The 288,358-nt window shown below is 39.6% G+C and overlaps 4 protein-coding genes across 8 annotated transcripts; 1 reads left to right on the top strand and 3 right to left on the bottom strand.

Annotated features, from left to right (window-relative positions):
* Positions 1–52,602: 52,602 nt before the first annotated feature.
* On the bottom strand, positions 52,603–153,499 carry fgf13a (fibroblast growth factor 13a). 3 transcript variants are annotated; one of them, XM_085363252.1, is made up of 7 exons: positions 153,295–153,499; positions 151,343–151,505; positions 100,748–100,915; positions 73,017–73,127; positions 67,984–68,087; positions 57,886–58,084; positions 52,603–53,472 (listed from the first exon to the last, which is right to left on the bottom strand). In XM_085363252.1, exons 2-7 carry the CDS (start codon positions 151,389–151,391, stop codon positions 53,336–53,338), a joined length of 768 nt encoding a protein of 255 aa, XP_085219378.1. In that variant the 5' UTR covers positions 151,392–151,505; positions 153,295–153,499; the 3' UTR covers positions 52,603–53,335. The 3 variants fall into 3 exon arrangements, with proteins under 3 accessions (XP_085219378.1, XP_085219375.1, XP_085219384.1); XM_085363249.1 differs by lacking the exon at positions 153,295–153,499 and adding an exon at positions 151,784–152,412; XM_085363258.1 differs by lacking the exons at positions 100,748–100,915; positions 151,343–151,505; positions 153,295–153,499 and adding an exon at positions 75,442–75,637.
* Positions 153,500–168,501: 15,002 nt separating this feature from the next.
* Positions 168,502–174,234, top strand: f9a (coagulation factor IXa). The gene is made up of 8 exons (XM_085363240.1): positions 168,502–168,637; positions 168,797–168,984; positions 169,059–169,083; positions 170,412–170,525; positions 171,420–171,554; positions 171,629–171,921; positions 172,045–172,168; positions 172,639–174,234. The coding sequence occupies exons 1-8, from the start codon at positions 168,502–168,504 to the stop codon at positions 173,226–173,228; spliced, it is 1,605 nt and encodes a 534-aa protein (XP_085219366.1). The 3' UTR covers positions 173,229–174,234.
* A 1,454-nt stretch (positions 174,235–175,688) lies between these two features.
* Positions 175,689–195,094, bottom strand: mcf2a (MCF.2 cell line derived transforming sequence a). Of its 2 annotated transcripts, none has more exons than XM_085372811.1 (30): positions 194,980–195,094; positions 189,673–189,741; positions 189,479–189,593; positions 189,008–189,098; positions 187,126–187,245; positions 186,625–186,741; positions 186,121–186,270; positions 185,901–186,016; positions 185,606–185,720; positions 185,380–185,499; positions 184,921–185,112; positions 184,646–184,837; positions 184,301–184,472; positions 183,149–183,225; positions 182,891–182,976; positions 182,680–182,746; positions 182,373–182,488; positions 182,002–182,071; positions 181,806–181,898; positions 181,470–181,562; positions 180,862–180,987; positions 180,523–180,744; positions 179,151–179,243; positions 178,785–178,863; positions 178,458–178,521; positions 177,127–177,227; positions 176,585–176,697; positions 176,065–176,177; positions 175,823–175,926; positions 175,689–175,729 (listed from the first exon to the last, which is right to left on the bottom strand). In XM_085372811.1, the coding sequence occupies exons 1-30, from the start codon at positions 195,092–195,094 to the stop codon at positions 175,689–175,691; spliced, it is 3,342 nt and encodes a 1,113-aa protein (XP_085228937.1). The 2 variants fall into 2 exon arrangements, with proteins under 2 accessions (XP_085228937.1, XP_085228931.1); XM_085372805.1 differs by having other exon boundaries at positions 185,606–185,749; positions 185,909–186,016.
* A 3,711-nt stretch (positions 195,095–198,805) lies between these two features.
* Positions 198,806–238,806, bottom strand: atp11c (ATPase phospholipid transporting 11C (ATP11C blood group)). 2 transcript variants are annotated; one of them, XM_085363238.1, is made up of 31 exons: positions 238,315–238,806; positions 220,489–220,608; positions 219,048–219,137; positions 214,653–214,733; positions 212,979–213,086; positions 212,114–212,242; positions 211,592–211,680; positions 211,005–211,055; positions 210,530–210,594; positions 210,358–210,439; positions 210,121–210,271; positions 209,353–209,550; positions 208,652–208,822; positions 208,018–208,226; positions 207,786–207,857; positions 207,611–207,684; positions 207,400–207,503; positions 207,112–207,293; positions 206,084–206,350; positions 205,750–205,921; positions 205,533–205,635; positions 205,276–205,421; positions 204,415–204,474; positions 203,642–203,769; positions 202,993–203,128; positions 202,841–202,906; positions 202,577–202,680; positions 202,287–202,443; positions 200,114–200,222; positions 199,100–199,131; positions 198,806–198,823 (listed from the first exon to the last, which is right to left on the bottom strand). In XM_085363238.1, the coding sequence occupies exons 1-29, from the start codon at positions 238,339–238,341 to the stop codon at positions 200,118–200,120; spliced, it is 3,447 nt and encodes a 1,148-aa protein (XP_085219364.1). In that variant the 5' UTR covers positions 238,342–238,806; the 3' UTR covers positions 198,806–198,823; positions 199,100–199,131; positions 200,114–200,117. The 2 variants fall into 2 exon arrangements, with proteins under 2 accessions (XP_085219364.1, XP_085219361.1); XM_085363235.1 differs by lacking the exons at positions 198,806–198,823; positions 199,100–199,131 and having other exon boundaries at positions 199,936–200,222.
* Between the last annotated feature and the right edge of the window lie 49,552 nt (positions 238,807–288,358).

Below are 288,358 nucleotides of genomic sequence, written 5' to 3'. Positions count from 1 at the left end.
GCAAAAGAATGGGACTTTGTGATTCCCATTGACCAACTGGCTTGTGAAAGTTGTTCATTGCACACTAACTAACAAGACAGCAGTCTTTTCAGCCCCTGCCTCCACTAAGTGGAGATCATCCAACAATACTCTGAGTGCCTCCCCTGCTTTTGGACTCCGTTCAAATTGTATTCTATTCGTTATTTATCTCCCTCAACAAAAAAGGAGGGGAAGGCAAGTGATTAGAATTTCTGTCTTTGACTTCTTCTCATTTAAGGGGGCATTTGTGAATGTGGGGAGGTGATGGCTACGCCTTTATTTCAGCCGGCTTGTTTTAAGTGGTGCACCACTAGTCCTCTCTCAGTTTGGACTAAGGGTGAGTGCGAGGGCACAGTTAACTTGTCTGAAGGTGAATGAGGTCATATTCTAAGAGTGAAGTGAAGCACAAGCTTTCGAGATTGGCTCTGGAAATCTTATGGCAATTGTGTAGACATAAGTAAAGCTTTAACTCACAGCTAAACACGTCGGAGTGGCTGTTGTGTGGCATTCAGCGAAAGGTACAGATCCCAAAAGAGCGGGTTAAAGTGTAGTTGCTCCTTTGTGAGACTAGCTTTAGTTCTGCAGCTTTTAAGGCACTGCTGCAAGTGTAAAAGCAATAACTATATTTGGACTTCTTTTTCTCGTTCCTGTTTTCTTTTTCTCTTTTCTTCTGACACAACATAAAAAAATTATGTGGCAAACAATGCTCACATATTTGGCAAATATGTCAAAATAAAGAAACCACTATGCATCTTTTATTGCAAATTGTTCCTGTTTGGTAAAAAATAAACACATTATACATTTCAGCTTTTTAACTAATTTGCTGAGGAAAAGTATTAAGGTGATATACAATCATTCAGCATGTTTTCAAGCTGCCGCAGAAGCCTCAAGCTCTCCAAGACCCAAAACAACACATTACATTTTCTATACCACACTGAATTAAGACAGTGTGGCTGCATTTTAGTTCAGTCGTGAGCTGTGAAATGTTGTCTTCAGTAAGCAGTACACAATTCAAATTACCACACTTCTGCAAATTTGTTGCAAAAAGTTTCATCATATTGTTTTGGGAAAATGGCAAAAACTAAAAGAATAGGGCCTAAGCTGAAAATAACGAGAATTGAATATTGTAAGTTAGCAGAATTGTGAGCATTGATGGATGTGAAATAAACCTACAACAATAAGAGAACTAAAAATTGGTTTGATAGATATTGTGTGCAGCACCACACCAGTGCGTCTCTGGGGTGCACTAAAATCCCCAAAATACAGCTCAGCATAAATGAAAGAGATGAGTCTTTAAGTGGCTGCTGAGGGAAAAGACTCTGTTGCATTGACCAGCTGTGCATGTAAAAGCAAAAAATAAATACAGCAGTGTGAAAGCTGTATACTTTGTAACGAAAAATAACAACTGTCTACAAAAAAGAAATCTAATCTAAGGCTTATAGTTTGCTCCCTAATAGACTTTTTCATTCTCTTTGAGTCAACACATTTTATAATAAATATTTTATTCCATTCATCTGAATGTTCACAATTCTGTGTTCTAAGCTGTAAAAAGAAACATTTAATCAGTGCAATTACTTAAATAATTTTTGATGATATAGGTTAAGATTTTTTTTTTATTTCATTGGTTTTAACCAATTGAAGAAGTATGTTTTGACAAGAAAGTCAATGTTTTACTTCGGTTTTCCTGCAGCACTTAAAAAATGAACAATATTTCTAATACTGGAGGACAAACATGTTAAAAGACAGTATTTAGCATACACAAATGTGTAATAATTAAACACCACAGAGGCCTCAATTTCATATGTATGCCTGAACATAACCTTGAGATCATTTCTGCCAGTCGTCTTATGTTCAATTTACAAAAGATGTTGAGCTTTACAAAAGCTTCCCATTTGTAACTCCCACACGTGCAAGGTATAAATCTTGATTTAAATTCATGCTATCAGGTTTGCGAGTTGCCTTTATATTATGCAAGCTCAAACAGTGCTTATTCAGGAGAACCTGTGGACCAATTGAGAAAAGCAAACTTTTTGGGAGATGAGACGTCAGCAGTGACAGAAAAGTCTAAAGCCAAGCAACTTTGAATATTTTGACAGACTAAATAGAGTAAGGTGCACCATCCCCACAAAAACAGTGAGAAAATCAGGTTGGGCCCAGCCATTGTTGAGAGGTAAGACCACTTCTATGTCACATAAGGTATTGTAAATAATTACTAACTTATATGTCAGTTGCTGCTTAAATTAGGATCAAAATCAATCATGAGTCCATTTTATAAATGAGGCCTCACACCTTTAGGTAGCAGCACAGACACTGTTGCCTTTATTCACATGTTTACTTAAGTGCTCCTTTGTCTTTTGAGGAAGTTCTTTCTATTATAGTGAAATATAAAACACACGTGTTGTCAAAGAGGCGTTTTGGAAAACAATAGTGTCTGTCCTTGAATGCATGGAGTCTATGGGGGATTTTTTTTGTGCCACCCCCAATTCTCTCGCATCTCGTAGATGGCTCCTCTAATCGCCATGACTGACTGACCTTTAGGCCGGTCCCCTTCTGGGATTTACAGCTTTCACTGGCTTGACCTTTGCCACTCAACACTCCTACAGACACTCCCTTCACATGAATTCAGCCTCGAAGCTGGACAAGAGCTACTGCTGGCTGACGTGTAGGCTGCCACTGCTACCTCAGCATGTCAAAACCTCTCTAGGTGGTATGATTCAGTCAGTGGTTCATTAACCCCCACCTCCGACCACCCCATCTGCCCCCCACCTGCATAAAGAAAGTTTCCCTTTGGCCTGGAGCTAGGTAGATCTGCTTAAAGCTAGTCCTAATGACGTGTGCCATGGTAGGAGAGGCTAAATGCCACCGCCACATGTGGGGATGATTACAGGAAGTGGTTCAGAGTTCCAGGGGACCTCAGGACTTTGAGGGTGGGAGCGGGGGAACTCAGTTGGGGCACAGAGGCAGTGAATTCCCAGAGGCCATTGTATGGAGCAACTCAGCAAAAGCCTCATCTTGGCCAGGTCACGCAAATTTAGGAACCAATAAATTGCAGGTCTGATGGGGGTTGTGCTTTCTTTATTCTTTAATTAAACAACAGCCGTGCTTTGTCTCAGCAGAATTCAAGCAAAAGCTAACAAACAAACAAAAAAGGAGCCTGTGCTCTTCTTGGAATGGTCAGTACTTTTATAAGCTGCACAAAACTGCAGTTTCCAGGGTTTTGAATAAAATTCACCAGACTTAGGGTGACCCTTATTTGATAACCCTAGTCAGCATAACCCTCCTATTTCTAGAAACACAGTAGCTAAAGCAATACAGCATATCCTCTTCTGGGGAGCAGTTAATCACCCCTGGGCAAACATGTGTACTGAAGCGTGAAGGCCCCATTTCTTGCACACTTCATAATGAATCTTGCTTTACTCCGCTGCTATTCTTCACCACACTGACCAGTACAGCCAAATCAGAGATGGTATTTCTGTGATCGTCTGTAGTCACTAGAAGAAAAAAAAACAGAGGGACAATATGATAAAACAATAAGAGTAACAGATTTGCCCTTTGCCCAGCAAACTGTTTCAACAGGCTGGAGGAGCATCTATGTCAGTTTTTATTTAGACTTGCCAGAATGAAGCTCATTCTTCCCACTTCTCAGTCTGTATACTTCAAAGGTCACAAGTTATTATTTATTGCTTTGTTTGACTGCGGCTAATGAAATCCCTAGTGCCTTAATAAAACAAGTTGGTAACCTCCTTCCCAATGAAGAGGTCGTTTCTCTCTTTTCTCACAGACAAACAAAAACAAAACAACAAAGAGAGGCGGTACATAAAGGAGCTTTGGTCAGATGGGTCACATGCTGTCCATTGAGTCTCCGGTCCATCAAGACCATTCAGCAGGCACTATAAAACTGGCAAGCTGCTTAAATACCTGACAGTAAGAAAAGAAACAAAAACAAAGAGAGAGAGGGGGGGGCAACAGATAAAATAAATAAGACAGCCCCTGTTACTGATGTGTATAGATGGTGCCGGAGAGTCACTGACAATTCAAGAAATGTGGCAGTGGCTACAAAAGACGGCTGGAAAATACTGAAGGAGCTTGCTGGGCACATTTTTTAGTCCTTTCCCACTTGGACCCCCTTTTGAGTCTTTGTCTATGCTCTGAGTCCATGAGAAAAGTCAATCACAGACACTTGGGTGAAGATTCTTGCTTTTCCTTTCCTTCTGGCAGTTAGTTCCTCAGTATTAAGCCTAAGCCAAGATACTCAATGTTTACATAACTAATTAAAGATGTGGATCTCTATTCCAGCAAAACAACAATTAAAGGAAATACTAGAAATACAGTGATTTTCCTGTCATAGCCTGATTAAGATGTTACTCATATTTTAGCCTGAAAATATGGCAACATCAAAAGATGAGTGGAGAAGAAAGATAAATACTGGGCAGTCATTAAAATCCATATTTATGCAGCCCAATTTTCCTTGTGAGGGAATTCGATGTGTTGGTTAGTTGGCTCCATTTGATCTGTGCTGAGAAAAGAGATGTCTGAACCTCCAGGGCTTGTGATCCCAGGCTAATGCATGGGCAAAAACAGTCAATTATATTGTAAATTACGGGGAGAGGGGCATCAAAACGTTTGAACGACAAAGTTTATTTTAATTTCTTTTTTATAGGCTATAAAATCTCTGGATTGCAAAGAATCGTGGAAATAAACAGGTTGGACCAGTGAGCATTTGGAGAATGAGACTTATCAACAACGACGTTTAATCGCAGCCAGGTAATGAACAATTTGTGCAGTAATGCAGCACTGTTCAAGAAGACAAACACACAAAATATCATCAAGTTAAAGTACCTTTTAAACCCACACACCACACGACAGGGACACAAGAAGTTTTTCGGAAACTATAAAGAACAAAGTTTACATCAGTGTCTCTTCAATCTGTTTCTACATCTGTGACTCTTTTTCTTGCTCTCTAAAAAAAAAAAAGCTAAACAGTTGGATGTTGCTTAGTCCTTTTATTTCCCAATTCCAGTCGAGTAAATGCACAATAGTATACACTCCCCCCTTTTCAACAGAGCCCCACAAGAATTCAGGATTCTGCAAAACTCTCAACAAAGACTTTCTTGCCTGCAAACGAACACTAGTATTAAAGTTTACTCTTTATTTGAATGGGAAATGGCTTCATCTTCAAGCCAAGGAATATATCTGTGTTCCATTTTTTGCCATTTTTAGCTACAACTCGGGATGCATGTGCATTTGAGTTGTGAGGAGTGCATTTGTGCGTCAACCTGCTCAGTCTATGTCTCCAACCCCATTCTGCAGGTCACAAATAATAACCTTAAAACAGTCTGCTGACCTTTACACACTTCTGACCGGCATGGTGTGACCCTCTAAAAACAAACAATTCACCACTATATTGTGAGGCATAAACCAAATTTTTCACGCTATTTTTCAAAAGTATCTCATATTACATGGAGGAAAATATAAACTGTTTTGCAAATTAATACTGAATGCAATTGAAAAATTTGGATCTTATAAATACACGCCATGCACCCCATGCTAAGACAAACGATAATGTGTGCACATTTTCATTGATCTGGGTACCCTTCGCATGTGCATTTCAAAATTGAAATTCCACTTTGTCACTGAGACCAGTGGGCGAAATCTAAATACCAGTTTATTCTCTGCTTGAGATAGCATATAGATGAGTAATCATCTGTCATAATCTTAGCAATGTTTCTTTCTGTAATGGAATAGATATTATGCCATTTCTTGCATGATGAGATGTGGTCGGCTCTCCCTTTGATCTTGTGCACTCACTAGGAAGAGGCAGATTAAAAGGTTCATGAAATCAAAATAAATCTTGGATTGTTTTTTAGAAAAGTGCTAAAATAAAAAAAAAAATGTGAAAAAGCTTCATGCAAAACGGTGTACATGTGGTGGCAACACCAACATCTGTCTCACGCTCATATAACCTGGTATATTTCTAATGTCCTCATTTGAAATGCACTGCCAGTCAGCATGCTGCAGATGCATTAAGGGATCACATGCAACCTGAAAATCTACACTTTTAGATTATGCTTTAACATGTGCCCAGAGATCACAGTCTATAAAATAATAAGCATGTCTTTGGTGATATTGCTGTGTGGTCAGAGGAAAGATGAGGGCTCCTTTTAGTGCTGGGCTAAATTCAGGGGGGTGGCTATTTGAAGTGTACACAGAGAGCTTGGTTTGATTGGAGAAATCTAGGGCTTCACAGAAGAGCTGCCCCTGGTACAGGAGGCGGAGAGTAGATATTTTTTTTTTTCCTGTGGCATTTTTCCCCCATATAAGAAAAAAAGATGGGCACTGGAGCTAGGCTGGAACGTGATCATAGGCCAGCACCAGACCAGAGAGCTCCCCATTAAGGTTTTGGGTTATAAACAGCATCTGTTTCAAATGGGGCTAAGACTAGAGGAGCTCTCATTCCCTCTTTCCCTCTGCCTGTACCACAGATCTGGCACAAACCATGAAGTCTCTCTTTTCTCCCTTTGCTTTTCCCATCTCATCTCATTGCGTCTCTTTTCTCTTTCCTCTTTCGAGTTTTTATATGCCTCCTGCTCATTATGGTCCTTTTCTTTTAAAGAAAGGGATTTATTTAGTGGGTGGAGGTGCGGGGAAGCTGAACACAGTATTGGCATGCATACTAGTTCGAGTATAGTGCAATAACTTAACTGCTGCAAAAGTGACAGTAAAAACCACAAAATCACCAGTTTTCTGAACTGGCTTCTGTAACCTTTTCCTTATTATTCCTGGAAGGAGCATTAAGAAGGAGAAGGTCATTTCAGAAGGAAAAGAGAATTCCATGTGGTCTTGAGATGAAAACAGTCCACACAATTTTTTCAAATCTTAGGTAAATGGCTTGATATTATAATTAATAATATTTTACCTCTATCTTAAACTGAAAAGAGTCTGCCAGCTGAGACCACTTTTCTCACAAGGACAGTCAAAAAGGCGGTGTGTTGCCCTCTGCTGGACAAGATATATAACAGCTTGCTGAGACGTTTCACTTCACAGTGAAACAATTTTCGTTATTCATCAGATTCTGATGTAGACATCACTGTTTTTTATTCTTTATTCTGTTGGTCTATTGATCTATTGGTGTATAATTAAAGTGGTCAATGGCACATCGGCCTGGTTGAAGAGGTTGAAGCTGCAGCAACATTTGTAGTATGAAAAACAACTGCTGCTTGAACCTGAAGAAGGCTACAGGCCAAAACACATCAGTCAAGCAATAAAGTTGTTTTTCATACTACAAATGTTGCTGCAGCTTCAACATCTTGAGACTTGGAAGCAGGTGAACTTGTGCCAGAAACCTCTACAGTATTTCCAAAGAATTTGGTCTGGTTGTAAATGTTTTAGAAAGTCAATTTCAAATGCACAGATAATTACCTTTCTGTCAGATGTTGTGCATCTATCTTAAGACATTACAAAACCTGAGACAGGTTCAAGTATCTTATGCTCAGAGCAAACAGGATGTGTGTTATATTTACACCAAGACCTCAGTAATCCTTTATGTGTGGACTGGTGTCATTAGAGACTAGCAAGAAAGGATTCTTGGGACATGCATTTCTTTAACAGACATGGACATTTAACTTTTATTTATTAGAAATATATTGACTATTGCTGTTCTTTGGACTGATACACTGAGAAAAAAAGAAATGTCACTTCATTAAAATCCAGCGTGCCTTTGTTGGTAAGTGATAAGGTGGCTGATTTCAAGTTGAAAGACTGGAGAGAGGGTGGAGGTAGGTCTTTGTTCCCGGCTTGATGAGTGTGTATGCAGAGCTCTAAGCTGCACGCTGAACACTATGTATTAAAGGTTACAGCAGATTGAGGTGCCTGGAGTAAGAGGGGGAGAAGAGAGGGAACGGGGTGAAAGAAAGGCAGAGAAATAAAGACTTTTTCTCAAAGAAAATCACTACTTTCTTCTATTCAGTAATGACATGACACAAAGTTTCTGCTTTGTTTCTCGCTTTTTACGGTGTGACAGCTGAGCTGAAATAAGAATTTCAGTTGGGGGAGTACGTATGTACACTCAGCCACTCTCTTTCTGACATCTGTGTCAAAATAAGCCCTTGGAAAACATATTTTTACCCATTCCGTTTCCTTCAAATCATCCAAGAGAGAGAAATTAAAGCATGTCAAATGGCTCACTGTGTGATTTAAAGGACTTTCTGACACAACAGTACTACACTGTAATCGACTGTCCATGATGCTTGGAATGAAAGGTGGGTGAGCACTGGCTTACACTATCATAGGACACTGTCTGGACTGAGACTGGCCAACAGATGGTCACCTGGATTAATGGAGTCAATTAATTCATCCCATTATGTAATTAAGGCTGGGGTAAAATGAGCAGAGAGGGTCAGCCTTAGCTTCCTCAGAGGTATCTGTTTATCTGCTTTAAGTCTTGAAAAAACTAAACAAAGCAAAAACAACAAAGCAAACTAGGAAATCCAACATTTATATTTTGCTGCATTCCCTGTATCTCACAGCTAGCCAGATATAATCATGTGCCAAAAATGTGTTCAAAAATCATAACAAAAATCACTTAATAAGTGTAATTTCATCCTACATTTAGGACTGCTACCTACTCCGAATCTTTGATCTTGATTTTTTTTTCTTTTTGCTATGGCACACCCTCAAAAATGGCAACATGTCTAGAGATGTTGATGCAAAGGTCTAATTTTTATTGTTTTAATAATGAACATTTTAAAACTGAATAAATTCAACTGCATTCAAACAATAACTTCATGTCCCATACAGTAAATACTGTATCTATAACGTAGTAAATCTGTTGTCATGACACCTCTTTGCAGTAACCCGTTTGTGTCCACTAGAGGGAGATCTAGTGTAAAAGTAGCAAGTCCCATTTAACTCTGATCTGCTCCCGTGCACACACTGACTTGCTGAGAGGGGATCTGAGGTGAAAACACTGTTTTGAGGGCACAGCTGATGAAATGTTGAATCACAGTGAGAAAGGGATGACATGAAAGTGTTGACATCATACTGTTCACTCCCTGCCTTCCTCCCCTAAGATCCGTGAGCACATCCATTACATCTGGATTCAGACAGAATTAAGTAGTCTTCATTATGTGGCTTCCTGCATTACTGCAATAGCTTTTTCCAACCATCTGCAAGTCTGCTTGCATATTTAAATTTGCTTTATTGTATAATAAATCCTCTAATTGCTCATGTGGTGAGAATGCATGAGTATCGGGGCTGAAAAAAGTCAATGAATGATGCAAAGCATTTCCTGTCAGGATCAATACATCTAGACTTAGGCTGCCACCAGTTACCTCATGTTTCAATTATAAACCTCACTTCTATTATGTTGAAAGCTCCCTTACAACATGTGCACCGAAATGCAAGATGAAAGAGTACAACACTTCATGAAGAGCATAACAGATTATCTACTTGAGCTTTAAGCCACTCAGTTCATTCCAATCAGAACAAACTGTTCTGAAAGCTAAACACTTGTCGTTGGATGGTATTTAATTCCACCATTTATATTAGGGTATCTTACAAAAGTGACATTGTGTTAATTTGGCTGAAAGGGCAAAGATAATAGCAGAAAACCTCTCAAATAGGGACTTCGGAAAGGCATTTCCCAGTGGGAGGCATGCTCATTGGGGGGTATGTCCGGCTGGAGACCTCCTGTGCACATGGGGGTGAAACACACATACACACAAGCACACACACACACAGATACAACCATTTTGTAAGCTCACCTACTCCTATTAATTGCCACTGTGTAATCTCCCAGGGTCTCCACACATATTAAGAACAGTCCCTGTGCTCATTTAATTTAATGTAGGTTAGGAAGAAAAGATAAGAGGCCGGACAGTTAAGCTGATCTTTCTTGCTGCCCCCTTGCTTGGTATCTTATTGAAAACCCAGCCCAGCCAGAAAAGAGGATGTCGTCTAAGACATGACTAATCTTGGCAGAAAAAAATCCTTGTCTGTTCAGTGTCTGAAAACAACATCATCTGTGAATCCATTGACCTTTCTGTCTGTTTGCCCTAAAATACTGTCATTTGGGAGCTGGTGGATTAGACTACCTGTTTATGGGTTTGAGGAGCCTTAAGGTCTGAGTGATGCAAGAAAATAGCATGGACATCAGTGCGGCCAGTGGGGTGTCTCTTACTGCCCTTTGCTGGATTGCATTTGCTACATCAAAGAACCTTGCATTCTCAGTGCTTACACCAGAGCAAAGCTATCTGGTTTGGAGATTAGTTCTCACTGGGAAGCTTGAGAAAATATTGTTGGTGCAGCTCACTTATGGTTAGAGTAGGTTAGAAGGTAGAGTAGAATAGAGTAAAATAGAGTAGAGAGGCGGAGGCGAGAGCAGAGGAGAGAAGAAGACATGAGGTGCGATGAGGTGACACCGTATTTACTCATTATATTTTTAGCTTAGAATTTTCAAAGTCAGCCTGTGAGGTGCTGTAATTAAACATTTCAAACTTCACTTGGAACATAACATTCCTCAAATAGAAACTTCACTGCACTGTGAAAGCTTTTACCCAACGTAAGTGGAAGAGCGGAAGGACAAACCTGTCTCCTTATCTCCTTTGATCCAAGCGAGATATGACAGTCGGGTGGCATGAGCAAGGAACGTGCCTCTCAGGTATTAATACTGTGCTGATCTCATGTCGTAATATGCAAATATACATAATATTAACACCCCCCCCCCCCCCGAACCCCGAACGAATTGCAGGGTGGGGCCTTCATGGATTAAGCTTGTTCCAGTGTGTCCCATGGATGCCTGATGGGAATATAATCTTGGGAGTTTGGAGACTGGATTTGGTCATGCTCATCAAAGCCATTCCTAAACAGTTTTTCTGGCTTGGAGGAAGAAGGTGGCTGGCGTTGGGATGTAGCTTTGTCCTATGTATGTAGTGTATGTCAAAGACAGGGCCTGGTGTTTCCACGCAACAGATTTCATTGTAGCAATGTTCATTTAACTCATCAGTGGTTTTAATGCTTTGGTTAATTGGTGTGATCTGTTATATATCAGCTTAAACATAAAAAAAATAATAAAAATAAAAATAAAGGTCTGTAATTTAAGAGTAAAAATAAGCAAGTCTGCATTTTTTTTTGATTCACAAACATTCCCTTTGTTTTGTTTGAACCAATTTGTTCGTTTGTCAGCAGATGGCAGCATTGCACAGAAAATGTAGCCCAGAATTCAGAAAAATGTCACAGGGGCCTTAATTAATTCCATCTCTTTCCTTGATGTATTTATATCTACTGAATTTTTGCTCTTATTGGGAACAGTTGCTTTTCTTGCTGCCACATTTGTTTTTACTGGCATAACAATGACAGAATGCACAAGAGCATGTTTTGACAAGAGTCTCCTGGGGCTGTTATGATGTGCACCTAGGTCACTCTTATGATTTCTCTGCAATACTATCTGTTTGATCAGTGAAAATGAATGGACAAGTTGAGCTCCATAATAAAAAATATTATTTAAAAAAGCTTTCTGCTGTCTTCCCCCCCCCAAAAGAAGTACAGATATGTTTCAGATTCCTTCCTGCAAAGAGCACAGCAAATAGTTTGTAGTGCATGTAAGTAAGCTGTTCTGTCCCTTATCATATTTCCACTTGAAGCAAACTTACTCGAAGCTTGTATCTTCCACATGGAGCCCTAAGCCCACTTAGTTGTAAAGAGCCTTTACTTGCTCCCGTATCTTATCACGGGGCTGGTTAATGACTATGCAGAGTAAAATGGATCAGCTTGACAGGCCGTGGCTCTATTGGGAACATTTCCACTTATGAGTGCTAACCTCTAGAGCCACTTTGTGTAAGCACTAATACAGTTTGTGGCTGGCTGGCTGTGGACCCGTAATGCACCAAAAAGGAAATAGAGGCTGAGTGAAATCAGGACGTTGGTGCAAAAATGAGATGATGAAGAAGAAGAAGAAGAAAGTGTGTACTTTATTGTACTTTATTGAGCCCCGTGGGGAAATTGCTCTCTGCATTTAACCCATTCACTCAGTGAAGCAGTGGGCAGCCATTGGGCGCCCGGGGAGATATGACTGATATGATGTGATATGACTGAGGAGGAAGGAGAGGAGGATGGCTGGTGCACTGAGGAGATGTGAAGCTGCTAAGAGAAACATGACCCCGGGGCATTTTCCCCATTGCAAAGAACTGTGTAAAGTGAGATTAGCTGGACTGCAGGGGATATTAACACTGGAGTCTCTAGCGCAAATAGCTCGTTTATCAGAGTCTCGAAAACATCCCTAGACAAGATAAGGTGTGTGGTACTTTACCACGCACACTGTAGCTGGCAGTATTCTCTGGACTAACTGGGCATTGAGAAAAATAGTATACTTGTTCATATGGTCTTTCTTCTTAAAGTGTAAAACAATAATCCGCAACCTGCCAATCCATTTCTGTTTTGCAGAAATCCAACGAAATCTTTTGGAAGCCTATAGCATGGCTAAAATTACTCTCAAGAAAAAAACAAAACAAAACAAAAAAACTGTTACTGTCTCTGAGGGCTTTCTCCCCAAAACAAATGGCAGTAGTAGAATAAGCCTTTTGTAGCCAAAAAATAATAATAATGATGAAAAATTTTTTTTATGTGAGTTTGTATGTGTGTGAGGAAGGAGGATTTTAAGTTCAACATTGTTTGTTGCTGGCTATAAGAATAGTCATATTAACAATCAACTGCAAACAGAGAAAAACATTTGTCATTTTCATTTTGTATATGCCAGTATTCATTTTACCCTTGAAGAAGATGAAAAGTAGCTGCTGCAGCCTTGTAACACAGCTACCCACCACAGGCAGACATTTGTATGACACTGTGTTTAAAAATGCATTTTTCCACAAAATCTTTACACGACTCTGATCTTCTTCCTTCTCTTTCACAATTTTTCACACTGTTAAATTAAGGAAAGGCATACTTTTTCTCTCCTGCTCAAACTTTTCTTGACACAGAGGTCTTGCCTTGGCCCAGTTCTGTTTCTTTCACGTCTATTAGGCATCCAGGGTCTTCAGCTAAAATTAGCGTTTTCTTATTGAGCTGCCTTTGATCAAGACATGGCATATACCCTACCCTCTTCACACCTGCAACCTCCGAAAGAGTCTAAATTTATCTGAATGACCAACCTTGTTTATAAGATGTAAACCGCTCTCGATAGCTCAGGCTTTAAGGTTTATAAAAAAGATCTCTATCTGCAGCCTGACATCCAACGCTGTCAGCCTCCACAGACCAGGCATGCTGCTATTACATAACCACAATCTGAATATGGGAGAGAAGACAGTAAGAAACAGACATACTGTACTGATGATAATTATCTAGCACTCCATCCCAGTGCTGTAACATCCTGATAATACTGAATGTACAGTAGATCAAAGACACAAACTTCAAATTCAGATTTCTCTAGATGCTTTGAAAAGTGACTAGATGTTATCTCATTTGTGGATGGCATTTATACTAAAATAGTCTTTGTCACTGCAGAGAAGAATTTCTGTAGTATTTAATATCTTTTCAAATAATGGCTAATTAAATGTTGATTATTCTGTAATCTGACTGCACATCAGTTAATAAGTGATATGTCCTTAATAAAACAGTGGGCAGATAATTTAAATTACATTACAAAGATAAGGACAGTCTTCATTTCTGTGTCAATTAAAATTGACACAGCTGCAGTTTACTAAAGCAAAGACTAAGTTGAGATGTGACCTAGACATCAAAGAGGAATAACTATCTTGATGAAGATATCGTATCAAACTCAGCTATGTGGACTTAAAAAAATAAAAAAGATGGATGTGCTCTATTGATTTTCTGGCCTGAGTTTTCTCATTTCTTTGAGGTACAATGGTGCATTTTTGTTTACTCTCTATTGATTGATGACAATAGCTTTCCCATCTAGCTTAGCCACCTGCCATCTGGCTGAAGTAAAAATGAGTTTGTGACGTTGTTGTGGGAGAGAATTTCTCTTTGTTATTTGTGGAAATGCCAAGTGTTTATACAGTGTGAACAAATGTGAATACAACCCTTTACGTTATCTCTATTATTTAGCAGAAAAAGGATAATCTTCCTGTCTCCTAATGTTTACATAGGATTTATGAGACATTTGCTCCATCACAGTTTGTATTTTGGGGTCTTACTGTGTCTGATTATGATGTTGCGTCCTTCTGGGAGCAGTGAAGTTAGGGTTAAGTGCTGTCAGGGGTTAGGTTAGGGTTAAGGGCATGAATGGCATGATTGGACTTGTAAATCAAATGAAGGAGGAAATGAGGCAGAGAGAAAGTGAATGTCCGTCTGTTTGGAAGGAAGTTCAGCATTTTATTTTCCCTGTGATACATCTAAAACTTTGTGACCAAAGGCTTCTTGGTACTGAAACAGCTCAGTGGGCCTGATGGAAGCCTAGAAAAGAGGCGTTGCCCTCCCATGTGTCAACAAAGAGTGGACAAGACAACCGCAGACACGGAGTGCTTCCCCTATGTCTCTACAATACAACAACATAAATGCATATAAGACCGCATAGAGCCTTATTATCCTCACAGAGCACTTTACTCTCACACTGCATGCTTTCTTGTGGTTCCTTTGAAAGTACAATCGGAGCCAGAGCCTTTAGACCCTCCATTATGGAACCAGCTCCCAGTTTGGATTTGGGAGACAGACACTCTTTTTATTTTTAACATAAGAATTAAAACCTTCCTTTTGATAAAGCTTAAAGTTAGGGTTGGGTCAGGTGACCCTGAACCCTCCCTTAGTTATGCTGCAATAGCCTTAGGCTGCTTACTGTTATTGCACTGAGCACTTCTTCTTCATTTAATTATTTTTATTCCCTGTATGTTCCTCAGTAATTATTAACTCTGGCTTTTTTCTCCCATGCAGCTTACCCCGAGCCTAGTCGGTTGGATCTTTCTTTCCGTTAAAAGTTTTTCTTTCCCACTGTTCATATGAATATCATGTGATTCTTGGTTTCTTTATTATAGTGTCTTTAATTTATGATAAAAAGCACATTGAGGTGACTTTTGTTGTGAACTGGCGCTATATAAATAAAATTAATTGACTTGAATTAAAATTTTAATAGAAGGGTTCTGAAGTTAGAGATTGCTATCTAATTAAAGTTAACAAATTAGTTACCTTTTTCATCATTCATGAAAATATAAATATTGCAAAGTAGTAATTTGCACATACAGTGTGCATGTTTGTAAAAATGTTGTAGTAATAGGTAATCCATTGTGTTCATGACTATAAATGCACCTTTGGTTGCACAGCTATATACAAAATGTGTATGTTACATGTTTGTGTTTGCAGAAGCAGTCAAATATAATAGTCTAAGGAGCTTGGAAAGAAAAGCATCTGGAGTTGAAGACGTTTCACCTCTCATCCGAGAAGCTTCTTCAGTTCTAAGAGCATCTGGTGGAGAGTCCCAGATTTTAAGCCCTATGGGAGTTTCCCAAGAGGGTCATGGACCCCTTATTGGTCCTCTACTTAATCACACAAGTCAAGGTGTGAAAACGGGTGGGTCATAATCAGCCAAGGTTTCAGGTAAACCCACTGTGAAACCTAGCCCCACCCTATGAGGATGTGAGTGGGCATCCACCTCAGGATGTCCACTCACATCCTGAGGTTAAAAGGCCCAGGATGTGAGTGGGCATCAAGGTGTCAGGGAAGGGATCTCAAAACTGGATTATAGATGACAGACGGTTGTTGTCGTAAACCACCGCCTCTGTTCAAAGATGGTCGCTCACAGTGGACATAGATGGCTTTTTTTCACTCCTCTTTCAAACCATCTGTCTTCTCTGTCCAAAATGTTAACATTGGCATCCTCAAAAGAGTGACCTTTGTCCTTTAGATTCAGATGGAGAGCTGAGTCTTGTCCCATGGAGGTGGTTCTTCTATGTTGTGCCATGCCTTTATGAAGTAGTTGTTTGGTCTCTTCAGTGTAGAGGTCTGAGCATTCCTCGCTCACTTCTCAGATGAGAGGTGAAACGTCTTCAAAGAGACTTAAAGAAATCCAGACGCCTTAGACTACAATGATCTGGATGGTAAATGGTAAATGGCCTGCATTTGTATAGCGCTTTTCTAGTCCCTAAGGACCCCAAAGCGCTTCACACTACATTCAGTCATTCACCCATTCACACACACATTCACACACTGGCGATGGCAAGCTACATTGTAGCCACAGCTGCCCTGGGGTGCACTGACAGAGGCGAGGCTGCCGGACACTGGTGCCACCGGGCCCTCTGACCACCACCAGTAGGCAAACACGGGGTTAGTATCTTGCCCAAGGATATTTGGCATGCAGGCAGGAGGAAGCCTGGGATCAAACCACCGACCTTCTGATTAGTGGCTGACCTGCTCTGCCACCTGAGCTACAGCCACCCCGGATGACTGAGAACCTTCACAAACTGTCAAATATAATGTTTATGTACTTTATTCTACACTAAAATGGCTGATTTCAACCATCAGGAAGCTAAATGAAAATTAATAAATTGTACAAGCAGTGGAAAGCAAGGCAAACTTGCTACACTGTCATTTGTTTGTAATAAATAAACATACATACATATATATATATGTATATATGTATGTATGTATATATATATATATATATATATATATATATATATATATATATGTATGTATGTATGTTTTTGCTTGCATGAACAGTAAAATGTTTTGTAGAAAATGTCTCCTGAAAAAGCACCAATTTCTAGCTCTTATCAAGTCTCTATTAACAACACAAACAACTGCAATGAAGTCTAAAACATCTCCCCTTGTAGCATAACTGATTAACTCTGGAGCAAAAAGCAGAGTACTTCTACAGTTTGTCATAGAACATTAGACGTGTTGTTTGAGATTTAGCACCCTGCAGTAGAAAAGAACAAAAGGTTTCAGCTCATCCACATGATGTCATATTATTCTGTCAGATGGGCTGGCTTTAACAGTGTGACTAATCCAGAAAGGGTAGACTCTCAGTTTAATATTTGCAAGAACACTAATCAACTGAAATGTCACAGTCATATTTAACTATTATAACTTTCAGCATGACACTTTCTTCCTTAGTTCCTTACAAATATTTTTTGTGTCCATCTGACTATTTGACCATTGGCGCACTTTTCTTTCCTATTGCCTCAAGGCCTCGATCTCCCGGTCAATTTTTCCAACTTTCCATTCCCCCTGTACCTCCTGATCTACCCACAGGATCAGTCTCTTTCTCAGTGTCTCCCAGTGTGGCTCCTCAGCTGCTGTGCACACTGTCCTGGGTGACATGAATTAATGATAACAGCAGCAGCTTCACAGATTCACAGATTACATACATCTCTTCGATTACATAAACCAGGCAATTCTGCAGCAAATCCAGTTTTTCTTCCATTTAATCCAGAGTACCTTCTACGAATGACCCTTTTCACCTTCTTTTCCCATTGCCAGTGCCTTTATCACTCCATACAACAACTGTTGCAGCAGGTATGCAAGCATATAATCTATCTATTGAGGCAACATAAAAAGGCATAGTCTGATTTCATTGTTGTTGAAATTCTTTTTTACTTTTTTACAGTTTTTTTTAAACTAAAATCAAGTCAAATGATGTATTAATGTGCTTTCATAGAGGTAGGCACCTTTTAATGAATAATTTCAGGGTAGAAATCTTAAGTGTTATCAGGAGGCTGTTGTATATGATCTCAAATTGAAAATGACCTGCCTCAACCTCGCCAGAATGCCTGAATAGCATGAATATCCTCTACATCACGATCTCATTATGCATTTTCTGCAACGCTACACAGAAGATTGTAACTAGACACTCTCCTCTATTAGGCTTTTGTTAGAAAGCCCTTTCAAAGAGCAGGTGAGCCATGATAACACACCCTCAAATCTATTCGCAGAGGTATTCAACAGTAGAGGTTTCAACATAAAATGGGTGCAGAACCTTCAGAACTGTGGTACCATCAATCTAAAAATTGTCCCTTCAACTTTTCACATTGTAGGCGCAAAGATGGCTATTACTCTTTACAAAGTGATGGTATCCCAGTGAATTACCTAACAGTTACGTAAGGTAAGCACAATAAGTAAACAAAATTACTGTTCCAAGATGGGATTATCAATTTATTATATTAAAAAATAAAATAAATTGATGCAGTCATGTTAATGTATAATGTAACCACATATCATATATGTTAAAGAAATGAGCTGTTATTCTTTGCACTACTGGTAGTCCCCCAATAATATAACAGATAAAAAAAACTGTTGTTTCCCTATAGAAAAACAAAGAAACAATTTATTCTTTAAAACTCATGTTTGACATTTAAACTTTTCATGTCACAGTATGGTTTCTACAATTAAAGCAGGCATTAAACACAGCTATCTCAGGTTTTGCAGAACAGAATGTCATGAATTTCACAAATAAACAACCTACCTGACATGAATACCACAGTACTGAGTCATTTACATAAAAAAGACAGTTGCACTTGCTATAGTTTACACTCTTTTTTGTTGTCGTTGTTTCTTTGTTTATTTGTCTGCAAAAATCCCAGTTTCTTCTTACTGAGTCCCCTCTTAAAATCTTTCACGTGTGTGTCTTCTCTGTGCCCCTTTTACTTGTCCTCATGCCTGTCAAACCTCCACTATTAAAGTTTGCCATTTAAACTGTCGGGAACCAATTAGCAATGGTTTAGCTGTAATGGTTACGTTTCCTCTCTCTCCTGATGCAGTTATCGCCCAATCAGATGTTATAAAGTTCTAAAAATAGGCTGTTTCTGTCATTGTATTGATACATTGTGCTGCACTGAATGAACTGAATTTAATTTACACAATTCTACTATTTTACAGAATTACACAAATGACAATTGTGCCAATTTCTTTGGTTAATATATTCTGTGTAGTAATTACGATATCCAACATGGGTTAAATGCTACAATTGTACTGCAAATGGTGTTGATGTTACTCTTTTCTGCCTGAGCAGTTATGCTTTGTGGCCAGGGTGAAATATCTCCAGAAACTCCAGCCTTAACGTAGTGGCAAAAAGTAATTCTAATCCCCTCTGACCTCTGCAATGATGGCAAGTTTGCACAGCTGTTAAAAAGTAGTGAGAAGCAAGAACAAACACAGTTGCTGTAATGGAAGTGCCATGAATAGTTCATAGCAGTTTTCCTGTAGGCAGCAGCAGCATACCTTGAGGCCTCTGAATTACTGCTTAGCTTTACAGTGGGAACTCCTCCAAAATTACATAATGCAGCAGTAGTGCACTTTGTTTGCCAATAAGCTGGAACATGATGGTGCTCACATTAGATTAAATTGGGATTCTTTCAGTGTTGAACACACAAACACTTTCACCACATACACAATAGATACTGTTTGCTTATGCCTACATCTACATATACATACATTACTGTATAAACTAGACTTTCCTTTCCTTTAATTTCACATCTGAGAGTAATTACTTACTTGCCTCTTGCTGTTTAAAGTACAAAAACACGTGGCTATTTGTGCATGTTTGTGAAAGTCGATTGAATTGATTTATCTAACCAATAATCCTGATTTGTGAAAATGATATTTGCATATGATCACAGCTTAAATGCTCACTTTAGAATACATTTCATCTCTGTGCCTGCTGGAAAGACATCATGGAATCTAAGCTGATTAGCAGAAGACAGAGACCCTATATTGTAAAGGAGAACAAACCTTGAATGAAGCAGGGACCTAAAATGGAGGCTTAGCAGGAACACAGCTACTGAGCATGTAACCCTAAATCCCCTGTCTAAATATTTCCATTAAACAAGCCTTTATTTAGACATCATTAGGGAGGTGCCTTTCAGCGTTTGGCTCAATGCTTATTGTAGAATTGAATCAAAGCTGAGTTTGAAAAGAGGAGGGCTTTTGGGAAGAAGAGGGTTGCAGTGAAACATTGCCTCCGTCATGTCTCACTGCTTTTGTCTTTTATTATTGCTGCCACCACTGAATGACCATAAACAGCTAATGAGACTGCTCAGGAAAGGAGCGGAGTAATATGAAACCCGTACAAGGCAAGCAAATGTGATTTAAAGTGACTAATCATCAAGATGTACATCTGGAGCCTTAACCAAACTGTGACCTTTAGTGCCTGCGTGGAGTGGCTGTAATTAGAGTCAGGAACTTTAAATCAATACAATGATGCACTGCAGATTGTATCCAATGTGTCACAAGACTAGATTGATGAGGAAAGGCCTTTAAACCTCTGGGACGTGTTGTACGTTACTGTTGTGATGAAAATCTAGCTAAGTGTGAGGTGCTCTATTTACCAACTAATCTATGTACTAGCTCTTTTTTTGACTGCAAGTTATTACCCAGAGAATGCAATTTACAAAATTAAGTATAATTTTCAGGTAGCTGGCAAACCCCTAAAGCTCAGAAGCCTAGATCTTGATTAGGGTGCCCTTTGGAAGATACACTGTGGAAGTATTCTTAAGTGGGAGAAGCCCAAATCCAAAACATATTGGAGGGAATTTAAGTTCCATTTGGCCTACAAACTTCATGGAATCCTCCATGAATACAGAAAAAAGATATTCTAATAACCCACTACAAAACACAAATAAGATATATCACATGTGCAGCTGCAAAATGATGAGCAAGAGGTTAAAAATACAATTTGTGAACATTTTCCTTTAAATAGTCCAGTCATTGGCTGATCCATATTAAGTAGACCTTTACACTAACATTGCTCCCAGACATTGCTCAGAGAGCTTATTGATTGTGGTGGACAGCCAGACACCACAAATGCATCCTCACTCACAAATAGAAGAATTAAACATGTCCTTACAAGACCTGGGTATCTGGTACAAGTTTGAAGAGGGATAAACAATTTTTTGTAGAGAAAAATGAGAGAAAATAAGATAAGAGTTTGGCCTTCACCCTTACAGTGCTACTTATGGTGAATTGTTCTTGCCTGTGGAAAGTGGACTGCAGTATTTCAGCATGAAAGAAAGGCCACTGAAAAATATCACAGATTCACTGCTTATGTCAGGCTGGAAGATACTGAATAAGCATGGCCTGTCCGAACTCACAATAGTCTGAAAAATCCCCACAACCATAACGCTGTCATGTTATATCGATCTGTCCGTGTAATATTTTGCAATTAATCTCATCATGCTGACATTTTCTTCATGAGACATTTTTTTATTATTATTTACTTCATCTGTTCTCCTTGCAGTGCTGCTCTTCTGTGATTTTTGATAATGAGAACATTCTCATTTATCTCTGTGGTATGATAACTACAGTGCAGAACAACTTTGAGGGCTGCTTTCTAAATTCCAAGCTACATGCCACATATGACTGCACCCGCTTCATGAGGCTTGTTTTTCTTTTTAATCCAAAAATGTGTCAACCAAGAACCTGGTTATTCTCCCCCAGACCCTCTAGACACTGATTAAATATGATCAACCATATTCATCACTATTCAAACAATATCTATCAGCCTTTGTGAATTACCTTGACTTTTCTCCATTTAGGACCACAGAATTGGGTTCAGAGTTGGCCATGTTTACATTAAAATATGTACTTATGAAGAAAGAGTTAGCTGACCCTGTATTTTGTATAACCTGAATGTAAGTCTATTTATTACAATGAGCTACTTTAAATAAAGTTCAATCTATCAGGCCAACATGCTGGGCACACTGTGCAAATTACATCATCCATGTAACTTTAACATATAAAACATCAACAGCATGCTCAAGATACTACATATCAAGACTGAAAAAAATCTGAGGAGTCAACTGCAGTCTCCATGACAGCAAAATCCAAAGGTGGGCGGCAAACTGTTCTCCAGGGACTGGCCCCCGCAGTGTGACCCTGATCACAGACATTTAAGGAACGGAGCTACTCGCCTTTGTTGTCCTGACCTGACACCAGGCTGTCGGAGGTACGCACTTCTGCTCTTGGCTATAGCATTCTTAAAGGCATATTAAGTCTTAAGATGCTTTATTAAGGAACACAGTCGATACACAATTATAGCAACTTGCATAGTGTTTGGTGTGGACTGCCAGTAGGAAGAATGTGTGGGACTGGATCTGCATACTGTATTTGGCTTTCTGTGTATGAGCATGTTGTGGTTAAAGACGCTTAACATATAAAACATGTATTTGTCATAAGTAGGTCATGAAATGAGGAAGATTTGATGGGCTTGCAGATGCATTTGCTGCATGCATGTACTATGTGGGTGTGTGCATGAATGTATGAAGGAATATAACTTTTCTCTGTTCAGAGACTGACGTCAAAGCTTGCCAGGACAAAATTGATGTAAATATGGATATAATTGTATATATATATTAACACACTTAAAAAATATAAAAATAATCTAACAAAAACTCCAGGGACAACGATGGTTGTGAAACACTGTAATAAAATGACTCTAACTGTAAAATTCAGGAAAGATTGCTAGCCAAACAAGCTATTCTGTTGAAGTTGTATGATCGACAGGGGTACATTTCAGCCCCCTGTTGAGGCGCAGCGGGTGAATGTGTAAAGGTGGAGTACTCGGTCTCATAGTCCACAATGCAGACCCCCTGGGAAGGGTAATCACCATGAGGCCAGCAACAGTCAGCACAGCAGTAGCCCCTCGCCACAAAGGCACTCCTCTACAGAAACATGGCTGTGCTTTTGTGCTCCCCTTCTCCCTGAGTGTGTCCCACTCCAGGGGGCTTGAGAGGCACCACAGGGTGCCCATTAAACCATTAGTAGTGGAGGACAGCCCTGACAGCCTGATATACAAATACGCACACACTCACAAATACACAAGCATTCAAGATCTACACATGTACTGCAAGTATGCAAATGTCCCAAGCTGGCAAAGCCAAAGTATTGTTTATTTAACATCACTGTCAGCTGTTAAGAGCCTTAATTGCAGAATAATCTTTAATTTTTATTTGTTCCCTCTCTCATTTGTCAGCATAATAGCTCATTGACTTTTTCATTTACTGGGAGACTTGCTTATTGAATGTACCATTCAAGTTCAGTTGTTAACTGCCATGCTCCACATGTTAACTGAAATTTATACAAGCATACATCAGAATAAATTACAGGAAAAAAAGAGAAAAGTTCAAAGCAGCACAATAATCATCTCTATAATAATGGCAACAGTGATAAAAACAAACCATAGAATGTTAATGATACTTTACAATTCATCACTGATTGTTAAGACTGGTTTAAGGGGATGGATGGTTCATTAAATCTGGAGATTCAGATTCAGAACTGAATATCTCATCTACAGGCTTGTTGTCCTAATTATAATAGTTTCCTCAGGTTTTTAATTAAGAGGCCATACCAAGAGGAAAGAGAACATTTTGAGGGTTAAGAGACAAACCTTAAGAGGTATATGCCATCAAAGTTCGTCAGCATATTGTCTTTTTAGACCAGCTATGTAGTCATGGTATATATTTGATAGAGCAGAATTCTGTCTTCAACTTCTGACATAGTAAAACTTTGTGGCCATTAAGAAGATGTGATGGAAGTGGGGTTGATTTAAATACATTCAAACTGTCAAGCATTGCATTCCAGCCTGGGCTTGGTAGATTACTAATGTCTGCAAGCTTTCATACCTTTCATATCTTTCTACGGAGCTTAATTGTTGCAGAAAGTTTCAGTTTTTGCAGTCTTTTGAAATTTATAGTTCAGACATTACCACTAAAAACTAATGTTGTTCTACACTGCTGTCTCTCAGCCATGACCATTAAGGTAGTTATGACAGTGTCATTGTTTACAATAATGTCCTCTCACTCAGTCTAAGAAGGAAAAAAATCTGCCCATGACACCTGGCATGCTGAAGGCTGCAGCCAGTGTTTCTATTCCTCAACACTTGCCACAGAGACCACTTGCTTACTAATTTTAACACACAACCCACATTTTTTTATCTATCATTAACAGTAACAAAAGGATCTCAAGTCTACAAAATAACGAGTATCAGCAACATCATATTCATTCAAGTTAGATTCACTTTATATACTTCCCCCTGTCTATTACGTTGTTGACATCATGTCAAAATAATGGGTAGGTACAGGAAAAGAAGACAGCTTCCAAGATGCGATGACATATTCTAGACAGCGTCAAACTGCTGAGGGTGTCTATTAGAGTAAAATAGCTGTGATATTATTAGAAACAATTCATTATACGCTATCTAATTAACTGAGCAGTTGGAACTTAAATTATTTTTCAGTTCCAAATTATCTGTAATTAATGAGTGTTTCTAGAGAACAATGATAGCTTTTCTTTTTGACCATAAAAGACAAAACCCGGAAATGAACATAAGTGTTGTGTAGTGGTGGGATTGAAAGGTTTATAGAAACTTCACTATGCTTCTTTATTTATTTATTTAGAGTCTTTGCATTCTGAACATTTTGAACTTTGAAATTTTTCAAACTGTCAAAAATATTTCACTGAGAACTCAGTGGAGAAAGAGGACTACCAGCACATATCTCAGAGATAGTTGGGAAGGACCGATAAGATATTTTTAAACACAAAAGGAATAGCATATTGGACTGATGACTATCATTTGAGTCATGTTGTCATCAGAATGATCTATAAAAGTGGCACAAAGGCTTGAAACTGTCGCCAGAAGAAGTAGCCTATAGGCGAGCAGCTATTATTGGTCATGGCTTCTGTCACACTCCCGAATGTTGTTAGAACTCAGGACTTGTTTATGAAAAATCCAGTGAATCTTTATAGTGGGGAGTTTTTTGCTAGAATTATATTCTGGTGTTACTGCAGATTTATTTAGCACCTGCTTGTGTCCGTCTGTCAAGTTTTATGATGTGACATGAGGCGACATGTCCATATGGTGTTGGTGTTTGTACGTGAAGGAAGAAAAAAGAAAAGAAAACAGGATTGTGACAGTCAGAATCGCTTTCACAAATACGCCTCACGGTAATGTTAATGCAACTTCTCCACACGTTTTAAACTGTCCAAGTTACTTGCTTGTGGTGGCAGATTTGTCTCCCAGCATCTAGATTGTCAGCTAAAAGGATTTAATATTGTATATGTATATGAAAAATATATGTGGTAAATATTCTATACAGGACGAAAGTAAAATATTCTCTTCAGTTATGTTTTTGAGGTCCATCAAGACTTACAGTGCACAAATCATGAGAACAAAGGGAAAGGCTCTGTTTCTAATTAAAATTTCATGACTTTAAGTTTTAAAAAACCTTTCACTGCATTTTTCAGCATCACATGGTACAACATACCAAGTTCAGCATAAATAGAACACAAACTATATTATATTCAATATATAATATTAAACAAACTTTCATAGAACACATCTCAGCTATTTAATGCTCTTTTTCAACACATAACATTTATTTCTTCCTGTTTGAACTAAAAATAGCTGTACCTGACATAAGGGTTCCTCTGTGTTTAAGGTGAGTGTTGGCAGGTGGACCGCAATGTTATTTTACACATGCATACATGCAATGCGGTAGCCTTTACTGCAGTCACTGTGTAGAATAGTCCATATATTTTAGCGGCAGCTGGTAAATGCATATCTCATTGTGTTTCTCCTGTTTCCTTGAATCTGCTGAGCAAAGAAGTGGGATGCCTCGCATGCTCAAGATTATTATACAGTTAAAATTTAACAGGTGTAACCTTTTTTGTGGACACAAAACCTTTGAATGTGCCTGTAGTTTCCTGGTATTGTGTTTTCAGATAGTTCTTTAGTTTGGGTCTCTCCAGGCTTTGATTGCTTTGAACACAACTCATGTACTCTGTTTTTTACTAAGAAAAGCAAGAAAAAAAAAAACAGCTGGCAAATTCATGAATGATTAAAAGCTACAGCTATTCAAATGATGCGGTACAGTGGATTGCTTACATTAGCATTCTATTAGTTTTTAAAGACCGCAGAAAGACACTTTCAAATAAACTTGTCATGGCTGTGTGCAGGCAGGCAGAGAGGAAGGACCCAAAATGCAGGACTCATGGAGGCAAAAATGAACTCGGAATAAACTGCTTTATTGCAGGCTGCTGATAGAACAGAAGACTAACTAAACTGGAAAATACAAACTAACAAACAAGCAAAACAGGTAGCAGAACACACAGCGTAAACTGAAGGTGATTAGACATTAACGATGTCATGGTCCTGGGCCATGTGGGCCCAGTATTCTTAGTTCTTTGTATTTTTGTATTTCGTTCCTTATTTAGGCCATGTCTTCTGAGTTGCCCTGTTGTGTTGTTCCCTAAGTGTTTTCCCTTCATGGCTCTCTCCCCCCTGTGTGCCCTCTATGTATTGATGAGCCCTCGTCTCCCTTTGTGGTTGTTTCATGTTTCCCCAGCCCGTTATGTCTGTGTTTTCCCCGTGCTCTCTCTCCTCCTGTCGGAACCTCTGTGCCTCTACATGTCATGTTCAGTTCACCCCGCCCTGTCTCGTTATGATTATCAGTGTCACCTGTGTTCCCCGTGTGTGCCCACTTTCCTCGTTTACCCTCTGTGTATTTCTGTCTGAGTCTCCCTCTGTTCGGCGTCGTGTTCTCCCTCATGTTGTGTGTTATTCTCCCCGTGGTTCGGTTCCTTGTACATCTCATGCTTTAGTTTTCCCAGTTTTAGTTTATTTCGTATTGCTTCTCGTGGCCAGCAATAAAGCTGTGTTTTTGAGTTTATCCCCGTGTCTGTGAATCTGCATCTTGGGTCCTTCTCCTGCCTGCCACACAACGTATCATGACAAACGACGCGACAGAGAACAAAGGAAACACAGGGCCTATATACACAGGGGAGTAATCAGGGAATGGAAAACATGAGGGAGACACAGCAAGAAACAATTTACAAGGACGCAGACAGACACTGAACTTAACCTAGAATAATAATCAATAATATAGAAACATACCAAAATATAAGAAACTGAAAAAGCTGGGTCAAAATGACCCAGAACCGTGACAAAACTCATACTTCAGTCTCTATTACTCCCTGATGTATCCATTCCTATTTTTCTTTAGTGATACTCACTCCTGAAATCATTAACAGGCAAATGGATCAGTGAATGTGCTTGTACACCAGGGTTTTTAATAGTTTTGCAATTTTCATTAGTTTTTTTAATTTTATTTATTTTAATAGGTAATAAAATAATATCACTACAGTAATCAAATATGACAATTTTTTCACCTCAGCATAATGTAACTGGTAGTAAAAATTGCTCCTTGTCTCGGCAAACCTCTGACAAATTTTGCCTATGGATACAAAGTTTATAGTGGTTCTGATGCTGCAGCTCACACTCCAGTATTTTGTTGGCAATGTATCAACTTTGAATTTATGTAATGAAGCACCTCCTAAATCTGAAATATATTTCTGCTGAATTAGCCATAAACAAGCTTTGAGCTTGTTTAGCAATTCACTTGAACCAAAATTACGAACACCCGGTGCTGCAAGAGTTAATGGTCTCATTGGGGCCAAGATATATGTTTTATAGTTGCCTGGTATCAATGGTTGTTCATCTGCCCTAATTTTTAAAATTTCAGGTTATATGTGTAATGGTGAAATGAGGTATTTTAGTATTGGCTTGACTGCAGATATCTAAAATAATGAAATGGGTTTGAAAGCTAATAAACATGGGTTTGGATATTTTAAGTGCAGTGCCTTAAAGGATGCATATACTGAACAACCACACAGTGCACTTCATAAAAATACACACATAAATACACAATAAAACAGAAATTATAACCCTGATTTTGAATATAAAAACCCCAATACTGCTAGATCGTTGTCTACCACGCGTCAGTGAGAGTCAAGCTACAGCTCGAGCTAAGTCAAGCGTCTATTTGTGAATATTGTTACTCATTCTTGTTTCCTTGTCTACAGACCTCCTGGATTACCTCCCCTGTGTGAATCTGTGTATCAAGTGTGAGGAAAGGAACCGCGGTCGAGTATGTGGAAAGTTGGAGAGCAAGTGATTCCCCGTCCCTTACATTATTGTATATAGCACTGCCCTGCACTTCATGTATATACACCTGGTGAACTCTGTGAATAAATCTTTGTGTTCAGCTGATTCAGGAGTCCTGCATTTGAGTCCCCCGCATTGAACCTTAACAGTTCTTTGCTTTGGCTGTATGTTTAGTTATATGTTTTTCCATGTTGTCTGACCAAGGTGTCTCATGTCCCCTTCCTGTTTACATGCCTCCTCCTTGTGCTCTGTTTCATGTCTCCCCTGTTTGTTATGTTTGTCCGTGTATGTTTCTTCATCCCGTCATGTCTCGTCCCCTCTTCCCACATCCCCTGTGTTTAAATCTCCCTCTTTCTCTCCTGTTTTCTCCCTCTGGTTCTCCCTCGCTCTCTAGCTATCTTGTGTCAAGCTTGCGTGTCCCAGGTTACGTCTCCCCTTGTTTCCTGTTTCATTTTAAAAGTCTTGTGTTTCCATGTTCAGTGTGTTTAGTTTTGCTTTCCCTGTGGCGTCATGTTCAGTTGGGTCAGCTGTGTTCCCCATGCATTTCCACTTCCCTCATTACCCTTCTGTGTATTTAAGTCCTGTCTCACTTTGTTTAGCATTAGGTTGTCTGTTATTCTCACCTCATGTTCCATGGATGTCATGTTTCTCTAGTCTCTGTATTCTTGTGTTCTTGCCATGTTCATGTTTAGTTTTACGGTTATTGTTAGAGCTTTTCCATGTCCCGTCTTAGTTTTTTCCCAGTTTTGGTTATCCTTTAGTTTTTCACCTTTGTTCGCCTGTGCTTTTGTTTTTGTGGTAGTTATCAGCCAAAAATAAATGCCTCGCTTTTTGTTAAACTTTAGTCCTGTCCCTCCTGTATCTGCTTTTGGGTCTGTTCCTCAGACACATCGGCCATTCCAGCCATGACATCCTCCAGGATTTTCTGCTAGAGGGTAAAATTTATATGAGTGTTCAAAGACCTGAAGCAGCAAAGCAGCCGCAGGTCGTCACAGTACCGCCACCATGTTTGATTGTTGTTATACTCTTTTTTATGAAATGCTGTGTTAGTTTTATGCCAGATGTAATATGACACAAAACTTCATAAAGTTGAGATTTTGTCTCATCAGGCCACAGAATATTTTCCCAAAAGTCTTGGGGATGATCAAGACATTTTTTGACTTTGTTCCCCTTTCCAGACTGATGGATCTCACTGACTTTGTTTTCCTGTTGTTTCTTTTGAGTTTTTCATAATGTGTCGCTTTTTTAGATTTTAGAACTTCTTATCTTTGTGCAATTTCTTGATTTGACAAGTATAGCAGTAATCAGACCAAGTGTGGCTAGTTAAATTAAACTCAGATTTCCAAAAGAATGTGGTTCACAGTTAATTAATGATTTAACAGTTTTAACAACACTATACCTACATATGCCCTCCTGGCACTTGGAACTGTGCTAGGTAACGAGCTCTCACAAAGTGTCTCCATACACAAGTCAATCAACCTGATATCACATCAAACCATGTAATAGATGCACCAGTCCATGTCCGTTTGAAGACAGACGGCAATTATCAGTGCCGGAGAAGCGCCCGAGAAGACATCGCGAACACTTCCTGGCCATCCAGTGTAGATGTCAGTGAAACTGTTGGGAAGACAACATTGGAGAAACGTGAACATTTTATTTGTACTGTATAATCTGCAGATTCTGACAGAAATCTGCAGCTATCCTTTGAAGCACCGCTCCTCTAAAACAGCAATAAGGATCATTATTAGGTTATTTACATTATTATGTAAATAACAAAATAACTTAAAGCAAAAATTGGGAAACGTAAAGTCCGAAGTCTTTATATTAAGGGCCATCAGTCAAACAATACTGTTTGCTCTGGGTCTAACCAGAGCGCGCTGTGTGTGACGTCTTCTTTTGCGCATGCTTTGAGCGTTCACACTAGGGCAGCGGTCCCCAACCTTTTTTGCGCCACGGACCGGTTTATGCCCGACAATGTTTTCACGGACCGGCCTTTAAGGTGTCGCGGATAAATACAACAAAATAAAACTAGTACCGGTACCGAAAAAAGAAGATTTATTCATAACACACGGGAAAAGACCCAGGAAAACCGAGTTAACGATAAAAACCATAACAAAAAAACCGCTGAAAACCGATAAAAACCCTGAAAACCACACATTTCACACCTGAGCCTCAACTCTCGCGGCCCAGTACCAAACGATTCACGGACCGGTACCGGTCCGAGGCCCAGGGATTGGGGACCGTTGCACTAGAGCATGTTTGCTGTCGCGTTTTATTTGTAGTGTGAACAAGCAGACAAAAAAATCGGATTTGATCAAAAAATCGGAATTGAGCATTAAGACCTGCAGTGTGAACGTAGACACTCCAAAACGTGAAATGTACACGCGTGCAGAAGTTGCAGTAAGTTGCAATAACTTGCAGTAACAGCAGAAGGAGATTTTTTTTCAAGCCAGCATGAAAATAATCAAGGGGAGAGCATTTAAACAGACATTATTAACACATTTACATTTACACAGTTGCCGAGCTTAATTGTTTCTGACAATTACGTTGGAATGTATTTAATAAATTTTTTGTTCACTACCGACTTTGTGGCTTTAAACATATCATCTCCCTCTGCTGGTAATGCAATTTGTGCATGCGTGTCCATAGACTGGTGTATCTATTACATGTATACCATATACATTTATACGAGTGTTTATTACATCGATACCACAGACATTCAATGTTTTCATTTGGCTCTTTGAATAACACTTAAAACAGAGTTGTAAATACTGGAGCACTCAAAGCAAAAAAAAAAAAAAAGTGCTAAAGTATCATCAGAAATGACAAGAGAACAAATAGAATTTCTTCTGTATGAAATAATGCATCAGATGCTAAGAACAGTGACATCCTATATTTGCCATCCTTGTGTGTATCATCACTATTGTCCATTAAATTATTATTATTTAATTCAGATATGTGACGTGTTTAGCCGCTCCCATTCTGGCCTCTGAGGTTATTTTGGTATTTTCAGAAATCCACAGTACTATTTGCTCAACCATTGTGAATTATCTTGTGACACAGATTTTGGATATATGGGAATCTTTACAGATCACTTGAAGCGTGACCATTTATTAAGTTGAAAAATTGAACAAAAAACTCATAATCATTTGTTTAAAAATAAATGTGTAAAGAAAACAGAGCTTTCAGAAGGAGGACCAGTAATTAAACCTGTGGACAGAAATTCATGGGAGTTTCAGCTTTATCATGCAGGGAGAACATGAATCAATATGTACAAACATAATCTGTCAGCTGGTATTCTAGGTGACGCAAAAAGTCCTGCCATTGACCATTAGAGACCATGATTTATAGCCGTTTGGGAAATGCTAGCATTCTCCAGAAATGATGAATTACCTGCTGCATCCTTCGGAGTGGATCAATACATTGAGTTCATGGACTGGTGTTGTAGTGTGTAGTAGTTCTGCATTTACCAACTCTTCTCCATATGCTCTCATTCTTGCTCTCTGGTAAAGTGCAGTTCAGCTTAGCCGAGCAGCAGCCTTACGCCTGCGGTGAGTTTCTTAGCTTAATTTCACTGGCCTTCTCCATCTCTGTCATCAGAGGGCTGTTTTTGGACCTGGCTAGCACATTATTAATAAAGCTGATACATTCTCATTTGGCCCGCCATGGGAAATGAATTATTCTAATGGGTGTAATTCCACTGTCACTTCAGTTCCCCCTGCTTTGCATGTGGGCAAGATAGATGAGATGTGTGATTGAGTGGAACAGTGACTTTGATACAGCTATTAAATGTTCTTAAGCTGAGTGAACAAGACTCAACTGTCTGTGTGGGGTCTGTAAGAAAACACTTTCTCAGAAGCATGTATTTTATCAGGGTTTTATTTAAGCAAGCATTGTAAGACATGCAATGTTCAGTGTAGGGAATCATTTAAAGCAGACCTTTTCTCATGTGTAGCTCTATATGTGTATTTATAGGACTCAAAGACCAGGATTCTAGTTTGTGTATAGTAACACTATGTTGCTCTATATTTATTCCACCATGCCTTAGCATCAGTGAATTCTTTCTTTGCTATGAGCAAAAGTTAACCACAACCACATTGACAACTATGAAAATCTTCTGCTATCACTTGGTTCTCTCTCACTCACTCACTCTGTCAGTCATATGTTCAGTTTAACGATGGTTGTGAAGCTTAATTGCTCTTATAGTAACATCAACTTTATTATTATTATAATTTATGTGAGTGTAAGATATATTCACAACGAGAGGTCCACCAGATCTTAATTTGGCCACTCCAGAACCGTCTTTTTTCCAGCCATTCAGAGTTGGAGTTGCTGGTGTGTTTCAGATCATTGCCCTGCTGCATATTCCAAGTGTGCTTGAGCTTCAGGGTTTATTTAAGGATTTTCTGCTCTCTACCATAAAATCCTGAAATCAGATATTCTCATTTCAGGATTTTATGGTATAGAGAGCAGAATTCGTGTTTCCACCAATTACGCAATTTGTCCGGATCCTGAAGTGGCAAAGCAGTCCCAGACCATCACACTACCACCAGCATACTTGAATGTCACTATAATGTTCTTTTTATGAAATGCTGTGTTAGATTTATGCCAGATGTTACAGGATGCTAACCATTCCAAGTAGTTCAACTTTTATCTCATTCGTCCACAGAATAATTTCAGTTATGTTTTCCGACAATGGTAAGACAAGCCTTTGTGTTCTTTTTGGTCCAAAGTGGGTTTCGCCGTGCAACTCTCCAATGCACTGGTAGTTAAAATCAGAAGATAGCCAAAGACCTGGTATCTATATTGTACTGGGATGGGAAACTTTTTTGATGATTGGTACATCATTCTGTGTATTGGCCTACATCATTATTGGAAACTATGGCTGTGTTAAACTGAGAATTCATTTTAACAGAGCATCTGAGAGAGGAAAAAAAAAGTAAAAAAGGACATACATAGGTCCACTTTAATTAATAAATTTATATATGTATAAAGTAGAGACTGTGTATACAAACTCACCTCTCTCCTCAAAATCTTTTGGCTGTTCATTCAATTCAGTCAAGCCAGTACCGCCCAAATATGAAGAATGCTGTTTGTTTATTGTGATGACTGCTCCATTTCCACTATCACCCTCTCCAAGCCAATCTGTGCGCTGTCCATCTCTTTCTCTGTGTCTGTCTTTCTCTCCGCTCATTTTCCTGCCAGTGTTTTGGTTTAGAATAATTCAGCTCTTCTACACCCAACTTTGACGAATGTGCTGTCCGTGAGATATATTAAAAACCCAGCAACCAGTTGGCATTGCTTAGTTTGGTAGAGAGCCATATTCTAATTGGAAACAGTGTCGCCATGCTGGACTCTAATTATGGTTTCCATAGAAACTGCAGAAAAAAGGATTTCTACAGTAGAGGTGAAGAAAAAAATAAAGGCTGCACAATATGGTATGCTATCATCTGTGGTTCTCTTGCTCACATACTGTCATATTTTGTGTGGTTACAAAGAATTAATGCCCCATAGTAAGGAGATGGTAAGTTCTTTTCTGCATTTCATACTGTATGCTGTCTCAGTTTAGACATGTCTTACGAAGGAAGATAGCACAGGACTGCGAAGTTATTAAAGTTCAGAGTCGTGGGCTCAGTGATCCTCTGGTTATTGTTTTCAGCTTCCACCTCTGCTTATCTGCCTTTCTAAACTTTCTCAACTAAAATAACATGATGCACACATATGGAGTTTTAAAGCACAATGGAAGCATCTTCCAATAATGTGCATTCAGTTCATGTGTTTGCTAAATTATGAATTTAGCAATGTAAACTGATGCAAAACATTTATGATCCTAAAATGATCAAATAAGATAGAATTATATCATCAACATCCAAAAGAAGTAATGCAGATGGCCATTGGTATCTAAAACCAAAATGCATTTCAAAGGTGCATTTGCTTCCTTGCAAAAAAAGTACTTTTTGCTCTGTATTTCTTGCAAAGGTTCTAAGTCTACTAATCAAAATCTCTACTTGTATGTAGTTGACGTCATTATGCTTTGGTGACGAAGATGCTGTCACATAAAAGGCTAAGAGTCTGCTAAAATCAGTCACAACTCCCCATGGAGTAGTGTGATATGTGTAAATGTGTGCATGTGAGTCTGTGTGTCTGTGCGAATAGGATAATGATGACGGGGATGATATGACACATGTAGGCGAAGGACAGCGCCTGTGTGTTCCTGAAAACGTGCTTTGCTCCATCTGCTGCTGTTAGGCAACCAGCTGCCTGCCTCCCATCGGTCCAGCAGCACCAGGCACAGCTACTCTGAAACCATGGCAACCAACTCTCGTCTGTGTGCTGCCCAGGATGACCCTTCTCCTCTTTCCCCCTCTTCTCATCCTCTTTTTGCAAATAATGTCAAGGGTCTTTAATTTCTAAAATGATTTGTGAACTCTTCCTGCTCCTCTTGTTTAAAATGTGCTCTTCAGATGTTGAGAAATGCAAAGCAATGTTGTTACATGTGTTGCACTGTAGTCCAATAAAATCCATGTGCTGTTTATATACAGTGGCACTGGGACTGAACATAACCTAGTGCAACCAAGTGCACCCACTTGACACACCCACATACACACAGGCACATTAACTTTGAAACAAGCTATCGTTCTCTTTCCCTTGGCCTGGAGGAGACACAACAAAACAAAAGATTTCTTCCAATTACTAGGGGCCTTTCTCAATCTCCTGTTGAGAGACTGATTATCAGCGCTCACAGTTTCAGGCACCTCCCATGCTCACCATCTCTGTTCTTACCATCATCATCAGACATTTTACATTACCTATTGTGCTTAATAGTTATGAAAAGAAAAGAAAGCAAAGAACAGGAAAATACACACAACTATATGGATAAAATTCAGAATAATTCATAATCAGTGAGTAGAAGAGTTATCCCTATTTTTATACATGATGATGCATTAAAGGCTAAAAAAATTATAATAATAAAAAAATTTATTAACTACGTTGTGGTTCCCAACCTTACTTGATAACTCCCTGTTACTCCAGGAAGATTTGGATGAGTATTTTCCATGAGCATGAAGTTCCGATGCCAAGAATGCCTGATGTTACGTCTCAGCTTCCATTTACCAAAAATAATTCATCAGCTATGTTTTTCCCTCTCATTCATGGTGAACTACTGGTATAAAGTGCTTGGCTTTGGGTTTTGCTAAAATGGAAAGAGTCTTAAATATTACATTTTACACATCATAACTGTTGATAATTCCCATGTTTACATCAAAATAATAAAAATATCCAAAGAATTTGGTTATCATTTGTTTATAGTGATACACAATGTATTGCTTAGCAATAGTTCAGCAGCAATATCTTAATACTGATTAAGACAGCTGTTTGCTTAAGCTGCAGTTATTGATGTGCTGATCTCGTAACAAATTAAATTTTGAACAGGGAAATGCAGAAGTTCTCTTAATCATAAAATCAGCATGCATTTTTTTGAAATGAACATGATTAACCTCCTAAGACCCGAACTCTTCCACGGCATGCATTTTTAATTTCTCTTTCATATTTGGTCATATTGGGGCCCAATGAATATAAAAACAAAGAATTACCAGATTTTTTTTTTTTACCTTATTTTTGTTTTTAAGAAAAATAAGAGCCACATATGAGGATATTTGTTATAAATGTTGATAGAACAGTAGCAGTATAATGTCCTCGTAAGTGGATATCAGACCATTGTAGAGCAGAATTGAGTATTTTGGTCTAAATAACCCAAAATGTGATGTCCACGTACGTGGACGGCAGGTCCTAGGAGGTTAAAGTACATTTGTTGACATAAGGAGCATAAAGGTATCCTTGCAGGCCTTTTGACAAGCTAATCATTAATGATTTTAAGTTAATGCAGTGCCTTGTTAACAGAAGTTACATATATATTATTTGGATAATATAAATATGTACAAATACAATTTCCAGCCATGAATCCTATTTTTAAACATGCAAATTTTCCACATTTTCATTTTGTTACTTAACCACAAAAAGACGAAATCAATAATGACTAATGTATTTTTAGTATTTATTTAGTATTTATTTATTTATTGTCATTGTCAAGAACAATGAAATTGCGTTTGGGGCTTCCATACAACCCAAAAAAAAGAAGAAAATAATAAATACCCCTTAAAACCCAAGTGTACATATTTAACCCAGTGTGACTCCAATGCAATAAGACAATCCTTAGCAATAATGTTCGTAGAAATTCAGACAAAGACCTGAGAAACATGACAAAATACAACAATGCAACCCATTCAATATTATTGTACTGTGAGATATGATATCAGATATGATAGTTATCTATTTAAGAAAGAGGGGGGGGGGGGGGGGGCAGGAGGGGGAAGAGAATAAAGATATGATGCACCAATGCAGACCAGTTCATTGCTATTAAGAAGTTGGATATGGTTATTGTCCGTGAGAGGGGGGCAGAGAGTTCAGGAGCCTCACAGCCTGTGGATACAGGCTGTTGGCCAGTCTGGATGTTCTGGCCTGTATAGACCTGTACCTTCTCCCTGAGGGCAGCAGATGGAAAAGGTGGCGCGCAGGGTGATGTTGGTCCCGCAGGATACTGTGCACCCTCCTCAGACAGCGAGTGGGGAAGATATTACTGATCTCTGGCAGACTTGTTCCAATAATTCTGCCAGCTTCTTTCACCACCCGCTGGAGTGCTTGCTGATCGGCCTTGGTGCAGCTGGGGAACCACACTAGAAATCCATACGTCAGAACGCTGCTGATGGCACTAAACCTATCTTGCTTTGATTGGAGGAGACAGGGGTGTCTATTTTCCAAGTCATCATCCATCTGGTTGATGTGTTTATGCTTGCCATGTATAGGTGCACAGGTATAGGTTGTTTCTGACAAATAACGAAAAATTCAGAAAGTGCACCATGGATGTTGTACAGCTATAGTGACACATGTCACTAAAAAAACTACCAAAAAGAAGGCAGAATCATTTCATCACACTTGAACAAATGAACAGCTGTCACTGCTTAAACATCTGCTGTTATTTCACTGATTAGGATGTAAGTATACTTGAAGCATGCCTCATTTTTAACACCGTAGCGCACACTCTTGCTTTTCTGCCATATGTGCCATGTAGTGTTTAATTGCTTTCTTTAACACACCAAGAGAACAAAAGAAACATTAACAGCAGAGAACAGGTTCTAAATCCATGGTGACAAAAGTTTTCACTCAAAAATAAGTAGGCTCTACTATTTATTTATTTATTTAGTTCTTACTTTAAACATTATGTATCTCTACAGTATATGCTCTGTAACTTTGTGTGTGTGTATTTGTGCTTTTCTGTATTTATTCTGTAGACTCATATTACGAAAGGGTTTTACTAAATGGCAATGTTGGAAAGTCTTGTGTTTTTGTGTGGGCCTGTATTTGCAAATCTTTGTGCACAAACATACATATGTGATGCTGATTAACAGCGGGCGACGGAGATACCTTCTTCTTGCCAGCTCACCCAGTGATACTGGCAGACAGAACTGCCTCTTGGTGAAACAAGCTAAACTCTCTGCTTCCCAACGTAAACACTGAATGGCATTATGCAAATACGAGATCAGATAGTTCACTAAAAACATATTCTATGTACATATCCTGTGTAAAAAAAAAAGAAAAAAATGGTTCAGCGGGATTAAGCTGCCATCGTAGTACTGAGGTCATTGATGTTTAGGATTTTCAAAGGGCCAACTTAAACAATAAGAGTGTGATGTCCATGTAAATTAATATTAAAATATTAGACTAACTGACATTGTTAGTGGGATATCATGTACTTAAATCAGCTTGGTTTATCTTAATTAAGTAATTTAGACAATTAATTAATTATTTAATTAATTATTACATTCCTTCAACATGGTTTACATTTTTACAAGTTCTCAGTAATAGGTGTCATTTTGAAACAAAGCATTCACTTTTTTTGTTTTTTAAATACTGACCATAACAATTTTATGTGAGCTATTTATACTGATTGTTAGGCATTTTTGTGTGTTATTTGTAAAGGTTGAGCTACCTAAAAATCATAAGCCTAAACAGCTTGATTACTGCTATGTTACCACAAACTTTGATTTCAAGCAATGTTTAAAACTACACATTTACTTATTTTAACATTTTGGCACAGGTGAGACATTTTAACCCTCACATCAATAATAAAGACATGATAAATAACTGAAAAGGCAAAGGAATGCTTGACTTCAAAGGAACGAATTGGCCACACCTGTCATTTGAAGCGACTACTTTCAGCATTTTGTATATTTGGAAAGACTTTCCCTCTCACTTGATGAAAGTTGATGAAACAGTCATTTTACTTGATTACCATCGTCCAGGCACACGTTAGCAAACAGTGTATGGCCTCAGATACACCATTTAGGAGTAGCATTTAAACCTTGTGCCTAAAATTCTGTAGTTCCCCCTTGTGATATCAAAACAAGTTCTCAAGCCAATCCTGAATCATTTTTGCCATGCAGCAATGAGCATTATGGGGTTTAAAGAGGCTCCTGCCTTTGGGGAACGCCAGTGAAACTCAAGGGATTTGTATGGGATCTGCAGTTTTCTATGAATATGTCACACTAACATTTCCATGAAAGCAGAAAACGGACTTTTCTAGCAGAACATCATCCACAGTCATGCTGCCTTGGGTCACTTGTTTCCTTCCCATAGTGCATTTTGCTGCATCTCTTCCACAGATAAATGCACATGGCTGTCAGGATGATGTCAAAGAAAATGTGATACAGCCATGGTCCGTAGTCTAGTGATGACGTTTGTGTACCATTTAAAAGCATTTTCAGAGCAAGACAGGGGTCAGCCTGAGTACTCTGGCTAGACTGTTGCTTCATAGATATGCTTGTACCGCCATTTGCTCCCCATATGCATTAATGAGCCCATGACCCTTCCGCTGTCCGTATTTAACCACTTTTTGTAGGTACTGACCAAACTCTGAACCCCCTCTTTTGTGTGTTAAGATATATCAACCTCATGCACCAGCTTTATCAATTTATTTATTTATTTATTTATTTAGGACAGTGCATGTTAATGAACATAAATGTAAAAAAAAATTTACATGAATGTAAACATACCAGATTATAGCCAAGGGCTAATTTCCATCTGTTTCCATCAATCATGTTTGGCTTTGCTTTTCAGTGACATCTGGTAAAATGGAAAAACACTAGAATCATTAAGATGGTCATTTTGATTCTTTTGGCATTTTAAAATTATGTAATTCTGTTAGAAAAAAACGCTATCATGTATTTTGTGACTTTTCCTAAATGGGTTTATTCGTCATCTGGTGAATTTTTGGTCTGTGTGGGTTACAAAGAAAAAATGACAACGATTTGATGACAGTCATTTTGACCTTCATAGAAATTGATGTAAAAAGCTCTGCTCAGCCGTCACAGCAAGCCTGGTTGCTGAGCAACACGTATAGTTTAAACAAATTTAGAAATGAAGGCCACTATATCATGACCCATAGCTAGCTTGATGTCATTGATAGATAAATATATAAAGGGCTAGAGTTAGATAATGGACAAAAAATTATTACAGGGCTGAATGGGTCTGGGATGGTCGGGGAAAAGTCGAGCAGAATGGAAAATCGGAAAGCGGACAGGTTGCTGTCTGTACAAAGCAGTGGGGAACCTTAGTTCAACCAAGCACAGTACAGACTGTGGGAAACTAATCGAAAGCAAGTAAAGGGTGAAATCCAGAGCAGACCGACTGAATCAGGCCTCAGAAGCAGAGCTAAGAAGGTGAATGGCTGAAGACTGGGATGGAGCAGAGTGGATGAGGGATGACAGAGGCCATCAGTCTGGTGATGCTGAGGCACTGATGTACAGTGGGAAAAACCTTCGCTCTTCTAATTTTATAATAATTTTTAAAAATGTGTCCCTTATTTTGTTGTTGCAAACTATAATGTAAGTTTTAAAATGTGGTCAATGACCTATTCAGTCTGTTTCACAGTGAAATTCAAATGTATGTTTTTTGTTGTAAGTCCTGTGATCTCATTTGTATGTGATACAAACACACCGCAACAACGTGATGGTATACATGCTACTAAACTGATGGAACTCATCATTATACCATGGTGTTAGTGTGTGTAGCCATTTACCTGACCATTTGCCAGGTTTCAAAACTGGCGTGTTTGATTCTTGCAAAGGTGTTGCTCTCATGACTTATTCAGTAACATCGCTCCCCGGCCAATCAGTGGCATGCAGGCTGTAGATGTCACATTCTCGGCTCAACTCAGGTCACTTGGAACACCAGCCAAGTAGATACTAAAAAGTACCTGGTACCAGGTACTACCGCCTAATTTAAAACCATAAAAACTGAGCGTGGTCAAGCTGAGCCAAACAGGTACTAGTAGAAAGAGGCCTCAAGTGGCAACACCTCAACAGGTACCAAAGTATTTATATTTAAATAAATAAATACAGTAAAACAGTAATGAAAGGGAAAAGACTAGTAGTTTATTTCATGTGAGCAATTTTGCAAGACCAAGTTACTGTGTTTGCATTGCAGGATCAGTTGTCAGATATAAGATGCTAACCCTAAACCTACAACCCTTAAAAATCTAACCCAACCCTTAATTCCCTGATGTAACCCTATCCCTAAAGCCAGAACTTCTATAGGCAAACAGTAAATATCTCTATTTATATTTTACAATTAAATTGATTTTTTTCCCTCTCAGTTTTAGCTAGAATACCATATGGAAACTTTACAAATTTATTACAATTTATTGTTTGATAGCGCTGAAGTTTGGTTATGCGTTTTGGCAAAGCTGTGTGTGTCTTAATTCATTCTGCAAACAAATACATCCACTTTATTATAATACTGTTACAAGGAACAAAAGTGACTCATGCACAAAACTCAGTACTTTACAAATCACTTGCAAAAACAAACACTGCATTCAAAACAATGTTATCTCTTTCAAGAAGAAAACACATAAGAGTAGACATGTCTAAGAACACCAGTGTTGTTAATAGAAAATACTATGATGAGCAAAAAACAAGACTGCTAACCTTATCAGCAGGCCTTTAATATCTTGCTGTAGCCTGTGGTAAACTTGTTTCATATTTAAGTGATAGAACATATTATTTATTCCAGAAATGTCAGCAAAGAAGTTGGTTATGTAAAACATCATTTATATAGCGATGAGTGAAATTTATAAAAACTCCATCTACATCATCTCATTACAATGTAGCCACAGAATCCCACAGAATCACAGGTAATTCTTTTCCTGGCCAAGCAGTGATGAAAGTATTGCCTGATGTAACAAATCCAGCCTTAGTATGCTTCAGTAGTTAAATCCCCTCATGAGTCTTCATTGTTTGTAGGAGTGGTATGCACTCATGGGGATTGTTCCTTCCAGCAGAATGCTGAAAACTTACACTCAAAAGATTTGATAAATTGCACACATGCTATTGAATGAAATACAGGACAATGTGCATATCCGATGGACCAGTTATATAGTAGAACAAGCTGGGAAAGAGTTTATATCATGTAACGTAGTTAAAGAACATGGGCTATCACAGTAGCTAGGCTAAGAAGAGAGAGCAAAAAGAGAGCAAAATTATGGCTTCATGTTGAGAATGACCACCACAGATGTGATGTTTCCTTTGAGAGTGTTGATGGAGAACTATAGAGATTAGTGCCAGGGATGACGTGTGACAGAAGGATAGCAGCAAGGCGGGAGGAAATGGGGAAGACTACGTAGAAGGTTCATGGATGTAGTGAAGTAGGATATGCAGAGGGTTCACGTGACAGAAGAGAATGATAGAGATAGGGTGAAAGGGAGGCAGATGTCCTACTGTGGTGACCAAAGGGAGCAGCTAAAAGAAGAAGAGGTCTGAGTATGTGCATAACTATTCACTATCTAAGTTCGTCATTTATAATAAGTCACACTGTTGACAAGACAAATCAAAATAAAATAATCAGTCAGAGTGATAGTGTGAAAGCTATTTCCACAGTAGTACACCACTTGTATAAACAGAGACAGTCACTTAGCGAGAAAAGAATAATATGACACAGAAAGCACAACAAAGCTGCAATTGGAGGGAGAGAGAAAGTGATCGTGCATAAGAGATAAGAGCAGGAGATAGCAGAGAAGAGAGCCATGAGAGAAACTGAGAAGGCATTGTGACTATGTGAAAAGGGGGGAGGGAAACAGTGTAGAATATTGAGGGATGAAAGAGCTCAAAATAAATGGGTTGGAAAGACTCTCATTGTAATTTTTTGGATCAACAGTACTAATAATCCAGGCATCATGACTGGACCAAGCTTAAGTATGGGCTAGCTATTACTCACAGTTACTAAAAAGTGTAACTGTTACATCCTGTTTTAGTAATTTCCCATCATTAAAGTGAGCAGTTTACCTTTAAGTTTGGGTTTTGATGTGATAACTTTAACCAAAATATTAAAAACATCAGGGATATATCCAAAATCAAGTAAGTATTGCCAATGTAAGAAGGGAAAGAGAATTCAGTGGAAAAATCTGTTGATGAAAATCATCAGCAGTAAGAAGGCACTACTTGAAAACTGAGAACTACTTTTTCTTTCTTGAAAGGTCATAGCTGTAATGAGAGTCATACTGAGTTAGTATTCTCTTTCATATCTATAGATGTGTTTGTTTTCCTTTCTTAATGTTCTTAATCTTTTTGGTGGACACATCTAATACCAGTACAGGGATTAAGATGGTACAGATACAGCAGATTTTTTTCTGAGTTGGGAAACCAGCAACATCCTTGCTGCCTTTACAGAATTGTTTTGATTCTTATGGCCAGCCTGTGATTAAAAAAAGAGGATAACCTTGGATGTAGCTTTATATTTGCCCGTTTTTCACTGTAAACTTCCTTTCACTCTTTTATGTTCCCCCTCAGCTTTCATGTCTTTAAATCCTCACACCATTCTCCTGCCATATATTTGATGTCAAAACCACGAATTTGCAAGGATATAATATGCAGAAGAAGAAATAGATTTCTGTCTTTTCTCTGCCTATTCCACCAACATGATAAGGGCAGCAGTATTGATTAAATCCCTGACCTCGTCTTGTGCATGTCAGTCCTACAGGATATTAAAGCTGCACTTTTATTTTTGACTAGGACACGCATCATAGATGGCATCTTCAGCATCTTCTGTTTTAGTCTTGTTGTTTACCACTGATAAATGTTCAGTGTGATATCAAAACATTATGACACATTTCATGTGTCCTCACTCTGTAATTTTTCTCAGATATTCTGAAAATATCCGCTCACATCTGTCTGATCAGGCATCTTACAGTTAGATTAGATTAGTTGTCATTACTTTTTGCTTTTTTTTATTTATTATTCCTTATGTCTCATATATCATTTGATAAACGTGTTCCATGGTAATAGAAGTAATGGAGGACCAACAAAAACATCCTCACACAGCTGTTTACCAAATGCTGTGCTATTAAGTAGCAGAATAGAGGAAGAATACATTTATGCTGCAGGTTTAATGCATATTGGATGCAGCTGCTCCCTGCATGCCAATTCTTAGTCTCTTATTATTGCTGGGCTGCATTATAAAAGAGGTGAGTGCTGCTTGCCTGACTCGCTCACTCCTAGTTACATAACACCTGACCTCATCCACTGCAGTGAGGCAAGAGCTGGGATTCCCTCCTGCACGTGGAAATAAGCAGTGGCGCGGCTGCCCCTCTGTTGGTCTTCCATGGTCTCTTGTGTTCTGGGGGCCTCTGGATGTCTGGAGTTTTGATCTCCTCCATACCCGCTTCACACCCTGGAGGACGGGGCTGTGGCCCCCCCACACTCCCTAGCAGATCATTACATGGAGAAACCTTTGGAATGCAAGCATGCTGATCCACACAGGTATGCACACATGGGTATTCACAGACGCGGACTAAAGCTTTCTTGGCTGCTACCTCAAAGCACACTGTGCGCTGTCTATCTTGCGTGCTGCACAATATCGTTTATTATTTAGTAAATATTGATATCTATGACTAGCTAGTTTATTGTGATGGTGCTTTGTTTTCTCTATTATTATGTTGCTCTTTGTTGTTTGCTGTCTCCTCTGTTTGTTTTTTTTGTTTGTTTTTTTTTTTTTCTCCATACAGGTGACCCAGGAGTTCTTTTTTTTTTTTTTCTCTCTCTTCCCCCCCCTTCTCACCGTCTCTTCTCCCCTTTGGTTTTCTTTCTTTCTCTCCCCCTCTTTCTCTCATTCATTCCCCCTGTCCTATTTATTAAAAAAAAAAAAAAAAAGACAAAGGATGAACTGAAGCTCTGCCATCACGTAATGTCGCATACTGCTGTTTCTGATGTCATTTAGAAAAAAAAAAGAAAAAAAAAAAAAAGGAAATAAGCAGTGGGGAGAAAGGAGTGAGACAGAGAGGAGGAAGGGGGAAAACCATGTTGCATAAAGAAAATAAGGGTGGTCACTGATGCAAGGAGAATGTAACAGAAAGGTTTACTCACATCCCTTCAAAATGCAGATTAAATGTCATCATCCTAAATGGATTCTGTTAACTAAAACAACACCAAGAAATGAGTAATAGTTGATTCTTGACTCTAATGGACATCTTTAATATACTTTGTTCAGTATGAGTGACTGACCGTGGAAATTCAATAATAAGAAGGGGTGATTCACAGTGATGGAGATGACAAAGTGAGTAGTTAACCATGGGAATAGTGAGCCAAGTGTTTCCTATGGTCCTGAGGGCTCAGCTTGGCTTTCTATGACCGGTTTGATTGATGTGTGTTTCATTGTACTGAAGCAACTCCAGCTGGAACAGGTAAAGAAGTAGTGACAGAAAAAATTGGAAGATTGTTTTTGTTTTTCAAATGTACCACAGTTGCATAACACCTCATGCCAGTTATTTGGACAGCTATTGAATGAATCCAATTAAACAAAACAACAAACAAACAAAATTGACTTTAAGACAGAAAAATAATTGATGATGTAAGAATGGATAAAATTTATTTATATAGCAATCTGGTTGCAAAGTGTTCCAGAGACTTACACAGAGCCCCAAAGACAGCAATATCTGTTGGATATAACACAGGAAGAGTTTTAATTGCATACTATGTTCACATGGACCTCACAAAAATGTTTCAGCATGTCCCATATTCATGAAATGTTCACACATTTTTTTTTTTTAAGAAAATGATGTAACATCTTTTTTCTTTGGCATGGTGTGGAGGAGAGTGCCTGAAAAGACAAAAGACAGTGAGGACATGACCTCGGATAGTGGTTGCTATTTGAACCTGCAATATCAAAGTGGATGAAATGTTTCTGATCCACTTCTCATACATAAGTTCTCAAACAACTAACATGTGTTGTTTTTCCCATGCAACGGTAAACTCTCACAACAATCAGACAATAAAAGAAAAGCAGGAATAAAAATATAGCTGGTCTTTTATCCATTACGTCCCCTGTTGTGATATAGTCAATGCTGGGTTTCTTATTCAAAAAGATACTGTATCACATGTCACTTGTTACATTTCTTAAAAGTGATGCAGTGCATTACTTATTTATGTTACTTGTTGAAGAAAGTAATTTGTTACATTACTCATTACTTTCTCGTTCCTCCGTAAAATCATCTCAAATGCATTGTTACAGAATTACTAGTTAACAATGAAAACCTTAGGCTACTGTTGCACACCGACACAAATCCCTATCTGGATAAGGACATGCATACAATCTTTCTTTTAGTGTTTATTTAGGAACACAAAGCCGACAACACAAAGCAAAGTTGAAAACCAGCCCAAAGAGACTTTAAAGTGATCAGCGCAGTGTTTCTACTTTAGAAACGTGAAACAAAAGTAAACAATGTGAAGCGTAATGTGTAATGTGATGACAATAATGTGTTGCTTTGTAACATGTTACATCCAGCATCCATCTTTTTTAATTGTTTAATACTGTGCACAATTTAAAAGATGTATATTATCACACCTTTTGAGAATCATTTTGTCTAATGTACATAAAAATAGGCCTTCTAAAGATTGTCTAATGTATATAAAATCAGACCTTCAAAAGATGGTATTATACATTTTATGTTAATTAGCTGCACAAAAAGATGATCTAACATCTTTGACAAGAAACATCAGGCTTTGGTGTCAGTTCCTCAGTTTAAAGAGGAAGAGCTTCATGCCAGATAACATTTTCCACTGACATTTAATTATCCTTCAGGGAGAAATGCATTTTTAATGAGCTGGAGATAGAAGCTGTCTCTAGACTTTAACCTTAATAGACAAAGAGACAAAACAGCCACAAGGAAATACTGTAATTTATTTTAATTTTTGCTGGTTTTGTGCAAAAATGACACCAGGCATTTAGTGATCACATCCTAATCACATGCAACAACAAGAAGATCATGTGGATTAATTGCTAAACTAGTGTTTCCTTATGTGTATTGACCTTATGTGGGTTTCCTGTCCCTTTTTTATTTGTTCCATTTCCACTTTTTTTTTTTTTACTTTAACTTAACTTTAACTAATTCTCAAATCACTTCAAAGAGCGCTCTTATAATATCTTAAAGCTGAGAATATAAAATCACATTAATGAGGACTTTGTCAAACCTTAAGAAGTGAAATGTACCACCTTTATTCACAGCTTATATAAAGTTATCTTTTGTGCATGTGTTGCTGTATTTTTATCCCCTTCAGACTTAATCCAGTTTTCCTTGTGCCTTGAGAATAGGTATGCCAGAAACCTGTACTCTGTTGTTGCAGCTGCATGTAGAGCACGCTTTAAACTAAATTCAAATTTCCGTGTTTCAAATGTTCTAAAATGCCATTCACTGCCAGTTTTAAATAAGCTATAGAAGTAACGGTATCAACTCCTATTTATATAAGCATTTCACATTTTACTGATGACTCAAAGCACTTTTCATGTGGTGTTTTATTCTATATGCTTTAAGCCTTCATCTACTTCAACTCAATGGACAATTGAGAATCATTAGTGAATTTAACATGCATGTCTTTGGACTGGAGGAGGAAGCTGAAGTACCCAGAGAGAGCCCATGCAAGCACAGGGAAGGATCCATGGAGTATATCACTGTGAGGTGGCGGTCCAATACTGCTGTGAAACTAACCTGGCCAGCATTAAAAAAAAGACAAAAATTATGTTAATGCTGACTATAATTAAAATAAAACTACGCTATTACACATTTTCAAATTGAAATTGAAATTCCCATGCTGCTATAAACACTTTAAAAACACAAATACTTACATTTTGTGACCAGCTGGCATGACCAAAACAAGGACATAACCCCAGCAGTACATGGGAGGTTGGCAAACATCGGTGCCTCCAGTTTTCTTCCTATTATAGAACTAAACAGGTATTTTGCTAGCTGGTGCATTTACCTCTTGGAACAAACATTCACACCCACACATGTATGCACATATAATATGGTGTGACTGTGTGGCAGGCCAAACATTGTTTCTCCTTACATTGTCCCTAATTCACATCCAAAGCTGCTCAGTGTTACTAACTGGAAATTATTCATGAAATAATGGATTGTTCTCTTTGTCTGGATTATGGTTATGTTAATCTGACTTTCCTGACTGAGACTGAAATATGTGACTCTTGTTGGTGGGTTAAATCGCTTTGGAGCTTTTCTGATGCTACATTGACCATCTTTTTTTCTCTCTTTAGTCTAATTGCTCATAATGTATTATGCAGTCTTTGACATACAGGTGGACTGCGTGCAAAACATAAACCCAGTGCAAATGATGCCAGGTAAAACATCCAGAAGGTCATGATGTACAGCAGACAGATGTGCAAATTAATACACCATTACTGGATTTTACAAACATTGCTTAGATGGGACAAAGGGTTTTAAAAAATGGATTTTCCATCAGCTTTTGTGTAATTTGGCATACTGTGTGGTCTAATTCTGTTATCTAATTCTGAAAAAATGCATTATGCTGTAACTAAAAGCTTAGATGATGACGCAATTTCCCTGTTTGCTAGCCTTGAAAGTAGCAACACAGTTTTTCGGTAATACTCGGTAGGTGTGGTTGTTTCCAAGGTTATTTAAGAACTTGCCAGAATTGCTCTGGTAACTAAGATCATCCTATTAGCTTTCTGTTCATGTAATTCCAGATTAACTCAGGTCAGTTACCTACTGTAAGATATTAAGGGTTTGAATACAAATCGAAAAAGCTGCCTGCCTTTCTTTCTTTCTTTCTTTCTTTCTTTCTTTCTTTCTTTCTTTCTTTCTTTCTTTCTTTCTTTCTTTTGCACTTGATCTCTGCATTTGATTTAATTGAACAATGACCATGATGTGGATTTATTGACTTTATTAAAACCAAAAAAATGGTTCAACATATTTAAGAAGTGTGACGGGAAAAGAGAAAGCCCCACCAAGGCGTTACAACTGTCTGCTGATGTCAGTGTACTAGACACCAAAACTGGGGAATATTACTTTTAAGGAGTTATGTTTTCTATCTAATTTGGCATTCAGCATAACTACTGTAAATCGTCAGCACTCTGTAGGAACTATGACCCATAATATTAGACCAGAAAAGAAGAAACAAATCAGATGATCCTCTATGTACAACCACTCGGTGATGGTGGGAAGGAAAAACTCCCCTTTTACAGGAAGAAACGCTGACTGAATCTGCTACCATTGACTGGAGGTGCATTCATCCAACCAACTTACTTTTACCATTTTCCAGCTCCTATCTCCATAAACAATCCATATTAAATAAAATTAAGAAGAAGACGCTACACAATACCAACACTGTACCTTTAATGGTGATGTCTGGTGCTATTTGTAGTGGGTGTTCTCAGCGTACATTCTGTGGGCAGTGTGTCTTTTTTGTCTTTTCTATCCCTGGTGCTCTGATACGGTGGTAGCACTGATAAGCCGAGGTGTAAGACACTTTCTGCTGAGGGTAAAATGTTGAGAATGAAGTTGTTGCTTTTCCTGTGCCTACCAGGGCACATGGGGAGGATGATGGAAGAGAGGTTTTTAGAGGGACAAAATAACAGCTAACTCTATTTGGATTCTCTGCTCTCAAAGGGCACTGAGGTGCTGAGGGCCTGGCAGGTTTGGCACATTGAGGGTTAGCAGCAATGCGTTCCATTCGATTTAATTCCTCGACCTGACGCTTTTTCCTTGTATGAGCTGAAGGCCTGCAGAATGTTAGTCAGCTTATGTTTCTAACTGTTGCCACCTGATAAACACTTTTTGGGTTTTGTTTTGTTTTTCATGTGAAAGCTCAGGCATATACATGCCAGGACTATACAGTGTTTTTACAATGACTAAACCCAAGTGTCAATCATTTCTGCTGTTTTTCCTCAGAAGGTCTTATGCACAACTTTCTTTCTTCATGCTAGCAGATGTATTTTTTTATCTGTTACTTTTTTTTCCCCACTCCAGCCTCTTTCGTCCTTAATATCGCCAGGGTTTGGAGCTATATAGCTTAGCATTATTCAAGTGTGTTATCTGCAGTTTGCTTCTTAATTTGTTTTGGTTTAGTCTGCTCTCAGGAATTTCAACTTGTTAAAAAATAAATAAATAAATAAAGGTTAGCGTGAAAATAGACCACTTCGTAACAAAGCACAACTTCCATTTACCCATTTCATCTGCAAATAATTGTACTGAGTAAACAATTCGTAAATTGTCCACAGCAAAATGACAAACAGAGAACGAGGAGCTGCAGCTGTCCCTCGTGGGAGGTTTCTCCACCAGCGAGTCAATTAAATTCAGTTGTCTGTGCTGCACTTAACTCATTTTGCTGTAAGTAACACCATGTGCAGAATGTAAGGAGAAAAAAAAGAACTTTGATAATACGAGTAATTTCATGTGTTGGCTTCCTGACTGGGTAGAATTTTTTTCCCCCACCCAATAAACGAGCCGCCACACACGTATTCTTTAGTAACCTTGGTTACAAAGGAAAGTCTAATCGCAATGGATAAAACTGGTAAATCTAAAGATCGATGCATATCTTCTATATGTTTTGTAGGGTTTTCATGGCTATTTTGAAGTACTAATGAGTAGTAACCAGTAATATGCACTTTAATAACAAATAGCATTAAAAGAACAAGTGTGGCCCTGCCATTAGTTTTTTATGAAGCACATTATAGTGACATTCATTTAATTTCTGTTTGGGTAACTAATGTTTGCCTGAGAATTAAAACTGAGCGACACCACAATAGTGATGGAAATGACAAAGACCAACAGAAACGAGAGACTGGGTGAGAAAAAGGAAGCCAGTCAGCCTGCGGTGGAAGTGATAAAGGGTAATGAGTTATAGCATTCACAGGTACATGGTGATCACATATATCACAGCTCCGTCAGCTCTGGCTGATTCGTGACAGAATATTTCTGCCTGATCTCACTCACAATCTCAAATGATTATACACTGAAGTGGCAATGGCTTTGCTTGAAGTCTATATGTGTGTGGCTGTGTTTGAATTAGACACTCTGTTTTGGGGGGGCTCCATGCAGACTTATCAGTCTATCCAAGTGAAAATAAGAGTAACTGGTCTGCGAAGGAGAGAAAGAGAGAAAGTGGCTTCTTTTCAGATCAACATCTCTGAACAAAGCCGGAAGCCTCCGTTAATGAATTGGACTGTCCCATACTAATGAATGGAGTCTAGAGATGGGCAAAGGAAATGAAGGGAGTAGGGGGATGTCAAACTACATGAACGATGAAGTCGCTCATATCAGGGCCCATATTACAGAAGCCTATTAGTCCTCCTGTCTCTGATGGCAATGGGCGTAATGAGGTAGTCTCCAAAGACCAGATTGATGCCTGTTTTAACACTCACACTCCAAGGATGATGAGAGAGCTTATTCTGAAGATGAACAATGGGCTGTGATAACCAGAAAAAGTCTTGTTTGCTCCTGGAGTGTTGTATAATTACAGAACTTAAACTTTATCCCAGAGTATGAATTTCTTTAAGTTCATTTTTAAAATCTTGACATGCGACATTGCAATCAGAGGAATGTGACCCTATGTTAAGCAAGATGCCATTTCTCATATTGAGAGGTTTTATCATATTACAAATAAACTTGGTAGGTTAACACACTGTAATGCCGTCATTTGGAGTATTCTTCCCTAACTTAGTTTTCTCAACTGCCTTAGGTGATTATCCCAGCAACCCTGCGACCCTGTTAAGGATAAGTGGAAGAGAATGGATAGATGGATATTTTATTGTTATTAATATTAAGTAAAGACTTTTTGAATCATTTTTACTATGACCAACTCATATTTAGCTCCTTGGAAAAAGGCAAACGCATTATTGCTTACATAATAATTTTACTCAGCTAAACCAGCACTTATTCAGGCAACAGGAAAGGTTACAGCTGTGAAGCGATTTCCAAATACCCAGTCTTCTACCACATTGAAAAGATATTGATTTTTTTTGATAGAATAAGCCCTTTAGGCCTGTGTAACACTCAGAGGCAATTAAAGGCTTTTTCCACCTAGGTATGACACATTGATGTTCACAGACAAGAAAGATGCCAGGAATTAGTTTATGTTCAAGAGTTTCTCAAGGGTGAATGTATTTCTGGGTACAATAAAACACAGATTTATTGTTTAATTGTAACAATCTAGTGTTCTGTATGACTGCAATAGCTAATGAGTGTAATAAATGAAGTAAACGACTGAACAAAGAAGAGGACTGACACATTTTAAAAGTATATCTTAATATAAATATTTTATTCAGTGCATTTTTGTGTATACAACAAATAATAAACAACTGGAAGTTGTCAGCCAGCCACAATGTCTGCCTGTATATGTTGTTTCATCAGAGTATCTGTCTGGTAGTTTGGAACACATGATCCAACATGGGTTAATACACATAGCCTACATCATGCAGCTCTAGACCAGAATTTCCCTGCCTTCTCCCATGCAACAGATAGGTTCACCTAATAAAGACCACCTCCAGAGGAAACCAAGAAAAGAAAGTCTCCCAGAAGCATGTACCAGAAGGAAGTTATGTAGCTGAAGGGAAGCGTACATAGCCCACAAAAGGGTCCTTTTTGTACATATGTGTTTGTACATGCCCAGTGCAAGAAAGGGAAGATGTTCATTTTTGTATGACTTTATCTTTTTTTTTCTTCACTTTTACAAATATGACGTGTCCTATAAAATGTTAAGCCACCTAAAAGTCCACAGTATTTTTTTTAAATATAGAAAATATTGTCACCACAATAAGTTACTCAAACACATAACAAGCATCCTGGGAAGGGTCATTCACCATCCTATGGTGAAGTGTATCAGTCAATAGAAGTCGACAAAAAAGGATGGTTGGGGTTTCGAAGTATGACACAAGCACAAAGGGAGGAACCGATTACGAGGACAAGAGCTAGAGACATTGTGACACTGTGGTAACAGAAGGGAATGGGGACACAGGATAGTCGTTTCATACCTCAGTCATCGAGTGTATCCTTTGTCTTTCTTTTTTCTTTTTTCACAAACCTTTGCTTTCTCTCATCAAAAATGTACAATAAAAAAACAAAAAGATCCAGCTTTGCTTTTATACTGACTTGGCTTTCAGCGGCTTAAAGGGACACTCTTTTTCTGTCTTTGGTTTGCTGGAACCATTTTTCATTAATGAACAAAGATGCAAATGCTTAACGATGGCAAGGGAAGAGAACAAGAAGGAACATAATCAGTTATTAAACAAAATCTCACAGCTAATTCAGAAAATTAGCAAAAACTAAGGTGCAGCTGTGGCATCTCCAAATTTTTAAAAAAATAAAATAAAGGAAAAGGTAAAACTGCAAGAGAGCCACACTGCCCCTTATATCTCAGGTCAGTTGTACATAGGCTTCATTTTCCCATGCTAGAGAGCTCAGTCTCTGAGCGTGTGCACTAGGACGCAGGAGAGCTACCATCTGGCTGGCCACAGTCTCAGTAGCACTAGGCTGTACCATACCAGGGAGTTTATAGGCTTTGTATTCACAGAAGCATGGATGAGACAGAGATCAGGGCTTGTACGGTACCACTGCAACCTTGTAGACCAGCACCATTACTGACTGCCCTGAACACCTGCATGTCTAACTTCCCGTCCCTGTCTAACAGATACACGCGGGCTTGGTGTCTGCATGAAGAAAACTTACTGTGCACAGTAAAGTAATTACCAAAATAAGATAAAAATGAGCTAACTGGTATGCAATCATCACAAAAATAGAGTGTCTAAGGTCGTCAATAAACCTCAAGCCCAAAAATAACGTTTTAATCAGTTCCTTAATTCCAGAATGATCTATGTGCTGTTAAGTTTCTTACTGTTGATACTGTTTTGATGATGACCGACCAGGATGATAGGTGCTTTTGATTGACGGTGTCTGGTTGTTTATGTGTGATTTGTTGTCCTAGCTAGTCCTGAACCGCTGATCGGAGAAACAAGTCTGCTTGGATTCATGCTCTGCTAGAGGTAAGGTTTCACGGTTCGGCCCCAGGCCTGGGTTGGGCTACCAGGCTACGTTGATTCGTTCTGGCTCACAGCTTTCCCTCCATTGAGTACTGCTGAGGCACTCCGACTCTTGGTGGGTGTGCCACTGCCAGAGCGGGAGAACTCTGTCAAGTCGTGGAGAGATGGCTCTCTGTACATTGCAACTGTGAAAACACAAGAAAAATGCAAATCAGGCAAACTGACATGTTTTAACAATATTAGTGAAAGAGGCAGTGTTTTGTCCACTGGTTAAATGTCTGTTTAACCAGTTGTAACCATTATATTTCCAGATCAAAATACTGCCGAATATAGTAATTTCATGAGATGTTATCTGTCTCACTTGTCACCATCCTGGATTACATCATCCATTACGGCAATTAGCCTAAAAAAGGAGAGCTACCACAGCTGAATTACTGTCTCAGGCAGTAATAGGTGGCAGCTAGGGAGGATAGCAAAGTTTAATTGTTTAGTCAGCTTATTAATCAGATCATAAGCTATAATTACTCCTATCACCAGAAATACAAAACTTGTCTTTTTTCATTACTTTCAAACATAAATATCATCATGTACCCAGGAAAAAAACAGATAATATCTATGTATAACATGTTATTGTTGCTGTGCTGTTTGTTTTCTGTGATCTCACCATAGTTGTTCTTGCTTGACAATTGTTTTTGCACTATTTTAGCACATAAACATTAAAATTTGATAAATAAAGAGATTTACATTTTAAAAACCTGTGTCAGTTGATTAATGGTTCAAAATTAGCTCAGTATCGCTAAGAGACCATCCTTCTGCACACACATAAAACTACCTGCTATATTATTGTTTAAATGACAAAATAATTATTTGTCTTAGTCTTTTCTATGCATTAAAAACCTGTTCATCTAATATTTTGTGACGTTATGGAAGATTGCTCTCAGCTTATCTGTCCAAGTACTTTTTGGCACCACGTTATAGTTCCCTCCAAACTGCTGAATCAAGTAGACCCTCTTGGTGCTGAAGTAAAAAGAAAAATCTTATATTCACAGCATGACATTATAAATTCAAGAGTTGCTAGTGCTTCAGCTTTGCTGTGTGTGCAGCACTGGTCCAGTCTGCATTTAACAGCACCTTTTTCAGGAGAAATATCAGTAATCTGAGGTTCATAGTCTTTGGTTTCAGGATGTTGTCAACATCCTTCTGCCTAGCATGCTATTTGATGTTCATTCCTCAGGGAGTTTGTGGCTGAAACAGCAAACCCAGTCCTTCAGACACTTTACTTAGTCCAGCATTTTTTGTGTCAGCGGCAATCCAGTGCCCATCCTTGTATAAAAACATAAATCATTGGGAGGATTCGGTTGGGAAACTGCTGATTGGTTCCAGTCTTGTTTGTAAAAGCAGGCTATTCTGTTATTACAGTGATAAGTGACTGACCTCAACATTACGGTACTAGATCATTGCTATCCTCAACACCTCTGCTATTTTATGTATTTAAACCCAGAACTAACCATATTGTCATTTTTCACATTTCTCCAAACAAATCACCTAGTAGATGCTACTCCACATAAAAGCAGGTGTTTGCTTCATGTATCAGGAGTTTTTGGGAGAGTTTTAAGAGGCTTTTCCACTTGGACTTGAAATGACACGAGCTAAACTCGCTACATCCAGAGGAACACAGTATGAGAGGCTGTAGGCTGAGGCTCACAGAGTGCAACCAGAAGAGCAGTGAGTAATGTCTGAAAGAGATGTCATCGCCAGTGTTGAGACAGATTCTTAATTGGTGCCCTGTAACACTTCTCCCTCTGAATGATTTCAGAGGGAATGATTCTCCAGTGCAAAGTTATTTCCAATCAACTCGCTACATCTGAAATTCAAATGAAGATTTAATAAATATTGTGCACTACAGGATACTTTAAAGTTTGTACACAAGAAGGAGTATTACAATAGTGTCTCATATTATATTTGCTATTGAAAAAAAGAAAAAAAAAACTATATTTCCTCTCCAAGTTAAAATGCAGCCACAGTCGATAGTTTTCGGTATCAGTTACAATTACTGTGTCACATAGCCTCGATCTATCCTCGTTATTCAATTCTTCTCTTTCTCTGTATTTGTCTGTCAGCATAAAGCAAGCCAGTCATTCACCAGCTGTTTCTCTTCAGTGTGTTTGAGACCCTCTGGATGGCCTGTTAAATGAAGGTGAAAAGCTATTATCGTGATCTCAGAGGGCAAATATGGGTTCTTAATAAGATGCTGGCTGGGGAAGCTTCCCTAAAGACACAAGAAGGGGGACCATCGATTCAGCAAATAGAAGAAATGAAAAAATTAACTCTAAACTGGAATATAAAGCACTCTACCGCAGCTGAAATACTGAAGAAAATTCCTCATATACTACTAAGGTATTCTTTTGTGTTAAGATGATGTTTTATGATTTGGTTCTTTATTGCCATTAAAAACGTAATATTTTAGGGGGGGATTTAACGTGGGTGAGTGGCAGATTTGACCCCAGGCATCTGCAATAGCCCTAGAGCTTATAGGTCACCTGCTTAACCCAGTAAGGTACACCAGCACCCGAGCGATGGCCAACTTGATGCTGTCTATGATTGCATAATAACAATAACAACTTCCTCAAAGCAAGCAAATGCACACTTATATTGCCAATATCTTCGACTTTAAGAGGTGTGCATAACAGCTGAGTCCTTATAAAAAATCTTCCTCATTCAGTCACTTTTGTCAGTTATTTGCAAAGTTTACATTGTGTGACAATCAAATTGTTCGAAGTGAAGAATACGGCCAGCGAAAGTACGTTCCAAGGACATGCACTTGGATAATTAAGCAGAGTTTAAGAGCCAAACAAACTTTCACACGACTGTATTCTGACAGAGACAATGTTTAGCAGGTGAAAAAGGACAATTTGAAACATTTTGTCTTGTTGCTGTTGCTAGCTATTATTACTGGACAAAAACATTTTTGTAAAGTGTCAGGTTGTCTACAAAAATAAAAATGAAAAATGAAAAATGTCAAAGCAGAATCCCAATTTGGCTGAAAACACAGAAAAATGAAATTTTCAGTCAAAGTCAAGCTTCAACATTCCAACCAGCTTCTTGGTCGTTTGCTTTCAACTGTGTACTCAGCTGAAGTGAAAATAAACTGAACTGTGAAAATTTCTACTTTACAGGAACAAAGACCTGCTATTACATCAGAATATGCCAATAACTGTGTTTCATGTGCAACCATCTGATGTGCCACAATCTCAAACGTGAAATTTGAGCTGCAAAGCAAAGATGGGTTCAAGACTAAGCACAACAATCTATCTCTTCTCCAGTTCTACAAACTATGTATGAATATGAACAATTTCCCCATTTTGAGGAGGTGGTTCTGAACCAATCTGAACCAAGTTCAAGATGCAATTATCATTTTTTTCCAAAACAGCCAGTGTAAAGCCAACCACGTACCGCATTTAATGCAATATAATGCTAACGTATTAATGTAAGTTTGACATGCTGCCATGTTTATGACATTTTTATGAGTTATGTTGGTAAAATTAATGTTAAGCTGTCACAGCAATTTCTCAAATGACTGCAATTTTGTTTTAAAAATTCACAACTGCATCAGTGACACTTAATAACAAGAGCTGTAAACATTCAGCGAGACTCCCTCATACTCAAGACTCGTGTCATAGTTTTGGCACATCCTTAAAAGTAAATTTTTATATTTAAACTTGATTATCTAAATTCAGATCATTATTTTAAAGCTCAAAAATACAGAACCAGATGACAGGATCTAAACTGCACTTAACAGTCAACAATATAAAGAAACTGCCCTCTGCATTGTTTTGAGTATTTTGCACTGCAAGCCTTTGATTTCTTACTGAGACAAAAAATGAAGACCAGGGTGTTTTTCTTTTGTCTCACTAAAAAGAAAACAGTCTCTCTCTCTTTGTCTATCCCTCTCTCTTCTTTCTGAAAGGTAAATCTGTGTCTTGTCAAAGATGAAAGGACTGTGGCCTGTTTCCTCTGTTGCTCATGGCCACATTACCACATACATATTCTTTATGGGTGGGGTTCTCAGTGAATTTACAGTCCTGCATGGGGACTGCTAGTGAAAAGTGTCAGCCTCGCTCCGCATTGTGCCTGCAATGGAGTGTGACCAGCTTGAGAAAGCTATTGAATAGGTTAATGTAAAATTCTCTGAAGAAAATGCTTAGTGTAAAGGAGCCATATAGAAAACAATGCACTTAGTTTTTAGCCAATAATATCTACAAAAAGGTCTAAAATATAAATAAAATGAAAATGGGCTAATTGAATGGGAAAACTGATACCTTTGTGAAAAGCAACCATTTTGCAAAGTAGTGTTGTGTGTACATACTTGATTATATGCCAGTATTCTCTCTCTATTATTTCTGTTACTTGTCAGTATTTTTCATTTTCAGGGAAGACTACAGTAATAATAGCTACTGTTACCGTTTACACTTTTGAATATAAGCAATTAGAACATTAATGCAACCAGGTATGGATAATACATTCCACAAACTAGTTCCTATCATATAACAGATATATTCTGAACCTTAGTAAAAAGTAAAAGCTCTGGAAAGGCCTACCTTTTAGAGGTTTGGGAAGAAAGTGGGCTGCTGGCTTGTTCTTCTTGACATGATTCCCCTTCATGATTTCTCCTTCCTTGTTCAGACCGAGGTACCAGCCCCTGCCCGACTGCTGCTGCCGGTATATCATGGAGGAGTATGTCACATAATAGTTCTCGAACACTGACTCCTTGAATTTGCACTCCGGTGTAAAGTGTTCCTGTCAGGGGATGAAGACAATCAGATATACAGGTAGTTGGACAGTAGTTTACGAGATCTAACATTAATTTAAACTATATATATAAATGGAAGCAGATGAAATAAATAGTTAATTACTTGATAGTGAAACCTAATAATGCTACATGTGCTGCAAGTTCGACAAGAACTGTATCTTAAGTTTCAAGCGTCTGCTTTAATGGGCCATGATAATCTTCTAAAATCTATCCGTTCCATTTACTGTAGTGAAGAATGTAGCATAGATAACAGTGATATGACAGATATAGAAGAGTATTAATAAAACATACAGGCAGATTGAATACTATATTCTTATTTGGTCCTAGCTGTTAAATATGTATGAAAAGATCATTATCTTTCTGAGTTAGGGAACTTTATGTGTACTTGAAGTTGCACATGCATCTTTTAAGGTTTTTTGAATACTTCTTTTCTCTGTCACTGATCTACTGGGTGTGGCAGTTTTGAAGTTCATCTTCTGGACTCCATACTGTGCAAGAGTTCATATGCCCTTTGAGTTAGGTTTAGTATCTAGCACTTGTATGGGTTTTTCTCATTATTGCTACAACAGCATCACTGAGGCTTATTTCCCCTGAGACAAGTGCCTAAGTGTGCGTGCATGTGTGTGTGTGTGTGTATGTGTGTGTGTGTTGGTGGTGGTGGTGGGGGTATGTGCTTAGCTGAATGTTTGCAGTGTTTGTGGAGCTGCTTGGATGGTAAGCACAGAAAACAGTGTCTAATCTGTTAGGAGACAATTTCCCTTGAGAGAGATCAAGGGACAGTGCGTAAGACTGTGCATAAGGCAAGTAGGGCAAGTCACTGGTGATTGTTCCTGCTTTAGAGTTTTCTTCTTTGGACACTTTGAAAATGGAAGTACATAAAGTGCATGCAAACACCAGCATGTGCACAGTTAGTCATATGTAGAATAACCGGTAAAAAATAAGGATGCCTCTCACAGATTAGAGTTAGACTCAGTCTTAATCCAAGTTAAAAAAAACAAAACATGACAGGTGAAAGTGATGACGTGTCTCCAAGGCCAGCAACCAGTGTGAGAGCATGACAAACAACATGTCACTACCAGACAGTCATCTGCAACAGCGTATCTTTTTTTTTTTTAACAGTTCAACAGTGTCACTTTTGTGAGCAGTAACAGGACTTCAAAAGGCGGAATGTCATGTGTGATGGTTTGGTTTGAAGCGTGTATACAAGACAGTTAAAGCACACAAAAGACTGGAATTTGTTGAACTTGTTAAAACAGCTCTACCACATCACACTGAGCCTTTTGTCACACAAAGCCTCAGAAGTTACTCAAGACATAAAATCTACACCTAGCTACAGTAACTGAGAACCAAGCTCATTTATCACCCCCTCTCACTGATTTAGCCTTCACAGACCATGCATCAAAAATCTCTAAAAGAAGCAGAGTGAAAGTGAAAGAAAGATGATGACACATCACCTTAATAAGATGTATCCAGTAAGCTCAGACCTAGTTCTCAGTTTTGCTTCAGCATCATGAGTACCAAAATTCTACTGATAGATCAATGTTTCCACTACCATTGCAATAAGAGACAGACTCTTTTTTGCATATCTTATGTAATTTACAGTCACACTAGTCTCTCTCCTTGCCTCCATTCTGGGCTTTTCCGACTTTGTGTCTATGTGTGTGTCTTTCTACCATGGGTCGAACTACCCAATTACCAGAGTTACTAATAATCTTGTATTCAAATGCATGAAAACATATTAAAGGCTTCTTTTTTTTTTGCTTTGTATATTATCACCATCATCTAGCTTTCAAAAATAAAAATTAGAGTGTAAGATCTTCAGTCATGTCCGTGCAGCTGTAGGCGGGCCTATAAGTTTAAGCAGTTATGTAAGTGGCTTCAGTGTGTTCTTACTGGATACCCAAAGATCGTGCTTTATTTTTAAAAGAGCTAGAAACTCCACATCAGGAGGTTTGAGGTTTGAGGGGTGGTTACAGAGCAAGTCACAGGTTTTTCAGTCTAAAGACTGGAGTTTGCTTCCTGATTTTTGCAGTTTATCCATTTTTTCTTTCCAATTTGTTTTTTTTTTTTTTACCACTTGTTATAATTATTCCTTCTTAGCATTGCATTGGAACCTACTATAAGAAAATATGTTTGCATGTTTTTAAGTTAAAATATGCCCCCTTGTGATGCAAAGGGTCCTTTTCCATGCATCTTTTAGGTTGGAAACCTCTCTCTCACTACTTAAGACCAGTGTGTCAGGACACAGATGAAAATGTCACCCTGTGCATAATTTTGAGATACCAGAAGTTTTGACAAATCAGCATTTAAGGCCTCAAGGAGGAGAAAAAAAACAGCATATCTCAATTGCAGCAGCCTCCTTCAGCAGGACAGTCACTCAATGAACTACAAAAACTACTTTGAACACAGAGCACAATGATCCATGGGTTGAAGTAGAACAAGCCTGAGCTGGCAATCCATTAGCAGGGGCACAAGGGGCAACATACATAATATGCTGGTGGTTTTAATGTTGTGGCTGACCAGTGTAGAAAGACTAAGCAGCAGCCATCTCAGTTATGCACGAGCAGCAATTGGAACCAGAACAATAAGCTACTCTGAAGCCAAGAGTTCTGTTCTACCTTTAATAACGAGCCCATGTGGGTTTGGCTCATTACTCTCCTCCTGGAGAAGAATAAGTCCGAGTCTATTGATAAACAGACAGATACAGACACACGCACAGTTAGAGCCAGGATGGAGGAGAGGCTATTGGCCATTACAACTGTATCTGAACCGATCTCTGGACAGAAGCCTCGCTCAAACTGACGCAAAGAGGGGCCAAAATGGCAGGGGATCCCCATTTCTATTCTAACAGGACTGTGATAGACAGAAACATTCAGACTCTTTGGAGTTTGCTCCAGTAGCATTTTCTTCAGTCAATAGCATGCTGATTGTTCACTAAAACCAATCTCCCAGTGAAAAAATAAGAAAATCTTGCATCACTTTAATCACGACTCGACTGCTAGACGAAGCAGGGGGAAATCACTTTAAAAATAGAAAGCAGCCTTGTCATCTCTCTCAAAGCATTTCTCTATGGTGGATTGGCTAAATAGACCTTTAATGATTCCATAGCGCTGCATGGCCTTTTCAATGTGCAGCTATGAAAAGTCATTTTCCTAATGCTTCACAGCTGGCAACCTTACTTGGAAAAAGTTCAGAAAAGCTGTTTCACAGATACCAGAAATGGCTGAAGTAAATCAGATGAAGTAAGTCTCCCGTGTGTTTGATATAACCTGGACAACTACCCCTGCTGTGCTAGTACATCACCTTGTTCCTAATAATGAAGCCTGGAACTGTTAATAAATTTTTTACATTTAATACAAATGGAAAAAAAAAATCTGTCCTTGTCTATTCATATATTCCTTCTAAAGAAGCTTTGTAAAGGATGCTTTTATTTAACTTTATAGACCCTCTTTGTATTAGCATGCTCTTTGACATGCCTGGTAGGCAGAATAGAGATGGAGAATTAAAGGTTATCTTTTCACGATTTATTATCATGAAAAGAGTCCCTTTTTATTCACACATTTTTAAAAAATATTTCCCTGTTCATTAATTACACATTGAATTGTATGATTTGTGGTTCACAGGTTGGCTACCCATATATTCTATGTTATAAAAAAGATGTCATACCAGTAATTCTTAGTTAGTAATTGAATTTTTTTGTGTAGTTTTTTTTATCATTATTAAAACTTCACAGCGTTCATACTTAGGTTTATTAAATTTTGCATTTTGAAAACGACAAATGAGCTCTCATTTCAGCAGTCACAAGCTTATCCAAATGTAGTCTTATAAACAAAAGGCTTTTATTGTCAAATAATATTGCATACAGAGAACCGTCTGCTGTTTTACAACAGCTGAAGGCATGGTAGTATTGCCTGAGCACGGTCTAATAACTGCCTGTAGGAGGGAGACATTTAAAAGCTGATGAAGTGTTAAACATACTGTGCTAAAGGATGTTTCCTTGTCATTTTAAAAAATACATTGACATGCATGGAAAGACCCACAATCTCCATCTGGGGAACCTGCACACACACACACACACACACACACACACACACACACACACACACACACACACACACACACACACACACACACACAATTAAACAAATCAAAAGTGGTATGGGTAACCGTTAAATGAGTATTCCATTAGCAAAGCAATCATGTCAAGAAACACTGTCAGTTACGATGCACTCTTAAATTGTTTGCTTCAGGGGAGCAATTGCAGCCCAGTAATGTTTTTCTGATCCAATCAGCTGGAGGAGAAATACTAGCATAATGGAACTGATCTCCTCTGTAAATATACTGGCTGGATTTCGACGAGACAAGACAAGCCAAATCAATGCTATGTGCGTATTCAGCTGCCATATCAAAACAAAAATGACACCAATTATACCAGTGCATTCAGAACTGAGTGTTGTTCTTTGCAGACACATTAATTCACAGTGACTGACTGGGCAGTGGAGGCAAATCTTACTAAAACTGTTTTTTCACTGCCAGTGAAACTGGACTAAAAGGGTTTTTTCTGGGTTTTTTTTTTAACTTTAGCTAAAGAAGAAGAACATACTGCCAGTGGTGTTCAGTTGTTTGGGGATAAATTGAGATTTTTAATCTAGTGGAAAAGACCCTTGCAAATACCAAACACAAACAGGCACACCCACACAGGGTACACATTTAATTTACAAGCACAAGCACATACACACAGCACAAAGTAGTTAATGACACAGCTCAATGGAGTGAAACCATACAGCAGTGGCTATTTACCAAAGGTATTGTGCTTGCTAAATAGCTGAAAAGGCGAGCGCCAACCACATATCAAACAGGAGTGCACTAAAACACAAATACATAATGTACAAGGACATAATACACTTCTTTGATACCCTTCTATCTGTAATTTTATTTGCTGTGCAGTGCTAGTTCTGAAGAGCGTTCATGGGATATTTTCTGTAATTACAATTTACAGATGACTCTTGAATGCCCCACATGCTGACAGCTTGTATTTGTGATTGCTGACACAAACCTCACAGGCAGTAGATTGTCATGAAAAGTGAGAAAAGATTTTTTTTTTACTACAAACACATGTTTTGGTTACATTTTATAGAATAAAACATGCCCTTTAATGGCCTCTGAAGAAAAATATTCTGAGTTAAAATGCATTTCTAAACATAAACTAAAATAGTAAGTGAGACTTCAAAAAGAACCTTTTTCTTTTCCAACCCACTCTTCTGATGATCTGTCCTTTAACTTTTGTATTTTTTGGCACTTTTTAAATGAGCATGCAGGACTTCACAGAATGTATGACCATTGTATAGATTTAAATGTCAGGTATTTTAGCCTATAAACTTCAGTAGTTGCCTGATAAATATCTTCACCCCAAGAGCCCTGAACTCTCCATTTTACACGTATGCTCACACACAGCAGTCTAGACGAGACTCAACTGGAGCCATAGTGACTCACACTAATTCAAATTTGACCCACCAGGAAATTAATAACACCACTTCTAAGGCACCTCGTGAGATATGTGCACACACCTTAGCTCAGCATCTAAAAACATGCTTGCAGATCTGAAACTATATCAGCAAGGATTGTTTTATCCATATTAAAAAGCAGTGAGTTGGTAACTGCATGTTTTTGTTGATTCTTTTAGATTATACCAACAACAGTTATTCCTTGTTAATAATATTAGTCGAATTCTAATGCTAAACATGCTTCATTAATTCTGACAAAGGAGAGAAGCAAACAGAAAAATAGAGGATAGTAAAGTAAACTACATATTAATTGGATCTTCCTCTCCCACACGTTAACACTGATAGATGAATATATTTTCACTGGTGCATTCTGTCTCACCCACACATGTGCATTCTTTTTTCTCACTTTTCATTTCTCTCACACTACCTTTTTCTTGGTGTATGTCTCCTGCTCCTAAATGTACGGAACACGTCGTAATGTATGATCAAATACACAGGGAGGCAAAGCAGTCTATGCTCCAAAAGGTATTCACTTATTGGGATCAAAGGAAATGCAGAGCACTGGTTGAATCTAAAAATGCATATACATTTATAATAAATGACAAAATAATATTAGTGTCTAAAATGTAATCTGTAATCTGCCTATATATGAATTTCGGGAATCCCCTTTGTTTTATTACAAACGTGTTTTCACACTTATTTATGCACAAACCAATGAATGCAGAATAACTATATAACTATATCTATAATATAGCAGCACCACTCAATTCCCAACCCAGAGCACATTATCTGCTGTTCCACTGTTGATTAGGATTCTCCCTACAATAACTGACTCCTGGCTTAATGTGTGGCTAGAAGCCAACACTTTACCAGAGCAGCTATCCCAACAACACAAATACTAATTGTTGGCTTTCCATTCACTTCGGTTTCATTTCTAATTTAGCTGAAATAGAAAACTCAACAACCCAATACTTATCTGCATTCATACAATTTAAAAAAGAACAAAAAACAAAACAAAAAACTACTCTATTTGATCTGAGCTCTTTTATATCTCTTTATATCTATTACATATAAAACAGCATATGTAAAATACTGTTTTAGCATTTTGCCCTGGGATTCCCTCATTGGATAGAAACTGAGCTTTCAATATGGTGATCCAGATACTTGTTTCCCTAAAAGATGTAAATATATATAACTCACATCATCCCACAACATCTTTTTCACTTATAACACTGATCATGCCGCCAGACTCAGCCAGAATCTCACCAGGATGAGAAACAAATGGGGTAAAATTACATTACACACCATCTAGTGTTGTAATGACTCATTATCTATGCAGATGTCTTACCAGTGGAAAGTTCTTAGTGTGATTATATAGACTTTGAATTGGATTTTGAGTTCAACAAGAAGGCATCAGTCAAACATTTCAGGAAACCTGGTCAGAAAGTTTGGAATAAATGAATATCATCTGCATAGAAGTGACAGAACCAGAAGTACCACCGTCAAATAGTCTATTTTGTAAACGGGTTTTAAAATGTTATTTCAAATTCACAACAGAGTTGTTGCAATCAAATACAACACATGTAACCAAGACTGAAATGTAAAAAAAAATGCATACTATGCCAATCTAAGGCAATAGATTGAGAGTGTTTGCTAGCGCTGTCCTTAGAAAACGTCGTTTTTACCGTTTCTTGCCGCTGTAAACGCCACTGTTTTGTTCAGAAAAAGTTGAAATGGAGATTCTGGGTCGCTGCATCTTGTTGCTGTGTCATCTTAAATCAGTCGTGTGATTTTGACACGCCGGCGCGTCCATCGACCCCAGAGGGTTCATTTTCATATAACAACTATTGTTATGTTTTTAATTTTCAGTCTGTTTTTTGAGGTCATTATTTTTATGCTAACATTATTTTTTAATGCAGACACTTTCTCCTCAGTGATGTTTTTTTTCCTTCAACTTCTGTTAATGTTTTGGCATGTAGGAAAGGTGTTTATAGAAGGGGATAGCCAGAGCACAATTTCCATATAATCTGCATAAAATTTGCATAAATCAGAGTGATTGTCACTCTTCCTGTCTGACGTCTGCCTAAAGCACGGATATATTCAAGCCTACAAACTGATGGAATGGTAAGAAAATATTTTAATAGATAAAGTGAGTATCTCAGAGACTTTCAGTAAAGACTGAAGGCTGTTGAAACTTTCTCACTTGACTGTAGATTTTTTTAAAAGGTCATATTCATATCATCTCAAATGAGTTTAAGTCTTTGCTAGAGCTGCTGGTTTGAATCTAACTGTTTTTTTGCAATGCCACCTCTGCAACAGGCCAATCATTTTGTTTTAATACATATAAATTGACTGGGTTATAGTTTACTTTTAATTTGCCAGCTAGCATTATTGCTTGCTTGGTCGTGGCTCAGGCAGTAGAGCAGGTCATTTACTAATTATAAAGTTGGTGCTTTAATCCATGGCTGCTCCAGTCTGTATGCCAAAGTATTCCTGGGCAACATACTGAACCTTGATTCGTCAAAGCATGAATGTGTGTGAATGTTACATAGAAAGCACTTAGGCATAGAAACAAATGACTGAACTGTTGAATGAAACATGTATTATAAAGTACCTTAAGTGCTCAAGTAGAATAGCAAAGCACTATATAAGAACCAGTTTATTTACTGTATGTACACATACTAAATTCTGCCTTACTGGATGTTGAACCTGCCAGATATTTTACATGTTTGTAAGACATTGTATAGCAGCAGTAATACTGGCCTCTAAGAGGGATATCAAAGGCTTATCTGCCTTTTACTATGGGTTAATTAGCAAACATAATTGAGTTAATGTTAGTTAATGCTCAAGTGGATCTCTGTAAAATGTGCATATGTTTATTAGTCAAGCAAACTTTACGCCTGATCCATTTTATTTTAGGGGGAAAAACTGCAAAGACAAACAGACACACTTGCAGCTTGGAAGTTCCACATGAATTCATAGTAGCAATTGCTTTGTCAGGGAGCCAAAGGCTTAAGGCTGATATCGGCTTAAGAAGAATGTCCCAGTATGTCGTAAACAGCATGCAAACTATCCCTGGATTGCCAAACTTTCTTCAGTCCCTCCCACCACCACTTAACCTTCACACCAAAGCACCAGCAAATCTTTGTTCAGTACCAAAAAGAAACTTCCAGAGCTGCAAAATAAAGCCAACACAAAAGTGGAAAAACCTGGAGTTTAGTTTCTCCAAATGGTAATCAGACTCCACAGACTTTCATGTTGAAATGTCCAGCTTAGCAGCGCTGAAGAATTATATTTACGTCAGGTACAGAAGACATTTTTGGCTCTGTGGATAGTTTCCTTTTTCATGGGATGATCATTAAAGTGGACTTATCTGTGTGCTGTTAGTGCCTTTAGGATCATTTTAATGGATTATGTGACTTATGTCATGGCTTTTGTTTTGGTACAGTCAACTAAAAAGTTTATGTCTTAGTTTTGGTGAGTGAAATTTCAGTATTTTGTTACTTTAGTTTGTTACTTGGCAACAATTAGCTGATATGTCTGACTATGCATTGTAGCCATACAGTAATGATTGCAACTTGCTAACCAAGATAGCAAACAATAAATGATAAATTTGCATTCCACTTTTCATCCGTCCAAGTTCACTTGTGGCTCCAAAAAATCAACAGAGGCCAAAATATTAATCACGATGGTGTGTGTGAAGTACAAAACCAGCGAGTGACTGTGGCTACATATTTTATGCTGCTCAGTACTTTTCAATATTTTCTTTTCACATTTAAGGTTTTAGCTCTATTGCCAATTTCAAATTTAAAGTAATGGTGTCAGCTCCATATAAACCTATTTATTAAGTGGTGCTTGTGTGTGTGAAAGAGTACATTCAGGCCAGAGACAGAGTGGCCAGGAGGTTTGATCGTCTTCTTTGTTCATCTCATTATTTTCAAAATGTGTAACAGATAATTTGTCAGCAGCAACTGCAGAGTAAAAAGTCACAAGATCATTAGGTTTGTTGTTTCCAAGCTTGATGCCATTAATTATTTGGGAGACCTTTTACCATAAAGAACAATTCTTAGTAATTTGATTATGAAGACATTCTGTCTACAAGGAATGTGTACATGGAAGCCCTCTGGGTGCACATCTAACCAGCCTGTCAGTCTTCTTAGTGGCACCTGCCACTGAGAGGTAGTACGGTGGTGGCATTTACAAAAAAAAAAAAAAAAAAAACCCCACTAACAGGGGTAGGCAAACAACTGAATGATGCACTTTTTCACTGCTAAACCTGCTTACACACTCCTTGAACTCCTTATTCATGTTAAATTACATCATTTTTTGTTTTGTTTTGTTGTGTTTTTCTTTTTAGTCAGGCTTAGTATGATGTGTCTTACCGATGTGTACAGGAAGCCCTCACTGTTCATAGCCAGATAGAGTTTGGTCTGCACCCCCTGGATGGCCACAACTCGTAGCCCCACTGGAATAAGGTTGAACATGGCTAGAAAGAGATTGGACAAGAGAAACAAATGATAACAAATTTATTCTGCAAACAGTGCACTTATGTTAAACAATATATATGGTAAATAACAAAAAATGTCAATGTAAACCAATTACAATATTGTTTTATGATTTTATTGTTTCACTGATATTACAGCAGCAATGTCATCTAACAGTAAATGGGGTTACTATGGCCACAAGTGCAGGAGGACATGTCATGCTGTTTTTAGTAACTGTAGTCAAAGCACAGTCAGTACAGCAAAATGCAATCATTGAGAATCATTGAAGAATCCACTGGTAACGGTAACAAAGAAAGCAACCATATGTTTATTGTTTTAGCTCTTGTGTTGCTAATTCTGCATTCACATCTAAGAAAGAAAAAGAAAACCTTGCATAACTTTGGATGCATAGACCACATACAAACACACACACACACACACACACATATATAAAAACCTGTCTATGACCGGAGGGCTGAAAGCAAATTGTGAGGTTGACAGAGCCAGCGGCAGCCCGGCTGCTGTGTAGTATATCTCTACCTAATTAGTGTTAGCCTGTATAGTGTGTGTGTGTGTGTGTGTGTGTGTGTGTGTGTGTGTGTGTGTGTGTGTGTGTGTGTGTGTGTGTGTGTGTGTGTGCGCACACGTGTAGATTTCATAAGTTGCTGGCACTGAACACCGCAGGCTGACTAGAGGAAAGCACATGAATGTCCACCTGAGAGTCTCCATGCTTGCTTCTGTTCCCAAAAAAGGAAACTTCTCGCCTATTGTACTGACTATTGTTGGACACACTCCCAAATTCCACTGCCACTGCTGTGGGTTGTTGTTGTAACATTTGATGGTACTAAATAAAGCAAGTAAAGTCCATAGAAAAATAATGTTTCTCTTAAATTTCCCCTTTTGAGTGTCAAGCGTTTATGTTATCACATTATAAGAACTTTTCGATTTAGACACACGAGAAGACAAAGTAAACTTCTGTCAGTTGAGCTGTGAGTCAATGTGCTTCCTTACTATAGATCCTCTTGTCAGCCACTTAGTAGATCTGTAAAGTCCTTAGAGCAAAGCACACTATATGGGTTTTATGATAGGCTATTTCTTTTGCTCTTAATAAAAAAAAACCCTACTGACTCCCTTCTCTCTGGGTTTTTTATTATATACAATGCTCAAAGGCATGTGTGATATATTTACTTTGTACTGCATTTTCAGGTCATTTCTGGTCCTGTGAAAAGCCCCAGAACCAGTCACTCTCTAGTTCTGTCTCTTTCTTATCTCTCTACTCCTTCTCTTCTTTTAATCCATATTTTTGTTTCCATCTTCAGTCGCCACATGAAGTATTCTTCCGAAAATACACTCTTGTCTGTTCTAATATCCTTATTGACATGTTTCAAATCATCTATCCCAGCTATCCTTCTGCTTAATGCTAATGAATTTTGTTTATGCATGGTGGATGCTCTCCCATGCATCCACAATTTTCAGAGACATTCTTAGGTGCTTGTGTAGTTGAGTCAGTGCAGAGTAAAAAGTCACAAGCCCATTAGGCTTGTTGTTTCTGAGCTTGGAGCCATTAATCAGGAGACATTTACCATAATCTTCAGTAATTTGATTATGAAGACATTCCGTCAACAATGATTGTGTACATGCAAGACCTTTGGGTGCACATCCAACCATCCTGTCAGTCTTCTTAGTGACGCCTGCCACTGAGAAGCACTGCAATGGTGACATTTGGAAAGAAAAACACTAGCAGGGCCATTGTTAGGCAAACAGCTGAATTATGCATGACTCGTTCACTCTTGGACCTGCTCACATACTTGTCTATTATAATATCTGTTATGACATGTTTCAAATAATCCATCCCATGAGTGTATTTTCCAGCCATTTAAAATGACACATGAATTAGATGGTGACTTGGCTAATCAAAAGTAATATATGAGAGCTGCTTATATTCTTAAAGTACTTTGGTAAAGTCTAGTTTATAATGTCCATATTATACAACAGTTATCATACTTTTTCTCTAATCTATTCATTATATAATCAGACCTTCTGTTTATTTCTCCTAACAACTCTAACTCTTGCTCACTGCTGCTGAATGCTGCATTTGTATGGTAGATTTTCTTTCATGCAATTCTCAGTGAGATTTGTAGTATATTTAAGTCAAATTGTTAATTAACTTGTCTGGCTAAAGATGCATCCCCTCTCAAACAGAAATGAAGACCGTCATCATTAATGCAGCTTTCAAAAAGATGGCACTAAAAATCATAACGCTCTATATTGAAGACGTAAAAATTACAGTCTGGTGCATGTTGATGTTTTATACAGCTCAAACGTAGGACCTACCACAGAGTTTCTGCAGTATTTTTAGGTGTACTCTAACTTATGCATTTAAGCTGATAAATATGATTGCCAAATATATATTTGGTGATTTTGGACCTCTGTAATTGTATTTGGACCTGTGTAATTCAATTTTGCATCAACTATTCCTTGTCTGTAATTTTGACCTGATTTGATGGCTCCTTTTCTCTAAAACCTCTTGCTGTTCTTGTCTTTGTAATTGCACCCTTCTCACTGCATCATTCCACTGAGTTTTCTGCCACGATACTCCCACCAAGATGCGCACGTATGCATCTGCACTCTACTTCATTTCAGAAGGATTACCAGCTGGTTTACTGATGGGGATTTTCGAGAGGTGAAACTCAATTACTTCTTGGATCCTAGAAACACCTGAGCACACTGGAGAGGATGATAGGTCTACCACCCACTCACAGACCTTTCCTGCTGCACAGAGGAATATGGAGTAAGAAGGGCGAGGAGGCCTGAGGGATAGTTTTCACAATTGCTTGCAAGCTGTCTAAGTTCCACGTACTAACAGCCATGAAGTCACAGAACAGTCAAATTTTAAATACTTTCTTTTACTCATTCTGGGAGCAACATGACAGCAATTAGAGTAGCCTGAATATGACAATATGACAAAGTATTGAAGCTTAAAAGGAAGCTGCGGTGACAACAGTGTAAGGCACTTCTGTGGTGAGATTAGTGTTGAACTAGTGACTCGTTGGTTGAGGAAAGTGGGTTACTTAAAAAAAACCAAAAGACTGAATTAGATAAATAATAAATAAGATTCTTGTGATGTGATTTGACTATGTACGACATAACTGATGTGTTACCCATTAGGAGCCGTGCCAATTAGTTTGCCCTTTGGGATTTAGAGTATCTAAAATTATGGATTCAAACATCTAAATCTATTTATAAAAATGAGGTATGAATGCCTCAAGATTGACAATAGTGTGTATGCTGAACCGTAAAATGCCCTCCTTCTTTCCTCCCCAAAAATGAGTTGTCTCATTGTAGTGCTTGATTTTCCTACTAGGTTTTCTTAGTTGTGATACAACACAAGAAAATATCTGATACTGTATAATATTGGAGGAAAAATCCATATTATTCTGTGAGACGTGTATGTCTTATTTGTGCCACTGGTTTAACAGCCACACTTGGTCTTCTAAACAAGTGGAAGTAGCAAACATCAAATCTTTGTTTGTTTTTTGGTTTGATTTTTGTTTTGTATTGTTTTGTTTTTTCTGTGTATCTGTGTGTGTGTGTACACATTTAAGAAGGTCCTCTCCCACCATCACAAGACACCAGTAGCTCCAAGAGGACTGTGCTCTCCGTCACCATGGAGACAAGCGCACCCAGCGCCTAACAACGCTATTTTTGGAGCAGTGCAAAGAGCTTCACTCTTTTTCCTTTTCCTATTCAGCAGCAATCTTTATTTTTTTTTTCCTCAAAACTATTTTAGTCCCATAATGCAGGTCAGTTGTTGCATAAGTTAATAAAAATGAGACCATCCAGATATTATGGGTGGGGTGGTCTGTGTAAGAAGTGAAGTGCAACATTTTGTGGGTGCATGTTTGTTTAAAACGTTTCATAAGCTTTGCTTATACTACTGTATGGTGTGCTCTGTGTATTATGGAACTTGATATTCTTATATTTAAGAAACAAACTTCACAGGACATTATAAGGTATTGCTCTGCTTAGAAAACATCCTACATCCACAGAGTTGCTATTTATATGTAGGAGACACCAAGGGACTCAATGAATACTAATTCAAAGGCCTCAGCAGTGTTTACATCCACTTAATGGTGAGATTACACAGCACTGAACAAATCCTGTTTCACAGAATACTGTGCACACTTTTCCCACATTGTTAGATGTTATTTTCACTCAGCAGCTATTTTATAATTTTAATCTTTCAGGGATATGTAGTAGTGCTCATTGCACCATCTAATTAAAAGTTGGTCAGTGTCTGTTGTATTGTTACGAGACAACTGCCTGTGCTATTCCACTTCCATTGATCTCTTTAATCAATTGGAAAACAAAGAGCTAGTGGGTGTGTGGCAACGAAAGGAATGCATCCACACATAGTGTAAGGCAAAACTAGATCTCATGACAGAGGCAGTGTGTAGGTGTGAAAAGCCAGTTATGACCTGTGTTCAGTTTGGAAAAGGATGATTTTGATTAGATCAAATTAAACAGGGTCACTACTTCACCGCTTAGTTTGTATACTTGCAAACATGTATACAAACTTAATATTTTCTATGTAATAAGAAATATTTAATGGCAAAAAAAATCAAGATCCATTTTGAACAGTTTAAAATGCTGCTCTCTATTAGAGTTAAAAGAAATTCAGCATTTAAAGTCAAGCCTAAGAAACCCACAAATAAGGAGAAAAAATATATATATCAGCTCTCCTATAGCAGTTTAAGGAACATGGGCTTTATGACAAACCTGAAACAGTCTTGACACACTGCAAGATGAATATAAGTGGTGTAACCTCAATTATAGTACATAGTATAGCACAGTGCTGATAAAAGGTAAAGTGGGTGCATGATTGAAAAATAAGTGGAATCCATACACCAGTACAATGGAGTGAAACTTACTGTAACCATTGTCCTCCTCCTTTGTTCCATCAATGGTTCCATCTGCCTGCAACTGCAGGTGGAAACCTTGTCGACTGTAGAGTTTCGTCACAATCCCCTTCAGCTGGGGCTCTGTGGAAGAAGAGAGCAGAGAGGAGGACACAAGGATGAAACCACAGAGTACAAGGTGGAAGATAAAGTCGTTCGTAGGTTTGTAATGGGACATACTGCCGCTTGCATTGTACTCTTTCCAACAGCTTTTCAGCTATTAAAACCACAAATAAAAGAAAACAAAATAAATCATTTGAGTCGACAGGTAATTAATGAGGCTGAGTGGCACACGTGATGGGAGATTTAAAAAAAGGAGAAATAGTCACAAATGAATGTGATGTTGTGAGACACCTGTCAGTCAAACAAATGCAACCAAAATGAGCAAAAACATGCTGGAAGGAGTATATTAACTTACTTTGCTCTCACCTTCTCGTGAAAAGGAATTAGAGACTACTGTAATTATGTCTTTCTAGACAGCATTAGAGACAGATTCTGGCCTCAGTTAGAGAAGCTGCAGTCAGACACGTTCAACTGACCATTTAAATGGTAAACTATTTAAAAGGTATTTAAATGGCAAACTATTAAGAGCTACAGTTATATCAAATTGTGTTGTGTCAACATTTTAAAAAGCATTATTTCTGTCTTTCGTCTGCAAAATCTAAGGGCCAGTAGCTTGACAACAGAGATGAGATCAAAGATGGACAAGAGTATCCAAATAAGAAATTGGTTCTGAGGGCATGAAGTGATTTAAAATGGCTGAAATTATGCAAGTAACCCCTCTTTCTCAATCCATGTTTCTTGTCAGTCTCTACTCCATCAGACCTGCCCAACAGATGGACAGCTACAAAAGTAAAAAGGAATGCTAATAAAAATCTAAACTTCAATGAAAAATGGTATATTAAATGCTCTCAAAATGTTTGAGGCACACTTTAAGAGACAAATAGCACCACAAATTACAGCGCATAATATTTCTGTCTAATTTTGCATGGTAAGGAAAGCGTTAGAGTTCTGAAATATCTGTTGAAAGCCTTGTGTTCTTTTGACCGTGTTCATCAAAAGTATGGTCTTAAAAAAATGATAGTTTTAAATATTAAATCTGTTTTGCCTGTCTGAGTTACATTAGTGTCTGATAAGTGCTAAGTGCTCTTCAGTCTTTGGTTACTGTCCCAAGTGGAGTGTCCTTTACTGTTGTTAACCACACCATTCAGCTGTCCTATCATCTCATCCATCTTTCAGTGCTGTGATCACCAGCCTTACTAAGGTTGCTTTCGCTGCGCCAGGGTTTATTCAGTCTATAGAGTGGGGATAGCGTAATAATTGTGGTATAAAACTTTGCACAAAGACATAAAGGAGCCTAAATGCATTAGCTCTACAGCCGCATGTACATATAATGTATTTCCTTAAAGATGAGGCACCATATACCCGCCAAAAAGACAACACCCATTGCTTTCCCTACAGGATAACTGGAAATTGGATGTTAGAAAGATGCACAAACTGCAGGATAGTCAAAGTGTTATATAACCGCATGTCTTAACTTTCAGGTGAATTATACACAGAATTACAACAACAACAACTTGAAAATGAGTGAATTGGATAGAATAAAGTGGGAAGAAAATACAGAGATGAACGTTGTAAGGCTATAGGGTCATACCCACAAACATAAGGAGACTGACACTATAGCAAGATGTGATGCCACTGCAATAATGCAAGAAATTGCAGCCACTTTGGACTTGGATTTACATCTCACAGTAGAACTACATACCTAAAATACAGGAAATTCTTAAAAATACTGTATCTGCCAATGCTTTTATTCCTGCTGGATAAGTTTCAACAACAAAGCATTTGGCAACAGCATGCAGGAAATATTATTTGGAGCTAATTGTGAGGTTTGCTTAAAATTCTAAATGAAAGTTGGGACCTGCTTATTTAAATGTGTGCATCTGAAGTTTAATATTAATCTGTTTTTAAGTTCTGCCATCCTGGAAACCAAATATTATATCCATTTTGGAAACTAAAAAGAGTGAAATTTATATTAGTTTTGATGGAGTGATTATCCAGATTAATTGGAACAGTAAATCTTATTAATTTGTGACAGTGAAGTCTTATGTGATTAATCACCTAAGCCTTTTTTACATCTAGTTCAGTAGATAGGCAACGAGCGATTGGTTTGATTTATCTCGCACTATTATTTGAGATGCAAGGCGACTTCTGTGTTGATACACTTGATAAGCATGCCTTTCAATCTTGCACCAACTTTTTCATCCATCTTTTCCGAGAAAGTGAGCGTTACATAGTAAATATCTTTTTTAACTGCAAAAAATGGCACGCGTAATAAGAAAGGTGATGATCAGAGTGATCAAAAATGTGAGAGCCTGATGAAATTGGAACAACAGACCTGGTCGTCTCCTTCGCCTTTTCTTGGAACCAAAGAGTTTGACTCGTGAAAAAACGTTCAGTCGACTTGGTTTTTCACAGCTTCCTTTGGTTTTACTGGGGCTGCTAACGCAGCGGCAGGCATTAGACTTCTCCCGCTCCCTCGCCTGCCTTTTCTGCCTTATGAGGGAGCTGGCAATCGCTGCCGCCATAGCCAGTTTGGCAGCTCTCTGGGGGAAAAACTTCCTGAGAAACGGGGAAGATATCACCCCCTTTGAATCCAAGAGATTGAGGGGAAATGTCCAGAATCCGATGCAACAACAACAACGATGTGTTAAATATGGGCTACTATAGAGCTTTCAAAGTGCACTCTAGTGAAAATGGAATAGTCCCAGGGGTGCAGCGAAGATGGCTAGATGATGTCCACATGGATCATTTTGATCATTAATTTAGTCGCTTTTCAGAAACTGTCCGTTGTAGCCTCGAGAAAAAAGTGAAACGTAACGAAAAGGATAAAAAACAAACGTTCCATCCGAAGCTGTACAAAGACTTTGGTCTCACAGCACATTGCATCTTCTTCCGAATGTATCATTTTCTCGGTATCACAACAAATGCGCACAAATACAGTTTGGTGAGCAGTTTTCCGCTAAACTACATGGTCGCACACATGGTAGTCGTGAATGAAGCTCGCTGCGTAGTCATAGGATGGAAACACCTGTTTGCAGACGCCTGGGGAGTGTGCAGTGCTCGTTATCTGATTTCCCTAATCTCTTGCTGTAGCTGCTACTGTTAAGAAAAAACAACAACAACAACGAGAAAAACAAGGAAAGGAAAAAGGATTCAGACCGCTTTCGCAGATGATGTAAACGAATAACAACAGAGATCCCATTGTTTTTCTCTTTTTTGTTGAATCGAAGCAAGACAAGGTAACAGCAGGAGCTCCCTCATTCTGGGTCAGTATCCGAGACCGGCTCAACCACAAACTCAGCTGATCTACCGAGAGCATCCCACCTACAACCAAGAGAATGAGAAGTGGGGAGGAGGGAGAGGACGGGGAGTCTAACTGGTGAGACACAAACCAAGTCAGTGTGCACACTCACACACGTTTGACTTAAAGTAGTGATAATTCATATTAGGAGAAAGGTACGTAGACGTGTGGAGGCGGAAAGTCCAGAGAGAAAGCGAAAGAGAGCGAGAGAGAGAGAGAGAGCGAGAGAGCGAGAGAGAGAGAGAGAGAGAGAGAGAGAGAGAGAGAGAGAGAGAACGAGTAGATGAAGAGAGAGAGAGAACGAGTAGATGAAGAGAGAGAGAGAGCATATTAGAGACCTTTCTGGTTTCACTTGACAGAAGTGAACAGAAAGTTACTCAAAAACTACCAATATAACTCATTTTCCCCTATGGAAATATGAGAAAACAGCATGTGAAAAATAAATCCCGTATTTTAAACTGAGGTGAGAACGAACTCCCAGCCACATACTACTTGAATTATATGCATTTTAAACATTTAAAGTTGTAGTATTATTAAATATTTGTTATTTCCAATGCCCACCTAAAGGTGCAGATGACTGTAAAGAATAAAACCGTCAACTGTTCAGTTAATGTAAAATGAAAATAATGTATTAAGACCCAACCAACAAAATGACAGTAGATTAACCATCAGCATGTATCCTTAAAATGTCATAAATCCTCACTTAACACTAAACATCAAATTGAACAAATTGAAATCACCCCAATCTAAAACCCTTTCCACCAACATCGTGGTGAAATTTTCATTTCTTAATGTTACAGGAGCTACAGGTGAATTATGAATTGACTTTATGAAAATCGAAACTTAGTGTCAAACGTAGTGTCAGAAAAAAAAACCGTAGTCTGGAATCTAAAGCTGAAAACAACTTGCCACGGTTTTGTTGTTTTCAAGCCTGACTTACAGCGTCCGTTGCTTTACTGAGAATATTTAACAGACTAACCAATGCTGCCATCTAGAGTTCTCAAGAAAATATTTTTTTAAGTAATTAATATTTTATTTATATCCACTGCTTTATAAATGAGACCAGTAACACACGTCAAGTTTATAACTAGCGTTGAATAAATATGAGTTTGCGCATAACTAAGTGTAAAATCTGGGGAAGTAGAAGTGCAATAAAATCAACTGAAAGGCATTTAGAATTAAGCTCGACAGAGTATAACCCCTTTTTTTCATAATTCTGAAAATAACTCGCTTAAAAATACCACATTTGAAAAAAGTTTGTTCAAACAAGATAAAATCAGTGAAGCACATAAGCGAAGATGAGATCCCCAGACCTTTTTATGTGTGTGTTGTTGTTGTTTTTGGAGCGATCTCCACTTCAGCACCATGGACAGCAACTTAAATGCAGTAGGATACAAATAAATGGACCAAATAGACCAGACGACAAAACACAATAATCGACTTTACTAGAAACTCTTTTACAAAAAAAGAGAGAAATAAATACGAGTTTAGTCCCAATAATTAAAGATAATTGCTTTTTCTTTTCCTTTTTTCAAAGCAGCATAAATTCTAAAACAAAATAAACAGCCTACCTGAAACTGATTTTCTCAAGGGAAAAGTCATATTTTCTCAACAGCGTAGCCAAAGCAGTGACTTGGATACTTGCAGTCCTTGGGTGGTGAAATGAAGGCGAGTAGACGATATATTCAGCAAAGTTCAAACCATTGTCAGACAACTGTCAGAGGCGTAGTGAAAGAAAAAGCATCGAGGCGTGGCCACCAACAGGAAGATCGTTATAGGACATTAGAGACAGGCCATTATGACTTCTAAAAAGCTCATTAAAGATTAATTTAGAGGTCTTTTTTGTGCGCCAAAAACGTACGTGTATTCAATGTATTGCTCCGCTCGGAGGGGAAGTCGGACGAGCGGGGAGCAGATTGAAGACAAATGAACAAAAAAACGCAGGCGAAGCTTGTACTTCCTTCTTGGGGCAGTGCAGACTGTTCTCATATTACAAAGAAATGGGTAAAATGATCCGATAATGCATTGACTAAACCTGTTATACAGGCCTGTCTACTTTCGACGGAAAAATATCGATAAGCATTCAGCAGAGACAACAGTACACATTAGACAAAGTGTATTTTGTCCGTATTTGCACTCAGTTCCTTGAAACTGTTCCTTTCTCAAAATGCCCAGTAACACTGAGGCTGACCAAATATAAGATGGGATTGTTATTCATTATTGCAGTATACATTTCTCTCAGTGCAAACCACGAAGCATGCTCTATTGGTTTAATTATACCATTTAATTTGAGTCAAAGTACAGCAAAATACAGTGAAAAGGGACTTGATCGCGAACGGGCCTAAAACCGAGAGCAGAGTGACGAGAACTACAACCTGAGTGATGAGGGCAGTGTACCCTGACTGACCATGTGCGCTTTCTTAACACTAGATGGAGCAAGTGGCCAGGCTATGGGGCAATCAATGCACCCGAAAGGGAAAAACCTACATTTGTCTTTGTAAGTGATTTTAAATTTAGTATACAGTAATAGAGAAACACTTAAGCTCTAATCTAAACTTAAATCCATAATGTAATAAGATGGAGTATGTCTATACTATTATACCAGACATGCCCCCATATTTTAAGGGCCAGTAATTGTCTCCTTTTTCTCCTTAAGGCATAGTTACATTTAAAATCAACACACTACAACTGACTTGTACTGTTGTTGTTGTTACAAACAATATGGAATATTGTAAGATTACACCTTTAGCTACTACAGATTATTTAGTTAAATGAAATACCTAACACCAACATGGCGAAACAAACAAATCATCAAGGTCAAGAGTGCAAAAAAATGAAAAAAATCATAGTAAGTCTTCCCTAATGAAATTCATATATAAATAGATTTCAGGGGTTTTGTGGGCCCTGAATCAGAAAATATATATTTACTGGGAGGTGGAGTGAAACAATTATAACCGTGTTACATTACAGTGGTCTGCTAGAAAAGCTTGGATACCATAATTCACATGGATATTAGTGAGTTTGACACGTACCACCCACTAGAACATTCGTGCACACTAAGCACACCCACCATGATAAAAGCACTCCCAGACAGGAACAGCCTCTCCCAACTGGAAAATGTGCCATCACACTACAAAAATAGCTCTGAAGCGACTTGAGGAATTGATCCAGCCTCCAAACCCCCCAGATCCCAACTTAGTCTGGACGTTTCTGAACAAGATGGATTCACAGGGGCACCACCTTGCAACCTAGAGAGCCCAAAGAATCTGATGTGTCCTAGGCCCAAAAACCACTGTAAACCCACAACCCTGTGTCCACGTCCGATTGATTGAGAATTGTTTGAGAAAAAGAAGGAAAACTTGCACAATACATATTAGGTAATCACTTTGATTGCTTTGATAGATAACTGTAAATTGTTCGCACTCAGTTACAATATACTGATTTACAAGAGAGGGGCTCAAATGGGGTGAGAGTTGAAAATATTTAATTTTTCCATTCACCATCTTCAATGTGCTTCATAGATAGCTCAATATAATGGTCTAGAAACAAAACTAACCTTTAACCTCGCATGTTCTAACAGTATAGGACTGCTAACAAAATATAATTATAATATTAACATATTATATCAGTAACAAATACCCTTTAGAGGGTCATTATCTGTATAGCAGTTTGCACCATAATGTATGCTAGCTGTAGGGGACATTTTCACTGTGATTAATATCGCAATGCAAAACCAAATATTGGCTGTTGTAATCAATTCTGCATACTTTTCATATTTCCTTTCATTTCCTTCCTCCTCACTTGAAAGGCTAAGCTTTTTAAACAACAGAATTACAGATACAGACAAGAAATATTTTACGTTGAAAATGTGAATTAACATACTGTAGCTATGCTGTGGTTGTCAAGAAGCATTTTGTGATTTTTATCTTTACTTTACTTACTTTACTTTGTAATACTGTACGCGACAAAGGACTAACTAAATAATGAAGCAACTAGTTAAGCTGATCGGACTTGGCATGGTCTGTGACTCTTGCAAGTTAAATAGGAGTAGTTTATAAGTGAAACGTTACAATATACTGTATGTTTAGGAGATTTGCTGAATATTAATATGCACAGTATTGTACGTGCCATAAAAACAACTCAATCACAGTGGGAAAGGGGAATATTAAAACTCTGTCCAATCTTATTTATACAATGCAGCATACATTACCCACATCTGGTACTATCCAAAGCCTCTAATTCTGCCCATGGGTAAACACAGAACAGCCGCTTTCACCAATAATCTCACGTTTTGCGTCAGTTGTCCTACTATTGATAAAGCCAGACCATCACTCAAGCAAACAGTGTTGCAAATCTGGAGATGACTGGATTTATCACTGACAGTTAGCAAGACAGAGTGAGGTGATGAGAGTCGAGCTGCTGTGTACAAGCACACGAGATACAAAGAAGGTCCCTCTTGCTGTAGTGCTTATCTTTGTAGCAGCCCTTCTATGAAGGAAAGGTGGGATTGGGTGTGGGGATGTGCAGTGGCACAATAAACAATGCTAACAATAAAATAAAGTTATATTTTATAATGCTTCTTTAAATCTTGAATCCATCATTTTTGTTTGAGAAGATATTTCAGAATAAAACATACCTCTACTCCACTTTTGTCTTTGTATACTGTATATATATAAATATTTTTTTTGTAGGACAAAAGTGCAATATAGCTGTACTGTGCTCATTTGAAGTCTTGCTCTCATGAATTATGCTGTCATAAAATCAACAGATTGGCGATAACACAGCAATCTCTGGCTTTTGTCCAAATGCAAAATCTGTTCCTTTCTCAACAACAGAAAGAAACAGAGTGACCTCTGTAAACAACACCTATAGACACAGTAAATAAGACAAGTCAGTAAAACACAAGGGCACACACAAACACAGAAGCTGTCTGTCTGTGTATGTGTTTGGATGCTTGTGTAGCAGTATGCCCTGGGTACATTAATTATTGTAGTGCCCCAGAATGCCAATCTACTGTAACCTCCCTGGGGCACCTTGCCTCTGCTTTGCCCACACACATGCATTCATACACAAAGGAAGACTGAGAAAATAGCTTAAAATAGCTAAAAACATACAACTTTGATAGTATCTGTCACAACTGTAGTAATGCAGAGTCTATAGGGTAGTCTGCCTGCACCAGAATCTTAGAACAGAAAACATACAGCATACTTTTTCCCCATTTCCTTTAATTTTCTGTAATATACGTAAATGTTTACATTAATATCTAGATTATCTTTACTTATAATGCAGACACATTTAAACTATAAAAGATGTTTAAAAGCCAGGACTTGGGGGGGGGGGGGGGGGGGGGCAAGAATGTTTGTCCTGTGTATACATGTAACTGTCCAGCAACCACAAAAGAAACCCAAAGGGTCACCCTAGTGCTCCATCATCTCTGGCAAAAAAGGGTTAAACATCAGAGGAAAACTAGAAGATAGCGTGTGTATTCCCAAGGTTGAGTGCTGTGTTAACCTTTATATTATTAAATATCACCCAACAATTAAAGCTATCTCAGCTTTTTAATAACCCAAGGCTGTCATGATAACACCTAGCTCTTAATCATTTTTTCAAATTGTGAAAGAAAATTGGCCTCCAAGGGCAAACACTGAAAAAACTACAGCGGTTAACCTTGCCAGTGGTGTTTAATAGTGGGCAAAGTTGCATGGTACGATGTGCTACTGACTGTATAAAGATATTTAATGTCAAAGTAAATTGTTATCTTCACGCACCATTTCAAATGGCAATAAGAGGATATTTAACCTTTTTGTACAGCGCGAGGGGATTAAGTGAAACATTATAAGGGAGACAGGAACAGTCTCATAAGCTCAGAGGGTTGCTGCTCTAATCATTTAGCTCTTTGGCAACATTCTCCTGGCTTTCTGCTCTTTGCGTGCGTGTGGGTAACAGTCACTCCACTCCAACAGCAGCTTGCAGCATGCTAGGCCACCAGTGCCATAGTGATACCACGCATTGCCATGGAGACCGCACATACGTAATAGGGTGTGTGTGTGTGTGTGTGTGTGTGTGTGTGTGTGTGTGTGTGTGTGTGTGTGTGTGTGTGTGCCTGTGTGTGAAAGAGAGACAGTGAGAGAGAGAATGGGGGTTGGGTTTTACAGAAAACTATCATTCACTCAATGTTTCAGTAGAGCATGGTTCTACAAGTCAGTCATGGGTGACTGGCAGACCCATAGCAATAATCGCGTGATCTCTCCAACTCTTTCTGAACCAGAGGGCTGTGCTCACTGTATGAAACCAAGGAGTCGGTAGACTGAAACTAGAGGACAATCTATTATTCCTTCCCGTGGATGATTCAGGATCATGTCTAGAGCCCCACCATGGGAACCAATATCTATTTTTTCACAAGCTTATATGCTAAAACATTTCCACAGTGGCTGTAATGCCTAAACAGCTGATGCAATTTGAAAAAGTTTGCACCTCCGTTAGAATTATTAAAATGGTGTCGTAGTCCAAATATTTATAGACCCAAGCGCCTTTTTCACTGTCTTTAAGTAATTTACATTAATTGACAAGGTATGTTTGCTTTTAGTTGGAGTGAAAATACGATAAAATATATTTTTTTAAACATCTAAAAGGCATTAAGAAGATCATCTCTGAGCTTTTTCCAAGTCTGCTTCTCATTAAATCACCAGTTCCATCTCCACCTCTCTTTTAAATGCTAAAGCTAATTAGGAACAGACGGAATGCCTGGCATTTGTCAGCTAACCTCTCCCCTTTTGTACAACAACCATCTTCAAAGTCTTTATCTGCTGATTAGCGCTGCCATATTTCCTCTCACACAGATGACTACTAAGCTTTTTTGTACCCAAGTGACAGGAAAATAATTCTAATTCATATATCAATGGAAGCTAAATATGGCAGTGAGACATAGGACCTGAGCACTCTGCCAGACACTTTGTGCCTGTTTGTTTGATAGCAATACAGATAGATGTGGAGATTCACTCCTGGGTAATTGCCATCATTTAGATGTTTATTTGCATTCTGAAAATTTGCAGCTAAACGTGAGGAATAAAATTAGACAAAGATTGTAATTGTGATTTTCAAATAATATGACATTGATATTTGTGATGTTATTTAATTAAGTATTTAACTTATATTAACTATTGAATATAACAAATGCTGCCATTGTGATGGTACAAACAGCACAGAGATTAGGCCATCTTTCTGCTTTTTACTGAGTGTTTAACTCATTTAGTTGTCTGATTTGTAGAGAAGAAATATTATATTTTTAGAGTCAATTACAGCCTTTCATTCAAATTAGGAAGGATGCAATGCTTAAGTTTTTAAAAATAAAATGACTGACCTTGAGGTGTATAATACGTCCCGATTAAAAATCCTCTTCAGTGTGTGACAGTTTATATGTTTGTTTAGACATAACATGTCCTTTACAGATGTTTGATATACTTCACAAAAAAAAAAACACAGAATAATACAAAGAATACACTGTTGGATCTGTTTCTCTGACTGTAGCTGTCACTTGTTAATTTACATTTAGACAAATTAACAAGTGACAGCTTTCGCTGGGAGCATACTCAGGGCTTTCATGTTCTCTGACCTTTGCTCCTATTGTGCCTCAAAATGTGAGCACATGCCTCTGTTCCAGTCTGAGCGTATGTGTGTACAATATGTGTGTAAAGGTTCCTAGGCTGTAATGATGTGGCAAAATCTCTGTCATGGTGTAAGAAATAGCAGCATCCTGCTCTGGATGACTAATGGGGCAAATGTTCCCTCATTATTTCAGCACATATGTAAATATGAAACGATTAGCTAAAGAGACTACCAGTTTTCTTGTCCTCTTACCCTTACTTCTTTTCGGACTTCAAAGATGAGGATGATTGCTGATGATTTGCTAAAAAATCTCCAAGTCACAGACCCTGAAGACCTTAGAGTTAAATCATGCCAATAAAAAAACTCCTTAACCAGCTCTGGCATGCCTTATTTGACCCTCAAGGTGCTCTAAGCAGGTTTGCAGAAAAGTAGGATGTATGAAAAATGTAAATTGAAATGTAGCATCTATGTTTTACGCTGGCACATATTTGTGCAGTGTATGTAGATGAGTCATGCATTGCATGACCCTGCAGTTTTCAGGTCCCACGTGAATTATGGCTGAATCATAACTAACTCTGCCGGAGGCAAAGGAGAGGTTCTTAAAAGCTTCAGTGACAGATTGCTGTGCACGGAGTCCTAAGCAATGTGACTGTGAATGTTAAAACTGCAGAAACTGTTCTTACAAAAATAAAGCTATAATACAATAATCATTTAATAAACTGCACTCAGGTCAGGTTATATGAAATAAAGTTTAGCTCCAGAGGAATGTGGAGGACCAAGTTCATAGCAAATCACAGGCTTAGATTAATATAAAATACCATATATTATTTTTAAGTCTTTTTTTTCTTTCATTAATACTTAACTCCACATTGCTTTTCAGTTGGCCATTTAAGGCAGGGTACTAGGAAGAAAAGATTATACACCATGATTTAGATGTGCATCAACTTGAATATACTTCTAGCTGGCCAAAACTAATAGGAGTCTCTAAATGCCTGTTATCAGAACAAAGTCCAGCATCTGTCCTTGCCAGCATCACAACAGGAGTTAGCTGGAGGAGGGAATCAAGTGCAGGAGATGCTCCCTTGCCAAAACGGATGGTTGAACAGTCACATGGGTGAATCATAGCTAGATAAGTCAGTCGAAGCCCTTGGGCAATATCCATCATGATGAGACAGCTACGAGAAGATGGAAAGAAAATAAATGACTAAAACACTTTGATTTTCTTTCAGCTAATCTCCCCTTCAGTACCCTGAAAATGGGCTCCTGTCAAAGTGAAGAGGGACATCTGGTATCAAACATGGGATATGCAATATTAGTGGCTTCACTCGTCTTCTAAAGTGATGGGTAAGCCACCGTACTGTACATACATGATATTTCCCAAATAAGCAAAATTGCACATTACATAAAGTGACTTATAGAGCATGAGATTTACAGCTTTCATACTACATGTTGGATGAACATAAATATATCATTAACTGCTATTTCTATGGAACAGTGACCATGGTGCTCATTGAGATATGAAACCAACCAAGACGTTTTTTAGCCGATCAATAGAGAGTAGCGCGTGTCTGAAAGAGGATATAGAGAACTCGAGGATGTATGTTGCAGAGTTTCTGAAAGTTTGTATAAAAAGCTTCATGCTAATTATACCCCATCAAGTAGGAGCAGTCTTAGTCCCAGAATACTGTAAGTGAAGTGATGTTGTCCTACATAGTTTTTTCTCCAGTACGACACATCAAGGATGAGTATGGAGTATGATTAAAAGCATCATCTCAGACACCGGCTGGCTTAAACTGTCTGCTTACTGATGGAGACACAAAGAAAAGCTCAGAGTCTGGCAGAGCTCAAGGTCATGCTTCCTTCTTTTAAGAGTTGCTAACTTTAGACACATTTATTTTCTTGAAGGATGGGCTCTGTCTAAAAACAGATGATGAAAGCAAAAACATTTCTATTGATTAAGCTAAAACTACACTTACACCTAATATCGTGTCGCGATTTGTAAATTAAAAGATTAACTCTTACTTGAGATAAAAATGTTTTCTTGTCTTGTGTTTTTTAATAAGGAAGAACACTGATAATTGTCTGTATCTTTGTCATTTTGTGGCAACTTGTCTCTGTTTTTATAAGTTTGAGTTTTATTTTGTAACTGTGTTTTGTGTTTATACGTCCCTCTTTTCTTTTGCTTCCTTCACAGCTCTGTGTATACCATTTTCAATGTACACTCCCACCTTCTTTGCACTTTTTTTCCAGAAGTTATTAAGGAACTCTTTTATTTCACTATCTGTCAATTTGCCTGCAAGGAGATTTTTTAGCATTAATCAGGTCTCTGTCCTTAGAAAACCCCACTAACTGGCATCAAGAATAACTGAACATTATGCAATGAGGTCAAATGTGCAGTGCAGCGAACTGGATGTGAACAATATGAAGCTCAATTTAGTCTGGCCACGCACTCTGGGTTTCTAATGCACCTGATACATGTCCTCATGAAAGGTCTTGGTTTTTCATTTCCCTGGGGGGAAGCTGCGGTGCAGTGGCGTGTCATGAAACCTCATTAAGGTTCATAGACAGGAAAGATCAAAAGAATGGCTCTTGTCGTGCATACAGTAAGTGATGAGTGGTTGTACTGTATATGGCATCCCAATTATTATTAAAATTATGATAGTGTTTACAAAAGATCCGAATGTATGTGAACATGCCAGTGTGATTGCACGGTGTCAGATTAGGATGGATTTTTTCAGTTTACTTAAAAGCGTTAGAAGGAACAGATTGACTAAGCTGAAAATGACATGACAGGGGACATGAGTCAACTGATGGAAGTGGGTGGGTAAATAGGTCATGTTCCCTATCCAACACAGAGTCTCTCAGCTTTCAGTTCCATACCCCCATTCCTGTTAGTGAAGTTAGCACATAGAAAAATCAATGTAAGCATAATGAAAATGAATGGCAGTGGGCTAGTGTTTGACATATACTGGTGGGAGGAACCCTACACAGAAAAGATGGAACAAAACAAAACACTAAAGCAGCAGTGGTGCTCTGTGGTCTGAAGCAGGCATATATCAAAGAACAGAATTAGATTTGGAGAATCATACCAAAGTCTTCAGACAAGATTTTTTACATTACATGCTGAGTGGTCAAGTAAGGAGTTTTTAGCAACCTTTAAACCTGAACAAAAGTGTCAAAATAAAGCAGATTTAAGGGTGATAGCATGTTTTTTTAAGTGTGAATTGTTCTAAAGAATCAGAAAAAATGTGTTAAATAATAAAGGACAAACTTATGTGTGCTAAAGCTACACTAATAATTAGCTGTTCACAATTTTTCCCAAAGTATTGTTTTCTAAGAACTATAAATTAGACTATTTGGTAGCAATGACATGCTGGCCTGACTTCACTCAACATGCTCTTATATTAATAAGAAGTCTCTTAGTACTGCTGAATCATATTTGTAGCACAGACCATGGGGAAAAGGCCACTGGAGAATCTTAGCATGACCTGCGACATGCACCATCATCCTGGGTCAATGTGTGTGTTTGCAACTGAGGAGATAACATCAGGAGATTATAACATATTAACCAACGCTTTGGCAGTCGTAGCAGATTAGGGAAGGGATGTTTTGTTGGACTGGCCTGATGTGGTGATGGTTTATGTGTGATGTTCAGTGCTGCTGATGGACTGCCTCACTGTCTATGTGATTGCTACCCATTACATCATTCTGTGGCCTGTGACATCCTACTCACACACATCAATAGGGACAAGCAAAGCGTACACTCATCATACCTACTATTCATCATACACAGAAGAAGCACTCATGTTATTACAATACACGAGCGGTGCCTCTCAGTTGATTTGGCTGCAAACAGTGCCCACTTGTACACAAAAAAACTAGCCGATTGGATATTTATCAATGTACTACCAACCTGCGTTAATGCAAACAGTTACAGCTTTTGCTACTCCTGTTCAGATACAGAAAAAACAGGCGGTGAGAGAGTGGTGAGGTCATGTCCCACTTCCTGCATTAACAAAAAGTAATGTAAGCTATTATTAGTGGAGGAGCACTGAATCTTTATTAACCTCATTCACATACGATGAATGACTAAGCCCCCTGCAAATAGTAAACAAAAGTGGATGGATTCTAGTTGAATAATGGAAGGTAAAACGGTACTAAGTTTTAACATTTCCTTCTTTCCTTTTTTGTAATTCTAAAAACTGGTACTGTTTGTACTGTAGATGCTGGATGGGAGGGCTCAACTTGTGTGCAACACAGCTTGCAAAACAATTGTAGAAATCCTGGGAGGCAGATGCTGTGCTGTATGTGGTTCTGGGAGCGGGGGGAGGTAAGGCAAAATGCAGCTGGCGGGTCAATGAAGCAACAGCAGAATGCACTAAGGCTCGGAGAAGGCTTTGGGGGGATATGGCAGAAGTCTGCACTGGGTTGCCTCAGCAAGACAAAGCTTGGTTGACCAGTCTGTCTTTGATGTCTGCACATATGTATTTGCATGCACATCTGAATCCTGCATTATTTGGTCAGCATTTGACAGCTGAGGTTAAGCACATCCAAAGAGATTCAACATCTCTGTGCTGCTGTTTATTCAGTCCAATGCACTGACCTGTCCCTCTTGGTGACTTACATGCCTACTGGAAAATTAGATTTCAGGCTTCAATAATGACTTCACAGCATACTGATGTAAGATACCTGACAGAGGTTATGTGCTTGTATGTAGGAGCAATGGGGGGGTGTGACAAGCTTGAATGACATAGGAGCACTACACTCTGCTGAAACATGTTGAAGGCTACTGGTTTGTATAGCAAGGCCTTCAAGTTACCTACATTTCTGAGTTTATTTTATAAAGACACACCACATAATTAAGAAGCACTGAACATCTTAAACCTGAAGTAGCATGCAACCACTAAATCTATAGATATCTACAAGTCTAGGATACCAATGTGAACACCCAGTTTGATGCAGTATCATGATTAAATCGATGATTTGACAATTTAAGCCTTTTTTTTTTAAACTACAGCTGGTTCCTCAAAACTCTGGAGGAGATAGTCATATCTACACTGTGCTGACTTGGAATTAAAATGTCAACTGTGGAATGCTCTAAACACTTTCCAGACATAAACTCCACTGAAAAGAAGGTAAACAAACAACCTGTCTCAGATTTGTGCAGCACCCCAAAATACAACAAAAGAAATTGTGAAATGGGGGTTGCATTAAATGCTTAAGTCTCAGTTCCCTATAATCCCTTTTGATTAAATGTTCTTAAACGTCAGCTTACAGCACCAACTTTTCTGCAACATTTGGCAATATCACTACACATAGTACACCCTCTGTATGTGAAGGACAGCAAAACTTTTCTAGTCCTTAATCTGGTTTTGTCTGCCTCAACGGAATTGCCAAGTCATCTTAGGGGGATGGCAGGCGACATGATGGGAACAATTGGGTGTCTGTATGAATCTTACCCAATATTAGCCTTGGATGGCAAGCTGGCACATTACTTGGTACCCCTGAGAGTAAACACTCAAGGGTTTTACATAACCCCGCCAGCTCCCAAGATGACCCTCCAACCGTCTCTACTTGTCTATTGTTCTTTCAGTCTCAGCTGTTGCAATGTTTCAGCACTTGTAGTGTAGTGCTTCTGCAGATTAGATTAGATCAGAAGGTCTTAGGAGCTTTTAGTGTCTTTAATGGTAATCACACTTTTTTTGACAGTCATCAGTTTGCCACAACTGATGATTTCTGATAAATATATTTTAAAATGATTTCACTCTGTAAATACCGATCAGATCCTTCAGAAAGAAAAAGCATCCAACCTCAGTTTATTTAGTTATTATTCAGTATTCAGCTGAGTGTCTGAACTCAGCAGTAAAACCTGTCTAATACTAGACCTTTAAAACATATATGTTTATATGCATATTTTTAAGCATATAAACATAATATTAAATAACATGCTGAAAAAAAGCACATTTGGTTATCAGACACTTGAAATCAAAGGTTAAAAGGGGTTGGAACAATCTGGACAATCTGGCACATTCAGTTAATGAGCAATTAAATCTGGAGGCAGGTTAATGCATGTTACTGTCACATGAATACTGCAGCCTGGCATTCTTTCCCGTGATGGCATGGGGATATGCTCTATTACCAAGAAAATAATGACATCCCACAGCATGGGGTCACCCTCAACACATCCGCTTTCTCTCCTTATCCCTCTCAAGCGATCATGGTGCAGATGTGATTTAAGTTGCGATTGTAGTACTAATGTACTCATGTTATGAGTGTAATTTGTTTTTGTTTTGCAGTTACAACAGTAACTAACTATATATAAAACTACAGCTAACGTTTATAATTTACTGTATATAATTTCTACATACCAATAATAGAATGTAGAAAAACTTGCTGAAGCCAGAGTCAATGAGGGCTAAATAACACCACAGAAAATTAGTGAACTTGTTACTGTGGGTGCAAAAGGAAAAAAGAAAAAAGCTACAACTGTAGGTAAAAGGAGAAGGTTTAAACACTAATTTTTTGTTTTTTGTCTCACATCTAGGAGGATACGGGTAATTTAACTTTTGTTTTAGCTCTAAGAGTAAACACAAAGAAAAAATGGACACAATAAGGACGGTTGGGCAGTCTCTACCAGTGAATCCCTGTGCTATGACTTGGCAAGGGGAACAAGCTATTGAATAACTAGCAGTGCCATGCTGCAGTGCTGGCAGAGGACCAAATACAGTATAGTGTGCAGTGTATTGATTTTGACTGGTATTGTTTGAGGTTATTATGTAGTGGCAGAAAAATTGTAAAATAAAAGCAAAAAAAAGGAACAAAAAAACACGATTTCCATCCAGGCTCCATTTAGAATATATGTATTGTCCATTTGAGTATTTTGCTTCAGATTCCAATGTGGGATTTAAATTTAGTCTCAGCTGCTATCAATAACAACAACGCTTTCAAAGATGCAAGGCTCTCAAACTGTTATAGCTTATTTTCTCATAATTATCTAAAAAAAAAAAAAAAAAAAGGAAAAGGAAAACAATTTAAGGCGCATTAAGAAAATCGACCCCTGCACTGTTTGTTTTGGCAAGAGCAACTTATTTTTTAATTCACAAATCACCAACTGCCAGTTTTTAAATATATATTATTAGCATAGCAAGGCACTGTAAACTGAAGAAGTGATGATCTGTATAAAGTGCAATGTTTACCAATACAAGAAGGAAGAGAATGAACTTGTGTCGTATAGAGGCACAGTTTTTCAGTTGTAGTTGTAGATAAGGTCACAACAGCATCACAGAAGCAGCCTGTTATACTACTTAAAAACAGAATGTTTTTGAACTGTTAATATATTACATCCACTGAACATCTTCACCTTCTCTCCAATAAGTGACACTAATTTGTGTATATCTGTAATCTCCATCCTGGCAGCTGTCAGAAGCTAATTTGCTCGCTTCTCATTAATGTGGTGCTGACTCAGCAGCGTGCCTCATTGCCCCCATTAAATAGCTTAATGCTTGTTTACTCTGAGAAAGATGTACACACTGCTTGTGTCACAGTTACTTTAACGTGACTCCTCTAGTGTGTGGTTTAGACTCAGATTGTAGTCAAACATGAACTTTAGTGAATAAAACAAAGTCCATTAATGACATAAGCTGGGATATTAGTGTCAAGCTGGGTGAAGAAGTCAGGCAGTGATGGGAACTACTGACTTCATTAGACCGACTAATGTGTGCCGGGCAATAAACAGACGTGAGAAATTAAAACAGACCGTTTCTGCTGTCCTTGGACTGCATGAAATAAACAACTAGTATTTGTCAATTAATTACGATTTAGCATCTTTTATTTGCCAAACCTCACTTTAATTTACACAATATGAAAAAAAAAATCATATACTGACTAAAATAAAGCCTTTTCTCACAAAAGTATGTTGCTCTTATCCACTTTTTCTTCTAGTCTCTGTTAGAATTCTCTGCAATCAACAGGGAGCAGCTTTGCTGAAATGCTACTGTACATATAATGTACAGTGTTCCATTTGATGTGTGCCCTATAGTTATCACATACTCTGATTTAAATCTAGCCTTAGACGTTTCTAATTTATTTAATAGAGTTTCTGTTTGTAAGGGAGGTTGTGGGTGACATGCATCTCCTCCTGTTGCATGCACAGCACAAATTTTGATTAACTATATGACATGATGTATATTTAAACTGTGTACTGAACTGTATATCCACTCATGTCAAAGCAATTTACTGTATCTCTAAACAGAATGGCCCCGGTTATTTGCTGTCTTATTTCACTCTGTGTGGATATTGCCATGAGGAGAGAAACTGAGGCGTGCAGGGGAGAGAGAAATGTTAATTAAATAGACAATGATGGAATGTAATAAGCCTGGCAACTTGACTTTTCTGCATTGGTCTCCTGAGTAATTTCTTGTTAATGTTGCAATGAACTCCCGCTCCTGCTGATTGTTTATGCTTTCAGCTTAAGCTTCAAAGGTGCCAGAAATTAATGCTACATTAATATTTCTGCCAAAATCAGAGAAACATTTCCATGAACATACGTACTATTTTTACGTATATGACTTTGAAACCCATTTGGAGAGTAAAAACATAAATGTGACCATTTTATTTCTAGGTTTGTATGTCTGTAAGATTTAAGTCTAAGGCCATGGTTCTCAGCCCAAAAAAAGTGTGGAGCACCAGCTATGGGTTAGGAGTGAGTTGCTGCCCCAAATGGTGGAATTTAAGTATCTCTGGGTCTTGTTCATGTTTGAGGGTCGCATGTAGATTGGTGTGGCGTCACTGTACCAGTCTGCTGTGGTGAAGATAGAGCTGAGTGTGAAACATAGGCTGTTAATTTACTAGTCAATCTATACCAGCATATGTGGTTGAAACCCCAATGACACCTCTCTGGACTCATAGAAAGACGAATGTAACTATTTTATCCACGTAGAATAAAAGTTTTATCAGACTTACAAAGTGAGAAATAGTCATCAGATAATTGCAAAGAGAAAGGTAATTGCATTTGTCCTGGAAAAAGTAGAAATTTATTCTAAGGCACAAATTTTCTCTTACTAGAAAGTTTAATTATAATATTTAGGTGATGCTGAAGTCCTCAAACTGACCTTGAAAGCACACTTTGGTTTTGACTTCTCCTCGTATACCACAGGTGATGTGGAGGTTTTGTCTAAGTGGCCAGAATGGGAAGTACTACTGTACTTAGTAGAATTTTTAAGTATCGGTACTTTACTTGAGTATATATTTTTCTGGCAACTTTTTACTTTTACTTCCTACATTTTAAAACAAATATCTGTACTTTCTACTCCTTACATTTTCAGAACAGGCCCGTTACTTTTGGTTGAACAGTATCATTTATAGCGTTAAAGTGGGCAGGAAGGAGTAGAGGTGCCCGTAAGTTGTGTTTGCGGTACTTCAGCATCTAGCTAGCTCTACAGAAGGAGAGGAAATATCAAGTGAGCAACATTTTTTTAAAGTGTCAGGTAATTTTATATTCAACAGTTCTATCAGCTCAACAAACATCAGCAAACACATAAGCTGTTTGTGCAGTTTGTCACACAGTGTGTTGCTAGCTAAAAGTCCAGCTACTGTATTTTCTAGGGAGAGAAAAGAAAGAGAACTTCACTCAGAGATGGAGAAAGACGCTGGGAGACAGACGGGACAGGAGAGGAAGAAGAGAGGTTTTATTTAAAGATAAGGATCACTCAGGGACACTTGATAAACTGCAAATTCAAAGCTTGCATGTAATGTCATCATTTTGCTCAGATGTATCTATGTATGATGTGGTCTAATATTGTCATGATACGTTGTGTGGCAGGCAGGAGAAGGACCCAGGATGCAGATTCACAGACACGGGGATAAACTCAAAAACACAGCTTTATTGCTGGCCACGAGAAACAATACAAAATAAACTAAACTGGGAAAACTAAAGCATGAGATGTACAAGGAACCGAACCACGGGGAGGATAACACACAACATGAGGGAGAACGCGACGCCGAACAGAGGGAGACTCAGACAGAAATACACAGAGGGTAAACGAGGAAAGTGGGCACACACACGGGGAACACAGGTGACACTGATAATCATAACGAGACAGGGCGGGGTGAACTGAACATGACATGTACAGGCACAGAGGTTCCGACAGGAGGAGAGAGAGCACGGGGAAAACACAGACATAACGGGCAGGGGAAACATGGAACAACCACAAAGGGAGACGAGGGCTCATAAATACATAGAGGGCACACAGGGGGGAGAGAGAGCACGGGGAGAACTTAGACATAATGGGCAGGGGAAACATGGAATAAAACATAAGGAGAGACGAGGGCTCACAGATACACAGAGGGGCACACAGGGGGTAAAAGCCATGAAGGGAAAACACTTAGGGAACAACACAACAGGGCAACTCAGAAGACATGGCCTAAATAAGGAACGAAATACAAAAATACAAGGAACTAAGAATACTGGGCCCACATGGCCCAGGACCATGACAAATATATTATATATTTTCATTTTGTGAGACATCCTGCAAATTAAACTAAGTATACTAAATGTTTTTTAAATGTTGCATGAAAATTCTGGTTAGATTTGTGCAGAATAAACAGGTTTGCTTGCTTTAAAGCACTGTGTGTGACTGGTGCACAGTGGCTGTGGTTCTCAGAGTCACATTTAGGTTATATCAAGTGTAGTGGAGATGAATTTGCATTTAAGATGAGAGTGCTTAGATTAATTCGCTGAATTTCAACTTTATACCAGCTGTTTATGGTCTAGTATAAAGATAGTATAAAGACCATACTGTCAGTGTAGAGGATGGAAATCAGCCATGATGGCACTGAAACATCTGCGTACATCTTGTTAAATTCAGTTGTGTAAATCCACAAAGAGCAGCCGTTCAGCTGATCCTGTGCACTAAGAAAACCTAGTGAGGCTCACATTAGAAATGACTGTGAATTGTAATTCTTTTCCCTATGCTGAGCCACTACACAGATCCTAGCATTCCCCCAATCTGCTGAAACCCTGGCTGTTCTCATTTTACCGTTTAGGTGTGGAGGCAAAAGAAAAAAGTTTTTTTTTTTTTAATTACCTTTTACTGCATGTGACCTACATAACAGATTAGAATCCAAATTTAGATTAGAATAATATTTGTATTCTCATACACTAATAATATTTTATTATTACATTAATATAGCACATGGTCTCACTGTCGTTACCCACGTGAGCATTCAAGTCTCCCAGCCGGAAAAGAGTGGAGTGCCCACTCCGGGTCGGGGATGAGTTCCTGCCCCAAGTGGAGGAGTTCAAGTATCTCGGGGTCTTGTTCGCGAGTGATGGGAGAAGGGAGCCGGAGATCGACAGACGGATTGGTGCTGCGGCTGCAGTGATGCGGACGCTGCACCGGTCCGTCGTGGTGAAGAGGGAGCTGGGTGTAAAAGCGAAGCTCTCAATTTACCGGTCGATCTACGTCCCTACCCTCACCTATGGCCACAAGCTGTGGGTAGTGACCGAAAGAACGAGATCGCGGATACAAGCGGCAGAAATGAGCTTCCTCCGAAGGGTGGCTGGCCTCTCCCTTAGAGATAGGGTGAGAAGTTCGGCCATCCAGGAGGGGCTCAGAGTAGAGCTGCTGCTGCTCCACATCGAAAGGAGCCAGCTGAGGTGGTTCGGGCATTTGACAAGGATGTGTCCTGGGCGAAGTGTTCGGGGCATGTCCCACCGGGAGGAGGCCCCGGGGCAGACCCAAGACACGCTGGAGAGATTATATCTTTCGGCTGGCCTGGGAACGCCTTGGTGTTCCCCCGGATAAGCTGGAGGAGGTGGCTGGGGAGAGGGAGGTCTGGGCTTCTATGCTTAGGCTGCTGCCCCCGCGACCCGGCCTCAGTTAAGTGGAAGAAGATGGATGGATGGATGGATGGATGGATGGATGGATGGATATAGCACAAGGTTCAAAAACGGTTACTAGGGGCTACTTTTTTCTTTCTTACTTTGAGTACATTTCAGAGCTGGTACTTTTTTACTTTAACTTGAGTAAAGAAGTTTCCTCTATTACTGGAGTATATTTTAACAATAATATCTGTACTTGTAGTTAAGAAAAGAAAGTCTGTACTTTTGCCACCTCTGTAAGTGGCAATACCTATCATTCTGAATCAGAATCAGAGAAACATTATTAATCCCTCTGGTACACAACTGTGATGATATCACTGTTTGTATGCAACACAAGGCATGAAGTGGGTGGCTTGACTGCGGGCCCATTATACCCACCGTTATGGTGGCATATGCCAAAAGTAACATCACATATGCTGGTGCAAGCTCTGCTTAGGCGTATTTCGGCTGGTCATGAACTTCTCGATTTTTGTAACGTTGTACACATGACACAGCTAGCTTGGTGACCACAATCATGTAAGTTTTTAAAAATAAAATTCTAATAATGTCAATGCAGAATCTCATAAATGTTCAGATTATACAGAGGGAAATCCTACTGCAAGTAGAAAAGATAAGATGAAGAAGAGATGTGTTCATGATGTGTTCGTTTCCTTCGTTTCACGTCTTTTATTGGTATACCACTGCTGATGTAGAGGTTTGGTTTTATTGCCTATCATTTAGGAGAAAACTGTAACAACTCTGGTGTACCCTCGATACCATTATAATTTATGACGGGGCTGTGATGATGTCATATTTAGTTCATGACACAAGCAGACCCTATTTGGGCCCATTACAGAGAGGGCAAGGAGCTTGGTCATTCGGGTGAGGTTTAGAGTAGAGCCACTGCTCCTCCACATCAAAACGAGCAAATTAAGGTGATTGGAGCATCTTACTAAATGCGTTTCAGGCATGTCCTACCAGTAGGAGGCCTCTGCATAACAACTCTTGAGTGGCTTTAATTTGCACTCTTTTTATTGTCTGATCAAAATGACTAAAAAATTGAAGTTTGTATAGCAGTTGTACTTACATCTGGATAAGGCTAAAAGCACATAAGAGAAACATAAGACTAAAAGTACACAGTAGGACTTTCATAAAATTCAAAATACAAATTTCTCCCCTTACATATGATCAGAGAGGTTAGGTAAATGCAGAAGAGCATGCAGTGCTGATATGACACTGACGCTTTTCTGCTACCCTGCGCTCTCCAGGTACCAAATCGCATTATCATACACATGATTTATTCATGCATAGTCTATTTATGCATCAACTTGGAATTATTGCCTTTATGCGGAAAGACAGACTGCAAAGGACAGAGAGAAAATTAGACAAGCTGCTACTGTGGAATGAGTGCATCTAATGGTTGCATGTTTGGTCTTGTTGATATTGCAGTAATGTGCAGGCCGCAGTGGGATCCCCCAACAGACTGTGCTATTATCAGCAGCAAAAGTAACCCCCTGAAATGTAATTGCAACTTTGTGGTGATTCACCATCATGCATAAGTGGGAAATAAATGGTGCTACTACTTACTCCTCTGGCATTTCTGTTTTCATTTCCTTGGCAGCAGATTAAATATTTGTCAGTACAGTAGAAACACATTAGGTAGTAGCATAAATGTTGCACAGGTCCTGGTCCCCAATGTGTCAGCATTACAAGTTCAGCGACAGCTGTGATTGGTTCAAGATATCAAGCTGTTGTGAAAAGAATGAAAATAAAAGGCCTAACGGGATGGAAATCTGCGACTACAAACAGGCAGTTACTCTTTGTATCCAGCATGGCTACAGCTTTTACAGAATGGCACCAGTGGCAGCCTTGCTTTCTGTGTAAGGTTCTTTGTGGGTGACTCTGTGCCCATTATAATTAAAAAAGAAACAATTTGCACAAACACAAAGAGAAAATCCTAGAAAAATTAGGTTTTCTTACGTAATTCTTTGGCTAAAAGTTGTGTATAGGTATAAGTCTATAAGTTGACAATGACTAAGCTTTTTGAGAGAACAAGGACTGTGGATATTGTCCCTCATCACTTCGTCTAAAAATTGATTTAGAAGGACTCTCCCAATAACCACAATTTAAAAACATTATTCATCTATACCATAACTTATTCAAGTTCCTCGTGTGCATTTGAATGCGAATATGTGTGACACCTAAAATGTCTATGTGTGTGAGAGACAGAAAAAGAGAACAAGAGACAGGGATACATATGATAAAGACAAGTTTGTGAAATGGGTATCTCAAAAGTGACAGCATGTGACATTTCTTTCTGCAACACAGTCACATTTCTACGTCAGTTAGCATTTTAAAACTCCTGCAATTTAAAGTCAGCCAATGTGAAAGAACATCTTGTGTCTGAAATGGACAGGAAAGCATAATTCAGCTGGAAATACTTCTACAGCTTATTAAGTATGTCACACGCAAATACTATATATATATGATTTAAGCACTTTACTTCCCAGATTGCCTTAGAAAGTTGTCTGTCTGTGTATATATCATATAGCCTCAAACTATAAAGACAAAGTCTTGCAGTACTTTGAATTATGGATGGATATTTACACAGATCTGCTCCTCAGGCACCATCTTTTGTTTCTACTGTGGAGACACAGAACAGAGCTAAAGAGAAAAACAGAAGCAGAAAACAATGATTTGAGTATAAAGAGAAAAAGATGGTTACACAGACTGAGTCAAGGAGAGTTTGGATAATACAGAGAACAAACTCTTTGACAGCAGGCGACCCACACAGGCCTGAGAATGTCACACATGTCTCTGGACGTGTAAAGCTAATATACTGGTCCCACTTCAGCCACTTCAGTGTAGTTCTGGGATATGCATCAGAGGAATTGGATTGACTTTCTTAAAGCCTAGGTAATTAATGGATCTTGCTGTTCATACTTCTTCAAAGCAAGTGTCACTGTTCACAGTTCAACAATCTACTCCTGCTGGCACAAAAGAAGTCTTGTTTTTACTACTTATTGTGATAGTTTTCATTTACTGTCACTGATGTAGTTTAACCATAGAGGGAAAAATGTAACAAACTGCAACAGCCTGGGCTGCAGTCCACTGTGACTTACAAAGTCTGTTAGACACAGAGCTAAGTATTCTAGAAGCTAGAGTCCATGAAAATCATTAATAAGCAACACAAAGCAGTTGAAATGCTGTTGCCATGGTAACAGTGTGACGGGACTGACTTTCTTGCCCAGATTTCTCAGAACGCATAAACTTACATTAAATGCCGTCTTTTCAACGAATGTAAAAGCTAATTTGTTGCCATTCTACCAAAAAATATAAAACATTTTTGTTTTGTTTCTTAATGTGGGAGTTTGTGCTTTTGCAAAGATTTTCAGGAGACAATTACATATTCTTTATAATCTGTGTATCTGTCTACACGGCCTGTTCCATAGATCAGTTTAATAACACAGTTTCCATTCACATCATGCATCAGCATAAATGACATCCTCATGAACAGCTTACGTAAGAGCTGTAGTCTCCCCTCCTTCCTTTGTAAATTCAGTCACGTCCAACTGGAGCTGCAGACAAACTGAATAATACATCTGTAATTCTCCAGCCAGACCTCTGTTAGTATACCACTACTTTATCTCTCTCACCCTCACTTTCTTTCCTCACAAGGATAAGAACGTGTGTGCAAGTCCTTCAGTGAGTAAAGAGAACGTTATCAACAGGTCAACTAATATGACAGGTCCAGAAACTCTGTGCCAAACATGACATTTAAATACAGCAGAATATAGACCAGCACACTGTAGACAACATGTGTGAGAGAGTTCATCTCTTACCAATCACGATGTCTGTAAAGGAAAGCAATTTCTACAATCGTAATACCATACAGAAGGTTGAATGATAAATGAGGTAGCCAAAGAACCTGAATGCCAGAAAGAGCAAGGTGCAGTGACATGCTAGGAGCAGAAAGTTTTTATTTTGTTTTTTATTTTTCTTATACATGGACTTCTCTTAACAAATTCTGCGTACTTGTACTATATGCAGGTATATTTTCTCCCCATAGCTGCATACAGCAAGTATTGAAGCAGGAAAATGAAACATGGAGGAAATGTAAAACAAAATAATGTTAGGCAGGGAGAGAAGGAAGGAAGCAATGGTAGGCTGCAAAAACCAAGACCACTGAACCACAGGCAGAAGCATAGGAAACACGGGAAGGAAGGAGAGGGAGGAGGGGTTTGCTGACTTGACAGTCTGTGGATGAGTAGATCACTCTTTAGTCATGGATATGAAACATAATCTTCACAGCCTTGTGTTGTTTTGTTTTGCTTTATTGGGCCAGTTTAAGTGGAAGCACATACTGAAATCGCCTAGTCATTGAACTCATTAGGGCAGCAGCTGCCTCCATCTATAACCCCTTTTCTTTTTGCACTTTGTTTTGGTCTGTGCATGCGCCTCAGGGTGGCAATGACCGAGTTAATGGTTTGGGGTAGGGAGGGGTGGACAGGAGCTACAGATGCTATGCTCCTCAGTCCAACATAACGGGTATGCAGGCAGACACACATACGCTCACACAAACACGCACTAAACTGGACGAGGCCCAGGGAGAGACGCCGTCCTACAAGTTCTCTGCTAGCGAATATCCCCTCAGCACTGGGTCGTCTAATATGCCCAACACGCACACTTGCACGCACGCCTTCGTGCACAAACACACACATGCAGAAGCGCACCAGATGCTCTCTAAAAATGGAACAGAAATTTTGAAAAAAAACTTCGTTTGGAGGGACAGAATATGAAGAGGGGGTGAGATGAGAGTGGCCGAAAGAAGCGAGGAGCATCAGCAAATCAAAACAAGGAGGGGTGCAAACAAACCTTCGGGTTCTGCGTTCTCTTTGTGGGCGACTTGCTTCAGTGGGCAGCAGAAGATTTCGTGACACTTAGCACGAAAGGGGGACCCTTTACTCCTTATATCCGCAGAGTGGATGGAATCCTGCCGTAACATAATGTACTCCTGGGTACCTGGGGCAGCGTCATCCTGGACTGCGGTGTGCCATAACAGAATGAACTGGGGTTAGAAACCACATAAAAACAAAAGAAAACAACAACAACAGCAAAAACACAAGCAAATAAAAAGGCATTAGCAACAGCAACAGCATTAAATAACGGTACTAAAATGCATACTGACAGGCAGAGCAGGGAGAGAGAGTACAGGAGGATAAAAGAGAATAAGAAAGAAATAGACAGGCTCAGATAAAGAACACTAAGATCACAAAAATAACTCAAATAACAGACAGACAAATAAACAACAGTGGGGGTTGTGTTATATATATCCTTAGTCTCTGAAAAGGAAAAGTGTTAAAATAACACAAAGAAAAGATAAGGGGACCAAGAACAGTTCAATGTTCAAACTCAGTGTTATGGCAGGTTTTTAGCAGGCACTGGACCAGCACTTAAATGAGGTGATTGGGGTTGGGAGAATAATATTAAGTTGTGGACAAGCCAAAGCAGGCAAACGTGCAGTCTGCTACAGTATATATGAAGCAAGCATCCCAGAATCTTAAGGCCCCTTTCTGACAACATATCCACCCCATTTATTTTGAGTAGGCAAGCAAATGCAAGGCCATGCACAACCCCCCAGATCACACTGGGTGGCCACATTTGCTTTCATGAAATCATGCTTGGGACAAGTGACATTAAGGAGAGTTTTTATAACTTGACTCTGCATGTCTCTATAGGATTTCTGGGGTCTTGTGAAGATCCTTGTGTTTCTGATTCGGTCTGGACTGGGCCTAATGCATCCGTCCTCTTTCAGGCACAATGCATGTGCTTTAATCATTGACCTATTTTCTCTCTGTTGATGGATTAGCTACAAGCAAACCAGTCCAAATAAATTGTATCTTTTTATCCTAATGGATTTCAGTGTCATGCCTCTCTCTGACACACTTATTATTAAATGAAAATGACAAAAGAGAAGGCCATTAATCCTCTGCCTCCACTGAACCACAAATAGGAGTAATACCCTGTTCATCTATGACATGTGTGACCAACATAATTATCTTCCATTTGCAGAAAAATGACATTATGAATAATTCCAAGGTTTTACATATAACTCATGACTCATTTTCCCTCACATTCAACTGATGATCTGATATTAAATCTTTTTGTATTGCATGTAAACTTCAGTCAGCCTCATCCAGAGGGCTAATCCATGAATTGATAAATACAAACTCAGATGTACAAACACGTACACAGACCCTCAGCACACATTGATGTGGATGCACTGTACTTTAACACCTAGTATGTCAAGGTACATACACACCTCACACATATCTTGAAAAAACATCTTGTACTCTTGTTTTGACTGTTTAATATTATACCTGTCATTTATTGACCTTGATATGTTGTAACCATATGGAGGAAATCCTGACAGAGCAGTGTGCAATCCACTATGACTTCCAAACTCTAAGATTAAAAAACAAACAGCATGAAAAAGTATATAAGCAGCACATGGCCTTACTTAATGTTTTTAACTAGTCTTCAAGATAACCTATAAGTTACTGAACACTGTGTTGTAGAGATGAAATGTTCTTCATCTAGTCTATGTGCTGCACACCAGCAACAAATCAACAATCCCAAACATATAGCTAGACTAAAAAAGGAAAAGGAGTCAGAGCCCTGAACGTCATAGACATCTGTGGTTACAAGAATCAACACGAGGCACCCAATGCCCTTACAGCCAAAGAAAGCTGTTGCAAGTTCTTTATGATGCTGAAGAACAACCAACCTTCCAAGTAAAAACTATGCAGGTGTACATGGACTTTACTACTTTAAAGATCATGGGTGGGTCCATAAAATATTAATTTGAGTTTATTCTCACTCACTCATTCTTTTAACTCATATTTTTATACTTTGTTTGAAGTCACTTGGAAAAGAAAAGTTAAATATAAGCTAGATTTTTTTTTAAATGTCCTAAAGCATCTTCACTTTTAGTCACTAAAATGTTTTCAGAGTGTGCTGTATTGTTATTAATGTACTCATAAATTGTTTGACTTTCCTGAACTGTTGATTATGGTGGGGTTTAATGGAAACAGTGGACTCTGTATAGGAGCAATATGTCTATCAGCAAATGGCAATCAGTGTGTGATTATAGTTCAAAAATCCAACTTAGGCAACATTATGACTATGATTAAGATTGTTGTTGTTAATGTTAATAATTATAATTGTTATTATTAAAATTATATATATATAAAAAAACACCCAGCACGCCCCTGCGGGCGGTTTATCCTTCAAGCTCGGGTCCTCTACCAGAGGCCTGGGAGCTTGAGGGTCCTGCGCAGTATCTTAGCTGTTCCCAGGACTGCGCTCTTCTGGACAGAGATCTCCGATGTTATTCCCGGGATCTGCTGGAGCCACTCGCCTAGCTTGGGAGTCACCGCACCTAGTGCTCCGATTACCACGGGGACCACCGTTACCTTCACCCTCCACATCCTCTCGAGCTCTTCTCTGAGCCCTTGGTATTTCTCCAGCTTCTCGTGTTCCTTCTTCCTGATATTGCTGTCATTCGGAACCGCTACATCGATCACTACAGCCGTCTTCTTCTGTTTGTCTACCACCACTATGTCCGGTTGGTTAGCCACCACCATTTTGTCCGTCTGTATCTGGAAGTCCCACAGGATCTTAGCTCGGTCATTCTCCACCACCCTTGGGGGCATCTCCCATTTTGACCTCGGGACTTCCAGGTTATACTCGGCACAGATGTTCCTGTACACTATGCCGGCCACTTGGTTATGGCGTTCCATGTATGCCTTGCCTGCTAGCATCTTGCACCCTGCTGTTATGTGCTGGATTGTCTCTGGGGCATCTTTACACAGCCTGCACCTGGGGTCTTGCCTGGTGTGATAGACCCCAGCCTCTATGGATCTTGTACTCAGAGCTTGTTCTTGTGCTGCCATGATTAGTGCCTCTGTGCTGTCTTTCAGTCCAGCTTTGTCCAGCCACTGGTAGGATTTCTGGATATCAGCCACCTCCTCTATCTGCCGGTGGTACATACCGTGCAGGGGCCTGTCCTTCCATGATGGTTCCTCGTTTCCCTCCTCTTTCTTGGGTTTCTGCTGCCTGAGGTATTCACTGAGCACTCGGTCAGTTGGGGCCATCTTCCCAATGTATTCTTGGATGTTCCTTGTCTCATCCTGGACTGTGGTGCTGGCACTCACCAGTCCCCGGCCCCCTTCCTTCCGCTTAGCGTACAGCCTCAGGGTGCTGGACTTGGGGTGAAACCCTCCATGCATGGTAAGGAGCTTTCTTGTCTTTATGTCAGTGGCTTCTATCTCCTCCTTTGGCCAGCCTATTACCCCAGCAGGGTACCTGATCACGGGCAGGGCGTACGTGTTGATGGCCCGGATCTTGTTCTTACCATTCAGCTGACTCCTCAGGACTTGCCTGACCCTCTGCAGGTACTTGGTGGTTGCAGCCTTTCTAGCGGCCTCTTCATGGTTCCCATTTGCCTGCGGGATCCCCAGGTACTTGTAACTGTCCTCTATGTCTGCAATGTTGCCTTCTGGTAGTTCAATCCCCTCAGTTCTGACTACCTTCCCTCTCTTTGTTACCATCCGACTACACTTCTCCAGTCCGAACGACATTCCAATGTCATTGCTGTATAGCCTGGTAGTGTGGATCAGTGAATCGATGTCTCGTTCACTCTTGGCATACAGCTTGATGTCATCCATGTACAGGAGGTGGCTGACAACTGCTCCGTTCCGTAGTCGGTATCCGTAGCCAGTTTTGTTAATGATCTCACTGAGGGGGTTCAGGCCTATGCAGAACAGCAGTGGGGACAGAGCATCTCCTTGGTAGATCCCGCACTTGATGGTGACTTGTGCTATGGGCTTGGAGTTGGCCTCTAGTGTTGTACGCCACATCCCCATTGAGTTCCTGATGAAGGCTCTTAGGGTCCCATTGATCTTGTACAATTCTAGGCATTCCAGTATCCAGCTGTGGGGCATTGAGTCATAGGCCTTCTTGTAATCAATCCAGGCAGTGCACAGGTTGGTCAGTCTGGTCTTGCAGTCTCAGCTGATTGTTCTGTCTACCAGTAGCTGGTGTTTTGCGCCTCTGGTATTCTTGCCAATTCCTTTCTGTGTCCCGCTCATGTATTGACCCATGTGCCTGTTCATCTTAGCCGATATGATGCCTGACAGGAGCTTCCATGTAGTACTGAGGCAGGTTATTGGTCGGTAGTTGGAGGGGACCGGTCCCTTCTTGGGGTCCTTGGGGATCAGGACCGTCCGGCCTTCAGTTAGCCATTCCGGGTGTCTCTCGTTAACTAGCAGCTGGTTCATTTGTGCTGCCAGACGCTCGTGGAGTGCAGTCAGCTTCTTCAGCCAGTAGGCGTGAACCATGTCGGGCCCTGGTGCTGTCCAACTCTTCATACTGGAGACCCTTTCTTGGATATCTACCACTGTGATGGTTACTGGACCCTGTTCAGGGAGGTAGCTGTGGTCTGCCCTCAGATCCTCTAGCCACTGAGCATTGCCGTTATGGGTTGCATCCTTCTCCCATATGCTCTTCCAGTATTGCTCCGTCTCCAGCCTTGGTGGTGCTGTTCTCTTATTGTTCCCTTGCCACTGAGAGTACACCTTTGCTGGTTCTGTGGAGAACAGCTGGTTTATTCTCCTGCCTTCTATCTCTCTGGTGTACCTCCTCAAGCGGCTGGCCAAGGCTGTGAGTCTTTGCTTGGCAGTTTCCAAGGCCTCAGGTATGGACAGCTTGCTGTATTTCTTAGGCACCTTATTTGTCGCACCTTGCTGCAACTCCGTTAGTTGGCTAACCTCCCTCCGTGCTACTTTGATCTTGCCCTCTAGCCTCCTTCTCCATGGAGGGTACTGCCCCTTGTCGCTGTTCAACTTGTAGCCAAGCATCTCACTGATCACTGCTGCCGTATTGTAGATCAGCTTGTTAGTGTCAGTAATCGTGGTTGTAGGTATTGCCCGTAGTGCTGCATTAACATGCAGCACTAGCAGATGATGTTAATGCATATATATATGCACTAACATCATATATATATATATATATATATATATATATATATATATATATATATATATATATATATATATATATATATATATATATAGTGCGGTGACTCTCAAGCTAGGCGAGTGGCTCCAGCAGATCCCGGGAACAACATCGGGGATCTCTGTCCAGAAGAGCGCAGTCCTGGGAACAGCTAAGATACTGCGCAGGACCCTCAAGCTCCCAGGCCTCTGGTAGAGGACCCGAGCTTGAAGGATAAACAGCCCGCAGGGGCGTGCTGGGTGTTTATATATATATATATATATATATATATATATATATATATATATATATATATATATATATATAATTGTAACAGAGGAATTATGACTTGATAATAGTTACACCAAGACTCCAATCACAGTGGAAAAAGCCAGCTTATTAGACTAAATAAACAACCTTTTAGCAAGACCAGAGTCCTAAAAAATGACCATAAACTCTAAAGTTAGTACAGAACATCCCTTGCTTGGCACAGTATGTGTCTCCTCACATATTTAATAGATAGATACGCAGAGCATATATTCAATTTTCCACACCTGGAACAATCAGTTATCACATAAATTGTGTCCTGCACAACTCAGCGGCATGTTTGCTCCTCTTTGATGCTCTCAGATAACCTTTCTCCAGTAGTTCAACTCAGCAAAAAATATATTTATATATACCGGTAACTTTTCATATAAATAAGTAGCTCAGACTGATTCAAATAGCAACACAAAACAATGCCAGAAAGGAGTCAGTCAAGAGAATATTCAAATATTCGCTCCATCTTTTAGCAGTTTTCTCCCTGTCCCATGTTTGCTTTGTATTCTTCACAAGAAAACTAAACATAGACTCTTTCGCCATTATTATAATTATTCCAAAGCTCGATAGAGTTAAGCTGTAAACCATTTACTACATATTTAATCCTTTATATAATTTTTACTAAATATACCTTTCTGAGGTCACTGCTGATGTAGAAAATGGGAACGGGTGTAAAAGACAGGGAGAAAAGACTCTTGAGAACTACAACAAATGTCTAATTACAGCCAGCAATTATTAATGAGCCAGCTAACTGTTGGCTCATTAGAGGTAATAAAAAAGAGTGACGATGGGGCTAAGAGGACGACTGCAAAGGAGGGGGTAGGCACTATGTTTTACAGCTTTCATCCTCTCCCCGGCCTTGATGAAGAACGCATATTTGGGAATGAAGGAAGCATGATGGATGATACAGCGAGGCTTGGTACCTCACTCTCCATCAGGACAGCCACTCACAGACAGAGTGAAATGTCAGCCAGGTTCGTGATAGTCCGTGATCTATAGACACCAGTGCTGCCGCACTGGACCTCCAGCAAACTGCAATAGATATTCCTGCCCCTCTGACAGGAATAAATCTAACAGTAAGGAGAAATACTTACAAATAAAGTGCAGGGCAGTGCAGGATATATCTTGCTTTGGTTAGTTGAACATCTATTTAACACCCCCTACCATTAGGTCATGTGTGCAACAGTACAGTAGATGTGCTGCGTATTTATAGTATGTAGAATAAAGTAAGTAAGGCACAATAACAATGTTGTGCTCATTTTCATATTTGGGTTTATCTATGTTACTGTGGGACAAAGGAGCAGGCTTAATATGAACAGGTATTATTGTTCACATGCTCAAACTTCCATCTGCCATGTTCAAATGAGGTTCAAGGACAACCAACTGATGTAGTGTCAGATCTAGAGAAATGGCTTTGACTTCCATAGGTGCACTGGTAATTTGCACCAGTTACTCAAGTCATGGCTTGTATCCATCACGAAGGCGACGCACATGCATCACGTGCTTGACAAATAGCATACTCACTAAATTAGAATCAAAATTAAGCACAGAAAACGGGTCTGTAGCCTGAGGTTTGTGTTTCAAAAATAGCCTGGCCTCAATGTAGTTTTACAAGAAGCAGAATCTAGCACATTGTCTTCTGGGATGCTTTTGGTTCAGCGTGGCTCAATCTCAAGAAAGAATAGTTTTATTTTGGTTGTAAGTCACCTTGCAGGCAGCAGAGAAAGTAAGTCGAGTTGAACTGGAGGTTTTCTTTGAAACGCAGAATGAGCTTGCATTTTTATTCCTGCTCTATCATGCCTCTGAACTGTCACACTCACTTTTTCTTTGTCTCTTTTTCTTTTGCTTCTTTTTTTTTTTTTACATAACCAGCAACTTTATGGAGTGGTAGTTTTAAATACCATAAGCTCATCTAATAGATAACCTTTCTAATTACTATGAATCTGATCCAGCCAGAAAAACACTAGCAGCCTTATTTTGTTTTATCTTTCTATATCTATAATAAACCCTAACCAAGGTTTCTGCATTGCTTAGCCTTCATTATGTCTAATAGCTGTTATATTTTATAGATGAATTAAACTTTTAAATTGTGGCTTTAGCGTATGGAGAAATGTAAAATATTGTGTATGTTTTCAGATAATTTGTCATGCTCCAGTAGTATTATAGTATATTAAAACTTATGTCAGAATCCAATTCCATTAGTAGAAAGAAAGCACAACTTGTAAAGGACCACAGAGCAATTACTCAAATGCAACATGATATGGCCATAGCTCCAGTCATGCTCCCCCAGCAAAAGCAATCCATTTACACCAATATGTACCATGTATAGAAGCTATGAGTCTGCCTCAAAGGGGCGGCAGACATCGTGTCCTATTTATTCATCTAGAAATGAGTAGGTGTTGAAATATTGTGTCTTTTCTCAAACAATAAGCTTCAAAACAATGTGGAAAAAACAGGAAGTCTTGGTCCACTGAACTAAGGCGCAACAGAACAAGGAATTTAAGACGTTGCCATGAGGAGAAAAAGGTATGGCCAAAGGAGGACAATGAGTAGAAGCTTCTGACCAACTCTTCTAGTATGAGCCCAATCGACTGAGTTACTTTTGGTGGCTTTAATAGGTTACTAAAAAGAAAAGCCTTTTTAAAACTGCTGTAGTAACATGCAGAACACTTGTTTCTCTTCTTCTAAAATTGCATCAGTGGTCTTAGAACATAATTTGTGACCCCTGTTGAGGTGTCTTAGCAAGTTACTGTAGGAGTTACTGTGGTAGAGCGCTATCAGAAGTTCTCATAGGATTTTCTGCTTGCAAATTAGTGAAATAAAGGTGTATTTCTGAACAGCGTGGCATTGAAAATAATAGGGTTCAGTATAACAGACTTCCAATGTAGGGATCCCTTAATAATAAGAAGTATAAAAGCTATCATTTATATTTAAAAATGTAAATATTGGTATATGTAATGATAGACAGTATAATATACATAATAGCACCATAACCAATAGCACCAATAGTTATCCCGCTGGCACTCAAACAGTGCAGTATTGCACCTACCATAATACTACCTACTACGCAAGTGAATAAGGAAGAATAAGAATAACTAGCAGGGGTTGGCAAAGTTTTTGTCAAAGAAAAAAATAATGGATATTTATGAGAAGTCTAGAAAGATCATTGTAAACCTAAGTGCTTGGTTATTCTTAACCTTACTATAAAACATGCCCTGAGAGTAATTTTTTACATGTAATTTCACCTTTTTTGACACTTTTTTTCTCACCTTTTGCTCTAATGTGCTACTTTGTATGTATGCACACAAGCATTTATAGACGCACAGATGAACATGTAAAATGTTTCATCTCCCTCCCCGTCATGCATTCAAATATTTCTGGGTTCAAACACGCACTCATGCTGAGAGAGATTAATGTTAAAGATCCATTTCACCGCAATTAACAGCTGACGAGAGCAAACTGGATCATAAAGTCTATACTACTGCCTGCTGATTAATAGGCCTTTGACTGCGGGATGACTGAAACATTGTGGGAGGTGGTTCAAGGGTAATAGGATCAACAAAGCCTGAGAGGTAAGTGACTCCAAGTAGCTTATGATATATCTCATGTCAAATCCACTTCAAAGTCACATACGATTTATACTTTCTTTTCACATCAACCCCACGCTCGCTGTAGAACATTACGAATAACGTTACACCGATCGAAAGAACATGTAGCTTGTCCATCACACTATATGGCTTGCCGGTGTTTAAAAGCATATACTTTGATGTGCAGTCATCTTCCCATGGGGATTTTAATAGGAAACATCTGTCTTTTAAGCATAAGACGATTAGCACAGTGTCAACTATCTCCTCCAAAAGCCCTTGGATTTGAAGAAATTAACCAGGCATTGACATGGTAAGAGTGGATATTAAAACATAAAATACATAAAATCTTCATAATCAATTCTGGAAAAACAGACAGTCAATCTTGTTGCAAGATTTAAAAAAATTAAAAAATAAATGTTTTGGTTACATTTTTGATGACATTAAGCTGCCTGTGAAGCTTGTAATTGATTAATTTTCTGGAAGTGGCCGATTGCAGCCTTTTTGTTTTATTAACCAGTTCAGAATGTGATATAATAAAATTACTCCTTAGCCTAAAAAAGAAATTCAAACAGTTGCTGCTTTCAAATGACATGGCAAGTTCATTAATGCACTGCAGAAGTCTGTAGCAGCTGTTTGACTGCTCTTGGCTCCAAGCGGAGCATTTGTTGCTTTTTGATGAAAAAACATGTGATATAGCTATGAATGGGTGAACAGAAAGATGCCACTCGTGTTAATGGATCGATGCACTTAATTAAAGTGGGCAATTGCTCTTCAAAAGCACACCATGTGGTGCACAGAGAGCAAAGGGAGAGAAAAATAAGTAGCATGTAAAACACTTTGGAAAAGCCATAAATGTGTCCTTGAGAGGTCCAGTGGTATTTGTGGCCTTAGATGCTCAATACAAAAAAATGAGAAATTGCTTGCTGCCAACAGAGCACTGTCATCTAGTGAGTTGGATAGAAGGAGGTAATCTCAGTGTGAGACCTGCAGCTGAGTGCAAGAGAAAGAGCGAATCCATGCTGTTGGCCCATGAAGCCAAGTATCATTGTCTGGAGCATAGTAGTTATAGATCTCCTGTAGTCAGTCGGTTTAATCTGACGAGAAAACAATAATTAAAACATTCAAAAGCTGTAAACTAGCATCAGTATTTGACATAATCAATTATTTAAACCCACTAAGTTTGTCATTTCTTGTTGTCCAATAGTATTATATAATGGCATGCAGTGCACCTGCCTTCTAGGTAGCAGTGGCAGCAGTCATCCAATAACTAACTGCACTAACTAATGTCTGAGTTCATGGTTGACTAAGTGCAAATGGCAATCTCACATTCTATATTACACATTACTATAAGTTAGTATGAGGTCATCGGGTCTTGGGTCAGTGTTAAGTAAACTCTACCTCAAACTACATAGAGGTAAAGAGCAAAGTAGACAAAGTACTGAGCGGTTCAAACACTATATCACTAAATTCAAAGTTAAAATTTGAGAAGTTGTGTAACTGGATGTGAGTACCATATAATCATATCACCACTAAGCCTTCACAGGTTGTGACAAGACTCTTTATTAATTACTGCACTGAAATAGTCCTTGAACCAAGCCTTTCCGCCAAGAACACAGTCTCTGGCAGAGCAAATATGGAGGGCAGCATCTTCCTGTGCCTTCTGCCAACCAGATCAGATCCCAGATGGGCATCAAAACCTATCGTACTTTAGTTTATTAATGCACATTTACAGCCTTCACTGTTGTTAGAGGAGGAAAGGTAGCAGAGGGAGAGGGGGCGGAGAAGGAAAGTGGAGGAGTAAAGCCATTTGCACAGTTTTAAAGAACAAGAGTACGAGGTGGAGAAGAGAAAATCAGGGTGACCTTATTAGTGTGAGTCTATTTACTGAATTTCTGCAGCAAACATGCTGAAGAGTCTTCAAGTCTTTTATGACAGATCAGTATTTTTTTAAAATAACAGCTCCAGGGATGGAAATGAGAAATGTTAGATTTAAAGTTGAAGTGGTCAAGAAAAATGCCTCTCTCCATATCGCTTTGCAGAGATTTGGAAGAGAAAGAAGTCACTGAATACTTTATAGGACCTATATTTTTTAAAGACTAAAAATATGTAAACTATGTAAATATAAAACTCAACAAACTTAGATAAATATTTTAATTTGTGTTTATTAATTTAAAAATAAAGTACTGTTAAATTATCACAGCTGTGGCAACCAAACACTTTAATTAACAAACACCTCAGACACTACAGAATTAAATGTTAAAAGAGTAGTGAAACACACTTGTTTTACAGGGTTTTTTGTTTGGTTTTTGTTGGGGGGGTTTTCCAGCCAAGTGTTGTTCACTCTGCAAAAGTGAACATTACAAAAAAATTACAGAAAATGTGTTTTTGTTAACCTCATTGTGTTGTGACGGTGTTGTTAAGAGCTGCAATAAACACTGTTCCATATGTCTTCTTTGATTAATATGCTCTATAAAAGTCCTGCAGTGTGTGTTAATAATGTGTGGGTATTGAGGGGGAGTTTATGAGGAAATGAAATTCAAATAAAAAGTTATGAGCCTCTGGTGAGACCTGGAGATTTATACTGCAATCCATGGTTTTTAAAGCCACGTCTGGTATTATTCCTTGTAGGAGCTTTAATTATATATTCACGATAGTTTTTTAAGTAAACATGCTGTAGATATGAATATGAAGGATAAATAAAACTGGGTAAAATTTGGAGAACATGTGAAGCGGGACAACTTCTACCAAATTAATTTTTTTAAAAGCACGGGGATCAGTTAATAGCTTCTTTTAGGACAATATCAGGTAATATAGCTAACCCTTTCTGCTATATTAACATGTAATTAACATACTGTCAAATTCTAAATTGACCCAAGAGTCCCAGCTTGCTTGCCCTTGATGTAGGATTACATAAAGGATCCAAAATCCAGACATTCAGAGAGAAGAGATTTAGGAACAGCTAATCCCAAAATCTGAATCATGAAATATATGTGATTGATTTTTGGTGCCTCTGATTCCTCATGGTGTATTTTGGAAGGTTCAGAGGTAGTTTTTTTAACTGTATCATTTAAAAAAAAAGATATTTGTTATGTTTTATGAAAAAAACTAAAGCAGTAGACTGCCAAAAAAAAGGGCAAAACAAAGTTCTGTCTCAACTGTCTGATGATCTGAACTGGAACAAATCAGGTTATTCCAGAACAGTATGGTGCAAGAGTAACAGGAGGCCTTAAAATAAGGGAAACTTGATCTTCTATTGGCTTGTATGCTTTGCATTAGTATTTACTCAGTGTCAGTAATTTTCAGATATTTGATATTGTTTTACCCCTAACACTGATCAGCAAAACCAATTTCTATTTTTTTTTTTGATGAAGATGGTAATTTTTTCAAAATTTATTATAATATAGAAAATAGATAAAGACTATATGTAATAGATACAGTTATGCTTACCAAGATGGTAAATGTAAAAGGTAAATGTAGAGAATATAATGTACCACTTTGGAAAGTTTGTCCTAGAAATTAGATTATGTATTTGCAGATCCATTAATTTCTCATTGTATTATTAGAATATGAATTGAACTACATATTCCAGTTCTTGTCATGTGACAATTGACAAATCCTGTTCATTCGCAGCTGTTACACACCCTCAACCTTTCCTACTACATAAGCCAACATCACAGCTGCTGAACCATCATGTGCTCAACATACTCTCCCAAACACACCCAGCTACATTCTCAAATGTTCAACCAGTAGAAAATGGCACATGGGGACATTTAAAGTGGTGTTGGTAGCAGTCATCAGTCATAGTATTGCCAAAATAGTTCATATGATGTTCAGCACATCCCTAGATGCCATATTCACACAGAAAAAGAATGTTTCTTTTCTGGTGCTTTGCTCCTGTATAACAGTGTCTGCATTTGTGAAATCACAATTATTTGAATTTTTGTCTGTTGTTTTGACACTTTAATAACCGTTTAAAGTAAAACACAGATCCACCTTTTTTTTCCTCTTTTCATCTGTTTTATACCAAGTCTTAGTCCCCAGCATAATACGTCAGTGGGAAATGGTGACTGCCTCACTTTGTCTCCCTGTCTAAATCCTACACAAGCTCTGACGATGGTCTGCCAGCACAGTGAAAAAAAACCTACCTCTTCTGAGGCCTCTGTCACTTTGAAGAAATCAAACTGGAGCTGTAGCACGTAACACCCACGTCACAGCATGACAGCGCCGACAACAATTTCATTCCGGCTGTTTATGGTGAGCTCATTGTCTCTGGTCATCTTGGCTCTCGTGTTTCTCACAGCTGACTGACTCAAATGTGATTGTGTACGTTGAACAAGCCTGCATACCGCAGTTTGCATGGGAGGGAGTATCTGGGAAGTCCATCTGCCCAAAGGGCCTAGGGGCATGTGAAGACTATGCTTGTGTGTGTATTTTTATATTCATGTTTTACCTTTATGAGCCAGGACAGTTACGGAAAGTGAGGACATTCCTGCTATTCCTCTGTTTGAACTATCAAAAGCCCATTTCACAGATAAGTCAGAGTTAGGGCTTTACACATAATACGTTTATGTGTGATAATAAAATGTGCTATATAAGCAAAACTGCCACTGCTAATTGGAGGGCATTTTAACCCATTGTTAGATCGTTGCTAAATAAGAACCTACAGGGGTCTAATATTTACTTGGATGCCAAATCCTTGTGGTGTAGGACTTTACAAGAGAACACATACATCATACTAAGATGTATATATAGTTCCAAGACATAATCGAGACTCGACAATAGCTAAAATTATTAGCCACCATTTCTTACTGACATCTACTGATATCTTATGCTGGGTACTAAGGCTTGGTACACAGATGGAAAGTATCTAAGTATTTTTTTGAAAGTGACTTTCTATTGGCTGCTAGGGCTTTTTATGTGTTTGTTTGGCGACCGCCTTTCAAAGACCCTCAAAATTCAAGTTGTTCTTTATCTGTGGTGCTCTCTTCATGTTTTTTGATCTTATCATTTGAAGTTATCATATGGTAGTTGATATTGAATATATTTTTCATACAGTCCCCCGCCAAGAATTTTTTAAAGTGCCCATCTTTTTACAGTTTCAAGGACAACTTCCAAGATGTTTCCGTGAAACGGGCTACCTGGTGCATTAAGTTACTGTAGTTTTATGTCACAGCTTGAAAACCTTGTTTTGCATAAAGCTAAATAAAGTTGACTATTTATGGTTCAAATATTTTGCCAGTTTAACTACAGAGAGAACTTTTTGGGTGGGTTTCCAAGCAGGTGTGGCAATGTCTCTCTAATTTATCAGCATATCTTGTGTTACAAGGAGGGTGGTTGAATCTAAAACTTTAAAAGAAAGCAAATGTTTGAAATGAAAGACAGTGTGATAAATAAACTATGTCTACAAAGTGCTGCAGCTGAGTGCAGTTCTGGTTCTGACTTCTTACCAGGTTGACATTCTGAGTCTGTGCGTGTGTTTTTGTGTGCGTGTTTGGAAAGGATAGGATGGGCATCAGATGACGCAACAGTACCAGCATTTTATGACTACACAGAAGCCATTACAAAGTTGAAGAGTACAGCGGAGAGAGAGGGAGAGAAAGAGGGATGAGTGTAGGATTTAGCTTCACACCAAGACATAAATTATGCATTCGGGCCATCCAGACATGTAGTTGTGTATCTTTTATGAATGCCTTACAGAGGCAAAGCAAGTTTAGCTAACATTTCAGTGCTACACATTAAGTGAGAGAGAGAGTGAGCGAGAGTGGTAGATGTAAAAGGGGCATTGGGGGGGGGGGGGTATTTTAGCAGTAACGTCTGACACAACCTATGATAAAAGCTGTCATCCGAGAGCAGTGCAGCAAAAAAGGTTCATTCCATCCGTCTTATGTGGGCACTGCACTTGAAGGATTTAAAAAAGTGATACATGGAGTAGAGTTCTCCCACTCTCGCAGTTTGATCCCAAGTGAGCGTTTTATAGGAATTGCATCCAGTCATAAACAAACAGGGCAAATGGCACCATCTGTGCAAACTGGATGAGGGGGTTATCATTTTAAGTCCTGCAGATAGTGACCATTAAAAAACAGGACCACTATAAAAGACCACACTTTTTCATCAAGTGTCATCTCCTTTGATCTTAAAGAAAAGATACATGTGTGTCAGCATGTAACCAACTATAAGTCCAGGTGTAGTTGTACTGCCAGTAGTAGTAAATATAAGTGGAAAAACTGTGCACATGTGCGCGTCCAATGCTGAGTGAAGCTCCAGGCTAGGTTTACTATCTAGTGTTTACAGAGAGCCTGATCAGAGGGATTACAATTACACAGGAACTGCTTAAGACAGCTGCTTTACTCAGTGTTATCAAGCCACCCACACTCACCATACGCTGACACCTAACAACACGCACAAGTGGTAAATGGAAATCTACACCCTTCCTGGTATTTACGAGCACTTAAAACAGTAACAGGTGACGATCTGGGGTGCTGGTAGATTTATTGACAACATTTCTCCAGGGATTACTGGCATCCGGACATATCAAACAACAGGCAAGTAACATAGCATCAGAAAATACCTTTGTTTTTCAGTCTGTATGTCATACTGCAATTTCTTGTAACTATTCAATTTTAAGGCACTAATAGTGAGCATCATTCACAAGTATGTATGAATAGTGTAGACTTAAACAGAGACAAAAGACATGGGTTTTGCCAGTTTGACAGTGTTTACTGGGATTGGAAATGAAGACAGAAATAGCTTAAGCCAAATCAGATCCGTTCTCATACTTATTTATTTATTTATTTATTTTACAGAAACATTTTTTACAGTCACTCCAACTTGTTATATATTTGAACAATGAGAGACATCTGTCTTAATCTTGCTCATCATTTGCCCTAGGCTAGGTAGCCTACCTAAACACTCTCAAAACACTCGCTTACTGAAATACATCAATTCAGCCCAAAAATCAAATAACTTTTTTTTTGTTGCTCTATTTAAAATGTGACAATTTGGTTTCTAACAAATGTGGTTCAGCTCAACACCTCCCAAGAAAATCAAATACACTAGATTTAGTCTGATCTGCCTCAAAATAAGCTTTTCTCCAGTGTGACAGAATGAAATAAAACTACATCATAGCAGTTATCCAGCAACTATTTTTAACACAACACAAAAAGCTGCCAGATTATTTAGTGATATCATGTGAGACTAAATGTCAGCTCCAGGGAGGGGAAAGAAAGCACCAGTTGTTGGTCATCTCCATGATGTTAAAGTGCTTCTGTAACTGAAAACCACTGGTTAGCCTGCCACACTTTTCCAGAACATTCTACACTGCAGGGTTTGAGGAATAACTGGTGAGCCTCACTAAAATGCTCCAGCTTCATTTTTTATATGCTTTCATTCATTTCATTCAGACATTCACCCACTGATAGATTCCTGTTGCCTGAATGGATTGCTGAAAATAAAGTACCTGGCCCATGCCTGCATCCTCTTCCTCCTGTAAAGAGAGATTACTGTGTTCTTCCCTCATTAATGGTGCCACAGCTGTTTGATTTTTGTGTATTTAAACAGCCAGCACTGATGAGCAGGCACCAAGGCCACAAAACAGTAAACCTGCTTACAGCATTGCAGATAATTGCTATGACAACATCCACAGTGGATAAGACATAGAGCGGCTGGAATAGAAACAAAGCAAATGTTTGCAATGTTCGATCAAATGAGGCAGTTTTTCCCATGAGATATGGGCTACAGTATGGTCGATACTTGTTTAATGAGGAACTATTGTATCAATTAGGCACTAATTACTCCATTATAGCTCTTGTGACTTTATAGTTGGGTAGTTTGTTAGTGGGATTCATCCAACAATTAATGCCATGGTGCCATGATTCAAATGCTGCTGACACTGTTCACAAGAGCAAAGTGTATATGTTCTTGTCTGTGCTGTTAACTTCACTTTTGTACACTGAACTTAAGTACAAGGCATGTTTGTCAGCTACATCAGCTATACTGTTATAATAATTATGCGATTGCCATATTTATACAGCAGAGGCTGTTTGCAGCAGTGATGGTATACTTTGATTTAATTTCTTATTTTAGTTACAATATGCTGTATTTTTATATTTTAATTATTTAAATGTCATTTGTATTAAACCTATCCCTAAAATGTTGCCCAGAAGTGCAGCTTTCCTATTTAAAAAAAAAAGAAATGCATTTTTCTTTAAAATGATGCCTCTGATCATATATCATAATTGTCATGTGATGACAATTATGAGCATTCTTGACAGTTTCATAGGTCAGTTTGTACTAACAGTGCTGCCCTTTAGTCCTAACAGAAAGCCAAGTAAAACACTAGAAACAAATGCCACACCACTGCACTAGACCAATGAAAATGGCACTGAGAAAGATTCTTGATGCAGCATCCCTTCCCTCATGTTATTATAGTTGTATTGCCACAGCTACAGGCAAGATGTCATATTCAGCTGAGATGAAGAGATACTAAGAATAAACCCAGTATGCTCGGTGCTTGATAATAATATTAAAATCAAAAACACACGCACACGCATCAGGAGTGCAGGATTTGAAATTACGCACCACGGCAAACTATCACAGTGATCAGTAAAGCTACAGATTTTGTTTTGAATCACACCCAAAATTTGACTGCATCCATGACAATTTACGCAGATCATTGAAAGTCATTATCAGCTCCAGCTCCTGCGCTATCAGTGTCTGTCTTTCTAAAGACATCGAGCTCAGTCTTCATGGTAGCATACAAAGGTATTGTGAAATAAATGGTTTAGATTTTCTTTATTATGCTGTGTAACTGCTAATAAGGATGGTTTTCAAAGCAGTAACCAAATAATGTAAATTATGTATTTTGAGGAAATGATTTTGATTCTTTGAGTAAAAAAATGAAAAAAGTGCCAGTCACACCTAATTTATCTGAAATATACTTAATGAGGCTCTACATGTGCTTATACTGCATTTCTATTATAGCTGCAATGATAGAGCTATACATTTTTTTTGTTATTGGGTATACTTGTGTTGTTTTTGTACAATAGTAAATTAAATATTTGTAAGTTTTAGGCTGTTATTAGGACACAAGAAGACATTTGATGGCATTTTATACTCTACAATATTATGATTGTTCTATTTTCAGCCTTATGTTCATTTCTCTGTGCTTCAAAGCCTCTCTAAGACAACCATAATCCTACATATTTATGCAGCCTGTATTCCTGATAACAAGTCAACCAAAAATGCAAGATCAGTGGCGCACTTCTTCTATATATTAATAATACAGCCAACAATTAAGAGCATAATTTCTCTGTAATTTAATTAAATTTCAATGCATTATAATTTATATTAGAATGTAATTGTATTTGCCTAAAAGCTACATGTAGTGTGCCTACCTACTTCATGGTAGGGACTTCATGTTCTGCTTTACCAACTTACAAAAAAATAAATACTATCAAAATTTGCAGGCCTTATAATAGTACAGGTAACATTATAATGATAGAGCTAAAGTTAAGCAACTGGCACACACCCCAAACACCCCAGTGCACTCACAGTGTGACATAGGGAAATATTGTTTGTTTTTCCACAAAATTACCAAGAAAGTACACAGTAATTAAAATTACTTCCTGTAAAATACCATGAATTTAGGCACTACTTTAAATGAGTTTTGGACTTCCTAAATATAATCATAAAGTATTTTTTCTTCTTTCCTATAAAATACATGAAGTTATGCCCTACTTATACATGTAAAATTACTTACGCACTAACTAAAATTCTCCATGCAATTCTTAAAGTTATTTACATAATAATTTGTGTTTCTTTTCCTGTAAAATAATGGAAGTTATGAACTACCTAAAATTACTTATTAATGATTTCTTTGTTTCCTGTCTAAACCTGGCGTGTTGACCCTGATGAAGGCCACAGGCTGAAACGCGTTGGTCAATTATTAAAGTTGTTCATCTTCCCTCAAGTGTTGCTGGAGTTCCTGCATTGTAAACCTGGCGTGTTACCCAATTGTTATAGTGTACCTGTTTTTCAGTATTTGCAGGAAAATGTGATATAATATAAATATAATAGCATTTAATTACAGGAGGATTACACCCTTAGTCATTAGTTGTATTATAAAGTATCACTATTTTTTTTTCATTATGATACATAAGATATTTGGAAACTTTAGACTTCAGCAATGCCGCAGAAAATAAGTTTAAATCCCTTTAGACACATTACATACAGTTAGACCCAAACAGAACAGCATTTTAGATGCTTTCTGATTCCACAACTTATCAACAGGATTTTTAAACAAGGGTAAAAAGACCAGGTGCTCTTTTTAAATACAATAGCTCTCTGCCAGCAATCTGGAGTCATGGATCTGTCAGATTGTTTTGAGTACAGGTTTTCATTAAACTGTTGTATGCTGCTGTTTCCTATCTGATGTTGATAAGGGCTCTGACATAAAGTCACAGCCCTTTTTAATGTCAGAGCAGCAGACCTAATCCAGCAAACATGAACATGCTACCACTGGCATCAGTACTGAGGCGCTTACAACAGTACACATCATTCTCACAGACTTACAACTGATGCTTTCCCCACAGTCTATCAGGTCTAAATCTAATGCAGACTGGATATGCCTTTGTCCTTCATGTGACCTAACCACAAACACTCCATTATGGCTTGACACTATAAATCCCAGAGGGACTCTGGTTCAGTACATAAAGCACCTTTGCTCCAGCACAATTCCCTTAATTGAACTTTTTCATGTTACTCTGATTACCATGGTATGTCAAAAAGCTATTAGGGTAAAGTAGCCATTGCACACACTCAGCTTTTACTGTACTTCTAATTCTATCTAGTATGAACTGTCAGTCGCTGTGTCTTTAAACTGTAAAAAAAAATGCATGTATGACATGTAGCATATAGCACAGTAAAATTTGGCAGCAAAGTTGAGTGATAATGGTTAGGAACTCCAATCACTAAAGTGAGCAGCAGTGCTTTTCCGTGACCTTTCTTGCTGCTAGCTTGATTTTCACCAGCCACAGAGGATTGTGTATAAAAGGGAAGAAATGATGAAAGATCTCTTTCAGGGTAGAGGCGATCTAATTTGAAAGAGGCCGACAGATGCAGAGTAGTATAGCCACAGACTATACGCATACTACAGTTTAAGACACAACAACCGGCTAATATGTATATGGACTATAAAAAGACACACAGATTGCTCTTATGGGAAAAACGTTTGACGGTTATACAATAATCTGGAAGGTGATCATTGTATAATAATGTTCAATAGTCACCTTACTTTTCAATTTAAATACCAACAGTAGATTCAGATTTTAAGAGCATGCTTAAATTTTTCGTAAGCAGATGATTGTTGGTAATAAAAAAACGAAAGAAATATAGAATAGCAGCGTCTGTGAACCCGATGACCTGACTACCTTCTTGAAAATTTATAGAACGCACTTCTGCACCTCTCCACCTGTCACACGTCGGTACCTTCAGAGCTCATCCACAAATACTAACACTTCAAATACTTTAGCAGTAATCAGCACCACATCCACAATCATTCTCTTCATTCTTGGCCTGCCTTCAGCCTACTCAGTGACCTGCCCCCTGACCTCTGCCATAAACAGGTGTGATGACAGGCTGTAGGAGCAAAGCTGTGAACGTGGCACAAAGTTAAACGCATGACGACAGCTTAGCAACCAGTGAGTGTTTTAAAATAACTCGTGTTTTTGGCCCAGCAAAATAACTTGATAATACTTTAACCAAAAATACTGTGGACTGTTGCACTTAGACTTTTAAGAGAAACATTTAGGAAAATGCTGATTACTGCAGTTTGAAACCTGACTTTATTTTAATCACCGTCACTGATGAGTATTTCGAAATACCTCAATGATGTCATACTTTGAGACCAGCATATGTGTCACATGTGATCAAACATTTGTAGATCCTTTAATGGATTCCGATCTGCAACATTAATAATTGCAAATGCCTCGCCAAACTTAAACTTCTCTGCGAGAAGTGTAACTTCTGCAGGACACGAGTGAGTAATAGGTTTTACTGCTGTGCCAACTGGGGTCCTAAAAGTCATAATCATTTTATTATTATTAATGGAAACACTTTATTTGAATACAACATTTGGCTCTTACAGTGTAGTAAAAAGCAACTTTACATTTTTAAACGTATTCCAGTGTAACTGTAGATATAACTTTTAGGGCAAATAAAATATTAATTTTCTCTATCTTTGGCAACAACTGTAAACAGTGAACACACACAGCTCCAAGTGTCCAAAGGATCAGGGGAATACAGTCCAGAGCAGCCCAGTTTCACAGTATTTTTTTTTAACTGGTCCCATTGTATTTACTGGTATGAATGAGAATACACACACTGCAGCATATACTGCATGTGTTTGACACAGAGACAGTGGATGCCAATCACCTATTTACAGACAAGCGTGCTGTGTTACCATACTTAGAAAACACATAGAGGAGCCTATAGCCTATATTATGACCTAGATGGGAGAAAGAGGGGCAGTGAGAAGACTTAAACACTCTTCTCTGTCTGCTGTCTCAGTGGAAGTGTAGAATTTTCCTTCTCCGACACACTTAGCAACTTAATGAGGGCTTGTAGATATTGTGCTGTGGAAAAAGTATTTACCCCCTTCCCAATTTTGTACTTTTTTTGCATATTTGTTACATGTACATGTTTCATACTCAAACAAATTTTATTACTAGACACAGATAATCCAAGTAAATACAATGTGCAGGTTTTAAATTATGATTTCATTTATTAAGAGGAAAAAAAACTGGCTAAACCTACCTGGCCCTGTGTGACCCTGCCCCTCATTGTTAAGTCAATAATCACCTCATCGAGAAATTGCTTAAATAGAACCTGAATGACAAAGTGAAAGCTCTCAAAAAGCAACAAATCATGCCACGAGAAATAAAGTCGGTGACATCTATCAGTCAGGAAAGGGTTACAAATCTATTTCTACAGCTTTGGGACTACAGCAAACCATCAAGAGAGCTATTTTACACAAATGGATAAAACTTGGAACAGTGGTTAACCTTCCCAGGAGTGGCCAGCCTACTAAATGTTCTCCAAGAGCACTTACAAGTCATCCGGGAGATCGCAAAGATCCCACAACATCTAAAGAAATGCAATCCTCACGTGTTTCAATTAAGCTTCGTGCTCATGACTCAACATAACAAACAGACAAAAATGGCATCCACAGGAAAGTTTCAAGGTAAAGACCATTGATGATCAACAAAATAAACATTGAAGTTTTTGAAAGGTTTACATCCTATTACATCTGGAGTAAAGCTAATACAGCATTTTAAAAAAGAGAGCATCATACCAACAGTCAAACATAGTAGTGCTGCTTTGATGGTCCAGGGCTGCTTTACACTTGAGTTTCAGTTTGTGTTTTTGTATGTGTTTCCTTATACACGTGTGAGAAACAGAGTGGCACGTTCATCCCCCTTCAGCTGTCATCGCCACCATGACTACCTTACCAGTCACACAAGCCACAGGCCAAAAGCCTACTCATTAAAGTTAACTGGCTAACACGTGAGCCAGTGATTTAACAAAATGAAGGGCTTCACAGGAAACTGGTTGCTGCACTCAGCTCTTTTATGAAATGGGCTGAGCTGTACAAATTTCTGAGTAGCGGGGGTGATAACTGTCATAAAACGTAAAGGCAAAGTCCTCTGGAAGAACTTTTGCTTTGTAAAGTTAAAATGACCAGTGTGAGCTTAAATGGCCTGAGTAACTGGGATGGTCTGATCTGGTGTAATCTGGGCCGGGTTGTTCTGGGTCTGTCTGTTGACTGTCCCCTGCTCAGCTCTGCCAGTCTGTACCCAGAGGGCCTGTTATTTTGGGAGCTCAGCTGAGAAGAGATGACAACATCATGGACTGCTTAAGCTGCTTACATTTCCTCAAGCACTCCCAATGCACCCTGGGATCTACACTCTTGTGTTGCTACACTTACTGTTGCTCCACAAGCATTGAGTGTATGTGAGCAGGCACTGTGTTGCATTCTCAACCAAAAACCGTTCAAATCTTAACAGTTACACAGGAAGAAAAGTCCTGTTAAAAGTGATAAAGAATGATGTGCAGAGAAACATGTTGGAAGACCAAGCAATATGCAAGACATAAGAATAAGTAAAGTTTAGGATGGAAGAGACTGAAGACAGGTGGGGTTGAAGTGACGCAGAAGTGGTATGATGTAAGGTGTGCATTTGTGTTTGTAAAGGAGTTCCAGATATCAGACATAGATTAGCAATGAACGAGAGCTTAAGTTATCCATGATTTAGGAGCTTTTTTCCATAAGATGTGCAGGATTTACTATAAATGATTTCAATTAATTTACATTTTTGTATTATTAATGAAAAACTCTTATTAGATGCTTATTGCAGACTGCTTATTGGATGAACCCTAGCTGATAAGGTCTTTACTATGTAATCAAGAATCCTGTAGCTTTAAGCAATTTTATGTGATTTGTGTGTAATGACTCTTATACAGCACGGCTGCTCTCGTTTGGGTAAAATCTGTTTAAGTACTGTTTTTGATATCCTATGGGCTAGACAGAGGGGAGGTAATAGGTAAACGGGGTTCAGGCCATGAACTGTCAGAGAGCTGATATTTTAACAGCAAACATAATTCCTGTGTGCCTGGCTCAGGACTTCTCAGCTATCATTGCTCACCCTGCACTCAAACATCCAGCTCTCATCCAACGGCACAGACAAACCACCATAAAACTTCTGGCCCAGGATATTACAAGCTCATTGGCCTGGAGAGTGACATAAAATTTAATGACATGCAGTGTAAGTGTCGCTGAGGAAAGAAGAGGAGGAGTTAAACAGTATGTTACACAGAGTTCAGTGTTAACAGAGTAAGTTGGAGTGGCAGGGATAGAAGGGGAAAGAGACAGGCAAAAGGATTTAAACCTACATGTGACAAAAGCAGTCTACAAGTGCATCACTTTAATTTTAGACTGGGCTTAAGAGTTTTAAATATTTATTGAAACCTACTTGTTTTACAGTGGGGGGTTTTAAAGGTCCATATTACTTAGCTAAAATGAGATCTACTGTGTTTTTTGTTTGTTTGGGGTTTTTTTTTTTCTTTAAATCGTTTTTATTTCAGTTCTGGAAAGTAACCGCCATTTCTAAGTTGCAGCATTACTGTACAATAGATGCAGACCTTTATTTACAATTATCTCTGTTTTAGGGTGGCATGATGGTTCAGTGGCTGACACTGTCAGCTCACAAAAATAAGGTCCTAAATTTGAAGCCAGTTTGGATGTTTTCCCTGTGTCTGTGTCGACTCTCTTGCGGTTCTCTGGCTTTCTCCCACAATCCAAAGACATATACGGGGCTAGGTTAGGGAGCCTACATTTCTTATAGGTGTGAGTGTAGATGGTTGTCTGTCTCTATGTGTTAGCCCTGCAGACTGGCGACATGTCCACTTCTGAAGACTATCATCAGAATACAAGTAAATGAGGCAGTCAACCCTACTCAAACTCAAGGCTTGATTTTACCTGTGTGTTTTACATGTGTTTAATCCTGATCAGTTTGTGAATACTGTAGGTAGGAATGTTTGTTAACTTCCCTAGGTGCAAAGGGTTAAATTGGAGGGCAGATAGATGGCAAGATCAGTCACAGATTATCTGTCCAGACATTCATCACCAATCAGACTGCTGCTGGTGCAGACAGCTTCCTACTCCACGGCATGCTTCAAAGTAGGAGAGACAGAAAGCGAGAAAGCCTCCAGCTAGAAGAGTCACACGAAGTAACCTCACAAGACCGCATACATGGGCCTCTAGCATGCAAACTTTGAGCATACTTATATTAGCAGTCACGCAGCTTGTACAGAAAGGGTAAACCACCATATGGTGCTACTCACATGCAAACATAATTTAATCTTGTGCCTTATGTTGGTTTTCTTCTGCATTCCTTCATAACTACGTTTATAATTTACTGCTTTTAAACTGGAACTCATTTCAAAAAGTCTGTTTCTCACCCTGTGCTGCTTGGCTTCATTTCTGGGAAACTGAGAAATGATGCTGTGCCTAGATTATTTTGCATGTTTACAAACTGTCACTTAATTGATGCTAAAATATTCACACTACACAACATGCATTGATATAATATGCATACAGACATTGACAGAATCTCCTCATATGATTATAGAGTCTGACATGCACGCTGCCCCACGGTATTCTCTGTAATGTCTGCAAACCAAGCTTAAATTACTTGTCTTGCTCCAAGTTGTGTATTAGATGACATGAAGGAACATGAGACCTCTCAACAGTCTCAACATTGCTCAGATACAGCAGATGGTGAAGTAATTATTTCTATACTGGCTTACACAACCTCTGCCTCCAAGGGTTTGCTTTTACATACTCTGAAGTAAGGGTTCAATCTCTAAGCTTTCAAAATAAAAGCTGGAACCTCAGTTTTCACCATCCCCATCTGTAGGAAATAAACTTGGTGTGCACACAGGCCAATAAACTATAACAAAAGCTGACAAAAATTTATTGTATCTGGCCATGATCAGTGTTCTTAACAGCTCCCTGCAGACTTGTAAGTTGGCAGGATGCAGTTTCACCTTTATGAAAAACTGCAAATAAAGCAACATTCAGTGTATTAAATTCAAAGTTCAAAGTGTGAACAAAATTATAAAAACATACACTGCTTTAATGAATGTCTGCCATTGTCGGGTCATTTTTCTTCCACCTTTCTGTTTTCCGTGACTCTTCAATCAGTAGACAGGGTGCCATGACACAACTACTTATTAGTAAGAAGCAGTGGGCAGGCAGAGATCGCTTTGCAAAGACAAACAACTTAATTAGTGGCGGCACAGCTTTAATAAGTTCAGCTCAAAATAGTTTGGAAAAGCTGGTGAAAAAACAGCACTGTAATTATGACTGTGCTTTGATTCCCAATTTATAGGGGAGGCCACAATTACTGTGTTTGTGGAGCTTTCCGTGTATTGTTGGTATTCTCCTGAATGTGTGGTCAACAAGTGTGTGTGATGTAAGAACTCACTGTTAAGAAGTTTTCAGTTATGTGAAGCTCATCTGTCTGGGAAAAGCCAGAACAAGCCTGCAAATGTAAAATCCTTTCCGCAAAGAACACTTGGATTTTATCTTCTTGTGGCACACCCAAAATGCATGGCCACTTTTGTGTTAATCATTTAATTTAATTTATTTAATTTGTTTATCAGTTATTTTCTGTGGCTATTAATATCCAAAATGACTTTGACAACATGACCAACCTAACCAGTGCATTATTTTGTCACATAAACTGTATAGAAGGTACAAAGAAATGGAGCAACACCCCAGGTGGAACTATTATTCCAAGACAGGTGCAACCCGGTTGCTTTAGGGGGATGGACTTCCGCCCACGAGTCAGATGCAAGCTGAGAGGCAAACCGAGTGCACTGTCTTCATTGCTCCTGAACTTTACCTGTGTTTGCAGGTTGGTACCTGGTAAAGAAATACTACCACTGTTTGTACATAACAATGTTTTATCTCCATGTTAACTTGTGAAGAAGTAGAACAGTACCTGTAACACTTATGGGCACTGCCGCGCGGTCGACTCGCATCAGTGTGAGACAGCAGCGTCAGGCTGCGCAGGCCGCTAGCAGAAACGGCGCGGTAATGTTTTGTATTGTGGGTCGTTAGCGCCCAGAGCATTGTCTTGTAGGAAGGTCATTCATATCGATTTATTTTCTTTTCATTATGAAGGTTGGTACTCCCGCACACTTTACTATTTTATATAAAGCTTATGATACAAAGATGTTTTATTGTTAAGTGTCATTGAGGTTTGAAAAGTATATAGCTGTTTAATATGTGAGTGTTAATGACATGTGAAGTAGAAAGAAGTTGTCCATGTTATGCAAAAGTGAATTTCATCCTCAGTGTGCTGTAAATGTGTGTCTAATTCTGCTCAATTTCAGTATTCAGAATCTGTACAGTCGTATATTGCTGTAAATTCATTGTAGATTACAGTGGCTTCCAACTGCTTAAGTAAGAGCAGGTGTGTACTTTTGTTTTGCTTAGACTGAGCGATCGCATGAAGTACATGTAAAATAGTGGAACGTGTAGAGTGTGAATTCATTTATTTTTCTACTTGTGACTTTGGGGAAATGGACAGATATGGACACTGGGACTGAAAAAGTCATGCACACGTGGATATTGTTAATGCTGTTCATGTTTGTTGAAACTTGAATAAGAGATGCAAGCTGAGAGGCAAACCGAGTGCACTGTCTTCATTGCTCCTGTGTTTGCAGGGATTTCTTCTTTGTTATTGTGGCACCATTCCTGGGGCCCGTAACAAATTGTGGGGGCTCGTCCGGGATCCACTTCCTGTTGAGTCTTCTAAGGAAGAGGGTCCAGAGATACTAGAACCAGAAAGTCAACGTGAGATGGCATCGCTGTAGCCGAGACGACAGCTGGTGGGTGTCCACAAAGAGAAGTCAAGATCTGTACGAGGGTCTTCACTCCACCAACGGAACTGCACCTCTGTGTCTCATTAGTCGAAGCTCATCATGGCAGCAGGAGCTGGTTTGGAGCATCAAAAAGAACATGTATAAGCTTTCAGGTGCAGAAGCCTATCAGCTCGCAAGGGACCTGGTCACAGACAGCCAGAGTAGTGAATTAGAGTCCACTGATGAAGAAGGTTGTGTGGATTGCATTATCAACTATATGCAGTCAGATGCTTTGTTAAATTCTGAGGATGAGGGAATGAGTCAGTTGCTGGTGCTAAATGATCTTGTATGCAGTATGGTTGAAAATCGTGGCCTATTGAACACTGCTAATGGGGTGGCGCAGCCACTGGAGTCACCAGTTGTTAGTGCTAAGACAGTCGAGCGCACTACAGTGACACATGCTACCTTAGGCCAGTTACCACCAGTTACTAACACTCAACAGCATACCACCCCCTTACTTTCCATCCCCAGAGAGCCTACAACATCACAGCAGACTGACTTTGGTGCACAGGCTCGCACCACCAATCTGAGTCCAACCCAGCCTAGAATCATAAATGATGAGCGGGGTGGAGAGCCACAGCATTTTAGAAATGCAAGTAACACACATCCTAGTGGGGCACACAGTATAGGTGACCCAGTAACACATGCAGCAATACCTCACCCCTCATCACATGTAACCACTGAGAGAATGGTTTCCTTAAAGGACCTCTCTTACCTCCAACGGAGGGAATTTAAGGTACATGGTGGCCAGATTGGGGACCACAATGCTGACATAACTTATAGCAGCATGTGTAAACAGATAGATGAAGGCATTAGAGAGGGTTTCACAGAGACTGAGGTTATCCGGGGTGTACTGAGAATTGTAAAGCCAGGTGTCTTCAAGGATATGCTCATCAACAAAGATGAAATCACTGTGAATGAACTCAAGGGCTTTCTCAGATCACACCTGGGTGAAAAGGCCAGCACTGAATTGTTCCAAGAGCTTATGTGTGCAAGACAGAGTGAACAAGAAACCCCACAACAGTTCTTGTACCGCATGATTGGACTCAAACAGAAGATCCTGTTCCAATCAAAACAGGTCAGTACAGACATTCGTTATGAACCCAAAACTATTCAGGAAGTCTTTCTTCACAGTATCCACCAAGGCCTGGGCACAAAACATACTGACATCAGACAGCAACTAAGGCCACTCCTTTCAAACAGCAACGTCACTGATGAGGAGATTCTCAGACAGGTTATGAAGATGATTAGCGATGAAAATGAACACCAGCGTAGGTTAGGTCATGACCCCCGTCAAAAAACAACACATACACATAGTGTCCAGGTGGAAGGAGGGGATGTGAGTGCAAACAGTGGGGATAATGATGCGATCCAACAGCTTAGTGCACAAGTAGAGGCTTTGACTAACATGGTTGCGACTTTAATGGGCCAACAAGCGGCAGCTATTCATACAACCCAATCAAAGACTGCACCTTTCCAAACGCCAGGCCAGGACCAATTCCATGGCACCCAACCTCTTGTTAACCAGGCACTCACTCCTCCACCAAGTCAACCTTCAGCTGCAAGGAGAGGTAAAATACCCAGCTGCACCAAATGTATGCAGCAAGGCTCAGAAAACTGTAATCACTGCTTTGTGTGTGGGGATGCCGGGCATAGGGCAATTGGCTGTTTAAAACGAACCAACCAGCCGGGAAACGGGAGCCGGTCTCTGTTGAGGGACAGACAGAGACCATCCCAAATCCCCAGTCCCACTCAGTAATGCCCACTAGCAAACTGAGACGTCTGAAGGGAAAGGGAAAAAAACGCTGCAAAGAAGAAAGCCAGCCCTCCCCACTGAAAAGCCAAGCAGTTACTGACAGTACAGCCCGAACAGTGCCATTGATTGGTAAAAAGAGCCTACTAAATTGTTTTGTCAACGGCTATGCTGTGACAGTACTATTTGATACTGGCTCACAAGTGAGCATCATTGATAGATCCTGGAAGGAGACGTTCATTCCCCAATATGCAGTGAGGCCCTTACAAGAACTTCTTGATCCTGGGGAAAGCCTTGACCTGTGTGCAGCAAATGGACAGCCAATCCCATATGATGGGTGGGTGGAGCTAACAGTTAATCTCCCGGGGAACACCGATCCCAACCTTACAATGGAAGTACCCTTCCTAATCAGCCAGCTCCCCCTCCCCCAGCCACTACTGGGAGCCAATGTCCTCCAAGGGATGATTAATAGTCATAAGTGTGATGCAGATGCACACACTATGATCCTCAGCCTTCTCCGCAAAGCCCTAGGAGTGGAGGAAGAACAGGCAAGAGCCATGGTCAACTTTATCAATCTGCAGAAAGAGTCAAACCACAGTATAACCACCATTAGGGTAGGGAAGGAAAATGTTTATGTTCCACCTGGTAAAACGGTAAATGTGCGATGTAAAGTACCATCTACCTTTGACATTTCCAACCCTGTTGTCCTGTATGAGCCACTAGAGGATAGCGCCACGCTAGAGCAGCTGAGTGTGGGGGAAGGATTGTTGGAAATCAGTAACACCAAACAACCATTTGTTAGAGTGCCAATTTCCAACCACACAAACCAAGTAATCACTCTGCCAAAGAGGTCCCAACTTGGCTCCATCCAACATGTTGCCAAAGTTCTGGAGCCAGGCGAACAGGACGTTGGAGATGGGGGTCCAACACAAGCTTGTGTATTGAAGGCTGAAGTTAATGTGGCCTCTCCTGGCACTCCCCCTGCTGACCTGTGGCGACCACCGGTTGACCTCAGTCACCTTAGTTCAGAACAGCAGAGAATAGTCGAGAAAATGTTGAATGAGGAATCAGCTGCTTTTGCACGGGACGGCAGTGACATTGGATGTATACCCTCTCTCCAAATGTCAGTTAGACTCAAAGATGACACCCCAGTCCAAAAGGCTTATGCGTCAGTCCCAAAGCCATTGTACAGGGAGGTTAAAGAATATATACAGGAGCTGCTTGTGAAGGGGTGGATTGTAAAATCACACTCGCCATATGCTGCCCCTATTGTTTGTGTGAGAAAGACGGATCATTGCGCCTGTGCATTGATTACCGGCTTCTCAACAAAAAGACTGTGCCAGATCGGCACCCCCTCCCCCGCATACAGGACCTGATTGACTCACTCGGAGGCTACAGGTGGTTTTCCATCCTAGATCAGGGCAAGGCTTACCACCAAGGCTTTATCGCGGAGGGGTCCAGGCACCTGACTGCATTCACCACCCCATGGGGCTTATATGAGTGGGTCAGGATCCCGTTTGGCCTTTCTAATGCACCAGCAGCCTTCCAAAGAAGCATGGAGGAAATGTTGGACACACTCAGGGATGAGTGTTGCATCCCTTATCTGGATGATGTGCTATGTTTCTCCAGGTCCTTTGAGGAACATGTTGAGGTCTTGCGGCGTGTACTTCAAGCTCTGCAACGCCATGGAGTTAAGCTCCGCCCTGAGAAATGTGAGCTACTTCGCAAAGAGGTCAGGTATGTAGGCCGCCTGGTGTCGGCAGATGGAGTGAGGATAGACCCAAAGGACCTAGAGGCAGTACAGGCGCTAAAGCAAAAAGCCCCTCAAACAGTCGGTGATGTCAGGCGGCTACTGGGTTTTCTGAGCTACTACCGGGCTTATGTGCAGGACTTCTCCCGCATAGCCAGGCCGCTTTATGAATTGCTCAAGACAAACCCCAGCCCACCTCTAACTAACCTTGTAAGAGAAAAGGGGAAGGGGCCGCAGTTATCTTCACGGACTCCAGTAGAGTGGGGCAGCCAACACCAACAGATTCTTGAGCGTCTCATAGACATTCTAACAAGCCCACCAGTGCTAGCCTACCCAGACTTTGATCACCCTTTCATACTGCACACAGACGCGTCCCAACAGGGCCTGGGGGCGGTCCTGTACCAGAAACAAGATGATAAGATGAGGGTGATAGGTTATGGGTCACGCACACTGACCCCAGCAGAACAGAATTACCACCTCCATAGTGGGAAACTGGAGTTTCTGGCCTTGAAATGGGCAGTATGTGAAAAATTTGTCGACTACCTGTACTATGCGCCCCATTTCACGGTCTTCACGGACAACAACCCCCTGACCTACATTATGAGCACAGCCAAGCTCAATGCTGTGGGTCATCGCTGGGTGGGGCAGCTTGCCGATTTCCATTTTGAAATCAGGTATCGGCCAGGCAAACAGAACATTGATGCAGACACGCTTTCGCGCTGTCCACTTGATATCAGTGTTTTTATGGATCAGTGCTCAGAAAGACTACCAGAAGAGGCAGTGTGTGCCACCTGGGAGGGAACTAGGACTGCAGAAAAAGGGGATGTAGCATGGGTGGCAGCCCTCAACATAACATCACAACACCAGACACATGCAGACACTGGAACATTTCCAGTCATCAGCTGCAAAGAGCTCTCAGATGAGCAGCGGAAAGATCCTGTTATCAGCAAAATGTTAGAGTTAAAGGAGAATAACAGAGATCTAACTGATGAGGTTCGTAGAACATTGGACAAGTCCACAAGGAAATTGTCACGAGAATGGAGTAGGCTGCAGGTGGAAAATGGCTTACTCTATAGGAAGACTCCCAGCCGAAAGCAGTTAGTCCTGCCTGCCATCTACAAACAAACTGTCCTCTCACACCTCCATGACAACATGGGACATGTTGGTGTGGAAGGAGTCCTTAGCCTAGTAAGAGATCGCTTTTATTGGCCCTTTATGAAGAGAGAGGTTGAGGAATATATCACCAGACGATGTCGTTGCATTAAGCAAAAAAAGCCAGCCTTACCTGACAGGGCACCTATGGGGAGCCTTACATCGAGCTCGCCCCTAGAGCTCGTATGCATTGACTTTCTGCACCTTGAGACCAGCCGGGGTGGGTACGAATACATACTGGTTGTAGTCGACCACTTCACCAGATTCGCACAAGCATACCCCACTAAAAACAAGGCTGGAAAGACAGCTGCGGAGCGAATCTTCGGTGACTTCATCCTACGGTTTGGCTATCCAGCTAAGCTTCACCATGATCAGGGCCGGGAGTTTGAGAATGAGTTGTTTAGGGCTCTCAGACAACTGGCCGGTGTAAACCATTCTAGGACTTCCCCATACCATCCACAGGGCAACCCTGCAGAGAGGTTCAATCGGACTCTGCTACAAATGCTCAGGACGTTGGGCGAGAAAGAGAGAGAGAACTGGAAAGATCACCTGTCTCACGTTGTGCACGCATACAACTGCACCAAACATGAGTCCACTGGGTTTTCTCCATATTACCTCCTTTATGGTCGCCATCCACGTCTCCCCGTCGATCTCCTCTTTGGGTTGGTAGCTGAGGACGAGGCCGACACTCCAAGTGGATATGCAAAACGATGGAAAGAGAAAATGATCGAAGCGTACAAGATAGCCAGCACGAACAGCCAACATTCGAGTGCCAAAGGCAAGCACTATTATGACAAACGGAACAGGGGTGTAACCCTACAACCAGGTGACAGGGTTTTTGTTCGCAACGTTGCAGAAAGGGGAGGTCCATGCAAACTGAAACCCTATTGGGAGAAAACTATCTACATTGTCAGAGAGCAGGTTGGTGACAACCCAGTTTATAAGGTCAGCCCTGAAAACAGAGGTCACCATACTCGCACCCTCCACAGAAATTTGTTGCTTCAAGTTAATGATCTACCAGCAGACATTACAGATGATCGCATGCCTGATAGACTGCCAAGGGCAAAAGGAAAGTCAAATCAGCCACGGGAAACGGTCGACCAAATAGAGGCTGGTGATGTAAGTGGATCTGAAACGGATGAGGAGGCACCTTGTTACTGGCTGCGGGTACCCAGAGAATCATTAAGGACCAATCGGGACATTCCTAATCAGGTCCCAGTGAGCGGGTCATTGGTTAGTCCTGAGACACCTGGTGACATGCAGGGTGGCGATGCTCCTATGGGATCAGAGTTTGACCGAGTGAGTGTAGGAGAGATGGAGCAGGAGAGAGAGAATGACATTTCGCCCCCTGTGGAGGAACCAGAGTTTGGCGAAGAGCAGCTGGCGCCCCAGACCAATGACTCCAGTGAAAACACTCAAGGGTCTCAACCTGAACCTCAGCCCGTACTAAGGAGATCTACAAGGCAGAGGAGACCTGGCCAGATACTGACCTATTCTTCCCTTGGCCAGCCAACGTATCAGCCACGTCTTGCTGTTAGTTCTGTGGGTGTACAGCCAGTGTTCTATATGCACCAGTGTCCACAATCGTACTGGCATTCAGTCCAACCCATCCATATTATGCCTGGTGTACACTCCGCTGTCACTTACCCGATCTGCTGCTGAGTTTAAGACGGGCATAGGACCTTGGGTACATATAGTTGGGTACATATAGGTATTCAGAAAATGTAGAAAATCATTGCACACCCATATGTATTTGTAATTTGTGAGTATATTGAGTGAAGAGTTAAAGTTTGATTCAGAGTTAATGGAAGTTTACACTGTTAATTGCAAGTGTCGGGAGCCACTTTTGGTTTGTAGGGGAGTGTGTGGCACACCCAAAATGCATGGCCACTTTTGTGTTAATCATTTAATTTAATTTATTTAATTTGTTTATCAGTTATTTTCTGTGGCTATTAATATCCAAAATGACTTTGACAACATGACCAACCTAACCAGTGCATTATTTTGTCACATAAACTGTATAGAAGGTACAAAGAAATGGAGCAACACCCCAGGTGGAACTATTATTCCAAGACAGGTGCAACCCGGTTGCTTTAGGGGGATGGACTTCCGCCCACGAGTCAGATGCAAGCTGAGAGGCAAACCGAGTGCACTGTCTTCATTGCTCCTGAACTTTACCTGTGTTTGCAGGTTGGTACCTGGTAAAGAAATACTACCACTGTTTGTACATAACAATGTTTTATCTCCATGTTAACTTGTGAAGAAGTAGAACAGTACCTGTAACACTTATGGGCACTGCCGCGCGGTCGACTCGCATCAGTGTGAGACAGCAGCGTCAGGCTGCGCAGGCCGCTAGCAGAAACGGCGCGGTAATGTTTTGTATTGTGGGTCGTTAGCGCCCAGAGCATTGTCTTGTAGGAAGGTCATTCATATCGATTTATTTTCTTTTCATTATGAAGGTTGGTACTCCCGCACACTTTACTATTTTATATAAAGCTTATGATACAAAGATGTTTTATTGTTAAGTGTCATTGAGGTTTGAAAAGTATATAGCTGTTTAATATGTGAGTGTTAATGACATGTGAAGTAGAAAGAAGTTGTCCATGTTATGCAAAAGTGAATTTCATCCTCAGTGTGCTGTAAATGTGTGTCTAATTCTGCTCAATTTCAGTATTCAGAATCTGTACAGTCGTATATTGCTGTAAATTCATTGTAGATTACAGTGGCTTCCAACTGCTTAAGTAAGAGCAGGTGTGTACTTTTGTTTTGCTTAGACTGAGCGATCGCATGAAGTACATGTAAAATAGTGGAACGTGTAGAGTGTGAATTCATTTATTTTTCTACTTGTGACTTTGGGGAAATGGACAGATATGGACACTGGGACTGAAAAAGTCATGCACACGTGGATATTGTTAATGCTGTTCATGTTTGTTGAAACTTGAATAAGAGATGCAAGCTGAGAGGCAAACCGAGTGCACTGTCTTCATTGCTCCTGAACTTTTCCTGTGTTTGCAGGGATTTCTTCTTTGTTATTGTGGCACCATTCCTGGGGCCCGTAAGAAATCCCTGCAAACACAGGTAAAGTTCAGGAGCAATGAAGACAGTGCACTCGGTTTGCCTCTCAGCTTGCATCTGACTCGTGGGCGGAAGTCCATCCCCCTAAAGCAACCGGGTTGCACCTGTCTTGGAATAATAGTTCCACCTGGGGTGTTGCTCCATTTCTTTGTACCTTCTATACAGTTTATGTGACAAAATAATGCACTGGTTAGGTTGGTCATGTTGTCAAAGTCATTTTGGATATTAATAGCCACAGAAAATAACTGATAAACAAATTAAATAAATTAAATTAAATGATTAACACAAAAGTGGCCATGCATTTTGGGTGTGCCACATTCTTCAGTGTGCAAGACTAAAGTTAGAATTGTGGTCCTCAATTTCATCCCGGTAAAGTCTACAACGTAGTCGTCTACGTCATTTTTTGCACTGTATTACGCTCGTGTGCTCGTGTATCTGCCCTGCTCTGCCAGCACGACAGAAACTGAGCTGATCATGTTGAAATTGGAGCTAATAAATAATGAACAACTGAAATGCAGGAAAAAAAAGGACTTCAGAACAGACTGAATCTATACATAGATTGTATGAAGCATGAAAATGAGAAAACATACTCTACATTGGGAGAACATTTCATATTGCATTAGCATTATCAGCAAGCTAAATACAATAGCAGCCTATTGGATTTTAATAGAGGTACCCCAGCCATGTGATAATTAATCCACTGCACTGTGTTTACGCTGCATAATACTACCATGTCTCATGTTGCACGTCATGCTACAGTGTAGTATAAGCATGTGTGTGTATTTCTGTGTGTGTTCACATTCCATCTGTAAGGTGTATTGAAAGAATTTTGCTTTGCCTTCAGTACACACTCAGCTTTTTATCTGTCTAAAAATGTGCTACAAAGAAGAGCAAATAGAGAGATGATTAAATAAAACACTTCTGCACTGCTACACAGCTGCTCACACATGCAAATATATACGCATCCCACTAGGGTTTTTAGTCTTATTCAGAGCAGGATGAGAAGTGCCGGAGCAGCAGTCATCAACTGCACAACGATAAATTCCACTTTTTTCATCATTCAACTCTCTCTTCGGTATAAACTGTGGATCGCTAGGGCCAGGTTTAGGCAGGGCAAATTTGCACCGCTTCCTTTATTCAATTTGTGCTACCAATCTGTGGGTAATTTGTGCTTTATTATTAAGGTAATGGCTAATTACTCAATAAGGGACTGGGACTCCCTTCCAACATTGCAGTTCAGTGGCAAGAGAAAGATTATAAAGGTTCAAAAGTCTTTATAAACATTACAGTTTATAAGCAAATAAATATGTGGAAAAAAATCATATAATTTCAGGAGATAAAGTTGCATTGGATTATGAAGGTAAGTTGTGTCATAGAGATTTTTAAGCTAAGTTTCTCTTACTGTGTATTTTGGGTACAGTATACACAACTCTGCAAAACAACATGGTTCTATTAAATTTAATGAAAAAACTGCTGAGCTAAGTTACCTGTCACAGCGATTAGCATGCTGGGGTCAGGTCACTTGATGCAGCAGGGTTGGTGGTTATTACAGAGTAGGCAGCTTGATTAGCCTGCAGGGTAAAGACCAGATACTTCCAAGTATGTGTTTGTGCTTGTGTTTGTGTGTGTGTGTATGTGTGTGCGTGCATGCACGTGTGTAAATGTGGATTGTATGAGTAGGTGGGTACTATTGTTTTGCCAAGGCCAAGACAGGATGGCAACCCAGAGCCAAAGACAAGAAACCGGTAGAGCAACTCAACAACAAAACTGAGCAGCCATCTGTGCCTCTGAGCTTTGAAGCATAAATTGTTGAGAATCAACCCACCCACTCACACAAGCACAACCTATACACGTCTATACTATGTAAAATTACATAACATATTCATCAGAGAGAAACTGTGGATTTGTAGAGCATGTTGTGTGCATCATGCCTGAACATTTCACAATTTGTGAGGGAACGAAATCATAATGTAAGACCCATGAATGAACAAAAGAGTTAATGGATTCAGCTGAAAACCATTTTTACAGTTGCTACTATAATTAAACATTTGCTTTGTCAATGCATTACAGCCCTGTACATCTGTAACAAAAACATACATGTTCATTAACAGAAAGTCCTTATATTTCATTCAACAATAACTGCCAACAGTTGTGTTTTTGTTTTGTTTTGTTTTTAAGATTAAAAAAAGCAAGAAACAATAATAATGGCAATCATTTTTAGTGACCTGACAGACAAAAATATTACTTTTATATTATTTTTTGGTTTTCTAGTGTCTCACAGCTGAGAAGCCATGCAAGTGCTTTTTTTAATGGGTGTGATGATTTTAGCGAAAGTGTGAGGACTGCCTCCACACAGTGTTAACAACACATTCTGTTCCTCCTACCAAATAAGCCCACAGGGTTCAAGTACAGTCTCTGAACAGACACACCAACATACACAATGCATCAAATCAGAAGCATGGGAGACAATCAGATTTATTTATATCGTTCACAAGGCTCATCTCAGCACTTGATACCAAAAGACAGAATGAAATGTATAAATCACTTTTTTTAAGTGATTTGTTTGTTTTTATTGGTAGCATGATGTAATCCTGTGGAACTAGGATCATGTGTGAATCTACAAATGTTCTTGTTTCTCAATATTTCCATCCACGGTGGACCTCAAAAGTTTTACCAATTTTGCTTTCAGCGCTGACTTAATTTTTCGTGGCATAGATTCATCCACAGATTCATCCATAGGTGCTGATGGAAACATTCCTCAGAAATTTTTGTCCATATTGACATGAAAACATGACACATTTGCTCTAAATTTGCACATTTGCACTCATGATGCAAATCTCCCATTCCATGACATCCCAGAGGTGTACCACTGGATTGAGATTTTGTAACTGTGGGGAGCCATTGGAGTACACTGATTTTAATGTCATGAAATTGTTACACTGTGGTCATAAAGGGACGGACATGGTCAGCAACAATACTCAGGTAGGCTGTCAAATTTAAACAGTGCTCAAACTGGTAATAAGGAATCCAAAGTGTACCAAGAAAATATTCTCCAAACCATTTTATCATCGCCGTGAGCATAACCCACTGATACAAGGCAGAACTACTTCAGATTCAATATGGTGCACGAAAAGGGATGCTCTTCTGCACACCTTGGTTGTAACAGATGGTTATTTGAGTTGCTGTTGACTTCCTACAGTCTTAAAGCAGTCTGTTCATTCTCCTCTGTCATCAACAAGCCATTTTTGCCTAGAGAACTTCCGTCACTGGATATTTTTGTCTTTTTTGCACCATCTTCTGTAATCCTTAGAAATGTTCGTGTGGAAAATTCCCAGTAGATGAACAGTTTCTGAAATTCTCAGAGTAGCCCATCTGGCACCAACAACCACGCCCATTAAGTCATTTAAAGTCACTTAAATCACCTTTATTCCCCATGTTGATGCTTTTTTTTTCCAGCAGGTTGTCTTTACCAGAAAAGCTCAGAGTTACTGCCATGCGATTTGCAGATTAGATATTTGTGTTAACAAATGGTTGAACAGTTGTGCCTAATAAAGTAACCGTGAGAGAGTATGTGAATGTTTTCATGTCCTCTGAATGCATTTTTTTTATCATCAGCAATTTTTATTTCATTTTAAACTTCAATAACAGAACTGAAAAAATAAATACATAAATAAATAATTAAAAAAAAATAAAAAAACAAAGGGAGATTATCCTATTCTTTCTTCGCACACCAATCCCCACACCACCACTCTCTCATTACTCCTCTGTCCATCAAGTTACAGAAAGCCAGCTTGTAAAGGGAGACCAAATACAATCATATTGATGCAATTTATCTAATAAACCATAATTCACTTTTTCGTAAGATGCCAACTCTCTGAATTCATTTTTGTCTTCTTTTTTTTTAGCGATGCTAGCACTAGAGCTGATATTTGAGTATTGATCATTTTAATCATTATTAGTATTAGAGTTCAAGGGGATTTCTTCCAATTTTTTATTTTGTCCAAATCTAGATTTCAACGTATAAAGAAATCTGTAAAATTGGAACCTGTGAAAGTCTCCAATTTTATACCTTATTTATCAGCTAATTTTGTGTAACACATAGATGGAAGATAATGTTTTCTTTTAAAATGCACATATAGTGAACAAAGCAAAGATTTATTTAGCAAAAGTATCAATAGATGTAAAATTCCTCTTCAGAAAAAGTAAGCACATCCTCAGCTTTTGAAGCCAGTTCAGCCTCATCCACCAGGAAATGGTCCTTTTGAAAGGGTTTGCTACTCTTCCTTCCAAAATGTTTTCAGTTCAGTTTAAGATGTTTGAGCTTTTGCTTGCATGTGCTGCTCTCTTTCAAATATCCTACAGTTCAGCAGAATTCAGATCTTTGACTACCCATTCCATAACTCTTCATTTCTTCTTCTTGAGCCATCCCTGGGTGGATTTGCTAGTGGTGCTTAGGATCAAAGGTATACTTACAGTTTAAGCACTTTTTTGATATGATGTGAAATTCACAGTTAAATCACGTAATGTTCCCCAGTCGCCAAGTCAGCAAAGCAACTCCAAATACTACCATTTCAAAGCAACTATGTCACTGATTCATCTGTCCAGAGCACATTCTTATTGTAAATAATCTTTCCTGTTTGTAAAACCTCTTTACAATTAAAGATGTATCCAATTTGACACCATCAGTTGTGACAACTGCCTACAGATGAGAAGACATTTTTGAGTTATGGCAGACTTTTTTCATCAAAATGTATGTTCTTGTATTTATACAAGTTGGCAGTCGTGTGAAACACTAATAATCTCGCGAGCATCCACAACCAGTTTTTTCCCTGAAGTTCTCGTGGAGCAGCTTAGGTCTTGGTAGATGACATCACACACTTTAACAGCACAAAAAACACCTGATGACATGGAGTTAAATAAGTCTCCCTAATCATTAGCACCTACTCTGAATCCTGTGACACTAACATTTCTATATTTGAATAATATAGACTAAAGAATGATGTAGACTACTCTTACTTTTCCATGAAATACATCAGCTTTTTCTCTCATTGAAATTCTAATTGATTCTGTGTCACATTTTCAGGTAATTTTTTTTAAATGTTTACTTGCTCAAATGTGTCCGAAAAGCCAACAGTCTTCTACACAGGCTGTATATCGATCTGTATGTGCATAGTATAATACACAGAATACTATCACAATACAAACATGAAAGAAAATCACATTAAATCTACATCATAAACTGACGCCAGATGCTGTCAATTCTGATTTACAGAGTATAGCCGAACAGAGAAAGCCCTGCAAAATCCTAAGATAACTCTGGCAGACCAGACATAAAAAGCATTAACACACACACACACACTTGTACCATGTGAAAACAAGAGCTATTTCTGACTCTGCTGTTTGGGGATTTCAGTTTATTTCCTGCTCTGTCAAACATGTTCTAAATGTTGGTGCGAGAGTCACGTCTTTGTTCTATAAGACCAGGGGAAACAAGTGACCACTTGATTACACAGCACAGCAAACACATGACATAAAGGTCAGGAACACAAAGGAGTGGGTACACAACTGCAGAGCATTGTGCAGGACGCATTGGTGTTCTCATCGGCTCTTCTGAAACTATACACATCTATTACTGATTAGAAATATAAAATTAAATAAAACTGGAATCAGCTTTATTTTAGGTGACATTGCTACTATAAGATATTGCGCAAGGTCCCCCAGTAACCAAAGGAACTGAAGCAATTTAACATTGTCTTTGTCCTAATTTTCCACTGTAACCTTTAAGCAAAGCTGAAATATTTTGGCATTATTGCACGTAACCTTTTCATCTCGCCTACAGCACTGTTCATCTTCTTTATGCTGGCCAGTTCTCCTGTTATGTATTACTGTTAGATCACTGACTGCCATCTCTCTCTCTCTCTCTCTCTCTCTCTCTCCCGCTGTCTCTCTCTCTTAACTCTCCATCTCTTTTGTCTTTCTCTATCTCAGTGCTGCAGTGTAGGCAGAGACTTGTCTCCTCTAATTACATTGAAAACGATGTGATCATTCAGTACAGAGAATCTCTAATGACATCTGGCAAAACAAAGAAAAAAGTTTTAAGGCAGGAAACTGAATCACACTGCCGCCTGGCTAAATGTCCATTGACTATGAGGTTAACGGTGGGGAAACTGTAGCACCACGGTGTTTGCTTTTAAGCAGTTTTAACCGTTTCCACATTATCAAGTATCCAATCCTAACGCAGCTTGTACAAAAGTTTCTGGTAGGGTAGTACTTAAAGTGCTATGGTTTGTGTCAGGAATGCCTGGAAAAGACTGTGTTAAGACTGGCCCTCGTGTTTCCAGTGAGACTTCGTGTTACTCTTACAGAATGGATCTCGTTCCCCTTGCTTTCAAACCTCCATCCACCCTTTTCTGTGCTGAAGGTCAATCACAACAATTATAAGGGTTGATATGATGACTAGCATCTCTGACATTCCTCTGTTGATCAGTGCTATTTCACATCATCTCTGTTTTGTTTTGTTTCTTTCTCTGATTAGTAGCTGAGCTGTCCAGTAACATCCCAGGGACATGCGGCCTATGCCTTTAATAAACCCTGAAGAAGATTTCAACTGAACTGAGAAGATGAAAACTATTTTGCATTTGTCTGTCAATGCCAGACTAACTTCAGGGCAGTTTATCAGAAGATGTTCTGGCTGTGGCTTTTTTTTCTGGTAAGTACTGGAAAAAATGTGATTCACAATTAAGAGTAAAAGTTGCCCATTAAACTGTAAAGTTTTCCTTCTTATGTTATATGATTTTATCGGGCTATTAGCGTGATGATGATTTCATGCGGAGAGGGCATTCTACCACTCTGGTTGGTCAGTGTTGTGCTAGTTTTAACTGGTTTTCACTATATAATCCTGGGCAACATAATCTATGAAGAGCTCGGGAGCTAAACCTTACATATACTTTTGAATTGTTAGAAGCACTAATAAAATGTTATTCAAATTACAAATTTATTAAAAAAAAAACAATAGGGGGCACTAATTTACTGTTGCCTTTCCCTTTTCATTTTATAATGAGCTGTGTATCAGCATGCATTTTTCTTTGTCTGGGTCACAGCATGCACATTTGCAGCGCTGCGTTCAGTGCATGTAAGCAAGCCACCTCGATATCCTCCACCCATGACTGACTTATTGGGGCTTTGTTGCCGTGGCAGCGTCTCATTATGTAAATGATGTCTCCCTGATGAAAAGGAGGCAGGCGCAGCCGTGATGTTCACTGCTCCAGACTGTGTAAAATTGGCTTCAGGGACCAGTGAAGGAGCATTGCTATATTTAGCAGTCATCTTAACAATGTCTTTCTTCTTTCTTCTTTCTCACATCTTTGAAACAGAAGGCCCACTCACATTTAACACTTGTGTCATCTTTTTCACACAGTGAGTACTAAAATATTACTCCAAATGCACATAAAGGCACATTACCAACATTTCAGTGGCTGTGGCATTTATGTCTTCAAGGCTTAATATGTTGTATTTCTAAATTCTTGAAAGTTCTTTCTGTTGAATAGTTTCCTAAAAATGTATTATCCTTCCTTTCTCTGCCATATATCATCACTGTCATGACCCAAGCTCAAAGGGTTTTATTCCAGCCCAATAAAAATGATCCTTTTAATGTTATAGCCAGTTTTTAAAATAGACAAAATATGTGCTGCTATTGAATTAGATGCCAGAAACATATTTTAATAAAGTAGGGTTAGGGATACCAAAAGCTTGGACAAGCTTTCAGCATCAAAGTCTGACTCTTTGAGAAAAAAATTTTTAAGGAAACTGTGTAAATGAATAAATAATTCTTGTTGTAGAATGAAATTGCAAAGGATTTGGAAATTTCATCATCTAGGCGCCATAATATGATTTAAAGATTTCAGAGAAATCTCTGTGCGCAAGGGATCAGGCAGAAAATCAAATACTGAACGCTTGTGATCTTCGGGCCCTTACATGGCACCACATTAAAAACAGATGCTATCTTATAGTAGAAAATACTGTATAAGCTCATGAACACTTTAGATCATACTTCATAAAAAATGCTTTTGTCTTTCCCAATCTAACAATATATTGGATCAGTTAAGTATTACCCTTGTGCTTCCAACACTGATATGTTTTTCTCATAGACATCCAGTGAACTGCTAAGGTAGATCACTGATGCAAGCTGAAGTGTGGCCCTGCCTGTAACTTTCGTGTGAAACAGCTGCAGGACTGGAGGAGAGCAAGAAGCTGGTAATCCTTTAAACTATTCTCTGCACGTTTTGCAGAGGAGATGGTGGTCTGCTGCTTTGGAGTCTTCCGGTTGAATTCACTCTACAGAGACTACAGCCTTGTCCGGCATTAAGAGACTGTCAATCACTAATCTGCATTCTGTTCAAACCTGAGGCAATCATTTGCCCTTACCATAAGCACTGCTGGCCAGTTAGATGCTGTTTCCCAGACCTGCTCAGCCTGTAGATCCTGTTTATTACCACTGGTTCATCCTTATCTTGTCCCTTTCCTACCTTGGCTTAATCCCCTTTATAATTATCATCAACTTTAATTAGTTAATGTGCAGAGCAACTATTAATCCTGAGCATCATTTCAAATACAGAAACCAAGGCCATGAAACCTTTGAACGTGACATGATGTTAAAGCATTAACAGAAACATTTCAGTGCTGTCACTCTGAGCCGAAAATGTCCCCTTTTGAATCTTTATTTCACAATAACTTTATGTGACACTGTTCCCGTCCCACTAGGCTCCATGGATGACAGGACACATGGTTTCTATGGTAACCTTGGGATGCTGTAATTGCTTCTGTGACCTCTTTCTGCCCTCAAAACATCCAATAGCTCCTCATTCATTGTCTGTTGTAGTAAGTACAGTATTTACAGTTAAAAATATGTTGCTAAAATGTGCTTAATGTAATTAACAATGTCTATACTTAGAAGCACAAATTGCTCAGCAATAAAAGATCCACTTGGTTCCATATGTTTGGGGATAATTGGAAAGAACATCTGTGGTAAAGCTTCTGCAGAACTGCACGTGTTGCATACCCTCCACAAACTGTATGTGAGCCCAAGGTGGCGTGAAGGCTTTCCACACAAATGAGTCACTCCTGCCACATGCTCAGTTGAACAGATGAACGCTTTCCTTCATCTCAGTGGGGCTAACAGCACTAGATCTGCGCTGAGTCAATTAACAATCAGAGCTGGATTTTCTCACACCTGGCAACAGTATTATATGAGAAGGACATAATTCTGTTTACCATTTGTCATCTCTAGATGATGAGCATAAAAAAGAAACTAAGCAATGCCATTTAAACATGCTTTCATTATAACAGCAGCGGAAAGGAGACCAGAAAATGATTCAATTTTCTGCTGATTTTATCTTTGTTAAATTTAGCAGATAATAGACCACTGGGAAAAATGTTCTTCTTCCCTCATTAAATCCCTGAGCTAACATGAAGGTGGCTAACCTCAACTTGGCTTACTGACATGAGCAGCTATAGGAAAGTGTAAGTAGGTCCAATAATCTGAAGCTCACACTTGCATAAAAGTGGTTTATCTCGTACTTTTTAAGTAAGCAAAACACAGCAATCCCAATCTGAAATATTTCTGTTCTTTCCTTATTGAGAGAGATTTTTATTTTGTTATCAGCCAGTTTGACACACACAACCACAATTATGGGGGATTATCTTTAGATGGGATTAACTGCTGTAGCACGGAGTGCATTTCTGAAAGTTAAACTGCAGTAATCTAAAATCCACAGGTAGTGAATAATCCCAAACCTACTGTCAGACTTTTAGTACACACAGTCATTTTTGATGAAATGATTCAAGTGAAGTAATAAGATTACTATCATGAACCATGTTAGCATTAGCAGGCCATAGTCAGATCTGAAGAGGACTTTGGAAAAGAACATGTTGTTGTTGTGTTAAAACGCACTCGTTTTGTGCAGAAGTCAAAAATACGAAATGGCAAAAAACATTAATTTTGATATTTTATCTGTTCGCGTTCTGTGACAAGGAAGTCAGTAACTTCTTTTTGTGTATTCCATTTAATTTCCATCTACTGTGCTGGTATAATGGCACTACCTTAATAACTGGAATAAAAACTACCTTGAACATCATAAGAACCCTTTAGATCCCGGATCCTCATACAAATTCTTACTCATCCCAGTTCCTGTGCCAATTCATGCACACCCCATGTACTGTATATTGAGCCTTATTTTTCATCCCATATATTTACATGAGTTGGTTGTTAGCAAACTGTCAGAATTTTCAGCTCTGGACACATACTTACTCCTGAACCTAATTTGGGGGGATAATGTTAATTACAAGACCATGTTGAGTAACTTTTATTGGAAGAATTGGAAGTTAATACAATGAACATAATATTCAAAAAAATGTTATTATCATTGTTAAAAAAAAAAAACATGGCCTATTATTTTTGAGATTAGATTAACAGATAATCGCATGCTTGCTAAACAGCTGTGATATTCAGCAAAGAGCATTCATGGCCTTTTTTAAGTAATAAGGATTAAATGTCTTTAGCCCCTCTTAGTCACAATATTTATGGAGGAAGCCAAATGACATGTGTAAATTAACAACCAGGTATTTCAAAGTATAAAACTGCAAAGATTAGTTGAAAAATGAAAAGTGCAGTATAAACTATAGGGGCACTTTAAAACCTTTCTATCGGCCATATGCTTCTACAGTCTGAAAATACTCATGTGATCTTTTCTGAAATGGCAAGAGGTTCACAGGAAGAGCCAGGCAGAGCAGGAAGCAGCGTAATTGTCATTTGGGACCTTTTTTCACTCATCGTTTAAGCACAAAAAACTATTTCAGGTACTATGTTCCAACCCCGTGAGCTTATTACATGAGCTTATTTACATGAGTTTATTCACATGGCTGGTAGTGGTCACTTAACTTTAAAATTTAGTACTAGGTCAGCTTACACAGCTTACACAAACAACCTGCGGGTTTGTTTTCTGAGGGAGGCCAGCCTCTCACAAAAGCCTCACCTCAGAAGACACGCAGCTCTGTGGATTACCAGCAGCAGGCAGACTAATGCACCCGCAGTGAAGCATTTAGAGATTTTAGGGGCAGAACATTTCTGGCAGCAATGACGTAAAACATAGCATAGTTTCCATTTCAAAGTTGAGAAATTAATAAGATTAAAATGTCTTCATCCTAAACACATACGTTCAGATGTATTTCACTGCTAAATGATCAATACATAACCATTTCCAACAATGCAGCTGTCATGCTGAACCAAAACACACCTTTCATGTGAAAGAAAAAAACATCCTAGGAACTCTAATGAATCACGCACCAGAAACCAGTCACAGGGGACCCTGAGTCAGAAACCCAAGCTTAGGAACTGAAGAGACAGGCCTTCAACATTCTCAAACACCGATCAGCACACAATTCAGCAATGGAAAGTGGCAGATCACTGATGCCACTCGGAGATCTGAGTGGCATTAGACTCCGCTCAGGAGGTGAGCCAGTTTCCTTGAGGTCATGTAGCCGGATCTGCGTCAGTACAAGTAAAGCATCTGACAGTGCAGAACCACGCACTTTCACACATTAACACTTGTCACTAACTTCAAAGTTGGGACAAAGTTGGGACAGAGTATGGTACAGACTTGTAGTGTAATGAAGAACATAACCTGTTTGGATTGACATAGAAAAGAAAAGACAATCTATAATCTGTTCATTCATGTTACCAGATCCTGACATACTCTGACAAGATTAGAATATCCAAACACTTCAATATCAAGGGAATGTTAAGCTACTTAAACTTCACAATTTTGGTAGGACAGTCACTAAAAAGGACATAAACTGGGGGAAAAGATTCATTTTGTGTTGATACAGTATGCTGAATAAATATTATGAATCTGAGCCAGACAAATGTGAGAAAATCCTGTGAGTTTACAATGTTGAAACTTTGGAGTCATTTTTCACCCTGGCGTGACTTTTGTTCGACCCCTGCATGTCAAACTATTAACTACAAGTTGATCTCACAAATGCCAATCCTGTCACTGCATGCTGTGTCTTATTTTTGTTAAAACATCCCGAGAGAGTTCACAACAGTACGGGTGCTGAAGGCATTTAATAGAGTCTTAATGATTAAAGTAGTGGATCCTCCCTTCACCACATATTGTTCAAAGGAGATTCTTGAAGAGCCAATGACACTGTAGACAGTATTTGGTTTTGCTGATGAGACCAGAGCAGGTGTTAGTGTTGTGGAGGATAGAGTTGCCTGCACTGTGATTAATGAAGCAGCTCCAAACTGTTCTCTGCATATCTATTGATTCATTTCTGTGGCTGGCGCTGAGCTGAATTAATCTCCCTGCAAATATGCAAGACTTATGTCTTCTTCTGCACTTTGTCCTGCAGTCTGAGGCAGACATGAATCGACTGGATGACACTCATAGCCAAAGAGGGGGTTTATCAATGCACTGCGCTAGGATCAAGTCTGAGGAAAGTAACAGAAGCACAAAGTTGTTGTTTTTTTCAGAAATATGGAATCTTTAACTGATTATAATGATAAATTAGCAAAATGATGATAAAAAGCAATCAGAGAAATGTACGTTAAATTGGACCATAAAGTAAAACACATACGGTGCAAATGTTTGTATAACCAATGGAGAGTTAATCATCTCAACAGTTAATGCATATGCACGAGAGTTATCTGAGAGAGGCTTCAAGCCCTGGAAAGTTATAAAGCCGAGCGAGTGTATACGTCATGCTTTGACACATCACTTTGTCCGCACAACTAAGCTTCAGAAGGACAAGGGGAAACTAACACAACGTGATTCACTGGTGTTGATACTGGTACTCTACACAGAGCCATGTTTCTCTCTTTCAGTCTATGCATGTTTTCTGTTTTCACATGCTTTGCTAACAAAATAAATCCCTGAGGGAGTCGGAGAGAGAAAACAGTGCCCTGTCACAAAACTGAGTCACCAAGAAAACACCCTGTAACAAAAAGTGACTTTCTTACTGAGTGACAGCTTGAATAGCATGTCTTTGTGGTATGACTACTACTAGGACCCCCACAGAGAACATTACTTGTACTTTTCAGGATTTAAATCTGTCTGTAGATGCAAAAACGAGATGCTCATGCTCGACCCCTCTTTTTTTTTTAAATTTTCTAACCAAATAATGTTTTTGTAAAGATGTAAGCATTCAGAAAACTACAACTGCAAAAGACATACTACTAAAATAAAATTAAAATATGCCATCATAGCTAATTTAAGCAGCTTGGCAAGAGAGATTCTTTTTTCAAATTAAGAAAAAAGGGGGTATCACTCTGTTAAAAAAAAGCAGGGCAGTGAGAAGCTTCTGCAGTCCAACAGCTTGCAGGGTGAAAAAGGAGCTGTGGAGATGGCAGGTGGTTCCGGCTTTAATGGACTGTTTCCCTGAAATAATTTGTGGGACAGGTGGTTGCCAACATTGGCAGGGTCGGTGGTGATTTTCCCCATGCGGTTCTCGGCTCTTGTGCAATTCAAGTCTCTGATGGAGGGCAGCTGGTACCAAATGACCCTCTCAGCAATTCACAGTCTACTGTCCTCCCCCGAGCCCCTTCTATTTTTTTCCTCTCACATGAAAGCACGTCAGCTACACCACATTTGTGTGTTTTTCTGTAAATTTATAAAAGGAGACAAGCCTTAGTGAACACTCATAGTTAAGTTGAAGATGTTTTGCTGTCATCTGATAGTTTTGGCAATAGCGCTTCCAGAGAGCGTGCCATTGATTTCCAGTGGGAGACAAGAACAAAAGCTCCCGTGGAGGTTAATCTTGAAATCAATTAAAGCATGTTTTACTCACTGCACATTCAGCAAAAAAAACTGATAAGCTTCCCTTACTGGTGTTTTATTTTAGATGCAGAAGTTAGTTGTCAAGCATCTTATACTATAAACATTAAAAAGACATACTATAGCCATACTAGACATAATATGGATCTAAAGGTTATATAATATCAAAAGAATATCTATTTTTCCATTATATGTTTTGTTAAATGCATCAACAAATTAACCACGGAGGTTGAGAAGTAGAGTGGTTTAACAACAAATGCACCATGACACCAAATCTTTCCTTCTGTGCCCTCATCCAGGAAAGCAGCTTTGGATGAGGTATGCTCAATAGCTCACTAGGCAGTAATACTTTATTAATGCCTATTAATAAAGATTAAATGTTAATAAAAACTGTAATATTCTGTAGTACCCTGATTAGGATGCATCTGTACCATATATAGTAACACCAAAAGTCAGGTAGCAGTGTTGCCAAAATAAGCCAATAAGTTCATTGATTTGTTGTAAGCACTTCAAGCGGAGTCAGAACACGATAGTAGGAAGATTCAATTGCATTTCTATACTGTAAGTAAACAGGAAGACTGTTATGGGCACGCTGCCACGGTGTGAGTGTTGGGTATTTTATTCTGTCACTAAACCTGGGAAACAGCCGTTTTTACTGGTTGCAATTAAGAGTTATTTTTTAAGTTATTTTATTTTAATACCCAGATATTTACTGACGCGAAAAGTCCTGTCCTCTCTGGTGTGTGGTTTTTTTTAAATCTTTTAATAGAAAACTGAGCACGAGGACAAAGACGCAGTAACGTGTGTGACGGTGCGTAAGCTGTCCCGCACATCAGGACGGAACGGTTGCGATTAGTCCCTCTAGGTTTCTTTGGCAACCTGTCTCCATTCTGTCTCCATGGCAATGCCAAGGCAGTTTACTTCCTTTTTTCTCAGGGATACGGAGCCTCTTTGTTACGCCACAGGTCATAAACTCGAGCTACGAGACCGAGAGGGCTCCGCGCGTCGTGGCAGTGCAGATGTGACGAGAGTGTGCGGCTCAGTGTACGAGCGAGAAACACAAAGGGACCTTTCAACAGGATGCCAGTGACACAATAGGATGCCACCACCATCGCTACACTGGTTATACTGGTTAGCTTATTAACATCCTGTAACACACACCCTGTAACATATTGCCTTTGCTAAATCATCTGCGTTTCTGACGATCACCAAGTCAAGGCAAGAAACGCATGTGATCTCAAACTCAAAACATCGTGCAGCGTATAGGCCTGCAATAGCATATCTCAAAGAGCAATATCCACATGCATCGTGCTGGGAATGGTGAACCATCCAGTGGTTGGTATTGTTTTCAGTCAAACCTCAAAGGGTGATTTGAGCACCATGCAGGGAATGAATGAGCGCATGGTCGCGTTTAAACCTGTGATTTGGGGATAAAGCAAGCTGTGCAAGCCAAGGCTCTTCTCTTACCCTTGGAAGCATCCTTGTCTTCTTTAGGCTTCGCCACTTTTCCGCTCATAGATCCCAGTTTGGATGTGTAATTCCCGAATTAGATAAGAATCGAAATCCCCTTAATTGCTGACAGTCCTCAATGAAATCCTGACCGGAGATTCCAAGTGATGAGATAAGGCTTCTGTAAAGAGAAATATTCATCAAAATTGCATTTTCTCTCATAACACAACAGCTGCGTTTGGTGTTACAGCAGGGCCAAAGAACGTAACAATGGAGCTACTCGTGCTGCAAGGTGTTTCTCAATTGGGTATCAATGAAAACATTCAACTATTGATAGACACACTCACACGCCACACGACAAAGACCTCATGTAGTTTCAATAAACACAAAGAAGCAGCCTATACGCATGCCTATCTTCGTATAGCCTTTCCAGTGATTTAACACCGCGCTTTAACCTACCTTATCTCCTCCACGTTTTCTGCTACATCAATGCACATTGATGAAAGGAAACGTCCCCACTATGAATCCCGTTATGTTGCATACGAAAAATCACGACCTACTCTATTGTGACAAGGGAGACGAGCAAAAAGCTGCGAAATGGAGCGCACTTTTGCTCCCCACAGGTCTTCAGTCAAGAAAAATTCAAGTGAATAATACACTGAGCTGTAGTGTCTAACAAACCCCGAGAGTAATCCCATCCAGTGTGGCTTTTGGCGACCAGGTTTTCTTGTCTGAGGCTTTCACGGTCGAGCTCTGCTCCTCTAAACACTCGGCAGATAGAATCAACAGGATACACAACGTGAGAGCGCTCTACCAGTTACAGCGCCCGTTCACACAGTGGACAATTGTTTTTTGACCCGCGTATGACGGCTGTGGTGAAAACGAGCTGCTCGATCCATGAATGCAGTCAGCATGTGAGCTGTGATGTCGATGCGGAGAAGAATTAAAGCAGGAGGTTGTGCTGCATGGCGCGCACCATCTTGCTGTTGCTCTCATTCAGTTGCCTTTGCAGAGCTATGCGTTATCCCATTCACATCCGAGATGCGCATTTTCTAAATATATATTCGGAGGTCTTTCCTTTGACTTGATTAAATATGCATTTGGAAGTCAGTAAGTGGCTGGAGGATAACACATAAAAATAAAAACCGCAGTAAATTCTTGTTATGCTTTCTTACATACCTGCAGCTTTATCATTTTACAGTTTACATAACCTCATTAGTTAATAAAATATTTGTTGCATATGACTAATACGATGGTGTTATGTAAAACAAGCTCCGATGGATCGGACTCTTAACTGAGAACATAACCCACCTAGTTAAGACTGGATAGTGGAACGTATCAGTTTGTTTTAGTTTCATGAACACTTCTCAGGTCCTTGAAAGTTTTTCAGGTCCTTGAAAGGACACATCCAGTTCTACAGCAGTGTTTTGAGAGTGCCAACCACATTAAGTCCTTTCCCCCTTCTGGCACCAGATGAGCATTTTTTTTCCAGATGCCACCTCACATTCCTGTTACATAATCACAAGGTGAAGTTTATCACATAGGTGTCTTTTACACCGGAGAAGCTAATGTCGCAGTCCCACCACTGTTTTGAAATGCGTTTTGTCCCCATACCGCACAGATTTTTACAGGTGTAATTGGTTCAGATAAATAAAGATGAATTGTTTGAGGAATGCTTGCAAGTTTACACATTTAAAAAACATGCAATACAGTTTCAATGTAGATAAACAAATAGTATACTGAGTAACTCGTTTGAGTGTGACGTGATTCACTGTGGGTCATGACAAATCGATTGTGGGAGTGAGGAATACCTCAATTTCAGTGCACTCACTGTAAAATGCATGCAATAAAGAGTTAACTATAATTATCTTTTTGTAAGTGTTCAGAGACTATCAGACTAATGAATAAAGCCATTTATTAATATTACTGCAACATATTACTGCAGTAATATGTTATATAAGTGTCCTTACCTTGTGAAACTTGTAAAGATGAAGCCTAAAAGCTTCACTTGAAGTCACGTTAAACTGTTCAGTTTCAACTGAGCCATATCAACAGCAAAACATATTGATTTCCATTTTTAAGGACACTATAATCTTTTTAATTAGGGGTGCTATTTTTTAGATTCTGTTCAAAAGTCTTTCAATCCATGTCCAGTTTTTAGCAGGCTCTATGTCACAACCCCTGGTCATGCAGAGCTGTAGCATGCAGTGGCAGCAAAGGGAAAAAGACCCCTAGGTTAAGGGTTACACGCCATATGGTTGCTATTTTTAGAAGAAACTGGAACCACTTCGAACTTTCTTCACATCCGCAGATCTTGCTGAGACATTTGAGACATACTGGGACCTGTCTCGGTGAGTTACTTTCCCTTAAAACAGTCCAGTCATTGCATTGTTTTTTAAATTGCACTCTACTGAGTTGAGTTTAGTTATATTTCTGACACAGGATTTAAAGAAAGTGAACCCCAGTTAAGCTAAATCATAATCTTTTAAATACTTTTTTAGACAGAGGATGGTTATTAAAACATGATATGCATCAAGCAGCCATAACATATTTTGTAGGTTCCCCCAGTGCTGCAAAAACACCTATCACCTGGAAACAGAACCTCTGTGGGTTTCCAGGGGAATCCTTTTGAGTCTTGTGGATTACAGGATGGGGTCTCGATGCATAAAACACAGATGTATGCCTATATTTTTATATCTTTAGATTGTATTGACAGTGGTGATGCTACAGAATCCTTGCTATGAAGTTATGAAAAAATATAGACAGATTAATTATAGAGCTTCAGTTTAGTGATTTTTTTGTAGATTTTTTTCATAAAAACCATGTTTTTCACAGCATAGTCACTGATGAATGTGGCTGTACTTTGATGAGCTACATGAAAAGTCTGCTAATTAAGATTGCTTTAAAATATCTACTCTACCACAAGTCATTCATTTATATATAAACTATACCGAACAAGGGTCCGGAAGGTGTGTTCAGGTGGTGTGCATATGTTTTAAATTCCACATACATGCAGAAAAAAAGCAACTGAATGTTGGTTTGCTTTCCTTTGTATCATTTTGAGTACTTGAGTATATATATACTCAAGTACTCAAAATGATACAAAGGAATGATTATAAGGTAGAACACTGACTCCCCACCTGGATACTAGAGTGGGGTGTAGAGAGTGATGGTAAATGTCAGTGGCTTGTGTTCCCGCTGTGTGCGTGGCCTGTGGCCCCTTTTGACCTTTCCAGCAGGGCGTCACACTGTAGTGGTACATCCATTCCCAATCTGTTTAAAGCAAAGCCAGGGACCCTGTTCAATATGGTGCACACAAACTCCTGATTCACACTCTATAACCTCTGACGTCAGTTAGAGGTCATAGAGTACCAAGCTGTATCCACCCATTCTACAGAATAACCCTGAATTTCTTTTTTTCCCCCACTGATTGTAATATTTGTGGTAGAAAATCCCCTCAGATTTCATGCTGTGCCACACTCATGCAGACACGCTCAGTAAGCTGATTGATTTCATTCACTGGTGATGTGTTGAGAGCTTTGAATGCAAAAGTAGTAATAGTACAGTTTTAAAGTACTAAATTTGCACCAATATATGAAAAAGCATCCTGATTAGAGGGATTTCAATCCTGATTGGTTGATCCTGATCCTAGAGAGCTCCAACACATGAATAGAAAGGTTTGGTCAAGGGATAAAGGTTATCACACATTACAACTTGGTATTGATTATCACTGACCTGGAGGTAAACAAAAGCAAACTGAAGCCCCACCCCCTCTACGCCACAGTATAAGATGGATCCCTTCATTGTACATATGCAGAAACAGCACTGAGGCCTGTACTGTTCTCTTGCTTTACATCAGATATATACTAGCAAGAATATGCTAAATGGTGATTCTGAATATTCTGAACACATCCCTGCAGGTCTTTGTCTGTTTTCTTGCATCACTGAGCACTTAAATGTACTTTCTTACTAATGAGAAGCTTTGCAACCTTACTGTTGCTACTCTTGTGATATTAGGTGGTTAATTGTTATTTCTATAAGTGTTATGTAAGATGATAAGATGACTCGGTATTCCAGAGAAAGATAAATCATTCAAAGCAGCACAATGGCATTTGGTGAAGAGATTGCATGTTCTGTCTTTGTTTGAGTGGGCATCTTTTGGATGGTTTCTTCCAATATTTGTGGAATGCAACATTTGCGTTGTCAGATTTGTGAAAAGCTTGTCTTTTTTTTACACCAACTACTTTGATTTCCTATGCCGGTAATGAAATAATACAGTACTATGTGAAAAGTCTTGAACCAGTCCTCATTTCTTTATGTTTTGCTAGGAAAAGGGGAAATCTTTGGGAAATCTGTTTCTTAAGGACATCACTGTCACATACTGTTCATCTGCTGTAGATGTAGAAAATTCTGAGGACACCCTGCACACCACACTGAGAGATGCCATTATAGTTTTTAGCAGATACGTCTGTGGGAATCACCTTGTTGGTACAAAAGTACGACTTGATCGCGTTATTTTTGGCATTGTTTTGTTTTGGGGTTTTTTGTCAATTTGACTAAAGAAATGGAATCAAATGATGTGTTGTTGTGGCAGGCATCTGGTAACAAAGTGCCTAAAGATACAACTTGAAACTGTATTTTTTTTCTAAGTTGCCTGTATTGACACAACACTAGCCCATCCCTTGAGTTAGGTGCCCAATTAAAGCTTGAATGAGTCAAAGGTCAGTGTTACGTGGCTTAACAGGGGGAAAAAAACATTCTTCTAAAAATTTTCAGTTATAAGGACTGAACATGAGTTGATACTAGTGCTTCTACTACTACTGTCAGCAATTCTTGTTTTGTGCTGTATTTTGCGTCTTAGTTTTAAGTGACTGGTCATTATTAAGTATTTTTTTTCATGGTTTTGGGGGACACAGTCTGTTTCTTTGCTCAGTGTGTGTTATTCATGGCAGGTAAAATCAATTTCCATTTACATGGACCAGCCAAACAACCCATCTGGACTCTGAGCTGGTTTATAAACCAGTTCCATCAAAAACCAGCAGTGAACAAGCTGCTTGATTTGCTGCTTGCCTGTACTTAACATCACCCAAGGTTATACTTGTGGAGGAGTCAGTACGGGTGTTATAAGGATCAGTCCCAAAAGATCATTCTTTAGGACAGGCAGTGAGGTGGAGGGTGATTAATGCTCCAGTATTGTGCAGCTGGGTTAGTCATCTTCCCCCGATTGTAGGTGTTAGCCTGATTCAAGATGAGTGTGGCTGATAAGGTAATAAGCCTGGTGCTGTAACAGGGGTGCTGGTGACAATGTATGTTGTGTAATATGAATGGGATTTAACAAACACTAACTTCTAACAGTTCAAATGCGCCCAAACTTTTAGAGATCACTACATCTTGTAGTATTTCATGTTATCAGTGAATTGCAGGTGGACTGCTTATAGAATAATGGAGTAGTTTGGGATTTCTTTCAGTGAATTTAAGACCGGAGGATTCTAAAAAGAGATTTCATTTTAGTAGAGCAAATGATGTCATGCAGCAGAGGTCAGTGTCATCAAGGAAAGCAACTTCCATAATCATATTTTGATTGTCAAGTGAATATAATGAATAATAATGCAGCAGAGAAGCAAATGCAGGATAATAAAATCCAAGGACTGAAAATGAAACTAAAGGTGGTACTAGTCTTTGTCCATTTGTGTGTATGTGCCCATACAGTTTGCACATAAAAGTGATGGATTTCATTATAGGACTGCTGCACACGCTCGTTTATCTCTGACTCCCAAAGAGCTCCAGCACACTTACCTCAGTTCCAAAGGTCAAGATGGGGACAGCGAGTTATTTCAAAACCAAAGAGGTCAGGGTTAAAAGATGAGAAATGATGTCATATTTCTTCTACATCACACACTACATAATTGACTCGGCCACTCGCCGGATTGCATTTTTACAGTATATCTCCCATGTCACAGAGTCACAGTATATTTCAGCTGTTGGCCATGTGACCTGCGTGGAATTGGTGCAGCTGACACACATAGAGCCTTCATGTCTGTATTTGCAGGTGAATAATTATCAGCTGTTCTTTGCTTAAAGAAAAAAAAAGATTACAGATGCAAAAACTGATGCAATCAACTATCAGTTCGACCCACTTCTGCCTCATTGGCTCTGTGCAGTTTAGCTTTCTGCAAATTCTCTTCTTGACATTCATCAGGAAAACCATCATCTTCATGGACACTTTCTGACCAGGAGGGATAGGAGCTCCACTTTTAGTAACAGTGGCTGAACATCCCTGAGCCAAGAGCGTCTGTCAGCTTGGCTGAATCACAGCAGTAGATTTGAGCTCTGATTTCCAGGGAACTCTGAATTTTACAGTGTTTCTGGGCCACTGTTGGGAAACAAGTGAGCCGTGGTTAAATGTCAACCTTTGGTAGAGCTTATTTTTTCCTCAGATTATTTCATAGGATGATGAAGGGATGGTTTCATAATGAAGTCATCAGTTATATATTATTATCAACAACTATAATTCATTTGTAGACTGCGTGCAACTACTTTTTCTTACATTTACTTCTTTATTACTATTTTTTTAATGGATGTATTTTGTATTTTACTCAGGAGGATTTTATCAAAAGGGCTTTCAACAGTTTAGGACTATTACACTATGAGTGGTGTTATAATCCTATAAATCCTATGAATAAAAAGACAGTTGTTAAAATGTCACTGTGTTTGCCTTAGTGGGTAGTAGTCCTGTGTGTGCAGGCATGTGGGATAATGGCCATGAAACATTAGGCTCTTAAATTACAGAAATGATTAACAGAGCAAGGCTCTCTGAAATATCACATTAATGTCAATGCGTTTATCAGAAGGAGGGGCTGACAGGGTGGGGCGGCTAGTGTGTGCTTCTTTGTACAGTTCCCTGTTGATATAACTGTAAACACTAACAAGACTGGAGTGCTGTGTGAAATGCCCTTTAACACAATTCTCCTTGCAGTCCTTGAGCATCTAGTGATGTTAATGTAAAATATGTCTCTAATAGTACAATACAGCTGCAAAGATTCAACACCTAAACCATTATCATAATATTAGACACAGTTTCAGATATGTAAACAACCAAGAGTTAAATTTGTCTTCTTTCTAGAGACTGTTTAAGCATTTCGGTCTGGAAGTATTTGGTAAGTAATACAGTTTTGCAGCTTTGCCTCTGTACGCCAAAACTGTGGATTTCAAATCAACCAGCCAAGATGTAGCTGAAGTGCAAACTTGCAGATTCAGTTCAAGGGGTTTTATAAACATTTTGAATGAACTATTTAGGAATTACTGCCATTTTTATATATAGGTCCAATTTTAAGACCTTCAAAAGTAGATGGACATAGAAGCAGCAGGTTAACAGCCCTTGTTATTCCATGGCAAAACGATAAAATGACACTCCCGACTTGACCTCTGTAAGCACTTTCCTGATAAGTTTATGCTATCACACACTCATTTTTGCCCATGTTGAGTTAAAAAATTAAGTCTGTTTTGTAAATCTTCACACATGTTTCAGAATGGAGGATTATCTTTGAAGCCACTGGCTAATGAGTTGTCAGTCATATGCAAACAAGAGATGCCTTTATGAACAAACGAAGGACAACATCTGAAAGAGCTTGCACAGTTCTGGAAAATAGTTTTTGTGTTTTGTTTTTTTTTTTCATTTGTTTCCAGGAGGCAGTGAGCCTAGCTATAAACAGAGAAAATATTAACCTGAGTAGCACAAAGTAGCTGTTTCCCTACTTTCAGTCTTTATACTAAGCTAAGCTATTATACACGGCCTCTTGGACTAAAATAAACCACCTTTGTCTCCACTTGGTATGCAGGGATCACTTTAGAAACACACACTGTTTGTTTAGGCTCCAATTTTTGTTCAGTACTTCAACAGCAGCTCTTTTTCTTCTCATTGGTCTAATTATACAAAATTGTCTCAGAGGAGAAAACGTGATCATAAACTAACCGAGACAGAGTGTTTTAGCTTCACTGTAGGTCACATTACACAAGAGTTGATCCTCTGTTTCTTATACAGTCATATAGGTACAAGTGTTATATATGACATAAAATTTTAATTTGCTATTGGAATGAATTTGAAGTGCGTGTGCGTGTGGGGGGGGGGATATTTCTTTTAAATATGCGCTCACATTAGTATAACTTTAACATGAATAAGGTGTGTCCTGAAGAAGCCCTGAGCTCATGTTGTCTCACTGTAACAACTGGAAGAAATGAGTGATCTAAATAAAACATAACTCCTTCTGCTGTACCCCAGGGCATTTTCATATCATTAACATTGCATCACTGAAATGTCACGCTGTACCAACAATTTATTTTTGCACATAATGTTTCACAAACACTAATCAGTAGAAAACATGGAGTCTAATGAGTAGAAGCAAGGTCACCGTGAGGGTGAGTTTCTGCAAAGGTTAGACGGGACAAGCACAGTAGGTCCTGATTAAGACAGTCAGTGATGTCTTGACGACGAAATCCACCTTTTTGTGGGTTTTTCAGACGATCATCAACCAGATTGCAGCTCACGATCACGCAGCATCAACTGTTTGTTTACTTTTTTTCACATTTAAAAAGTAAACAACTAAAAAGTTCTGTTCAAAAAGTTTATGTTGGATCTTTTAAAAAATATTTTGGTGGTTTGGTTATCCTTTTTTACTTTCATCCAGATAATTGATTCAGTCACCACTGCATATTTAACGTACGGATCTTCCAAAATCCTGCTGCTTTTGTTTGAGCTGCACAAACATTCAGGTTGAAAACAACAGAAAAAGGTTTTACCGAAACAAAAGATAAGCCCTCAGCAAACGACAGCTTCTCCCTGGTGAAAGACTGCGGTCTAGGCTGCCTGATCTCCTGTGCTGCCCAGGAGATACTGTACAGAAACAATCAATAGCACTGAGCAAGCATCAGAGTTTTTATTATCTGCAAGGCCCTGACTCGATCCCCCACTGTAGTGACTAATCTAATTGGAGCCGACACAGACTCCCATGCTGTGTGGTGCTGCCAAAGAATGAGAGAAGACAGAGATGTCAGGAAGATCTTCATAAATCAATAGTTAGTCACAGGCAATTTTATTTCCTTCCATCCATTCATACATCCACTCCGTCCATTTAAAACAGTGTTGTTATGCTGCTTTACACACAAGTCATCACCTAAGTTGTAACATTTAAAACCATTGTTTCTATTTTCTCCTGCTCATTCTATAGTAAGCCTTGTCAATTGCCTGCAGCCATTCTGCTATTACACTAGAGTGAGACACTATGTGGAAAGAATGCCATTGGGGATATCATGCCCAAAGACTGTTCACAAAGCTCAGCAACAGACTCGCATTTAGATGCATGACTCAGTGGGGGAAGTTCAGGTGTTAATGTTTTGGACTGAAGTTGGAATACCTATCAGTAACATTCACTCAGGAAAAGTCTGGTGACTGTTGGTTCAAGCGGTCAAACTCTGGTGTGATCGAACCACTTTACTCACACACTCCTGCAGAAAAAAAAATCGAGAAGCTCTTGTATTGAGTAGACAGTGTTAATTACTCAGGTGTGAATTATTCATCCTCTCAACGATTCTGTGAAATATAAATGCCCTCAGTCGATAGTTGCCAACACTTGAGAAGATTGCAGACTCCCTGTGGGGGGATTCCAGAGCCAGTGATGGTTTTGCATCTTTTATGCCAGACCACAAAATGACACTAGAGTTAAAACTTCAGCTGGCACGGTGAATCAGCACCCTTGACTGCACGCCATGACTGCATCATCTTGATTATTCTTTGAAAATATTGAATGATTATGAAAGGCGTGAGCACAAGTGGTAAAGATCCAATACTGCACAATATTTAGAGGTTTTGACTAACACTGAAATAGAAAACTTTGAGAGATTTTGAAGAGCTTTGAGTATCTTCTCTCTGAGTTAAGTGCATGTTTGGGGATCTGAAAGAGCCGTCACTAATTCAAGTTCAAACGCTAAAATTCACCATTGGTAACAACAGGTATTTAAAGGCCAAAACTCCCATTTCATCCACTAGAGCAGGGGGGTCTCGAACCTAAACTCTGGAGCTGTATGCATCTTATTTGCTTTGTGGAGCTTTGACAAAAAACTAGATGAATATGGATGATGGTAATAAACAGTCATTTATTTATAATCTCTATAAGTTATATTCTCATACATAGTCATTTCATCTCAAATATTCAGATTTTCTTTGGCTTCTCTGTCCTGGTGTTGTTGGCTCGTGCCATTTGAAACAAAAACAAAAAAACCTTTTAAAAACACACTTCATACATTCAGTAAACTAAACGTAATAAACAGGGCTAGCAACAGCCAGAGAAGATGAACATTTAGATGAGATATGAATTTATAGACCTGTGACTGACTGAATGATTTAGATTTTTATGGTGTATTTGTATTATCTGTGAGATGTTTTGGGTTGTATGGCTGCTATCTTGACCATGTCTCTGCTGTAAAAGAGATTGAGAGCCCAGTGGGACTTCCTGGTAAAATTAAGTAATAATTTAAAGAATCCTCATAGTCTGACATTAAAAGCATATTAGGTGAGAAAGTAAAAACAAGTTGTGATGGAAAAAAGTTTTTGATCATTAGAAATATGATGAAATGCTAAGAAACGTGATAAAGACGGACGAGTATTAATAGATCTGTGAAAGTGCGTCTTCAAAGCTTAACGCGGTATTTGTTGTCTGGCTCACATAGTAACAGCTTTTATTGTCCATAGAGTCACAGCATTTCCATTAAAACCGTTTTCTTGACTACTCTTCAACTAGGAGTTGGAAAAATCTTACTAGGAAAATTAGAAACATGTTCAAACATACACGGAAATACAGTATATAAGGCAAAAAACATAGTTTGTAAACATTTGATTCGCTTGAATATATAGTAAATATTTATTTTGACCACCTTTTTTCTTAAATGTAGCCTGAAGTCTTCAACAAGCTTTCTTATCATTTCTTTAAGTAGACTTTGGGAAGAGTTTTCCAGGCTTCTTGAAGAACACTCAAGGCTTTTCTTCAGATATTGGCTTTTTTCAGTTCTGTATTACAATGATCCCACAATACTTCAATATATAATTATATTGAGGTCTTGGCTCTGTGGAGGCCAATCCATGACTGATAATGTTCCACTGTGTGTGTTTTTACTGCAGTTGGAGTGTGTTTCAGATAATGAAGCAAAGGTTTTTGCAAATAAGATGCTTTCCACACTATGCTGCATTATTAGCCTGCCATAATCACATCAGTATAAATTTCTATGAGATAAAAAAAAAAGTGTCATATTGTGATATCATTTTTGCAGCCTTTACATTTCCGAGTATCCACAACAACAAGAGAAGCCCAGGCATGTCTGAGAGCAAGAGCCATACATCAGCCTCCAATAACAATTTAATATTTAAATCAGCTTCAACAACTTCTGACAAAGCACAGTACTTTGCAAAAGTGTTGTTCCCCTAAAAGTGGAAAGAATAAGCTTTCACCACTTGAAGCAAAAATACTCCTTCAAGTACAACCTAGCAACAAAAGACTAGATACTATCAGCTGGTGACGTGTGGTGGACAATTGATAACATAATTTTTCCATAACAGTCCAAGGTTCTCATGTGACCCCTTGGGAAAATGAATTGTCTGCCTCTTCTATGTGAGTTATTAGTTCACATTTGGGTTGCACATCAATAGCTGCTAGTATCTAAGATTTATCCTGGTGCAGTTACATGGTGGAAAAGCAGCACTTATATCTGATTTATACTTTGTCACTATTATTGTACAGGGTGCGCCATTTATGTGGATACACTGTAATAACATGGGAATGGTTGGTGATATTAAAGTCCTGTTTGTGGCACATTAGTATATGTGAGGGGGCAAACTCCTCAAGATGGGTGGTGACCATGGTGGCCATCTTGGATACAACTTTTGTTTTTTCAATAGGAAAAGGGCCATGTGACACATCAAACCTATTGGTAATGTCACAAGAAAAACAATGGTGCGCTTGGTTTCAACTAGAGATGGACCGATCTGATATTAAGTATCAGTATCGGTCTGATACTGACCTAAATTACTGGATCGGATATCGGAGAGAAATAAAAACTGTAATCCGATCCATTAAATATCAAAAAAGCACCTCACAAAACTTGCGACATGGCATAACTCGGCTCATAACCGTAGCACGTCGGAGCACTATGCATCACGTGATAGAGCGCTGTAGCATGGATCGGCGGTCTGGTTGAGTATTTGGAGCCTTGCTACCAAACCAGCATTTCATCTCGGAGAAAGCTATTGCAGAGAGAAGTAAAGCAAATGTGTAAGTTCATCTCTGAATGTTTGTAAAGCATTCCAGTGTTAAGCTTAACAACCGATATATGGAGCGACTGCCTCTATCTACCTCCCCTCCCTCTGCTACTTCAATCGTGAAACTGATTAATGATCAGCTGATCGGCTTTTCTGTCGCGAGTCCGTCTCTCTTGTTTGTTTTTGGCCCACTTTGCACCAGAAAGAGGAAACCAGCGGCTGAACAACAGCAGCACGTTTAAGCTTGATAATCTGTTGTTAGAATTTATTTAATATTACTTTCTACACCAGGATCCTTTTCTATGTAGCTGACGGCTGGTAACTGTGCAGGGGCGGATCTAGCAAAGTTTAGCCAGGGGGGCCGATAGGGCATGAACAGGGAAAAGGGGGCAAAGACATACTTTTCTTTCTTATTCTCATTTAAAATGAGTTATTGGTTAGGTTATACAATATATTGGTTATACATTAGTTAGGTTGCTTACTCTTTAAAATACCAGAATAGGGAGGATGGAGTAGGTTTAAGTTTATTAGATTGATCAGTATTGCTGAACTATGAAATATTTTGGGTGCAGTGTAGTTTTTTGCATACAGGTATAACAGAATAGCTTTAGTGTTTTTTTTTTTAACTTGAGTTTGAACTTATACAAAATGCAGTAAGATATAAAAAAAAAACAGTTTTATTGATTAAAAAACACACTATATCGGATTCATATCGGTATCGGCCGATATCCAAATTTATGATATTGGTATCGGACATAAAAAAGTGGTATAGTGCCATCTCTAGTTTCAACGTAACTTTATTCTTTCATGAGTTATTTACAAGTTTCTGACCACTTATAAAATGTGTTCAATGTGCTGCCCATTGTGTTGCATTGTCAATGCAACCCTCTTCTCCCACTCTTCACACACTGATAGCAACACCGCAGGAGAAATGCCAGCACAGGCATCCAGTATCCGTAGTGTCAGGTGCTGCACATCTCGTATCTTCACACCATAGACAATTGCCTTCAGATGACCCCAAAGATAAAAGTCTAAGGGGGTCAGATCGGGAGACCAATCCACTTTCCAGGAAACTGTTCATCTAGGAAAGCTCGGACCTGGCACCCATAATGTGGTGGTGCACCATCTTGCTGGAAAAACTCAGGGAACGTGCCAGCTTCAGTGCATAAAGCGGGAAACACATCATCATGTAGCAATTTCAAACATCCAGTGGCCTTGAGGTTTCCATTGATGAAGAATGGACCCACTGTCGTTGTACCCCATATACCACACCATCACTTTTGTTGTTCCAACAGTCTTAGAGGGATCCATCCAATGTGAGTTAGTGTCAGACCAATAGCGGTGGTTTTGTTTGTTAACTTCACCATTCACATAAAAGTTTGCCTGATCACTGAACGAAATCTTCTGCGTCCTGTTCCAATTTGTTTTGTCCATTCTGCAAATTCTGTGCGCCGATCTGGGTCATCCTCGTTGAGATGCTGCAGTAGCTGGAGTTTGTAAGGGTGCTATTTGTGAGTAGCTAATATCCGCCGAAGGGATGTTCGACTAATGCCACTCTCCAGTGACATGCGGCGAGTGCTACGCTGTGGGCTCTTGCTGAATGAAGCTAGGACAGCCAATGATGTTTCTTCATTAGCGAAAGTTTTCTTGCGTCCACATTTTGGCAAATCCAACACTGAACCAGTTTCACGAAACTTAGCACGCAGTTTGCTAACTGTAGCATGGGAGATTAGAGCTGGGCGATAGAACGATAACGATATGTATCGCGATATAACTTTTACTCGATAGAGAAATTAAGCTATCGCGATAGACCTCGCAGCGTCACGTTGCGTGACTTGTTACGTACAGCACAAGTGCCAAGCCGCACGTGTGTTTGTTTGGGAAGCAGCCAGTGCGTAATGGAGGAAATGAGTGTGCCGATTAGAAAAATCAACCGAGCGTGACCGAAGAGAAAACAGATGATGGTTCCAATGCCGGAGAGATTGTCGAACGGAAGAGCCATAGAAGTTCCGTAGTGTGAAGGTATTTCGGCTATTTCAAGTCTGACAAAAAACAGAGCAGCATGCACTGTAAATTGTGCCGAAAACAAGTCTGGAAATACAATAAACTGGTGCATGCGTCACACTGTGCGCCACGTTATTGTTTCGGTGAAATGAATTTCTACAATACTGTTACTGTTAATTCTACTCTCTGCAGTGTTTAAATGCTTACATATACACACAGTTATTGTCCCTCCACACATACGACTCGGTTCTGCTTCTATGCCCCAGCTTTGTTTACTTTTTCCCACCGAGGCTTCTAGACTTCTGATTGGCCAACATTTCTGCACGGTTAGGAATCTAGCGCCACCTGCTGCTTTGGCATGTTCATAACAGCGTTTTCCTTCATTTCTGCCTTTATGTGTGGACGGGATTATTTTTTAAAACGAAAACGGAAAATCTCCGTTTTCAAAAATACCCGTGTACGTGTGGACGTAGCCTCAGTCTCTGACTGGAAGCGCTAATTCGTCATTCGGCTTTTGTCAGACTAAAGTAACTGTTAAAACTGTTTGAAAAGCTCAGCTATACAACAAGGAGAGATTGAGAATTTCCTTTTAGTTCTCAGTTTATTTGATATTGACAAAAGTTAGTCAGTTTTGTCTGTTCTTCTGTAAAACAAACTAAGATTTATTTTTAGAATTAATATTTTGTTTCTAAGTGGAATTGACAATTTAGTCTGTTTTCGTTTGTTCTATTTTGAAACTTAAACGCTTTAGCGGCTGCCTTTTGTGTAGTTTGCAATATTTGCCTTTATTTATCTGAAAAAGTCTCATGTTCCTTAAGTACATCTACCCTGTTGAACTTATTATGGGAAATAAATATTTAAATAAAAACAAGCTGCTGATTATTTCACATTTTACTTGTGAGCAACGGCACATTTAAATCTTACAATTATAGTTATTTGGCTTATATCGTGATAGATATCGTTATCGCCTGAAATGAAAAAAACATATCGTGATATGAATAAATCTCATATCGCCCAGCTCTATGGGAGATGGGTGGTCTTGTAGGGTGTCTTGCATTGAAATGACCCGGTTACTGCGTTCACCAGATATCAACACAATTTCGATCCGCTCCTCACGTGTTAACCTCTTCGACATGTCAATGGCTGTGAACAAAGAGAAACTTGTAAATAACTCATGAAAGAATAAAGTTACGTTGAAACTAAACACACCATTGTTTTTCTTGTGACATTACCAATAAGTTTGATGTGTCACATGGCCCTCTTCCTATTGAAAAAACAAAAGTTGTATCCAAGATGGCCAACTTCTAAATGGCCCACCCTTTATTATAATACTGATGCTGCTGCTGGCACTTTGTCTCAGTAAAGTCACACTTTGAATGAGGAAGTGTGTCATCAATGACAGCAGCTTATTGGAAAATGATGGAAAATACCCCTAATTTATTTACACTTATAAATGCTGTTCTTCAATTTTTGTTCTCCTTCCTCATCAGTAATATAATTTTATTAAAGTTTCTGGGAATGTAATGATATAATTAGGACCTATACAGCTTTCTCCTATCCAAGCAACATATGGTGGCATATTTCTAATTGCATCAAACCACTAGCACTGCAGACTAAAACCATGAAAGATAATGATTTGAACCAAAAATTATCAACTTGGATTCATAGCTCCCTAAGACCTGTGCCCACTGATTTTTTCACTCCACTTCTTAAGTAATCTGGCAACCCTCAACCTTTTCTGCCTTTCCGTACACTCCCTTTTCACCAGCCACCCTTCCACTGAGACCATTTCTGATGTGGTTTCAGCGAACAGTAGATGGATCAATGGAGCCCAGATGCATCTCTCAGGTCCTGTGTCAGGCCTTTATTGGATTCTTTCCTATTTGTCAAGGACATGACTTTGTGATACTGTTTGTCTGCTGTAGATAGCTTTGTTTTGTTTGTTTGGTTTTTGTCACTTAAAAAAATTACAAGCAAGCCTCGCTTATTGGAAGCACAAGAGACTTTTGTACAGTACTGTAGATTCTTCTTTTCCGTTATTTTCACTGCATTATTTATGTATTTATTTTGAAGAACTGAGTTAAAAAAAAATACATTTAAAACTGTTTTTCAAAAAAAAAATCCAGTGATTTAGTTCCATGTTTTACATTATACGGCCTTCACACGTGTATAGTATTATGATGTTTCTTAGACTCCTTCTGCAGTGAAGTATCGTCGTAAACCCTGTCGCCTACCTCCCTTACTGAGGTGTGTGGACGCCATCTTGTGGCGCAAAGTTTGAAGTACACTTAATAAATTAATTTCTGTGGTCTGGCCACCATCAAGTCGAGTTTCTGAAAACGGCACACAATATTGGACGGATTTTATTTCTACCTCTGTTAGGCAAATTAAATAACTGCTTATGCGTAACTGTATATAGACGAACTGGGAGAGATTTTAATGCCATGTACATGTTAATAACACGTTTTTAAATGGACTGACTAACAAATAATTAATGGACAAATCAACCTTATGGCATGATTTTAGCACAACAATGGGTAAAATGCCATAATTTTGCACAAAGGTAATATTAGCTCAGGCTTATGACTGAGAGCTGGAGCCTGAAAATTGTCCTTGGAGCAAAGGTTAAAAACCAGGACATAAGTCATTGCAGCTGACTGGTTTCAGTACACCATTTTCAGAACCCCTGTTTCCTTAATGTAAGTAATCATTTAAATTTCTCACAGTTCTTTCATTAATAAATGACTATCCTTGTATTCAGGAGGAAATACCCAGTGTCTTTTGTGCCAGTGGATGTCGACACTCTAGTTTTTCCCTGACAGACTGTTTTTTTTTCTCTGAACAAACATTCGATTAATTGTTGGTGCACATGTGCAAACACAGATTGTACTTTGGAGTAGCAGTCGAGAGTGTTTCTGTCAGGATGGCAGAAAAATTTGGAATGGGACTCATTTCTGTGTCTTTGCTGCAATTTCTGCTTTTAAATGTTCGACTGGGTTCTGGAGGTATTGTGACATTTTAGTGATGCTCTTTAACTTTAGGTACATTTTCGTTTTGCGGACTTTTTAGCAGCATTTACTTTAAGAAGTTGTTGCTTTTGACTTACGAAATGAACCAGTGGATAAACACAAACTAGCTTTTTCTTATTCCTTTGTTTACTCTAGCTCCGGCTCCATCTGCGGATGAAGTGTTTCTGTCCGGTCAATCAGCTGACAGCATTTTGCGCAGACACAAACGTTACAACACTGGACTGTTTGAGGAGTTTCTGCAGGGAAACCTGGAGAGAGAGTGTATAGAGGAATTATGCGACCTAGAAGAGGCGAGGGAGACATTCGAGAATGATGAAAAGACAGTGAGTATTCACTTACTTTGATTTTATTTGGCTTTGCTGGCTGCACCGATCACTGACTTTACTCTGTATTGTAGATGGAATTTTGGACAGGATATACAGGTAAGAGTGTGCTTAATAAATGATTGAATGTGAGCATCTTTTTAGGTAAACTTCTTTATTCTAACTAATTACTACTTATCGTTCCTAGTTTTAAAACTTCAACACTAAAGGTTTGTCTTTTATCTTGTAACATTACCATGTTTTTCTTAGATATTCTTTATGTATATTTATGCATGTTTATCTGTAAATGCAAAATGAAATGAAATATTTTCACCTCCCTGATTTTTTAGATTTTTGTATATTTGTCACACTTACGTGTTTCAGTACATCAAACAAATTTTAATGTTAGACAAAGATAACCCAAGAAATACAAAATGCATTTTGTATTAAAAGAAAATATTTATTTTTTTTTTTTTATTTATTAAGAGGAAAAAATACTATCTAAACCTGGCCCTATGTGAAGAAGAAGTCTTCCTACCCCCTCTTTAAACACATTTTGTAAAGCTGGCTTCAATTTCACTAAGCATACCCAGGCCTGATGACTGCCAGAGGTCAATAATTCTCTATCTGCCAAGCTGAAGTAGGCTAAAAGAACACATCACAATCTAACCATTTCAAAAGCATTACAAAGTCATTTTAAGGCTTTAGGGCTCTGGTAAAGCACCGTGAGAACCATTATCCAGAATTAGAAAAACTTGGATCAGAGATGAACCTTTACAGGAGTGGCCAGCCTACCAAAATTACTCCAAGAGCACATCGGCAACTCATCCAGGAGGTCACAAAAGAACCCAGAACAACATCTGAAGATCTGCAGACATCACTTGCTTCAGTTAAGGTCAGAGTTCAACAATAAGAAAGAGGCCTCTGTGTGCAAACTGCCTCTGTGGGAGAGTTCCAAGGTTAATATGACAAAACACAACACAAAAGCTCATCTCCCATTTATTTTCTTCTGTGGACAGATGAGACAAAAGCTGGAAGGTTTGCGTCTCCATCTGGCATAAAGCTAAAACATAATTTCTTAAAAAGAAGAGTCAAACAGTTAAACATGCTGGTGGTTGCGTGATGGTCTGGGGTTGCTTTGCTTCAGGACCTGGACGATTCATGCTGGGAAAAACCTCCATTATAGCTGAATTAAGACTATTCTGTGAAGAAAAGTGAGCCAAAATACCTCCGAGTGACGTCAAAGAACCTTATCAAAGGTTTGACAGTAGTTCTAAGGGTGCCCTGAGCAGCTATTAGGTTAAGGGGCCAATTACTTTTTTACTGCTTTAATATTTATGTATAATATATAATGATAATATAATATAAAATTTTAAAAATAATATAAATCAATATATGTAATATATAATATCAAATTAATTTCAAGTTCTGCGTTTGGATTTCCTCAGATGATAATCAGTGTATGTCAGGGCCATGCCTGAACCAGGGGTCATGTAAAAACATCCTGGGCTCCTACACCTGCACATGTGCATCTGGCTTCACTGGGAGGAACTGTGAGATTGGTGAGTGAATGCCATGTGACTGGATATATAAACTGTAATCAAACAAAATTGGTTTTGTAGTGACATTTCCTACATTTCGTGACAATCTGATATCAGCAGTGATCAGATCAAAGGATCAAAGGATAAACAAGCAGATGCATTTCAGTCTTCTTCTTCTTTCTAAATTAAATCAGTGTCTCGCATTCAGCATCACTCTGGTTCCAAAATTAGGTTGTTGGCTATTTTAGATATTCTAAAAGCAGCATCCCACAGACCTGGATTTACCTGAATTTTTATTTCACTTTTCAAAACAGATGGTCTGTCTTAAAATAGCTATGTGAAATGGATTCACATAGCCATTTCACATAGCTATACCTATTTAAAGATAAAAACAAAAATTTAATTTGTTCATACTGGCTATTATAAATTAGCCACTAGACATCCATTATTGATGTAAATTATAGAGAGGAATTCACAGCTATTGTTCTGATTTAAGATGCATTTTAAGAAAGAAGTTAGGAAGAAAATATGAGGCTACAGAGTTGGTGGATGTCTAAAGTTTTATTCCCTCCACAACAGGTCAAAACTCAGGGGAATAGTTACTAATAGTTACTAGTTACTAAACTAAAAAGATTCATCAGAAACATGAATTCTCATTTCTGCTTTGAACACATTTGTGCTCAGAATGTGGCCTACAGCGCTGAAAGCACATTTAGAAAGGTTTTATTTAAAATTTAGTATTAGCAAGTGAATAACAACATACGAAACCTATTTCAGTGATTATATAAAATATTAAATATTATTGTGTTACAAAACACACTTCTATATGATATGGTAACAACATGTATATATATTCATTAAGAGGGTTGTTTTGAATTAATTATGTTTTGCTTTTGTTTTGTTTTTTCTCCTCAGCTATAGCAAAAAGATGCGATGTGAACAATGGAGACTGTATGCACTTCTGTGACTCATTAGGAGTCTTTAGAGCAAAATGTTCCTGTGCTAGAGGATACAGGCTGATGCAGGATGGTGTCAGCTGTGAAGCAGAAGGTATCAGCTTATTCCTGCTATATTCAATATCATATTAATGACTTTGTATCAATCCTCTTTTCTCACATCACCAGTTGAATTCCCATGTGGCAGAACTGCCCTGACAGCACAGAGTGGAGTATATACAAGATCTGTGCTCCACTATGAGAATGCAAACACCACTTCACTGACCAACACGAACACTACTCCATACCCTCCCTCAACTCCAGCCACTACCACAGTATCGTTTATGGACACAAGAAATAGACGAAAGAAACTGCCCCTGTGGGTATACAGTGACACTGAGGCCCCCACTGAGGAGCCAGTTACGCCTTATAAACGTATCGTTGGAGGTGAAGTGGTCCTACCGGGAGAGATCCCATGGCAGGTACTGTAATGTCACGAAGCAGACATACCCAATGCAATTTAAGCAGTTTGCTACAGGAAGTACATACAGGAAGGAAACTCTGGTAGTGGCTTATTCTCAGCTCAGGTCTTCTCTCTTTTTCAGGTAGCCTTGGTAGCACATCCCAGTGGTCATATATTCTGTGGGGGATCCATTCTGAGCGAACACTGGGTTATCACTGCTGCTCATTGCCTGATAGAGGCACGAGGCTCCTTCTTCGTCAGAGTGGGTAAGGCTGACATACAATAAAATGGCGCTGTTTAGAGTGTTACTGCATCTACTCCACTTAACAGCTACCAGAAAACAAATGAATATTAACTATTTGTGATTACTGGCTCTCCTGTTTCTGGTTTCAACAAGATTACAAGATTTCATCCTTTTCTTTTTTTGTGATAGCAGCCTGAGCACCTTTGGATCTTGGCCCAGTGATCAGAACATAACTTTATTTTTTATTTTTTAATGGAGCCTTTTACCATTCCCTAAGCTGTTAATTAAATTATCAATAAATTAACATATAATAATAAAGAAAATAAGTGGGGTGGCAGCCCTAGTGTAGTTTTATGAATCAGATTTTGATTTTTAAAAGTTAATTTCTTGCACTTGGGAGAGGAAGTTCATCTACTTTTGAAATTCTATTTCATGCATTGTGTTGTGAAGTTTAAAAAACAATTCAACAAGATATGATATCTTTGATTATAGGGGAGAATAACATCAACATCAACGAAGGCACGGAGCAGAATCATGATGTGAAGGAGAAGCACATTCACCCACGCTACAATGCCACTCTAAGCTTACACAACCATGACATCGGCCTCCTCTATCTCAAAAGCCCCATCACCTTCTCCACGGCAGTGCGACCCATCTGCATAGGGCCCATGACGTTCATTGAGGCCTTAGTGAAGGATTCATCCCCAGCTACAGTCAGCGGCTGGGGCAGAACACACTTCCTTGGAGCCACGGCCAAGACGCTGCAGAAAGTCGAGGTTCCCTTCACAGATCGCATAGAGTGCACGCAGAGCAGCAGCCAAAGGATCACCCCTGTCATGTTTTGTGCAGGATACTATAATGAGGCCAAAGATGCCTGTCAGGGCGACAGTGGAGGCCCTCACGCAAACAGCATTCATAATACATGGTTCCTCACAGGCATCGTAAGCTGGGGGGAAGAATGTGCAAAACAAGGGAAATATGGTGTGTACACCCGGATCTCTCTTTATTACAAGTGGATAAACCATGTTATGGGGGTAACTAAACACAGGATGGCATTTGATTATGAAAACCCTGACCCGTAAAAATAAAAAGTATTGAAGCATTCAAACCCACTTCAGGTTGGAAAACTGCAAGCTGCTTTTTAACTGTAAGAATTTGGCATGCAAATGAATTCATATAAATACGAGTACAGCTTGTAGATGTTGTAAAGAAAGCGCAACGTTTTTTTAAAGGAGTGAAAATTATTAGACTACAAAAATTCCAGCATTCAATTCAACAACAGAAGCACAATAATCTGTAAAAATGCACATGTAAAGAGAAATACATGAATATGCTTAAATAGTGTTGAGACCTATGATTTAATATGCCCTTTCATACTATGCAAATAAATATAAGAGAAAATACCAGTTCATCTGCCCGTATCAGAACATCACTTACATGTTATGTGAATGAATTTGATAAGAAAGATGAATAAAACGAAAATCTGAAAAGCCAAACATCAAATTAAATTTGACCAAAAGCTCAACAAAAAGAGAAAATTCTGCAGTTTTATTATTTAAGACAGCTGCTACTGAAACATGACAGAAATAATAGATTAAATCAGGGTGAATGACAAAGACCGGGCTTAGTTGTGAGCCACCATATCACCGTGTCAAAACAACTATTATTTTATCACTTAAAAAACATATTATTGCAGCAAATACTTTTGCATTTGGCTTTCTTTACATAAGAAAAGCTGTACAAAAAATGCCTGTGTAGAGTGATGACTTTAATAATACAAACCAACTCATTGTTCGGTTGCCATGCATTTTTATCGAAAGAAATGTTCAGCAACTAGCGTAGGGTATATGGCTCATCAAGAGACAGAACGTCTCAAGCATGATTTTTGCTTCCCGAGCTGGAAATCTGTGCAAATTCTGCAGCATTTTGGATTGAAATGACAAACAAACAATGTGATTTTTCTCATATAAGCTAATAGAGCAAATAAAGGAGATGTTGCACAAGAATCAAGCATAGCTCCTGTAAAAATATGGGTATGTAATTTCATTTGGGACTTGACAGTAAAATAAATAAATTAACAACACAGGAAATGGCCCCTTCTGCTTTCTAGATTCATTTCCATATCAAATGCATCGTATCAAAGCCAGCCCTCCGACCGGGGGCTCAATTTGATGTGGTAAATTCATATAAGTCTGCAATCAATATTTAATTAAGTGTTCAATACAGAGGGTATATTTCATGTTGGCTGTATGATCCATTTTAAAGAGGAACCCAAGATTAACTGAGCTGTAATGCTGGCGAAGAAACAATTTGCCTCTGTGATGGCAGAGTACACGCAGCATATCATTCTCTCTCATTCTGCTTCAGGATTTCTTCCTTTGCTGCATTTGACAAGACAGCTCCCAAAAGATCATGATGAAAATGACAGTGTTTGAGGGCTCTGTGGCATGTGCCTCCCACTTGTCTATGGCACACACAGAGGAATACATTGCCATCAATCTTCATCATATTTGCCTGTGCCTTACATTACCATCTTTGACACGTCAACCGCTTCCTGCATGCAGGAGGCATGTGTCTTCCCTGCCTCCCTCATACATTCATCATACATCACAGAAGAATAAACAAAGACAATAGCATCTAGAACACAAGGAAATGCACAGTAAGAGAGGTAAAGCAGCGAGCAATGAACACATTCGGTAAACAATAGGTGGATTTTTAGTTTCCATCATTCTTCCACCATATTAAAGTGCCCATTGAATGTTTGTGAGGTCAGTTTAAAGCAAGGACAGAGTATTTGATTTTGCAAACAGTATACAAAAGACTCTACAAGAGCAAGAATAAAAAAGGCATTATGGCATGGCACAATTTGGCATTGTAACTCCCGTACTGTACAGAAGAGGACGCCTTAAGGAGCAAAATGTAAGAAAAATGCAATGACGAGATGAAACGCCGAGAAACAGTAAATGTTAAAAATGACACCGCATGCGGTGGCATGTATATGTTTTAAGAAAGGTTTTTAGGCAAATCCTGGGTTAGCATCCATTCATCACATACTGAGACAGGAGCTCACACACACACACAAACCCATAAAGTTACTTTAACCTCAAGTATTAGGATTGAAGAGTCCACAGACTGTGAAATGACCCATTGTTTAAGCAGCAAACTCGCATCCCGATTGCATGTGTTGCAAAGTGAGCGCCAGAGGGAAGAGATATTTATCACTAATGAGAAAAGAGGAAGACCAAACAAGATCCGGGGGTAGCTTGTTGATTGTCCGTAGTGGTTTCATCAGCTCCAGTGTCTTTGTGCTGGTACCTCTCCACACCTTCACTGTCAGAAAACTCTGGTTTAGGAGATTGTCAGTCAAAGCCATAGAAAAAAAACTGTTGTGTAGATTTCCATGTTTGTCTTTTTAATGACTGAACGTTGATGAAAGAAGACGGCATGGGAGGATCAGTTATGAGACAGCTATGGCTCAGTCTGCTTTCTGTCTGTTCATTCTCACCCAAAGGTAAATATAATCACAATATGTGCTTTCTTCTCTATGGGGAGCTGAGCTTTCTCACCTTCAGGTTTCCTGGGTCTACGAGAAAATACACAGACTTTTAGAGAAGAGAATCAGAGTTAAGAAATACTCAATATTATTGTGAGATGGAAGTCTAGGTCTCGTCTTTACCCCCTAGTCTGGAGGAGTTTTCGTGCCTGCTGCCTCCTATAATCAGCTGCAGGGTGGCAGCTGGTAAGAAGCCCTCTTGTTGCAGAGTCACATTTTTCACCAGCCTTTCCACCAGGATGAAGAATTGTGAGGAAAGTGTTTACAGGAGGGAAGGAAAATAACTGTATCCATTCACACGCTGGTAGTTCGGCTGATCACTAAGCCCCATTGACAGGGTTTGCTGAAAGTGGCTGAAAACTCACCAGCGCCCCCTGTTGTCTTCACATTGTAGTTGGATGACGTCTCCACGTTTGATGATGATGCTGTCTGGTCCATTTTGGAGACAGTCAGCCAAAACCCTGTATCTGCCTGGAGACTAACAGAGAAGGAAAACTGTCAAGCAGATTTATTTATACGTCGCTTCTGAAAGCAGGTGTTACAAAGTGTGGCATAAAAAAGGCACGATGAAGAAGAAAATATTAAAGAGAGCGATTAATAACAGGCACAACAGCCCCAAAATAGATTTTAAAAAAGGTTCAAAATTATCTGAAAAAGTAACAGTAATAGTCTTAAAAAGTACAATAAGTATGGTTGGGTATTTTGCAGTAAAAGATGACTTACAGGCAAAAGCAATATGGGAAATGTTTCATAATATGTGTGGGGAAATTTCAAAGAGAGATAAGACAACTTTCCTTTTTTGGCATTTAACTAGATAATAGAGGTTACAAAAAAAGCTGGGAGAATTTTAGTTTATACAGTATCTGTAGTTGCATTTGGTCTCACCAGTTGCACCAAAACCTCCTCCTCTGTGTCAGATGGATGGAAGGGGTCGCGACCTCCAGGCCACTCCTCCAGACCCTCGCAGATGTCTACGGAGTGAGGAGCTCCTGGCCAGCCTGGGACACATACATGACTTTTTTCTGTTAAAGGCATCAGCAAGCACATTCTTCCAAATACCACATCTTAAAAGGCACCACGTAGATACTTAGTAACTATGTCGACATCACAATGACCCCTTTGTCACTTACTGGGAAATTAATAAGAAGGTGGAATCAAAAGCTAATCTCAGTAGATGGACCTTTTTCCCTTGTAATCCTCGATGTACTTGTTTCTTCAGATCAAAGTACACCTGAACTGCTGAGGGGGGAAAAGTCAAATATCTATATTAGTTTACGATTTTGAAGAAAATCAGCAACAGCGGCACAACAGTGTGCAATGCAGGTATAGTTTGCAAGATTCCCTTTATTTTATTTTATTTTTGTGATTTAGTTACTAAGTATCTACTTGATTATAACATAAATGCGCAGCGATGAGATTTTACTCACTCCTACGGTTGTGCTGGTGTTTCGGGGAGTGGGGCTGGGGGTCTGGACTGCTCCTCCCAGACTCTGTCTCCTCTGAACTCACTGATGCCCTCTGCTGTTTGCTGGGAAAATAACACAAAACAACATGAGACCAAATGGTGCACAGAGTCAGAAACACTCAGGACAGGCATTATCCTCAACCATGCACTGGGGTCAGACTATGACTTCTACAGTAATAACACATGGGAAGTGTAAATGCTGCCCCAGGTGAGTCTGTTAAGAACAACTCTTTCCTGTTGTTTCTCATACACCAATGGCCTCTTAGGCACCAGCCATACAACACAGAGCACAGCAGCCATTTGCAAGCCTCTTTGTAAAGGGTGGGAAGTAGTACTTACAGACCACTGGCACAAGGAAAGATCTGGTCTCGATTTATTAAGATCCAAATGTAGAGATTTAACAACTTTATTATTGGATGCTGAATAAGAGGTTTTCAGCAAAGCAAATTTCCCGGATGCTTGATCAGATCTCAAAAAACGAGGCCCATCTCAAGAAGCGGCTGTCATGAAGAAATTAAAAAATGGAATGAAACTTAAACTCTTCTTCTGTTTGTCCTTACAATTACATGCAAAATAGAAAATCTGAGGTGCAAGAAATAAGATTGTGTTAGAAACTGTATTAGAAAGCTATGATGGAACTGCTGAGACGCTGGCAGGAGTATTTGGGGATCAATTATGGACTGGAATGAGGCTTATAAAAGTGGGTGTAGCTGGCGATCAGTTTGCAAACACAGCAGCCCAGGGTTTTTAATCCTTAAGGCGGGCCACATGGGTCATGCCAGGGTGAATCAAGCCAGGCTGGGCCAAGCTGTTTACCACTGAGCGTTAACAGCAGGTCAGTGGCGCTGTGGGTAGTGGCAGGGACGTGGCCGGGGGTGTTGCCGGGGGCTTCGGGGACGGGGGCTCCGGGACCGCAGGCACAGAAACACGTCAGCTGACAGCGATACAAAGTCCAGCCCCGGCAGACAGCCCCTGGGAACCCCTCTGGACGGCCGCATGCCCCTGCAGGTAGGGGACGGGAGGAGTGGGGATAGGCAACTAGACAGCAGTGAACACAGTCGGGCATGTGCCCATTTTCATACACCGCCACACACAGCCTCCTACCAGGGCCGTGTGAAATGTCTCATTCACTCAAGCTCTATCACATGTGAAAACTCAGCAAATGCAGATGTTTTAGCACTGACTACATATGGGCGTGTTTTGCATAGGTTTGTGTGTTTGTGCAACTACAGCCTACAGTCATGCACTTACAACAGTGTAAATAACCGTCTATAGTCAGCTGTAGGCACTGACCTCTCAGAGAGTGGTGGAGAAAGTGGCATATGGTCAACGATGTGGCCGTGTTGATATGCTTCATCTGTGAGGAAAAGGTACTATATTATAGACATATAAGGAGAGATGAGCCAAGTCTGTAAGTTGACTATTAACTCAATTTCTTTCTTTTAAGAAAAGCGCAGGGTGAAGAAACTGAGCATAAAGGCTAACCCACCAACTGTGGAACTTTGAATCTGAACTCTTGCTCTCTGAGTGCTGTGAGAGTCAGTTCAAAGCTCTGACGGTTAAAGGGAACCTTTATGCTGAGAATTCTTTTTCCCATATTAACTTAAGTTGCTCTCAGACCTCTAAGCATCTTCTGCTGGTTAGTCAGGATTCTACGGAGCTCATTGAGCCAGGCCATCTTCACCTCCACTGTAGGAGCCTGAAGAAAAACACAAACAATAAACAAGAAGAGTCATTTGGATTTTAAAAAATCTGAACATGTTTTTCTCCAGCTACGTTACCATTTCTTCTTTATTTGTAATTAATATGTGCAACAATATGATGACTTTAAATAGATATTTTAAATAAATAATAATATATCTTTTTTTTTGTTTGAATAACATCCCCAAACCATATATATCTTGCTAACTGGGAATGAATACGAGCAAAACCAACAGATTTTGCATTACAGCTTTAATTTAAATGTTTTTAAAAATGCTGCCTTACCTGAACCACATACACTTCCTCCCTGCCACTGTACCAGATCTCAAACTTCTTCACATCTCCCTTGACATTTTCTGTGATCCCCACAGCAGTCATCTGCCAAGAGACATACACTGTTTACACCGAAGCTGGGACTGGCAGGGCAAACAGCACATCATACATCAGTGTTACATCATGTTAACACATCTGTCCCGTCGCAACACAAGCATTTGCGGTCACACGCACACCTCCGCTGTGTGACTTCTTCCTTCCCACACCCTCAATAATAAATCAAGAGCTGCAGCTGTTAGTGTGACACCAACTGTGACAACTTCAACAAATCTACACACAATAAAAGAAGTGTTACAGGAACACACACATGTTGTGTGAGCAGCACATGTGCTAGGAGCTCACGATAAAGACAGTAGTATTAACTCAGCATCTTCAGATCTATTTCATCACTTTTTATTAAAACAAAAGAACAGATTAGATGTCATGGACAGACCATTTGTATCCAAAGTATTGTGATTTTTTTAAACTATAGGTTGGCTTTGTTTCAAATTATTTTCTTCTATTTTCATCCTTAGATTTCTGGAATTCCTCAATTGTAATTTACAAATCTATAAACTCATATAAATTTTGCCTTCTGTACACCATGTATTGCATGTTGTGGACACTATAGTGCATATTTAAACATAACAAATGTATAAACTAAGAAAACATACCATTTTAAGACAATACTATCTTATTTTGAATTTGATGGCAGTAAAGTGTCACAAAAAAGTTGGGAGAGGACAGCCAAAGTCTGTAAAAACAACAAAAATAAACAGCTGAAATAACTAAACAAGTTCCATGGCAACTGGTCAGCATCATGACTGGTGATTAAAAAAAGTGCATCTTAGAGAAGCAGAGGTTTTCAGCAGTAAAGGAATGCAAATATTCACCATACTGTAAAACCTGAATCTACAAATCATGGAACAAGTTTTCATTTCATTTAAAATCATAAAAAGTTTGAATATCTGATCATCTACAGTTCATAATACCATTGAAAGGTTCAGGGAATCTGGAAAAATCTCTCCTGAGATCCAGATAAGGCCAAAAATCAATATAAGATGTGTGCGATCTTTAGGCCCTGTGTTAAAAACAGGCATGACTCAGTCAAGGAAATAACTGTATGTTAACACAGTTCACTATGGCATCCACACACTGAAGGTTAGAGCTCTGGAAAACTGTTGTGTTGTCAGATTAATTGAAATTTGAAATTTTCTCATGACCCCTGCGGTGAACCAAAATGTTCTAATTTCTACTCATCAAACCATAAGAAAGCACTGATTTTCCTTAAAAAGAAGTGGCCACTCTTCCAGAAAACTACTGCATTGCTTAAAATTAGACAAACCTTGAGACAATGCTTGAAGCTGTATGAAGGGGTCTTGTCACAGCCATCTCCATGCTCCTCCCTTCGCTTGCATAAAAGTAGAGCTCTCTCGTACAAGAAGAGGTGCCGCTGCATTGGCTTGAAACGAGCCATCTCCTTCATGCGAGTGGGGCCCTTTTTATGGCTGATCCACACACTGAAGGATCCCTGCATCAGCACACGGCCCAGCTCACAAATATCACCCTGTGTATAGTAGAGGGGAGGGGATGTATGCATAAACCTTTGTTGCAAATATATTTTGGCTATTTATAATGTAGCAATTCATAGATTGTCACTCTTATCAGTCAAAATGTACTTCACCTCATATCCTGTGATTGCAATCTGGTGCATGGAGTCATTGACTGATTTGAGAAGGTCCAGCATGGCTGCTAGTGCCCCCTGGAGTTCAGAGGTGCCCTCACAGTCTGTGCTATATTTTATCAGCTCCTGAAAATACAGAAACACAGCACATGTAGGTAAATACACACACAAAAGAAAATGCATGCAAACTTACACACAAACATGGCACAAAGCTGTGCATTTGGATGGTAAAGACTGTAAGTGTTGTTGGACCTGAGCCTATTCAGCAGATTCTGTACTAAGAGTTAACGAACGCCAGCAAATTGGCACATTTGCTACAGCAGGTATTTTCAATGATATCTTTTTATTAATTATAATGAGTGCATTTAAGATGCTGTTTGCTGTATTTGCATGCTAGGATATATGAAGTGCACATTTAAAATAATCCCACATGACAGCTCTGTGTGAGCTTGTATAAAGCAAGTGTGCTGGACCATCTGAAGAACATATTTAAGGCCAGTGTTGTGGAAATAAAAGTATCCCACCTCACATGCAGATTGACTTCTAAATACATTTGAATCATATATTGACTTTCTATACATTTGCATAATATGGTTTAGCTTTCTAACCTTCAGCAGCAGCTGGTATTTTGTGAGGCGCTGGATAGGTTTCAACAGATAGGAATCCAGGCCCAGTTTGTGCTCCAGCTTTTTTTGACACTCCTTCAAAAGGAAGATAAAAAAAACATCAATCAGTGCAATGTTGCCAGTGACACATCATAGCATTTCAATTCTTACTACAATTTAAAACACATTTATTCTGAACTGGTGGTATTAAAATTGTTTCAAACGGCAGTGGTCTATGTTGTATGCTTGTGTGAACTAATAAATGAAGTGGGCACTTAAAGTAATCTTTTACATTGTGTCAAAACAGTTTAAGAATTTCTTGATGTAAAGTCAACTAACCAAAAAGAAGCCGCAATCTGAGAATTGTCTCCACAGTGCCTCTGAGCGTAGTTTATTCTGACAGTAGCTTTCGTACATTTGGAAGCTTTCTTTCTGAAGGGACAGGAAAAAAGGAACATGTCTTAAAATATGTCTGTAAATTATGTACAAATGATCAACATATAAAAAAGAAGCTGCAAAAACCCCATCATCTCACCCGCTCCAGAAAACACGCTCCCACAGCTTCAGGAGCCTCCAGGCATCCTTCCAGGTCCTGAAGGAAAACTCTGAATTCCCATAAAAGTCCAAAAGATCAAAAAATAGATGTCAAAAGCCAAAGAAAGCGGTCTAAGAACAACCATTCTACAAATTACCCTTTATACAATAACTGAAACATGAGCTCGCAGCTCACACTGCAGTAAGCACTATAGTTAAAAACAGCCTTTTACAACAGAATTATTGTGTCCCAGCATATTTGACTTGTAAATTGAACAAATATATGTCTAGATCTCATTAATCATTATTATTTGTCTTTATTTTTTCATGTTTTATCAAGTCTAAATGGGATATGAGTCCTTAATCATTCACCTGCTGTGAAAATTGTAAATCTCTGGCATGTTTCCAAAGAGAATGTCTCTCTTACTGCGAAGTATTGGGGGCAGGACCCCCGACAGAGCTGGGTTGTCCATTTCAGCCCTGTAACCCTGCATTATTTAGAGGAACATGACAGAAGAAATATATGGTTTATGAAAACAGCATTACTTATTAATCACAAAGAATCATTTGACTCAATCTGAATTCAAACGATCGTAAACATACAGTGCACACATTTAGTAGTATTTAACAAGGAGAATCTCATATTTACTTTAAATTAAAAGAAACTATGATTTCTTACCAGTAACACTGACAGCAGCTCTTCCACATAGATTCTTTCAGTTTCTATGAGTTCCCTCATTACATGACTGTGACACAAACATATACAAGCATGCAAAAGTAGAAAGAGATAGAGGACATCATTAGCACTGAACAAAGAGAATAGCTAAGTAAACAGCATCAAGAGCAGTACTGATGACAGACAGATGGGTGGACGGATGCTTCCTCCTCACCGCTTCAAGAGATCTGGGCTGTCGTCTCCATCCAGACTGTACGACACACAGCTCCGGCTCTCCTGGTAGTCGTGCATCACCTCTATCTGAACACACCACAGATGGACAGCACTGACTCTTCCATTTGGGTTTAGACAAAATTTTAATGCACTTAACAATTTATTGGGCCAAATAAGAAAAGTTACGTAATGAAATGACGAAGTTTGGAGATGGCGTGAAAATGGAAGTAAATAAGCACAACTTTTATTTGTTACGTACTTTTCGAGAGTTGGGGACCTTTCTCGATGCTCTTTTCCCAGGCAGAGAAAGATCGAATGTGAACTTCAATCCATCACCTATGAAAGCAAGATCAGCAACAACTCATCAAGAGTGGGATTCAAAAACAGTTTATTACCGAAGAGATGACTAATTAAAGCATCAACACTAAATAATACACAAGTGATTTGTGATCCACAGATTTATAATCATAATTTGCATTATGATAAGTTGTTTTCTGTAAAGGTGTGATACCAAAGCAGCATGTACAGGTTTAAAGCAGGCCTGTGAGTGTATTTGTGATCCCAGCTGAATCCCTCCACAACAGTCGAAGCTCAGCTGAGCGTTATCATCAGTTATGTGGGTATACGCATGTGTGAGGACGAAATATATATTTGAACCAGATAAAATGAATCAGATCAGATCTAACCCTCTTTTTCATTTATCTCTTTTCATACAGAGATAAAGGTGTACCGAGTATCTAAGAAGCCTCTAAGGGGCTCATAACCACTGCCGCTCTTTCTCTCATTAGTATGGTTTCCTGCTATGCAGAAAAAAACATTAAAGACATGAATGGAGAATAATCTTTTTACAGTTGCACATTCTTAAAAAACACAAACACAGACACCAGATAACACATACTATGTCAGTTGGATATGCTGCATAATGTTAGCTTTGTGCAGCCTCCCGTGAGACATAGCAGGAGAAGAAAAGTTCTTCAATGTATATGAACCACATATGGTTGTATAGCAACCAACATGACTAATAGCTTAGTCAGGCATTTCCCAGTGGACCGATTATACCTGCGACCCCTGCTCTAGCTCATTTGTAACGGGGGTGTGCTAAACCTGACGGCCATTGAGGAAAACCTAGTTGCTAGACAGTGAATGTATCTGATAATGTTACATGTCATGTGTTCAATGAATCATGGTGCCTAAAAGAAAGAAACAAGAAGGAGAGCCAACAGTGTGAGCTTATACCATACGCTGCAAATTTGGGCATTTAATTGAGGACAAGTGATACTTCATCCAGTGTGAGAAAAAAAAAGAAAAAAAGTCATCATTTGTGTTCATAAACGGGGTGACAAATTCTCTATTTCAATAACGATTCTTCTTTTGAAGTAAGCTGGTTTGTATCTGTGTGCCTGTGCTGTACCATGTTTTGGAGAGAAGAGCGGAGACTTGGATCGTGGTGTGTTTTCAGGCCTGGGGGCCACCAGTTGGACCGGTCGTACGTGTTTATCAGCCAGCTTCCTTAGACAAGCCTGTCGATTCTGGATCATCTGCTGTACTGCTGCGTGCTTCTCAAACATTTTCCCAATCTGGGCCTACAGAGAGCCAAAAAGAAAGGGAGAGGGAGAGAGAAGAGATGTAAGGCAAAGGAGTTTTCATTTTAATGTAACAATCCAATAATGCGACTGCTTGAATTAGGTCGGAATTTCTCTCATTATACGTTTGGTTTTGTAACATTGTTTTCACATATTAGGGTCGGTTAGCTTACTTGAAAATGAGGTGTAATAACAGCCTCATATTCAGCGGTTACAATGTCAAGTCCTGAGCTCAGCATAGACGGAGCCCCTTCCAAGAGCTTCTCAATGTCCCTCAGAGCAGCCTGGGCCCCCTCCTTAGACTGAAACTTATCTACTAGCTGATTGGCCAGTAGATATGCCGCATCATCACACCAAGTCTGGGCCTGAAGACAAAGGGCGCATGCGTATCATACAAGAGATATGAGTGTGCTTGCATGTTCGTATATAAATGTGTATCTCTAAATACCTGCCCAAGACAAAGCAGCATCTGGTGTGTTTGCAGAAGACGAGTGTGTTTGGACTTGAGAGCAGCAGTGAGTGTATCACAGTAGTGACGAAGCTCATTGCAGCGTTGCATGATGAGAGCCATGGCATAGTGGTGACCAGCTGATAGCTGGTGTCCATGAAGGATGATTATCTGGGCCCGAGCTGTCACCTCCTGATCAACAAGGAATCACACCAAGGAAGGAGTCAGTTTTATTGGACGTACTATAAAAACTGAAAGATTCTGGCAACACTATACACATATACAGGTATATGCAAAAATATAGTACCTCCGGACATATTATACAGTTTAGTTATTTAAAGGAAATTTGAGTTAGAATTTGGTGCTGTAAATACACACTAAAATTACCTCATTTTAATTTAAATAGTAGCAGAGCAAAAAAAAAAGCTTAATTTTAATTAATGTTGGAGAAACACTGACCTGTGCATTGGACTCTAGATTGTTCAGCCTTTTGAGGGCCTGTTCTGTTTCAGCCAGACTGTTCGCAGATATGCATAGTTCCCTCTCCTGAGCTGTGAGATGCTCTAGACATAACTCCATCTAAACAGAAAAGAAAAGACTAACTATAAAGCAGACCTCTGTTAGATTCCAGAGGCATTAGTCACAAAAACACAAACATAGACAGACAGGTAGATGACAACCTTACCTCCTGAAAGCTTTGCTCATATCTGAGCAACTGGAGATACTGATGGAGCTTTAGATGATGCTTCTCAAAAAAGCCGTCAAAGGCAGACTCCATGTCTCTGAGCTGGGCGAGAAGCCTAAAAACACGAAGTGCATTCCCTTTGATCTCATTTGCTTCTCCTATTAAAGCTACTGCTCAGTAAGCATTAGTTTTACACTTTGGCTAGAAGAAGGACGGTGTAGATTACAATTTTACTTTGAAATATACTTTTTTAAAACAGCTACAAGACAAAAACTGTTGCTTGAAGATAATTTACCTTTGCACAGTCTCCCAGTCCAGCTTCACGTCCCACTGGGAGTCATCCTCCTTCGCAGTGGTCTCCAGGCTGGAGAGAAGATGACGACCCTCCTTTGACACCGACCTGATTGCATCCTTCCAAAGGAGGAAAAGATTGTAGCACATAACACTAGATTAATGTCAAAGTTTTGATATTACTAAACGTATCTCAATGGAAAACATCAGTTTTCTGTACTTACTTTCAGTTTTCTGTACTTGTCCGTGTGCAACTCGAGGAGATACTCTATGGCTTTCGCCTCTTCAGGCAGCTCCGTCTCTGCCAGCTCAGTACCAAAGCCCTGTAGCATCTGTGCAATGTCTTTGACTGTTACAGCGAAACTTTCAATGGCCTGTATTGAGAAATGCAAACGCAAAAACAAAGCAATATGAGTGCATAGACAATTAATTACACTGTAGTATTCATTTGAGTAGGAAAAAAGAAGAATCTTTGACTCACTGTTCTTAATAGAGTTTTAACAGTAAAAAAGGGCCCTGATGTGACATATGCAAAGAAGCAAGACAGCACAGCCACATTAAGAGCATGCTGATGTCACTCTGGAGAGGTTTGAAAACTCAAGAATACTTTGGAAGATGACAGAATGTATATTGAATATCTGTAAAAATGTCAGCTCTGTCATAGAGGGAATGTAGAACGATAGATTTTTATTGTTTGACTGGACTGTGCTTTTGAATCTGGAGCTCACCGTCCGCAAAACAATCCAGTCACTGTGACAGTAGTCCAGAGTGCCTCCAAACTCTGACGTCAGCTGGTTCTCATCAATGTAGCGCAGCAGGTCTGTGACAGAACTCAGCATCACCACCTAAAGGTACAGACAGAAACTGAGACCTGACAGATGCTCACTTTATAACTCTTGTTTTAAAAGATATCACAGGTTGTTTTTGTAGATGAGAAAATGTCCAAATACGTCTGCCATACTGAAGATGGTATGATCAACTACTGACACGTCTGTGTGGTCTGTAGCTTTCTGGCTAATGGGATTATTAGAACCATTTGGCATGCATAAGAGGTTGCTATAATTATTTAATAATAATTAGGTCAAAAGTTCATACTGAAATCAGTTCTCGGTTCTTGGTGGTGTTCACCAAAAAACATGTGACTTATGGAGCTCAAGGTTGTAATAAGAATGAGGTGTACCTCGTTTTGATGGGACACATGTTTGGTAACTGAGGAGGAGCTGCCTTACTGGCATTTTGAGCATGAAGTCCTCCTGGCTGAAGCGGAAGCCTATATCAGTAACAGTACGGTGGAAGAAGCTGGTAGGTCGGAGCACCAAGACCAGGTGGAGGTTCCCAGGAAAGGAAGCCTTGATGTGGATAAAAAAAATACAATAAAATAAAAAACAGGGGTTAGTGTATGATTGATGACGAGGCATATTTAGGAGGACTCAGTATAAATCTAAACTTTTGTAGCTAACCTCACTATGTTGGACAAAAACAAATATATGAGCTTTTTTCCAGCATCAACATAAAAACGAACGTATGCTTTATAAGCAGAGGAAGAAGGAGAGAAAGGGGTGAATGTTAATCAGTAATCGCTAGAGTGTGCCACTCAAGCAATTACTGTCAGACTGATGAATTCAAGGTTCAGTCAGTGAAGACTGCTATTTACAGGCCTCTGGATTTCATCATCAGGTTATCTGAGGTCATTGCGTGTAGGAATTTCTGCTCGGGATCTACATTTTACCTCAAATATAAGGGCTGCATTTCACCAGCATTCTAGTCAAGTCTAACTGAAGATGTGCTGAAAACCACAAGTAACTAAGGCGTATTGCATTCGAACCTAAAGGGCAAGCAAATAAAATAAATGCCTATTTTGGGGGCAGTTGGCAGTTCGTCTTCGGAAGGTTGCCGGTTCGAGCCCCCGGCTCCGACAGTCTCGGTCGTCGTGTCCTTAGGCAAGACACTTCACCCGTTGCCTACTGGTGGCGGTCAGAGGGCCCGGTGGCGCCAGTGCCCGGCAGCCTCGCCTCTGTCAGGGCAGCTGTGGCTACCATGTAGCTGCCATCACCAGTGTGTGTGAATGGGTGGATGACTGAATGTAGTGTAAAGCGCTTTGGGGTCCATAGGGACTAAGTAAAGCGCTATACAAATACAGGCCATTTATATCTTCAGGCATAGGCAAAGTACTTTACATCGTTTACATTATGTAGCTTCGAGTGGTGCAGGAGTCAACTCTGCAGCAGAGTTATTTATTTGTTTATTTTATATGCATGGGACATTTACTTGTCCCGAATCGACCTCTTACCCTCAGGATGCATGCACTACAAAAAGTCATCAGTCAAACTACACAGGGGATCGCTCAGGTATCACATACAACCGACCGCATGACTAAGCACAAAGCGCGTTCTGCACCGCAGTGCTATACTCGCCAGCACCCACAGCTGATGCCCCCGCTGCATTCGCCCTGCCCGCCTAGTAACTTCAACTTAACTCTTCACATGATGGATTAAAACAAACCAGCGGCTTATTACCGGGCTCCTCCGGATCTTCGGCATTCGTCGCCGGTAAAAGCAATCGGCCATGGTATTGGAAGCCATCTCGGCAAAGTACAAGTGCCCGCCCGATCACTGAAAATCTGTGCCAAGCTGAGGTATGCAGCTCCCTCCGGATGCCTGCCCACAGCCGCAGCACTGCTGCTGCCCGCTGCTGCCTCAGACAGCAGAGCGTGGCAGTACACTGCAACGTCTCCCCTCCCGCTCGTCTTCCTTATCCCTTCCTCTCCTCAGCATCCCGCGTCATCACTCAGTTTTTGCTTACTCACAGATTTGCAGCCCTATGCGACGGGACATTCGATACAGACCAGACCTTTGGGGTCTTCTGCAAACTATGCACTACTCGCAAAAACATAAGAGAAAAATTAACAAATTACTATAATGAAAAAAATATTGCTTTAATAGTGCTATTCAGGTATTGTTCACGGTTTCAGTACCAGAGAGAGCAACTCCTAAATTAAATAGCAGCTTCTGGGCAACGTTGCAGCTTACAGGTGAAGATAAATAATGTATTTGTTCTGCACATCGATTAAGTTAGAAACAGTTTTTATGAAATAAAATATACGGAACTTACTGCTATCCTGGCAAGCGCCGTTTTGATAGATGCCCAAGTGTCCAGCCTTCGGTCTAAAATAATGATAAATTTGACTCCAGGTTGCCTCGTTCTGCAAGCAGTAATAGGCATTTGTATAAGTCTGTGCAATGATTGTGAATTTATTGTTTTAGAGCACATAGATACAAAATAAGCAAACATAAACAAGCACATATTTGGTACTGTAATTCCATATTATCCATATTATTCCATATTATCTAAAAATGTTTATACCAATCAAAATCATGTGTGAGGGGAAAGAAAGACCAATAATCTGATTTAAGCTTCCTTAATCTCTTGAAAGAATGAGGCTTAGAGGACACCAGAAAGGGCATTTGACCCTGAGATGATGAACGCTAAAGGCCAGTTCAGCTGTGCTCAGAATACAAGCAACTGAGGTTTTGGTGCACTGCAGTGAGTGAGAGAGTCATAAAAAAACGAGCAAGAACACACCGAGGGATGAGAGTGAGGTAGGTAAAAACTTTGGTTAGAGCTTCCTCTGGAATGTCACTGAAAGCTGAGCATTCTGGGAGAGTGATGATAACGCTGGAGTCTTCCCCACGGCCCCCTGGGAAGCACAAAAAGCAATGACTATCTTTCAAAGATACAAGATACATAACAGTAAGGAAATGATTAACAAAACTCACCTGACAGGTATGCTACCTGTTTCTCTATATAGCCTCCCACTTCCTTCATGCTCACAGGCACAGTCACCTCTGCAAGAAGGTCAGAAAAATCCAAGCTTTTAGGAAAGCAGTGCAAAAATATAAACAAGTAGTCACTTAAATGTAAAAAACAAAAACAACAAAACAAAGCATGGATTTGTTTTGTGCTTTATCCTTAGAACACCCGTTTGGTATGTATCTAAATTAAAATTAAGTTAGTTGCATAATTTTTTGTTTTCCTGGATAATACCACAGTGGATTTTCAGTGGAAATCAACCCATGATTGAAGTGCAGACTTTTAATTTTAATTTTAAACAAAAATTTTATGTTAACTGTTAAGGGATTACAGCCGTTTTTACACATAGTCTCCCATTTTCAGAGGCTCAGCCTGATTGGATGGTTAAGGATTGTTTTTAATACTGAAAATCTTTTGTAGCCTTTACTGCAGCCACCTTCAGCTCGCGCTTGTTTGTGGGTCTTTTTATGTTCAGTGTTTTATTCTAATAACTGAAACGCTTGTTCTATTGGGTTGAGATCAGGTGACTGATTTGGTCAGTGTAGAATACTTTTTTTTTCCATGAGCTGTTTCTCTCCTCCGTACTTTTCTCTTCTCATCACTGTGAGACAAAGTGTGCCGTATCATCTGTTCAAAGCTATTTTTGAATGAACTTGCAGACTTTTTTTAGATGTTTTGTGCCAAAGTCTGATCTGAACTTCCTGTAACAAGTGGTTTGCACCTGGTTGTAAGCGCTTTGTATTTTCATCCATGAAGGTGCCTCTTGATTGTACACTTTGACAAGGATACTCCTTACTCATCAAGAGTGTTCTTGACTTTGTTTGATTTTATGTAGTCATGTATTTTGAACATGGAAATAATTCTGTGATCATGCATTCATGGCTTTTTGGCCTCATATTTACAATTACCATGTAAAGCTGTAAAATACAAATTCAACACGCTGAATAAGGTTCAGATATTATTCTTGCTTCATTGTCATTTAAAAAAAAACAACAAGAAGAAGAAAATAGGTCTCATTTCACCATAAAACTGTCAGTCAAATTTCCAATTACCTTTTACTCTGAAAATGAAGGTCACAGTTAAACAGTTACTGCTATACTTTTGTTCAGCTCTTTGAATTCAAGCTGAAAGTCTGCACATCAATCACATCTGGGTTGTTTTATTTTAAATCTGCTGTGGTGGTGTGCAGAGGCCAACAAACTATGGGCCTAATCACATCAAAAAAAGTTAACTATGAGTTGCTGTTTATAAAGACAGTAACATAACACAATCACCTTTACATCAAGGAAGAAAAGAATGGCTCACTGAAACCTGACCAGCCTCTGTCTACTTGGAATTTTGCTGATGAATTATTAAACATCAGCATGTACAATCCATGGTCATGAACTTTCAGTAGCTGCGTCTGTGGTTAGATGTAAAGCCTGCATCTGAAGCCATCCTGTGAGGTGAAATTACAGCATCTGAAGTGATATTGGGGTACTTTTAAGTCTGCCTGCATATTTTATGCTCAGTGTTATTAGTGTTCTAGTCAGCCATATGTCCAGGAGGCAAACACACAGTCAATGAGTCATTGTTGTGTTGTGACTGCTAACATATGCTCACTTTTCTGTTACAGTACATCCAGTGGATCTAGTGGATGATCTCATTTATAGTGAAGCTTAATGGGGGGAAATAAGCAGCATCACCAAATAAAGCTTCCTGGCTTTCACTCCAATTATGACAAAACTGCATCCAGGAATATTACTCACATTATAAAAGGTGGTTATTTGTTAAAGCAATACTAAAGGTCACTGTGTGCTCATCTACAATGAACAGACATTAAAAATTAATTGAAGCTGCGAGAGAGAAAAATCCATCCAGAAAAAGATTAGAGAAGGCTAACCAAACAGAGGAAGAGTAAAGAAGGTGTTATTTTCCATGAGTCGACTGCAGTAACAGTGCCTGTCAGGCTGTCAGGGAGCAAGTAATGAGCTCTACTTCTACCTGCTGAATATTTGATGTGTTTCTGTAATAGAGAAGAGATAAGCCAAGCAGGCCCCTGCAGGACCAGTGATTGGACTGTGCACACGTAGATTCAGGATGAAATTACCGCCACACTGCAATAGTTATATAATGATCTTTATCTGATGCCACAACACACTCAGAAGGTTAGGACAGGTCTTAAATGAGTAGATCTTATATAATGTAAATTCATGATAAAGCACATTTTCCAACAGGTTAATGCAGCATATGTGGATATAAAACTGTGTGAGCAGGAAGAATGTAGAGGAGTGCATGATGCATTGGATTAAACCATGCAAATGTGTAAAAAGTTTAATGTAAGCAATTTTATTGTCACCCTAACATGTCCAGAGTACAAAAGTGTACACACTGCAGACTTCAGCTTTATTTGATCAAATGAGAGGTAGCCTGGGCTGCAAACTGCAGCGTGTTTAATAAACGTGCCAGTTTGTGGAAACACTGCACTCGCCCCCCCCCCTCGCCCTCACCCTGCAAGATTACCAGCCTATCTCGTGACTGAAAGCACTTAAGAACACTGCCAAATAAAATGCCCTGTGGTCCTTCAATCAGTCCTTGTGCCTCACTGTACACCACTCAGGAAAATGTGGAAAATATAAAGCACTAATCATTGTGTACCATAACAACTATAACGAAATTTATAAATAGGTAAATCTTTGTGTACTTTACCAAAGTTATTCCTCTGAGGAAACACTGATTCTCTTTTATCTTGCGTCATGACCTTTCCAGGTGACATTAGGGTGAAAGTCAAATAACCTCTGTTTGCTCTTCTGTTCTTAGTCACAGAGAAGGAGGAATGTTTGCCAGTGTGCTGGGAAGCAGAGATTTGATACCGGTCAAGAGATCTAGACTCAGACCAATCCTCTGAGTCTGCTTGCTGAGCTGAAGGCAGAGGAGCTTATCTCTATTGTCCAAACAGATGAAATCAGTGTTGATTTCGTACCACTTCTATATAAAGCAGTCGCCGCCACTGTTCTTTTCCATTTATTAATCTTTTATAATAATGAATCGCATGCTTTTAAACAACGATTGCTGGAGGAAAATGTCACGAGTGAAAATAAATCTCTACAAAATGAGGAGTGCCTGCAGAGCACACCCTTCAATATAAGATAGCAGTATTAATATGTTGATAAAATGTCAAGTCCAATGCACTAAAGCTACTGAAGCTCTTTAAATGTGACTTTCAATTTAACACTTACTAAAATGTTCTGTAGAGAAAAGAAATGTACCACTGGTGATTTCATAATAAAGTCCAAAAAACTGTTCATATTGCCCAGTTTATTTACACAGAACAGCAATTCTTAGTAAAATATAAAAAGGCTGATTCAATGCAGAACGTGCATTCTCATGGATGATATTGTAGTCTGATATTACAGAGTCCCAAAACGTAGACACACGTAATCTCTTTCAGAGCAAGAAATCCCCTCTTAAAGATACAAACAGCTTCGCAGTATAGAGTGGCCTAGCCTCATACTGCTTTTAGGTCATGAGTTATTTCGCTAAATGAAGCTTTAAATGCTAAGGGGATTAGACTGGTGGGTGACTGCATTCTGATAGAAAAGGGTAGAAGAAAATTAAGTATTAAAGTATTCTACCCGCTGGGATACAAGCAATCTAGATTGGTTTTAAACCAGAAAGGTCTGAATTGCAGAACCTGCACAATCACAGAAAAAGGCTTCGGATTGGAAGTCCTGGTGCTTTTAATATTCACTTTGAGGATATGTGACCTGCACCAAATACTTTCAGTGATTTTGTTAGAATTTGTTATACTGTGACTGTATTTATTTTGAATATAAGAATATATATAACTGGATATATTTGCTAATGATGTGCTACATGCCATTTTACTTTGTAGTGTTCAGTCATGAGCTTCCCTTTCATATTTTATTAATCTGTGGTATCTAGAACACAGCTGCCTCTGACTCTGCAGGTATAAATGCCATAAAATTATAGATGTCTGCATGAAACTGAGTGGGAGAGACATTCCAAATTGAGGCACTTAAAGCAGCTCAAGTGTCAGTTGAAGCTGAACCTATAAAAGGGTGTTTGAGTGTCAGCTGAGATTAAAGCGACCCATCAGAAATGTCAGTCAATACTTAAGCACTAAAAGCTTCTAAACAGTCGATGGGAGAGAATTTTTCAGAAACAGAAATGTTATTATCATTGTATTCTCAGTTATAAAGTTTGGTGTCAAGAGTATGGTGGAAGATTGCAAGACAAAACTGCTTATGGAATGCTAGGGGTAAGCCTAATAAAAAAAAAAATGCACTTTAGCATGTATCATTAATGATAAATGCATGATTAGTTTTGTACAGCAATGTACAATAAGGAGATTATGACAATCCCAGAGAATAAAGTTTAAATGTCATCCAGGGGACAACCATTTTTGCTTTACTTAGACAGAACTTTTCCATGCTGTTATTTCCACAACCCACGGCAGACATAAGGAGACAAAGTTCCATCAATTAGGCAAAGAACTCTCGCCTCCCAAAATCCAGAAATAATCTCAGGATCCTCTGGAGAAAGGTGTTCCGGTCACAGCAGGTGCTATATATGTTCATTCCATCACCTTCTTTGTTCAGTTCACTTCTGTAAGGCAACTTCAAAATGATGATTGGCAAAAGCATTAGGGTTTGGAGATGTTATTACTATGTATTTAGTTTTTTATTATGTTCAACCTTTTCCTTTCCTCCACCAAGTGTAGTAATTAAAATTGGGTGACAACTGTAAACCATTCTGTAAACAGTAAACTAAGGGTCAACATCCAAGAAAAATTACAAGCTGCATTATGTAATTTATAAGAAATCTATTCGTGTTCTGTTTGATTTAGTTGACAGTAATGGTTTGTTTTTCGCTTCCTGCACTCCCCTACACTGATCCAAAATCCACAGTCCTCGCATATCGAGGTTACAAATCCTTACTATGGAAGAATATCCATCTGTGATGGCCTAAAATAGCCAACATAATCCCTGCAATAGCTCACTGTTGAGGCAGAGATACAGGAAATGGCACATCAATAATATTGCCTAACCCAAGAGAGTGCAGCTCTCCTGTTACCTCCCATCACGTTTCTCAGAAGTCACAAATGAACACTGTAAATCAAACCAAATGCACCCTCCTGCTACACTGTTCAGAAAGCACCAATCTGAAATGTAATAATAAGGAATTAGTTTTAGAGCAGATAGAGGATTACATTCAAAAGCCTGGTGGTTACCACAAGTCTAAAGTGGGTTGTCAGCATCACGTGTACTCACGCTGCAGAGTGCTCTCTAGCTGGGAGCCTGCCTGTAGAAGGCAGCGGTAGCTCTCCATCTCCTCCTTGGACTCTTTCCTCAGCTCTCTGTCCTCCTGCAGTGAGGCTGGGCCCATTCCCTTCGTCTCTGACACGAGATCAGCCAGAGGAGAACTGACGCTACTTTTGGGAGGTAGTGACAGTATCCCGGGCCTCACATCCTCTTCACAGCCCCATGGCTCTCCATAGCCATTTATTTAAACAAGGAAAGTTTTCCCACCTCCCTCCGCGGGTCCCAAGATCCAGATGGGACAATTCCCCGAGGCTGCCGCTGGCTGTTCCTGACCTTGAGCTGCATAGAGCGCCTCCACACTGAGCAGCACAGCTATGACAGGAGAACTGTCCACACAGGCAAACAAAACACTAGTATGTTGTCTCGTTGTCGCCCCGAGCGAGTGCGAGGTTTCCCCCTCCACCCTGCCCTGCTCTCAGCAGCAGTCAGCTACTTCAAAACAAACAGAGCTCCTCCATCTGGACACTGCTGCCTCCCTCTCCCCTCTGCACTCTCCCTCTCTCTGAACATTAATGCGTCAGCTCTGCATCGCAGGGCTCAAGAGTCCGGACCCGATATAGTGCCAACTCCCTCCCAACTTTTCTGCTCTCTCACACACACCAAGCCTTCAGCATGTCACTAACAGTAGCCTGAAGTGTTAGGCTGCTTGGCTATCATGCTCATGTGCCTATTTCTCCAGTGTCACTATAATATAGATGCACAAACTGAGGAGAATAGCGCCATTGATAAAAAATTAAAATCTTCCACACCCTCAGCCAACAAGTTTGACCCTTGTGAAACAGCCTTTAATACACAACAATCACATTCAAACCGAAGAACAAATATGAAAGAGTGGCATTGTGTACATACTGTTGCAGTCTCTCTCTCTCAACCCAACTCCCCACAGCTCAGCCCACAACTCCCTGGAATAGATCAACTGCAGAGTGCAGAAAACGTGTAAATATGCATGTATGTAAATCTCTCCTATACAGTGACGGCGATTTAATGTTTTGTTTTTTTTAATCCGAGGCCATGCATGGAGCAGTGGGAGAGCAGTCACTCAGCTGATCCAGCTTAGCCTCTCAGCCCCCCCCTCCCCCCCTCTCAGGCACACACATTCAGATCTTCCATCAGACAAAACCTGCTGACACAACATGTGGTGCAAAGCAGCACAAAGCAGTTTGTATATCTTCAAAACATTCTGCTTTATTAAAGAACAACATCTGGTTTTTAATATAATTTTTTTTTCAAAGAGGTACATTCAGCTTGGAGGTTTAGAGTGTTGAAGCTGGAGACCCAAAAGGCTGGAGGTGGCAAGATGTCCCTGCTGTGCAGAACTGCTGCTGTGCCCACCTCCACCCCTCACAGACAGGGTCCGCAACCACAAAGCCTCTCGTGCTTATTTTTTTTTCTTATTTTTTTAACATTTTGATTTTATAAAAAAAAGTGGCTGGAAAAAGGTTGCATTAAAAATACAATCCATTCTTTTTACTTTTAATTTAGACAGGCAAAATTAGATTTGAACACATTTTAAGCTTCGAAAATAGCATTTCTTTTTTCCATATATATGTAACTTAAAGGTTTATATCTGGTAACAAAGCAGGCAGCCCCTTCTGTGAATCATCTTACATCCAGTTATCTCTGGCACAGGTCTTTAGGTGACCAAACAAAACAAAAACAAAACAAAACCCCTGCTTTCCATATAAATCCTTAAAGTCCCTTAGGCCTAACAGCTGCATTTGCCATTGTGCAGATGATTTTTTTAAATTTTATTTTTACAGCTATTTAGGTTACAGTCAGGGAGATTTAATACACAGCATGTTTGAGCAGAGATCAGCGAAGCAGTAGTTAAAATCATCATAAAGACATATTCTATACAGATTGGCATCTAAACATAAATAATCAGTAACAATGATCGCTTTCAACTTCAACTTGCAGTTAAACCACCAGACAAAAAGTAGTGGCATTGGGTCCGAGGCTAATTTTTGGGATGCTGAATGTCTTCACAGAGGAGGGTCTGCCTGCCTTTGTGTAGATAAAATTGACTATTTAATGACACTGGCACAGTCTCACAACAGAGCTGTAGTAAAACAGGCCAACTAAAATGACACAAAGCAGAACACGCTCCACAATTTAAAACTGAAAGTAATAAAAAATATAACATTTGTGAGTCAAATTACATTTACTTAATAAATATGCAAAGTACACAATATACACTTGTGAAGAAAAGAAAGGGGGGGAAAAGAAACAAACCAAAGCATCATCAAAAGTGTCTGAAATCATGTAATTATGTTTAAATGGAATGTATGAAGCACTACACACAAGTTAAAGGAAGAAACAAGGGGCCGAACGGTCCACTCCAGAGAGTAGAGTCTCACAGTGGCATTAACTATTCCGATGAAGCTGGTTTTCTTTAATCCCCAACTTCAGCCTGACTGAGACAAAATAAGCAAACTTGTAAATGGCTAAGAATACAAATACCTCATTTAGGCTCTAGTACATGTGTGACATTATGTGTAAGGTGGTTACTGTTCGTGTAATGTTCTTCTCTGATATGTGCGTGTGTGCGCTCAGGCATATATTCATGTGCCTTGGTGACCATCTACACAATGCAGAAACCAGTTTCCTTAATAGTGCAGAAAATGTCTAACAGAACTACATCAGTAAGGTTTCAAGTAATCCTGGTTTACATTACACACAGGCATTTGTGGCTATTCTCACCCAGTGCATTTGCCCTACACTTGTGTCACACCCATACAACAAAACATCACTTTTAGGGCACGTGAGTGCGGACAGACTCTGATCGCATTGCGTTCATGTTTTTGGCTTCGAGCAGATGCTAACAATATATCTCTATACTACTGTACATATATTAACTTTCTCATTCAAATCTGACTCTCTTGAACTATCTCTGAGGTTGGAATATTGGAGGTGACGCTCCAAGCAATGTCTCATTGCCAGAATATCCTTAAAATCTCTAATGCATTTCTTAGCCTTACATAAACACACGCAGTTTTTGGACTGAGGGTTGATATGACCTCTGCTGACCCCTCATATCTTAGTATTCAATATAAATGGCATTACTAGATACAAATAAACATCTACAACCAGAAAACCACTTTAACAGTCGTTAAGCTGATCTGAGCTGGGCTGAAATCACATTCAGTAACTTTTCATCCCAAATGATTTGGATCCGTTGAGGAGTGTGTTTACTAAAATATTTGAAACAATTTAAAACTTAACAGTTGAAAAGTGTAATAACACTAAAGTAGAATAACCTCTGAAACTGTTGATAATATATTAAAAAAGCTTGTAGAATGCAGAGACTAAACGTTGGTGGAGCTCTTTTGAGCCTTCTTTCATGCACATTTAGCATTCTTGAAGTGGATATTTCAGCTGCTTGTTAAAACAGCAGATGAATAGAGCTACTGACAAGGCAGCCATGTATGCATTCGCTTCTATAGTAAGGTACAAAAAAAAAAAAAAAGAAAGAAAACTCATGCCTGGGGTCTAAGTAGATACTGTATAAAAGAATGTAGAGCACTGCTCTGTAAGCATGCATGAGAGGTGGCTGCTTTTTGAGGTTGGACAGCGAAGGACGGAGAAGGAGACACACAAGTCAAAAGACTTTTAAACCCTCTCAAAGGACCGAACGCGTTTCTTCTGATTTTTTTCCATCTCCTCCTTTCAGATGGCAGACGTTCTTCCTTGGTACGGGACCCTGAATGAGGTTGACGTGACTGTTATGAGTCCTCGATGCCTTTTAGTCGCGCTCCTTTAGATGCTTGTACGATAGTGGCATTACTGCTGCAATCTGAAAAGGATTGGGTGAGCAGATGTTACCTGATGTCTTCGTCATAAGTTCATACCAACAAGAGGACAAGGACGAGACACCTTGAAATCACACCCCAAATGAATAAGCAGTGATTAACAACATGAAGGTCACTACAATGCCACCGGTTTCCTCCACCAGATTAAAAAAGAAATTAATAAAGGAAATGATCCCGATTTGATCCAAGTCTACTGAATTTCTGAAGCTCAGCAGAGACACTAAGCAAATACAGAAGGTTAGTGCTGACTCTTTGTTTACCTTGATGTTTGTAGGAGGGATTCCAATGATGGCTACAGGGAAAGTAGAAATGTGAGTTAAACTCTGCAAGCTGTCATACAGTCTCTTTCTAAAATTGCGCAACCAGAGACGATGGTCAATAGTGACAGATATGTGCAACATTCAGTCCTTCATCCAGGGGGTGGACAAAAACTAAATGTAAACACCTAAGGATATTTAGCACAACATCACAACACAATGGCTGCTTTTCATTATTCGCGGTGTTTACATTTTTTTGTGTTTGGTATTTTTTTCGTCTACCCCCTGTCATGAAGTAGCATTTGGGCAGAGCTTATGCCAACATCACATCATGCACCGAGTCATGCAATGCACTCACATATAAAACAGTAAGCAGACAGCCACGACCAATTAGGGTTTGGATATACACACAGAAGACCGTGACCACGACAAATGATTAAACCACATTGTTACAAACAGCACATATATTTCAGAAAATGGGGCCAAAATCATAGGCCAGCCCTGCTGTTTCACACTGTTGGGTAAAGAGGATGAAACCACCACAGACACTTCACACACAGACACTCTTACAAGGTCCAAAAATGCGAGAGGCTGAAATAAAAATTTGGATTTGAAAGCACATCTGCGCATGCAGAAAGGTAAATACAAGCTGGGCATCGAAAGGGAGGCTGAAAGGAGCACGAGCTTGCACAAAAAAAACAAACAAAAAAACAAAAAACTTTTGAAAGATTAGGTCAATGGATGCTTTCACATATCAAGTGAGTGCACCATTTGGTCAGTTTAATAGAAATGATTAAACAAAACAAGAGGCATGGGAAAAGTGCATCTCTTCAGCCAGCCAATATGAGCCTAACACAACACACAAGAACACAAAGAGTCTAAATAAATGCGGCCTTTATGCTACCGTCTTTGATTTCCTTGTTAAAACTCAAAGTTAGAGATGAGAGAGCTGCTGGACTGGTTGACTGGGGGAGCAAATCACTGATTGGCTTAAATGGCCTGAAAGTTGGCTGGTACCTGTTTAACTGACAGTATTGGACTCATCTGAAAAGGTTCTCATGAGCAGGGGCCTGGCTGACGACCGGGGTGACTGGATGCCCCCTGCGCTTGACTGAACCAGCTTCTTCTAGAAGGGTGAGGCAAGAGACACCAGTGACGACACTACGCTGATAATCACATACATACTTTGCCTTTCTCACCATCTTGTGCTCTCTTTTGCACACAGACATAAATATATAAACAAAGAACAATTAAATACATTCAGAAAGACTTCAAAGTAGACATGTAGACAATGAAAATTAATCCAGGAGCCATTTTAGACAACCCTTCTAGGAATGATCCATTTTGGAAGCCCTTTAGTCGACTTTTTAATAGGTTCAAATAATATAGGGTTACTATTCTTGCAAATTTCACAAAATAAGTATGTCTTAAGACATATACAAACGCACACTCACACAAACACACACACTGTCAGGCTTGAGGATCCAGGATGAGGTTGTGAATTTGGGCCTCATGCAGGTACGTTTGGATGCTGTGATGTGCTGCAGCCACCTGACTGGACATGCGAAGGCAGCAGGCAGTAGAGCAGCAAAGGCAGCTGGGAGGAGACACTGACGGATACAACTAGGCAGACAAGCATGGCAGACTAACAGCAAGTTTTTAGCATGGACAACCTGTCCTACTCCACACTGCTGGAAGAGATGGCAGCGTGCCATTCTTCCCAGTGTCACAAAAAAGAAAATCCCTCAAGTCAAGGTTTAAAATGGTGCCTTCCAAGGATAGCATTCCTGATATGTGACACAGTACATCAGAAATTTGAAATGTCTGACCTAATCTGTCCAAGCAAATTGGACTATTAAAATCTACAAAACAGCAGCCTGAGTTATTATAGGTGAAGAAAGGAGTCGAAACAGTGGGAGAGGAAGGACACAGAAGTAGGAAGCAGGCAAGTGGTGCACAGACACAGAAATTCTGAAGTATAAAAGCTGACAAAGAAAAAGAGACCTCAGTCACTCCATGAGAAGCTGTGAGAGCTAGCGGTCTGTGACAACATGAAGATAGTGGATGTCCCAGAGGAAGGAAGGCGATGTTTCATCTTTAGGGAGGATTGTCCAGAGAAGTAAGAGAGAAGGAAATAAGAGGGTGAGATACTTATGAGTGTGTTAAAGAGCAAAGCATTAGCACTAGTTAGGAAAAGTAGGAAAGGTGAAAAATGAGCCTAAAAAATAAAAATATGTGCACCATACGTACGCAAGTCCTGAATATTGTACAAATCTGCAAGTTATGTGGCTCTCCACAAATATGAGCAAAACTTCTCATTTAGTTTATTACTTCTCCCCCATCCAAAAAAGGAATAAAAATCAAGTCTAGACACAATACCAAAAAACCCACAGAAAAGAGCAAGAATACCACCAATCATTTCCATCTGCTTGCAAACACATTAGAGAGCCCACTGAAATGACAAAATATGCCTCTGGCAGACTTCTGGTGGAAGTTAAATAAAAACAGCCTTCAGAAATAATTCAACAACAGGCATAATTTTAAAGATGCACAGACACTTAAAAAAAATTATCTCTTGGTACACAAAATATGTTTTGGGCGTGGTTGGCTTGTTTTTTTAGGTTTCTTTTCAAACCCTTTCTTCTCTCATTAAACATATCTCTTAAAACTCTCTTAGCTTTTGGCAAACGTGTGCAACGTAATATATGACAAGCTAACCGACCCCCTAATATAAACCTGCATAATGTACGTCATGCTTTAAATAGCCAGCAGAGGGCTGTAATAGATCAGATATTTGTGCTTTCAAACGTCTTTTTTCCACTTCTGAATAAGGTCAGATGTAATTTACCCCTCCCACCATCTTCTTCCCAATGATCTAACTCCAAAGCAAAGGACGTGTGAAGAGAGGCAAACAGCTCTGTAAAGATCTGCCTTGCTCTATGTTAGCAAAGCCATGCAAATGTTACAATCAGCAATCGCATTAAAATTCCTTGATTTAAATCCTTCCCTGAACAGTACTTCATAAACCTCTATCAGTTCAACCTAAAATATATTAAACATATGCTCCATCAACAAAAATAACCATTAGCAAAAATAATAATTAGAAAAGAACGAATAAAGGGAAGGGAGAGAGAGAAAGAGAGGGGGAGAAAAGAGAGAGGGAGACAGAGAGAGAGAGTTATAGCACTACCTGTCGAGCGTAAGGGCCGCGGGGCTTGCGGAGCACCACGTAGAGGATTTCTGGCAATAGGCTGAGCAGGATGAGCACGATGATGACCAGCCAGGCTGACACCGAGCTCAGCATGTTGGCAAACACAAAGTATAACCGTTGCTGTCTCAGGAAAGGCCTGGGGGAGAGATGACACTTCAGTTTATACTGTCTGGAGGAGATACATGTTTGACTAGAATGAAAAGGCCAACTAAAATGACTACAATAAGATTTGTTTTTTTGTTTTTTTTAATCCTCAGTTGAATTCTAACCATATTACTCCTCCCCAGAAGAAGCTGAAAAACACATAGAAAGCCAGGGAACCCCATATCACAAAGTGGTTTATCCATGTCCAGTGCCGTGTATCCAGAGCCAACTAGAATGTTGGAGAAAAGAAAGTAGTAAGAGATCTTTTAAAACACATATAAAAGAACTTTGCAAAAGACATGACTAACAAAATATCTACTTCAAACTCATATGTCCACTCTAATGATAGACGTTTTATAAATGTCAAAATAAACAGGGGTAGAGCTTACCTTTAGTGTTACAGTGAAAACAAGGATGGTGAATACAATCGTTCCATATGACCAGTTCCCAAAAGCCTAGAGTCAAAACAATAAAACAATCAGCAGTTGTAGTTAGGAGACTGTAGATATGAAACCTGTTTAGAAGTGGATTTAAATCAAACCTGGCCATTATCCTGCAGGGCTGGGTTGCTGAACAAAAACCAAACACCAAAGAAGAAGACCAAGCCGTGGAAGACTCCCAGTAATGTCCAGTAGAGAAATGGTCCCCACCGTAACATGGCATTCTTACCGATTTGTCTAAAGATTTGAAAGAGGAAAATTAACAAATTTATTTACTTACTGTGTCTTTGTGTAACATTTCCTGTTTATCACACAAAAGGACAACACCATTATATAACATATTAATGGTGGCCAAAAAAGTTACTGTGTAAATACAAATGAGCTACCATCAAAATTAGTTAACTCAACTTCACCAGAAGAACTTTGTAACCTGTTCATTAAATATTTATTTTTACTTTTTTTTAACTTTTAAATTACGCCTGAACCCAAACCAGGACTTTATTTAGTAACAATATTGTATTGTATAGTAAAAGTATACAATATAATTCTGTACCTAAATTCAAAATAAACACATTAGTCTCCGGATAGTGTTACCAATTCTTTAAATAGTGAAGTGTTGCACAGACACAGAAATCCTTCCAAGTCTAGATTTAAAACCTAAGAAAAGAATCTCCTAATCTCCATTACTGTGGGATTTTTGATGAAAGGACAGAACATAACAAGCACATCTACTTTTATATCCCAGTTTACCTGTAGAGGGTAGCATTTTCCAGGAGCATCTCAATGGAAATATGCTGTTCGAAAAGACTGTAAGCCAGGATGGGCATAGAGGTGAAGCAGATGTTGTACATCGTCAGATAGGCCGCATCATACAGGGGCTGGGGAGGATGGGAGCAGGAGGAAAGGTTGACGAGGGAAGGGTTGGTAAGGAGGAGGAGGGGTTAATATCACAGAGAGGACACAACTCATACACACAACCATAACTTGAGCACAGAGCACGTCATGAGCAAGCTTATATACATCTTTCATGTGCTTGTGAAAGATCTATATCAGAGACCAGTGGCATGATGGGGAAACCAAAAAAAAAAAAAAAAACAACAACAAAAGAAAAGAAAATCACCTTCACCTTTCACACAAAAATATAATCACTCGGTGATCTTAAAAAGGATGACAGATGTCATAAGAATAATAAAATTAATCCTTGTGCTCAAAAGAATTTCCATAAGATCTTTCCCCTATTTTAATTTTTTTTCTAAGACTAGGAAAACAAACAAATGCCACCAGGATTCCAAAATATCCATATTGTGTCATGGTGTATTCGTGGTGGCACAACATGACCAGCATGAGTTTTGCCTATTTATATTGTATGACGATAACAAAGTGCATACATCCCAGGGACAGTGAGGAAAGGGGATTGTGAGGACAAGAGCTGAGCAATCGGGAGCACACAGAGGTGTGATTTTAGGAAACATTACTTCCTTTCATGTTCAGAATGTCTTTGAACCTCAATTAGATATACTTACTTGCTGGGAACAGCCGCAGAAGAACTGGTACAAAAACTGTGGTAAGATGAAGCAAAGATTCTGCAGGCGAACAGAGAATGAAAACAGGGTCATACAGAGTTCAACCTAAAAAATCAGTCTCGCATGTAAGACTATATGTGTATGAGCGTGTGTGTATCCATCCATTTCCTTCTGCTTATCAAGGATTCAGGATTGCGGTGGAGCTAAAGGTTGTCGGTCTATGGCTAGACTGACAAAAAGAGACAATCACTCGTGCTCACGTTCACACCTGCCAATTTAGATTGTGGGAAAGCCAATGTATACAGTGAGAGGCCACGCACAAGCAGGGAGAACATGCAAACTCCAGTCAGCCAGTGGATCCAAACACAGAATCTTCTTGTTGTGAGGTGACAGTGCTAACCACTGCACCAGTGTAAAGATACCAAATGGCTTTTGGTGGGTACTAGATGTTGACCAATATAGGATTTTTAAGATTGAAACTGGTATTTACTGATTTACAAATCCAATGTATGGGTCAATATTTCTTTTCATTCAGGCACACGAAATGCCCACATATATCACAAACCTTTTTTATCTGACAAAATGTAACCATGCAGGTTAAACATTAGCTTGTTTTATTTCCAAATCAAGATGCTGATTAGTCATTTACACTCTGAGCACCTGATCGTTGTGTTTGTAGCATTCCAAACATGTGTTTTCACAAAGGGGAAGTTACAACTGGTGGAAAACATTGAGACCCATATTATGGTCATGTTATGCTGATACTGACATATCAGCAAAAAGCTAATATCAGTCAAACAATATATCTGTCAGGCTCTAGTGGGTGCTCCTAGTGCTCCTGGACACAGAATCTCCACTTACCTTATAAAAGAAATACTGCACCAGGTGTGCAATGCGAACATAGTAGAGATGCCCATGTCCCAACAAAAGTTTCTTGAGGTGCTTCAGTTTGGGGATGGCATAATCACTGTTCCTCACCGCCTGTCGACCCTCTTTCCCCTTAATGCCTGAAACACCAAGGCCCAAAACAAATTACACATTTCTGCACTCCACTACACATAGAAGAGTAATTAAAGATGGCTAAATCAGCTTCAGCATCACATCATCACATTTCTTACCAATGCCTACATGAGCTTCCAAAATCATGCTGACATCATTGGCTCCATCTCCAATGGAAAGGGTGATTGGGCTGCCTTTGGAGTTCTTCACCATTTTAACTATCTATAGATAGATTGATACAGAGGCACAACAGCTGAATAAAATCAGAAATAATCTTTCACTGTGAAAGAAATCAATTCAGTTTTATTTCTCAGCTTATTAAATCACTGTTCTGACCTGTGCCTTTTGTAAGGGAGCCATGCGGCAGCAGAGCACAGACGTGCAGTTTTGACATATCTGTAGAAATAGGTCCTTATAGTCATGTAAGTTGTTTTCAGAGGATGAGTTGAGCACCATCGACAGAGTGGCTCCATCTACTATAAAACCATAATCCTGGCTGGACCAATTCCTGCAATACAGAGTAGACAAAATAGTTTAATTGTTACTAATGTTTTTGGTTTTTTTTTTAACTATTGCCCCACAACCCCCTAATAAAAAGCCAAAAAAATAAATAAAAATCAGAATAATGTCAGTACATAGCACACAGGCTTTTGTAATCTAAGGTGCCAACCTGGCAACACGTGTCTTTGCTGGTGGTGCATCCTGTACAGTTTTCTTGTGGTACTCGAGCAAGAGGTCATGCAGTCGGTCCTCACGCCTTTTTCCTGGAGACTCTAGAGTACGCACTGTTAGCTCCAACAGCTCTGTGTTCCTCTTGAACAATCTGCAAGCATAGCAGGTGGATTTGGCCGTCTCCATCTTGTCTCCTGTTAAGACCCACACTTTAATACCTGCTCCCTGCAGAGCCTCCATAGTCTCTGCTGCCTCCTCTTGAAGACTGTAGAATAATAAATAGAAAAGGATCATTATGACTACTAGCAGCAAGAATGCCTACAATTATGTATAGTTTATATACATGTGTTTAAAAAAAACCAAAACAAAAAAAAAGCTAAGCTAAATTACCAAATTTCATGTCATAATGGTTTGGGAAGGCGTGGTCCTTTAAAAGTGTGAGTGTTTGTGTATTAAATGATGAATAAATGGTGATTCAGGAATATGTTTACTTCCTTTGTTATAGGCAATGCATGTGTTTTAGACCTAAACTTTTGCAATTTATGCAGTCTATTTTTAAAAGCTGGAATCTTTGATTGTAGGTCACAACTTAACCACAAGATGGCAGTGTGAGCTTAAATTAAAACGCTCTAAAAAGAAGGGCTTTTAGCTGATATCAAACTAATCAGATGAAAATAGAAAGCCAAAGTCATACATGGTGAAAAAAGTGACAGTTGATGACATTTAAAACATCCCCAAAGGGAGGAATTAACTCATTGCAGCAACATAACAAAGAGCAAGGCTTGGTGATATGCTCATCACAGGCTTTTGCACTCCTTTTTGTGCTTTTGCACTCACTCCTCTTCCTTTTGGCACTGATGTTTATTAAGGGGCAAGAACAGCACAAGTATGTGGATTTAAGGATACTCAGCAGGTTTCAACACGAAAAACTACGTCCAGATGAACAGAATCAACATATTTGGGGTTTCAACACAGCAGTTTCACAATTAAGAGCATCACAGTTATACATTTTGTGTGAGCACCCACCGATCTTCAACAGCAGTAGCTCCAATTAGATTCATTCCAGTCTCCACTTGGTTGTAAACAGCCATGAGCTTCTCCTCTCTGTCCTGCAGAGCCAGTCTAGCTTCCCTTAATCCTGAATCTACCTGGTCATACTCCTCAGCAGTAAGATGTTTGTAGGCCACACACAGTGTCCGGTAACCATCCTAAACAGTAAAATAGCAGCTGATGTTATAAAAGCCAAAATGTTATGCAATGAAATCATTCCAACAGTTGGAAATTTAGGAAAACGAGATGTTTTCCACCACGTACTGTTGCATTACGCTCCACATGCATGCGTATCTTTTCAACTTCCTCCTGTTTGACTCGGGGGAAGATGGAGGAGTCGGCTCCCTTACAAAAGAGCAGTGTTTCACCTGGGCACGAAAAACACACTATTATACAGACACCCAGCATCAGGGATGTGCTGGCCAACGCTATTTTATTAGCATTCCAATAACGTTGACAGTAACCTTAAGCTCACCTGATATTGATCTGACGATTACACTCATTCGCCTTCTGACTGGGTCAAAGTTCAACACATGAAGCAATTCATACCTAAAGGATGTACGCAGAGGAAATAAAAGATGTAATTTAAATACAAACAATAACTGAGATTTTAAAAAAAGAAAAGACATTCCAAGAAATGACTAACTTACATTTCAACGTCATTTGTCCTGTTGAGAATTTTCATGGTTTTACTTTCGAGGCCAAGAAATGTGAAGCCGTACCTGAGATCGAGACAAATCAAAACACAAATGGCTTTTATGTTCTCAATAAATATTATAACGAAATTATACCAGTTACATTTTCCTTAGGTTTATCAATTCCAACTGTGTGCTTGTCAAATAGCCACCTGAAATCACTGAGTCATGACACCCAACCTCTTACCTCATTGCACCCTGGACCAAAGCAATCTCATCAGGTGAGGAGGCTATAAAGCCCCTCTGCTCCTGCAGTGGAGGGACCACTTGTCCATCTACCATTAATCCATCCACCTGGTCTATCCGTCCATCTTGACCTTGACCCTGCTCTGTAGACTCCTTTACCTGGACTGTGTGGCACAGGCACAGGGCACGCAGAAACAGCTCTTCCCTTTCCTATGAAAATTACGTAAACGTGGCTTAATACTGTTAAAAAAAAAAGGTAGGGCTTTACAAGTAGAAAATTCATTCATAAACCTTAAAATAAATTCATAAATCTTTTTTTTACTTAATTATTAACAACCAAACAAGGAGCTATATACAGTAGCTGGAGTTTGGATAACGCCTAGAATTTATAACCAAACTGACCCCTTATCAGCACAAGTAATTAAGTGCAATAGTCTGTGAAGTGTTATCAAGCACTCGTGTCAGGAGCATGCAGCTCCTTCCCTCCGCTATGTTATAGCGCATATGTCGACATGTCAAGGAGAATGTACCAGGGTGACCAATAAAGGGCCTTTCTGGGCATCGAGCTATGTAATGGCCATATGTTAATCCTTGTATGACTTTTACAACAGATGGCGGGACACCACAACACTCACCCTGCCAGCTTTCTGTTGTACTGTGTTCATAGGTCCATCTGTAACGCAGAATCCGTCCACTTCCGAGCTCGCATCCCTGTACTTGTATTGGTGGCCATCAATGCAGCACTCTATGAACTCCATGTTATTCTGAGTTAGGGTCCCCGTCTTGTCTGTGAAGACATACTCCACCTACAGGCAACGTGAAAATAAAAATGACACACACTTCCAAAACCATAAGAATTCAGTTTCTCGTTTAAAAGCCTCCAACAATAATATTAGGCAATTACTTCCCGGAGGAAATTACACTGCATTAATCAGTTTAACGGAGCATCACCTTTAACTCAAATAATCATCTGGCAAACCAAGTGTGACTGATCTATGGCAGCGCCCTTTAAGTCAGCAGTGCCATAATAAAAATGAAACAAGGAAAATTCATTTTAAAGAAGCACTTACATTAGTCTCGGGTAGAAGTTTTGCTTTTTAAAATACACAAAATTCAGTATAAAATATAAACTTGTTTGGATGGAAAACTACATCATAGTGCTAGTGATTGTTCTACAGATTACATCTGGACATCGTTCAGAGATGCTGGAGATGAAATGTTCAGGAAAAGCTTTAGAGTTTTTATAAACAATAGAGGAATTTAGTTAATATAATTGAAAATTTTTGGACACAGAAATGCAGAGTTTACAGAAAGCATAATGACAGATATTTCTGACCTGTCCCAGCTCTTCATTGAGGTCCGAGGTGTTGACCAGTGCCCCTTCCTCAATTTCACTGTCAAAGAAATCTTTATCCCAGGATATGAAAAACGATCCCAAAAACTTCTGCATTTCAACGGTCACATACATGGACACTGGAATGATGAAGTTGAAGAGCACCATGAAGGACAGGAAGTCGGTGAACATGTTAAGGTACTGTTGGTAAAAAAACAAAGAGGCACATAATATATTTACACATATATAGAGAGATATATATACACACTGTATTTATATGTATAGAGAGAGAAAGAGTGAGTTGCGGTTTGCATCATTTTCTCCATAACCTAAGCAATTCTAAGAAACCATTCTGCAGTCCTAGACGTCACTGTTTATACTTGCAACAAAAATGAGGAAATGGCAGTCACAATGTTGAATGCGGGCTAAAGCAGAAGGTTAACAGATGACATGAAACGGACTACATCATATGGCAACAGTGGCCATTTTGCTCATTTTATAAGAACTTTAAAACTATGTATAGAGTTCCCTCAGCAGCCCTTTAAGGATTATAATAATTACTATTGAATTAACATAGGCCTCAGTATGTATGTATGTATGTAGTACACAATAACAGTATGATGAAACTTATCTAACAAGCCATATTAGCCATTTTTCTTGCAACAGCTGTTCTTCTAGTTCTGCTTTAGACATGTTTTATTTTCCTCAGTCACTTTTCCTTTTTTTTCCTATAATGTTTGTTTTCATTAGTTTTCTAAAATGCAAACTCACCAGATTGGTTTCCTTTTCTTTCAGAGTTTTCTCGTTGTACCAGGGCTCATCCTGTCCAGGCTTGCTCTGCCATACATACTTAAGTGTAGTACACACTAAGGCCTTGCTCACTAATATGCAAAGGTAAACCAAAAGGAAGGCATTGATAGACCTGTAGACATAAAAACTCAAATTAGTGAGTATCAAATGTATTTTTTAGACTTGTTTTATACATATTGTTTTTCCCTGTAAACTTACTTTTCCACAACAGAGCGTTTCTGAGATTTTCCTTGGTAGTTAAGAGCCATCTTTGTCTCCATGCCGGTGTAAACTGCAACACCTTAAAAAAGAAAATAAGAAAAGACATCAGTCTTTAAGATATCGAGCCATCTTTAATATGGTACCAGTAAAAAAGCTATTATTGACTTACCACAGATGCTTTGAGTGTTCTTTAAAGTTGCTCCTTTCAGCAGGAGGTTTTCTGGGCCCAGTGACCTGCACAATCACATCAGTAGATCCACCTATTTAGTCATACAGTTGCTGTGGAATCCACACCTCTCTATCCTCTAAATGGAAACCTGGCAGGGAAGCTGGCATCCACTCTAATATACGCAGTGACAGTACACAGTATGCCTGCAGTCTGGGCTCACACCAGTTCCAGTGTTCTTGAGAAGGACACTGGCATTTGTTTATATGGTCATTACAAAGCAGTCAATGATAAATGCCTGTGGGAGTGCTTTGGAAGCAGTGGCTAAATCCCTGCCAGTCTGTTTTTATTTTAATGCTTGACTGCTATAAAGGATCAATGAAATAATGATTTGCTGGTTATGTAAAGGGAAACAAACAACTGTTTAGATTTTGTTTCTTTAAACTATGCAGACTTGGTTGGACACGAGTGCTCTCACCTTAGCGAAGGCTCCTCATTGTTTTTGTAGATGTGCATACGACCGACAAACCTGGAACACAACGGCATATGCTCAAACAGATGAAGTGATTTGTGAGCAACTATTGTGTTAAGAGTGGAAGAGATCTGAACTTGAGGTATTCGAATCTTTTCTGAGTTCATTAATTACTCAAAGCTAAATATTCATTGACCTTAAAATCTAGAAGTTTAGAGTACTGCCTAATACTTGTAGTCAGCCATATTGTCACTTTCATTAGCTCGGAATATTCACGCCTTCATCTTCAGGTATGATTTTAAATTATAATAGTTTCACTGCTTGCCCCAAAGTTGACCTATATAGACATATTGTCTTTAGACATAGAACTACACTTAAGTAAGAATTAAGTTCGTCTTGGAGAGACCAAGTTATTATCCCATAAATGCACTATGGCTTGCCAAAACATTTTTTTTTAACAATCTGCATGTTAATATCAGAGTCATTGAAGACATTTTTTTAAATCTGGCATTAAGTTAATCCACTCCTCAGCAGATCACAAGCACCACATGCTTGTAGTGTAAATCCGTTGGGACCACATGATGATTGCCTACTTGTAAAGGTCAGGCTGTGGCTGTTCGCACTCAATGGTGGCGTTGAGAGATTCCACATCGCGCTCTGTGTCTGGCACTGTGTAGTGTGTCTGGACAAGTAGAAGAGGCAGACCGAGAAATAGCGTGAGCTGTGACCAACTTAGGTCATTGATCGCTTTAACTTCCACTGCTTCTCACTCACACACAAAACGGAAAATTAAGAAGGAAAAAATACCAATACACTCGAGCACAAACAGACAGGAACACAATTTTGGCAACTAAACAAAAGTGAAACCTCTTTAAAGTGAGACCAGCATTCAATGAAAATAAATCAAGATTCCCTGAATTATAACTACACAATTATTTTAACATGTATCTAGGCAAGTGCAAATGCATTCTTTACTGTTCTTCTACATCCACTCCTCCTCTCTTATTACCTAATATTAATCAAATGAACGCACATTAACTATAACTTCATCTGGAACTACTTTTAATTCAAATTCTTCTATGCAAAACGATTGAAAAGTAATACACTTATCTTACTTTATGATTCGATTCTCCATCCAGACTTGCTGTGGTAACAAAACATGTGCCATCATCTCGGCTAGACTGCAGCAATATTAAATCACAGGGAAAGGTCTCGTCTTCCTCCACCTCCAAAACATCTCCCACCTAGAGAAACACAACCAAAGACCATTTGTGAAGACACGGTGTGCTTTCTCCCTCTTTTCAGAAGAATCGCGCACAGGATGAATGGCAGAAGTTCAAACAACTTTAAATTACTTTTATCACTAAGAAGACTTATAAATACATATGACTGCCAGGTCCCTGTGAAGTTGTTGTGATCAGTGAGTAAAAACCCAGATACTAAAAGTGAAAACAAGAACAATCCATAATCTTCTTTGAGCTCAGGTTTGGACTGCCAAGCAGTGACAAAAACCTGCCTGTATTTTAAATGTTTATTTTAGCAAAAGTAGCTAGCAGTAAGCTTATGTTGGCTCCTGTGCTGGGAACAGCTGTTTTATACAACGCATAAACAACACATAAAGCTTTGGTATTGACAGCTGTATGCCGAGTGGTGTCAGCTGTACGAGCAGATCTCTACCGTAATAAAGTTAAATAAATAAATAAAAGATGACCAAATACAAAATTAGTTCATTTTAAAATCCTGAAAGCTACTTAAAGTGAGCCAGCCAACTATAGCTCTTTAAAAGTAGAATGCACTGGAAAAATAAGTTGCCTTTACAAACATGTCTGAGCATCAGATCAGCTCAGGAGACTATGTTCTCCCTTGTGCATATATCCCAAAAAGTCCTGTATAGCTGCCAGCAGCCTTTCTCTGCATATATATTGGAGGAATTATTTTATTTTTCACTTCAGCTAGGATGCATCTGCTGCTACAAAGTACCTTGATCTTCTCACTCTCTTTTTGTATCCTCCGGCCATCTTCAAGCACTGTCACTCGGTACTTATTCACCTCATTGTCAGCCTTGTGCCGCAGCCAGTCCTCATATCCCTGTGGCAATATATCAAAATCAGAATAGCATTGCTTAGCACAACAAAAAGTAGAAACCTTTTCCGTGACATCTGTACCTATGGGACACTGACAGTTATAACTGATGTCAGAATAAAAAGGCACACAGTACAGCACTAGCTGTCAAACTAAGGGGTGTTCCCTGAATGTTTTACGGCTTCTTAATGGTGAAAGAAGTTTCAGCAGACTACAAGCGGCATCCGTCATTTCCATGGAAGAGTATAAAACATGAATGTCAATTCATACAATTAAATTTCCACATCCAGCATGTCATCATTACGTATAGAAGTGCCTACAGCAGCAGAATGAGATGGTGATTGTCCAACAGTGCAGAGAAACAGTATAAAATGAAATGATACTGAGTCAGGTAAAAAGATAATTTCAAAGGCTGCAGCAGCAAGAGCCACAAAACCAAGTGTGGACTTTATGAGGTCTCTAAGATAGTGATGGATATGGAGGAGATGAGAATAGAGGGGTAAACCAAAATGTGTGCCAAGGCTGAGTGTGAGCCAAAAAGCAGGATTACAGGATAATAGGAGGATCAAGTCTGGTTTAGTGATGCAAAGATTCTTATTCCTATTATTATTATTATCCATATAATTATTCAGTCAAAAATACAAACAATAATGAAGCATCTGCCATATAAATTAGTTCACACAACCAAAAATGTGAGGTCTTGGTCTCTGTTAAACAAAAATTTCACTTAAATACATGAACATTTTATATAAGGTTATCGAGAATCATTTAGTTCTTAACGGGCTTCTCGTTATTCTTTTCCATGTGTTATATCGTCCTTTTCTGTTGCCAGTGCTTTGCCACACTCAGTTTGCATTAATAGGATCATCCCTCTCCTTCATCCTGGACTCAGTTTAGTTCAAAAGTCAGTTTGAAATTATTTTTCCAAACTTTCTGGCAGGAAGTATACAGCCCGAGAGGAAAGACCTATTTAAGCATGAGTAACACCTTATCTTCACCATCTCATTCACCGTCTTTATGTGTGGAGGAACTGCCTGAGCCTTGTTCACAGAACTCCACAGTATAAACCAGTGTGAAAAAATATACTAACAGCACTACCGTGAATGAACACGGACATGTGTTATCAGTGCACCCCATATATTATTGTAAGGAAATCCACCCATTATTGTGCATTTCAAAGCCGCAGCTGTAGACTAACTAAAAAGCCAATCTTAAAACAATACATCTAAAGCTGGGACAGGGAAGCAATAGAGTCAAAGAAACAGATACTCCCCTTGATAATTTGTACCTCTGAAATAGACTCTCTCTCTCTTCATTTGCTAACACTCCCCTAGAGGCTATTTCATCTACACCCCAATCAGAATTCACCAGCAGAGCACATTAATACAAAACCCAAGAGAGCATTAGGCACGTACTTTACACAAAAATCACACCAAGGCAGTTATGAAGAAAGGGGGGCTGTGTTATACAGAGAAGGAGGACAATAAGACACGGCTATTTAAAAAAACAAAAAACAAAATCACAATAAAGTGACTGCTACCAAAACTTACTCTCATTAGGAACATATCTTACCTGCTTGATAGCAGTTACTGTAATCACAAAAAATAATGGTAGGCCACTGGTGACTGGGCTGGTGGGGGTATCCACTATCACCTAATAGGAAGAAGAAAAAGAGAAACGCAATGTTAACGCTCAGCAATAAACATATGCTTTTTTGTTTCAATGCCAATGTATTACATACATCACTAGAGAGTCCTCCTACAGCAGCAATGTGTGGTAACGGTTTGCATGATGAGGCAGGCCCTCTAAATGCAGGGTGTAGTCCTTTTCTACTACTTCCCATATTTGTTCATCAGTAGGGAACACAAGGGAGACATTTACATTTTGGAGGGGAGAGAAGGAGGTTCTGGACCACGGAACTTTTAATCAAGTGAGCCAGGGATAGAGTGCTTAATCTGCAGGCATTCCAACACTACTGTGTCTCTGCCAAGGCATGGAAGAGGGCCAGCAGAAAGCTTTGACAAACCGACCTTACCTGCCTGAGGATTTCGTGAGAGAATCTAGAGGTAGAGTATGGGGATCAGACTTGGTTTTTTGCATTTATAAGTCATGTATGTAATAAGAATGTGAGGATCAGGTAAACATCCAGCTTAAGAGCAGTGGCTCACAAGGCACCCAGCTAAAATCTCAGCAAACAGAAAGCTCTTTGTGTTTATGTCACCTAAACCTATCAGAAGGATTTACGCTTGCATTTCTGATCCTGCAGAATGCAGTTGGGCTCCCCATGAGCCAGACTGGATGTTACAGCACATCCAGCTCATTCATATTCTGACCAGGAGCATTACAAAGTGTCAGATAGACATCGGCTCAAGTAGGATATGTTTTGATGCAGTCTCCAGTGTTCCTCAACTGCACTTGAACTGAAAATTAAATAAAAATGGCAGCAAACTTAGTAAGCACTGTCTGACACAAACACAGATCCACATACTTTACCCATTCAAAAACACACTCATAAAAGTACAAGGGCAGTGCACTAGAAATCCATCCGAACCTTACTGTGATTACAGTTCATTAAAGGATAAATCAATTACAAAGCAGAGACAGACAAGTTCACCTCCACCATTTGAAGATTTAGAGTAGTGCATTATGTTTGTAGCTATTCTGGTGAGACAAAAGTATTAATATTGCCGCAGTGGCCTGATGTGTTGGAGAGCCAGCAATCATTCAAGAGTATTTGGGGGTATACTTTCAAGAATCTTTAGATCTTAAGACTAGATAGCTACACAGTCATGAAAGTGTCTCTTGAGAAAAGCAGCCAATGAGAACTGGACTAAAGAGAAGGTGACCCCTAAAGGCAGATGAGCTAAATCAGCTTGTTTGAGATAGTGGGTAACCTAAGGATTTGCACCAATGCCCAGTATAAGATTGCAAGTTATTTTGAGCTTTGAATTATGAAATGCTAAACTAGTAGAGATCAGTAATAAAAATATGGAGTTGAACATGAGTATAATAGGCCCCCTTTAATGTCCATCACCTCTTGTTCACATGACTGGATTTAGATTTGTCTGATCACAGAAAGAAAAATAGAAACTAACGTCTCTCTGATGCAGCAGCCAGATGGCAAAACCCAGCAAAGGTTTACCACAGTATAAAGAAAATGCTTTACAAAGCCAACTTTCAGCCTCAGAGTTGTTTGATTTTGATTTATCCTTAGCCACTGTTCAATAGAGGACTAAAAAAGAAAGAGCTGATGGTGGCATTTTATCTGTTCATCAACAAAACCCACACAAAACAACCTTAATCCCACACTATAATACAATTTCAAATCACTTGACAGGCCTCGAAGACATAGCTGTATCTAGGACAGCCTCCATTTTTGGAACAGACGGGTTTTTTACTGAAATTTAATGCATCTATATTAAACCTGCTTAAACTATTTTTGCTGTTTAGCTATAATTTAAAAAAAATTTATTTGTGTTTAATACTAAAACCACTAAGTGGTGCTTCCTTGTTTTGGTGATTTAAAAACATCAAGGTTGTGTAGCCCCAGGTGGTTTCTGAACATACATGCAGTTTGATCTCACTCAGCACAACGTATCCATTGTCAGGAATATCATGGACAAATTCTTGGAACATTTTTGGAAAGCACGTGTGCCTCTACTTATACAACAGCAATGGCTCAGTGGCAATTTAAGTATAGCAGAACGTCACTATATACACAGCTACCCCTAAGAAAAATAAAACATTCATATACTCAACCTTTTATCAATTCATCTGCACCCATTAAGAACAACCGCCACCAACTTTATACACACTTGCCTCCACTGCACCAAATGCAAAGCCAAAAAAAAAGAAAAAAATCACAGCAATAAGAGTGTACTGCTGCTGATGTGCTGGTGTGATATCACAGCAGCAGAACGGGGCAGCAGAAAGCCCTTCATCTGAGCCGGGAAGTGTGTCAGAGTGAGAGACAGACAGCAGTTCCCCGGGGTCCCAAAGCAGTGGGTCCTCGCATCCTCCCACCCCTTCATCCTCTCTTTTTTTTTTTCCACCCTCCTCGGTCTCTCCTTTTCTCTCACCCTCTCAACACCATTTCTCCCACTCTCTCACAGTGCTCTATTCCCATTCAATCAAATTCAAGCAAAGACACGCAGGGCTATTTATAGGAGAGTGGTGCTTTTTTATCAGCCTGTGTCTATTTGTGGCACTCAGATGTACAGAGGGCTTCCTGGCTGCTGACGTCAGCAGTGCAGCGCTGCAGCGAATTGAAGGTTATGTGAGACAGAAAGACAGAAAGAAAGACACCAAATGACAATGTGAGACAAAAGGAGGATAGAACAGAGTTGGAGGATGCATGACATTTAGTTGTTGGTAGAGTATTTGCATTAAGCCTCTCGGGGGAAATGTGAAGGTTTATTTCTGTCTGTAAGATGCAAGTGCAAAATGAGCGCACAATCTGTGTACCTGTTTCACACTATCTAATATAATAGCAAGCTGCATAGGAAAGACTGAGTGGTTAGGATAAGGAACCCCTCAAGTGAAACTGGATTAGTGGAGAAATGCCAACCACACTGCAGCTTGGGTAAACACCCAGGACACCCACTGACTCATACATAACATCCACAAGCTCACACACACATATACATTTATTCACACACAAACATTGTAAAATGAACACATCACAGGTAGAAATTCCTCATATTCACATACATACATTGATTCTTCTCACATTAATTCCATACAATAAAAATTAAAAATTCAGCATTCATACGCATTAGCTAAGACAGAATACAGAATAATATATATAATATAGAATTAATCCAGACAACTTAGAGAAGAAAGGCTGGGGGAAATGAATATTACACTTAATGTGATATTGTTTGAGATTAATTTCATTTCTGACACTGAAACATTGGGTTTCTGGGAACAGAAGCTCAGAGTCCATGACGAGAGAAAGGACTTCCTTCTTGACAAGGTCTAAAACGAGCACCTGTTTACACTAGACGGCTCCTTTGCTGCCATAGTTTAGGTTATCGCTAAAAGGAAACCAGTTAGTTTCCATTTCCATGGACCACAAAAATGGATCATTAGGAAGAGGTAATGGAAGAGCAAAAGCAGATGTATATAACAAATCTTCAGAGAGGAGAGAAGTCATTTAAGAGTACAGCTGAAGTCTATTAGTTAGCGTCCTCAACCAGTTCAGTTTCCAGTAATTAAGCACGGACAAGACAAACCAAGGAAACAGTGACACAAAAAGAAATTCAGGGATTAGCATGAGAGTACTACAAACCTGTTAAAATGGGCTTCTCAGACAAAGTGAGAAGCAACTTTCAACTATTCAAATTTCTTTCCGTTTTACTTGAAAACCATGTGAGACCAGGTCTTGGATGAATGAGTTAGTTGAATTAAACTGCTGATGACTTGCCATAATGCTGAATTTTTCATGTTCTTTGAAAGTTATAAACAGGATTAAATGACAGACTGTGCATAACGCTATAACCTGAGCAGGGTGTAAGGGAGCGTAGTAAAGCAAGGCATTTAAACATGACCAATTGTACTGATCAGTGTGCCTTCAATATAAACTTTTTTTTTGACTTTCTGCAGTTCACGCAAATGAACATGCCCAGTAAAGAAATAAGGTAGAGCAGTTTCACATCTGTTATAATTGTACACACACTTATCCTGTTACTATTGCACACCTGCTATGGCTACATGCACATGGATGTAGTTTCTCACACCCCTTTTTTATGCAGGCAACACAGTCAGCATGTCGATCACTTACACTGATCTATTCAGACTTAATTTAAAAAAAAACATAATGCGGCCCGAAACTAACCTTCATACGGAGGACCTGACTACAAATTAACACCATCAAATAAACAAAAGGCACCCACGAAGTCCTTATTTTAAAAAGATTATATCACTTATCACTGTTTGAGTTGGCAGACAGACAAAGCTTGCCCTTACCTGCACCAGGAAGATGATAAGGAAGTAGAAATTGGCAATTCTTCTAAATTGTTCAAACAGGTTCTTTGGTAGAAAGTTCCATACTGTATACTGTTGGGGGAGAAAAGAGGAAGCACATATGTAAAAACATGAAATCACAGAAAAAAAAAATGGAAAAAACTGCATGTGGACTTTCTTTGTTGCTCTGTGGTTTTTCTACTCTACCATGTTTTGTAACCAGACTCAGGAAAGTTAAAGAAAGGCTTGGCAAAGGAAGAGAGATTAGAGACATTCAATATCCACAGTCCTGTATTTGTTTATTCTGTTTGAGCTGGGGAAGGAAAATAGGAAGGCAACTTCAATAGCTTATAGTCTCTGTTCTTTGCACCAACTAGGGAGACAGGCCTTGGGGGACCACAGGTATTCCACTGATTCAGATTAGATATGTATCTCTTATATTTGGCTACCCTTGAATGCAGAGTCAATGAACTTACGAGGTGGGTGACTGTTTTTGTGTTTTCTTTTTTAAGTGGCCATGACTGTTGATATCATCGGCGCTGAAGCAACACTTATCTGCAAAACTCCCTGAGAGACCTCTCAACAATACCCCGCTGGTAACCTTGTGTCAATAACAAAGCACGTCTACACAGCTTTGCACAGAAACAAGAATAAAGCCCTTTTTTGTGGAGTGCATGGGGATAGTGTTGAAATGCCACACGAGCAGAATGGATATCTCATTTCGCTAAGAAGTAAAGAGGGTGAAAGCAACGAGAAAGAGAGGTTGGAGGGTGCAGGTGCAATGAGAACATGAGAGAAGAGGCAGAGATTGGACACTGCTGGAAAGAAACAGGAAGAGCAGAGGCACAAGGGAGAATAAACACTGCAGCTGGGGTAATTAAAGATTGCTTACCCTGACATACTGGCAGAAACCAATAGATTGACCCTTCCTCGCTGAGATGCGCTGCATCACTATAAATCCTAGAGCCATTTTATTATCACTTCACTTGCTTCCCCTGATCACTTTCACTTTAGATATTCAAAGCCAGTCAGTCAGTACTTTCCCAAGCCTGCTGTTGACACAGAACTAACAGGTAGAGTAAGACTTGGGTGGTGAAGAAGGGGGGTTGTAGTCAGAGCCCAGGGGAAGCCTGAATTGCCCACCGTTCCAGTACATTAATAGCAGCCATGTATTTCCTTGCCACAGTCTGTGCTTCACTGACAGACAAATAATCGCCTTCCATTGGGAGCCAAGACAAGTATGAGGAGAAGCAGTCGGAACAGGAAACAAAGGAAGGAAGCCACTGGAATGCTGATGACTGTTCAAGAGTTCATTTTGCAAGTGTTAAATAAAAAAACTGCCTACAGGTAGATAAAACATAACACAAGCTTAGGAACAAACAAAAGTCTTGGTGCATTGCCAGACTGGAGCCCTGGCAAATGCATGGGAGTGTAATGTTTTTACCTTCGAGGACACAATCCTGTTATCACAGAACTTGGGTGGGATGAAAACTTCATTGGCAGGACACGGCCGATGACCAACATAGATAGTCCTACTGCCTACTCTTCTGTCCTCACCACCAAACTAGAGAGGAGGGATGGGGGTTAAGATAAATAGAGGAGAGAAAAAAAAAGGAACAGGACATGTTAGTAATTCACTCTTCTTCCTGTCATTTAAATACTGAATTCGGGTACAAAATCAAGTGTGCACCATACAACAGTCATGAATTTGTTGGGAGAAAAAAAGTCCAAATTTTACCCATGATCTAATACAAATTTAAAAAAATTGCATATTCTTTAATAGTTGCAGACAGAGGCAGTCTAATTATGCCTAAATTCCAGCCATATAATTATGAGATTAAAGTTTCAACTGTGAATCAGAAAATGAAGATTTGAAAAGTGGAAAACTGTTGGGCACTGGACAATATATTGTAAAATGGCTAGATAAAAATTCAATAAGGGCCAGAATCTTCAAGAGATTTCAAAATAAGGTGAAATTTATTTTCAGATTATATAAATGCATGTGCACTTTCTGTTATGTCTGTCATAGTGTCAAAATGTTCAATACAGTTAAAAAAAAAAAAGTTAAGAAAATTAATCAAGTGAAAACAGAGAGGCCAAAACCTGCATTTTCTCGTATATCCACACAACTCCATTGGGTCCAGTTGTTACCAATAGCAATCCGTTTAATATCAAAGTGAGTGAAGCAACTTATAAACTAGGTAGCTAGACATTTCAAACTTTAGCAGATAAAGCAAGAAAAAAAAGGAAAAATAAGTGGATTTCCAAATTTTCAAATGCCAAACTTGACACTTGGGGGATGTTGCATCTTTTATATACAGCTTAGATTTTTGGATTTTTGTTCTAATGCAGTATGCACTCTAATGTGGATGTGTGTGTTAATTTAATATTTGAAAGAGAAAACATTTGAGGAACCTGTTCAGAAACCAGAGGTATACTGTGTCCTGCCAAAATGATAAAGGCACATAAGGTAAATCAAACAATGCACAGAAGCCAGGTTGTTGTCATAACTTCCATGGTGCTCACCTTACATAAATCTCAAGAGCAACTGTAAATACCAACCCAAAAAAGGAAACTCACATGAGAAATCAAAGTGATAAATTGTCAGGTAGGACAACGGTTTATTCTTCTCTGTGTGGAAAAAAAGAGAAGACCATGACTACACATCTCCCACACACAGTGAACATTATTTTATTTAAGGTTTGTTAAATATGTCACTACACTGTTCCCTAGAGAGTTACAGAACTGATTTTGCAACTTTATTATTGTTCAAGGAAATATCTAGCCAATATCCATTCCGTTAAATACAGAAAAGATCAGTGCCAAGAGTGATGATTCATTATCACTGAAAAGGAAATTGGTCTATCCAAAATCAAAACAGAGTCCAATCTCAATTTTTTTGTCCCCAGAATGCCAAGTGTGACCTAAAAGTATTGGCCAAGCCATTAGGTGGACAGCTACAAGGGCTGGAAACAAAGCCAGTACAATGCATTAGCCAGACCTACAACAATACTTGCTTCCAATTCACATCTTTCTTATCTTCAAGGATATTCCCATCTCACTATAGAGAGATTAGCCTGACTCTGTTGACTGTAAATAATTAACCCTATTACAATAAACAAACTGTTGACCATTTAAATTATATCTATATTGTTTGTATACCTGAATATTTTCTTTCCCATGTTAAAAGGTTAGGCTTTCCACTGAGAGCTTTAACAACATGACGAGGATGTGTAATGTCAAGAGTTTGTGAAAACTTTTAAATTCAGAGCCAAAATGATTTGGAGAGCCTTAGTGGCTTTAGTTACTACTTTAACAGTTGTCAAAATATAAGAGACAGTTGTTAACTGCTTCTTTCCCCATTTCATATTTTGACATTTCCATTTGTAACCAATAGAAAAAAGGTATTGCACATGCAAAAAGCCAAATATACTGATAGACTGTGGCATTTTTTTGTGTGCAGCTGGGATTCTCAATCAAGAACAACCAGCCTTTACATTATGTCCAATCTTAACTTGTATCTCATCTTAATCGAACAGTATGTCAGAAAAATGTAGCTTACGGAACAGTTTTTGATGTATGAACTGCAAACAAACAACACCTCATAAAGCAAACCCCCAGTCACCCAGCAACTGGTCAACCAACTAAATCTGCCTTCTTAATGACGTCGGCAACTTTTCCATCTTTGGCCTGGATTGTGATTGATGCGTGGTTTCTCAGAAACCTAACAGAGTTTTTAGGTTTAACCATTAACAAACATGCTATGGGTATTTATCCCAATGCATCATTGCTAAACGACAATAATTTGAAGAATAAACATGGCTTGTGATCTTTAAGTTAAAAATTAATAGTAGATCAATGAAATATTTTATGCTTAATGATCTAGAAGTTTTGACATTTTCAGAAACATAAAAAAAAGTAAACCATGAAACCTTTTGGACTTTAGCTCTGTTTTCACAAACTGTATCACAAGATAGAGGAGATTTATGTAATACCTTTTCTGTTAAGCTTATCTGCCGTTAAACAAGCTGCATACTGTAATATGCCATTCTTTGATGTAGGAGTGAAACAAATTATCAACGACAACATACTGTATTACTACCAATATGATGCCAATATCAAGTGTTGTAATTTTTAAAATCAGCAGGTTCTATGATTCTCTATGGAGGAGCTTAGTCAACTTATTTTTATACTGTACTCATACGTTGGCTAACTAGTGAATTTAACTGATTATTGGAAACCTGGCATACAGATTTAGTTTCCTGCTGGAATCACAGTGCTCTCATTTCAAAGTAGTACACACTCACCAATCAATCACTTCAACTGGGCGTTGGGTTGGATACTCAATAATGGCAGAAGTGAAACTACCTCGGGCTGTCAGATACTTAGTCTTACAGCACTATAATTCTTCAGAAAACTCATATATAATACACAGCTGACAGTGGTTTTCAGTGTACTTTCAATTTAATGTATGTAACCAATATCAAATTACCATATTTGACGCATAGTCCAAATGTACATGTCTTTGTTTAGTCCCCTTGTATTTATGTACAATTATGCACATTAACATTAATATCTAAAAAAAAAAAAAAAGAAAAAAAAAGAAAAGAAAATGACCACTCTACAACCACAACAGAAAGCACTACTTGCCAGACAGACAGGCGATTCATCTCTGGGATTAATCATAAACTCTTGATATTGTGAACAAGTACTTCATTTTTACCAGCCAAATTATTTTTAAAACAAAAAACAATGATGAATGCCTACTTTCAAATGTCATTGCATAAGCAAAAAATATCAGACACTGACACAAAGAAGACACACAGAAAGAGTGTCAGAAAATACGCTTGCGTGCTGTAGTCATTTTATTTCATCGTCCAAATGAGGACTCTAGCCACATGTTTTAAAAATAGCTATATTTTCTGTTCAAGCATAAGTTGTTCTGCTAATACTGTGACTGTAAATAAAGTTGTGCTGGCAGGGGATCTGCTTTATCTAATATAAAAGGCCAGTAGCATGTGGGCTGAGACGACAAATTATCATGAACATCTGATCCTGGACAAGTGCCAGGGAACATGTGAATTGCGGCCACCTGGACAGCAAACTTCCCAAAGTCTGTTTCAGACAAGGGGTTAGATCAAAGAATGGCCTCAAACACTTGAAGTCTAATTTATGCAAGTAGGGACCAAAATAAATAAATAAAAATCGCAGCATTCATAATGAATTTATGCAGCCATTTGCTTCTCATTAATAGTTGGGGGGGGAGGGGGGGGGGGGGGGGGGGGCGGCTAAATAAGAACAAATTCTTAGTGTTAATTCTGTAAAAAAAACATCCCATCTTTCCTATAGTCCAGACTAGAAAAGGGAGCCAATAGGTTTACATAATGTTCCCTTATGCATGAACAGCCACATTCACACCTCAGTATGGATGTCAACTTTAGCATCCCCCACCCGATCAGCACACAGTTACACTCCATCAGGACCGGATGCAAACAGAGTGTGAGTGGGAAGAGGAGTTTGAGAGGAAAGAAGTACAACAGGATCCAAGATTTGATGCATATCCATATCCCTCACCCATATCAAATAGCAATAATCTGCCCCCAGGAGCAATAACCCAAGGATCTCTATACTGACTCTGTGTAGAAGAAGTAACTGTGAAAGTTGTCCTATGGACTCTGAAAGAACTGTAAAAGCAAATTTTTAACTAGTAGTAAACAATAGAACACTTTTACAAAGGGCTTCTCTATCACAGCATAAAATGCAAGCAAACACACCTTCTACAACCAGAATATCATTGAATCAAAGTATTCAAGGGCTCTGGATTTTACTTTACGGGTTCATAGACCAGACAGCTAGCAATACTAGGTTACTGGCTTCTGTCCATAGTTTTAAGGTCACGGATCAGTCAGGAAAAAATGCTACTTGTAATGCAGACTAAGCCAACAATGGTGCTTAAAAGCTGTGAAAGAGCACACATAAGCAAACCCCGTCACCTCAGAGAGGGTTCTCAAAAAGAAGCGGCACTTACACAAACATAACTCATGGTGAAAACTGGAAAAAGTATTCTGTATTGAATGAGGAAATAGTCTATGCCCTACGGCACTAAAGATAAGAATAGAACTATTGAACGGCCATTGATTTAGTGGTGGAGTCACTGTAAAATATAATGAGGGTCAGATGGTGGGGGCCACTTCATTTTTGAGCAGTTACGTGATTGCAATGCTCATCTCCAAAAAAGTGAGCTAAAGCCCGTAGAAGAAATGCTAATGTAAGGAAAAACAGAACTTATTGCATTATCTCTGCTTCACTGTCAAAGGTCAAACAAATCTATTCAATGGCAGTGATGTTAGTAAGTAAAGCAGAGTCAAGTGCCAGTATGTCAATATCAAACTGTATTCACCCTTGATGATAAAGCACCAACTACCAAAAGTGAATGGAGATCAATAAAGCAAATAGCCGATGGTCAATCGAGCTGAGATGTAATTGCTCAGTCAAAAATAAATGGTGCATTAGAAAATTGAGCGGGGCTTAAAACTTTATATTAAAATATGCCCTAAATTTAATTATGCATACATTGTGAAATAAGCACAGGCTTGGACGGAGGGGGAAAGGTGCTCCGCTGAGAGCGAGGGGAATGTAAGACTGCATTCAGCTGGTGCCAAACACCCAATGATGACTCTGGTCTGATGACACTGTGCGCTGTCACACCATCTCACTATTCAGTGACTATCCTGTTTTGTCAATCTGCATGTTGTAAGCAGAACTAACTGAGTAACCAGAAAATTACAAGGCCTATTCATTGTATCACAATCCATCAAGACCACAACTCTCTGACAGCGCAGATTTTTAAATGATTATTTCATGTATTTTTAATGCCTTTGGCACTGTATCATTGAGATGCTGATACCACTGTGGTCATTTTTCTTGTGTAGCAGTCTGAAGTATTTTATTTGACTGCATTATATTTCTTCCTCACACATACAGACACACACTCCTATATTATATTATAATAGTGATAGACCGACTGAACAGCTACTATGGTGTACCTAATAATTATTTCTGCTCTAAAAATGATACAACCAAGCCAGAAGTAGGTCAGATGTGGCTGTGTACGAGAACATGATGTTGTGCCGTTCCTGTGAGCAATACTTGTATAATTCATACCATAAGACACAAAACACTCCATAAACCAACCAACAAACTGCAAAAGACCGGGCAGACCATTTCACCACATTGTACCACAATAGACAACCGTTCACATTCACACTAGCAATGAACTAGCACTTAGTTAAAGTTAAAGGGCATTGTAGAACCTTCGGCAACACTTATTAAAAGATTTAAGTGATTGAGTGATTTGAGCCTGTTTCAATAAGTTTAACTCTATGTGGAATAGAGAAAGAGAAACAGTTTCAAGGAATCATCAAAAGCCCAAAACTCCCATGATGTTCATGCCCATGGGTGTATGTAAACTCCTGACCACAACTGTACATCAAACAATCTACAGTAAAAACCACACAATCAAGATAAACTGAGTACTTTGTGGCTGTGCTGTTATACATTCTTTCTGCACGTGATCGCTGTCTTTACATAACAGCATATGCTTGTACACTTCATTTAGAGAAAATAGCAGATTCAATACTGCTGTTTTTTCTTTGTCTTCCAGAGCAGAAATGCAAAACCCTCAGATGATCCTGAGGTGTAAATGACACGGGAATGTTAGAAGAAATCCAGTTCTTTGTCACGCTGCTTCATTGACACAAACATGTTACCATTTATGGCCAGCAAGTCTGTTACAGAGACCGCCAGAAGTGGTTTTGGGTCGCACAATTTCTCTCTCTGGACAAGAAAGTGTTTTCTGATCTTTTGCTGTTAAGCCTTCTGTCAAGGTTTAACTGAATTGTGTCTCCAACAGCTTATACGTGCATGTCTTGCAAGAAGTAAAGATGACACTGTAGTGTGCAGAAGAAAAAAAATCTACTGACAAAGTGTGACAATGGTTCAGCAAGTGCTGTTTTTCTGGACACAAATAGATTTTGTGGTCAAACTAAATCGATGCTGTAGCTTTTTCTTACTAAACTGTTGAAGCAATTTGAAAATGTAAGCCCAAAAGAATACAGTATGCTCAGCTTTGTTCTGATCAGTCTCCATTGGTGGTTTTATAACCTTGTGCAGCAGGGTTATAAAACACTAAGCTCTTCCAGTACATGATGCAAGAGCTGTGCCATTAAGCTTCAAAAAATGCACTCAGAAAAGCTACTTAAATATATTTAATGAGGTGTGAGGGAGCTTTGCAAAGAAGAGAGAGCACTAGGGACGAATGTTTGTTCTTCTTCATGCTGCATGTGTACAACCTGCACTACACTGAGAATGTCACTGAATTGGATCTTTGTTTTCTATTTTCCCCACATTGAGGAGAAAGTGTGAGCGAAACATAAAATATATGCCTAAACACCCGAAAGGATTCTGACAGTATTGGAAGGCTTTCCAGAACAAATGCTTCGTCTCTAGCAAACTGTTTTAAAAACCGTTAATGACGACAGGAAAAACATTCTAACAGAAACTTAAAACTGTGATTATGACAAGCAAAAAAAAAAAAAAAAAAGCTGAGTAATGACTGTTTGAATAAAAGGGGAAAGATACATGGGCTGAGTTAGTGCTGTTTACCCTTGCAGCTCTCTGGCACATTGCTCCGTTACATTCTCTGTTTTTCTTGTCAGCCCACTTGCCTGTCCTATTCCAGCATGCTCACTCGGTCTCACTAATTGTAACTCTCTCAATTTTGATTACACATCAAAGTGCTCACTGCCCATACCAGAAGAATTTAGAGTGGCTACATTTTCCTTTGAGGAAAATATAGCACAAAGGCACAAAATTAAAGCTTTGTTACTACAACGACTTTGAGGAGTACTCACCTCTTTGTTGTATTTCTTGTGTGGGAAAACAATTTCTAAATCAAGCAATCTTACGTGGGCTATTTTGTCTAATTTCAGCACAAAGTCCTTTAGCTGTTTTTAAACCTAACAGATTCAAAATACAAAAAGATTTCCAGAATTGAAATCCCCATTCCTTCATCCAAAGACATTTTGAGCTATCCCGGAGTCTATGCTATGTAAGCTAGTCACATATTGGTAGTTTTACACAGTTAGCGCCACAGATTACAGGATGTGCATCCAGATTATTTAATAGCATATGTGTTTGTCACCTGTTTGATCATTCAAAGGCTGCTCAAAGGTGCTCTTCATCCTCATTTAGGCCCCTTGGCTGCTCAGTTTTGTCCAGTTTAAAAGAAAGATGATTCAATAAATAGTCCACAAATATATCAGCAACCACTGGTTACGTGGCTGATGATGCCTGCAAAATCTGAACACACTACAAAAACTCTACTGCGCCTATATTACTTTAGAATTCAAAGTCAGCTTCTTTCATCTCATTATGAGTGGAACACCTAGAATAAAAACAGTTTTACTGAAGAGACTACAAGTTCAGACAAAGTTCACTTTAAAAGTTTTTAAAAAAGGATATTTACTCTCCTAACAAAGCAGAAGGACTATTGCTTCATTCCCATACAGTGTTACATCAAATCGACTTGTCTTTGTACAGCACCATTAATTTCATGCAAAAGTGGTTTTGGGTGGTTCAGCACATAATAAAGCAATCGCACAAAAAGCTTTAAACAGCATTTGTCTCTTAAGCAGCACACTTGGACACAATGCAACACACCTGAATTTTGCAATTAAGTTAATAAAGTTCCCTCTCCAAAAATAAATAAATAAAACATTAAAAGCAGCAAATAACAGTTTCAGACAAAAGGTTACCAAATCAATAAAAGGTAGATACATTAATCCATATGATACTATAATAGGAGTTACCTCCATTATGGATTCAGCAACACTAGGCCCATGGCATTGAATTAAGGCCCCATATTAAAGGATACTCTCTTCCTCTGTCCGCTGTTTGCACATTGTGATGAATAGCCTTCAGAGTAATAACAGTCCAACTTGAACTGCGCGCTGATCCTAAGGAGCCGTTGTGGATAGGCAAAGGCTCATTGTTCCACTAGCATGCCTGCAGCTGTACTAGACACAGAGTGTAGTGTACCATTGGCTGGTACTGACCTATATTAGACTGCATCTCTCGACAACAGGGAGGAGGGAAACTCATCATGACCTTGCACTGGGAACAACTTCCTCAAACATTTTGGTCACAGACACATATAGCGACACTTTTGGTATAGTGACAACTTATAAAATGTCTAAAAGCCATAGTTGTTTTGTGAGTAACAGGTTTCATATTTTCTGTGAGTAACATCAAAAAAGATGACCTTTGAAATTTAAAGAAACACAATAAAAGCCCATTAATATTAAAAACAGGAAATGCATGTGAAGTCACAAACTGCTGACAGACAACTGTGGTCAGACAATATAGACATGGATGTTTTTAACCGGTTTAGTCTTGAAACATTCATTTACTAACACATAACTTAATCCGCCTTCAGGAGTGTGAACTTTGTTCACCTATTCACTTTGTTCTCAACCAGTTAAATTAAAGTCCTGCGGAGAATGAGAAAAGCACATTATTTTCCAGGGATTTCACGGAGAAAACCTCCAGACTTCACATTTTAAGGCCTGGAAAAGCAAGCACATTTTAAACTACAGCCTAGTCACACTTAAATTTCTCTTTAATTATATATCAAAGTAGTTTAGCCTTAGATGGGGTATGGTTTTTCCAGCTAAGTGCACACTCTCTGTACTCTGTTTGCGTGTGTGTGTGTGTGTATGTGTGTGTGTGTGTGACAAATCACTAGATTTAGCTACTTAGACATAAGTTCTTGATGCGGCTGCTTTTTTCCCCATGTAGAGCATGGGTTTCTAAACTGCAGTACACTACAATGGTTGCTCCCCCACACCACACTGGCAGAGAGCCATGCAACACCAACAAAAAAAAAACAGCATTTACAGTATGTCCTAATGCTGACAAGCTTTAAAAAAAAAAACTCCATCTCAGCTACAGCCCCTCTGATGACATTATCTTTAATAATGTACCAAGCTACACTGACTGTAATTACTACTCAATTAATTATCCTAAGACGCTGCATAGGAGAGCAACAGGACTAATGACAAAAATCAATGGTGGCCCTTTCCTTCCCCTGCTTCCACTGCTTAGAAGGCATGGTTGACTGTGGTATTCCTACAAAGCATTTCTTCTCAGTGAACTGTAGCCACATTAAAAAGACAAATCTTTCACCCTTTGACTAAACAACACTTCCTTCCTAGCCAGGAGTTTGCCATGAAGATAATCACTGGAGGCTGTTGCTTTACCTAAGTGATGAACGTGTAGGAGGGGACACGTTCGTCTTTCTTCCAGCATTCGTTAAATCCTAACATGCTGTTCCTCTCTCTCTGTGTCAGCGAGTACCCTATCATTTTGGGTGACGATGAAAAACTGGGATGATGAAACAGCACAGATGCTGACGTCCCCACCCGACTTCCTCCATGCGCAGACACACGGATGGAGACATAGACACGAAGCAAAAAACACAAACACCCAGAATACACACGTCTCAGTATTCTCTTCGCATCTCACAGCAAACACTCTGAGTAACGCTAGAGCTGAGCCATAGCACAGAAAATCTCTGGATGAGCCTTTATACATACAGTGGGGCAAAAAAGTATTTAGTCAGCCACCGATTGTGCAAGTTCCCCCACTTAAAATGATGACAGAGGTCAGTAATTTGCACCAGAGGTACACTTCAACTGTGAGAGACAGAATGTGAAAAAAAAAATCCATGAATTCACATGGTAGGATTTGTAAAGAATTTATTCGTAAATTAGGGTGGAAAATAAGTATTTGGTCACCTCAAACAAGGAAAATCTCTGGCTCTCACAGACCTGTAACGTCTTCTGTAAGAAGCTTTTCTGTCCCCCACTCGTTACCTGTATGAATGGCACCTGTTTGAACTCATCATCTGTATAAAATACACCTGTCCACAGCCTCAAACAGTCAGACTCCAAACTCCGCCATGGCCAAGACCAAAGAGCTTTCGAAGGACACCAGGAAAAGTATTGTAGACCTGCACCAGACTGGGAAGAGTGAATCTACAATAGGCAAGCAGCTTGGTGTGAAAAAAATCAACTGTGGGAGCAATCATCAGAAAATGGAAGACATACAAGACCACTGATAATCTCCCTCGATCTGGGGCTCCACACAAGATCTCATCCCGTGGGGTCAAAATGATCATGAGAACGGTGAGCAAAGATCCCAGAACCACACGGGGGGACCTGGTGAATGACCTGCAGAGAGCTGGGACCAAAGTAACAAAGGTCACCATCAGTAACACACTACAACGGCAGGGAATCAAATCCCGCAGTGCCAGACGTGTTCCGCTGCTGAAGCCAGTGCATGTCCAGGCCCGTCTGAAGTTTGCCAGAGAGCACATGGATGATACAGCAGAGGATTGGGAGAATGTCATGTGGTCAGATGAAACCAAAGTAGCACTTTTTGGTATAAACTCAACTCGTCGTGTTTGGAGGAAGAAGAATACTGAGTTGCATTCCAAGAACACCATGCCTACTGTGAAGCATGGGGGTGGAAACATCATGCTATGGGGCTGTTTTTCTGCCAAGGGGACAGGACGACTGATCCGTGTTAAGGACAGAATGAATGGGGCCATGTATCGTGAGATTTTGAGCCAAAACCTCCTTCCATCAGTGAGAACTTTGAAGATGAAACGAGGCTGGGTCTTCCAACATGACAATGATCCAAAACACACCGCCCGGGCAACAAAGGAGTGGCTCCGTAAGAAGCATTTGAAAGTCCTGGAGTGGCCTAGCCAGTCTCCAGACCTCAACCCCATAGAAAATCTGTGGCGGGAGTTGAAAGTCCGTGTTGCTCGGCGACAGCCCCAAAACATCACTGCTCTCGAGAAGATCTGCATGGAGGAATGGGCCAAAATACCAGCTACTGTGTGTGCAAACCTGGTAAAGACCTATAGTAAACGTTTGACCTCTGTTATTGCCAACAAAGGTTATGTTACAAAGTATTGAGTTGTATTTTTGTTATTGACCAAATACTTATTTTCCACCCTGATTTACGAATACATTCTTTACAAATCCTACCATGTGGATTCATGGATTTTTTTTTCACATTCTGTCTCTCACAGTTGAAGTGTACCTCTGGTGCAAATTACTGACCTCTGTCATCGTTTTAAGTGGGGGAACTTGCACAATCGATGGCTGACTAAATACTTTTTTGCCCCACTGTATATGGATGATGAGGATGCATTTTGAGTGCCACTAGCCTGGTGAGGATAGGTGGGGGTCAGGAACGGCAGGAGGAGTGTAAGGAGAATTCAAAATAAATGAAGCAACCTGAATTATTTAGAGGTACAAACTGAGAATTCAATCCAGGTTTTAAAAGGAAGTGGAAAAATTGCCAGAAAAAGCCATCCATGGTCCCTTTGTATTGAGCCTGAACTGCCCCCTCCACTATAGGAAGGCTGAAAATGTCCGTCCATTCGAAAGGAAACTGCGAGGCGCAAAGAGGCAACATATCTAACCCCCAGATTCACTACAGTTTTTCAGGCTTGAGTCACGCAGGTCTTTCCGGTCTCCCCCACTATATTTCATCAGCCCACTATCTCACAGCAGGCCGTTTATTCTTTCATGGTACCTCTCTCCCCACGCTAAATATATTTATTATCCCGCTGTGTGTTGCAGATGAGCTTCTTTGGCTGTGTTTCTATTACTGGGCAGAGTGCAAGAGATCAGACGGAGACAGGAAGGATGAGAGAAAACAGAGTAAGCAATTCTCTTCACCAGCCAGTTCACGGTTGCAAGACTAATGGCGGCAAAACTGAGCACACATAATCAATATGCATCTCCCCTAATCAAACAGGCCTGATAAATCAGATGACTTTACATGCCTTCTATGGGCTGTGGCACTTAGATGCACTGTTACCCTTACTGCTAACCAAAGAGTAACAGCTCTGTTCAGGAATTCTTGATTCTCATCAGTTACTGAAAGCCCCTAGCACGTTTCCAACAGGTGCTACTAGTTGTTAACAGTAGTCAGCATGTCAAAAGCCAGACCAGCATGGAAAAACACATCTGAAGCATTCTGAAGGACGGATAATGCTGCAATAACTGAATGCTTGTAATGCTGCAGTACCGGTAGTTGCCCCAGTACTTGCAGGCCATAAGCAGATACTGTTTTTTCTTATTGTACAGCAGCAGATAAAAACATTTCCTTTTATTGCTGAATGAGAAGTCAGCTTTTATTGAGAAAAGTGGACATGTGATAAAATCTGGAAGTTTAAAATATAGTTCACTCAAGTAGCGGTTTGACCAGAATGGAGACCTAAAGCACCTATATCAAAATTCTAAAAACACCTCAATACTTGCTTTTTTTAGTGTCCTTTATAACAAAGGCAGCTTATGTATGTATGGGTTGTCCAAAAAAAATAAATAAATCCCACCTATAATGAGATACTAATCTTATTACTTAATACAAACAGTACTGCCTTCATCTTCTCTAGCTGACATACAGCCTAACATACATTCTTCACACAGTCTCTCCACTCTTTACCAGTTGAGCACTCAAACAGAAGCATGGCAAACAGAAAAGTACCTTAAAGAGTAACACCCTGGTCTTTATGGGGTATATTGTGGAGTCAGTAAAGCTTCCATTTCAACAACATATAAATAGTAACCAGTTATTGGAAACATTAACCTGTCCAGCACACATGTTAATGTCATACATGTAACTATTAGCAAATACCGGTACCCAACTGCTACCTTAGCTGTCTGTTGACTTACCATTATTTCAAACCCATCTTGTCTGGCAGCTTTTGCAATCAGAATTATGATCAAACACATTTTGTTTTTCCAAGATGAGCTCAATAAATTCTCTATAGGCTCCTCTTGTTGTGTTTCTCATGTTTCTTTTACTGGTTTACTTTTTCATTAGTGTCATTTCAGTTATTACAGTATATGCGTAGTATGACAATGTCCAAGCTGACAGGCAGGAAAACAAAAAAAGAAGGGAAAAAACTGGAGAAAATCTAATAGTGAGTATTAAGGAAATGAAACGACAACAATGATGGAGCTAAGCACCAAACATCATCAGTCCTACATTCTGTAATGTAAAGAGACAATGTTAATTTAACGAGATTAAAAAAAAATTAGCACACAACTTGTGTTACAAAATTGATTTAACATAATTATTTGTGTCTAGAAAGTGTTATGTTTCTCTTAAAAGTCACAGATTGAGGCGGAGAAAAGGTCATCAGCAACTAGACAGAAATCGTGGCCACGGGTCTCACCAGTGTCGCTGAGCCAAAAATAAACAGGACTGTAGCTAAATATACAGACAAGTGTTATTCTAATATTTATTTAAAAGACAATGGACTCTTAATTTTTAATAGTAGTACTGAGTTTGAAATTCTAATGTTGTTATAGCCCTACACTTGAGTGTGAGCAACATTAATTGCTACATAGGTTTGTGAAAGATGTGTACATTTCAAAACTGCGAGTGCTGCTGACCGACTTGCCAAACAGGTTTGCAAACCTCTGGGAATTTCCAAAGCATTTGACATGCAAACCTAGTTCTTTGGTAATGTCATGTAGTCTCAGAGTTGAGGCAGGCCTCAGATCATCATGGAAAGATTGATGAGAGATGGAGAGGTGGTTTTAGACTTCTATATTTTACAGCAGGAAGAACTTTACATATGCTAATTGTAATTTAAGGCTTTCAGTGATTTATTTGAACTGTTCTGTTGCCAGGGTGAAATGATTGTACAGCATAAATCTTTAACAAATCTCAAATACATACACTGCCACTAATATTTGATTAAAGGTCACTTAGCAAGTTGCACCTTAGCTAGCAAGATGCTTTTGGCAGTTATTTACAACCTTCTATCATAACTTTGTCAAGATACTTGAATCGGTTTAAACTGGTTGGTTTACTGGGGCATGGACACAGCTTTTCAACTTACTCCATAACTTTTTGCATATTTTTGGGAATGAAATTCCAGGATTCCGCTTTATCCATTCCAAAACCAATTTAGTATCATTTTCCTACCTAGAAAATCTAATTGTGTCTAAGCTTCAATTGTCTATCTGTTGAGGTAGGCAACTGAAGATTGTAAACGAAACTGGTGAAGCTGAAGAATTTGAAGGTGGTCCTGCTACATTTTTCTATCCACGCTGTGCAATGTAGAAGCACCACTGGCAGAACAACAGGCCTGGAACATGATGCCACACCACCATGCTTCACAGCTGGTGCAATATTGTTTGGTTTGAAAGCCTCACCTTTAATCCTCCTCCTACTTGTCATTGTAGCCAAATAGCTCAATCAAGGTCAAGTTTACTTATTTAATCAATGTCTTGTCTTTCCATAAAATCTTTTTCCTAAAGGCATTTCTGTGGGCAGCTGCAAATTTCATTCAAGCTTTAAGGTGTCAATTCTGAAACAGGGGCTTCTTCCTTGGTCAGCACCCACTAAGTCCAAGGGGGTGTAAAACTTGCATCACTGTAGACAGTGATGTTTGTATTATGTAAGTTTCCAGTTCATGGCAAGAGCCTTGATGATCCCTTACCAGTTTCCCCTCATCTGACATTTTGGTGACAGTTTGGGTCTTCTTCCAGACGTTGGCACGGTGGTGACATATCGGAATAACTTGTACTTTTTTTAACTGATGATCTTAGATTCTGCATTTGTTTAGAAACGACTGCAAAAGAAAACATAAATCTACAGTTCTTTTTTTAGATCATCACTGAGATCCTTGGACTTTCCCATTGTTCTGATCATTGGTCAGTCCAGTGAGTGCTGTCAAACAAATTCTTTTTATGCTAGTAAAGAGAAAATACCAGTTTTAGTGAAAACCTACCTCTCAGAATCAGATGGGAATTTTATTATGAACTAATCTGTCAGTTAGGTTAGTTCCTTGTCAATTTGCATATACAAGTGAAGTCCAAAGACAAAAAGCAGCAATCTGGCACTGGAGAATTTTTGGTATTTTCCCAAAGAAGGATTTAAACAGCTGACTGATTTTTTAATTAAATGGAAACCTATTTTTAGCACACATTTTTTGATCGTGGAATCCAAAACCAAGTTAGCCTTGTTTATGTCTATATGGTTACTTCCTGCTTTTGTGCATACCAAAGCTTCCATTCTCTTAACTGGTGACTGCATCACATGAGGCCTCGGTGTACTTCACCACTGAGCAGAAGAAATATTTTCTACAGCACTGTAACATAATCCAAATAAAGGACTGAAACTTCACGTGCGGGGTTTTTAACCGAGCTACTGAGTAGGAGGAGATCTAGTAGTTACCATGGTGCAAAAGGAAAGGAAACTGAGGTGCTGCATGGGCAATGTTGTTTTTATTTGCTTGCACTGTTCTCCTTGAACACAAGGCAGGGCTTCCACAATAATACTATCACATTTTTGCCAGGCTCCACCTCGCACAGATCACACTGCTGCCTTCAAGGGCTTGAATGAACATCAAAGGCAACTGTGTGATTTTGCATTCCTGTCAAGAGCATTACAACCTCTGGAGCTTCCCTACTCATGAAAAGCCCCCTCGTTCCCACAGCCATCTTTAATGATTTTCTAAACACTCCGGGTTTAGTGGCACGGCACATCATAGTGTGAGAGTCAAGTAAACACACGAGGCTTCCACTGTGCCTTTTTGGTCACTCTCCCTCCTCTCCATCTTTCTCCCTCTTCATGATGCACGTGTACCTCCCGTGGGCAAGGGGAGGGTGGCAGAGAAAAATCAGGAGGCAGAGAGCCAGAGCCTCAGATACCAGCACTGCATGCATCAATGATAGTGTGGCTGGCTGCCCTGCACAAAATATTATTTACAGCTCACGCTGAAGAGAGATTACAGCAGAAATCCTCTCCTCAAGCAGGAAAACCAGCTGACCTGGCAACACTTAGAGAGAGGCCAGGAGGAGGGTCAGGAACTATAATTATTATATTGCTTCTCCCTATTCACTCTCGGTGTCTATACTGCTCACACAGCGTGTGAGGGATTCAGCTCAGTGGTGACAACAGGTTACTGGTGCATAAGAAGTGGATAAAGAGGCAGTAAAGGCGGTGTAGCATTTATAAACGCAGATACTCCACTTTCAACTAGCCCACTCATGATTAACCGATGAGAAGGGCAATGAAACCAGTGGATGAACTTTAAAGAGGCAAGCATTTATTTCACCAATTATGAAATATCATGCCTAAGCGATTAATGTTGGCAAAACACCACCTTCCACCACTGAAAAAAATGTTTATGGCCAAGCACATAGCAGGGACTGTGCGATTATGCTTCCTGAGGACAAATATGCATTCATTATCTGGTTAAATTGATTTCAACTAACAGATGTGTCGTTTCACTTACACTAAGACTAACAGTATAAATTACCCACTGTATGTACAATATATATGACCAATTTTCTATATTCAAAATTTAAGAACCTGCATCAAGTGACATTCACAGCATTTATATTAACTGAATGGATGAAATAGTTGTTTTCACTAATCAATACTGAGTCAACAGATATGGACCATAAAGACAACACAAGGTGGCACACCTGGTTTGATAGATTATGTTTTGACTTACAAGTGAATAAATTTTTGGAGCCCAGAGAATAGAAACATTTCCCTGGGCATAGGTGTCTTCTCAATCGAGCTGTAGTTTCCAGGTGTTTACTGATATTATTGCTCTTGTGCATTGTTATTTATTCTTTTTTCCCCATTTTGTATTTCTGTCATTTTTTTTGCTTTTTTTAGAACTTGAAAACCATTTTAAAAGGTTTCATTATCATCACTGTAATATTGAAAGTGTTAATGACGATAATAATATTGTTGCTTAGGATGACGACAGACTGTACTTCCCTTTATCACTGCAAAACTTGCACTAAAAGTGCAGTTGACTCCCCGTTAATGCTAACTTGCATCTGTCGTGACTTCCTGGCTGGTAAGAACTTACCTAACATCCAGCTGCTTGACTAACGAGAGCCGTGAAGTGAGACAACAGCTGGTTCGTGTTATCTGGCGGTGTGAGGAAAACTGTTTGTTGCAATGTGTGTGGATTCAATCGCAATTACAACGAAGACAGCAAAGGGGAAATACATCACGCAAGGGCACGCTCAGCACTTCATTGTTATTTGGGGAGGGGAAGCAAAACCACAGCGGTTAAACGCTAGCAGTGGCAGCTGGACGTCATAAGCTAACCGTGTGTGTGTGCGCGTGTGTGTGTGTCAGGCACACATACCCAACGGTTCAGTCTTCTCCGTAGCATCTTTTCTTCCTTTAATTTCACAATGCTGATGAACTCTTCAGATTCAACAGACGCCTCCGGGCTCTGCTTCAGTTTCTCTGGTGAATAACTTTACATGTATGTTAGTAAACGTGCTAGCTCCTTGGCTATCTATTCTCTACTCTAACGTTAGTTCTAGCTATATGAAATGCCGCAGCGACGCTACATCGTTTCCATTTTGTTTGATTTCGGTATCTTCGCACCATTCGCATTCTCTCTCCCCTCTGAATATTTTCCCCGTTGCGGTGTACTAGTCGCGCTTCACGCTGCTCAAGGCTGAAACAGTGCCTGACATTTCGCTCTGAGCCCTGTTGCTTACACGCGAAGGAACCATTTGTCGCCCCCGAGTCTCGCCTTCCCGCTGACTCAAAAAGCTGGCTAACGCCACGGTAAAAACTAACTTCTCCTGCGAGTCCCCCGTGCACAGGTCGCCTCACCTCCCTGTCAAACAATTTTCACTCCAGCAGCAACAGCAGCAGCCCACCAACGTACCCACGTTCACAAGCTCCACCCGGCGAAGGTGCGGCTTGCACTGCACTGTGGGTAATGTTGTCTAAATTCCCGTGCTGGGGGACCAGCGTGACACCAAAGGTCAGGGAGTATGGACGCCCGTCTCTAGATGGGAAGAACTTCTAGGTTTTAGTTTCATTTTACATATTTTTCTCAGCTGAATTATTTTGTGTATGTTTCTGCATTAGGCAACATCTTATACCCCCAAATAACTTAAATCAAGTCTGTTAAAGTCAGTGTACTTTGTGGGCCACACACAACCCAGGAACATTTCCTTTCTGTCAAAGGCTTAACTAAACATTTCATACCTGACTTGTCTTAATATAAGAAAAATAACTCTGTTCTTCCATATGACAAATGTATAAAATTACTGGTAGTGCATTGTCCAGACTGTTTATGAAACATTTACAACAAGTTTATGTTAATTCATAGAAAATGCAGACATTTCTATAGTGCATAGTTTAAAAACAGAAACTTTTCCTTCATTTAATTGTTTATCTATTTCTTAATACTTTGGTTTGGTGTGGGCAATGGCAATCAATAGGACAAGCTGTAAAACTTATGAAGATATAGTTACAAATGCCTTCTGTTTGACAACCCTGACCTAAATGGTATGCGCACTGGGATACAAGCAATAACATCAGCTTAGTGAAAGCACACCAACATTGACACCAATGACAGGCAGAGTGACCAGATAGGCATAGAAACAAGTTAAATTTGAGGCAAAGAATATGTTTGTGCATTATGTGACAGATACCAAAAGGCGGTTTGATGCAATGTTATTATAGTTAATTTAAAAAAAAAGTTCTCATATAAAATAATTATTTAAAAAAAATGGAAAAAATTAAAGATAACCGAAACTTTACAAACTAACTTAAATAAAATACGGAGAAAATATCCTTAGTTCTAGCGTTTGTTAGTGTGGTAAAACTTTCTAAAAATTTGCCTGATTAGGCTTTGAAAAACTTATATCGTCAGACTTTGGATGTCTACAAGGCTGTGAGTCACTGCTTTCAAAAAGTTCTGTTTTTATGGTAATATCTATACTGGTTTTCCCAAACTTGCCCATTCTGGAAAGCCTTGGGTTTCAACCCCAAATAATGAAACTAACACTGAAACTAATAAAAACTCAACTAAAAGTAGACAAAAAGAAAAACTAGGTCTAAACCAGCCAACTCCCTCAGGACACTTAAACTCAATCATGGTGAGACAGTAACTGCCATTACTGTAATTCCTCACACTCAGTAGGTGAAATACAGAAAGTATAAACAGTTGCTGATGTCTGTCGTTATGGTTTTATTCTATAGTCTTCTTACAGTCACCTCTTCTCTTTCTGTTCTAGTAACTATGAAACTGGTTGCTGTTCTGTCTGCTAATCATCTCTGTGGCTTTGTGACTTAAGTTGATTTAGAATGATTCATTCAGAATGTGGGACATGGTCTCAGTATGTGGGACATATTGTCCCTGACAGCAGCAGTCTTGAAACACCTACAGTTGTTCAGCTCAAAGAAACTCAAAAGCCTAGGACGCTCACCCACAATACTAGGTCTCCAGTACCCAACCCAAGAGCATCTCTGGGACGTGCCAGAACAAGCCCTGACTGTAGAGTCCACAGAGGATTTATTGCCAAAGTCCAAATTCCAGACAGCACAGGAGTCCCATGGAGGTCCCTCATGCCCCAACAAGTCAGAACTGTTTTGACAAAAGGCATCTGCAATCTTTTATTACTTAGAGTCAGTATTTATGAAATAAGAAAATCCCATTTGAAATCATTTTTATACACCTCATGCTGTTTGAGGCATCTCCTGATATGATTACAGGAAGTGAGCAATCTTTCAAGTTTGGAAGGAGGGGTTCTGAAAATTCTATTTTAAATGACACAAAAAATGATCCACAAAGCCAGCACTCTGACTGCATGAAAGTAAATCATAAAAGCAACGCTGAACGTATTTTGAAACTATGCAAATGAAATATTTCAGATCTTAACTAGAGCATAATCCAGTTCATGATTTCTGTCTTCAAATCTCCCATCAAATTCTCTTCCGGCCAGCCAAAAGTTATATGCTTAGGAATTTCTAACTGCTTTTAGAATCAATGGTCTATAAGAGCTACCATAGCTTAATGCCAACCCATGATTATACTAAAATAGCAAAAATAATATTAGCCAAAATAAGTTATGATTAAAGATTTTTTAAATTTATTTATTTTTATAGAATAGATCTGTATTAGATTATTAACTACTGGTGTCATGTAGTATAATGTGTTGTGTAATGGACAAGTATGCCATTGTGTCACACTTCAAAATGCAGAATACGCTTGAATCATGTTAATCAAGGAAACGGAAAGAACTAAATGTTCTTTATCTGAATCTTTGACCTTAAACGCCATCGCTCAGCATGCTCAAGCTAGATGCTACAGGGCAGTACAGTGACCCTTTAGTTCTGAAGTTCTTGTTTGTATTTGTGTGGGTCATAGCATGAGTGGTGGCCTCAGCAGATTTTTTTTGCATGTGGCATCAGATTTGCATTCTTGCTTTGGTCACTGCCCTGCTTTAAATGAAATGTGCTCATACTGAAAAGCCATGCACTTTGTGAAACCAAAGGAAGTTCATTAGAAAAAAATGCTCACACGTTATCCCTCACATGAGAAATCAGGCATGTATTTGTGTGGTTGTGAAAGAGTGTTCTGAACCAAAAGAACAAACAAGCTACTAGGTATTCACACAGTTTGTGCTTAATACTCAGTGGAAACTAGATGTCAGCTCTGACAAAGAAGTGCATAAGCTTATTTTAGTCTGAAACCACAAAAGGGCAACTCTATGAAGTTTACTTATTCTGAAACTTATGAAAAAACTTTCAGAATAAGTTTGAAAAAAATATTAACATTTTAACTTTTTTGGTATTAATGTCTAGTATTATTGCTTTAACACTTTCAATTGTATTCAAATGTATGAAACAATCCATTGGTTCAAACCTGAAAGTCTTAAATGTGCTGTACCGCTACAAGAAAAAACAGACCATTTTAGAATAACCACATGTGTGCCAGAATAACCTTTGGCTTTAATAAGTTTAAATTGTTTCTAAAGAACCTACTAAAATATGTATAACCAGTGGTTTCCTGTAAGAATTACCATATAGCTTATGAGATTACATGTTTTGAGAGATAAGCAACCATTCACCCAAGTCCCTCTGTGAGTCACTTTTTTGTTTAAAGTCTCTTCCTCTTTGGGGCTTCTTTTTTCATAAACTGCATGATCGTTCTATGTTCCAAACTGTCTCTTTTGTTTTTATTGTTGTTGCTGTTGTCTTGCTGATTTAAACATATTAGGCCCAACCAAAAGTTAATAAAAGGCAGTTCAACAGCTGCATAAAGAGGTAGTGTCTATCACAAATCGTCTCTCAATGAACAGCTCCACAGCTGTAAGTTGGACTCTATCGCCACCACGTGGCAAAAGTAACAAATTACTCATCACATTTTACTTAAATTTTTTCTCCATGTTGAATCTCAAGAAAAATGTGCACTTGTTTTGTTAGTATTTCTTGTTTCTGGAATACTAAATCAATTGTATGCGACTTATTATTTAGTCTCAAGGACTGAAGATGTTATCTTCACTAGATGGACCGGTTTCATACCTGTGAATCTGTCAAACTTAAAAAGTGGGCCTATTGTGTGTTCTTATTTTATGTCATGTATACTGTTGCAGTGGCGGATGTTCACTGTAAACACAGCAAAAGTTTTAAATAATCAAGTCAGCATATGCGCTAGTAATCAGAAGAAAGTTGGCCACATGGGAGAACACATAGGCAAAATGCAGCCTGAGGTCCTCAGTCAGGCCCTCTGTGTCCTAACAGGAAAACCAAACCAATACATCCCACAAAAAACAACAAAAGCCAGCAGTTTCTCAAGGAATCTTCTTGCATTTTAAAAAACAAACCTAGGTCTACTGGTTATGTCTAACACAATTCATGAAATTTCGTGTCATTCTGTGTTCAAGTTTCAATCTACTTGTTTATGGCTCTCAAAATTTTGCACTACCCTGCATATTAAGGTCTTCAGTATGGGACTGTAGTAACTCTAATAATACTGTGATGTTTTTTGTAGATCATACTATTTTTATTTCTGTCTGTCTGTCTTTCATACAGGGCTCTCTGAAGAAATATTACACACCAAGCTAGAGGGATCAGTACAAGATAAATAAAGATTATTATGATTTGAATCAGGAAAAGTTCCCGTGCAGAGTCTAAAAATAAGACAATGTAAAACTTCAAGTGACTACAGGGTCATAAAAGGAAATGCTCAAGGTCTGTATTAGAAAAAATGGAAGAAAGAACATATTATAAATGTATCCACAGACAAAATGGTTTTTGTTGTTTTTGCTTATTTGATGTTTTTTTCTTTTTCTTTTGCGACTCTTTGATTTTGCATGCACAACAGTGGAGCGTTTTTTTCTGTTGCTGTAATTCAATGCATGTCCACATGGTGGCAACGCCGTAACATCAATAGGATGTCATAAACCTGTTGCTCCAGGAAATGATCATTGGTGTTGTATAAAGTTTATTGCTATAAAAAATTAGTCATGTTTTTCTCTTCATTACTGTTAGCGTTTTTTAACACTCCATATGAAGTGATGAGGGAGGTTGCACATCTACATACTGAAGCATCTCTGAACACATTTTATTGGTTGTGTTTACAAGATGTAAGTATTTCAAATTTGAAATGAGAAAGGGATAAACACTGATTTCTAAATTGTAGAAAAAAGATGAAGAACATACTAGTCATTTGAGGTATAACCAGCTGTACCTTCTTGCTTCTGCAAGAAAATGTGATCTCAAAGTCAAAGTTCAGAGGATAACAAGAAAAATCCATGATTTTTTTGCAGTAGGTTCTTTTGGTCTATTTCATGACTTATTGCAGCATTCCACACGTAGCTTCTATTTTTATTTATTTTCACATCATTTAAAATATTTGTGAACATATCAAGGTAAAAACTTTGTTAAATTACTAATTATATAATGCAGTTTTATTTGTCATCCAGAGTGTGCTGCGCCTACTGCATTCTGGTCCTGCATGAAGTGTACAGTACCTGCTGAATAAAGTGGGCATTCCTGTAGTGGTTCTGCCCCTGTGTGTCTCATTTGTAGCTCTGAATTTAAACTGACAGCCCCTGTAGAGGAGTCGGGAGACTTCCCTAGCCATCTGTCTTAGAGCAGCCCCCCTTCCCTCCCTCCACACATCCCTCATTCCCACACTGGGTCTTTGTCAGCAGTTCCTGTCCCTGGACTAGGCGTGGCGTGCGCAGAGGCTGGGGCGACCGTGGGTGCTTTCAGAGGCACCTGCAGATGGGACAAAGGGCCAAGGGTGCTGGGGCTGAAGACAGATTGATGCTTTGTGCACTGAGGCTGGAGAGAGTGAGAGAGCGCAAGAGAGAGAGAGTGAGGGTGGGTATGGGGGGGGGGGTAGTTAGCTGAGAAGTTTTCAGGGAGAGGATTTTAGGGGGAACAGGGGTGGGTTGGGGTGAAGGGGGAGGTCTGTCACTCTAGTCTGTGTGAGTCCAAGCTTTGGAGGACCCAGAGAGATTGACAGCTTTTGTGGATTGCATCTCTGCACAATGGTCGGGCTTTAATGGTCGGCAAAGCTAGAGTAGAGCTTTGGGGAAGGTTTCGAGGGGAGGTGGTGCTTGGTAGTGGTTGCGATGGTGGCGGTGTGGGGAGGCTAAGAGATGGGGGGCCAAAGGCTTTACTGCTTTGCTTGGTGGGGACCAATTCATGGGTATTCAGTCCAAGGCTCGTTATTCACTGAATGCATCCAGTGGAGGAATGCAGTAGCATCAATTAGAATGTGTTAGGAGATAGCAATGCAGGGAAGAAAAACCTTTCTCTCCCTTTTGCTCACAGGACAACACAGTCCCACTATAGGAGGTGTCAGAGCCACAAAGCCTTTTTTGTGGGTCTCTCTCCATTACATTACCAGTGCAATATGTAAGGTGGGGACTCTTTTGATTTAAATTAAGTGGAAAAAACACTAAATCCTATTTTTATTCAGCAGGGATAATGGCGTTATACTCTATAAAGGTCTTTAACTACTTATCTGTGGCTTAAAATCTTCCCCAGCTCCCTTTTCACTCTATCTCAGTGTCTTACTCTCATTGGGAGCATTATATTTATTCAGTGGTGGAGGGTCAAAGACAGACTGTTAAACAAAGTTGCTTGTAGCCTTAACTGCCGCATCACTTCTAATTGTGTATCACTGGGTCAGTGGTTTGTTGTGTTGTCCCCCCGCAAGAAAGGACGAGCGGATATGAATTTAAACAGTATCTAGTAAGGCATTGTTTGGAGTGGGCTCAGGCCACCTCTTCAGAATCAGAGGGCCTTTCAGACAAAAAGAGGTGTTTTTTTTTCTCTATAACTTTTAAGACAGTTATATAAAAGGAAGGGGAAGGAGCGGAAAACAGTTTGATGGTGATCACATGTCGGGGTTGACACACCATTCTGTTTTTTTGAATGTAGAGAGGCCAGTCGTACATGCCATTCAACCTAATTAGACTGCACTTAATTGAATGCTTTTTCAACTTGCATGCAGTAAACACATTCTGTATTTGAAAACAATGAAAATAGCTTTAATTTCAATCAGCCATGTCCCTTGGGGTTTTTCTTCCTTTTCCCCACTGAAACATCCCTGTTAAATTTCTAATTCACACTCCTTGTGAGAAATTTAGAAAACAGGCATCACGTCGGGGGAAAGGGGTTACTCTGCACTGACTAACTTGAACAAACTGATTTTTAAGTTTTTCATCCATGCACTCAGCATCCATTTTGTCTCCAATTTCCTTGCTTTTAACACAAGATGATACAGATGGCACGTGTGCTGAATGTGTGCGGAATTTTTGTTCTCCTTAGGTTTAATGAGAACTAACTGGCAGGAACCTCTTGTAGAAAGGTGTGGATTTCAATATGAGCAATTATGCTTCATTTGAAGCCAAATGAGCCAAATTTGCATCCTCTGAAAAGAGAACCAGAGTTAAACTGTATGAAAAGTGCAGTAAATTGGGGCAAACATCACAACGTGCAGAAATGCATCTCCGCTGTAATTGTGTAATTGTAGAAGAGCTCTAAATGCACGGCCCAATTAAACTTGCTTCTTCTGCAAGGCAAAGAATTGGCAGGTTATTATGCAGGAAAGTATCAGCAGATCTAAATAGCTGCCTCCTTCATGGGTGGGGATGGAGGGTGAGATCATTTGCAGGAAAATGGAATATCTGATCAAATATGGACAGATGTCTTCATACATGTCGAGCGGCTGTGAATTGGATTGGAAGAGGCAGGATAGATGGATGGCCTCGTCTAAGAGATAGAGCTTCCTGCCCTGAGTACTGAGGGGGCACAAGAGGAAAAGGGGGAGAGAGGGGGAAGGTTAGGCTCGCAGTGGGGGGAGACATTTCCCTGAAACACCAGTTGATGGGTTTCTCCCACAAAGGGTGGAGTGACGCATTCTGCACTGCTGCAGAACAGCCTGGTCTCTGTCTGGATTAGGCCCTGCAGCACACAAAGGAGAGCTCAAGTAAACGGTTCATGAATGTTGATTAATTGATGCCATTTTTTGCAGTGTGCCATGGAGATTTAGAGGGTAGGGTGCATGAGGGAGGTTGTGTGTAAGCCGGGAGGGCTGCGATCTGAGGCTGGAAATGTGTTTTTGTGAGTGTATTTTTCAGATATGCAAATCTTAAATGGTCGCAATAGATCACAAACTGTCACAAGTTTGATTCATAACTTCTGTGGAGATTCCTTAGTCGTTCTGCCTTCAATGAGAACAACAGTTTGCCAGTAAAAAGTTCTAAGAGCTCAATCAAGTCGGCACGCTGTGACTCTCTTTGGTCTCTGTATGCTTTTGCTCCCAATGGTGTTGTCAGATGTGCCCAGCTGGCACAGTAAGCAGCTCAGGTGGCAGAGGCAGCGAGAAGGTTCCCACGATGGGGTTTAGGGGTACAGGTGTCCTGGGAGAATGAGGGTGGCCCGGGGCGAGGAGGGGCGAAGCACTGGCCCATAGCCCACCTCAATGGAGGGATCCCAGGGGCCAACTCAATAGCCTGGGTTCCACTTGATGGAGAGAGAAAGGAGCGTTTCAGCCACTGCCCAGCAGGAAAGATCTGGTTGTGGGAGACCTCTTTCAGGACTCACTGTTTGTCTGAAGGCTGTCACAGCAGATGAGTACTCAGCAAACAGCGTGAACAAGGATTTGAACCAGAAAACCAACAGAGCCTTGACAATATTGTGATTGGGCCTTGTCTCTTTAGAGGGGCTGAAAGCCGAATTGAGAGCAGTAACAAGTGCACATTCACCGCAAGACGGGGATGCCTTTGGGTTGTGTTTTATGGTTTTGAGGCTTGCATGCGGTGGATAAAGCAAAATCATGTTAATCTCCCTTTTCTCTCATCTAAAAGCAGAATGGCAGTGAACCTGTGGCACTTTAATGGTCTAACTAAAGTCTTACAAAGTCATTCTTCAGTCAAATGCGAATCAGACATCTGTAATCGCTTGACCCAAAACAGAAACACTCTTTAAAAGTGTAAATAAGCACACCACAATATTTACACTGACTTTGTTCCTAAATGTGTTGCTTGTTATCAATAAAACTAAAGCCGTGGATGACACGAACGCACCCGTTGCAACAGAGACACTACCATAAATGTATGCATGTGGATAAATAGTAAGACATGTTATGTACACTTATGTGTAGATATTTACTCAATCTTTATGACTCACTCAGACGTGCAAGCCTTTGCTTGGTAGCTCATATCTAACTCTAGCGTCCTAGAGTGCAGGAGAGGAAAGAGGAACATACCAGATGCATACCGCTGTAACCACACCATAGTACCTTTAAGTGTTGTTGTGCTACAGTAGCTCAATATTAGGGATACAAATATCACTAATACCTTATTCATCATTTGGCTGTAAAATCTGTTTTGTTAATGTGGACCTGGGTGCTTTCACACCAACGGCTCTTTTAAAATCTATCCATCAGCACATGGGAAAAACCAAAATGGATAGTGGGATTCAGTAAATTCAGATTACACATAAAACAAACAAATTATATGCTTCAGTTTTGTTTCCCCTCTGACTTTGTATACATTTATTGACCGATTTATCCATTTGATGTTGAGTGAGAGGGGTATACAAAGAGCGATGTTGTCTTTTGGAGGAGTTGGGGTAACTTTGAAGGTTTCTGAAGAGAGAGGCTTGTGATGGAATGGGCCGGGAAGGACTGTGACTTCTCCATTGAGACTGGAGGGGCACGCTGGATTAGCTCGATTTGCCTGTGAATGGGTGCTTTCCATTATTCTTGTTAGGGAGCTGTCACATTGAATTGAGAAAGTGAAAACCTCCTTTTATCAACCTTTTCCAAGTGAAACTGAACAGGCAATCAATAACTGAATTCAGACTCAGGGGAAAGTCAAGCAGAATGATATGGGGCTGTTATAAAGGGAGTATTTGTCAAATTGCTAATGCGAAAAAGCGGATAACTGATGTAACTTTGGCTCCAAATGCCATTAAGTATAAGAGAACACTGAAAAAATAGAAATAAAGTCTTAACGGCACAAATAATGGTTTACTACTAATAATAATACTGTAATTACAATTTTTTCAAGCTAACACAATAACAGCCACTAACATTATTACTATCACACAATAGTAGTAATCACAACTTTCATAAAGAATTCAATTTAAAAAATAGAAAATATAAAAGTTACAAACATTTTTTTTTACTTTTCCTTGCTTCTTTTTTTTTTTTAAGAATTTTATTACAGAATAACTTAAGACCATTTGTCATATGTCAAATCGGCTTCCACAAAATGCATTTTTATTTGCAAATAATTTTACAAAGAGCTCAGTACAAGATCATGACTGTTGCAGGACTAAACAAACCGAGAGTGGCTCACATTTTATTATACGAATGACACCATATTGTTTTGGAGTTTCATTATATTGACCTTATTGTGCCATTGTGCTTGTTCTGACACCATGATAATGCCTGAATACGGAGGGAATTATGCCCTGTATAAATAGATCCCATAGTCAAAGATCGCCTCAATTATCCCTCTACACATTGACAACATGAACAGAATAAAAACTAAAGCCTTAGTCCAAGCTGGTCTCAAGGCGCTCTTCAAACATTGTTTTGGCCTTTGTAAGAGGGGCAGAGGAACATCATCGACATCAATACCAACAGAGAAAAGAAATGCATTCATCTGATACATTAAATACTTACATGTATTATAAAGAATTAACTGAGAAATCATATATATATTTATGGCAGCTCTTTAAATGCATTTGTTTTTTTTAAATAACGCAAGTCTGTTTGTTCCCTCTTTATTGTGTAATTCTTATTATGGATTTTAAACCTATTTAGCAAAAGCTATTTTTAATGTTTACTGTGTTTGCATATTAAATTGCACATACTACCACAGAGAAGGGGTTTCTGTACATGCACACCATTAATCAACACATTTTCTCATACTGCTGCTTCCAGTTTTTACGCTGAATGAAGAAAATGAATCGGATCATTTGGTCTCATCAATCAAATTGGTAATTGATGTCTTAATCGTTATACAGTTAATTGAGCACCTTGATTGTTGCCTGTCATTGTTCAGAGTATTTGGATACATTACCCAGTAGCCAGCCTGCATCAGTTTGGGGGAATTAGAACAAAGGGATTTAATTTTATTGCAATAAAAACTATACAGTTTATATAAAAGTAATGCCATATTGCATATTAAAGAATTGTATTTTAAATTTTAAAAAGATGGTTATCTGTCTCGCAAATTGTTTTAATTTTAAGAAATTAACTTAAAAATAATGATAGCATGAATCTCTTAAGTGCTCTATTCCTGCCAAAAAAGTGTATGTGAGGTTTTCATCAGTATAATTGTCATCAATCCATCTTCTGTGCACAGTGAAGTGATAACAGCTTATGAAAAATGACTCATGGCTTTAATGAGTGCCTCGCCTCTTCGTGGTAAGCAGGTTCACAGCACTCCATGAAACACCAATTCTCCATTTATTCCACTTCACTGTTTTAACTCCACCTCATATACCATCTTGCCTTCAATTTTTCACATAACGAATTCCTCTTTCTTATTGCAACCAGCGCAGAGATTAGTTAAACGAGTAAGACTCTGGGCCAGGCGAGTGATGATAGAGGCCACAGCCTATAAACACCCTTTGATCCCCTGCAGAAGGGAATAGGTGTAGGATAGCAGTTAGGGCTCAGGGGAAACTGTAGGGGAAGAGTCCTTAATTGAGTTACAGAATACTTTAATTACAACTGTTTCCCACATTCCTGCTCTTAATGGCTTGCGCACAATATGAGCCACCAAGGGGTAAAAGAAAAAAAAAACCTGCACCTAATTCAATGCCCGGAGCGCAGCTGCAAGGCAATTATCATCAAGCACCCCTGCATCTGTGTACAAACAATCTCGCAGCTGCTGCCATTGATACTGTACATGCAGAAAGGCACAGATTGACCCCAGTCTCTAGTATCGCCTCCAGACCATGACCCATTCATTTAGGAGGCTTTTGTGACACCGATGAAAACTCAACCTGTTTACAGTTTCTAATGAGTTTACATGCGCTGTTTATCATAGCGCCTTGTGTTTGTGGACATATACAGCATCGTTTAAATGTTGCATCATCGTGAAAAATGCTAGCAATAAAAATTGTTAGACGATTACTGGAAGGTCATTTGATTTTTTTAAACATGCTTTATAGAACACAGAAGTAATTAGACTAACAATCATCACCTCTTTTCAGTCCATCCTGAATTTCCTGTTGTAGATGGAACCACACCTCACTACAGGGATATTTTCAAGTCATCTACAAGCCGGCAAGTTTTCAGGATTGGGAATTTTTAACTTTTTTAAGTGTAAATTCCTGTTCCAAATTTTTTTGGGGGATGATATGGGTGTTATTCAGTACTTCTTTAAGAAATATATGAACATATATGATCATGTAACCTCTATAATCTGCTTCTTCGTTAAACCCTCTAATAAAACGTCACTTTTCACTTTAATTTTTAGGTATCTTTAAGGACAGCCACAAAGTTTTACCATTTAACACTTGCATAAGGGATTTTCTAAATGAGCTCTTTAAAGTTACAAGATGTTTACACACCAATCAGAATTCTTTCAGTTCAGTGTTTAGATGCCCAAACTGACATATAAAGCACCTTAGTACCACTGTGGCTAAGTGCACCGTGTATTCACAGCATCTGCATGTTTTACAATACTTTTTAGCTTCCAGTTTTGTACACATATTTAAACAAATGCCACCATGGTGGGCATGTGCGTGTCTAAGCTGGATGGATGCGTGTGACCAAGAATGTGAGTGGGGTAGTGAAAGTGGGTGAGTGGGCCTATTTGTGTGAGGAGCACACCAGCGAGGGCCACTGTGGGACAGAGGGGGAAATGGAGGATGACTTTATGACACAGAGGGCATAGGATCGGAGACAGAAACAGAGAGAGCCTAGTGGAGGCGGAGGTGGTATGGGGAGAGGGGCTGCCCGAGCTGTCAGCTCTGAGGAGCTGCTGGAAGGCTCAGCGGGAGCCCAGCTTGGCCCCCAGGATGCCTTGTCACCACGGCGAGGGCCTGGAATGCACCAACACACAATGAGCTCCTGGGGCTTAGAGGGCACTCTGATTTGATAACCACATTAAAGTCCTAGCAACATCTGTTGGGGTGCAGGAGAAAGGCCTACTGGCAAGCTTTAACCCCTGAAACTGGGATCATTAACCCTCAGCCCTGTGAGAGAAGGGGGAAGACAGCCCTCTATTTGTCAGCCGCCCAGCACAGGGCTGAGGGGGCTAATATTTTACTAAAAACAGCGTGAGAAGAGAAGCAGCTCAGGGCACCATGGGGAGTGCTCCTTCACACTTTACACACAGATTAAGAGGAATGTACAGTCTGTTTTGCTTAATGGAACTAACAAAATAACATTTGCATAACCTCCAAAGTAGAGGCTTTCTGAGCATGTCACTGATTTACATGATATTGATCAAACAGCTCTGCTTGTCTCCACTAGTTTAGACTGCATTAAAAAGTTAGCATTAAAATTCATGTCACTGTTCCTTCGCTTAAATGAAAACAAAGCATCATACTATACATCAAATGCAATAAACTGTTGGTATACATTAACATAGATATGCCAGGATTATTTTCCTCTCTGATTTGTTAATGTGCAGTAAGAGGAGAGGGGGCAAAGTTGATAGAGGATGGATGGAAATAACAGGTGTCCTGTCACAAAGACATCTCGGGCTTCGGGATGCTCCGATGCTTCGTGGTCAGCTCCAAGCCTCATCCACCTCCACAGGTTTCAAAGGGAAGGCCACCTCTCTGTAATGAATAATTAGGGAAACAAAAGGCCCAGAGGGGGTGAGAGGCTAGGGAAGGAGGGGCAAGCTGTGGAGGGTTTAATGTAACTAGACCAGATGCAGAGAGGTTTTTGCCCCTGTGCTTCATAGAAAACATCATCCTAAATGTATTCCCTGGAGATGAGGGCCTGCAGGAGGTGCCCCCGATGCACAGGGTCCTCAAGTACCTCCACACAAGTAATCCCATTCACTGCAGCTCATTACATGGGCAATTAAGTGCTGGGGTAGGGGAGAGGGATGGGGTAAGGGGGTGATGGCAAAGAAGTGTGTATGCGCCTGTGTGTGTGTGCGTGTGAGAGAGAGTAAGTGTATGGAGGGTAACAGGCCCATCACTGGGTTTTAAGGATCGAAACCCCTACCAATCCAATTCCCCCTCACCCGGCTTCACCCTCACTAGCCGCCCCCTCCCGGATTCTTCACCTGGGCTGAATCTCTCTGGACACCTGCCTCTCCTAATGAAGATCCATGGCTTCATTTCCATTTCTGGAGTCATATCAGAGACGGCCAAGCACAAAACAGGCCTGTTTCCTCAGAGGCCTGGAGAGCCGGATAGAATGACACGGCTAAGTGCTCTGGCAGAGCAGGGCAGCTGCAGAGCCTGAAAATGGGATTTGGTTGGGGGTTCTGAAGTGGGGGGCTCGGATGGAGAGGACCTGATGTTTGGATTGGCCACAATGGCAGCCGTGTGCTACCTCAGCAGCTCCTTGGTACTAATGAGGCTTTCTGCAGAGATGGAAGAGAAGAGGAGAGGGCATGAGGAGGAGGAGAAGAGGAGAACAGAGTAGGAGTGTACCACTACACACCTACCTCACACACTCTCACCTCCTCTGCTGATGACAGCTATGTTAACTCTTGAGAACACACACCAAGGGTCTTCTACTACACAGAGCAGACATAAACAGGTGTCAAGACTCACACAACTACCAAAGGACCTGCTTTCTGCAGCTGCTTAAGCTCTTGTTGGCAGTAGCTGACATGACTACAAACAATTTTGGCACATGTTCTACACATTTTTTTGCATTTAGTGAAAATAGGTGGGGAAAAAAGCAGATCATATTGGCACAAACCAAGAGATCACAAACCACAAAACATGAAGAAAAATGTCGAGGTCACACAAACACATTCTCAAACTTTGTAGAAACTTTTTATTGATAAAAAAATATGACTGCATACCACTATTGAGCTTTTCCCACCCCACCCAGTTACCACCCAGCACAGCGTGCATGTGTGTCTTTCAGTACAGTGGTTAAGGCTGTGCTTGTTAACATGTTCTAGCTCACTGACTCCTCTCAGCACCTGGGGCTAGGGACTCAGAGCTGAGCCAGGTGAGGGAGATGAAGAAAGGAAAACAAACAAGCTGACCCCCTAGTCTTATCACAGCTGCCTCCTTAAATGAAGAAACTTTAAGAAGCCCATGTTCTTGTTGTATTAGGTCAAAAAAACAGCCAGTTCAGGCAATGATCAAAAAGTATTTTGATTTTAATTGTCATAAATAGCCATCAGATATTAAAAGGAGATTGGGAGGGGGCCATATTATATGCATAAAGTGGCCACTATGTATAAAAAACCAGTAAAGGTCAGTGCATGAGGCATAAAAGGTGACCTGTTTGTGTAGGTACAGGACGAGCCTGTAGGGGAGGAGGGTTTAGCTAAGGACTGTGTACGGTGTCATTTTGCAGGCCCCTCTGCACTCACCTGGAACAGAGCACTTCCCCTCCCCAAGTCTTATCAGTTCCCAGAGGAAATACCTGCTGCAGGTAAACACGACCTTTCGACCCCAGGAACATCCACTCTGCCCCACTGTCAGCAGCCAGTGTCCCCGTCCTGGAGCCTGTCTCGGCCTTAATCCAAGGATTACCTCTACCTCAACTTCTAACTCCAGGCTCAGAGCCTCGTAACTGCATTTAGCACCATGTTCAGACCAGGTCTTCTGACAATCCTTCAACCCCTACCCCAACTACCTGAGATGTTGTTCTTCATGCACCGGTGAGAAAAACCTTTATCCCTTCACCCCGACTCTTCCCCCATCCCCTCATCCCTCTGTCTCAAATTTAATCTTATCTACATATCACCAGGTGTAACCAAATATGCCTCTTATCAACCAAAGTGTCTTCAGCTCTGTTTTGCATTGTCACTCGAGTGATTTATTTTGGGGAGGAGAGGGGGACTGAATTAAATAATATGTCATATGTCAAAGGAATAGCTGTATTTGTGATGGAAGTTGGCTTCATTAGGGAATGAGAAATTTGATGAACTTTCAAAGTGATCGCATTAAAGAATGATCGTAATTAAAATGGAGTCTACTTTTAATGACTCTGGAGTGTAATTAATTCTTCAACTGTATCTATAACACATTTTCTAATAAATGTGTGGGTGGTGATTTATATTTAATTACTTCCTTAAGAATTTTGAAATAGGAGTTTTTCTATGAATTATGACATAGCCGGTCATAATGGTGAAGCAAATGCCACACCCTACTCATTTTAACGGCGACACATATGTATGCTCACACAAGCACCAGTGAATGAGCACAAGTAAATATGCATAGATAAATAGGTGCAGGGTGATATAACACTCACAGTGCTTGGCATTGCTGGGACTACAAAGGTGGGGGAGGCTCTGCTAATTCTATCACTAGTGTCCAGGAGTCTCCTGCCTGCCTTCAGGACATAGACTAAGAGGCTGGCAGTGCCCTAACAAAACCTTCCCTACGCTACCATCACAGGGTCAGGGTTATGCTCACACCCCTAGGTTAACCTCCATCTCTCCCAACCCCCCACTCTTCCTCCACTGTCACCTGAGCCACACAGGTGAATGCTTGACTTTATTTGATGGATGCGGTTTCCCACAGCGACAGTGATGTATGCAGGCCCATAAGCCCCTCCCCCACCGGTCAAGTCTGGAGCTAGAGTGGTGATTTTGTGCCGATAACCTCCTCGGTGCACACAGCGCCGGGCAGGGCGATGGAAACTGGAGAGGACAAGACATCCTGTGTGACGCACCTGAGCGTATGCTTCATGAAGCTGAAACAAAGGAGAATCCATTCCGAAGCCATCAGCACTCATCCGAATAACAAACTTTGGGGCTCTGTGATGATGATAATGAATAGGTATTCGTGTGTCTACATGCACAGATATTGATGTAATCCAATTACTATTTCTGAGAAGGTTGTCAAGTCATGTTACATGTTGTATGCAAAAGATTTTGTATAGGTGAAGCAAGTTCACTGCTTTTACAGAACTGCACTACACATTATTGGGTGGTGACAGTCCTTAAACTACACCTTAATTAACAATAGATTGTGTTTTTGTTCCTTATCAATGACAACACCTCCCTCTATCTCCTCCTCTCTCCTCCTCATTATTAGCAGAAGCGCTACATTAGAGATAAGCAGTAACAATGGCCGGGGTGAAGGCCTGGAACACAGTTGTTTTTATCTCTTGCTTGATCTGGAGCCTGTGGTGTCTCTGTCAGAGGATGTTGTTAAACCAGGTCAAACACTCAAACATCCTGTGGCATCTCACACAGGCACACACTTACACAGCCCTCTTTGATGGCAGTTCACACTCGTCTGGGAGCCTGGTCCATGTGGATGGTTTATAGGCCCAGTGAGGTAATTATATAAACCTAATTTTAGATAAAGACTTTCATGTATAACTCAAAAGTCAGATCAGTTAAAATTAGAAGCCATTACTTTCTCTGGGGTCTGTTTATCAAGATTTTACAAATTTAGCCCACGATGGGAGACTTGGCTGCCAGAGGACTATTCCTGGACCAGACAAGCAGAATAGAGTACTTAAAAAAAATACAAAAAAATACATAGTGGAGCAACTAGTTAAAACGAGGCCTTACACCTGAGAGCACAGGGTATGAATCATGCCCGATGCTAAAATTTATGGCAGACTTTATTTTAAAGCATGAAGCACATACATATGACCATCTTTGTTTGGTGGAGAGACCAAGGACATTATAAACGACATGTCATGAAAAAGATGGCAGTTGTCCAATCCCTGCTACCAAAACCTCAATCAGCAGCCTAAATGGGAAACATTAACAAGTCAAGTTGTTGCAGGTGCACAGCAGAAGGTCACAGCATATCTCTGTATTCACTATCATGGCAAATATGCACATATACGTTCATAAAGTGCATCAGCCGGTGCTCTCAGATGATGTCAGCACCGGAAACGAGCCATTAATAAAGCTGTTGTGGCACGTAACTTGGCACAGAAATATAACTTACAGAGAAAAATGTTTTAAAACTTTTACGAGCTGCATTTTTTTTATTATGTGCAAACAGTTAAAATAATGTTGAGGCAACACTGAGGTGTTTAAACAAGATGGGTATCGAGCAGCAAGGCACTGAAGGGACTTAGGCACCTGCAGTAGGATTGTTTATTTTAAAATTATTGCGTGTTTTTGTTAAGCAACCACAGTTAGGAACACAAAATCTTTAATAACCCACAGATTCAGAAAAAGTAAAACTTTTGATCCTAAATTATAGATAAACTAGCAAAATGATATCTAATGCTTATTGTAACTATATAAAACTTACCAAGTTCAACTCAAGTAAAATTTTTAATGTGGCCCTTTTTTGACCAACTTTCATCAGCACTAGCCCTCAAAATAGGCTACACGATTGCAGACACACACACACACACACACACACACACACACACACACACACACCTCTGTGTGAAGGGAGGAAGCCCCGGTGCAGGCAGGTTAATATCAGGAGCACTTGACAACAATAGTGTGTTATGAGGTGCTGCAGCGGTAATAAGGTCTTTGTTGGGACTTTAGAGCACAGCCACATCACATCATTACTCATCCTGGGAGACCAGTTGCCAGTCGGCATGGCAACCGGGACTTGGCTGAAGCCAGAAGCAAGACCAGAATCTCAATGCCCAGAGGGAACACACACACAAAGGATGTTCTAGTGGAAGGAAAAAGTTTAAAAAGTGGCCACAGTGACCCCAGACCAGTGCCGTGGAGATGGGATAGAGTTAATCTAAAACCCAACATGTTAAATCAAAATTGTATTTTGTGCAGGAAAATTCTATCTTAATAAAAGCCACCAATTCAATTTCAGAGCACAGATCAAGTCAAACGTTATGTGTACATACATTTTCATATCAGGTTTTTTTTCTTGAAATTAAGTTGAGTTCAGATAAACAAAACTGATTGGACATCACAATCCAACAGGAAACTGCTTTATCTCCCACATGCCGAGTGTGTGAATGGACAGCTTAGGAGTGGACAGGGCGATCAGTGGAGGTATGCAGAGGTGTGATGGTTTTATCCTGCAGGTTGTTGGGAGTGTTGGGTCAGTGTAGAGCGGTCAGCAGCTGCTGCCTGGCCTAGGTCCCACAGTTCCCAGGCTGGGGGGATTGACAGGCCAGTAATAAAATAGGCGCCCCGGTTGGGCTGTGTGCGGCCTATTGTTCACCCAGCAAGGCCCGCGGCTGCTGTTTACTTTCTCCCATATGCATTATTCAACGGCACAGGAGCTCCCGGAGAAAGGGGCCCCATTCAGGGATCCTCTTGCCCTTGTTTTGTTTTGCTAATTTTCAATTAAAATAAACCATCTTTTGCCAGTGCCATGGCTGAGTGGGGAAAGAGAGAGGGACACTGTCCCTGCCACTTGGGCCCTCTGAGGAGATTAGACAGAATGCGTAAATGAGAATAAAGTGGGATGTATCATTTATACTGTCAGTGATATGTTTTTCTATAGTAGGATTTAAACGGAGACAATAAAAGGAGCTGTTGTTTCGGTTGAGACCATACGCTGGCCTCTTATTTTTGTTGTTACCAAAACATTGTCTCATTGTGACCTCGTTAAAATAAAAGAGGATTATACTAAATATATATGAGTGAAAAATCACATAGGTTAGGATTTATTTTCACCTAGTCAACAAGCACACTTTTGTTCTACGACGACAAATTTCACCATTGCAGTTGCAACAGGAGGATTCCCATATGGTGGGAGGAAAGTGTGAAGTAATCACAAAGACAATAGCTTTTCAATAATGACTCCCAGAGGTCATTAAATGAAGCCAGCCAGAGCAGCCTGGACTAATCAATAAGTGCAGTGATGGCTCTCTTTTTAGTCTTCTTATTCACACAGGAGGGGGCTGAGCCAAACTTGCGAAGAGCAGGGACAGATGCAGTGACAGTGGGGGAATAAGCAAAGTTAAAGATTCACTACACATCTGTCACTTCAAACTGAGGCGGCAGCTCATAGTCTGCCCCCGCTGATTAACTGCCTGCCTGTCGACCAGCCTGCCTGATGCCATGCCTACCTGTGGCTGGGGTCTGGTCTGTTGCTGTGGTTTGCCATATGCCTCTTCTGCCTGAATCCCCACAGTTTGCTCAGTGGCTATTAAACTTTTCCTGCCATGTAGAAAGGCAGAAAGGTCTTAGTGTTATATGTAATCAGTAAAATGGAGAAAAAAGAATATGTACAGCCACACGATGGGAATCTACCTTTTCTCCAGCGGCATGCTGCCATTTTTTTTTCCATCAAATCAGTTTTACGGCATATTTTCACCTTAGCTGGTAATCACACAACCAGTGCTCTAATTCCTTACCTTAAAATTGACCATTCTATTTCACTCGTCGTATAAAGTAAATCCCCACTAATGCCCTACACACACAAACACCTGATATTTCATATCCTCCTCTTAAATTACCCCTTGAAAAAAAATCTGGATACCAGTCCTAATTGGCTGGCTCCCAAAGCCCTCACTCTCGCTACCTGTCAAATGCTGATAATTACAGAGTCTAGCAGAAACCTGTTCTAGCCTGTTTTGTGTCTAACAGAAGTCGGCATTCACTGAACAAAATCATTTCCACAGCATATACGTGTACTGTCATCATCTAGCCTATGAACTGAGGATTTGCTCCTCACTGAGAAAGAGAAATTATTTATCTCTGGCAGACCCACGCTAGCCCGTTAGTGCCTGGTGAGTGGGCTTGTGAATGTGGAGGGCCTCTTGGCTTGGCTGGACACAGTGTGTTCTCCCGCTGAGTGCAGGTGAGCTCTCAATGCAGCCCTCAGCACCTGCCCTCTTTGTTCACTTGTTGATGGCTTTACGGCATGAAGGGGATCTGTCTGTCTGGCTCTCGTAAAGCCAGCAACGCGCGGCCTAGTAAAAGCCACACTGCTGCTGGGGCATTGTGTGGGGCCCCCCATGGCTCCCGGGGTGACCCCACCAGTCACAGAGAGAGCTCGTTTTTAGCGCCCACTGCAAATGACGCACATGCTTACAGTGTACACCTAAAAATGCAGTACACAGTTCAAATTTCAGATAGTTGTGCATGAGCATCGCCTGGTTATGCCAGCTTGTACTTTTTCTTCAGCACCAGGAGTAATATTCACCATTAAAAAGATTATAAATATTAAATAATCATATAATAAACTGGTGGACGTAAAGAATTTAATTCACCTTGATCAACTAAAAGATTGCTGTTTACACGTTATAAGGTATAACTTCTGATAAAATAATTCTATGATACAAATGCTGTGCTTTCCACCCTTTATATTTTTAGTTATGTGTTCTTTCTTGAATAAAATGTGATTTTTCTTGCGAATGGTACAAAGTTAACTAAAAAAGTAAAAGTCTAAAAACAAGGGATGGCTTATATAACAACATGCAGTTTATCTAATAATATTTAATGCAGTGCTTCTCAAATATTAGGCTGCGGTCTGTGCTGAAGGCTTCACATCAAGCTGATTGACAAACACCGAGTCCCAAGCCGGATAAAGCAGCTCAATGGCCGTTGGAGGTCAGTGATTGCACAGAAATAAGCCTTACATTAATGTTTAATTTATATGATTTTCCTAGATATGAAATCTTACTGATAACTTCAAGCAAATTAAGTGACTGAAAAGAAGGCCATAAGCAGCTTGGTATTTGAGATCAGGTCTTTGAGTGGGAGCATCTTAGAAACCAATTACCAGACAAGAAATAGATCATTATTTTTTCTTTCAGGATTGGGTTGTGGGGATGTGGGGGTGGGCAAAGGTGGTTGCTAAAAGGAAGGGAGGGTTTTCTAGATTGAGGAGAGAGGGCACAATAAAGACATAATCATCTACCCTCAACTTTTCCTATCCAACTTTCAGATTTTAATTTGCTGTCTGTGAAGTGATACCTAATTTATTTTCGCCTCATCCCTTCAATGCGCCATTGTTGCCGCTGCTGAGATTCAGAGCTTCCTCTCTTAGCTCACCTCGGCGTGAAATTGGTTTAATGAAGCTGAAAGGTATGGGGCTCTCACAACACTGTGGATTCCAGTGACACTGCTTGATCCACCCACCCCTCCTCTCTGTACCCTCCACTCCTACCCCAAACCAGTTCTCTGCACACCCACATTATGGTACAATTTATAACACACCCACAAAAGATCCCTATCTGACATATTACATAAGAGCATATTACCGTCTTTTTGATAGCACCAGGCTTCGTGCAAACACCGAAGAGGGGGGAAAAAAGTGACTGGCTGATCAGCTTGCATATATAGCATGCATATGCCACTTCAAAGTATCAATCAATGCCAGTAATAAAACTGATCAGAAACAGAGGTCAAGATTAATATAAAGGGGTAAAAAGCAAAGAGGTACAAGCTTGTAAATAATCAGAGAGTAACCCTGCCTGTTTTTCCCCACCTCTTCCAATCTGACCCTGTGAAAGGTGTTCTCGTGTTACCTGTCGTCCTGGGTGTGGTTTCTAATGGGAATGAAAAGGAAGTCCCGCAGGACTATTGTGTGTGTGTGTGTGTGTGTGTGTGTTACATTAATATGATCCCCTTAAGTGATATCGTTTGCTTCTTCTTGTCCCCTTTTAGGACAATCAAATGGAAATGCATCCGTAACCGAATATTCTGGCCTGTGCCACTCATTTCTGGTTTGAGGCCCAGTTTGGAGCTGGTAGTTTTTGTACAAAAACCAACGAAAGGGGAAAGAAAGTAGACCGTGTGTGTGTGTGTATGGACAATGTAGGATATGAAAGGTTTCCTGTGGTGCTGGTTTCCCATGCTAAAAGTGAGCAGAGAGTATGATGAGCATCTTAGAAGATGTCATAACACAGTCAGGTGCTTCTATAACTGAATCGGCTGTGGTTGCTATAATCCTCCTTCCCGAATGTGCTACGCTATGAAAAAACATGAGTTGCTGATGCACTTCCACTGTGATTTAGAACAAAAACTACAGTCTGCATTCCATGGAGATGTGTACTGAAAAGGTTTGGCTAAAGTTGCTATCAGACCTGGGTAATCCAAGTTAGTTTGATGTAAAAGTCCAAAGTTAAAGTGTCCTTTTTAATACATTTTCTGTGGAAAATAAAACACTGATTTGAAAAAAAAAAACCAACGCATATTAGCTCAATTTAACAACAATAGAATACCAGAAGAGAAGAGAAGAGAAGAGAAGAGAAGAGAAGAGAAGAGAAGAGAAGAGAAGAGGCTGAGCAAGTTCAAAAACTTTAAGACAAAGAGAGAAACGCTTAGGAAAACCAGGAAATGGACAGGGCTGACTTACAAAGGTTTCTTTACACTGTAATGACACGGGCATTATGCTGAACTTTGGCTGCCGTAAGTCAAAAAGAATGAACACTTTCGCTTCTGTGGAGCTCTGGCCAGCAGCACGCACTGCTGTTTGTCTTTCAAATGCCATTGTGGGTGAGGCCACCAGTGTATGCTCAAAGTGCCTGTTACAACTTTGCATTCACCGTGGGATTGTGAAACTCACAAAGGCATGCCAAATCATCGTCCTGTAATTTTGTACAATTTTGAATGACCAACCATCATCGTCTCAGAGTTGGTAAATGATTCTTTTAAACACTTTCATGTTCCCTGTGATTACAGAGACCAGTTTTGTGATATCCTAAGTGTGAATATGTGTAGCCTACACAGTACGTAACACACACGCAGACACATTTACACATGAAGTAGTGCCAAGCTGTTGTCTTTAGCTTCCCAAGTTAAAACCTAATCTGAAGTGGATGGAGATGGGAAGATTGCAGCTGAACAGAACCGCAGGAGTGCTATCTTTTATAGGTAATTACTTAATTATCAGTTAACACTGTCGCAGGAGACACAATACCACCATAACAACATGCATTCACAGATGTGAAGACGTGAAGACAGCTAGAAGCTATTACACGCACTTTCAGTGCATTCTTTCTACATGATAGGGAATGCGGTCTATGCTAAAATAATACTATAAATATGTCCTGAGTTAATCTCATTAATTGCCCTGTAGAAGTAAAACTGGTACCTCTTGTTTATCTTGATGCTAAGTAACCTGCTGTATCTCATTTTGATTTAATCCCAGTAAAACAAAAAACTTCTGTGCTATTTAATATTAAATGGTTTACAGAGCTAGACAAACACCATTCTATTTACCATTGAAGTTGAGTGTGATGGTGCTGCTTTTTACCACTAGTGGGAGCTAGTAAACAGGTGACATGCGTCTCAAAGGATGCCCTGCGGGCTCTGTCTCAGAAAAAGTTCATGTTTGAACAGTGTTGGGAACCAGCAGTGATTTTATAGGTTTGTTTAAAGACACAGGTTAAGACACAAACAGCCAGGTAGTTAAATAGATGAGTCTGAAGAGGCTGGGTGTTCGGTTACACTGTTGTAGGCTGAGCAGATGAGAAAATCCAGTCTTTTCATTGGTCTGTAAACATTTAGCCAGAATAAACAGAGCAGATAAAAACTGACACTAGACCCGAACAACTGAGTGGTGACAGAAGTGAGAAGAGGGGTGAGATTAAAAGATTTTTAACTACTAAGTTAAATTACCCTTATATTCTTTAAAAAAAAAAAAAAAAAGAGTGCTGCATGTTTCCACCTGGAGCATGAAACCACACACAACCAGTCAAGGATGGAAACTCCATATGTTGTTACATGCTTTTGGTCAGTGGTCATGCACCTGCCCTAAAGCCACAGTCCTTCCCTGTGGTCCTACACTCACCACATAGGTTAACTCAGTAAAGCACCCTTCTGCACTGAAGCAGCCCTGCAGGCCTACTAAATCTCACCTGAGACAACCTGCCGTGAGGCAATGAGCATTTAGAGGGTAGGAAGGAGGTCTTAACTCCTGTTACTGTCACCCAGGAAGAGCCACAGTCCTGCGGCTATCAGTAACAACAACAGTCACCACTTAGCCAACATGTCAACACCTCACAACTAACATAACAGAAGATTTGTAAAAGAGGAGTTAGTGGAAAGGCTACTCATGTAAAAAGTAGCTTTAAATCTAAATGTGTCAGTCTGTCACACACACAAACCTCCAAACAGTCTATTAAAAGCTCATGTGTGAGTCTGGACTATTTTTACTGTACAGGTGTATCGCCTCTAGTTTTCACAGATGACACTAATGTACCATCACAAAAAAAAATCTAGCCTTTATGTGACTGTGGCTATCACTGTGCAATCCACTTCCACGTAAATGTGACATTGTGGTTCTGTGATTTGTTTTTTCAAATCCAAAGAAGAAAAACTAAAACCAGCAACTGAATAATATTTAAAAGTATGTCTACATGTCTTAAAAGCCTCATTAAATCACATTCTGTATTTGCTTACCAAAACCGATAGTGAAAAATCCCAATATTAATTGATATAAAATTCAAAATTCACTCAAGCAACGAGAAAAGTGTTTTGGTCAATAAGAATAAAAGAGGGAAGAACATGAGGTTTGTTTTGATGTGATGTTTCCACAGTACTCTGTTGACTCCAAGTGCAGTGGAATTGAACATAAACAAATGGACGCCAAATAGAAAAAGATGAATAAATACTACCAAAATAACTCGATTAACCTGCACATTAACAGACTGTATTTTCCCAGCCCCTTACTAATTTACCTTTAATGCACTTAGTTCCTGTAAAAAAGTTGATGTGACTTCTATGGCCACTCCTCATTCCAGTTTTCGCCAGGTTATACAACTTAATCTCTGCAGGCTTTCATCTACTTCTACTTTCTTATCCGTTCATAACCTGTTCTTCAACAATACTGATAAGATTCTCCATTCTCTTCACTTCCTCATTAGGTTAAATTTAGTGACTAAAAGGTTTATATAATACTTATAGAAGTCAAAATCTTAATACTATCATGAAGAGACTGCTGAATTTATCAACTACACAAGTATGTACATGATAATGTAAGAGTGGTTTTAGCAAAGGAGTTTGATGAACACGAGGGACAAAAACTAGCTTCTGATATAATTCCATGGGACAAAAAGAAAACCAAAACAAACTAACAACGAATAATGCTCCTATGTTTGTGGTTACAGACTGGATAATGTACTACCATAAAAATTCAACATCAAACAAGCACACGCACACAGAGTCTGACTCATTCAGATGTCATGAAAACAACCACAGGATTAAGATCTGTGGCCTGAGTCACTTGCCAAATAGCTGCTAAAAAACCATCATGACTAAAGGTTTGAAGGGGTGATTCTCCTGCTCGGTGTTAACTATAACCAGTGTTACTAGTTTTTTTGATAAAGAAAAAGCTCAATAAATCTGAATAAAGGTTAAAAATATAACCCTTCTATGAATTAAGCTGGAGGACACATGCGTCACATAGTGGGGATGCACAGTCTTAACAGCGACAGATGCTGATTGACAGATACGTCGCCTTTACTGGCTCCTACTTTCAGTTAAGACAACATGGTGAGCCATCTGATAGAGGGGCCCCATGTTCAACGGATGGGCTTACACCCTATACAGGTATGTACTGTGCAATTACCAGAGTCGCTCAGAGCATGCAATAATCAGTAGGTGCTGTAAGATTAAGCACGCGGGCGGCGGTGAAAACAACTTAAAGACAGGCTACTACTGTCAGGTGTCTCACTTCACCCAACTAATTCTCCTCCCTTACAACTGTGTAGGGTGTCCTGCGATATGTGGCTAGACGAGCTGCATGACACGAGCTCCAGTAGGTGTGCCCAAGCATGGGAGAATGTGTGTAGGTGTGCTCACAGTTTTAAAAATAGGCAATACCTAAGAGACAACCGACAAACCCAGCGCATGCGTGTGTTTATGTTTGTGTTGAGTTAGACCGTGTGAATGGAGCTTGATCTTGTCTTGGTCTGACACGTGATGTGAAGACTTCATCATCAGTCAGACAGGGTGAGAATCTGCATACAGACACAAACAAGGATATAGGCACATAAGGACGGCGTTGAAAGGAAATATGAAGAAGTGAAATATACTTACATGCTTGAAAATGTAATTAAGAGATATGAATTATTTTTAAGGTGCGCTTTTACATGTTTGCGTGTGTGTGTGTGTGTGTATGCGTGTGTGCTTAGCCATGTCTGCAGGGTTAGGTGGAGGCTGATGCTTTGGCAGCAGGTCTGGCACGTCTTTCAGGCCCAAACCTGCAGAGGAGAGAGAGACAGAGAGCGCGAGAAGGGAGGCCGAAAGCAAATAGGTGTGAGAGTCTACCTGTGATATGCTTCATTTATTCCTCGCCATCATTAAAACCTCCTGGCATTGTCAAACCAAATACAGGTCAACCTAATAATGTGTCCTGTTTACAAAGTCAGATTAAGTCATTAGTGGACGGAAGAGCACGGAAGCGAAAAACACATTAAAAATGAAATTTAGTTACCTTCACATACCCAAGAGTGAACCGTGCACACCTACCTGCACATGTCTACCTGCTGTGGTGATAACAGTGTTCACTTGACACGTGCGTTTGGGTTTTTATTCAAAACGATGTTTCTTTTTTTTCTTTTTAACCAACGAGCAATAGGCAGGCATGTGGGGCATCCTTGTTTTGCTCTGAGATTTCAGCCAGGCACAACGCTGTTGATGAATGCATTGTGTTTCAGTAGCCAAGCGCTTCAGGAATGTGTTCAAAATCTATTTGCAGTGGTTTTCTAGTTAGGTTCCCCTCTAATTTTCCATAAAGTTTAGCTTGTATTTTAATTTAAGCTCCCTGAGATTCGGTTTCATGTAAGTGCATTAAAAAGCTTCTCAATCATCAGCTTGGATTTTAACACAGTGTGGTCAAGATTAAAAGGTCCATTTTGAATTAAGTAAGAACTCTCCTTCGGATATCGCTAGATAAAAGGATTTCCTGAATAATATCCAGATAATACCTCCACCTACACAGGAACACTTCTAAAGGGAGTATATGTCCCCTACGGCAGTAAGTAAATCACTGTACATTGTGACCACAGCACAAAAGTGACGTTGGAGAGTGTATCAACTCCATAACCTCAAAGGAAATCTCTATTCAGTGGCCATAAAAGAACGCCTTAGCTCACTGTCACTGTGGGGCCGGTTACAGAAAGAGAGAATGGATTAAGAGAGAAAACAGAGCGTAGAAAAGTGGATAGTGTACAGGTGAAGTCCCATGGCTATGGAGGTTTGCTCAGCTGTGCGGTATTCTTTTCTGTGCCCCACCCAGTAACCAAAGGCCAGGATATCTCTTCTCCACCCTCCCTCTCTACAGCTCTCTCTCTCTCTCGTTCATATTTGCACAGGTGAGAGGACAGCAGTCCAATGGGTGTGGGTGGGAGCCTTGAAAGTCAGGTTTGCCTGGCTGGTGGAAGGAGTTCACATGTAGACTGCAGATGGATGAAGGTCTGATGGCAAGGATCCAGCCAGCCTTTTGTCTAGAGAGACAGACAGCAAACATTCAGCGAAACAGAGAAACTCTAAATATCATCAGTCATAATGACCTGTAGTAAAATGAGAGGTTGAGGTAAGAGACACAGCCATGTAAGCAATTAAATAGTGAGATGTTGAAATGTGAAGGATACCAACCTGGCAGAAACAAACAATTCTAGAAAGATGCACGGAAGCATGCAACGAAAGAAGGAGGGACCGTAACGAGAGGGCAGAGAGCAGGTAGGCAGGTGGAGCAGTGCAGGAGTCATCAGGGTGGAGAGGTTTAGCTCCTGGGGCCAAAAGTTCAAAATGAGGCAAAGCGAGTAGGTAACTCTAGTCACCGTGTGCCAGTGTCTCACATGTTCCCCTTCATTGTCTAAACAGGCTGGAGCTCAGGTTTCTGGAACACCATGAGCTTCCTAGGAGATGAGCCCACCCCCATCTCTCCCGTCTACCCCATGTACCCGCCACCCCACCCTGCAAAGGTAAACACATACGTGCAACACATATATAGCAAGTCGACACACACAAGAGAATTAGGGAAACAAGGAGTACGTACTCAAGCCTGAGAACCGACTTTTTTGTGCCATGAGAATCAAAACCAAAGCACGTATGACTACTCCTACCCAGTGGATAAACAGAATAAGAAGTGCAAATAACAATCCTTTTTTTTAATCACGCAGAATGACACACTAAGTGCCTCGCCTTGAAGAAAAAAAAACACAAACAGCAACCAGAGGAACAAGTTGTAAATCACAATACCGTATTTTTGCAACTATAAGGCGCACATAAAAGCCTTAGATTTTCTTTAAAAAGTGCGGCGCGCCCTATAGTGCAGTGCGCCCTGTGTGTTGTAAGGAGGACGTAGTAGAGAACACCATGAGAACGCTAAAGGGTGAAGTGTGGGCGTTGATCGTATATACCGGACAATCGCACATACCTGTATAAAAGGTCAGGTATGTGCGATTATGTGGAACATCGTTGTTTTAACAACCCTGAAAATGGCAAAAGTACAAAGTTGCAAAAGCGAGTGAGAATTAAAGAATTTGAAGAAAGGCTCTCTGAAGCATGTACAAACTGATATTAATCTTTAATAGGGCTGTCAAAATTGAAGGCAAACAAAACTGCTGTATAATGCCCTCCGCTATCTTAGTTTAATTGATAACATGACTGCATCACATGACTAAAATGTGTCATCGTTTTCGAAAAGGCTCCGGGTTCGCTGTCCACACTGCGACGCGAAAACGGTGTTTTCAAATGTATCCGTTTTGGAGAGCGTTTTCAAAACGCTGCGTTTTCCTTGACTGAAAATGCCGTCTCAGTGTGGACGGACGGCCAAAACGGAGAGAAAAAGAAAACGTATTAGTGTGGACATGGACTCGGACTCTGATGAGGAAACAGTAGTGTTTAAACATCTGTTTTCTGAAAGAATGCCATTTTTACTTTTAGTTAGCGTAACTTGAAATACTATTTCTGGCTTCAATGAAAATACATTATATAGACAAAAATAGTGGGTCATCTAATAATTACACCTACAGGCACTGTTTGCCATGAAGCTCCCGGTGCACAGTTTAGGTACTGATGTTAATACCAGAGGAGGTTTGGAGCTGTGCAGTTACTGAGTCAACTTACACATATTATGAATATTATCACTTCAACCTCATTTTGTACATGACACTACTCTTTGCATAACTTTACATGGTGTGCCACTTTACGGCTGTCGATCCTAAAGGATTTCAGTTTGCAGTGATACTACTTACAGTTAATTGTGGTGTAAGAGGAAAGAAATTTCATCAACCAACTTGTTGCAATAGCGACATCCTATTACAGTACGATAGTTGAATTCAGTGAGAATGACCCATTCTTTCACAAATATTTCTAAAGGTAGACTGCATAGCTAGATGCTTGATTTTATACTCCACTGACAATGGGACTGAAAACATCTGAATTCAATGTTTAAAAGGTGTGGATCCATATTTTTTTGTCCTTCCAGTGTATTTTTGAGACAAGAATAGATAGTCACTCAGTTTTGTGGAGACATGATCCACAAAAAATGACTCTTTAAGATTTTAATGAATACATTCATTTTCATCCAGCACCACCAATAAATCAAAATTTGGTACTTGCCGAACTAATGGCATCGTAATCAATCTTGGCTACATTTAATGTCTAATATAAACTGAACTGGAGAACATGGTAAAATGACTGGTTCTCATATAGCACTTTTCTACTCTGAGCACTCAAAGCGCTTTTCTACAACTTGCCTCATTCACCCATTCACACCTGAATCAGAATCAGAAAGGGTTTTATTGCCAAATGTTGAGCAGGTTTACAACATTAGGAAATTGCTGCGGTGCTTCAGTGCAAACATACTGTCATAAATTGCGCTTAAATAGACATGAAAAAATAAAAGTAAGAATAAGAATTAAAAGTGCTACGTAGAAAGATATATACATGAGTGCAGGTGGTGATCAGTGCCAAACATGGAATGATGCAGTGAACACAGCGTAGGGTCATGTGTTAGTGGTGGGAACAGTCATATGGTTATTGTTCATGTGTCCAACAGCAGAGGGGAAGAAACTGTTCTTATGGCGAGAGGTTCTGGTGCGAATGGACCGGAGCCTCCTGCCTGAGGGGAGCAGGTCAAACAGACTGTGTCCAGGGTGAGAAGGGTCAGCTGAGATCCGAGCTGCACGCCGCAATGTCCTGGAGGTGTACAGGTCCTGCAGAGATGGGAGTCTGCAGCCAATCACCTTCTCAGCAGAGCGCACAACACGCTGCAGTCTCTGTTTGTCCCTGATAGTGGCTCCAGCGTACCACACGGTGATGGAGGAGGTGAGGATGGACTCGATGATTGCAGTGTAGAATTGCATCATCGTCCGTGTTGGCAGGTTGAATTTCTTCAGCTGCCTCAGGAAGTACATCCTCTGCTGGGCTTTCTTGATGACGGAGGTGATGGTGGGCTCCCACTTCAGGTCCTGAGTGATGGTGGTACCCAGGAAGCGGAATGAGTCCACAGAGGTGATGGGGGTGTCAGTCAGGATGATGGGGGGGAGTGGGACTGTGTGCTTCCTGAAGTCCACAATAATCTCCACTGTCTTCTGGGCATTCAGCACCAGGTTGTTGTGGCTGCACCAAGACACCAGACGTTCAACCTCCCTCCTGTAGGCAGACTCATCCCCGTCCGAGATGAGCCCAATAACGGTGGTGTCATCTGCAAACTTGATTAGCTTGACAGACTGGTGGGTGGAGGTGCAGCAGTTGGTGTACAGGGAGAAGAGCAGAGGAGAAAGAACACAGCCCTGAGGGGAGCCGGTGCTGATGGTCCGAGAGTCCGAGACATTCTTTCCCAGCCTCACATGCTGCTTCCTGTCCGTCAGGAAGTCAGTGATCCACCGGCAGATGGGATCAGGCACATTCATCTGGGAAAGCTTGCCTTGGAGATGGTGCTGAGAAAAGGTGCTGTTCATACAAGCACCTTTTCTATGCCTGTTCTTTCTCGCATGAAGCACTCACCCAAAAGAGAAACAGACAACAGTTCACACTCACATTCACAACTACAGGCAATTGAGATTCACCAGTTAACATAACCTCACCGTCCCTTGTATGTTTTTGTTTAAGATGAACAACTTGTCATAAAGTGGAATCAATAAATTGCACAAAAATCTCAGATGCAAGAATTATACAAATTAAAACGTATATATCCAAACTGATATTTAATTGCTTTTTAAAAAATTGTTAAAAGGTCCAAAAATTAGAACTTTCTGCCAATTATTTCTTGGTTTAGGCTTTACAGGGTTAATATGTATAAAAGAAAAGACCAGTAATATGAAAAACAGATACAAAGTACTAAGAGGTTAAGATATGGTAAGAACACAACCACATTATCCTGTTCAGGAACTCATTTGCGCACTGTAGCGTACTTGGACTAACAGCAACACCTTGTTATATTCGACACCATCACGGTCTCTCTGTATTGTTTATGCACGTTGCCTTAATCGGGGTTGACAAACTGAAACTTTCCAGTCTGAGAGTTGTCAGTTGTTCGTGCTAATATTGTTCTCGTATTTTCCCTGTGCCACTGTACCTTCCATAGGGCAAGTATGTGCAAGAAATTCCCCCTGTACTTTAGAATATTATACATACGCGGTCACACACACACACACACACTTTAAAACTTTTTCTTTGACTCTGTTGCTCTGTAAACATCATCTCTCATTCCTCTGCAAAAGTCAGGACCACTTTTTACATACTGCATGAAGTTGGCCTCGTGGGTGTAGTCTATAGGTTTGAGAAGTAGGTTAGTAATTTGAGTTTCCAGCTTAAGGCTGAATCCTGCCACTACCTCCTCTCTAAGATTACTTTTCTGTACACAATAGCTGAAATATTTGAAACTTAAGCTAAACAATCCCAAGAAACACAATTTCTTCCATAGCACTTAAGATTTAGGACAGATTATGTGTTAGTGCGAATGTTCAATCAGTTGGACCATCCACAAGCAGAAATGTTGCAGAAGGTTCTGCTATACATTTGAATTCTGTGTGTTTCTCAAGTTTCTATTTATCAGAGGGTGTAAAATACTGCTGTTTCGTTAGCTGTAGTTACCGAAAAATCCCAAATGTTTTCTTATGGTGTCTGTGTAGTGGCAACACGGAGAGCTCGATATCTTGGCTGCATAATTAGGTATAGGCAAAAATATTATTTTGTTAGCGTTAGGAAAAGACTAACTTTGGTTAAAATGCACTCCTTCAAAACATAAACCCACCATACTTAGTTGGAAGTTGGAATTTAACAGCGGGTGTATATTTAAATCAAGTAATCTGGAAAAATAGTTCCTGTGGGACCAGACGGAAGTTACACGTCTGACTAGCGCTGCAACTGACTTGCCATAGCACAGATGCCATAAGACAAAACTTCATAAATGAAGAGGAGGCACTTACCACCTCTTCATTGATGAAATCATTAAATCACCAAATTTACCTGCCACTTCTACCGGATAACTCCTCTGCAAATTCCATATCCTGTTTTTTAGCTATTGTTAAAACTTGGATCTCACAAAATTCTTTAACCTTAATAAAAAAAATTATTTGAAATAAAAAGAAAATTTTAGTGATTCGTTTCACTAATGAGCAGGCGTTTGGGGTGGCTGTAGCTCAGGTAGTAGAGCGGGTTACCTACTAACCAGAAGGTTGTTGGTTCGATCCAATTCTGCTCCAGTCTGCATGCCAATTATCCTTGGGCAAGAAACTAACCCTAGGTGGCTCTCCGATGCATTCATCGGAGTGTGAATGAGTATGAATGTTAGTTAGGTAACACTGAAAACCTAGAAAAGTGCTTGTGTGAATGGGTGTGATTGGGTGAATAAACAAATGAAGTTGTATAAAGCGCTTTGAGTGCTGAGATAGAGTAGAAAAGCGCCATATAAGAACCGGTCCATTTACATTTTAAGTAGATAGCTGTTCATGTATATCCATTGATCAGCAGCTTTTACCAATTCAAAATTCCAATCTGGTTCATACAGCCAACCAGGGGTTCTCAATTACACCACCAAGCCTCTGAAATCATCCAACTTCAGATTAGGTGAGCTGTCTCAATGAAAAGAAATTGCTTCAGACTATTTTGAACTCTCTATGTTATTATTATTTATTTTTATAGCTTTAACTCCTTGTTGATTATTTTTTATTTTTTATTCCTATTTATCCCCTTTGTATATTTTATTTATATTTGTCTCTGTATTTATATATGTGTGTGTGTGTGTGTGTGTGTGTGTGTGTGTGTGTGTGTGTGTGTGTGTGTGTGTGTGTGTGTGTGTGTGTGTGTGTATATATATATATATATATATATATATATATATATATATTCTGTAACTGTAACTTCGGTCGTTGCTGTGCTTTTTGGAAGTCGAATTTCCCAGAGGAACCCACCCGAGGGATTAATAAAGTTCTATCTTATCTTATCTTATCTTATCTTATCTGATCATTTTACTTGGTGTGAAGCACTTTGGTAGTGTCTGTTGTGTTTAAATATCATCAGATTGTCTTGATTTAATGGTATTTGGTGTCCCAGGAATGAGAATCCATCTTTTTTCACAGCTTTTTTTCCGCAGTGGGCAAGATGCATTTTTTGAAGAAATGACCCCCTCCCCAGGAGATGCTCACCATGGAAACCCATGCCAAGAAGCTCTCAGTGCACAGTTTAGGTGCTGATGCTAATGTCACAGGATGTTTGGAGTACCACAGTTATTGAGTCACTAGTTATTTATAGTGGTGACTTGGATCAACTATGTCCTTCATTACTTGGTGAATTAACTTTACATGGTCAGCCACATAATGGCTAAGCTACTATGGTTTCCAAAAGGTTCCTCTTTGCAGTGATACCCCTTACAGTTAACTGTAAGACGGTCATCCAGTTTTGTGGAGACTTTATTTACCTGCTCAGATTCTGTAAAAATAGTGCTACAATTATATTTCTTAGCTTATTATCAGGTGGGCGGGACTTTTGGAGCCAAGTGACCCTTGCACATAGCTACTGCTGCCCTGGGCAAGGAGCCAGACTCGAGGCCTTGTGAACACACGCACACCCTGAACACACAGAGCAGGAAATCACTCTGATGTCATCAGAATTCCATGAAGACTACGCAATAACCTTCTCCATGACAACATACATAACTCGTTATGGGTCAGAATGCTGCTGTATGTGCACTTGCATTACGTTGTGATGATATGGTGTTTATGGCACTCGAAGAAACCTGAAATTAAATCTCTGAGAGAATTCCAGAATAGCGGTGGTAGAAGTACCACTAGAAAACCTCATAGAAGCAAGTGTGGCCACTCAGCAGCCATCTTGGTAATGCCTCTGGGCACTTATCTGAACAGGATTCATTGAATGCGAGGTCTCCTGTGTGATGTCTGTGATTTAACTTCTGAGAAGATAAAGCCAGCAGGTTTGGCTGGGTATTGCAATGATTTAAATCTTTATGTCTCTGTGACCACTGAAATTAAAGTTGTTTTCATAATATTTTAACATAACGTCCCTAGAAAGCACCTGGAAGCCTCAGTCAGCATTATGTTCTTCAAGATGGTAAAACCAAAACTGCATGCAAGACATAAAATAGAGCCGCAAAACCCCGAACTACAAAAGAAAGTTTACATGATCTCACAGTTTTTTCTCAGTAACATCTCCATGACCATACAGCAATACTACCGGGGGTGTCATACCACAGATCGCTGTCCTCCCCATAACAGCTGCACAGACTGTAATGGATTAGCAAGTCTGGCTTCATGGGAAGCAATGTATCTGGCCTCCCCAGTCAGTGGTCACTCCCTGATTACTGTTGACAAGGTGATCAGGCTAATGGTCTCCCACTGGGAGAACAAAAGACCCCATGAGTTGAAACTACATACACTGCAGTAGGTGGGCACGTACATGTAATCTTACCTGATAAGTTTGCGAATGTGCTGGCATTATGCAGCAAGGAGAAATAAGAAAGTTAAAAATATTTTTAACGGTAATGGGACAGTAAAGTCAAAAACTCAAAGTGTGAGAAAACAAACTGCCCAAACTGTTCTTTGGGAGGAATTACATGAACTGACTGTATTTTGATTGTCCTCTTTTAAGCTCTTTTGAGCTGTTTTACCTTTTTTGTAGACACAGCTTTAAAAAGTCCATTGCAGAATATAACATTTTACGAATGCTAATGGGTGGATTATGATGGAGATAAAAAAAAAATAGAATAGAATAGAATCAATAACTTTGCAACTGCAACTGCATACCTATCCTCAAAAATTATGTAAGATTTTGCATTTTTAAGGACTCAAAGAGCTCAAAGAACATATTCCTTAATAACTCAGTACTTCTACTTGTATCTGAATATGGACACTGATACTGAGACTACTGACTCATACTGACCCACACATACAGTTCTTACACACACACTGGACTTTCTGGACTTTGGTTTTGCACAACACTGGTCACAATCATCTTCATTTCCGGTTAATACTTGTACAGCTGCTGTTATTGTGTATATATTTATTTATATTTAGATTTCTTCATACATTCTTATATAGTTCTATATTGTGTATTTTGTTGTACAGTTATTTTATTTTCAACTTTAATTTATATATTTTATCTTATTCTTCCCAGTTAAATTTACCCTTCATTCTAATTTGTGTTGTACAGTTATTTCATTTTTAACCTTAATTTATATTTTATTCCTTCCTAGTTAAATTTACCCTTTTTAATTTTTCATATTTATTTCCTATCTTATTCATAGCCTTTTCCTTTTTTGTTTTCTTTCGGTCACGAGCAGTTGTCCAAGCATTTCACTACATATCGTACTGTGTATGACTGTGTACGTGACAAATAAAAATTTGAATTTGAATTTGAATTTGAGACCAAGTTGAAGAAAATACCTTGAAGCCCAATCACATTCTAAACTAATTTATTACCTAGTCAAATGAATGCGTCTCTAAATCAATCAATAGTTTGTCCTCTACTTCTGCTTCTTCTCCTTTCCTAAAAGTTATCAGTGCTATGAGTGAATACTAGTTTTCTGCATTTTGGAGTCAATGGCGAGCCCTGGGACGCTGTGAGGTGTGAATGCTAACGCGGCTCAATCTGTGTGCCACTGAGAAAAAACAATCCATGCTAATCTGCCACCACAGACAGGAGTCCAGTTAGGCCAATCAGGAGGGGAATCATCTGGAGTGGAGAGGGCTCAGAGAAGCCTAGATCAGGGCCCTGATTGCGGCAGGGTGATTTACAGCTCGAGAACAATGAGTGCTGCCTCGGTCAGCACTGATGGAGAGGCTTTGACTGCACCAGCACAGACAGTTGAAACTCACCTGACATTCATGCGCTGATGTGCATGCATGCATGAGGCCACGTGCAAGGTGCACGTGCACGCACATCAACACAGCCCTTTAAAATACTCCCACTGGTTGACCTTGCGGGGTTTACTCTGTGACCCGAATGTGCCCCCGAGGCTTGCATTTGACCCTATGCATTTTACTAACAACGCATAAACCAAAACAACTCAGTAAGCTACTTCCTAAGAGCCCAGCACAGATAAAATGAGAAGCTGCCATTGCCCTGCAGCGCAATATGTAAATACAACGGGAAAGGAATTGAATGAAAGGAGGAGTTAGTTCAGATGTTAAGTGTGCATGGGGGAGAGGGAGAGAAAGGCAGGGAATTTGGGGGGAGGGGGGGACCATAAACTTTTCTTTGGAGCATCTCCTTTGATCTTCCTGGGCATCACTTCCGAAAAGAGGGAAGACCACAAGGGATAAAAGGTCTCTCCAAACTTTTTTTTAATTGAAAAATAAATATAGCAAATGTGGCCACCCTGATTAACTGATACAAGTACATTTTGAATATAAATTATTTTTTTAAAACTAAAGTCAAAGTTTTGAATCCTGAAATTCAAATGTAATTTACTGGGTTCTCATAGTTCGTAGAACCAGTAAGCATCAGATCCAAGAGAATACTTAGTATACAAATATAATAGCGTTCCATTTAGTGTTTTGTCATCCATGGGAACACCATCAATGCAAATACTTCCACTGTTTTAAAAAGAGTTTCACAGATGGCACAGATGGCAAATACGCAGTTCTGACAAACATAAACAGGACTGTTGTTAAAGCGCCATAATCCTGCAATGTAAAGTACTTGTTAAAATGGATCTGTTCCTGCTTGTATCTGAAGAAGGTAAAGGCATTAAGAAGGAGTTAATTCAGGATTTGTCTTGTTTGTTTGAAAGTGGCCGCACTCTTGCCCCAGGTCCTGCGTGGGAGTCGAGAGGTTGGATCTGACGTGCGATACTGCACAGACAAGATCGCTCTCAGCTTTTAGGATAGGCAGGTGAGTACATGCACAGGTGCCCCCCATGCACACACAAAAACATGGGCACGGAGTCACAGGTCACATGGTAATGTGACTCGTTGTTAGCGAGTGCAGCAGGTGGAAATTTGATATGGGCAGAGAAAAAACTAGTTCATCGTACTTAATGTAATTTTTCATGACGTTTTTGCATGTGAGTTCTATGTGGGGGGTTGGTAGCAAAGACTTCCCAGCCTGTTTTGTAAATATCTGACAGTGATACATGGGGCTTATAGGACAACTCCAACTGATGACAAAGCCTTGAAACCATGACTACAGCTGGCAAATACATCCTGTTTTAGACCTTGGGCGCATGACTCATTACACCAAAACCAACTGTTAATAGTTCGAAGGTGGTTTTAAGTTCTCTTCTTCCGTGCTTCTGGGTACAAATTATAAACTTCCAGCAGTCTGTGTACTGTACACCCCAGAGCTGAGAGAGGGAGGCCTGGTGAGGGTGAGAAGGCAAAGGGGGGAGTTGAGAAAAAAAAATTTTTTTCTTGGGTGCCTAGAGTTTTTGGGGCTGAGTGGGTCTATTTAGCCCCCAGCCGATTGCCCCCCTCTCCTTCCCTCCCCTCCTCCTCTGCCACCCTTCTCCTCCCCCTGGCTTTGTGTGCCCTGAGCCCACTCCTCCCCCTTTTGTCACCCGGGCATTCCGCTTTGGTTAGCACACACAATGGGCGCTCAGTGTTCACCCTCCTGACACTGCATTCTGCCTGTGCACCAGGGAGTGGGCATGGAAGGGGGAGGGAAAGGGCTCCGGAGGAGGGTTAAGGGATGACAGCAACTCGCCCCATGTGACCACAATGCCATCAAGTATCCCCCCTCACCCTACCACCCTGACACCCTTCCTTTTTATCCCCCCCACCTTCCCCCAAAGACCATCGTCTAACTTTGCCCATCCGTGCAGATGGGCAGTAAAATTAGTGCCAGTGTGCCTGGTTGGCACTCTGAAAAACAAAACCTCGGCCCCACAAGCCAAACAAACGAACAGGTGTCTCTTATGGTTGACTGGCGATATGGAGCCCTGCCTTCATGCGCTTGCCCATGCTACACGAGTGTTCCCTTCATCTTTCTACACTGCTGGGCACACATCCTAAATGGAATTTTAAGACCTTCAGAACATTTTTGTCTGAAAATTAATCCCCTGCACCGACAATGGTAAGAGTAAAATTGGCACAATTACAAGTCCAGGCTTTACTGCTTTGACATGTTTATCAAAGTTTTGGACGTCTTCCTAGCCTCCAGCAGTTTGCCCCGCAGATAGAATGGCACGGTTTGTCTCGTGCCATTTTTTTTTTTTTTAAATGTTTGCATAGACATGTCAGAAACGGATGATCAAACATATCTGAAAGTGTGACTGGAGGTAGCAAACTCTAAACATATAAACAGAAAGACGCTAAGTGTAACAATAGCAGTTTCCTTTTTAATCTGAACAGATATGACTCCCTTTCAGACTTTTAAGTAGTACAGTACACCGTATCCTTATTACCTGAAAGTATCTCAGGTGTAAAGAGCTAAAAATAAAGTTGCCGGGCATCTACCCACTGACTTGAAATGTAATTCCTATTTAAGGAAAGCAACCAGTGGACTGGTTCTGTATGTGTGTGTGGCAGAAGCTCAGAGGCTGGTGGGGGGTTAGTTTGAGTTTCAAAGACCCTGCTTGTTCGCCCATATTTCACACCACGGTGACATCTTAAAGCCTAGACAGGCCTGGTTGCTTCGCCCTCTCTTTCACTTTCTGAGAAAAAAGGGGAATTGGGATGTGAGGGAGGGGGCACTGAGATATATGCAAATGGTCCCCCAGAGGGGATACGAATTTTATGGGTTTAGAATTTAGTTCAGCCAACCTGAATAATCAAATGTGGGAACAAAAAAACAAGCCCCCCACCATCCCACCACCACAATTCCATACCTCGAGCTTCAACCCCCACCTCAGGCCTCATCTCTGTTCCCTCCTGCCAGGTCTTCACATAAGAGGAGCTCAGTACGTCCAAACTCTTATTAGGATCCCCTTACGGTGCAGAGGAAGGGAAGAGAAATGAGGGGAGGGGGCAAGGAGGAGGGAACGAGAAGAGGGGGCTAGTGTACCTGATCAGGCAGAACTGCTGGCTCCTGATTACGACACCATTTTCTCAGCGGGCTTCCCAGCCTCATCCTGCTTCTGTGAATATGGAGCATAAGGCCAGCCAATCCCCACAGTGCTCCCTCTCATCTAATGGCAGAATTAAGACCGTTTAGAGTGATTTCCTCTGCCTTCATGGGCGCTTTCTGAAAGAGCTGAATCTTTTTCCCTTCGCGCCGATTTACAATGTGGGGGGTCTGGCATGCAACTGGTGAGAGAAAAGTTCTACATGACTGAACATAACATTACAACAGGTGGGGAATTGAACAGAGACTCTGCAGAACATGACTGAGAACAATTTTATCTTCACCTATACCTTCTTATTAAACTGAACTACTATTTCACTTTGATCTAACTTTTTTTGGCACGCTTACTTTCATGTGTGTTTGTGCTTATGCAGCTGGCTTTCTACAAACCTTTACATTAAAATACAATAAAACACTCAAATGGATTAATTTATATTTAAAGTGGGTGTTACGAGGCACTGCTTAAGGAATAAGTGCTGATGTTTTTCTTATCATTAATTGTTATGTTCAGCAGATTTGTTGGTAATATTAAAGAGAAGAGAAAATATCACAATAAGAAATAAGAAACTGTGGTTGTTCAAATGTGCTGCAGTTCATTTTGCTTTTGATTACCTTTAACGTGGTCCAGTATTATTAGTAATAATAATAATTTAACTCCTAAGTTAAAGTGTTATCTGAAAACTGTTACAGTTTTGAAAACTTTAATGAACAGAGAAGAGAAAAATGAGTTTTCTAGGTGTTAATAAGACAGAAATTTGTAAGAAATTTAAATCCAAACATAACAGAAAACAGGGAACAAATGCTTCAGTAAATGCAGGACGGACGTTGAGTTCACAATTTGCATTCAGTACAAAATATGAATGATGCTTTTCTAGTGTGAGAGAGTGACACATTCAACAAAAAAAAGCTTTTTTGAGATTTTTGTGAATAGAGTACGGACAAATATTTCTACATCCAAAATAAGGCCTGAATATTTGTACGTAGCTGTTATTGCTTTTAACTTTGCATGTTTTGCCTTTAAAAAAAATAAAATAAAAGTGCTACTCTAAACAATCAAGTGTCTCATTTTGAGTTGAGGAGTTCCTTCTACTTCTTGTTCATTTACATACACGAGGCCCCTGAATAGAAGTGGCCAGGGTTGAAAGCTGATCATGAGTCATTATGATCAAACTGATTCACACTGACACTAACCAAAGCAGGGTATAACTCTGGACTCAAATCTGATTAAACTCGCTCTTTCTGTGTCAAACTGCATTACATCAATCCCATCACTCTGGAATATGCCATAGCACCATATCAAAAAAAAAAAAGAAGAAAAAATTCAGTTTGGACCTGTGGCTTTTGTTAGTTCCCATGCTGTCTAATGATCCCCCCACTTTTCCTCCAACCTCCAGCAGACAAATCCTTCAGCTTTATTGCCCAGACTCAAGGGCTGCAGGTGCACAGGCCACAAAAGGAAGGAGGAGGGGGTGCATGGAGCGTTGGGATGGGAAAGAGAATGGTCAGTCGGGAGATAAGAGGGGAAGGAACAGAACCCCCTACCCTGTTTTAACCTCTAAACCCACACATCCTTCCCCTCACCCTGCCTCCATGCCAGTGCTCCTTCTACCCTGCAACACCTCTCTGTTTTGCTCCGCTGCCTTCCCGCTCGTGAGAAGAGTGCAAACTGAATGGTGCCGCCTGGCGCTACCAGGCCTTGCTGGGTATGTGTGGCAGGGGACAGAGGGCAGGCATGGCAATCTGGCCATGTGGTGGGAGCAGCCCTTTACTTCTAAACCAGCAGAGAAGTAATGACTATGAGACTCGTCCCACCTTGTCCTGCAGTGGCCCATGAGCGACTGCTGCTGCTGGTGACCGCTATAATGTCAAAGTACCAGAGGTGGGACCAAGTCATTGTTTTGCAAGTCTCAAGTAAGTCTCAAGTCTTTATCCTCAAGTCTCAAGTCAAGTCTCAAGTAATGTCAGGCAAGTCAGAGTCGAGTCTCAAGTCACTGGTGTAAAAGTCCGAGTCAAGTCACAAGTCTGAAATTTTGAATTTCAAGTCCTTTCGAGTTATATGCTAAATGTAAATATTAGACCATGTAATTTTTAAATCTGTGTTTTTCTCAACACATGACAAAATAGTGAACTTAGAAAATATACACAAATTGTGAAATTGCACCTCTTTAAAATGCAGCTCAATTAAACCTAGCTCCAAGAATAATTTTCACCGACAGTTCTGAGATAAGCTGCATGTCATTCTTGGATGCGGTTGTAGGACCGGCTTTAAAATCGCATGACAAAAATATCATACATATTAAAAAAAACTGCATCACCAACGTAGCCTGGACAACATTTGCTAGTTAGATGAAGTCAGCTATCTCATCGTAGCATATTTATATGCATATTTATAATTATACGCTTCTTGGAGTGAGTGCATACACTCATGAAGTTTAGTAACTTCCGGTCACTGCAACAAGCCCAGGTACAGTTTACCTACGGATGGGTACAGGACCTTGAAATGCACCGTGTAGAACGAAAGACCATCGTACGTATCATAAGTTTACCAGTCTCACAAATCGTCGTCATAAATACACATTCGTTAACCGTTTATTAATATGACCTTTGAGCTCAACGGTAATTAATTAGCAGTGGAAATAATTTCTGGTAGCATCACAGAAATGTAGCAGTGACAATAATATTGTATGCTGTAATCGCACTGGGCAATTAGTGATACAAAACAACTGTTTTACCCTGTGAATAAAAGTATATGTTTTTGTCAGTGTACCATAATAACAGAAGCGAAACGCAATATTGTGTCAGGACAATTCACTATTTATGCACAATAAATAAAGGAGCATAGCGCGACAATTTCTGTTCAGCGCCAGACTTGCTTGTAACCTATATCACCAATTATGTTATGAAAATGACGCATTAACTACAACAGAAGACTTGCCTTTGTGGAAATGCTTGGAGCAGACTAACCTGTGAGCTGGAGTGTTCTGGGACGTTATATTTGGTCTTTGAATGGCTGCAATCCAGGCCATCCGTCGCCTCTTTGTTACTTCGGAAACATGGCTCGAACAATTTCTCTTCAACGACGTAATCCGATAACAACCGATCTCTTTACCCGTCGGCTTCCCGTGGCTGTCATGCGACCGGCTATTGCAGTTAATAATACAACAGCTTCTTGACATTTTTGTGTTTCTTTTTATCGCTGTGTGACTGATTTCAATTGAAAGGCTGTGTGCGCTAGTACCTCTTGCCACGAGTTCCCAGAATCCTTTGCGGTTTTACCCCTGAATGACGTCACATTTTCAATCTCTATATAATATGCATGTTAAATTTTATATTTGGGGTAAAATATCAAGTCTTTTCAAGTAAACCGGTTCAAGTCCAATTCAAGTCCCAAGTCATTGGTGTAAAAGTCCAAGTCAAGTCACAAGTCTTAGAACATTTTTTCAAGTCAAGTCTAAAGTCATAAAATTAATGACTCGAGTCTGACTCGAGTCCAAGTCATGTGACTCGAGTCCACACCTCTGCAAAGTACTCTCCTCCAATGAATCTTTCTGAATAGCTCAAACTTGGCTTATGCCCCACTGACAAACTAAACGTGGGACAAACTGGGGATGTTGACAGTGCTGGGGGTTAGTTGAATATATCAATTTTGAATGTAACTTTTCCACCTCACTTGCTAAGTAAATATAATAAGGACAAAAAGAAGCTGAAGTTGGGTCTTACGGTTTCATGCTTAGTCTTTAAATATTCCTGTATAGTCTGTTCTCTCTGGCAACAGTCTTTGGATTTCAGTAGCGACATATCCATAGATGCATATTTTTTAATCAATTTTAAGCCAATTATGACACACTGACTATAATAAAAACCCTGCCTTTCATATGCATTGAGTAAAAGCTTTAGAAAAATGGGAGACTGTGGGTAAAGTGGGACATGCATCAAGATGTGGGACAGAGGGACAAGGAATAAAAATGTTTTGCAATACCACTTAGAGAGGCACATGTGGTCACTCTATCGGTGGATTGGTGATAGATGAGATGAAGTTGTTGTAAAATCAAGAACCAAAAGAAATGTAATAACATTTTTTAAATTAAACACACTGTAAATTTTCCATTGAGACAATGGAATATTTACTGGACATGTGCTGGATTTTTATATTTCCAGTTATAGTTCATTTATTTTTATCCCAACTAGTAAGTGGTAACATCGGACACTGTAGGACCTAATATTTCTATGCTTATCGGCTCTTTGAGTCTTTGTTGGTTAATTTTGATCATCTGCAGCATTTAAAAAAATTATATTATTCTCTTTATTGCACATACATGCATCCACACACTCGTTACTGTCAGTATTAGCCGGATGGTGTTTTCTCATCCTTAGAGGATGTGTGATCCATTTGGTAAAACAAAACAACAGATTGCATTCACTCATTCAATTACTGTTACCTCATTTATTTAATTCATATTGAATTCATTTTAAAATAGCATCTTGAGAATAAAAATGATCTCCAAAGCAAACACTTCAGCACTTTTACTAACATGCCTACAAAAAACATATAACATGACCGCTGTCACACAGAGGAAAAAATGGCAGTTAACCAAAATGAATTATGGGTGGAAATTTTGGTGAAATTTTATTTGGGGTAAAAAAAATCTCAAAGTCAATTAGTCACATATTAGAATGAGTGGTACTAAGAGCTTGAGCCACTGCTAGGAAGGGATAGAGCAATGTTTTGGTTCCATATTTTGTGCCTTGCAAGAGCCCGTTTCCAACCATTTTAAACTGTATTTGATTGAGCTTTAAGAATCCCAAAACTGAGGAGTACTGTGAAACTCTAGCAAATGCTGACTGATTAGAGTAGATGTCAGTTCACTACTATTAGCTAAATTGACTCATTTTGTTAAATCTTTTCATCTGTTAATTTAGAAATAATTAACCGGATGCCCAGCATTCCTAATTTGAAAATGTTAACAATAGCGGTACAATCAAATAAAAATGTTGACATGAAAAACAGAAAAGAAATAAATCCGTCTTCAATGTCAAGCAGGCTTTGGGATCTTGTTTGTGGTTCAATGAGTCAGTTTAATTGAAGGCCTGAACAGTACATGTCATGTGAGTAACAGAAGAACTGGTCTGGTGCCAGTGAAGAAACTCCAGTCCAGCTTAGTTTCCCCATAAAGTTATGAGTTACCATCTACACATGCAATATGTTAGCCCACATGGCTCTAACTTGATTCTCTATCACACATTCATACATGAGCACTCCAAACTGCCGGTGTTACAGGAGTTGTTGTGCTGGGAACACACCCTCGTGGACAGGAATAACAGGCCACTCCAGAGCGTGAGGACATAGGAGACACAGTGGCACCATACAAGCGTGAAGACTCTTTAGCTTCTCCTTATCTCCATCCCTAAGCCTCAGTGGGCTCGCCATCCGCTACTGTTTACAACAACCACAAGTCAAGAGTAAAAGCAGAAAATGGACTTTCTTAATTTTGAATGGCTAAAGTCCACTAGAAAGCCATTGACGAAGATCTCTAGTTTGAAGGGAGCCTCGTATTGAATAAGGATTGAAATTTACATGACAACTTGGGAAAAATGCTTTTTTATTACTCATTCATCCCCTAAATCACTTTGCTCCCCCACTCTTTTCCTCTGCCTGAGCTATTAAATCACCATCTTGACCCTGCGACCTGGGGCCGCAACCATAAAGAGCCCCCTGTGGGTCAGAAGCCTGATTGTAACATTTGAATATGAAATGGACTTCGTTGGGCGTGGAAACAGCTCCATGCGCTGAGACACAGGCTGACCCCCAGGAGAGAGGCCTGCCTCAGCAGCTACGGGCCTGGAGGCTCCCTCTTCTCTCAGCATGGATTTACTTGGACTTGAGAAGGAGCGAGAGACAGAGAGAGGGCTGAAGTCGGGGGTGGAGGGGAAGGGGGGGGGGGGGCAGATCGGGGCGAAGCAGGCTAGGGGTTGAGAGAGACTGAGGGAGAGGAGAAAGAGAGAGGGCAGACATTTGAATAAGACAAGAAGCAAGTGGTGTTTGCATGACAAAGGAGCCCGCCATCTCCCCTGATTGGTGTCACAGCGCTGCACTAAAGCCATGCAAGCCCCCCGGTGTGGGGTGATGTGTGGAGCACAGGCATGTTTATGCATCCAAGGTGTGATATTAGGCAGGAATAGCAGAGGCCCGTTGTCAAGTTTCGGGCTGGGAAATTTGTGCGCATATCCTTGAAAGGAGAAGAAGTTTCCAGATCACCTTTTCTTTTTAAAAACCGTCTTGAAACTTGAAGAAACAAGAATGGGAGGAGAATTAATGGATACATCCAGTTATGCACAATTAAAAATGTTGTTTTCAGCTGTTGTTTTTTTTCTTATCACATATACATACTGAGATGCTGTAATCTGACCTACATTGTAGACAAGCTGTAAATAAACCAGCAGTATTACCGTTCAAAGGGAAATTTAAAAGAAATTTTAAAAGAGGTTTGCATGTGCAGGGAATGTAGTTAAAATTGGCCCTAAAATGTAGGCAGTTTGGTGTCATTATTTACTTTTTTCTTTTCAAATAAGTTTGCTGAAAGTTGTGTGACTTTAATGAGTTCTGCGCTCAGCAATTATATATAATATAATTTTACAACTTCTAAAAAAATAAAATGCCCAAAGCAATGTCATCATGCCACTAAACAATTGTACTTTACTTTAATCCTCAATGGGACCCCATTAGGACCCTTTATATTTTCTAGAAATAGACTGTTATTAAAAGTTTTGTTTGTTTCCTTCTTGTATGACAGATTTTTTAAACTTAAAGCATTATTATTATCCAGCATTTTTATGCAAAGAAATTACATTTATTCAGACGGTCCTTGTCTGCCAGTTCTGATTAATTCATTTTGAAACTTTAGGCATGTTCAGAGTAAATTATGTATTAGAGTATGCTACTACCATTTAAACATCAAAATGTACATGACAAATCTGCAATACTTACAATGAAGTCATCATGGTCAGAGTGCTTTAGGTACGTTCTTATGTTTAAAATAAAAAATGTATAATAATTAAAACATTCAAAATAGTTTCTGCAGCGGTAAATCTTGTACTCTATGTCCATCAGCTCGCTGGCTCACATTACAAAGTATTGATTAGAAGTGGAAAATTGTAACAAAATCAAAGCCAATCAAAGACATGTTTCATTTTCACTAATGGGCAAGAAATCCTCAAAAAAAAAAAAAAAAAAACATGAAGAAGAAGCTGTAGGAGAGCAAGGCTAATTAACGGTAGGAACATCACATTACAAACATATCAGCAGCCTCTTGAAGGTAAAGGTGTTCTCAGGACACTTATTGCACACAAACTTACTCATAAATAACTTCTATCGCACACCAGAATATAGGTCAGTTTCTCCCTTCTTCAGTTTGGTTTAGGCTGTCAGTGTTCAGTGAGTGGGCAGGATAAAGACCATTTAAATTCCTGATCCATCTGCATCAAACATTTCCTTTCTCACGTTCACCTTTGCTGGTGAAAACTCCTCTAGAATAATAAGAACAGTGCAGACATGGAATGTGTACAGTAGAACCCATGACACTGTAAAGCACAGATAGTTGCCTTATCTTTCTGCCTCTTTATCTCTCATCCTCCACCTTGTTTCTACTATTTTCCTCTTCTCTTCCTGTAGACCTGAATCTACAAATAATTTCCAAAAGGTGTAAAGTCCAGCACCATCACCATCCCCCACTGGGCTTTTACTGGAGTCGTTTGCCACGTCCTGCACCACCAAGTCCAGAATCTCCATCTCTGTGGAGTAAACCCTCCACAGAGATGGAGTGTGATTACTCTTTCTTCCTATGTTTTGATAGAAAAAATTACAATACAAAAACAGAGAGGTGGAGATCACATGAGAATGGGATATGAAGGGGATTTCACAGCTCAGTAAGTTTGAACAGTTTGTTTACAATTCCCTTTATAGCAAGTCCCTTGGGAGGAGGTGTAAGCATAAACAGTGATACATTTTCTCAGAGATTTTGCAGATTAGTTAGGAGTTCGTCCACTCAGGAGAAAAAAGTGTAAGTTAAAGTGCCCGCAGGGGCTCAAAAGGAGGAGGGGTGAACCTTGAGTGAGAGTGTACGTAAGATGTGCATGCATGCACGGACACACACACAAACACTTTCAACCCCCTGCAGACAAAGCCTTCACAGGCTCATCTGGGCAGTGCTGCTGGCCCTCAGGGACACACCTCCAAGAGAGATGGCCTGACTAACTCTCCATGGCAACTAATCAATAAGTGACAGTCAGTCAGGACTGACCCGTAGCAGAGTGTGTGCCACCTCCCCCATGTTCCCAGGCTTACACCCCCATAAACTGCACACACACTCTAAAAGACAAAGTGCTCGCAACCGGGTCATTTCTTCCAGGAAACTGAATGTCCTGATGTGTTTTGGATGCATCCAACTGCAATTACTTGGCTTTCAGCATTTTTGGGGGTTTTACGCTAACTACACTGGATGGAGAGCATACACTGGAACAAGTTACCGAATGTTCAGAGTTCTTGACATTAGTGATATGATCGGCAGATTTTGATGGAGCAGATTCGCCACTGTACTATTGTGTGTCTGTCAATCTGTGTTTTATCTCACTGTCCTTAAGAAAATAATCAATATCGCTGGCCTAGATGAGCAGCCTAATCTTCTGCCTTGTATCCCCTGAAGTCCTTATTCCCCTGACTCTATATTGTCTTGCAGCATCTCATACTCACTTTGCTGTCCTTAGGCATACTATATTCATCAGCTCACATACACTTGGCCCAATTTTTCCAAGCTTCCAAGACAGGTCAAAAGCGGGATCAGATTCCAGTTTGGCAAATAAGAAGCAACACTACATGCTCCAGTGTTCATAGACAAAGTAAAGTGTGCTATAGAAAGAGACCATCTGCAGCTGATGCACTTTTACACGACAGTGACTCTCTTGGTTTCCTGAGCTTTCCTGAACATACATTAGAACCAGCCGTTTGTATGTAATTGTCATTACAGGTTATTCAGGAAGAAGCCTCTTAATCCTGGTTCATTCTGGGTTGTGTGCTTTGTGTGTGTGTGTGGTTTCGCACATTTTCCTCCGACCACAATTACAAGCGAAAACAAGTTCAAGTAAAGCTCAGCATTGCTTAGCTGAACAAAATATCAAAGGGCTCTCATCAGAAAAACTCTCCAAACATACAAAAAGAAAAAAAAAAGATTCCTCCCATTTCAGCTGTTCGCGTGATTTGTATTTGTTTTGTTTGGGACAAAAGCGGCGGTAATCCCGTCTTATATTTGACAAGTTTCATATTCACACACACCTGCTGGGACAGAGTAAACACACCTTCAGAGTCAGGCACCTTAATGGATGACCCTCGCATTAGAACCTAAGTCCGGATAACCCCTAAAG

The sequence above is a fragment of the Diplotaxodon limnothrissa genome, linkage group LG2 (assembly GCF_057381915.1).
Source record: "Diplotaxodon limnothrissa isolate DT_005_m linkage group LG2, D_limnothrissa_male_GT1.1, whole genome shotgun sequence".
Taxonomy (NCBI): domain Eukaryota; kingdom Metazoa; phylum Chordata; class Actinopteri; order Cichliformes; family Cichlidae; genus Diplotaxodon; species Diplotaxodon limnothrissa.
The sequence above is the reverse complement of the archived record's forward strand: the minus strand, read 5'-3'. Positions and strand labels throughout refer to the sequence as shown.

Bases quoted from the DNA above. Each gene is read 5' to 3' on its own strand.
- fgf13a (XM_085363252.1), bottom strand. From the start codon at position 151,391: ATGAGCGGAAAAGTGGCGAAGCCTAAAGAAGACAAGGATGCTTCCAAG. The intron at 100,916-151,342 runs GTAAGAGAAGAG...GGCACACCGCAG, and splicing joins AGACAAGGATGCTTCCAAGG to TCCAGGATGACGCTGCCCCA. The intron at 53,473-57,885 runs GTAGGCCTTTCC...GTGTTTTCACAG, and splicing joins TCTTCCCAAACCTCTAAAAG to TTGCAATGTACAGAGAGCCA.
- mcf2a (XM_085372805.1), bottom strand. From the start codon at position 195,094: ATGGGCCCAGCCTCACTGCAGGAGGACAGAGAGCTGAGGAAAGAGTCC. The intron at 178,864-179,150 runs GTAAGGCAGCAT...GTTTTTCTTCAG, and splicing joins AGGAAGTGTATGTGGTTCAG to GCTCCTACAGTGGAGGTGAA. The intron at 176,698-177,126 runs GTGAGTAAAATC...TATGTGTCCCAG, and splicing joins ACACCAGCACAACCGTAGGA to GCTGGCCAGGAGCTCCTCAC.
- f9a (XM_085363240.1), top strand. From the start codon at position 168,502: ATGTGCAAACACAGATTGTACTTTGGAGTAGCAGTCGAGAGTGTTTCT. The intron at 170,526-171,419 runs GTGAGTGAATGC...TTTTCTCCTCAG, and splicing joins TGGGAGGAACTGTGAGATTG to CTATAGCAAAAAGATGCGAT. The intron at 171,922-172,044 runs GTACTGTAATGT...TCTCTTTTTCAG, and splicing joins CGGGAGAGATCCCATGGCAG to GTAGCCTTGGTAGCACATCC.
- atp11c (XM_085363238.1), bottom strand. From the start codon at position 238,341: ATGCTACGGAGAAGACTGAACCGTTGG. The intron at 210,440-210,529 runs GTAAGTCAATAA...TTCTTTTTTAAG, and splicing joins GAACACTCAAAGCATCTGTG to GTGTTGCAGTTTACACCGGC. The intron at 204,475-205,275 runs GTAAGTGGAGAT...GTTCGCCTGCAG, and splicing joins TGCAGTATTTCTTTTATAAG to AATCTTTGCTTCATCTTACC.